The sequence below is a fragment of the Canis lupus genome, chromosome X (assembly GCF_048164855.1).
Source record: "Canis lupus baileyi chromosome X, mCanLup2.hap1, whole genome shotgun sequence".
NCBI classification, from domain to species: domain Eukaryota; kingdom Metazoa; phylum Chordata; class Mammalia; order Carnivora; family Canidae; genus Canis; species Canis lupus.
The window spans coordinates 82,607,835-82,838,697 of record NC_132876.1 but is presented as its reverse complement, the minus strand read 5'-3'; the positions used below and the strand labels follow the sequence as shown (position 1 = coordinate 82,838,697).

Sequence of the window (230,863 nt, the reverse complement as noted above, 5' to 3'; positions counted from 1 at the left end):
AAACGGATAAAGATATTACAGAAAAATAAAAGACCAATATCCCTTATGAGCAGAAATGCAAAAATTGTAAACACTATTTTAACAAATTTATTCCAACAATATATTAAAAAGATAATACATCACAACCAAGTGGAGTTTATTCCAGCAATGCAGGGTTGCTTTAACATTCAAAAATTAATCAATGTAACTTCCCATACTAACACACAACAAAAGGAAAAAAAAAACATGATCATCTCAATAGATGCAGAAATAGAAATTGATAAAACATGATTTCCCAATAAAATGCTAAGGAAAGAAGGAATAGAAAATAACTTCCTGGGCACTTGGGTGGCTCAGTTGGTTAATCATTTGCCTTTGGCTCAAGTCATGATCCCAGGGTCCTTAGATCAAGCCCCACATTGGGCTCCTTGCTTGGCAGGGAGTCTGCTTCTCCCTCTCCCTCTGCCTGCAGCTCTCCCTGCTTGTGGGCTAGCTCACTCTTGCTGTTAAATCAATCAATCAATCAATCAATCTTTTTTAAAAAAAGAAATAAAATAACTTCCTCAACCTGATGGGGAGCATCTACCCAACAGCTATATGAAAAAGCACTCATTGCCACTCATCATCAGGGAAATGCAAATCAAGACTACAATGAGATATCACCTCACACCCATCAGAATGGCTAAAATCAAAAAACACAAGAAACAAGTGTTGGTGAGGATGTTGAGAAAAAGGGGAACCTTCATGCACTGTTGGTGGTAATGCAAACTGGTGCAGCCACCTTGAAAGACAGTATGGAGGTTCCTCAAAAAATTAACAATAGAACTACTGCAGTATGTAACCACATGTATGGGCTTGAAGACATTTTGCTAAGTGAAATAAGCTGACATGGAAAGATGAATGATTCCACTTTTATGAGATATGTAAAATAGTCAAATTCCCAAAATCAAAAACTGGAATGGTGTTTACCAGAAATTGGAGGGAGGGAGAAACGGGAAGTTACTAATCAATTGACAGGTATAGAGTTTCAGTTAGGTTAAGATGAATACGTTCTAGAGATCTGCTGTACAACACTGTGTCAATAATTATTTATCAGATACTTAAAGAGGATAGATCTCACATTGTGTTCTTACCACAATAAAATTAAAAAAATAAAATAAAATAAAAGCTCCACAGGGTGCCTGAGCAGCTCATTCAGTTAAGTATCTGTCTTAGGGTCAGGTCATGATCCCTGTGTCCTAGGATGGAGCCCTGAGTCAGGCTCCTTGCTCAGTGGGGAGCCTGCTTCTCCCTCTCCCTCTAATGCTCCCTCCGCTTGTTCTCTCTCTCTCCCAAATAAATAAGATAAAATCTTTTTAAAAATCATTTTTAAAAATACAAAATAAAAGCTCCTGGGACGCCTGGGTGGCTCAGTGGTTGTGTGTCTGTCTTTGGCTCAGGTCATGATCCTGGGGTCCTGGGATCCAGTGCCGAATCAGGCTCCCTGCAGGGAGCCTGTTTCTACCTCTGCCTTTGTCTCTGCCGCTCCCTCTGTGTCTCTCATGAATAAATAAAATATTTAGGGCAGCCCGGGTGGCTCAGCGGTTTAGCGCCGCCTTCAGTCCAGGGCGTGATCCCGGAGACCTGGGATTGAGTCCCACATCGGGCTCCCTGCATGGAGCCTGCTTCTCCCTCTGCCTGTGTCTCTGCCTCTCTCTCTCTCTATGTGTCTCTCACGAATAAATAAAATCTTATTTTTTCGTGAGAGACACACACACACACACACACAGAGAATGGCAGAGAGAGAAGCAGGCTCCATGCAGGAAGCCCGACGTGGGACTGGATCCTGGGTCTCCAGGACTGTGCCCCGGGCCGAAGGCGGTGCCAAACCATGGAGCCACCTGGGCTGCCAAATAAATAAAATCTTTGAAAAAAAATAAAATCTAAAAAAGAAAGAAAGAAAGAAAAATGATATGTGGATTGGCTAAAGTTTTTTTTTAAGATTTTATTTATTTTATTTGGGAGGCACAGGGGGAGGGGGAGAGAATCTCAAGCCGACTCCCTGCTGAGTGGAGAGTCCCACACAGGGCCAATCTCACGACTCCAAGATCATGACCTGAGCTGAAATCAAGAGTTGGTCACTTAACCGACCTAGCCACCCAGGCGCCCCTGGCTAAAGTATTTTTGAAGCCCTCTCTATCTTGCATTAATAGACATGAGAATCTAGTTGTGATTGTGGATGCTGTCCTTAGAGGTGTTGCCCAAGACTTGACCATGAAACAGACCTACCTCTGGCGGTTTTTTCTTTTTCTTCTTCTTCTTCTTTTTTTTTTTTTTTTTGGTGCAGGGGGGGGTGTGTACTTAACTGGAACTCATACTATAATTCTCTGAAGGGTTCATTATAATAGAGAGCTGGTCTCTACCCCCAGAATGTCACATTCATAGCCAGGAGATTGCCTGAGAATTTGCATTTCTCCACTGTTTCAAGATGATTCTGATGCTGCTGGTCTGGGCAGCATTTTGAGAATCACTGGTTGATACTACAAAATAATAGAATTCTGTCCCTGGAGTATTGTCTTACCTGACACAAGGGAGCTCTTTGATTCAAGGGATGACCAGAGTCCCTTGAAGGACAGGAAGCTGGGACTTTGTGGAGTTTATAGTTTATGACTAAGATGTGTTGTGCCTCCTTGGTAATAAATGGTTGTTTGATAAATGACAGGTATGTTGGAAAGGGAAAAACCCCTACAGTTAACATTATACTTAATGGCAAAAGACTGAGTGCTTTTTCCCTAAAATCGAGAACAGATATCTATTCTTGCCATTGTTATTTTACATTGTACTAAAGATTCTAGTCAATGCACCAAGGCAAGGAAAAGAAAAGGCAAGGTAACCAGATTGGTAAGAAAGAAGTGTCTTTATTTGAAAACAATATGAGGGGATCCCCGGGTGGCTCAGCGGTTTAGCGCCACCTTCAGCCCAGGGCGTGATCCTGGAGACCCTGGATCAAGTCCCACGTCAGGCTCCCTGCATGGAGCCTGCTTCTCCCTCTGCCTGTGTCTCTGCCTCTCTCTCTCTCTCTCTCTCTCTCTCTCTCTGTGTGTGTGTGTGTGTGTCTCTCATGAATAAATAAAGAAAATCTTAAAAAAGAAGAAAACTATGATTATTTAGTAGAAAACCTAATGGGATCTATAAAAAAGCTAATAAAATTAACATTTAGCGAGGTTGTAAGATATAAGACCAATATACAAAATAGCAGTTGTGGGCAGCCCGGTTGCCTCAGTGGTTTAGCACCGCATTCAGCCCAGGGCGTGATCCTGGATCCTGGAGTCCCGGGATGGAGTCCCACATCGGGCTCCCTGCATGGATTCTGCTTCTCCCTCTGCCTGTGTCTCTGCCTGTCTCTCTCTCTGTGTCTTTCATGAATAAATAAATAAAATCTTAAAGCAATTGTATTTCTATACATTAGCAATGAACAATTGGAAATTGAAATTAAATAATAGTACAATAATATCAAGAAATATGAAATACTGGGGCATCTGGTTGGCTCAGTTAGTAGAACATATGACTCTTGATCTCAGAGTCATGAATTCAAGCCCCGTGTTGAGCACAGAGCCTACTTATTTAAAAAAAAAAGAAATATGAAATATTTAGGGATAAATCTGAAAAAGATGTGCAAGACCTATATACCAAAGACTACAAAAACTGCTGAGGGACGCCTGGGTGGCTCAGCGACTGGGCATCTGCCTTTGGCTCAGGGTGTGATCCTGGAGCCCTGGGATCGAGTCCCACATCGGGCTCCCTGCATGGAGCCTGCTTCTCCCTCTACTTGTGTCTCTGCCTCTCTCCCTCTGTGTCTCTCATGAATAATTAAATAAAATCTTAAAAAAAACTGCTGAGAGAAATTAAGGAAGGCATTTACAAATGAATCTTGTTCATGGGTCAGAAGGTTAAATATTAACATGTTGATTCTTCCCAATTGACCTGTAGATTTGATTCAAATCCAGTAGGCTCTTTTGTTGTAGAAATTGACAAACAGTTTCTGAAATTCATATGGAGGGGCACCTGGGTGGCTCAGTGACAGAATGTTCTGCCTTTGGCTCAGGGCGTGATCCTGGGGTCCTGGGATCAAGTCTTACATCAGGCTTCCTGTGAGAGCCTGCTTCTCCCTCTGCCTATGTCTCTGCCTCTCTCTGTGTGTCTCTCAGGAATAAATGAAATAAAATAAAACAAAATAAAATTCATATGGAAATATAAAAGGCCTAGACTATCCAAAACAACTTTGCAAAAGAACAACAAAGTTGAAAGGCTAACACTACCTGATTTCAAGAATCATTATAAAGGTACAGTATTCAATACAGTATATTGACATACAGATAGACAAATATATCAATAGAATATTATAGAATCCAGAAACAAATCAATATATTATGGACAACTGATTTTTTCTTTTCATTGTGGTAGATAGCTGATTTTTGACAACAATTTAAAGCAATGCAGTGGAGGAAGGATAGTCTTTTCAACAAATGGTACTGGAACTGTTTGATATCCATATGCAAAAGAATGAGCCTAGATCTGTATCTCCCATGCACAAAAATTAATTCAAAATGAACTAAAGTAAAGAATGTATAATCTATCACCAGAAGACTTTTAGAAAACCTTTGTGACCCTGCATTAGGCAAAGATGTCTTTTTTTAAAAAGATTTTATTTATTTATTCACGAGAGACACACAGAGAGAGGCAGAGACACAGGCAGAGAGAGAAGCAGGTTCCATGCAGGGAGCCCGATGTAGGACTTGATCCCAGGTCTTCATGATCGCACCCTGGGCTGAAGGCAGGCACTAAACTACTGAACCATCCAGGGATCCCCAGGCAAAGATGTCTTTGATATGATGTCAAAAGGACAATCCAAAAAGAGCAAATTGATATGTTTGACGTCATCAAAATTTAACATTTCTGCTTTTCAAAAGACATTGTTGGAAGAATGAAAAGACAAGCCACGCACTGGGAGAAAACATTTGCAAAGTATCTATCTGATAAAGTATCTCTATCCAGGGAGCTTGGGTGGCTCAGTGGGTGAAGTGGTGAAGCGGTGAACCGTCTGCCTTCCTCTCAGGTCAGGATCTCAAGGTCCTGGGATACAGCGTCAGGCTCTCTGCTCAGCAGGGAGTCGGCTTCTCCCTCTGCTCCTCCCCCCTCTCATGCTCTCTCTCTCAAATAAATAAAATTAAAATATTTTTTAAAAAGTATCTCTAGGGCAGCCCTGGTGGCTCAGTGGTTTAGCGCTGCCTTCAGCCCAGGGCATGATCCTGGAAACCTGGGATCAAGTCCCACGTCGAGCTCCCTGCATGGAGCCTGCTTCTCCCTCTGCCTGTGTCTGTGTCTCTCATAAATAAAATATTTTTAAAAAGTATCTCTATCCAAGATATATAAAGAATTCTAAAAACTCAGTAAGAAAACAAATAGCCCATTTAAAAAATAATAGGCAAAGAATTTTACCAGACTCTTCATCAAAGAAGATATGCTGGTGGCAATTAAACACCTGAAAAGACGCTCAATATCACTGGTTATTAGAGATATGAGAATCAAAGCCACAATGAAAACCAGAAACAAATATTGGCATGGATAAAATCTGAATGACAATACCAAGAACTGGCAAAGATGTCGAGGAACTGAGCTCTCGGACACTACTGATAGGAATTAAAATGGTGCAACCACTTTGGGAGATAGTTTGATAGGTTTTGTGTTTTTTTGTTTGTTATAAAGTCAGTTGTTCTTTAGACAACAATTATTCATTGAAAGCTTACTATATGCTTCATAGTGCACTGGACACTTGGGTTATTGACAGTTTCTTAAAACGTTAAACATATACTTACTATATGATCCAGTCATTCTGTTCCTAGAAGTCTACCCACAAGAAAAGGAAACTTATGTCAATTCAAAGACATGTACACTCAGGGCACCTGGTTGTGGCTCAGAGTTTGAGCGTCTGCCTTTGGCTCAGGTCATGATCCCCGGGGTTCTGGGATCGAGTCTCGTATCAGGCTCCCCTGCTTCTCTATGTCTGCCTCTCTCTGTGTCACTCATGAATGAATGGATCAATCAATCTTAAAAAAAAAAAGGGCAAGTGTGTTTAGTGCAGCTGGTGGGGAGGGTGGAGGCAGCAGTACCAGCAGTCAGTCTCTGGCAGTGGTTATGTGTGGGCTTCTCCTGGTTCTTTCTGTCAGAACAGAGTGTGGCCCTCCAAGCACTACCGTGCTTTTCTGACCTCACCTTCTACCTCCCTCTTCCTCATTTACTACCCTGCGGCCCCGGCGGCCTCCTTGCTATTCCTCAAACATACCAGCAATGGTGCCACCCCAAGCTCCCTGCACTTGGTTTCTCCTGCCCAGACCACTCTTTCTGCAGATAGCCACATCGGTCTACCTTGCTTCCTTCTGACCTTTGCTCACACGTCACCTTTGTAGCAAACCCTTCCCTGGTCATCATAGGAAGACTGCCCACTCCGGATCCCTTTGACCCTGCCCTTCCTTTTTTCCACCCTGGCTTTTATCTTCTAGCATACTAAATAATTTGCCCCCTTCTGCTTCTTGCTTATTGTCTTCTCGGCCCCACTGGGACATCAGCTCCACAAGGGCAATGTTCTTTGTTCTGTTCTGTTTGTGCCTGTATCTCCAAGTACTCAGAATCATGTCTGGCACACAGTCGGGACTGATTGTTGAATGATTTACTCTCTGCTGTATCCCTAGCATGCAGAACAGCAAAGGCTCCATAGGAGCCCATCGGGTGGATTGGGGCAACAAAGGCACTCAGGGAGGACCCACTGCCCCTCATGCAAGTTGTCGGCTGCTTCATCGTTCTGCTTAGTGCTAAGACATCGAGGTTAAGAGGCCCCAACCATGGGGGTGGAGGGGAGAAGCCTCTGGCTGAGGCAGCGATGTCAGGAGACTCTACCTGCCTGTTATTTGCCACCAGGCTCAGCCCCAGGCAACAGTTCCAATCATCCAAATAATTTGCCCATCTCTGAGAGGCCAGGAAACTGCTTGAATCCCCTGCTATAAATTCATGGCTGGGGTCAGGACAGTTTTTAACAGGGCACCCTGCTGGGGAGACTTCTGGAAACTTAGTGATACAGAGGCAGATGCTTTCTCGCCCACAGCTCGCTCACTCCTCTGTGATGTGAAGGCCATCTGAATAGTGTACAGGTCACAGTCACCAGCTCATGGGTGGCTCCAGGGAGAATTCGCAGGCCTGCAGTTGTTGCCAAAGCAACTGCGGGCCCAAGGGGTGACTTTGGCTGCCAGCAAGCACCAGGCAGCCAGCCCAGAGAAAACCGCGCAGGGTTGTCTCTCTCCGTGTGCAGTGAACAAGGGATAGATTGGGGAAACCTCCTGATACTCTCCACATTTCTCAGTCTCAGGACCCTGTCCTGGAACTGAGGGATCAGGAGGGATCCATTCAGGGGAAGCACAAAGTCATGGTCTGTTGGGGGAACAGGACCTTCTGCTGGGGCTCCATGTTCTGGGCACAGGGTTGTGTTCAAGAACTCCCGGCCCTGTTTCTGAATACAGGCTTGAGGGGAAATGCCAACTCCAAGAAATTGAAATCTGATGAAAGATCTATTTTAAGAACTGTGGCGCCTGGAGAAGAGGAAGGGCTTGTCTGAAACTGCCAAGTTATGCCATGTTGCAGGCAGAGACAGGGGGACCGGTGCCATTCCCTGGGAGGCTTTAGGCTCTTCTGGAGGGTGCTACCAAGATGAATGTATTACGACCTGGAGAAAGGAGGCCTTCTTGACTGAGTAGCACATACAACATGAGAAACAGACTACTGGACATGCCAAATTGGGAAACTTTAGAATGCACGACCCTTTCCCACATGAAAAATATAACCCAGCTGGGAATTCTGGGGGCAGTATGTACAGTCACAACCATTACTCAGGAACTGGAGCAACTGGGGGTGGGGGTTTGTCCTCTACTGTATGCCTTAACCACCCTGCTAGGCCAATCTTGCAAACAGCTGAGTTCTGGAATTAGGGATGATAAATCAGTAAAATTGGTCTTTGCTAGTGTACTTTATACTGGGGAATGAGACTGGAAGGTTTTCTGATCCCTTACCTTACTGGCATATAACCACTGATTTGGCCAACTCACTATTTTTCTATACCTGATCAATTTTGGCTGAAACAGTGGTCTAGGGGATCCCCGGGTGGCTCAGCGGTTTAGCGCCTGCCTTCAGCCCAGGGCGTGATCCTGGAGACCTGGGATCAAGTCCCACGTCAGGCTCCCTGCATGGAGCCTGCTTCTCCCTCTGCCTGTGTCTCTGCCTCTCTCTCATGAATAAATAAATAAAATATTAAAAAAAAAACAGCGGTCTTCCTTTGCTTGGCAGGGACAGTGGCTTACCTTTGTCATCCTGCTCTAGAGGATGGCTGCCAAAGAGGAGGGGGATGAGAAAACAGGTGAAGGGGAATTAAGAGGTACAAACTCCCAGTTATCAAAAAAAAAAAAAAGTCAGGGAGATGAAAGGTACACTATAGGGAACAGAGTCAATAATGTAATTAACACTGGTGAGTACACTCAGTGTAGTAAGCATGGCATGATGTATAGAATTGTTGAATCACTATATTGTATACCTGAAACTAAGATAACATTGTCAATTATACTTTGACAATTAAAACATATTTTTAAAAAAGATTTTATTAGAAAAAGAGTTGTAAGAATTTTAATATGACAATTCAGTTACTTTTAAAAAATTTGCCAGCACTGTGCCATGTTCTGACAATGTCATAAGTTTATACCAGTGGTCTAGATCTAACTCAGACACCATTTATTACATCAGCAACTTAGTGATTGGGATGATTTAGAAGCAACCATGCCTAAAGCTCTGGCTCCTCTTGCTGATTTTGTAGCTCAGCCCATTAAACAGGAAAAAGTTTAAGGACTGTCTGACAATAACCTTTTTGAGAGTCCAGTTACCTGGAGCAATCAGAGAAATTCTACCTGGGATACACAAACCTTTTTTTTTTTACTTTTAAGCCAGTCTGTGGGCTAAAACAGGGGTGTCCCCAAACTAACTGGTTACAAACACACCCTATTTGTGGGTAGAAGCCTCTCTTTCCTCTGGACTCTCATCACCGGCTCAAGATATTTTCTAGATATCTGGTCTAGACCAAGAGTAAAAGGGTAAAAGCATAGCTGTCACCAGATTCTTGTTCAGAAAGCTGTGCGGACATGTAGCATTATGGACTCTGTAATATCTGCTTAAGGGACAGACTGCGTAGCTTCGGTAGTCCAAGAATGAGCTTGTGAGCAGCAGATTTTTGACTTGTCTTGCCAGCCCATGCAGGGCAGTGGGGCTGAAGTCTGGAGTGGCTCCCACCTCGGCCAGCCCAGCTCCATGTCCATTCAGCTCAGTGCACATTAAGGATCTCATCATTTTACAAAGTTTGGGAAATGATTTTTATTACACACTGACTTCTGGAAAATACTAGGGTTTGTTTCGAGCCTCCCTGCTGGTCCATCTGTCTCATGTCCTGCCCTTGCCCTGTCCTGGGGCGACAGTGCAAGTGGAAGATGGAAGGATTACTGCTCCGCCTCTGCAAAGACAGGCTTTTCACACTGTACAGAGCTGGCAGTGGCCTGGGGTGGGAGTGGGGCCACAGGTCAGTCTTCATCCGAATCACTGGGGCCCATGTACTGGCAGACAGCATCATAGTGAAGCTCCACCAGCTGATTCTCTCTCCGCAGCTGCACCAGAGCTCGGCTCCGTTCTCTGTTCCGGCCTAGTAGGCGGCCCACCTGGAGTAGTGATGGGTGAGGTCAGCAAGGCCAATTCAGACTCCAGGACAGCCCCCGCATGCCCCTCACCCCATGCCCAGGTCTAGAACTCACCCTTCCAGCCTGTGGCCCCAGCACCACCATCACCCGGTTGCCTTCGACCTTGGGGACCAGGGTCTCCAGCATGTTTTCCTTCAGGCCTGCAGATGAGGAAAGGGGAGTGAGGCCCATGGCCAGGGCCAGCCCACCCAGGTCCTGTCAGAAAGCCTTTCCTGTATGCCTCAGAGCCATCCTGCACCCTGTTGACAGGTGGGAGTCCCCCTGCCCCACTCCAGCTCACAGGTGAGGACACCTAAGGAGCAGTTCCTAGAAATAACTATAATAGGGCACCAGGTGGCTTAGTCAGTTAAGCGTCTGCCTTAGGCTCAGGTCATGATCCCAGGGTCCTGGGATCAAGTCCCACATCAGGCTCCCTGTTTGGCAGGGAGTCTGGTTCTCCCTCTCCCTGCCACTCCCCGGGCTTGTGTGTATGCTCTCTCTCTGTCAAATAAATAAATAAAATCTTGGGAAAAAAAAGAAGAAAGAACTATGAAAAAGGAGCACTTATGCACGAAAATGATGGGTGATGACAACAGATACCGTTTATTGTGTGCACGTCATATGCCCTGCCCTGCACGGGGAGTTCAGTACACATCTGTACAAGGCCCAGTCCCCAGAGGGAGAAATAGCTCATTTCTATGCCAGTGTGCACAGGGGGAAAGAGCAGCTTAGATAATCACCATCACAGGGGGAAAGAGCAGCTTAGATAATCACCATCACAGAAGTGCCTCGTATTCTGTCAAAAGATTCTGGGCTGTGCAAAATGCCTGAACTCTGCCTAACCTTCCAGCCTTTGCCTGCACCAGCCTCTTGGGTCGAAGACAGCCTTCCTATTCAGCCTCTAGGATGGATGATTAAAACCCCAGTGGCCATCCCTCAGACTCACCTTCCAGGATCCGGCCTTCATCTGTTCGACACACACAGGTATCTGGGCTGAGGACATCTTCAATGGTCATCTGGAGAAAGGGTCACGGGATGTGAGAGTGTTACAGTTATGGGGGCCTAGTTCCGGGGGGGTGGGGGAAAGCCAGGCTGCAGGGTTCCCACCTTGGTGTTGTAATACTGGCCACCTTTGTGCTGCCTGTCCACAAAGCGCACACGCAGGTCCCTGTGCAACCAGTGCTGGCTCTGGGGACCTGCCTTCTCATTCTTGGCTGCGGGCTCCCCCTGTCTGCGGAAAGGGCCAACACAGGCTTAGCTGATGAGACACGTTCTGGTCACCCCACAGTTGGCTGCTGTGAAACCCACCCCTGATGCCCTGATGTCATCCCTAGTTCCTTCTATGTGCCTGCCTTGCCCGGGAAGCCTTCTCTGACTGCTAGAATCCCTCCACAGCCTTGCCTTCTCCCCCAACCCCAGATGCCCAGGGTCCCACCGGTCGGGAAGGTGTTTCCGCTTCCTCTCTGAGTCCTCCCGCCAGCTGGGGAGGTCCTGATCCCGGAGGGCCTTCCATGATGAGGCTGTTCCATTCTGTTGCCCTGGGGAAGTTTTGTTCATCTGGCCTGTGCAAGGGTGTATGGGGAGAACCAGGAAGGAGCCTCAGTGTGAGCCTCTTACCTGGCAGGCTACACCTTGGCCTCAGGCCACCTCCCACCTGCCTCAATGTCCCCTCCCACCATCACAACTTTGCCTATGCCATCAGAATGCTCTCCCCTTCCCCTCAACTGCTGGGGCTTCCTTCAGGAAGGCTTCCTCAGCCACTCCAAGGTGGGCTAGGGAATCCTGAGAGCTCCATCAGCACCAATATCTCATCTGTCAAACCGCCCCATCCTGCTGCCATGCCTAGAATGCCTTTCTCCTTGGGCATGGCCTAGTCCCGGCTGCCCTCACACCCAGAAGAAGAGAGGCTCATCACCTAGAACAGACAGAGACCTCCTGAGGATAGGAATAGGTTTCCACACCTGTTTTTTCTCTGAGAGGCTAAAGCCCCAGGGTTACTAGATCAGTTTTTCTTCAAACCGAATAAACCACTGATCTTCATTCTCACCTCCTGGATTCTGACCAGAAGTCACATCTGCCTGACAGACCACTGCCCCTCCCCTCTGCAGATCTGACACCCACCCAGCCTCACCCCCAGGTACAGGCCCCTACTGCCCCCTGGAATGTTTCTCCAACTCTCCCAGCTAGGTAAGAGGCACACTCACTGAGATCCAAGGTGTTCTTGTCAAACTCATGCTGGGAGACAGGGCGCAGGCAGTACTCACTAACAGTAACCATGCGGTTCCCCACGGCCAGGCGAACCATGGCCCGAACATTGTCAGGATCGAGGCCTTCTACCTGAAGCGTTGGGGAGGACGAAGTTAGGCAGGGTCTGAGTGGACTAAACTCACATTCCTAGGACCGAACTGTCCACTCTTACCTCCTATAAGCCTGACCCCTGTGTCTCCCCCACCAGACTGACCCAAGGCCTGGGCCTGGGCCTGGTTCATGTGTTTCCCCTACCAGACTGTGTGGCTTGGATATATTTTAAAGAACTTAAGCCTCAGGAACATTTGGCACATATGGCCATTCTCTCTTTTAGTTGTAAACTGAGACTCAGGCCCAGCAAGTGGTTCTGAGTTACCAAATGAGGTAGCAAGCCAGGCAGGCCTGAAAGACAAGGACTTCCAGCCTTTCCACCCTAAGCCCAATTCTTCCTCCCTCTGACCCTCACATCAAACTTCCCCGCTGCCTGTCTTGGGCTCTAGGCATAGCTTGGTTCCTTACCTTCCCATAGAGGCCTCGGTGAGGGCCAGAAAGAACCACCACAGCTCCTCCAGGCACCAGTCCTTGAGGCTGGTCTTCCTTAGCCTTCTCTTGCTCTTCATCTGGCTTTGGCAGGTGGTGGGGGCCAGTGGGGACTAGGGCCTGGACCTCATTCAGGTTGGCACCCAGCCCTAACCCCTTCGGCCTCAGTAAGTTGAGACGGGGCTTCACCACTCTGCAGGCAACACAGTATATGAGCTTATTGGGCTGGGGAGGGGAGGAATGCAAGTCTTCAGTGTCCCCTCACAGCCATCCAAATCCCACCCCATCAACATGCTCAAGAATATCCTTCCCGATCTCACATTAGGACTGTTTTTTTTTTTTAAGATTTTATTTTATTCATGAGAGACACAGAGAGAGCAAGAGAGGCAGAGACACAGGCAGAGGGAGAAGCAGGCTCTATGCAAGGAGCCCGACGTGGGACTCGATCCTGGGTCTCCAGGATCACACCCCGGGCTGAAGGCGGCGCTAAACTACTGAGCCACCCAGGGATCCCAGGACTGTTTTTGATCTACAGAAAAGCAATTTCGTTTGGTCCAACCTAATAACACACTGGGTATACCATCTATTACATATTATTTACAGCAGGATCTGAGGCAGATCTCTGTGATTTTGATTATAATACCCTAATATTTCTACAGGGGAAATCATACAAATATTCACACCAAATAGGAGGAACAGACTATAAAATGCTCTGTGTCAATTCAGGTCATGTGTGGCTACTAAATGGTTTATGAAAAAATGTTTGAAAAAAAATATTTGGTTTTCAGAATTCTTTGGAGTTCAGAAAACTGAGAAGGGATCAAAAATCTGTGTGATAATAGCAAATGTTTCATCTATGTTTATTTTGGGCCAGGGCCTGCTATAAGTGCTTTATGTACATAATTTCATGTAATTCTGCAACAGATATGGGAAGTCAGTATTGTCACTACCCTCATTTTTCAGATGAGGAAGCTAATGCTCAGAAAGGTAACCCCGTACAGAAGGGATCCCGTTACAGAGTTTCAAAAAGCAAACAGGAGGGATGCCTGTGTGGCTCAGCGGTTGAGCATCTGCCTTCAGCTCAGGGCGTGGTCCTGGGATCCAGGATCGAGTCCCGCATCGGGCTCCCTGCATGGAGCCTACTTCTGCTCCCTCTGCCTATGTCTCTGCTTCGTTCTCTGTGTCTCTCATGATTAAATAAATGAATCTTTAAAAACAAACAAACAAACAAAGAGCAAACAGGAGACTGAAACAGTTGCAGAAAGCTTCTGGTTCTGGATGAGCAGTAACCCATGGGGTCTTGTTCACTGCCCTGTCTGCTGCCCCTTGCCCCCACCCCAGAACTCACAGATTGAAGGTGCGGCCAATGCCCTCACCAGGCTTCCAGCCCATGCCTCGTAACATGGCCAGCCCATAGGCCTCTACGGGGACTGCCTCGTAATCAGCTTCCTCTGGCACCTACAAATTCAGGCAAAGGAAGGACAGTCAGGCTTGGCCCATGGTGGGCCCTCTGAAGCCTGCTTACCCAATGAGTGACCCTTAGTGCTTTTCCAGTAAGCTCAAGGTTAGTTTTGATTTCCTCTTGCTGTCCCTCACTTTACTCATCCATGTTGTCCTTCAACAAATAATTATAAAGCACCTATTCTGTGCCAGGTACTGACCTAGGTGACGAGGATAACCAAAACAGACAAAAATCCCTGATCCTGCCCTGTGGGGATGACGTTCTAGTTGTAGACATACAATTTAAAAAATACATATAGGGGCAGCCCCAGTGGCGCAGCGGTTTAGCGCGGCCTGCAGCCTGGGGTGTGATCCTGGAGACCCTGGATCGAGTCCCACGTCAGGCTCTCTGTATGATGCCTGCTTCTCCCTCTGCCTGTGTCTCTGCCTCTCTCTCTGTCTCTATGAATAAATAAATAAAAAATCTAAAAAAAAAAATAATAAAAAATACATATAAAAATACATAAAACGTGGCATGTCGGGTAGTGATAAGTTATATGAAGAAAAATGAGGCAGATTAAGGGGATGCAGAGGGATGCAGAAGAGAGTATCACGGAGTTGATATCTGAGCAGAGACCAGAAAGAAATGACAGTGGGGGCCATAACGATATGAGAAGCATGAAGGATAGGTGGGTAGTCCAAGCAGAGAGAACAGTAAGAGCAAAGGCCCTGTGGCAGAACAAGTCTGGCAAGTGGTAAGAGCATCATGAAGGTCAACCTGACTGAGAAAGAGGTGGAGGAAGAGGGGCAGTGAAAGATTAATCAGGAGATCTGGGCTGGAGCCACAGGAGGGTGGCTTCCACAAGGGGTCCCAGTGAGGAAGTTACTGCAATAATCCAGATGAGAGATGCTGGTAGCTCAGACGAGTGGTAGGAGTGGTGATGGTGAGAAGTGATCAAATTCTGGATGTATACTGCAAAGGGAGATGATAGGATTTTGCTGAAAGACTGCATATGGGGTATGAAATAAAGGGGGAAGTCAAGAGAGACTCTAAGGTTTTTAGGCCAAGTGAGAAGAAGGATGGGGTGGAGCTGTGATCAGCTGAGATGTAAAAGGCCGGAGAAGGAGAGAATATGAGAGAACTGAGGCCAAAGCAGGAACAGGATGGAAAGTGAAGTGAAGGTCTTTTTTTTATGATCAAAGAAGCCAGAAGACAGGTGAAGGCCAACAAGAACAGCTCAGTCGAAAGAGAGGATGGTCTGGGGCTGTAGGAGAACTAGGCCCCAAAGAAGCATTGCTAAAACATTGTGAATAAAGAGGTGAAGAGTGGAGTCCATGGGTATAAAAGACAGACTTGGTTGCTTCTGTAGACACTCCCCTCACTTCTGTTGTCTATCACATTCCATCCTCACTCCCTCAATTCTTTTCTTCCCTCCTCTCTCAATTCCTTTTTTTTTTTTTTCTCTCTTTTTTCTCAATTCCTTATACTCACTCTAGACACACGGCGGGTTGCTTCACTGATGGACCCACACCACATTGACTCCCTGCCACCATGCCACTGCTTGGGGTTGTTGCTGCCATTAGTACTCACCCTGCTCTTCCCTCACTCACTAAACCCTACCTGTCCTTCCAGACCTCACTCCTACCACTCTGGTCTGACTGGCCATCATTTCTAGCCTGCACTACTGTTCTCTTTGCTTACTATTCTGTTCTGCTCACACTAGCCAGAGATCTTGTCAAATCTTAAGTTTTTACCCCTCTCTGCTCAGAACCCTCTCATGGCTCTCATTTCATTCAGGATAAAAGCCAAAGTCCTCACCATGGTCCACAAGGCCCTGCTTAGTTTAGCCCCTGCCACTTCTGACTTCATATTCTTCTCCTCCCCTTCATCCATTCTACTCCAGCTACACTGGTCTCCTTGATGTTCCTCAAACACTCCAGGCTGAGTCTACCCTTAGGATCTTTGCATTTCCTGTTCCCTTTGCCCCTCATCTTGTTCAGATAATCCCAGAATGCAAGTGTTTTCCACACCTCAGTATCTTGATTAATTTTTTAATGCTTCCCAAAAAAGACAGAAGGAGGAAGGGATAGGCAGCAGGCCTGTAGCACGCACACAGACTGTACCCCCCGCCCCACTGTATGCAAAGAGGCAAGTCTGGCAGACAGGGCAAAGGGAGGCTGGGGCAGGAGGAATTAGGGGCCAGCTCACTGTCTCAGCCCGGGGTTCGCTGTCTGCCCCTTCCCCGTTAGGAATGCATCCTTTCTGGATCATGGGGATAGCAAGCGTGGGGTCGACACCCGAATTCTCTCTCTCCTCCAGGGACTTCTTGGAGTCTAAGGAAGAATGGGAGGGAGCAATGAGGTCCCACCATATCCTTCCATTTTCCTCCCCCACTTCCTTCACAGGGGGATGGCGAAGAGGGGATCACTCACCCTCAATGAGCTCCTTCACAGCCTGGGACAGCACTCCATCCATCAAGGCCTCAGTATTTGTGGATGGCCCAGGAGCTTGGGCTGGTGGCTGCCTGCGATGGCCATTCTGGATCAAAGGGATGATGAGATCCTTGGGGTTTTCTGAGGGCTTCACACTAATGTGGACACAGAAGCATGAAGTTGGGAGAGTAGCATGTCAGTGGGTTCTGAGCCACACTACTCCCTTCAGAGAAAACACAAGAGCCAAACTCACCCCCCCATCTGACCACACCCTCTGTTCTCCTGTGAGTCTCTAATGGTGCTTTCTTTGGATTCTCTCCCTCACCCCCAACTCTTAAATGTCAGTGCCTTTAAGGAATCAGCCTTCAGTCTTGGACCCTCTGCTCATCCCAACACCCACTTCCATGGCCTTCACAATGACTCACAAATCACCATCCTCAGCCCAGATTCTCCCCAGTTCCAGGCTCCCCATCAACCTCCTGGATGGTTGATTCTCTTCTGGAAGTCTCACCCTCTGACTGTCTTTTCCAAATTAACCTGATGATGGCCTCCCCAAACCTGAATCTGCCAATCCACCCCGTTCCCCACACTAGAGAAGCTCCACCGCTTCTGCTGAGACCCTAGCGGTCCTGTCATTCTTCACTCTTTTCCCTCTCTCAGAACGCACACACTTCAGGGTCCCCAAATTCTAGACACACCCTCTCAGGAACACATCCTTTTTTCTCAAACGCCATAGCTTTTAGGCCCAATTTCTCCACCTCTCCAGTCACACACTCCCGCCTTCTCGCCTCCACGAATTTCCTCAGGCTGTGCTTCAGGCTTTCCAGGCCACTGCCACCTAAACAATCAACTCAGATTCCACCCTCCCACTGCACCCACCAAACCGAATTCCAAGGGATGAAAGACCCGGCGCTTCACCTTTGCAGCTCCCTCCCTTCCACGGTCTTCAAGAAATCCTTCTCCTCTGGAGCCGCACCCGCGTCGTCTACCGGGTCCGCCAGCCGTCTCCGGGCAGTTGTGCGACTGAAGCTGAATGAAATTGGGGCAGCGGAGGATCCAGCCGGCCGCAAAGGATACTCCTCGGCATCCGCCATCTTGCCCCTCTTTCCCAGGCGAGTGCGCCGCTTGCCGGGAAGTTTAGTTTAGGTTCAGTTTGAAGGCGGCCAGACGAAGAGCGCTAGAACTACCTTTCCCATAAAACACTGCGTCATCGGCAGGCGTAGGAGGAAAAAGGAGCTTTCGGAAGTAACTCTTGCTCTTTTTCCTTCATAGGAGCGCGTCACGCCAAGCATAAAGGGAAATGTAGTTCTTCGGTGAGGTAGGTGTGGCAGAGTTGAATTCATTCTTGCCTGGTGTGTTCATTCCTTCCTATAGGCGGTCGACAAGTATTTATTAGTTGCTTACTGTGTACACATTACACAGGGGGAATGGAAGTGTAGATAAAATACATGCTTAAGAAAAAAATCTGTGAGTGCCAGCTGTGCACAATAACAAATAGACATGTAAATGGTGCCTACCGATGTCAGATTTAACACACAACTAGATCTGGATTCAAATTTTAATAAATTTTAATAAAATTCAAATTTTAATAAAATAGACACCCTCCTTTCTAGAGGCTGGTAGTCCGGTGGGGAACAATAACACTTGAACAGATATTAAAAATATATATAGGGCAGCCCGGGTGGCTCAGCAGTTTAGCGCTGCTTTCGGCCCGGGGCGTGATCCTGGAGACCCCGGATCGAGTCCCATGTTGAGCTCCCTGCATGGAGCCTGCTTCTCCCTCTGCCTGTGTCTCTGCCTCTCTCTCTCTCTGTGTGTCTCTCATGAATAAATAAAATCTTAGAAAAAAAATATATATATATACACACACACATACACAGTTGACTCTTGAACAATGCAGGGGTTAGGAGGGCCAATACCCTGTCCCCACAGTTGAAAATTTGCTGGTAACTTTTGACTCCTCACAAACTTACTTACTAACACCCTACTGTTGACTGGAAACCTAATGATAACACAAACAGTAGATTAACACATATATTGTTTGTTACATGTAGTATTATTTTTCTGTTGTTTTTAGGGGCTTTTTGTTTTGTTTTGTTTTTTATTTTTTTTTATTATTTATTTATGCTAGGCACACAGTGAGAGAGAGAGGCAGAGACCCAGGCAGAGGGAGAAGCAGGCTCCATGCACCGGGATCCCGACGTGGGATTCGATCCTGGGTCTCCAGGATCGCGCCCTGGGCCAAAGGCAGGCGCTAAACCGCTGCGCCACCCAGGGATCCCTGTTTTGTTTTTAAGTAGGTTCCACACCCAACGTGGAGCCTAGGGAAGACCCTGAACTCACAACCCTGAGATCAAGACCTGATCTAAGATCAAGAGTCTGCACTTAACCAACTGAGCCACCCAGGCCTTTTGTATGTTACATGTATCATACACTGTATTCTTTTGTATACAGTATTCTTAAGAATAATCTTAAGAATATGAAGATGAATAAGAAAATGAAAATGTTATTAAGAAAATCATAAGTGGGGGGATCCCTGGGTGGCTCAGTGGTTTAGCGCCTGCCTTCGGCCCGGGGCGTGATCCTGGAGACCCGGGATTGAGTCCCATGTCCGGCTCCCTCCATGGAGCCTGCTTCTCCCTCTGCCTGTGTCTCTGAATCTTTCTCTGTGTCTCTCATGAATAAATAAATAAAATCTTAAAAAAATAAAAAGAAAATCATAAGGGGGTACCTGAGTGGCTCAGTTAAGTGTCTGCCTTTGGCTTAGGTCATGATCTGAGTTTCCTTGGATGGAGCCCCGTGTTGAGCTCCCTGCTCAGTGAGGAGTCCGCTTCTCCCTCTCCCTGTTCCCCCACTCATGTTCTCTCTCTCTCATAAATAAATAAATAAATAAATAAATAAATAAATAAATAAATATTTTAAAGATTTTATTTATTTATTCATGAGAGACACACACAGAGAGAGGCAGAGACATAGGCAGAGGGAGAAGCAGGCTCCTCACAGGGTGCCCGATGTGGGACTCAATCCCCGGACCCCAAGATTACACTCTGAGTGGAAGTCAGACACTCAACCGCTGAACCACCCAGGCATCCCAATAGAATGTTTTTTAATAAAGAAAATTATAAGGAAGAGAAAATACATTTATAGTACTCTAATGTATTTACTGGAGAAAATCCTGGTATAAATGGACCCGTGCAGTTCAAAGCCATGTCGTTCAAGGGTCTACTGGAGTTCCTACTGTTACTCAAAACTATGTCCACCTCTTGGTGGATATGGAGCCAAAAGATACATCCAAGCAAAGAACAGGAAGGAAAAGGTAGGGTTTACTTGCAACAAGTGAAGAAGAACACTGAGGATATTTCCCAAAGCACTATCTCCCTCAACAACAAAAGTGGGGAAATTTTAAACTAAAGGTCCATATATATTCGTGGAAGGGCTTGCAAAATAGGGAATTCAGCATGGAATTGGGGCAAAAGTCACCCTAAGTCACTGAGTCTAGGTCTTAAGTTAATTGAAGTCATGAGAGTTGGCAAGGGTCAGCATCATCAATTCTCTGGCTCCAGTGGGTCTAGTATTTGAGTGCTCAAAGGGGCTTAAGTTCTGCAAAGATGACTCAGAATATGTGTTAGGTCAATCTTTACTTTTGAATCAGCATTGGGAGTTTTACCACCGATTTATTGTCTTTGATAGGCTTAGGCTGTCTCCTGGCCTGATAGTGCCTGTTTGTTCTCACATTCTTTTGTTTCCTTCAAATCATTATCTACTGATGTTTATTCTCATGCAATTTCAACACATCTCAGGATGTTCTGCAAGAAATGTGCTTTGGGTAAGTAGTGCTGGTCAGGCATAGATTACAAGATGATCAGGGGCCCCAAATGACTTTTCTTATATTGAGAAAGATTTGCCTCACCTTTCTTTTTCCAGGGATCCCTAACTATTTCTGCTTATACTACCAACATTAAATATGTTGAGAACTAGGTTCTAAGGTTTTGAAAGATTAATGAGACAAATTCCTCTTGTCTAGGACCATATAGAGGGAAAATGAAAGGGCCCCATGAAGGGCTTTTTGAAGGACTGCTTTTTTGCCCCTTTTCCTGCTTCTATTCTTGCTAGGACCAGCACACCCCTTTACACATTCCTTATAGTACAAATAATGTATGTTCTCCTTGTATGGATCAAATAGCTAATAATTTCTTTGTGGTCTTCCAGCATAATACATAACTTCTAAGGAATGACTAGGTGAGGCCATCATGTGTATATTCCAGACCACTGGAGCTAGACATCTTGATGCCAAGCCCCCCTAGCTCCAAGGAATTAGTGACTTATGGAGGACATCTGGACCCTTCTTATTCTGACCAGTTCCAGGGTGCCTGAGAGGACACTTACATCACACCACAATCCTCAATAAAAGCCTCAGACCCAAGCAAAAACAAGACACTGTCCTTTCCTTTCTGAGTCTTCCAGACACTCTGTAACTACGCTCACTCTGTATCTTCAATAAACTCTGCTTTTACTTTCTCTTGGCTCACATTTGATTGCTATCCTGTGTGAAACCAAGGACCCTCTTGGCTGGTCCTGGGATCACCTCTGGATCCTCAGACCCAGCCTGCCTACATCATTAAGAGTTTGGAAAATAGAAGACTGATACTTAAATAGTCACCAGAAAGAATAATAGAAATCTGCCAAAAATTCGTCCCAAGGAAATCATTAAAGATATGCAAAAAGAGGGCAGCCCGGTGGCTCAGCAGTTTTTTTTTAAGATTTTATTTACTTATTCATGAGAGATACAGAGAGAGGCAGAGACACAGGCAGAGGGAGAAGCAGGCTCCACACAGGGAGCCCAACGTGGGACTCGATCATGGGGCTCCAGGATCATGCCCTGGGCTGAAGGCGGCACCAAACCGCTGGGCCACCAGGGCTGCCCAGCTCAGCAGTTTAGTGTTGCCTTGGGCCCAGGGTGTGATCCTGGAGACCCAGGATCTAGTCCCACAGGCTCCCTGCATGGAGCCTGCTTCTCCCTCTGCCTGCTCTGCCTGTGTCTCTGCCTCTCTCTCTGTCTCTCTCATGAATAAATAAATGAAATCTTAAAAAAAAGATATGCAAAAAGATTTTTTATGTTTATTTGAGAAATCTCTATAGGGGATCCCTGGGTGGCTCAGCGGTTTAGCGCTTGCCTTTGGCCCAGGGCGTGATCCTGGAGTCCCCGGATTGAGAACCACATCGGGCTCCCTGTGTGGAGCCTGCTTCTCCCTCTGCCTGTGTCTCTGCCTCTCTCTCTCTCTTCTCTTTGTGTCTCTAATGAATAAATAAATAAAATCTTTAGAAAAAAATAAAAATGAAATCTCTATACCCAGGTGTGGAGACCGAGAAAAATCAAGGCCATTCCACCTCAAGTTTAACATTAGCACAAGTACAGCCATCTTAGGCCCCTGTGAATAAGAGCTGAACTTTATAAGAAAAACTGCAGAATATCCCATGTCCTCGCAGGGAATGCCATATCAGAAAGACAACAGAGCCCATGCCCGTGGTAGAAAGTCCCATATTAGAATGAGAACAGAGCTCAATGCCCTTGAAAGCCCCATATCAGAATGTAAACAGAACTTGAGAAATTCCTCCACCCCTTCTGAAAATCTCCTAGACCAGCCCTTAAAACTAAGCTGAAACCCACCTCGGGGTCCAAGTCCCTGCTCCGCTGTGTCGGGTATACTTGGACCCAAGCTCGAGGTTGCTAATAAACCCTCGTGTGTTTGCATCAGTGTCGGCTCCTTGGTGGTTTCTTGGATTCACAATCTTGGGCACAACGCAGGCACCTGGCTGGTTCAGCTGGAGGACCATGTGACTCTTGATATCAGGGTGATGAGTTCCAGGCCCATGTTGGGTGTAGAGATTACTTAAAAAAATAAAATCTTGGGACACCTGGGTAGCTTAGCGGTTGAGCATCTGCCTTCAGCTCAGGGCATGATCCTGCAGTCTGGGGATCAAGTCTCACATTGGGCTCCCTGCATGGAGCCTGCTTCTCCCTCTGCCTCTGTCTCTGCCCCTCTCTCTGTGTCTCTCATGAATAAATGAATAAAATCTTTTTAAAAAATAAAAATCTTTAGGGTCACCTGGGTGGCTCAGTCATTTGAGCACTGGCTCTTGATTGCTGCTCTGGTCATGATCTCAGGGTTGTGAGATCAAGCTCTGCATGGGCTCCACACTCAGCACAGTCTGCTTAGGTCTCTCTCCCTCTCCCTCAGCCCTTCCCCCAGCCTGTGCACTATAAATAAGTTAATCAATTAATCTTTAAAAATTAAAAAAAATCTTTAAAAAAACCAAAGTAATCTATATCCAACATGGGGCTTGAACTCACCACCCTAAGATCAAGAGTCACATGCTTCTGAATGAGCCAGCCAAGCGCCCTTGAAAATATATTTTTAAATATTTATTTATTTTAGAGAGGTGGGGGGGAAGGGTAGAGGAAGAGAATGACAAGCAGACTCTCCACTGGTTGGGGAGCCCAACATGGGGCTCCATCCCACAACCCCCAGATCATGACCTGAGCTGAAATCAAGAGTCAGCCACTTAACTAATCCACCCCAGCACCCCAAACAGTTTTTTACGAGATTCATCATAGTATCATCTATTGTAGCCAAAGATTGAAGACTAAATGAACAACAGGAGGGGATTGGGCAAATGAATTATAGCACATTCCTTGGATGGAACACTTATACTAGAAACTTTAAATACGAAGCTGTAAATATACTTAAAGTGGAAAAAAATTAAAAAAAATAAAAAATAAATAAAAAAAAGAAAGTGGGACATAATCACAATGTTCAGAAAGTAGAATAATATAATGGGTCACAGGATGGTCTTGAAAACAGGAAACAGTGTTGTGCCCAAGATTGCGAATCCGAGAAACCACCGAGGAGCCGACACCGATGCAAACACACGAGGGTTTATTTACAAGCTCGAGCTTGGGTCCAAGTATACCCAACACAGCAGAGCAGGGACTTGGACCCCGAAGTGGGTTACAGCTGGGTTTTTTATAGGCTGGTCTAGGGGATTTCCAGAAGGGATGGAAGAATTAGGCTGGTCTAGGGGATTTTCTACCATGGGCGTGGGCTCTGTTGTTTTTCTGATATGGGATTACCTGCCGAGGACATTGAGGACATTCTGTAGTTTTTCCCGTAAAGTTCAGCTCTTATTCACAGGGGCCTAAGATGGCTGTACTTGTGTTAATGCTAAACTTTAGGTGGGATGGCCTTAATTTTTCTCGGCCTCCACAACAGTAATCAATCTCATGGCCATTTTTCCAGGCTTAGAAGCCCTGGGCATCCTTAAAGACACCTAGCAGGGCAGCCCTGGTGGCGCAGCGGTTTGGCGCTGCCTGCAGCCTGGGGTGTGATCCTGGAGACCCAGGATCGAGTCCCACATCGGGCTCCCTGCATGGAGCCTGCTTCTCCCTCTGCCTGTGTCTCTGCTTCTCTCTCTGTGTGTCTATGAATAAATAAATAAAATCTTTAAAAAAATAAATAAAATAAAAAACCTTTAAAAAAAAAGACCTAGCAGATAAAGACTACAAAGCAGCATTTATAAATGTCAATCTAAATAAAGAGGCAAACTGAGGCAAGCTCAAAAAGATGAGTTTATTTGGGAATAGCAGAGAAATTGCAATTCTGGACACCCAAACTGTAGCAAGCTACAGATGAGTCCCAAATTCCAATTCCTCTGCTATCCCAAATAAGCTCATTATCGTGAGCTTGCCCCAGTTTACCTCTCTATTTAGGCTGACATTCCTGGGAGTCAGAGGTGGGATCCAAAGGAGATGACCTCCAAAGAATGATGATTCAGGGAATCAAGGGAGGTACCCGCATGGAGCCTCTTGCACTCATCACTTTCACAAGTCGCGGTCTATTTCCAGTTTGATGAGTCTCTTCTAGGATTCTGAACTCCTTCCCTTTGATTGAGTTTTCCAACTTTATTCAGGATCTGTATAAAGACAATCTTTTTTTGTTGAGTACTTGTTTCCCTTAGTACTAGTATGTTTGGTGAGTATTCCTTTGTTTTATTATTGGAAGCACATCAGAATTTTGGTATAATTCCTTTGGAATTATTAGGAGTGTTAAAAAGAAAGCCACAGGCTCTAGGTGGAGTCACTTGCCCTCAGGGCAATAAACCAAGAATTAATTGTAATTTCAACCTTTTCAGGAATGGAATTTTAAACCAATTAATCTGGAATTTTCTGGCCTGCACCAAAGAGGTAATCTTCACCTGGGGCCCTCTCATTCCCCAAAGGAAGATCAGGTAATCTGGATGATAAGAACTCCCTTGCCCCACCTTTCCATAAGCAGAAGCGACCTTGCCTGAAATAGTACTTCCTTTTCTTTTGCTAATGATTTCTTGCCCTATCTTCCTTCCTATAAAAACCTTCCACTTTAGGGTGCCCGGGTTGCTCAGTCGCTTAAGTGTTAGACTCTCAATTTGGCTCAGGTCATGATCTCAGGGTCCTCCATGCTCAGCGAGCAGTCTGCTTCTTTCCTTTTCTGCCAACCCCTCCCTCTGTCCTGTGCACTCTCCCTAAAATGAAAAAATCTTTCAAAAAAAAAGACCTTCTATTTTGTTTACCTCATCTCAGACCTCTCTACTTCTTAGATGGGATGCTCACCAGTTCATGAGTTGCTTAATAAAACCAATTAGGGACACCTGGGTGGCTCAGTGTCCGCCTTTGGCTCAGATCAGATCCTGGGGTCCTGGGATCCAGTCCCAGTTCGGGCTCCCCGCAGGGAGCCTGCTTCTCCCTCTATGTCTCTGCGTCTCTCATGAATAAATAAAACCTTTTAAAATAAATAAGAAATCTTCACATTTACTCAGTTGATTTTTCCCTCCTTAGTGGGTATTAGAATTTAAAAAAAGTTTTGGCAAGGTTACAGGATAGAAGATCGATATGCAAAAATCCATTGTGTTTCTATAGACAAAATAAAGATGAAATTAAGAAAATAATTCCATTTACAGTAGCCTCAAAATAAGATACCCAGGAATATATTTAAAAGAAGAACTGTAGAAATTGTGTTGCGAAAACTACAAAATATTGTTGAAAAAAATTTTTAAAGACCTAAGTAGGGACTCCTGGGTGGCGCAGTGTTTGAGCATCTGCCTTTGGCTTAGGTCAGGTCATGATCCCAGGGTCCTGGGACCAAGTCCCCACATTGGCTCTCCACGGGGAGCCTGCTTCTCTCTCTGCCTGTGTCTCTGCCTCTCTGTGTCTTTCATGAGTGAATAAATAAAATCTTAAAAAAGACATAAGTAAATGAAGAGACATACAATATTGACTCAGGGCCAGTGTGAGATTCTCAACCTGGCCCTGTTGATTACACTCCTCCAGCTCCCATCCTCCTCTGCCACCCTTTCCCCCAATCTGTGCCCCCAAAATTCACTAAGGAAGTCTCCAGCGCCATTCAAGCTCACCAGAAGTATCCACAGGTTTTTCACATTTTTCTGTATTTGTCACACTAGGAAGTCTGTGAGAGGCAAAGAGAGACAAGAGGGTCTTGGGACAAGCGACTAAGACATAATTGTCCTTACAATTACAGCATGCTAAAGGCTAGTTAGTGTAAGGAAGAGGCTAAGAAAGCTGTCGGTGACTTACCTTTTTTTAAAAAAAATATTTTATTAATCCATTTGAGAGAGAATAAGCAGGAGGAAGAGAAGCACAGTACCTGCTGAGCAGGGAGCCCTGCAGGGGAGCTGGATCCCAAGAAAGAGATAATGACCTGAGGTGAAGGCAGACGCCCAACATCTAAGTCACCCAGGCGCCTCCACTGTTTTAAAAAATTTTATTTGAGAGATAACAGAGACCAAAAACGGGGAGAGAGGGAGAAGGCTCCCCGCAGAGCAGGGAGGCCCACGCGGGTCTTGATCTCAGGACCCTACGATCATGCATGAGCTGAGTTAACGGACTAAGCCAGTCAGGGGCCCCTGACTTTGCTAACATTGGCACAAGCCCCTAAATTTACATTCTAGCCTCAGCTCTTCCAACTCACGTCCAGACTCGACCACAATTTCAGTACCTAGGCAGTGCGCAATTCTCCAGCTGTCACACAACTACCCAGAACCCGCCATCTTAACGAATCCTGGGCCCGGCTATTGAAGGCACCTCCAGACACTCCTACAGTCCTCTAATAACACGAAGATCCCGCTCCTCATCTTACACCCTTAGGTCGTCCCCGGACGACGGCGCAAGGCCAGATTGGGCTCCTGAATTTCCCAGGCTCCGCCCTCTAGTTAGCCTATAAACTTCAACCCATTCCTGACGCTTCGAATCCCGCCCCCTCGCGTTTATAGACTCCACCCCCCTCTAGGGTGGACTCCTTTCCAGGCACGGCCCTCAGCCGACTGCCCGCCCCCAACACCCTGCAGGCCCCACCTCTTCAGAAATGCCATTCGAAGCCCCACTGACAGGGATAACCATCCAGCCTCGCACCCACGACTAACCATGCAACATTCGCCTACCGCAATAACCTTCCCTGGGTCACCTCCGGGAGAAATATTCTAGGATGACGCCAAGGCTCCGCCCCCGCGAAGCTGCCTCCGAGTCCCGCCCCGCCGCCAGCCCCGCCCACTGGCACCGCCCAGGGGAGTAACTAACCAACCCGGGCCTGCCACTTCAGGAGCTGGCTCCACTCAGACCCCGCCCCCCGGAGGCCCCGCCCCGCCCCTGACACGCACCCGCCTTCGGGCGCAGGCGCAATGTGGCACCTGTCCTGCGTACCAGCGCCGCCACGTCGGCCGCAGCCCGGGCCGCCAGGGGGCGCGCGTCCAGCCGCGCCAGGAGCTGCCGGGCTCTGGGGCCCGCGGGCAGGGGAGGGCCGTGGCCTGCGCGGGTGGAAAGAACAAGTCAGTGCCCGCCCGAGCCTCGGCGAACCCCCTACGCTCCACGACGTCCGAAGACCTAGAATGCCCCTAAGATCTTCCGAGCCCCCCGACCATTCCCTCATAGTTCCGGAGGTCGCCCGCTGCCGGTCTCGACTCCCGCGACCCCCGACCGTCATGGGAATGCCCGTAGATCCCCGCCTGCCCCCACGAAATCCCGGGACATAGCTAGCTGATCGAAATATTCCTGGACACTTCCCGACACTCTGGGACTGTCTCTGCAGGGCTCCGACCGCCCCCACATAACCCCAGATTCCAAACTCTTCCCGCACGGTAGCCAGAGGGACCCCGATTCCGCCAGATGTCCTGAAAGAAGACGGCCTGCCCCCGCTGTGGCCCCGGCACCCCCCGATTCCCCTTCCGGATATCCTAGGCGACCTTGATGGCCCACGTAGCTCCAGTTGCCCCTCCATTTATCCCCAGAGCCCCCCCCCGCCTGACCCCTCCCTCCGCAGTTCGCTACACACCCTGAGTGCCCCGGTGTCCCCAGCGGCCCCGGGCAGACCCCTCTGGCACATCTCCCCGGGATTCCTGAGAGCCAGCCCCCGCGTCTGGGGCACAGCCCCACGGTGCGGGTGCGGGTGCGGGTGCGGGTGCGGGTGCAGGTCCAGGACCCGGAGCCCAACCCGGGTCACCGCTTGGGCGCCAGGGCTGCTTTGTTTACCACCTGTCGCAAGGAAAAGGTGAGGAGCCGACAGGCGGGGCGAGGGGTGGCCACCCAGAATGGACGTCAGGACACAGAGTGTTCCACAGCCCATAGTGAACAGTCACAGGCCAAGTGAAGGTTGGGGGTAAGCTGCCCGAGGCCCGGGCTGCTGTTGGGTTGGCTGTGGGGCCCTGGACAGGTAGGCATCTGAACCCCGAGGCCCTCCAGTTTCTGCCTCCACAAAGTGGTGGTCGGGGGCTCTCTCTCACTGCACCCCATGTTTCCTTCCACTACAGTGAGGAGCACTTGCCCAAGGGCTCCTCTCTCGGGGACCTCTGCCTTTGGGACACCCCCAGTTTTAATACCTAAGCGGGATCTGATTTCTCCCCTCTCATTGGCTGGCGTCCCCTCCCACCCCGGGGCCCTTCCCAACCTCCTCGGGTTTGGCGGCCCCCTACCGCCCCTCCAGTGTCCAGGGCACCTGCCCTTCCCGGCTTTTTGAGTTCCCCAACGCTATCATGCTCAAGGCCCCAACCCCTCCCATGGCCCCCAGGGCTCCAAGGGCTCCCCCCTGCCCAGCCCAACAGACTCTTCCAATTCCCAAGTAGGAAACATCCCCTGCAAGTTTACTCAGTGCCCTACTAGGAGTCAAGCTCCGCTGGAGGCCGCAGAGTTCCCTGGTAAGCTGGGCCCCACTTCTGCACCCCCGTGTTTAGTCGTCAGAGCTCGGGCGGGGCCCTTAACAGAATTCTTTGGGCCTCGACGTCCCCTTCTCGCTCGTGGACTGACAGCACGTCCTGGGTGGAAAGAGGAGCCCAGCTCAGGCTCCTGGGATAACAGAGGCGGCGCCTGAGGCCGAGCGAGGCCAAGCGCTCGCGCTGCCTCCCACAGCCGGGCCTCCTCGCTGGCGGCCAGGTAGGTCACCGCGCGGGTCGGGGCGCCGGGCACGGGACCGGCCGGCCCCAGCTGCATCCAGGCCTGGGCGGGCCGCCAGGTGAGTGCGCCCAGGCGCTCAAAACGCGTCGCCGGCGGCCTTGCGTCCACCCTGCCGACTTCGGGTCATGGAGCCTCGCGCAGGGGGCGCCACGGACCCTAAGGGGAGCAGAGGAGGTACGGGGGTGGGGTGGGGAGGGGAGGGACTGGGCGCGTCCTTGCCACCCCTCGCCCCGCCTGTCGGCTCCTCACCTTTTCCTTGCGACAGGTGGTAAACAAAGCAGCCCTGGCGCCCAAGCGGTGACCCGGGTTGGGCTCCGGGTCCTGGACCTGCACCCGCACCCGCACCCGCACCCGCACCCGCACCGTGGGGCTGTGCCCCAGACGCGGGGGCTGGCTCTCAGGAATCCCGGGGAGATGTGCCAGAGGGGTCTGCCCGGGGCCGCTGGGGACACCGGGGCACTCAGGGTGTGTAGCGAACTGCGGAGGGAGGGGTCAGGCGGGGGGGGGGCTCTGGGGATAAATGGAGGGGCAACTGGAGCTACGTGGGCCATCAAGGTCGCCTAGGATATCCGGAAGGGGAATCGGGGGGTGCCGGGGCCACAGCGGGGGCAGGCCGTCTTCTTTCAGGACATCTGGCGGAATCGGGGTCCCTCTGGCTACCGTGCGGGAAGAGTTTGGAATCTGGGGTTATGTGGGGGCGGTCGGAGCCCTGCAGAGACAGTCCCAGAGTGTCGGGAAGTGTCCAGGAATATTTCGATCAGCTAGCTATGTCCCGGGATTTCGTGGGGGCAGGCGGGGATCTACGGGCATTCCCATGACGGTCGGGGGTCGCGGGAGTCGAGACCGGCAGCGGGCGACCTCCGGAACTATGAGGGAATGGTCGGGGGGCTCGGAAGATCTTAGGGGCATTCTAGGTCTTCGGACGTCGTGGAGCGTAGGGGGTTCGCCGAGGCTCGGGCGGGCACTGACTTGTTCTTTCCACCCGCGCAGGCCACGGCCCTCCCCTGCCCGCGGGCCCCAGAGCCCGGCAGCTCCTGGCGCGGCTGGACGCGCGCCCCCTGGCGGCCCGGGCTGCGGCCGACGTGGCGGCGCTGGTACGCAGGACAGGTGCCACATTGCGCCTGCGCCCGAAGGCGGGTGCGTGTCAGGGGCGGGGCGGGGCCTCCGGGGGGCGGGGTCTGAGTGGAGCCAGCTCCTGAAGTGGCAGGCCCGGGTTGGTTAGTTACTCCCCTGGGCGGTGCCAGTGGGCGGGGCTGGCGGCGGGGCGGGACTCGGAGGCAGCTTCGCGGGGGCGGAGCCTTGGCGTCATCCTAGAATATTTCTCCCGGAGGTGACCCAGGGAAGGTTATTGCGGTAGGCGAATGTTGCATGGTTAGTCGTGGGTGCGAGGCTGGATGGTTATCCCTGTCAGTGGGGCTTCGAATGGCATTTCTGAAGAGGTGGGGCCTGCAGGGTGTTGGGGGCGGGCAGTCGGCTGAGGGCCGTGCCTGGAAAGGAGTCCACCCTAGAGGGGGGTGGAGTCTATAAACGCGAGGGGGCGGGATTCGAAGCGTCAGGAATGGGTTGAAGTTTATAGGCTAACTAGAGGGCGGAGCCTGGGAAATTCAGGAGCCCAATCTGGCCTTGCGCCGTCGTCCGGGGACGACCTAAGGGTGTAAGATGAGGAGCGGGATCTTCGTGTTATTAGAGGACTGTAGGAGTGTCTGGAGGTGCCTTCAATAGCCGGGCCCAGGATTATTACTTAAAATTCGGGTGCAGGTCTGCTATTGATGTGCACTGAGCCGAATTAAATGGCCGCATGCCTGACTGCAATCTAGAGGCAAGAAATGAATTGAGGCTAGAATGTTAAATCGGGGCAAGGTCCTAGGTGGTTTCCATGGAGTACCCCTCTGACCGCCTTTTTCATCTTCCAGTCGTTAGTGTGTTGGATTCTGCGGACATAGAAGTTACAGACAATCGCCTGCCTAATCCCACGTTCGCGGAACACCGGCCCCAGGTACCACCTCGTCCTCTTATTAGATGCCACCTGCTTTGAGACTGGCAACGTATGTACACTTGTGTTTTTACTACAGCATCATCGGTCAGAGACCTTGGGTACAGGTAATGCGCCACCCCAAGTGACTCAGGGTAAGGCACGTTCTGCTTCCAAGCCGCTCCAAGCCTCTGGACAGTTCTGTGTGGAATTGGTTTGTGGTTCCACAGGCTTTGGCCTTACATTAAGTGGAGGCCGAAATTCAGCAGGAGATGCTCCGCTAGTAGTGCGCAGGCTGCTGAAAGACGGGCCAGCACAGCGCTGTGGTCGCTTGCAAGTGAGTTGTAAGATGCCCTCCATTCAATAGTGCTAGCCCAATCCTCATCCTGTGTCGGGGTGCTCTCCATCTGTTCTTTCTATAACACTTCTCACTTTGCACTCTTCCAGGCTGGGGACCTTGTGCTCCACATCAACGGACAGTCAATTCAGGGCCTCACCCATGCCCAGGTGGTGGAGCGCATTCGCACAGGAGGCCCCCGTCTCCACCTTGTACTAAGCAGGCCCCTGGAAACCCATCCTGGCAAGCCTGAAGAGGTGGGAGGGCCCCAGAAAGGAGATGGTGGGTTTCCCGATGGAGAGGCGTGACAGATCTATGAGGGGAAGAAGAGGGTTGCAGATTGGAGAGGTTGGGTTCCAGGGTGGGAAGGGTTGGTGGTCTCAGTGGGGAGGTCAGAGTTCAGTGGCTGTGAGGGGTCATGGTATTCTCAAAAGCAGGGTGGGGAAGGGCAGGGGCCCAGGATGGAATAAAAGTAGATTTAGAGGGGAGGCTTTTGAGGTCCTGGGAGAGGAGAGCTGGGAAGGGGTCTGAGGTAAAGGTGGGTGTTTAGAAGGAAGAGTTGTGGTTCTCGAATGAGAAGGAAGAGTGGGTCTCAGCAGGGAGAGGATGGGATGGGGATCCAGAGGGTAGGGAGTCTAGTTCTAAAGCTGAGGGGTCCATAGGCAAAGGGCTGGGAGTTGAGGGAGGTGGGTTAAGGAAGGGGAGAGTCTGGGGTCCTCAATGGGAGGGGTTTGGCATCTCGAGGTAAATAAAGGTCAGGGTTTGATTTTTATTTGGGGATTATGGGAAATTACTTCTGGGGGGGGGCATGTTCTGGATCCAGGTGGGGAGGTGTCTCCAGAAAAGAGGTGTGTGGGGTCGTCTTGAAGGGTGGCAACGGTTCCTGACTGGTTTGTCCAGTCCTCAAAGGGAGCTTTCTCTAAAGAGTGGGGTCTCTGCCTCCTGCAGCCCCTGGAGCCTCCTGGCCACCCTCAGCCAGGGAGCTTGGCTTTCCATTCCCCACCCTATCAGCCAATCTAACCCGCAGTTCTGCCATCCCCAGATCGCAGCCCAGATCCTGGTGGACCAGAGGTGATGAGGTCTCCCAGCGTCAGTGCTTCCTGGCTTCAGCACCCTCCATCCGGTACAATGGCCCAAACCCGGGGCAGCACAGAGCCTAGCCCAGAGCAGGGTGCCGACTGCCCCGAGGTTCCCCATCCTGCGCGCCATACAGAAGACCCTGATGACCGAACCCCGGGTTCCCCTGGACCATGGCTGGTGCCGAGTGACGAACGGCTTTCACAGGCCCTAGGGATCCCAGGGGCAGCACAGCTTGCTCTCGAGATGGCAGCTGGGAGGCGGAGGCACTGAGCACGTATGGGATGGTTCGATGCTCACTTGGTACTGCCCAACCTGGATCTGGTGTGCTCAGCCAACCGCACACTAGCATCGCACACTAGCATCGCTGGGAGAGCTTACACTGGTCTTGCCCACCCCCTCCTGCTGCGCAGCGGACCTGCCGGTGCTCCCCTCTGCTCTCCTTGTGGTGTCGGTGGTACAGCCCTGGGCTTCGCTTCTGGTTTCAAGGGTGGGTGAGGTAATAAAATGGTTTGACCCAGTCTTGACTTGCCAGGTGCTCTCAGCCAGTTGGGGCTCCTGAGTTCACCCTGCAAAGGAGGGGGTGGGCAGATCTGGTTTCAAGGAGGGCCTCTTCTTGCAGCCATTGACAAACTTACTTCACACTGTTTCCTCCGTGCCTCTGGCAGGGTCTGCTTGTGCCCAAACCTCAGCCTGGCGTGCTTTTCCCCTTCTCCGCTTTTCTTCGCCAATTCCTGCATCTCTCCTCATTCATTCATTTCATTTTTTGGAGGTGTGCTAGGCCCACAGATAATCTTTGCTCATGGCATGGGGAATGCAGAGGCGGGCCGTTGTAGCAGGAGTGCACTTGAACACCCACAGCCCCAGGCAGGAATCGTCCAGACCCCCAGCTGGGGTCCAGAGACAAGGCTAGAACCAGGGTGGCTTCTTTCACCAGGAGCCTGCGGTCTCTCACTTCCAGCCAGCTTGGCCAGCTTTCGATGGTATATAGACTGCCACCCTTAAGGCATGGGCTGGGGCCCTGGAGCCCCCCTTGGGGTGGGGCCAGGAAGGTGTGAGTCAGCGGGCTGGGCTAAAAAAGGCTGTTAGAACTTTTGAGCCGCGCCCCCCTCTTCCATAGATGGTGATGAACTGCAGCCAGGCTTGTGCGCACACGCCACATGCTGGGCGTTCCTGGTCCTGGGAGAGGACAGAGTTTCCTCCATCCTGGGAGCAGAGCCCTAAAGGCAGGGCTTATATGGCCAGCAGGACTGCAACCGGGATAGCCCTGAAGCCAAGCACTGGCTGAGGCCAGAAATGTCCAGTCACCTCCGCTTGTCACCACATCCTGAACACTTGGCCCCATCCCCCCAATGAAGGAAGCTGTGGTCAGGCGGGAAAGGGCAACTCCCACCCCTATGGGGAGGGGTCAGAGAGGAGACAAATTAAAAAAGACTAGAGTGTGAATTTCCAGGGTGACGTGTTCAGGAGAGGGACTGCAAAGCCTGGCTGGGAGCTGGGGTATAAAAAACTGAAGAGGTGGGGATCCCTGGGTGGCTCAGCGGTTTAGCGCCTGCCTTCGGCCCAGGGCGTGAGTCCAGGGATCGAGTCCAGGGATCGAGTCCCACATCGGGCTCCCTGCATGGAGCCTGCTTCTCCCTCTGCCTGTGTCTCTCTTTCTCCGTATCTCTCGTGAATGAATAAATAAAATCTTAAAAGAAAGAAAGAACTGAAGAGGTGAACCCTTGAATGGTCAGCACTGTGGACTTCGTGGGGGAGTGTACTGGGGCTTCCAGCTACCCTTGACTCAGAGCCCGTTGGAGGTGTGGCTCTACGGAAATAAGGCACTCCAGCCCTATAAACACAGTCACACCCAGGAGACTAATAATAGTAACCCCAACCACCATTTACTTAGATTTATTCCTGCTACTGGCTTTTTTTTTTCAAAGATTTATTTATTTATTTATTTATTTATTTATTTATTTATTTATTTATTTATGATAGACATAGAGAGAGAGAGAGAGGCAGAGACACAGGAGGAGGGAGAAGCAGGCTCTATGCCGGGAGCCTGACGCAGGACTCGATCCTGGGACTACAGGATCGTGCCTTGGGCCAAAAGCAGGCGCTAAACTGCTGAGCCACCGAGGGATCCCCCCTGCTACTGGCTTTATTGCACTATCTATTTTCATCTACTTACATATCTACTCAACAATCCTAATATCTCCATTTCACGGGGAGGAGAGTGAGGCTCAGACAGTATAAATGGCTTGGGGGGGGAGGCCGTTGAAGCAAGATTTAATCAAGGCAGGACGCTGGAGCCTATCCTTTTAATCTCCCCTGCATTTGACAACGAGTAATTGAGCCCTGATTGTTTACCTTGCACCATGATAGGTTGGGAAGATGCTGGTGAAACGAAAGATAAAGATTTCTAACCTTGTGTAGAAGTATGTTGGAAAAGAAAAGACAAAGAAAAGAAAATGAATAAATAAAAGAATTTCAGGGAGAGGTCGGAGTTACAAAGATAGCAAAAGGAGGTTATGTTGGTGGGAGCAACGATGGTGGGCTGTTGGTCTCTTTGAAGACAACATTTGAGCCGGGACCTAAATGACCAGAAGCCAGATGTATGAAGAGCTTGGGGAAGGACACTGACAGCCATGGGAATGGCAAGTGCAAAGGCTCCAAGGTAATGCAGAATTTATTTTGTTCTAAAAACTCAGACATGTCCCCACGGCGTTGGAAAGCACACTCTCAACACTGGGAAAAATGTGCTTCATCCCTTCTGCCACTCAACCACTCTCAGCAGCCTGGGATGATAGAAGGGTGCCCCTTCCTTGGTTTTGAGGCACCCCAGGTTGGGGGAGGGTGTGGCGTCACAGTCAGGCCCTTGGGTTTAACTGTCCTGGCTGTCCAGCCACAACTTTTCCCTCAAATGGGATGAGACTAAAATCAACGTCCAGTCTGGAGAGTGTGATCCTCAGCACATCTCCAGGGAGATCCTGATTCCTGTGACCAAGTGCATGTCTCAAATGTAGAAATCAAGGCTGAGCTGGGAGAAATTGCTCGCTTAGGATAACACACTTCAAATGTCATCAGCCTTGCACCCAGGCTGGCACCCCAGGAGCCTTCCTCTCATCTTGCCATGCTTCCAGCAAAAAAAAACCTGTGCTTCTTCCCCATTCTTCATCTAGGGGTATGCTGGTAGCTCCTCTCCTTAGAACCAGGAAACAGAGGCCCCGCACTTAAGGCCAGGGCTTCCCTAGGACTGCAGAACAGAGAATCAGACCCTGGGTGGTGACACTGTTAATAATGTCTGTCCCCATTTACTGAGCAGCTTGATGGTCACCAAGTCCTGTTCTCTCTTAGCCTGTGCGCTAATGCAGTCACATTTCCATCCCTGCTAAGAGGTTTATTCCACCCACCATGATCCTTTATCTGAAATTTTGAAGTCAGAAAAGCTCCGGAAAAAGCTTTCCCATGTGTTGGGCACCATTTGGTTACAAAACCTAACCTGAGGGGATCCCTGGGTGGCGCAGTGGTTTAGCGCCTGCCTCTCTCTCTCTCTCTCTCTCACTGTGTGCCTATCATAAATAAATAAGTAAAAAAAAACCTAACCTGAGGGAATGAGACAATTTTCGGTTCTGGCTTATAGGACTTACTGTGAATGACTTTCACCTCCTTTTTTTTTTTCCTTTCTTGAATAAATATTAAGGTGTTGTAATTTAAAAAAAAGATTTTATTTATTTACTTATTCATGAGAGACACACAGAGAGAGAGAGAGAGAGAGAGGCAGAGGGAGAAGCAGGCTCCATACAGGGAGCCCGACGTGGGGATTCCAGGTCTCCAGGATCACGCCCTGGACTGAGGTGTTGTAATTTTTTTTTAAACAGGGCTGCTTCAGACCTCGCCAAGGGTGTTAAGACATACACAACTTTCTAAGATCCGAAATATTAAGAATTCTGGAAAAGTACCTGGGTTTGACCACGGCCTCGGCCACTTTTACACCTAAGGAAACTGAGTCACACTCCTCCCCAAAACCAGATACCCGCGGTTCTGAATTGAGGCAGCATCGAAAGCATTCCTATTTTGAAGGCGCAAAAAGTCTCGCCGTTACCGCGCATGGTACCCCGAACTGCTAAGCCTCAAAAGCTAGGCGCCCCCGGAGATGGGGCGCCCCGGGGGCTCCACGCCAGGCCGGGAGTATCCTTGGCGGGCGGGGCGAAGGGGCTTCCGGGGCGGCAGCCACCTGGCCCGGCCCCCTCCGGCCCCGCCCGCTTCTGCTCCGTGAGGTGATTCACTCCCTCCTTCGCCCCGGGGGCCCCCTTCCCGGCCAGACAGCGGGCAAGACGGCAGGGTGTGCAGCGTCCCCGAATCCGCGAGCAAGCGACTAGATACTCCGTGCCCCTAGGGACTCCGGCCCACCCCATGGCGGATTCCGAGCGCCTCTCGGCCCCCGGCTGCTGGGCCGCCTGCACCAACTTTTCGCGCACCCGAAAGGGAATTCTCCTGTTTGCCGAGATTGTGAGTGTCCCGGGATAGGCGGGTGGGCAAAGGTGGGGTGGAGTGGCCGGACCACGCGGAGCTGGGAGGCCCCGGGTGAGGCTGGCGCAGGCCTGGAGGCGCTCCGCAGCGGGCGCGGGTGGGTGGGGTCGTGGCGGAGGCCCGAAACCGGGGACTCACGGCTAGCCACTGGGATTTGGAGAAGGTAATCAGGAGCCGCTGGGCTATGGGGTGGCGCCAGGGGCCCATAGCGCATATGGGGAGCCCTGTGGAGGGAGACGGCGCGGACACGTGGGTGGGCTCTTGGGCGAGATCCCACGGGGCTAGGAGGTGGGGGGCCTCCCGTGGCAGGGCGTGGCGCGGCCTGGGCACTGGCGGGCGGGTTGGCTGTGCGCCCAGGGGCGGGGCCTGTTGGGGTGGGGCCCTGAGCGCTGGTCCTGCGGGGTAGGGAGGTCCGCCCTTTACCAGTTCTTCCTCGCCCTTCTGTGGTGGGGCAGGAGGTCGTTAGCTATTTGGGCTGCTGGGGAGCCTGGGCCGCCCGCACCCCTCAAAGTGGGCGCCGCCTTTGATTCACTTGTAAAAGCGGTGCGACACCTTTAACAGAGCCTTGCCCTTCCCGGTGTCACTCTCACCGCTTCCCAAAGGGGTTGCCGAGGGAACCGCAGGTCCCGCCTCTATGAAGGCTCCAGAGCTGGCACCAGCAGTGCTCACCAAACACCTGGCGGCACCACTCCCTGCAGCCCGCCCCGTGCTGAAAGGAAAAAGGGGGGAAACGGAGGCACCCAACTCTACCCCTTACTAGCTAGGTGACTCCGGGCAAGTCACTTAAGCTCTCTGTGCCTCACTTTTCTATAAAATAAAGATACTAATAACAGCACCCAGCTCATTAGGTTGTCGTGATGATTAAATAAATTAGTACTTGTACAGCTCCTAGAACAACATTCGGGACACAGCGAGCACACGATAAATGTTTAGCTATTATTAGTTGTCATCTTTCTCGTCCTGGTAGGCATCTTTGGAGTTTGAGACCTCCAATTTATTTATTTATCTTTTAAGATTTTATTTATTTACTCATGAGAAATGCAGAGAGAGAGAGGCAGAGACAGAGGCAGAAGGAGAAGCAGGCTCCCTGCAGGGAGCCTGATGTGGGAATCCATCCCAAGACCCTGGGATCATGACCTGAGCCAAAGACAGATGCTCAACCACTGAGTCACCCAGGTACCCCAAGACCTCCAATTTAAACCAATCCCTTCAGCCCTGGGAGCTGATCGAGGCCCCCTTTCTCCTGTCATTCTTCCAGATACTGTGCCTGGTGATTCTGATCTGCTTCAGTGCCTCCACACCAGGATACTCCTCCCTGTCAGTGGTGGAGATGATCCTTGCTGCTATCTTCTTTGTCATCTACATGTGTGACCTGCACACCAAGATACAGATCATCAACTGGCCTTGGAGTGTGAGAAAGCGGCAAGGCTAGGGAGGGGCTTGGGCAGTTGGGACGGTCCTGGTAATTTTTAATGCTGACTTCCCTCTTCTGCCCACACCTCACAGGATTTCTTCCGAACCCTCATAGCAGCCATCCTCTACCTGATCACCTCCATCGTTGTCCTTGTTGAAGGAGGAAACCACTCCAAAATCATCGCGGGGGTAAAAGCCACAGAGGCAGCTCCAAAGTGGTGGGGGTGAGGGTGGGGAATGAGAATACAGGGGTCAGTTCTGCCTCTGCTTTTGGCAGAAAGTATGTGACCCATAGCAGGCCACACTCAGAGCCTGCAGGAACGTCTGGCCCAGGCTCTGGTTCTCCTCCCAAGATCATCCTTTGCTGGAAAAGGCCATGCCTTGTCCAACACAGGAACCTTTGTGGAAAGCACAAAGAGACAGTCCCTTTGTCAACACAATAGGCTACCATCTGCTAGAACTTTGTCTCAAATGTACAGTGTGAATGGCGCCACTGACATGTGGGGCCATCATGTGGTTATCCTGTGTTGAGGGGTTCTCGGAGGGAGGGTGGGGTAGATTCCAGTCTCCTGGCCTTTCCCTGGGGCTCTGTGGCTTCCCAATCTGGGGTTTTAGTCACCATCCCTGCATGGGGGGCAGTCGTTGGAGGTGGTAGATACAAGGAAGCAAGAGGCTGAGTAGGCTGACCAACCTGATCCAACATCCCTCCCTCCCATCCCCACCCTCAGGTACTGGGCCTAATCGCTACAAGCCTCTTTGGCTATGATGCTTATATCACCTTCCCCTTGCGGCAGCAAAGACATACAGCAGCCCCTACTGGTAAGTGTGTGTGTTGGGGGGAGTGTTGCCTGGGGTGCTGAGGAGAGTAGGAAAGGAGTCTCCCAAGGCCATGAATGCCCCTTATTGGTACTGATGGCCTTAGTGCCAATAAGTACCATAAGCCTCAGTATTACTTGTCTATAAATGGGCATATGGATCCTACTCATGCTTTCCTCTCTTTTCCTCACTTGCAGATCCTGCAGATGGCCCGGTGTAGGTGAACTCCCTTCATTTCTCTCTGAAACCTGCAAATAACACTTCCCATCGAAAGGACTCCTCCCTGCCCTTATAACACTCCCAGCCAACTCCCAGCCCCTTACTGAAGTACAAGTGCCTTTATTGGGAGAATCTGTCTTCCTGTCCTGCCAGTCCTCCCTCCTGGGTGTGGCCATCTTTATGGGTGTGCCTATGTCCCCCTACCTTCTGCAGTACCCAACAGGAGACACTGTTCTGCCTGGACTATGCGCCCACTTAAGCCACAAAATAAGGGGAGGAGGGAGCCTCAGATTTCAGACTCTAGGCCCCAGGCTGTGACCTGCACCAAATAAACTCCTCAGTGTGGGGGGGATGGTTCTGTGGAGGGATAAATAAACAGATTGTTAAAACATGTGATAATGAATAAATTAATCTTTTGATCAAATGTGGATAAATCTCAAACATCAGGAGTGGGGAAGTCAGGGAGGAGGACAGCTGGAGCAAGGAGGTAAAGAAGCCAGGCCTGTTTTACAACAAATATTAAATTACTTCATTAACACAAACAGATGAAGGAGGAAGGGTATTTATGACTCAGGTTGGGAGACAGGATCATCTATGCTGACTTGACAATGGAGCCCTCCAGGACTACGCTGCCTTCAAGCCACAATGCAGTTCTTGTCTCTGGTCTGGCGAGGCATCCCTGGGCGCCAGCTCCTGGGGAGCTGTGGAGATGGGGATTTGGGGGTTCCAGTTGCATTGTCCTGAGCAGGCCTGAGCCTGCACAGATGTGGGGGCAGCGGGATGCGCTCTCCTAGGAAGAAGCCATCCTCCTCTGAGGACTCAGAACTGGGGCTAGAAGGCGAGCTGGAGCAAGATCCTGAGTCCGACCCCGATCCCAAGTCACACTGGTGGTGGCGATGTCTGCCAGAGTGGCGGCGGTGATGGTGGTGGTGGCGGCGGCGGCTGCTGCGGCGGCGATGGGTGGGGGCCCTAGGTGGGGGACTGCGTGGCCTGCGACGCTGGGCTGGGGGTGCACTCAGGGTTCGCCGCGGGCCTCCCTCGGATACCAGAGGGTCACGGAAGCTGACGCGGGGGGTGCTCTGGCGACCAAAGGCACCATCTTCCAGGGGTGGGTCAGGCTGGCTGGGGAGTCCTGGGGGTGGCTCGGGGGGGCCGCGGAGACCCAGCTCTGGCATGGAGTGGCGGTGGGGGGCTCCCCTGAGAAAGTGGGCAGGCTCCTCAGGGCCCGCAACTGAAAAGGATGGAACAATTCCCTGTTATTGCCCCTGAGGGGATGACTGTGAAGGGCCTTCTCTCCACTTGACCCCATCAGGACTGGGAAAGTGGGAGCAAGGGTCAAGGAGGGGCAGCAAGGTGGGGGTAATTTGGGAGAAAGGAGGCCTGGGGCGGGCTCTAGGTGAGGGAATGAGAGCATGGCTTCTGATGTAAGGAGGTGGTGACATCAACTAAGGCTGACCAAGTTTGCCAGAGAATGGGGGTGGGCCTGGGCGCGGAGGGTGGAAGGTCAAGGGTTTGGAGGAAAGGAGGAAGAATTTGGGCTCAAGAAGGAACGAGTTGAGGCCAGGGGACAGGCCTTCTAACAGCAGGGGGTGGAGCCAGGGTTCACGAGGGCAGGTCATGTGGCTGGAGACTTGGGGATGGAGCCAGGGCTGGGATGGGGGCGGGGCCAGGGCTGCGGGAAGGTGAAGGGTGTGGGTGAATCAAGGGGAGGGCCCGGGTTGGGGGGAGTGGGGGGACACCGAGAGGCCGAGAGGCCGCATTTGGCTTGAGGGTTAGCTCACCAGGCCCTGGCTCCGTGCTAGTTCCTTTGGTGGCGGTCTCTGCCGTCTCCTCCTCTGCAGCCGAGAAAGAGGCCGAGGAGGCTGCGAGAGGTGCAGAGACTGTGCCCGCACTCCAGCTCTGGCGGCCGGTCCCCGAAGTCCCCGAACTCGTGGGCTCGGACCCCAGGCTGCAGGCTCTGGAGCAGAAGATGAGACCGCGGCGTGGCAGGAAGGGGCGGCCCAGCAGGGCTCGTCCACAGCGACTACAGCAGAAGCAGCGGTCGGTGGCATGCCAGTGCTGGCCCTCATACGCCATCTGGCCCTGGTCCAGGCCTGTGGGGACCAAAGACAGAGGGGAAACTGAGTCAGAACCATCAGGCATATCCCCAACTGTCCTGAATGGGGCCCCTCTTGGGAAGAGGAAGGGAATCTGAGGCAGGGTACCCCAAGATGCCCTCCCCACCCTCAACTCTCCAGAATGGGGCCCTTCTATGGAGAAAGCAGGGAAACCGAGGTTTGGGTTTCACCCTAAAGTTCCTCATCCATTCTCTCCTGGAAACTGGCTGATGTCTTCTCCTCTTTCTTTCCCAGGGTGCCCCCTCCCAGACTGGGGGTGGGCATTGGACTCTAACATGTGGGTCAGGCTTGGACATTAAGAGGTGGCTTCAGGGGGACAGAATGTAGGAAGTGAATCTGAAGAAGAGGCCTGGGTGGTGGGGGCAGGGCTTAGAAGGTATCGAAGGGCCTTGGTGGGAAAGGAGTGGGTCTTAGAGGGTGGGGTGTGGCTTAGAAGGTAGGACAGGACCTAGGCTGAGGGAGGAATCTCTAGAGAACAAGAGGAGTCGGGATCCCTGGGTGGCGCAGCGGTTTAGCGCCTGCCTTTGGCCCAGGGCGCGATCCTGGAGACCCGGGATCGAATCCCACGTCAGGCTCCCGGTGCATGGAGCCTGCTTCTCCCTCTGCCTGTGTCTCTGCCTCTCTCTCTCTCTCTCTCTCTCTCATGAATAAATAAATTAAAAATCTTTAAAAAAAAAAAAAAAAAAAAAAAAAAAAAAAAAAGAACAAGAGGAGTCTAGGGGTGTTGGGCCTTGGCTGAGGGAGTAAGAGGGTAGCCCCAGGGCCTGGGAATTAGAGGGAACTCTGGGGGGCCTGCAACATCGGACAGAACAAGGGGACACAAGGGAGGCAGGCCGGAGCCGCTGCCGTTGCCGTTGCCATGACCCACGGTAACCAGTGCGAGCTCGCCTGCCAGAAGAATATGAAAAAGCAAAGCGACTTGGTTAAGGGAAAGCGCCGAGATGATGGGCTTTCTGCTGCCCCCCGCAAGCAGAGTGCCCCATCATCTCTACCCCCAGGGACTCGGAGATCATGCAGCAGAAGCAGAAAAAGGCAAACGAGAAGAAGGAGGAACCCAAGTTCGTTTGTGGCTTCGTGTCCAACCCTCTTGCCCTTTGCCTGTGTGCCTGGAGCCAGTCCCACCACACTCGCGTTTTCTCCTGCAGTGCTCACAGGTTCCAGCACCGATGGCATTCCCTTTGCCCTGAGTCTGCAGCGGGTCCCTTTTGTGCTTCCTTCCCCTTAGGTAGCCTCTCTCCCCCTGGGCCACGCCTGGGGGTGAGGGGGTTACCACTTCCCAGTGTTTTTTATTCCTGTGGGGCTCACCCCAAAGTATTAAAAGTAGCTTTGTAATTTCAAAAAAAAAAAAAAAAAAGAGGGAACTCTGGAAGTGGGCCTAGATGCGCAGTGGTGCCTAGTGTCCTGCAGGTGGGGTTTAGAAAGCACAAGCACAATGGGGGACACTGGTGGGGGACTTGCAGTGAAGGGTATAGGGCCATGGTGCTGGTGCTAGATTGAAAGTATGGCATATAATAGAGGACCCTGGTGGGGTGGTGCTATGGCCCAGCTGTCTGCCTGTCCCCCCAGCCCAGTTTCACGTTTACCCACCAATGTGTTCCCCACAGCCATCACAGTACTCTGCGTGGCGGGCCTCATAGCAGGCACAGCAGTGGGGGCGGCTCTGACGCATAACGTAACGCTGGCCTCCTAGCGATGCTTCACACTCAAAGCAGCAGAAGTGGCCCATGTGCCAGTGCCGGCCCTCAGCCTCCGTGCACTCAGGGGAGAAGATGATCTGGGTGGGGGGAGGGGAAACAGTGACACACACACACAGGCCACCTTGGCCATCAGAAGGGCCTGCCCCTGGCCCTGCTCACCCTCCACTCCCATCCCCAGGGCAGAGAGGCATGAACCTCGTCACAGGCTTGGCAGCGTGGGCGCAGGCGTTCGGCGTGGTGGCGGCCACAGTAGACTTTGCCAGCATGATAGAAGTAGATGAGGTCCACCAGCAGCTCGCGGCATGTGCAGCACACAAAGCACTGCGGGTGCCAGCAGGCACCCAGGCCCGCTCGACTGGCAAACACCGCGATGTCCCCACCTCCAATTTGTTTCCCGCACTGCCAAGTGACAGAGAGACACTGCCACCAAGATGGTCAGATGGATGGGGGTCAGCCAAGACATGTCACACTTGGGCCTTCCTCTGGCAGACCTTTGTGACTGGTTATACTCGTGGGCTTTTAGATAGGCCCCACAAACACGGGAGGGTACCCTAAGACTGACCCTACTTCTGGGGGAAACCATAGAGACAGGCCCTTTTAATTGTGGGTGGCCTTCAAGGCAAGTCTCATCCTCAGGGAGCTGGGGAAATGGAAGAGACAGGCCAGGCTCCGTGGGGGAACCTCAGTGACAAACTTCACTGAGAACCTAACAGGAGGATCTAGGGTTGGGTTCCACCTACCTGGAGGGACCATGAAGAAAATTCCACCCACCATGGGGCCCTATAGACAGGCCCTGCCCCTGTGGGTCAGCTCTTTTTTTTTTTTTTTTTTTTTTGTGGGTCAGCTCTTAAGGACATGTCTCAACCACAAGAGGACCAGAGAGACAACCTACACCTCACATTCACTGTGTAGAGGGAATGAATAGAGAAGGTCAACTAGGGTCTGCTCAGAGACAGACTCAAAGTCAAGGGTGAGATCTAAGGAACAGGCCCTGTCCACCAGGGGGCCCTACAGGCAGATCCTGCTGGCCAGGGAGGCCCTAAGGCAAGGTCCTTGCCCAGCAGTGGGAAGTGAGGGGATGTTAGAACACTGGAGACAGACCTTGAGTGCTTAAGTGGCAGGCCGCCTCCTCCTTCCAGGGCCCGGAGCAGAGGCACTGCTCTCATTCATGGGGGGCCTTCCGTGGCTCACCTCCTCACAGATGGCTCCGGTGATGGTCACGGGGAAGATGCGCACCGTGCCACGGCCCAGATTTTCCCGCTTCCGCTGCTGGCTGAAGGATCTGAGCTCTTTCTTCTCCTCCTCTTCCAGCGCTGTGCAGTACTGTGCCTGGGGTAGGAGGGTCTTCCAGGCTCCTCCCGCCAGGCCTGCCTTCCTCCCCCCACTCCCAGAATTCATCCACACTCAAAAGGAGTTTACTTCTAGACCTTTGTAGAGGTGGTGCTTCCTGCCCGAAATTGCCACCCCTTACCTCTTCTCTCAGGGGCTCAGTCGTGGTTTTGCCCAGGAATGTCTCAATTGTCCCTGCCTATCCAGACCTTCCATGTCGGGATCAGCTTACCTTTCCTCCTCTGACTCTGTCCATTTCTTTCCAGCTGCTTAGCATCTGCCCAAGCTGTGTACCTTGGCCCCCAAACTGGACCTGGCATGCCCTTCCTGTCTCCTCTCTCCTTACCTCACTGTCATGTGGGGGCAGCTGATACAGCAGCTGCTTGATCCTGTATTTTTCCCCGGGACTGTTGACATAGGGGACCTTGTCCTCTGGGAGGCAGCTGAAAAACTGGTATACCTGGGAGGACACGGGGCGGGGGTGGGGTGGGGGTGGGCAGGAGAGAACAGTTGAGACGAGGGATGAGTTGGGAGGCAGTGGGGTATAGGGGCCCTATTCCTTGAGAATATTCAAGTCATCAGAAGGGACATGTTGACTGACATTCTCCATCGCCCCTTCCTCCAGGCTGGATCCTTTCCATCACCTCCCAAATACACTGCTTTGACCCCACATTTTTCTCCAGCTGCTCTCCACTGGTCTTTTATAGCAGAGTTCCACCAAAGAGTGGTGTGCATCAGCTGCTTCCACTTCCTCTCCTCTCATTGTCTCCAGACCTGACTCCACTCGGGCTTTTCCACCCCTTCTGTCCCTGCCCCTCATCCCAAGCCTTCCCGTCCTGTCCTGTCCCAATCCGTCCCATTGACGATGTCTACACCATTAAAAATCCTTTTCCAGGTTTCAGTCCTCATTCGATAGACCCATCAATAGCACTGGACTCAGTTGATCACTCCCTCTTCCTGGAAACACTTTGTTCCCTTGGCTTTCTCGGTTTCTTCCTACATTACTAGCTGTTCCTTCTCTGTCTCCCTTTTGGTTCTTCCTCAACTAGCTGACCCCCAGATGTGGGAGGACCCTTAGGGCTCATCCCTGGTTCTCTGGATTCTCTTCATTCACTCCCTTGGGAATCACACCCAACCTCCTGCCTCACACATGCATACCCCCAGCCCCGTGACGTCTCCCTTGAGTTCCAGGCCATATGGCCACTCAGATCTCTAACAGGCATCTAAAACTCCAGATGGCCAAGACCAGACTTACACTCTTACTACTCGGTTTGCTCCTGCCTTGGCCTGAACCCTATTGGTTCATCCATCCATCCTTGAGGTTATCTCTGACTCCTCTTTCTCACACACCCACAAGCAAATCCTTTTAGCTCTGCTTTTGAAACATCCGGAATCGGACCACCACTTGCTACTTCCACCACCGGCATAGTCTTCAGCCACTGGCCCCCTGCTTCGGCCCTCGCCCCTACAGCCTATTTTCCTCCCAGCAGCTAGAGGGAGCCTGTTAAATCCTAAAACAAACCACAGCCCTTCTCTGCTCACAACATTTTTGTTGGCTCCTCCTCCATTCAGAGTAGAGGTCAAAATCCTCTCGGTGCCCACCCCACACCAGACCTCACCTCCACCCACTCTCCCAGTCACTCACTCTGCTCCAGCTGCACCGATCTCCTAAGGATTCCTCTTGCAGGCCAAGTACACTCTTGCCTCAGGACATTTGCATCAGCTACTCCTTCTGCTCGGGTAGCTCTAACCTTGGGTATCTGCATGGCATTCTTTACCTCCTTCACAAAGCCCAAACATATCTTCACAGAGGCTGACCTGGGCACCCTATTTACAATTCTAACAGTTCCCTCCCTCCACTATTTTGTTTGTGTTTTCTCCACCTGCTGTGTCCTCAGTGCCTAGAGCAGTGTCTGACATGCAGTAGGTGCTCAATAACTATTTGTTGAACGAATCAACTAATGGAGATGTGGTACACGAAGTGCTGGGATAAGACCGGAGTTAAGGCGCAGAATAGGAGCGGGGTGAACAGGGCCTGACCGACCGACTCAGGGATCATTCACTGTTCCCTGAGCATTGTGGGGGAGCTGATCACTGTGGGATTACAGAGGGGTTAGAAGGGTACATTCAGTCTAGTGTTGTCCCGGAAATAGGTTTCTGAGTGTGTGTCTTTGTGTGCCTGTGGGTGTGCGCGCATCTACTGGACAACAAGAGGGGGTGGCAGCCTCTGGTCACCTGCTCTGGCTTGAGCCCAGGAGGCACCCAGGCATACTCCTCCGAGGCACAGCCTGAGTCATCGTCAGAGATGGAGTGGCGCTGGAAGTCTGAGATTAGGCGACACATGATACGTTCCAGGTCCACAGGCACCGAATGAACAGCATGCTCTTCCCTTGGGCATTTGCAGTGCTGACAGATCTTTCTGAGGGGGCCGGGATGGGGGTCAATTATTAAGTGGTAGCTCACATGGAAGCAGCAGCCCAAGGAAGTCCAGCTAGAGGGGAGGGACACGTATAGCATCACCACCAAAAGATTCTGAGCCTGGATGAGGATCCGGCCCCGAGTGGGGGGGGGGCAGGGGGCCCAAGACTGCTGTGGGTGAGACAGGAGTGGAGGGCGTGGCTGTCTCCAGCTGGGGGTGGGGCCGTGGGGGTCTCAAGGCCATTCCCTGACTTTTACCTCTGGGACTCAGGTCAGACTTTCCTGGTGATGGGCCTGAATAGGGGTGGAGCTCTGAGTCTGAGATTGCAGTTATAAATTTAGGGGTTTCTCCTCAGGACTGGCTTTGGATGTTGTGGGGGGAACTTTATCCCTAGAGGTGGGCTCTAGCCTGTGCTGTGGCTCTGAACTTGTGGGCAGGTGGAGGCTCTGAGCCTCTATGTAAGGGCCTGAATGTGCCAGCTGTGGACTCTGTGGTATTTTATGAGACATTCTGGATACAGGGCTCCAGTGGGAGGATAGGACATGGTCTGTGAGAGGAGTTCTGAGCCTGAGAAGGGCTGGATGTCAGTGGACAATGCTCAGGGCCTGGGACTGAGGATTGCCCTAGGGATGGGACTCCGTGGCGCCCAGAGAACATTTCTAGGGGCGGGGCTATGTAGTGGGTGGAGCTTTCCTGGGAACAGGACAATTGGGAACGAGTCAGGGGGCGGGGCCCTGAGTCTAAGCCGGAGGCTCTTGCCCCAACGGAGCTGCTCTGGTGGACAGGGCTCAAGTCTAGAGGTGTGGCCAGAGCTTCTAGGGGTTTCCCCCCAAGGGCGGGGCCCAGACAAAGGCGAGGCCCTGGGATCGTCACTTACCTCCATCCATGCAACAGGAAGCCGGGGCACTGCTCCCTGCAGGAGTTGCAGGGCTGGCCGCGATCTGGGTCCTCCAACTCTGGAGGCTGAAGTGGGTGGGGGCAGACGCGGGAACAGGCACGGCGCGGGGGCGGGGAGAGAGAAGTCAACGCCCTCCTCTCCACTCCAAGGCCCGCGACCACACGCTGGGGCCTGTCCCACCAGGGCAGCGCTGGGCAGGCTGGGACAGCACCAAAAGCGCGGAAGAAGGAGGACACAACTGAGGTAGAGGCGGGGCAGCTGAGGCCACCTCCCCATATACCCCTTTTTCAGGGAATTCCCTTCCCCTCACCCAGCCTTGGACACATCCCACCAGCCTCTAACTCCTCCAGGCCTCAAACACCTCCCCCCAGAACTCAGAGTACTCTCCCCACCAGACCACAGAGTCCCAAATCTGGGTGTCTCCTCCCAGGCCTCATCCTGGCCCCTTCTCCACCCAGGAGGCCGGAGGCACTCCAGTTCCACAGGGTAGGAGTCTGAGGCCCCATCCTTACTTGGGATCCCCAACATGAACCCTCCCCTCTTTTCTGAATCTCAACAGCCTGTCCTCAAAACCCTGGCTTCCCCTTTTCATACCTAAGGAATTGGAGACCCTCCCTCAGGATCTCAGGAGGCCCCTGATCCATTCAGTAATCCTGATCCCAAGAAGCCTTGGCCTTTACCCTTCATATCCTAGGGCTATTCACTCCTCTGGAACACCAAACCCAGACCCCACTTAAGAACCCCCTCCAAAGGAAGAGCTACCCCGCTAAGAAGTCAGAAAGCTCCTGGCTCAAGTAGAAGCCTGGAAGCCCTGGTTCCCCAAATCCCAATCCCCAGACCCTTAATATTCAGGCACCCCAGGAGTGTAGGACCTCACCCTTAAGATCACCTTCTGCCAAGGTACAGGGGAAGTCCCTTCCCTCAGAAGCACAGGAGGTCTTTACTCAATCCAGGACCCTAGGATCCAGTCTTTTGGCCCTCAGAATCCCCTCCCAGAATTCACATGAGAGGGGAGCCCATCAGGTCTCTGAGGGTGCTGATAGAAGTGTGCAGAGAGGTGATTAGGGAGCAGGTGCCACCAGATCTCTCTTTTCCTTAATCCACACGCTTCCAGCAGCCCTGACCCCTCTGTTCTAGGAATCTGTGGATGGGGATTCCCAGATCCTCGGTGGAGCACCTCCTCCCTATCCCAATCCCCTGCCCGCTCTCCTGCGCCTCAGTTTACCCCTGCCTCCCACCGCTGCCCCGAGTCTCGCTCACCGCGCGCCCAGAGCGGCGCCTCCTGGACCCACGCGCGAACATGGCGCGCCCAGGCAGGGTCAGGCCGGGCAGGGTCAGGCAGGATGGAATCCTCCCGGCGGTCAGCCCGCCGCGCGTCCGGCCTAGGAGCTCTGTTCCGTAAATCTGACACCGGCGTGGGAGGAGCGCGCCCGCACGGCCCGCCCCTGGCCCTGCACTCACTCCGGGGCCGCGGCGCCCCCTGCCTAGAGGTGAGGGGCACGCAGCGCAGGAGCGCTGGACGCGAGCGCTCCCCAGCCTTCCTGCCCTGGGGCGGGAGCCAGGCCTCAGAAGGCTCGGCCCGGAGCCCCAGGGTAACACATGGCCTCTCCCGGGATATTCTAGGGCTTGAGGGCTCTGGAGTGGAGGAGGGCGGACTTGGAAGTGGTGCGCTAGGGCACTAGTATTGGCATTTCGTGTCCATTTATCTTGGCTGTTTATTTGGAGGAGGGGTTAAGGCCACCTCTTGGCCCCCTACCCACTGGGGATATTCCCAGGGCCTCTTTCCCCGGATGAATACTGCAAGAATGATCCCCAAGCCCACCGCAGTTCCAGCTGGCGCTCCCTCACCACTCATCAGAGAGGGAGCTCTTATCCACCCCCTACAGCCTCCACTCCCAAACCCTATCAGAGCCAGGACTGTTTGAGATTTATGGGGAAAAGGTTAAAGTCACTGGCCAGGTTCCGAGGCCCCACTACCCACTCCCTCTCCTTCCTAACAGGCCCAGCTGTCTTGCCCCCTAAGTCCTGAGAAATCAATTTTTTTTTTAAACAGAAGTGGAGCAGGCAGAGGGACGAGAAGCTGACTCCTTGCAGAGCAGGGAGCCCGACGTGGGGCTCGATCTCAGGACCCCAAGATCACGACAGGGCCCCAACCCAGTATCACGATGGGACCTGAAGGTGGAGGCTTAAGCAACTGAGCCACCCAGCCGCCCCCTGAGAAATAGATCTTAAAGCCTTCCCTCCCTGGCTCCTATTTTTTCTCTGCAGTTAGATAGCCCTTTTGCTGAGCTCAGTCCCATAGCTGGGAGTCTCTCCTTTGCCTGTCAGGCTTCGCTGTGCCTCAGGGCTAGGAGGAGGGGGGTCCCCGGCCCACAGTCAGAACTTGGGCGCCGGGCGGGGGGTTTTAATTAGGCAGGGTGATGGCAGCAGCCGGGCCTTTCAGCGTGGGCACAAGGTACCAACTCCGTACCCAGCTCCATTAGGCACATCCCAGTCACTCTCCACCCCCCACCCCTCCTCCAGGGAGGATCCAGGGAAGGGTTAAAGGGAATGAATTAATGAGCTAACGAGTCACCCCAGTGCTCCTGCTTCCTGGCCTTGCAGCCCAGCCTGCCTCCCAGTTCCCCAGGTTGGGCGGGAAAGGAAATGGGGAGAAGCCTGTGTCTGAAGAACACGAGGCTCGTAGGTAGGGGGAAGTCTCCCTGTGAAGTTTGGGGTCCTCTTCAGACCCCATGGGGTTTGAGGACAGGGCTCCACAGGGTCTGGGAAGGGGAGTGGCTAGTGGACCAGAATTAGAACCGACCCCTACAAACACTGGACATTCGGCGGCCGGTAGTGGGGGCAGCAGGCAGGGCTACTCAGAGAGAGACTTAGAATGATCGACAGGTGAGGTGAGGCTTCACCTTGGATGCAGCTTGGCGTTACGCTGCTGGAGGGACCTGAAATGATGGGGTGACTTGAATGGCAGGTCCAGCAGGTCAGGGGCGGAGCTTCCTCTCGCCGCCTCTACCCCACCCCTCTTTCTTCCTCCCCCCTCCAAAAACAGAAAGACACACTGAGAAATCAGATCCGGGTGGACTCGGTGGTTGAGTTTATTTAGGGGAGGAGAATTAATCCTATTTGTTCTTCCTCGGGGAGGTCTTCAAACAATACCGACGGGCTAGGAAAAGGGTGGGCATCTGGAGGAGAGGGGGAGGGACCACAGCCAGACAAAATGGCAACACACAATCACAGGCACTACCGACGTCATAGACACAGCAGAGGGTGCAGGATAGGGACTTCAGACCGGGCCTCCAACCACCCTGGGACGGTGCGGGTGTGGAGGGAGGGAGGAGGCAAGGGAAGCGGGGGAGGGGTGGGCCGGCCCCACAGACCCGTTGGCTCTGTCCTCTGACTACCGGGGTGGGCAAGGGTGTGGGGGGTGCTTCTCTCTGGATCCCACCCCTCACCCTCCAAGCCTTCAGGTCCTCCCAGGTCACCTCAGTACTCAGTTCTCGTCAGGGATATTCCCGCCACCCCCCCACCCCCTGCCCCCCGCTGCTAAGCCTGCCCACTTTAAAACATTTTTTTTCACTGCTCTATTGGGGAGGGCTGCCCCTTCTGAAGCCACCATGAACACCCACTCTAATCCCCGCCCTGTCTAGAACCCAGACCACGACCTCACCTCAAGCTTGGCCCATTCCTGAATCCCACTTCTCGCCTTGCACAAGATCTGCCCCCTGTAGAATCAAACTCCGTCTCCTGAATATTCCTAGCTACACCCCTTCCTTACCCTCTGGTCCCAATCCAAGACCTGCCCACTCTAGAACCTCTCCCACCGTCTGGTTCAGGCCCCACCCCTCTAGAACCCAGTCCCCAGGTCCCCAGTCACACCCCTCCCATAGGACCCTGTCCTGTTCCAAATCCTGCCCACTTTGGAGGCCCAACCCCTGCTTCACTCAAAGCTCCACCCATTCTAGAACCATGCCCCCAGCCTCATCCCAAGCCACACTCCAGAATGCTCTAAGGCACCCCTCTTCTTTGGACTCTAGATCCAGTGTGTCTGGCACCCAAACCCCTTGCTTACTAGTCCTCTTCACCCCAGAGCTCCTCTCCAAGTCCACCATGGGTCAAGTCCCCCAGTCTGCCTTTCTGCCTTCTCAGGGCTGAATTTCCCCTAATCATCCCCGTTTGGGCATTGCTGGAGGAATCAAGGCCAGTTGGGAGGAGGGAAGGGAGAGAGGGGAGAGAGTCTGAAGTCACCCCGACCCTCCCCACATAGCAGAGATCTGTCTTTTTCCTGTCCCCCTTTCAGAGTCCCCCAACCTCAGGGCACAGGGCCAGGGGACAGAGAGGGGCCAAGGTATGCAAGGGAAGGGGTAAGGTTAGGAGAGGGGCCCCCTCAAGGTCAGGCCCCTCATGCATGAGGAGTGTGGAGTGGGGCAGGGCTCAGACAGATAAATAGATATTTATATATTTTATATATATATGTGTATATATATATATATATATATATATATATATATATATACACATACAGCAAAGAGTCTCCTGGCTTGAGGGGTGGAGACCTGGGGTGGAGGGGTGGAAAAGGGGGCAGGGCTTCTGAGCTCTTGCCCACACATGGGGTCCTCCCGGGCTGCACTGACCTGTGGAGACAAAAGATACAGAAAGGAGAGGGGGTCCAGACATAGGTTGTGCCCTTAGGGAGGGGGCTGGGCTGCTAGGCCTCCACCTTGGCTTTACCCTCTGCCTGCCATGTCTTTTCTTCCTCCTTCACTCAATAGTCCTTGAAGTCAGCTTCATCCCAGCTGCCCCTATTGGGAATATATACCTTGCACCTGCTAGGTTAAGTACCAAAGACATTACGGTTTCCCCCTCCCCTAACCCCCAAATGTCCATTAACCTGTACTGTTCTAGCCACTGGTGATAAACTGTATTGGGTAGAACAAAGCTCCTTATCTCTGTGGTGCTTGCGTTGTGGCAGAGGAGACAGACTTCAAACAATAATAGAAACGTGTAAGTGGGTTATCTATCATGACATAAGGTGATAATTGAAATGTAAAAACAAAAGGTAGCCCAGGGTGAGGGGGAGTAGGAGTACCAGTAGGGGAAGAAATGTTACTGTAGTAAGTAGGGTAGTTAGAGAAGACCTCAGTTAAGAAGTGATATTTGAGGGGCAGCTTGGGTGGCCCAGCGGTTTAGCGCCACCTTCAGCCCAGGGCGTGATCCTGGAGACCCGGGATCGAGTCCCACATCAGGCTCCCTGCATGGAGCCTGCTTCTCCCTCTGCCTGTGTCTGCCTCTCTCTGTGTGTCTCATGAATAAATAAAATCTTTAAAAAAGAAGTGATATTGGGATCCCTGGGTGGCGCAGCGGTTTAGCGCCTGCCTTTGGCCCAGGGCGTGATCCTGGAGACCCGGGATCGAATCCCACATCGGGCTCCCGGTGCATGGAGCCTGCTTCTCTCTCTGCCTCTCTCTCTCTCTCTCTCTGTGTGACTATCATAAAAATAAAAAAAAAAAGAAATGATATTGGAATAAATAGTTAAGGAGGTGAGGGAATGAGCCATGCAGACAACAGAAGAGCATGCAGACAACAATGAAGAGCATTCCAGGCAGAGGGAACAGCTGGTGCAACAGCCCAGAGGCAGAACCACATCTAGTGTATTTGAGGAACAGCAAGAAAATCGGAGTGGAGTGAGCAAGGGACAAGTGGTAGGAGGTGATATTACAGAGGTTGGTAATGCCGTCCTATAGGGCCTAGATTGTGAGGACATCAGCTTTGACTTTGATGAGGTGTAAGTCACTGGAAGATTTTAAGCAGAGATATATAAAATGAGAGTAAAATGTCTCATATTGTTTCTATTATTTTCTCAATAAATCTTTCTTAACATTAGTAGGGCTCTAAGTGATGTATGTACAGCATGAATAGGTCATGGTCACATCCTCTAGTTTAGTGGAAGAGATAGTTAATAAACATATAAAGTAATAATTACAGACTATGGTAAGAAAAGCATAGGGTACCATAAGAGAGCTAAGAAAGGGGACTTGTAAGAAGCTGGCCAGGTAAGGTTATCAGTGTGTGTGGGCACAAAACTCCAGGAGGAAAGCAAGTACCAAGGCCCTGAATTTGGCTTGTGCCTGGAACACAGTTGGGGGTGGGGAGTGGTAGGAGGTCTGAAAAGTGACAGGTGACATTTGGTGTCGTGCCTGGTGAGGGCTTTGGCTTTAAACGTGAGTGAGATGGGAGCCTAGGTAGAGCTCTGAGCACAGGAGGGTCGTGTCCTGATTTAAGATGTAACAGGATCCCTCCCAATGCTGTGAGTCGAACAGAATGCGGATGCAGGTGGAAAGCTGTGAAGATGTCCAGAGGAGAGGACAGTGAGATGTGGAAGATTATGAATATATTTTGAAGGTAGAGTCAATAGAAGTTTTTGATGAATTAGATGTAAGATACCTAATAAACTCCTCCCTGCCCTTTCCATCCTGGCCAAGTGCCAGAAGTTATCTCCACCCACGTGTTGCCATCTCCCTGCCTCTTCCCATTTCCCTCTCTCATTTGCGAAGTTATCGCTCTTCTCTTTTCCAGGCCCAGCAAGAAGGCCTGCAAACCTTTCCATTGCCCCCACCTGCCCCCTTTTCCTTCCTGAAATTTCACACCACCTTCCTCACCACAGGATCAGTGAGCTTGTTTGGCCTTCGTGACCCCACGCCCCTTTAGCTTCACCATCTACCGGCCTTATCAGAACATATTGGCTAATCAATCACTTCTGAGGCCCACCTCCTTTTCCGTCTTATGCAAGTCCTCCTGCCATTCCCTTCTTTCATTGGTTGTTCTGTCCGCTTTTTCTCTCCCCTCCCCTCGGAGAGGCATTCGTTTCTCTCTCATTGGCTTTCCATTCTGCCAATCTTCAAGCACCGCGGTCCTGCTTTCCACTTATTGGCTAGTTTTTCGTTCTTCGCTTGTAGCCCCGCCTCCCCATTGGCGCCCTCGCCCGCGCCTACGTACCATTTACTCTCGAGTCTTATTGGTTCACTGACCCGCCCGTCTCATTTCCTGTACCCTCCTTGGCCGCGCCGCCCGTCCGTCACTCACCAGACTACATCTGATTGGAGAAGGAGGTGGGCGCACCCTGAGGGCCATAGCCTTGCTGCCCGTAGTCTCCCTGAGGCCCGTAGCCGCCGCCGCCGCCGCCGCCGGCTGGCTGCCCGTAGTCGGGCTGGTAGCCGCCCTGGGGCCCGTAGGAGTCCTGGGGCCCGTACCCGCCAGGGCCCTGCCCGTAGCCCGCCTCGCCATAGGCGTCCCCAGGCGCTGGTTGTTTCTCGGGAGCGCCAGGAGGTCCGCGCATGAATGGGGCAGCCCAGCCTGTCTCCTTGAACACGAACCACAGGTTGCCGACCCAGAGCACCAGGTTCAGGAAGCCGAACACCTGCGGAGAGACAAACCCTGGCTGTAGTGTGGCGCGCATTGAGTTGGCCCCGGGGAACATCGAGGCTGCGCGCGTGGAGCATAGATCCGTGGCCTCCCGAAGAAAAAATGCTTTCTAGAACCCGGACCCTCTAGAGTCCTGGCACATGAACGCAAATGTGCAGAAAAGTCCCCTGGGGTGGGGGTGGGGGGCGTGTTAGAACTCAGATTTTCCAGGATGTCGTCATCTATCGCAATTACATATACACATTTATACATGTCTAAAATAGAATATAAATTTGTAATGGCATGTTAAGCACGAATTTTATTATGTAGATACACCACTAATAGATGCATATATACACATATACAAAGTATATAAAAATATACCTTTACATAAAATATATAGAACTCAGGCCCAGAGAGGCTAAGATGCTCAAAATCTCCTACCTTGTGAGTGACAGAAAAGTTGGTATCTTAGCATCTGTAACACTTGTATACAATTTACCACATGCCAGGCCCTTTTCTAAGCACTTTGTATGTTACTAGTTCACTGAATACTCAACTTTGGAGAGGACTTCTTATTAGTTTTCAATTTACATGCTCAGACTGAGGCTGAGAGGCTAGTTTGAGATCAGAGTTGTAGGTGGTAGAGCTCAGATGGTTTGACTCCGGCCAGTAGGGGGAGCCCAAGTGGGAAAAATTTCAAGTTATTCTTTCATTTGGCATACTGTATAAGGACGCTGGTCCCCAGACGGTATTGAGTTGCTAGAGGATCTACATGAATAGGCTGAGCCTGGGATCCAGATCTCCCAAACCTAATCGGACAGAAGGTCTCATATTCCCCTCCTGGGGACTATTTGTGGTATTGAAGTGGTTATAATTGCTATCTCATCCTTCAAGGCACTGTTGTTGGCATGCTTCCTCCAGGGAGCCCTTGGGGATCTCCTTTGACTTCTCCTCTCATTCTCCCCACCACTCCCATGCCAGACGGTGAGTTTCCCAGCCTCCCTTCCCAGCTGGCCCACCAGCCCAGCCACCTTCCCAGGGCTTACCACTGAAGTGTTGAGGCCAGAGGTCACAGGGTCCCTCAGCTCCTTGCATGTATTCCCTGTCTGGTGGCAGACAGACATCCCTTTGATAATGTTCTCTGGGTCAGTGGCCATCTTCACATCTGACAGCCCCTTGGCCCACGCTGATGAGCTAACCAGCCACATGAAGGCGAACACTGCTGTGGCCAGAAAGTCCTAGGACAGGCAGGAGAGAGGCAGATGGCCCTGTGAGTGGGCTGCTTCACCTCATGCCATGGGGCCTCCTCAGATCACACGCTTTCTTGGGAGTGGGAGGCCCCGCAGAAAAGCCTTGTCTCTCTCCTGACTTTTTAGCCAGCTCGGAAGCCCCCAATACTCACTCGAAGGTGAGCATTCCTAGCTTGGGCTTGTGTGTATGTGTGTGTGTGTATGCATGTGAGGATGTGGGAGTGAAATTGTGATGTGTGGGTGTGTTGTGGGAGGATTTTGTGGGATGGCTTCCGAATCTGTGGAAAGTAGTGTGTCTTTCTACTTTCATCTCAATGTGGGGATTTATGTCATTTTGTGTCTGGGATGAGGGTGTATGAGTATAGCTGTGTAGGAATCAGTGTGTCTGGGTGGCATGATGACAAGCATGACTGCCCCAGTGAACCTCTGTGCACTTTTCCTTGATCTAGACTGTGTGGTTGTGTGAGAGGTGGTAGGTTTCCAGGGCTAGGCCTGTTTGGGATTCTGTGTGGGCTCTGAGCATGTCCCTGTCATTCTATGATTTGGTTTCTTTGATGCTCACAGCAGCAGCAGCAGCAGTGACATCTGTGGCTGTTATGGTGACTGCTTGCATGTGGGACTGTCTAGGGTTTGGTGTGGCCCGTGAACATGGCTGTGTCTCTGAGGCTCCATGGTCCCTGGCCCCTGTACTTGAGTGGTTGTGGGGCTCACCATCATGGGTCCTTTGTTGTTCTCTCGGTACTTATTCTGCAGAAAGATGTAAGTGGCCAGAGCCCCCATGGAGTACAGGAAGGCAAACACAGCCACGGTGACAAAAAATTCGGCCGATGAGGAGTAGTCCCCCACCAGGAAGATTTTTTCAGTGTCCCCTCGGCAGGTGGGTGCATCAAAGTACACTTGGTGCAGCCTGTGGGGAGAGATGGCAGGTGTGGCCCAGGACCTAAGAATACCCCCCACTCCCCCTGCCCAGTCATGGATTCCCCAGATTCTGACAAAGTCCCAGGAAGGAAGAGGGGTGAACAACCATTCGCAGAGCACCTACTGTATACCAGTCACATTTTACCAATTGCGGTGAACTAGGTCTTCTTTGACCACTACTCCAACCCAGGCGCTTTGACTTTTTGGTTATTTGTAGAACATACCAGGCCCCTCCCACCCCAGGATCTTTGCACTGGAATGCCCTTCTCCTAGATATTACACCCTTCATGTCCTTCAAGTTTTGCTCAACTGTCACCTCAATGAGGCCTTCCCTGATCTCACTATTAAAATCAGATGGAACCATTCCCTCCCAGTGCTCCTTAGCCCCCCCGCCCTTCCTGGCTCTATTTTTCTCTGTAGCAGTGATACCCTACGCATCTGACATATCATGTGTTTTACTTTTTTCCTTGATTTTCCCCTTCATTGAAAGAGGGTTGGGCTTGGGCACCTAGGTGGTTCAGTCGGTTAAGCATCTGCCTTTGGCTCAGGTCCTGATCTCAGGGTCTTGGGATCGAGTTCTGCATTAGGCTCTCTGCTCTGCGAGGAGCCTGCTTCCCTCTCTCCCTCTGTCTGCCACTCCCCCTGCTTGTACTCTCTCTCACATGCGCTCTCTGGGTCAAGTAAATAAATAAAATCTTAAAAAAAAGAGCTGGTCTTTTTCCTTTGCTGCATTCACTGCTATATCCCTAGGACCTGGAACAATGCCGCCACATAGTAGGTACTCAGTAAATGTTTATCACATGAAATGGATAAAGGCTGAGAAAAGTGCATTAATTTGCTTAAAGTCACACAGCTGGGGAGAGAATGGCAAGGTTGGGATCTGAACCCTGTGTTTTCTCCCTATATCATGTTGACTCTTCTCTCTACCCTACTCCAGGTCCCCAAGAGAAAAGAAACATATGCATAGCAGAGGAGAGCTCAGAGTCTATAAGAACAAGAGATAGAAAAAAAACAGGAAACAGAAAGACAGGAGGGTAGAAGGGATACTGGAACAAACAGAATGTATGTATGTGAGGTGGGAAGGGGCCAATTGGGAAGGTGTCCTGGGACTAAGGCTTTCCTGTAGTGTAATGGAAATCATAGGGAGAAAATGTGTGTGAGGAGAAGGTCTGGGGTGGGGTTCTGGGGCTCTGGCTTCAGATTGGGGGGCAGGATCCTGAGACTGAGTGAATGGTACTAGTCCCCTTATGTAGCAAAGGTCCTGAGGGAAGGGGCTTATGCTGACTGATCACCTATCAGGCACTTTAGGGAACTGCCTCATTCAGTGACCCTTCCCCTCAATCTCTAAAGGAGGCATTAATATACCCATTTTACAGATGAACAGAGGCTTAGCAAGGTTATGTTAGGTGCCCAAGGTTGTATAGCTGCTAAATGACAGCTAAGAGTTGAATCTGGGGGGATCCCTGGGTGGCGCAGCGGTTTGGCGCCTGCCTTTGGCCCAGGGCGCGATCCTGGAGACCCAGGATCTAATCCCACGTCAGGCTCCCGGTGCATGGAGCCTGCTTCTACCTCTGCCTGTGTCTCTGCCTCTCTCTCTCTCTCACTGTGTGCCTATCATAAAAAAAAAAAAAAAAAAAAAAAAAAAAAAAAAAAAAGAATGGGAAAAGTTTAAAAAAAAAAAAAAAGAGTTGAATCTGGGTAAGTTTCTGGGTTCCTAGTAGGTTGGGTTGGAGAAGGGGTGTCTAATGGGAATTGGGGAGCTCTGGGGGGTTATCAGGGCAGCAGGGGGAAGGCCAGGGGGGCCAGGGCAAAGACTTTTTTCGCAGGAGACTTGTAGCTAAAAGGCAGATCTTCAGGACTGCAGGTCCTATGTGTGAGAGCTATTGGGGAGTCCAGGGGTTTTTGTGGCCTTCTGGATCCCCAGAGGGCTCCCAGCAGTATCCTATGCTTCCAGCTTCTCCTCCTTCCCCAAACTCTGCTTCCTGGCTTCTGTGAACCAGGGGATCCCTGCTTCCCACTGCCCCTCGGGCCACGCCTCCCTGGTGCCTCTTTTTCTTTTAACCATTCCTCAGGACCAATGCTGGATTTTCCTCTCTCCACTCTTCCCTCTCACCCTGGGTGATCCCCTGAGTCTACATTTGTCGATAGTGCTCAAAAATGCCCAATTTCCAACTCAATCTCCGACCTCTTTCCAGAGGCCCTTAAACTTACTGATTTTCTTTATTTTAACAAGCCCTTGTGGGGAGCTTATTGTGTGCCCGGCACTGTGCTAAGCACCTAACAAGTACCAACTCACTTAATATTCATCAGAACCTTGTAAGGTAGGTATTATTATCTTCTTTTGCAGACGAGGAAATTGAGACCGCAATTGAGCGGAAATTGAGCAGTTATGTGATTTGTCCAAGTGGTGGAGGAGCCTCAGGAGCCTCGACTGAAATGGTGTCTGCGGATCTGTCTCCCCACTCCCCAGGAGGTAAGCATCATCATGAGGGCAGTGACCTTGCCTGACTGCGCTCATCCTCACGTTCCTAGCACCTGGCACACAATGTGAGTACAGTAAATATCAGAATTGCTTAACTGGGTTTAATCATTCCCTATAGCTAATCAGACCCCCTCATTATTCTCTGTGATAAAACCCTGCACGAGTATCCCCTCTTTGAATTTCTCCCAATCTGCAATCATCCTTTTTACTGATTTATTTGTTAAAATGTTGGCTCCAGGAGGGTGGGGAGGTTGGTCTGGGTTGTTTTGTTTTGTTTTGTTTTGTTTTCCCTGTTATATCCCCAGCACTTTGAGCAGAAACTGGCATACAATAGGTTCTCAAAAAAAATGTATATGGAACAAATGAATGGGAATGAAATAATATTAGCTGACGTTAACTAAGCAACTACTGCTTTAATATATAAATATATAAATATATAAATATATATATTTCTGTTTTTGAATCTTGTTTATTGCCAGTCTCCTGCCCCTCTGCATTCACTAGAACACAGCCAGAGGGCAACAGCTTATGCCTGTCCTGCTTACCACGTGTCCTAAATGTCCAGAGCAGTGCCAGGCACAAAGTAGGTGCTCAGTGCATGCACAGTGACCTGAGCCAATGTGGTCTCCTGAGGTGGGGACTGAACAGGAGCCACTGGGGAGGCAGTGTTGGCCAGTCCCACCCCACTCCCACCCTCTTTCTTGGGATCCCTGGGGTGGGTTGGGGTGGGGGCGCACCTGAAGGGGTACTCGAATTCAACCTCGATGCTGAGGTCACTCTCTGACTTGTTGGCACACTCCACGCTCAGCCGGAGCTCCCCGGTGTAACTGCCGCATGTGGCAAAGGCGAAGATGGCAAAGACCTTGGGCCACAGGGGATGGGGATGGCCATGGTGAGCCCGGCACAAGCAGGGCCCCCGCACAAGCAGCAGCAGATGGACCGGTCCCCACCCCCACCCCCTAATCAGGGCTCATCGGCTCCAAGGACAAGCTGATTACAGGGGTGTGGCTGTCTCTTCCAGTCTTTCTCTCAGTGTCTCTCTCAGTCTCTACCCCTCGATGCTTTGACTGCCCCTTCCTCTCTTCTGCCTCAGCCTCTTTATTTCTCTCTGTGTACTCCTGCCTGTCTCTGTTCTCCGTGTCTCTATTTCTCTTGGTACCTGTTTCTCTTGTCTTTCTCAGATGTCTCTTCGTATCTCTGTTTTGCTCTCTGCCTCTGCCTCTCTAGTATCAATGTATGTCTCTTTCGGTCTCTTTTTTCCTCTGGCTCCATCCGTGTAAAATGTATGTCTCCCCTTGTGTGTGTTTCTGTCCTTGGTCTATTTGTCCCTATCTCCCTCCTCTCTCTCTGCCTTGGTCTCTGTCTCATGCTCTCCCTGATACATCTTGCTTTCTCTGTGTATCAGTTTCTCCTCTCCTCTCTCCACTGGGTATCTCTCTTTCTCTGTTTCTGTCTCTCCCCCATCCCATTTTTTCTGCCACTCTCTCTGTGTCCATTTCTCTTTGCATCTCTGTCTCGCTTTTTCTTGCTTGCCTCCACTCTCTCTCATCTCTGTATCTTTTCTTCTCGGTATTTCCATCTCTGTCTCCATCATTCCCTGTCTCTCATCCTCTCTGTCTCTTTCACCATCTCTGGATTTTTCTGGCTTTGCATCTTTTCTGCAGCACCAGCTTCAGGCTCCACCTTCCTTGCCCCTCTCTCACCTCAGGGGAGGAGGTAGGACGTCACATTCTTTCACCTCACAATGGGGGTATCCTTGGTCTTACATGACGTCACATCATGGCCCATCTATTTTCTGGCCCTAACCCCCTGGGACCTCACCCTGGAGCCCAATTCTTCCATCCCCTTTCTCTCCAACCCCCCGCCCATCCATTCCTTGCTCCCCACCCCTACTCGTCCAGACCCCACTACCTCCTTCTCTTTCCCCATGGCCCAGACCACACTCACCCATTGCAGCACCTTCACGAAGCCAAGGGGCTCCTTGACCACCCGGAACTGACCCCCGGCCACCAGCTGAGGAGAGAAAATGGTGGGGAGGGGGTGGGATTGTTGGAGATGGAGAGGGAGGTGAGGGGCAAGGCCACCAGGCGATGACCCCTGGGACTAGGGCATGTGTCCTCCGGGAGTGAGTGATGTTCAGAGGAGAGAAGGGGTGAGGAGAAAGTGACACTTCAGGGAAGGTGGGAGTACAGCGTATTGGAGAGAAGACCCTCAGGGTTCAGAAGTGGTGGGGAGGTCTGGGGAAATGGTGAGGTTGATGGCAGAGGGTCGTCGGGGTGAGGAAGATTGGGATGGAGTCAAGACTAATTAGGGAAGGGGAGAAGGTCTGAAACAGTAAAGGTAAGTCAGATGGTGAAGGGGATCAAGTGAGAAAGGAAGAGTGAGGAAGGAGTGGGGGTTCATTGAGGGGAAGGGGGTTTTGGGTGGTGAAGGTGAGTCATAACAGGGAGGGAGTCAGGTTGGCCATGGTGGGGGAGGGGTTTGCAGCGGTAAAGGTGAGTCAGATGGTGGTGGTGGTGGTCTGAAGTGATGAGGATGGGGAGGGGTTGGTACTGGTTAGAGAGAGGGTGAGGTTCTGATGTGGTGAAGAAGAGTGAGATGGCAGAGAGGGTCTGGGCTGATTAAGGTGGGGGAGGGCTGGGACATGGCTTCGCCAGATATGTATTGGGGGACGGGAGACTAGGGGTCTTGGGGAGGCAAAGTCGGATCGTCCCCCTTGGTCTGCTCTAGGGGAAGGGGTGGTCATCTACTGGGGTACTTTCTCTGGGAGGGACAGGTGCCAGCCCTTCCCCATCCCCCGCCCCCACGCCTTCTGTCATTCTATTTCCTAGCTCAACTACAAGCAACCCCCATCTTCCTTCCACTCTTCCTCTTCTCCCCCACCCCGTTGCCCCTACTGTAGCCCCAAGACCCCCCTCCTCCTCATGGTGGCCAGTAAGGAACCAGGCTCCAGGAGGACCCCGCTGCGGCAGTGAGGACGGCCCTCGCTGCGGCAAAGGGCGCGCTCCTTCTTTTCTCCACCTCTCCCTTCCTCCCTCGCCTGCCGCAGACCCCAGCCCCAGTGCCAGGGACCGAGCGTCCGCTGCCAGGACCCTGGCCACCGCCTCTCAGAGTCGCCCGATCCGCGGCGATCCCGGCGGGGAGGCCGGGCAGCGGCGGGCTCTGTCCTCGGTGCTGGAACGCGTACCTGATTCACCACGTCCATGTCTGCCAGCAGCAGCATCAGCAATGCGGGGGGCGGGAGGCGCCTGCTAACAAGGGCGGGCGCGGGGCGCGGCGGGGGCGGCGCGCGATCGTCGGAACAGCCCAGGCGGCCGCGGCTCCACCCCTCGCGCCCCCGCCCCACTCGCCGAGCGCGCGCCCGCACCCAGCCGGCCGAAGCTAAATCTCGCTCGCCGCCATTCCGGCCGGAAAACCGGAGCCGCGAGAGCGCTCAGAGAGGATCGATGTCTCAGGGACCACAGCTAGAGTTCTGGGGAGAGGAGGACCATTCGGTCCTATGGCATGACGTTTTTGCCAGGGCCTTGGCGGCGTTTGTTGAATGTGTTCCTTCCAACAGCCCTATGTGGTAGGGACTATTAGCCCCGTTTTTACAGATGAGGAAAATGAGTCCCCGGAGAGGTGAACCTACTTGCACAAGGTCGCTGCGCGAGTAATTGGTAGTGCCCAAAGTCTCAGCGATTTAAACATTGTTCAAGGTCTTAAAAACCCCACCCGCCCCCTCCAACCATCTCCTCTATTTCTCTTTTTACTTTCAAATTTTTGCCTGCACCGACTCTGCCCTTTACAGACTGTTTATTTCTCAGCCCTCTTTTAATTGGACTATTCCACCTTCATGCTACTAAAACTAGGCCCACAAGGTCAATGACGATTGCCATGTTGCAAAACACAGTGGATAAACACAATTGGGGTTTAAGATGTTCAACCTCATTTATGCTAAAAGAAATGCCTATGAAAGCTACTAAGAAAGAAAAAGAAAGCTAAGATACTGCTTTTCACCTTCGAGGGTGGTGAATATAAAAAAGTTTACTTAAGCTCGGTATTGGCAGGTTGGCTAGAAACAGGCATTCCCATAAATTACCGGTGGAAGTTAAATTAGAATAACCTATGTAGAGGGCAATCTGGCAAAACCCGGCAAACTAACATATCCATATACTGTTCGGCTCAGCATTTATACTTCTAGGAATTTATCTGACAGATTCATACATGAGCTAAAAGATGTATGTATAAGATGACTCACTGCAGCACTGTTTATAATATGAAAGAGTGGACACTCCCTAAGTGCTCATTGCTAGTGGCCTGTTTAAGTAAAATCTGATATAGCCTCAAAATGGGAGTACAATGTAGCTGTCATTAATACTAATATGGAGCCTTGGAATGATTACCAAGATAGTTTTTTTTAAGATTTTATTTATTTATTCATGAGATACATACAGGCAGAGGGGAAGCAGGGAGCCTGATGCAGGACTCTGGGATCACGACCTGAGCCAAAGGCAGATGCTCAACCACTGAGCCACCCAGGCGTCTTGATCACCAAGATAGTTAAGTAAGAAATGAAAGATGCCAAACTGTGTGGGAATTGTGTGGAAAGAAAAGGGAAGAATTATATCATGATTATATAGAGAATGGCTAACATTTTAAATTGTGCCTGTTCTATGTCAAGCACTGTTGGGAGAGCTTCAGTATGTCACTCATTTAAATCCTCACAGCAGACCTATAAAGCAGGTACTACTACCATCCCTCATTTTACCCATATTTTTATAGCTGAATAAACTAAGGTGTGAGGAGATGAAAGAATTTTCCTAAGTTCACACAGCTGCTAAGTAGTAGAACCAGGTTTTGAACCAGGAAGTCTGGCCTTCAGCACCTGCTTTTCTTAACCTCTGTGCTAACTTATCAGTACAGCACCATATATATATATATATATATATATATATATATATATATATATATATATGTTTAAAATGTATCTGATAACACTGGTTGCCCCTAGAAGGAAGGGAAAATTTCCACTTTATGTTCTTCTGTGCCTTTTGAATTTTTTAAAAGTATATTTATTTATCTGTTTGTTTAATTTCTACACCACACATGGGGCTCAAACTCACAACCCCGAGATCAAGAGTTGCATGTTCTTCTGACTGAGCCAGCCAGGAGCCCTATGTACCTTTAGAATCTTGAACCATATATTTAAAAAATATACCTATTTTTTTAAACATCCCCATACATACACACTCAACTTCACACAAATATGTAATGGATACTTCCCAGGTAGTGCCTTTTTGGCGAAAGAACTTGGGTTTTGGCATTCAATTGCTTGAATTTGAATCCTACCTTCAATATTTATTCCTGTATGACTTTGGACATGTAATAGAGTTTAACATGGTACCTATGGGGTTGTTGCACTTATTAAACAAGATAATCACTGTTATGCACTTCGCACAGGGCCAAATAAATGGTTCATTCTACTTCCTACACATCTCTGGAATCCACTAATTTCTCACCATCTCCATTGCCACCTCCCCTGGCTAAGGCAACCATGGTTCTTGCCAATTTTAGCATCTACAGTCTCTTCCCCCTCCCTTCTGTTTTCAGCACAGCCGTCAGAGCATCTGTTTAAAATTCAGTTAACTATGTCACTACCCTGCTCAAATCTCTCCCATGGCTCCCCACTGCTTTTAGGAGAACTCTCGGGGTTTAGAAACTGGCATTGAAGGGTCTGCATCATCTGGCCTCAGGTGGCTTCTCCCACCTCATCCCTTAGCAGTTTCCCTTCACTCTCTGTGTTCCGTCCATGACTTGCTATGCCCACAATGCACCACCCTAGCCACCAAAGGCCTTTGTTTCAAGGTCTAGTGCAATCCTATATTCTGAGTCCCAGTCTCCAATTCTGGCTTCCCTCAAATTTCAGTCCTGGCTGGATTGACACAAATTACAAAAATGAGCAATTTTTGCTCTGAAAGCTGAGGATGAAACCCTAGGTCAGAACCTCCCCAGAAGTGGCCCCCTCCAGGACCTTTCCCCGCACTACTTCCAATTCCTTTGGAGGGGAGCTGACCAGTACCTTGGACAAGTCTTGTGGCACGTTTAAGCCCGCTCAGTCTGGGGTGAGGGAAACCCAGGGCAGTGCCTGGCACAAAGTAAATGTCCAATAAACCTTTACTTAGTTAATGAGACCCCAGAGGGTGGACAATGACTACAGGCAGGGCAAGGAGCAGAAAGGGGAGCTCTGGGATCTGTGTGGGAGGATAGGGGGGTACTCTTAGGTGGTCTCAGGAAAATCAGGTGGGTCCTAAGTGGGTACCCATAGGCTGAGGGCCTCACCCTTTGCTGTCACCCATGTCTCCTGTCAGTGGACTTAGATTTTCTTTTTCTTAGGGTAATCCCAACTTAGCTTCCCAGAAATTCCTGATGATGTCAGAGAGGACCCTTCTGCCTGACATATTACATACCAGGCTAATTCCAACCTCTAGGCCTTTCTACTGGCAGTACTCTCTACTCTGAGTATTTTTATCCTTTCTATCCTGTCTGTCTGTCCTTCCTCAGTCTGAGCTGACTGACCCCTTGTGGAATCTCTGACTTTGCCTCACTCCTTATCCAAGCCCCCACACATTCTCTCTCCTCCTCCTTCCTCCATCTCTGTCCGGTCCCCTTTCCCTCCCCCACCACCTCCACTCTGTCTCCAGCTTTTTTTGGCTGCTGTCTCTTCCTCCTCCTCCTCCCTCCTTCACTGACGCTGAATAATCAGGCCTGGCTGTCCTGGTTTCTGGAAATATTCGTGTGTGGGCAGTGGCTCAGGGCTGAAGCAGGGAATGGATGGCTGGGGGCTACTGGGCAGCCCCAGGCCCCAGTGCAGACACCAAAATCCAGGACTGTGGTCCATGCCTGTCTTCCTCTGGGGAAGGGAGAGCAGGAGTTTTATTGAGCAGTGGAGGAGGGGTGGGAATTCAGAGGGCATGGACACAGGTCATTTCATCTCCCAGGTCCTCCTCATCAAAGCGAGAGAGGATAGATTCCTCATCACTATACAGTGAGCTGGTCCCCTGTGCCAACAGGTCACTGGCAGCACTGTCCATCTCGTCCAGTGTCAGGCGGCATGCATCTGCAATCTCCTGCTTGGCTAGGGCCACAAAGCGTGGGTCTCGGGCAAAGAGGCCTAAGCCCTCGGAGATGAGCACCTGGGGGCACAGATGGGATCAGAGTTGGCAGAGGGCACAGCATGGAATCAAAGCAGTGTGCACAGAGGAGTCAGTGTAGATAGATGATGCATCATCCATGAAAGTGCGCAGGGGAGTCACTGGGGACAGTGGTGCATATGTCATGCTGAGCAGAAGTTGCAGAGCAAAGGGATAGATAATTACAAGCACAACACAGAGCCAGGGTGGGGGGGCCCTTCCCCCTCCTTCCTGAGCTCCCACTTCCTTCCCATCTCCCCCATCCCTCTTGCCCGCATCCCTTCTGGACTCACAGCCTCCACCAGACTGTCAGCACTGCCCCTCTTGCCATGGCTGGAGTCTGAGTGGGTTCCGGGCACACGCAGACAGGTGAAGGTACGCAGCGGACCGCTGGACTTGCCGAGGTATCCCTCCCCTGCTGCGCCCTCCTCCACCAATAACAGTGGGGCATACAGGAGCCGACCCCGTTGAGGAGGGGTTGCCCAAGAACCCTGGACCAGAATAAACAGGGGGATAATGACTGCTGGGTGGGGTATTAGGATCTAGGACTCACCCCTGTGCCTACCTCTTACCACTGCCCACCCCAAACACAACCGGAGTCAAACTGAACACATATAAATCAGACTTGAGTTTACTTAAGAGCATAGAAGGCCTGGGTTTAAATCTGAGCTCTGCCACTGACTGGCTGTGTGATCCTGGCTAAGCCTCTCTGGGCCTCCGCTTCCTCCTCTGTAAACTGGGACTAGCCACAGTACCTGTCTCACCGGTGCCATGAGGATTTTGTGAATTCATACATGCCTCATTCTTCAGAAGACATGTGGTGTGTTTGATAAATTCAGCCTAGGCTTACTCCATCCCTCCAGACCTCCGCACCCCATTCCCCACCTCACCTGAGCCCTGCTGGGCCCTGAGTTGCGCCCACGATGATAGGTGCCTGGGATGGGTAAATCCTCACAACTGCCCTGGCGCCGCAGACACTGTATGGTGAAGGAAGGCTTCCGCTCTGGAGGTGGGGGGAGGCATGGAGCGGGGAGGGGGGCGGCAAAGAAAAATGTCAGTGCGACCCCAGCCCTCTGCTCTGCTGGCCCCTGTGGGGGGCCCCCAGGGTCCATGCCTGCTCTCACCTGCAGGCGTGGGGGGCAGTAGACGGCGGCGTGGTGCATTGTGCCCATCAGCACATCTCTGGGGTCTGTGGGGTGGCAAAAGGATGGGGCGTGGGGGAGTCCCTGCCTGCTCATCTAGGTAGGAGAGCCTGTGCAGGAGAGAGAGCTGGGGGTGAGCTCAGGCCTGGGCATGTGCAATGGGGTCCCATTATTCCTGTCCTCCTGCACATGGCTCATGAGGTCATCCTACCTGTTGTGGCCAGAGTCTTTGGTGGGAATTTCCTCTTCCTCCTCCTGATTCTCTTGCTCTTTGGTTCCCTTGTGCTGAGAACTTCCTTCTTCGGGGATGGTGAAAATGAAACCCCCAGAGCTTCTCCTGGGGAAAGTGAAGCAAATTAGACCAGATTCCCCCCAGTATGGGGTCCTGGGGTCCTAGTTCCTTTTTGTTCCATGCCTCATCTCCTACAGAAACTCTGTAGGTTTTTTTTTTTAATTGAGAAAACTTACATAACATAAAATTAACCTGTCATCATTTTATTTTCTTTATATTTTATTATCTATCTATCTATCTATCTATCTATCTATCTATCTATCTATCAGAGAGACTAAGCAAGCACACAAGCCCGGGGAGGAGCAGAGGGTGAGGGAGAGAGAGAATTCCAAGCAGACTCTGCGCTCAGTGCAGAGCCTGAGTTGGGGCTGTATCTCACAACCCCAAGATCATGATTTGAACCAAAATCAAGAGTTGGATGCTTAACTGACTGAGCCACCCAGCTGCCCAACTTGTCATCATTTTATTTTATTTTATTTTTTTAATTTTTAAAAAGATTTTATTTATTCATGAGAGACACACAGAGAGAGGGGCAGAGACACAGGCAGAGGGAGAAGCAGGCTCCACGCAGGGAGCCCGATGTGGGACTCGATCCCGGGACTCCAGGATCATGCCCAGGCTGAAGGCGGCGCTAAACCGCTGAACCACCCTGGCTGCCCCCACTTGTCATCATTTTAAAACAAATAGGAGACACCTGGGTGGCTCAGCAGTTGAGCGTCTGCCTTCGGCTCAGGTCATGATCCCGGGGTCCTGGGATCCAGTCCTACATCAGGCTCCCTGTAAGGAGCCTGCTTTTCCCTCTGCTTGTGTCTCTGCCTCACTCTCTGTATCTCTCATGAATAAATAAATTAAATATTTTTTAAAAGATGAATATGGGCTTTATTTTAATAGATGTTTCTCATAATAAGGACCCAACATTTAAAAAATCAAAGTTGGCTTGTTGAAGAGACACCTTCAACACAAAACTGAGGGTGTATTAGGGGAAGTGAGGAGGAGGCCGTAAAAGCTAGGTGTGACTTCATTGCATTCTTTCATTATCCCCGTGAGGTAAGTGCTGTCATCATTCCCCTTTTATAGGTGAGAAAATTGAGGACCATGGAAACTAAGTTACTAGCCCAAGATCACTTAGCAAATGGCAAGCCGGGATTTGAACTTAAACTCATTTTGTTCCATGTTATGTGCTTTTTGTATTAAACCTTTGCATTGCTGTTCTCATGAATCCCTTATTACCCTCTGTTCCCATATGAACCCTTGAATCCCTTCCATCCTTCCCAAATTTCCATTCAAAGGCCCTCTTGCCCCTCAGTTACCCCCATGTAGTGGCTAGTCCCTGCCTTCCCTTAGAATTTCCCACCAGACCCTTGACCATACCTGTGGCCATGGGATCCAGCCTGGGGTACACTGGACTGTCTGGAATTGGAAGCCCCCCCATCATCATCACTCGGGCCAAGGGAGAGTGAATCTGGAAGTCTGTCCCCAACAGGCAGAGACACAGAAATCACGGAGCTCCGGCGAGATGGGGGCTGGGAGCCCATCTGGGCCTGTGGAAGTCACAAGACTGAATGTTACCATTCATGTTCTATCTAAGTCACTTGGTCAGTGACACAAGTCACTTAGAGTTTATTTCCAGTGACCTCCTTAGGGGCTGAATCTGGATCTCACCCTCCAACAGTGGATGGTAAGTACCAAATAAACGTTTGCCTGTTGCAGGGGAGCTTCTCTGGGAGCCTCCTCCCCAGAGGCAGTGTCAAAGTTACTTAGGAATTAAGGGTATATTTTTACAATCAAATTCTGTAGGGGAGTGAAAACTTGTCCTCACTTTGTGTGTTTCCGGGTGTTTCTCATCTTCCTCCTCCTCTCCCTCCAGCCCCTCTTCCTCCTTCTCCTCCTCATCTGTGTCACAGGTGAGGGCCTGCCTGATCTCAGGACCCAAGTCGTGTAGGCTCCTCAGACCAGCCTGTGGAGGTAGAAAAATAGGAAAGCAAGGCATCTCAGTGTCTAAACTCCCCCGTTAAAGAGCCTGTTTCCCATGCAGGAGTGTGGGGTGGGGTAAGGGGTTCCTCAGCCACCCCTGACCCTCTGTGAGTCCTGGGGTCTCTGTTTCTTCATCTGTGACATGGGTTCCATGAGATCAAGAGGGCAGTCAGCCTCAGCCACAGTGCTCCCATATACCCCCACCCACCCAGGCCCCTCTCTGAAGACCTGAAGGGCAGAGGAGGTACTGGAGGGGGCCTCGCTCCCTAATAGCCCCTTTTCTTTCCTCCGCCGGAATTTGCGGAAATAGTCCTGGATCAGAAATGTGGCGTAGAATTTGCCCACGGTGACCTCTTCCTCTGGGGGCAAGAAGGAAGAGGCAAGGTCACACAGGGGTCCTCTGTCCCCCCTACCCACAGCATAGACTCCTCTTCGTCCCCTCCCCCATCCAGTGCTTTTTTTTTTTTTAAAGATTTATTTATTTATTTGAGAGAGAGCACATGAGATAGAGAGCACTGTGAGTACTGAGCAGCGGGGAGCAGCAGAGGGAGAGGGAGAAGCAGGCTCTCCGCTGAGCAGGGAGCCCAATGCAGGGCTTGATCCCAGGACCCTGGGATCACCACCCGAGTTGAAGGCAGGTACTTAACCCACTAAGCCACCCAGGCACCCCGTCCAGTGCTGGTTTTTGTGATGGTGAGCAATCATTTGACATTTGGGTGGGTTCAAGTAATTGGGGTGGAGCCATCTCACCGTCAGCAGGGGGGATGACCTCATCTAGTAGCTTCTGCTTCATCCGCTTCCAGATCTTTTTGATGACAATCCGCAGCTCCTGATTGGCTTGTTCCAGGTTCCCTGCATCAGGAGAGGATGTGGGGCATGAGCCAATAAGAGGAACCCTTTCCAGCTCCTTCCCTGTTGGGGAGGGGCTTCAGGAGCTTCTACTGCAGTTACACACCACCCCCATTGAACAGGTGGGAAAACAGGCCTGGAGAAGCCAGTCACTCATTTTGAGGTTCAGAGACAGGAGCTGGGCCCACACTCAATGAGACTAATCCCCAAACTCTCCTCAGGGGCCCTCCCGCTCCTGCCCCTTCCCCATCCCTCCCATGCACCTTCTGTCTTGATCTTCAAGGATGTCCGAACCAGGGCAAAGAGTGTGGCATTGAATGTCACTGTCCCATCTGAGTTGAGGGGCATGTTCATCGCCACAAGTCTCTACACACACCAGAGACATGGAGCCCCCCTTGAGCAAATGCCAGGGATGAAAGCATTGGATGCCCAGGGACAGAAACCTTTGAGGATAAAACCAAACATACCCTCCCCACCCAAGGCAGGGTCCCTGCCCACCCCTGCCATGTGGTGGTGGACAGCCCTCTCACAGGTGGGGGTGTGTGTGGTGGTGGACAGCCCTCTCACAGGTGGGGGTGTGTGTGCTTGGGGGGAGGAGGTGCACAGACCTTGCAGGCTACTCGGTGTGGGCAGAGCTTCCCAAATCCCAAGGGGGGCTGGATGCGTCTCAGCAGGGCCACCACATCCAGGTGCTTGATGCGGCCCCTGGGGCAGATGGGGGCAGGTGGGAGGCACCGCTGGATTGGAGACATCTCCTCTAGCCCTTTCTGAAGACTCTACCAGCTCAGCACTACCTCCCCCTCACCATCAATACCTCAGAGCCTGCCAGGGAAGAATCCGAGGGCAGTGGGGAAGGAAGATAGAGGACAGAGGCAGTGGGAAAACTGGGGCATCTATTGCCTAGGTAATGGAAGACACAGGTCAGAAGTTCTGGGGGCTGGGCTACTGGGTGGAGCAGTGCACTGTCCCCTGCAATCCCCTGTGGTTACAGGCCATACTTGGCTCCAGGGTCATATTCAGACCAGATCCTCTTGAATTCATCGAGGTGATGGGGGCCCAGGATGGACCAATCTCTGGTTAGATAGTCAAAGTTATCCATGATGACAGCCACAAAGAGATTTATGATCTGTGGGCCAGTGAACAGTGGGGATTAGGTAAAGGGCAGAGCTAGGTATGGGGGGGTTGGTGGGAGGCTGAGGTAAATTTATGGTTACTGGATCACGAGCCCCTGGTTGATCTCATCAGACCAGCCCTTTTACCTGATCTGAAGGTTTGGGCTCCCCACCTTGTCCCCAGACCCCTCAGGGCCAGCCCCCATGGCAGTTGTGGTGGTTGTGGAAAAACGGTCCTCACCAGGAAGGCACAGAGCATGAAGAAGCTGATAAAATAGGCGATGGCAAAATTGCTGCCACAGGTAAACTCCTCGCCAGGGCTGACGTCAGATTCAGGGTCACACCGACTCCCGGGAAGGCTGGCGAGCATTATCTCTTGCCACGCCTCACCGGTGGCACACCTAGGGGTCACATGGGGGGGGCCATCCTGGAGGGGAAGCTATGAAGTCATGGTAAGTGGCACTGTGGGGGCTGGAGGGATGAGGCGATGACCCACTTCTTGCCAGGGGTTGCATCTGGCACAGATAGATTCCATAAAGTATTTCAATATTTTTGAAGCTGGTGTGGTGATTATGATGACAGTCATGTTCATCAGGTATCCCCATTTTGGTCCCCATTTTACTGGTGGGTCACTAGGGGCTAACAAGAGGATCCATCTTACAGCTAGAAAAAGGATGGCTGAGCGTAGATTATTATACAAGACTCTTCAGATCACAGCCATAAAAGGTCTCAGGTAAAAATGGAGTCCCATGCTGTCCTGTTATTTCTACAGCTCAGGCAGTCTGGGGGCCAACAGGGTGTGTGGGCACTCAATGGCATGTTGGGGACCAAGATGGCAGTGGAAGGAGGGTAGATGTCACCTGAACAAAAGTAGCACAGCCTGTGGAAAGGTCTGGAAGTTGTTGTTTCGGTTGATCTGTGTGCCATCCTGAAGAGCCACCTTGCCAAACATCTGTGGGTACACAGGGCATGTGTCAGAGGAGTGAGCCCATGCCCCCACAGGTTGTCATTCATTTCACAACTTCTAATACTCAATAGATCCTCACAACCCTGACATGCAGGCACTGCTGATCCCATTTCACAGATGTGTGGACTGATTCAGTGTCATCCAGCTTGTCTTTCAACCCACCACCCCCACTGTAGATGAATTCCTACCCAACACCCCTCAGCAGAGGAGTGCCTGGGGGATGCTCCCTAGGGTCCCCACTTGCCTGCATTCCAATGACTGCATAAATGAAGAATATCATTGCGATGAGAAGAGCCACATAGGGCAAGGCCTATGGGGGTGGAGAGGAGGATAGATATTTAGGTCCAGGCAGAGCACTGTAAGCCCCAGAATGCACTGCTCCCTCAAGAGTGGGCCTGCAGAGAGATGTGGCCCATCCCCAAAGTGCTCACAACTACCAGTGTCTCACAAATGTGGACATGGTATTAAATACAATAGAATAAGGTCAGTAAGGCCAAGGCCTGTTGGGAATTGGGAGCCTAGAAAAACAGAGAAAACCAGAAGAGGTAAATTTCAGACGGTAATGATACACAGGGAGATGTAGTGCTGGGGGTGGTAGAAGGACAGGTTGAGAGGCGTGAGATGGGGGTGGGGGTGGTCAAAGGGATGGGGGTGTACCTGGAAGGACTTGATGAATGTCCAGAGCAATGTGCGGATTCCTTCACCTTTACTGAGAAGCTTGACTAGTCGCATGACTCGGAAGAGGCGAAAGAAAGTGATGGAAATGCGGGAACTGTCCTCAGAGCTCTGAGGTTGGGGGTGTGGTAGGTATGATCAGTCTACATTTGCCACAGCCACCTCCTTATCTCATGCTTTGGACCTCCCAGCCCCCAAATCCCTCAGAACTCAGGCCCCAGGATGGTCAGGGAACATTTCTAGGGACTCTCAGGAAGAAAGGAAGGGAGGGTGGGTATGGAAAGGAGAGAGTTCCTGTTGTAAGGTGGGGACTATTGGGGACTACCTCGCCAAGGTGGCCACCATTCTGAAGGGAGGTATGGCCAAGACAGAGGTGGCAGAGAAGATGATAAGATCACAGGCCCAAATGAACAGGAGAATTGATGTAGCAGATATAGGGAATAATGGATGGTAGAGTAATTATTCAAGGGATGATGGAGAAGGTTATGAGGCAGTGGATCAAGGTTGGCAATGAGGGTGGAAGGGAAATGAAATGGTACAGGAAATGATGGAGGAGAGCCAATGGAGCCAATGGAGGAAATGATGGAGCCAGTGGTTTCATGGAGATGATGAAGATTAGAGAACCGATGGAGGACCCAATGGAGAAGTCAGTGATGGAGATATGGAACCAGCAGCATTGTCAGTTGAGGTGACAGAGCCATGTAGTACCCAATGGAAGAGATGATGGAGCCAGTGGTACAGTCAGTGGTGATGACAGCCGTGGAAGACCCAGTGTCGGAGACAATGGAGTCATTGGAGGAAATGGAGCCAATGAAGTAGAAGAGACGATGGAGCCAAAGTAGTTGGTGGAGATGATGGAGCCAATGAAGGGTGATGTAGAGGAAATGAAGGAGGAATGGAGGAAATAATAGAAATAACAGGAGAGTCATTTTAGGAGATGAAAGAGCCAGAGGATAGGTTACAAATGGAATAAGGGAGCTGGTGGAGGGGGACTTTGGCTAAACCTGACAGGGACTCAGGAGATACAGAGCTAGGATGAGGAGCACTGAGTCTTCAAGAATAGGGTGGAGGTAAGCGAGAGGCACCTCTTCATGTGAAAGAAAGCCCTGGGGTTGAGGTGGGGAAAGGCTGGGTTAGTGGAGAGGCCAGTCCTTACGTTGACTTCAGTGACGGCAATGTCCACTACGCTGCCCACTACAATAAGAGCATCAAACGTGTTCCAGGCATCGGTAAAGTAATGCTGTAGGCAGGAAAAAAGTAGAGCCTTGTCCTCTCAGAGCTAGCAAGCTAGTATACGAGGCCAGTAGTGGTAGGCGACATTGTGGAGGCAGGGCCTGGCTTGGACCACATGATGGGCCTGCATCTGAATCCCTGTCACTCCCTGGTCTCATGAGTCCTTGGTTGCTGCCCCTACCCGCCCCCCCCCAACCTGGAGCTCTGCAATGAACTCCACCCCAAGGAATTCACCCACGGCAGGTTGAATCTAGGGCTAGGGAGGCACCTTGGGTTTGAAGGCGATGATTTTGAGCACCATCTCAATAGTGAAGAGGCCAGTGAAGACCATGTTGAGGATGTCCATGGCATAATTAAAGGGAGCAGTCTGTTCATAGTGCTGGGGGAGAAAGCCAGGGATGAGGACAGAGCCTGAGGCAGAGACCTTGCCACCCACAACCAAATATTTTCTGGCTTGGACAGAGGTGAGATGTGGTAGCACTATGCCTTGGCCAAACCCCTCACATTGTATCCCAATATGGATCTTGGGAAGCCCAGCTTGTGATTTCCTAGCTTTCCTTGCAGCTGCTTCTGACGAATGAGACAGAAACAGAAGTCTGCTGCTGGCTGGACAGCTTCCATGAAAACTATTTTTGCTTTCCAATAAAAGGTTCAAATGAGGAAAGCCCCCTGGTGCAACCTTCCCTCCTTTTTCCTGCCTTGGATTTGGTTTTGATGTCTGGAGCTGCGGCAGTCATCTTGTGATCACGAAGCAACCACCATAAGCATGAAAGCCAACTTGTTAAGAATGGTGGAGGAGAAAGAGCCTGGATACCTGATGAACAATGGTCAAACAGCCTACCTCTAAACTTCTTGTTATGTGAGGTAGCTACCGTATTTTGTTGACTCCAATATGCACATCTTTTCACATTTATGATCACTGAAAATGGAGTGTATTTCACAATCAATGGCAACTTACAATGCCCATCAGCCATTTCCCCACATTCTTATATCTCTTAAGTCAGGATACAACTTCCAATTATTGGCCTTAGGTTTGAAGAAATGTGGCAAATATTTTTATAGCTTAAGTCTCTGTCAGTTGGGGGTTTTGTTACTTGCAGCTGAAAGCATTCCTAATGGTTCCAAGGTATTGTGTGGACAAAATAGGATCAGGTGACTGGCAGGGGTCAGGAAGGGGAGCTCAGACCTGCATTGCTAGAGCAACGGTGTTGAGCAGGATGAGCAGGAACATGAGGTACTCGAAGGCAGCAGAGTTCACAGTGGCCCACACACGATATTGATGTGGGTTCTTGGGGATGTAGCGGCGGAGTGGCTGGGCCTTGAGGGCATATTCCACACACTGGCGCTGCATATGGGTGCAGGGCATGAGTGAGCCATGGGATCTCAAGGCAAGGAGGTGGGGAGGGGTTGGAGGCCATGGGTGAGGGGTCAGAGGTCACCTGGTTCTTGTCCAGCTCACAGTTTTGGTATTCCTGCTCGCCCTGGGCACGGAAGGTGATGATGACAAAGCCCACAAAGATATTCATCATGAAGAATGCAATGATGATGATGTAGACAATGAAGAACACTGAGATCTCCACATGGTAATTATAGATAGGGCCCTTGTCCTCTGCATTTGCATCGATGGCCTTGTACAGTAGACTGGGGAACCAGTGGGGGTAGGTGAGGAGATATCCCAGTCTCCTGAGACCTGACCCCAGAAACCTTATAACAGACACTCCAGAATCCCCTATTTGGCACCCCAAAGGCCCTAAATCCCCTGACCTAAACACCTGGAACCTCCATGCATACTCCAAGTGACCCCCACCTGTCCTCCAAGATCCCCAAATCCCCTTCTTCAGCCACCTAGAGATCCCCATGTAGCTCCCCAGAACTCCCCCACAAGCCAAGCCCCCAAATATTTCTAAATCCTGTCCCATCAATTTGAATTCCTTGCTCCTCTTCCCCAAAGATCTTCAGTTAGTACCCCAAAGACTTGTACAGCTCCTAAGAACTGAATCTCCAGCTCCAGCTCCTCTGAGACCTCCTCCAGTGCCCCTCCACCAGACCTCTACCTGGTCCCCCCTAAATTCTACCCATTCCTCTCTAGACTTCCACCTAGATCCTCAGAGGCCTCTAGCCAATTCCTGGAGATATCCCCTACCCAGTCCCCAAAGCGCCCCCAGCCAACTTCTGGAGGACCCCCACCCACTCCTCTGATATGCCTACCAGTCCCCAAAAACCTTATCCAGTCTCATGAGACCTTTATCACATTCCAAGATACCTTCCCACCCGTCCCCAAGGAGATCCCAGTCTAGAGACTCCTGCCCTATCCCCTGTCCATCCCCGGGGCCCTGCTCCTCACGCAGGCCAGCCTTCGAAGGTAGAGACAGTGAACAAGGCCATCATGGCTGAGAGGACATTGTCAAAGTTGAAATCGCTGTTGACCCAGAGCCGCTCCCGGACCAGGGGTCGTGATACATCTCCATCAGGGTAGACCAGGAAGGAGCCCCTGTGGATGTTGCAGACAGGCTGGATGGGTGAGGAGGGATGAGGAGCTGGGGAGCTGGGGAAATGGGACTGGGGTCTCTAGCATGGATGCAGCAGGGCATAGTGGTGAGGATGGATAGCCTGGGTTCAAACCCTGGCCCCCTGCCCTATTTACTGGCTGGGTGACCTTGGGCATTTAACCTCTCTGTGCTTTAGTTTTCCTCATCTATGAAATAAAGATATTAACAGAACATATTTCCCGGGGTACCGGGATCGAGTCCTACATCAGGCTTCTTGCAGGGAGCCTGCTTCTCCCTCTGCCTATGTTTCTGTCTCTCTCTCTCTGTGTGTATCTCATGAATAAATACACAAAATCTTAAAAAAAAAAAGATGGAAGCCTGGGACTAGGTGGCAGTGGCTGTGGGTGGGTGGGGGGTGTTTAGGGATTTCCGAAGGGTTTGAAGTAGAATGTGGGTAACTCTGGAGAATGTGGAGAGGGGTTTTGGGGAGGTATTGGGGGATCTCTTAGGGCTTAGTGAGATCTGAGGACTCTGTAGCTCTTGGGAAAGTTCTGGGGGTTTTATCATGGGGCCTTGGGGGAATTCATGGGGGTTTGGGGTCCTCAATAAAAACTGAAGGAGTCTCTGTAGTTTTTAGGAGGAATGTCTAAGGGTTCTAGGGGCCTTAGTGAAATCTAGGGGCCCCTTTGGCCTTTGGGAGGGGTCCCAAGATCCAAGAAGGGCAGGGTTTTAGGCACTCACTTGCATTCTTGTGGGGTGTGTTTGGCTTCATCAGTGCAACTGTAGAATTTCCCCTGTAGGGAGGATATTTGTCAGGCAGATCTCCCCCTTACTCTCCACCTTGACCCATACCCGGACATCCCTCCGGTGTTTCCTCTCACCTTGAAGAGCTGCACGCCAATGCAGGCAAACATGAATTGCAGGAGTGTGGTCACAATCATGATATTCCCAATGGTCCGGATAGCCACAAACACACATTGCACAACATGCTGCAAGCACCCACAAATATGGCTAAAGAAACTGCATGCCACAGCAGCCATGGGGTAGGGGTTCTGGGTGTAGATGGGGCTCAGGGACTTGGGCTGGGGACATCTGGTTATGGATCAGGGATGGGTGGTCAAAGATACAGGCCCAGGGCCATGTGGGCACCAACCAGGAATAAGTGTTTACCAAGAAGGGATATGTGGTCATATTTCAGGAACTTGAATCAGAGAAATGTGGCCTTTGATAAGGAATTTATAGTCACTTGGATGGAACATAGGTCAGGCCATACAATCGGTGGTCAGGGATGTGTGGTTACATGTTGGGTCCAGGCTCTGTGGTCATGCATCCACGCAAATCCAGTCTTATTGGAGGTCCTGGCCCTAGGAGTGGGGCAGGGGCATGGGTCCTGTGGGTTTGGGTGGGGTTGGGTTACCTTGAGTCCCTTGGCTCTGTTGATGGCTCGGAGAGGCCTCAGGACTCGGAGTACCCTCAGAATTTTCACCACTGAGATGGCGCTGGAGCTGGGGAAGGGTCAGTACTCAGGTTCTGGCCCAGGCTTGGCCTCTGTCCTGGGAGGAATAGAGTGAGGAGGAGGTGGGGAGAGTCACTCACTGGATGCCAAAGGAGATGAGGGATACGCTGACCACCAGCAGATCCAATAGATTGAACCAGCTACGGCAGAAGGATCCTCGATGCAGGAAGGCCCCAAATACTGTCATCTGGGGGAGGGGTAGAAGGACATCAGGCTAGACTCTAGGTGTGCTCATAGAGAGGGGAGGAGGGTATGGAAACAGGAAAGGTGGGCTGTGGGGATGGGGGCAGAGTGGGTTGGGGCAACTGGGGGTATGGCTGGGAGGCCTATTTGTTACCTTTAGTAGAATCTCCACAGTGAAAATAGAGGTGAAAGCATAATCAAAATACCCCAGAATCTGGGGGGGGGTGAGAAATAGGGGAAGCCATTGAGTCATAGCTGAGGGGACACCTTGGGGGTGTGTGTGTATATGTGTGTGTGTATGTGTGTGTGTGCTCACACCTCTCTGTAAGTTTTGCTGTCCCCCTCTCCTTCCCTCCCTCTCTTTCCTCCTCCCTCTCCTCCTGCCTCTGGGAGTGTCCCCCTAGTCCCCTGCCAAAGGCTCACATGGTTGCGGAAGGAGTGGGCTCGGATGGGGTCCTCAGCGGCCAAGGACACACTGCTGAGGATGATGAATACCAGAATAAGATTGGTGAAGATATGATGGTGGATGAGGGTGTGGCAGGCCTTCCTCAGCCTGGGGAGTGGGGAGTGGGCTGCGGTCAGAACCCAGGACCAGGGAGTTGAGTGGGAGAGCCCAAGGGATACAGCTCAGCCTCTGTTGCATCAGGCCATGCCCGCTGCCAGAGCTTTGGCTGCTCCCTGGCCCTCCACCTGCCCCAGCCCATCCTGCACCCACTCCCAGCACTCACGGGTTGGTTTGGCTGAGACAGAAGAAGGCGCTGCCCTCAGGGATGGGTACCACCTTCTCCTTGGGTACAACTTCCTGCAGGAGTTCCACATGCCCTGCACCCCCTTCCTCCTCTTCCTCCCCCTCCTCCTCTTCCTCTTCTTCCTCCATGCCTGGCATCAGAAGAAGATCAAAAGACAGACAATTCATTGGAAAACGTATGTACAGCACCTAGAACAGTGCTTGTCACATGGAAAATTCTTCCCATCTCCCTGCTAGAATGTCAGCTCCTCGGAGAAGGGATTTTAGTCTGTTTGGTTCACTGTTGTGTCTCTGGCACTTAGAACAGTGCCTGGGACACCGCAGAAGCTCAGGAAATGTCTGCCGAGTGAACACCACCATCCTCGCAGTCCACTATACACTATTTTACAATAAAGGCTCTGAGAAGTTCTGCAGTAAAACAAAAGTCACTTCTTTTCTTTAAATCTCAACATCCCAAATGTTGCTGGCCACACACCAAGCCCCTTACTTTCAAGATGATTTCAGAAAAGGCTTCTCAAGAGAGGAGGATTTCAGGGGTCAAGAGCTCTGCCTGGGTGCCATCTCTAAGGTCCAACACCTTCTCCACCCGGCCCTGCCACTTGCCTGCTCCTTCATTCTTTCTGCCCTCCTCTTCCTCATTCTCCCCACCAGCCACCTGGGGACAAAAATATGGGGGTCACCGATGGTAGGGGAGACACTATAGGATGGACCCAGGGGAGGCAAGGAAGGAGCGCAGTAATGGAGGAATGCACAGGCAGAGTATGGGGGTTAAACACACACACACATACAGACAGGTATGGGTGGTAACGCGAGGTGTAGACAGTGATCAGGCTTCTAACTCACCAACACTCCATTTTCTTGTGGGAGAGCCCCCTCGGTGCTCTTCTCCCTGTTCGAGGAAAGGGGAGTGATTGCTAAGGATCATAGCAGATAGGCGAGGCTGAGGGGGGTCAATGCAGTCAGAACAGACCTTTCTGAGGTCCCATGGAAACTCCCTGCTTCTGCCCTCATCCTCACAATCTGTTCTTTTCACAGCAGCCAAAAGGATCCTGTTAAATCTTAAGTCTGGCACATTCTTCGTCTGCTCACACCTCTCCCATGACTCCTACTCACTCAGAGCAAAAACCAAAGTCCTCACCATAGCCCAGAACGCCCCCAATATGGCCTCACTGTTCCCCCATTTGAGCTCACCTCCTACCACTCTCTTCCTTGCTTACCCCACTCCAGACTCACTGGTTTCCTTGGTATTTTTTTGGATGCACTGAATGTGCACCTCAGGACCTTTGCACTTGCTCTCCCCTTGTCTTGAGCACTCTTCTTCCAGATATTTTCTTTTTTTTTTAAAAAAGAGATTTTATTTATTTATTCATGAGAGACATACACAGAGAGAGAGGCAGAGGGAGAAGCAGGCTCCATGCAGGAAGCCTGACATGGGACTGGATCCGGGTCTCCAGGATCACGCCCTGGACTGAAAGCGGCACTAAACTGCTGAGCCACCCAGGCTGCCTCCTCCAGATATTTTCATGGCTCACTCTCTCACTTCATTTGGGTGTCTGCTCAACTGTCACCTCTGAATAATGGCCTTCCTTGACTGCCCTAACCAAAGTAGCAACTCTCATTTCTCTCTATTCTTTTATTCCATTTTCTATTATCAATTATTAACATATATTTAAATTAAATTATGTTATACATTCATTTGTTTATATTTTGCTTGCCTCCCTCAACTAGAATGCTATCTTCATGAGGGCAAGGGCTCTGTTTACCTTGACCATTGTTGTCTCCTCTGTGTCTAGAACATGGCCTGGCACAAAATAGGTGATCAAGGAATGCACATTGAATGAATGAGGACCGACAGAATGGATCTAGGGATATGGGTTGCCAGGGTGACCAAGGCATCTCTGGTGGGGTGGGGTGTATGTGTGGGCACCAAGTCAGGGATCCCAGAGAGAGACTGTCTTGGGGGCAGGGCCAGACGTACTTGCCCTTGTCCTTGGGAGTGCCTGTATCTCCACTGGCCAGGTTATCCACAGCTATGGCGAGAAACACGTTCAAAAGGATGTCTGGAGCTGAGCTCAGGGTGCAAAGAATGGAGAAGCAGCCTGCCTGTGGACTGCCCACATCCCCTTATCCACCCCTCCATTCTACCACCACCCAGCCCCCCAAAGCTCCAAGGATACAGTTGCCACAGATGAAGAGGATGATAAAATAGACACACACCAGCATTCCTGGGAAGAAGGGGCCACCATAGGCCATGATGCCATCATACATGACCACGTTCCAATCCTCACCTGTCAGGATCTGGGGTGGGAGTTCACCGTGAAGCTCTTTGGACCCTCCCACCCTACGGTTCCTCCTCCCTGCCTGGCCCACCTATCCCATGGCCTCCAGACTCCACCTGAAAGACAGTGAGGAGGGCCTGAGGGAAGGTATCAAAGGTGCTCCGCTTGGTGTGGGTCTGGTCAAAGTTGAACTTGCCCCCAAACAGCTGCATGCCAAGCAGGGAGAAGATGATGATGAAGAGGAAGAGGAGAAGCAGCAACGATGCGATGGATTTCATTGAATTGAGCAGGGATGCCACTAAATTGCTCAGAGATGCCCAGTGCCTGCAGCAGAGATGGAGGAGGCAGGGTTGACATGTCCAGTGGTGGGTGAGGCAGGAGCCAGGGCAGGACTCCAGCTTGCAATGCACTGGGCGTGGGCTGGGTTAAAATGAACTTTGGAGTTGGGTTGAGGCAAAAATGCGATGTGAGGGGAAGGTTGAGTTTGGAGTTAGGATTGGAATTAAAGGTGTAATGAGAGATGAAGTCAGGATAGAGGGTATATGGAAGTTATGAAGCTATAATTGGGTTTCAGGTTGGGAGTATTTGGAGTTAGATACCTGAGTTGGGGACAAGGTTGTTGTTGAGAGTTGGGATAGAAGAGGGGGTAGGGATGAGATTGGGTCTGAGTCTGGGGTTGCAGCTGGAGATAGGCTGCTGGTTAGGAGTTAGGGACATGGGATTGTGGTTAGTGATGGAGATGGGCTGCAAGTTAGGGATGAGATTGGAGATGGGGTTGACTTTGGGATTTGGTGTTGGGGCTGTAGATGAGCTTGCATATGATGAGTGGCTAGGGGTTTGGGGTTAGAGACGGTGTAATGTTTGGGGATGAGTATGGAGGTGAATTCAGAGATGCGGCTGGGAATACTGTTTGAGCTGGAGTTGAGTTTGAGGAAGGGGATGGAAATAGAGTAGACACCCTCCACAATGGCTTTTAATCACTAGGCAGGGGGCGCCTGGGTGGCTCAGAGTTTGGCTCAGGTTGTGATTTCAGGGTCAGAAGATCGAGCCCCAAGTCAGATTCTGGGCTGGGCATGGAGCCTGCTTAAGATTTTCTCTCTTTCCCTCTCCCTCTGCCCCCCTTACCCCCACTCGTACTCTCTCTCTCTTTCTCCCTCTAAGAACATAATCTCCATGAGGTGGGAATTTGTGTCTGTTTGATTCCTGCTGTTTCTCCAGGGCCTGGAGAAACAGCAGGAATCAAAGGGTGCCTGGCACACAGTAGGCACTCAGTGGATATTTGCCAAATGAATAGTGATACAGATAGTCACTGGAGCTGGGGAGAGGGATGCTAGTGCTGTGCTTGGGGCCCAATCCTCCCTCACCCCACGCACCTAGTGACCTTAAAGATCCTGAGGAGGCGCACACATCGGAGCACTGAGATGCCCAGGGGCTGCATGGCGCCCACCTCCACCAGGGTGGTCTCCAGGATGCCCCCACAGACCACGAAGCAGTCAAAGCGGTTGAAGAAGGAAGAAACATAGACAGAAGGACCCAGACCGTACAACTTGAGGAGCATCTCCACCGTGAACAGACAGAGCAACACCTTGTTGGCATACTCTGTGAGAAGAGGGGCAGAGGTGACTGAACTGGCCAATTTCCTTGGTGAGGTGTAAGGAGGTAGGGGCCATGGGGCAATCTGGGGTAGCTGGCATTAGGCCAGACGCAGCTGGTGGTAAGGCTACGGTTAGGGGTTGGGGTGAGTTTGTAGGTCAGAGTGGGTGAGGTTTTGAGGGGCTTGGAACCAGGGTGAGGGGCAGAATCAGGGTGGGGGCCTCAGTCAGTCTCTATGAGTCCAGGAAAACACCCCTTCACAGGTAGTGTTAGAATTTGGGGTTTAGTTGGGACTGAGGCTGGTTTGAGGCTTGGGGTCAGAAGTGTGTTCAGTATTCAGGTTGGGGTTGAGATTAAAACGAATAATAGTAAGAGCTAACACTTATAAAAGGTTAGCTTTATGTGGACCAAGCCATGTCTGAAGCACTTTTCACCTGAACTAATTCAATCCTTCCAAATACCCCCAAGAAGTGGGTATGATTACTAGCCCCATTTTGGAGACAGGAAACTGAGACATGGAAGGGTTTAACCTGTCCAGACAGCGTGGAGTTAAGATTCCTGACTCTGGGGCCACCTGCCTGGGTTTGCCACTTGCTAGCCGAGTCTTGGGATTAATCATTTAATTCTTCAGTTCCTTGGTGCTCAGTACTCTGTGCCTTAGTACTTGATTCACATAAGATTTTTGGTCAAGAGTAACTGAGTTAGTACATGTAAAGTGCTGACAACAGAGCTTGATGCACAGAGCAAATGCTACATCATTGGAAGCCACAGGGTGGGATGGGACAGGCTAAGGTTTCTGCATTTGTTAGGGCAGGAAAGCAATGTCCAGGGGGTCTGAGGAACTTTAGAGATCCTGGATTTGGGCTTCTGGGGTGGAGGGAATTGGGGGCTGGGGAAGAGGCCTGGCAGTCGGGGCGGGGGGACAGCGCACCCTGGATCTGGGTAAGCCACATGGGTTGGCCATGGTGCTCTGAGGCTATGGTCAGTGTGTTGAGGAAGACGAGCAGCAGCACGGCCCAGTAGCAAGCGGTGGACTTCACAGCCCGCCGGCAGCGTGCCCGGAGTCCTCGGTTGACTCGGCGGAGGCGGCGGCTGGAGGGGGAAAGGGGAGTTCACTGGCTGAAATCACCCACCTAAGCCATGGTGGGGGGCTCAGGTAGGGTAGCCCAGGGGTCATGGGGGCCTTGGAGGTGGGGCTCACAAAGTCATGGGGTCCCAGAGTCCCATAACTTTCTCAACTCACCAGACCCTGGTTTTCATGATCTTGTTTCTGGAAAAGAGGAGGATGAAAGGTAGGGGTCATAAGGGACGAAAGGGCACAATCAGTGGCTGGGGTTGGCGGTCAAGGGCTGGGGTCAAGGTTAGAAAGTAAAATAAGGAGTCGGGTCAGGGTCTGGACTGGGTTCTGGGCTGGTTAGGGGCCAAGGGCTGGCGTTGCTCACAGGCAGCGTGTACAACTGGCCAGAGCCCCCTCCTCCTCTTCCTCATCGCCTGGCATCTCTGCCATCGAACCGGTGTCACTGGCTGGGAGGCTGGCTGTGGGCAGGATGCGAAAAGAGGTCAGTATGTGAAGACCCCAGAGTTCTAGCCTTGGCTTTCTCCTCTGTCTACCCATCCTACCCCCCTCCTCAACCTGGATGGGCCCCCACCATGGCTGCTGGTGGAGTGTGTGGAGCGGGTGGAGTGACTGAACCAGCGCAGATGTCCACGTCTCCTGGTGGTCAGATCTGCCAGCTGTGGCCCTGGGGACAGGGAGGACATCTGAGGAGCATGGCCTGAGGCTGGGTTAGGGCCACGTGGGGGGAATGTGGTGGGGGCGGGGGCTGCTATTTGGAGTCCTTGTTTTGGGCACACTCTGGGAAGGGTACTTGAGTCTGGGTCTGGTCCTGTGTCCTAGGCTGGAACTGGGGGGACTGGGTGTCCAGGCATTGCCGGTGGGGGTGGGGTCTCAGGAGGGTAGCCCACATCTGAGGCAGCAGGGAGCAGGGAATGGGCCAGACTGGGGTTGCCTACGGTGGCCGGCCCGGCCCTCTTCAGCCATAGAACCAAAGTTGCCATCGGTTGAGGGGTCTTCGAGGTCCAGCTCCTCTGCCTGCGTGATCCAGTCCAGGTAGCCCCGTAGGTCCTCCTCCAACTGCTGCTTCTCCCGCAGCTTCTGGAAATCCCCTCGTGCTTTGGCCTTCTCCCTCTCCTTGGAGAACTCCCTGGAGGAGGAAGATGGAGAACCACCCTGGCTCCCTTGCCTTTACCATTCCAGCCCCACTGGGCTCCTTGCCGTTCTCTGAATATGTCCAGCACATGCTAGCTTTGCACAGCTGGTTCCCCTTGCTTGGAACACTCCACACAGCCCGTGCTCTCATCTCTTTCACATTTCTACTCAGATAACACCTTCTCGAGTAGGGCTGTCCTGATTGTCCCTATTTATAATTGCAAGAGTTGCCCATTTCTATCTTCAGCCTTGCTTTTTTTCCCCCACAGCACGTATTCCACATAAAATACCACATATGTGGGGCGCCTGGGTGGCTCAGCGGTTGAGCATCTGCCTTTGGCTCAGGGCATGATCCCGGGGTCCTGGGATCAAGTTCCAGTTCGAGCTCCCTGCAGGGAGCCTGCTTCTCCCTCTGCCTAGGTCTCTGCCTCTCTCTCTGCATCTCTCATGAATAAATGTTAAAAATCTTTAAAAATCTATACACACTACATATGTGAAACGCCCAGCTGGCTCAGTCAGTAGAGCATGTAACTCTTAATCTCAGGGCTGTGAGTTCAAGTCCCACATTCGGCATGGAGCCCACTTAAAATAAGGAAAAATTAAAAAACCCACTACATACGTGTGTGTGGGTGCATGTATCCACAACCTGTTGTGTATATTGCTATTATCTGTCTCTCCCCATCAGAACATAATATCCAAGAAGACAGAGATTTTTGTCTTTTATTTCATTCCTAGAATGGTGCCTTGCACACAGTAGATGCTCAATGTCGACTGACCAAATGAAGGGGCACTTCAGATGGGTGCTGAAAGGTGCCTAGGGGTTTGCTAGGAACAACAACAAAAATGAGACAGGGGCTGAAGGGCGGTATGGGGGGAGGTGTCTAGGCTCCTCACCCACTCAGGACACCAAGCACAAGGTTGAGGACGAAGAAGGACCCGAAGATGACGAGACTCACGAAATATACCCAGGGCAGCTCATACCCCATGGCGTCCTGCATCTAGGGAGAGAGGGAACATGCGTTTCTCAGGATATGCAGACACTCGCCTGAGCTTAGGAGGCAAGGCAGGGGCAGTCTCGCACCATGTGCGGTCGTCCACCTCACCCAGTAGAGCACGTCGGTCCAGCCTTCCATGGTGACGCACTGGAAGACCGTGAGCATGGCGAAGAAGAAGTTGTCGAAGTTGGTGATGCCTCCGTTGGGCCCTGCCCAGCGCCCCCGGCACTCGGTCTGGTTCAGCGTGCACGCTCGCCCTGAGCCCGAAGACGCACAGGGCGACGGGTCCTCCTCGGCTTCCAGGTCTGCGGGAAGACTGGAGCTCCGGTTCGGGTTCCGAAGCTCGCCCACCCACAGCCACCGCTACACTGGAGCCCCGCCCATCTGGTAAGTTCAACTCAGGGTTGAGATTTTTCTAAATCAAGGGCGGGGTAGGGCCTTGGCCTGTCCGGGGAGTCTTGCGATGGGGCGGAGCTATTGGCAAAGGGGCGGCCGTAGTTCGGGATTGAGGGCAGAATCTTGAATAAAGGGGTAGCACTCGTTATTCTGGGGGTGGGGCCTGAGCCTGGGGGTGGAGTCTTGTGGATTTGAGTGGGTTTTTATGAGAACAAGGTGGGGGCCTAGGAACCGGTGGAGGTGGTGGGGGTCGGGGGCGTCCTGGCTCTGGAGGGGTGGGATGGCTGACCAGATCCCAGGAAGTAACATGTCTTGTGCATGCGTCCAAGGAACAGCTCGAGTCCGATGATGGCATAGATGATGATGACGAAGAGCACGAGCAGTGCAATGTGCAGTAGCGGCACCAGCGCCTTCATGATGGAATTGAGCACTATGTGCAGGCCTGTAGGGACAGAGAGGGAGGTGGGCCTATCCCACCCCTCTCCTGTGCCCTTCCCCCACCTCCAACCTCCCAGGGCGTGCCACTCACTTGGCACCCCAGATACCAGCCTCAGTGGCCGCAGCACCCGAAACGCCCTCAACGCCTTCACATCGAAGCCCCCCGGCTTCCCCCCGGTATGCGGGGTGTCCCCCGGCCGACCAGGGCCCTGCTCAAGTAGCACGCTGAACAGCCTGATGGGGTAGCACGGGATGAGAAGGCCGAGGTCAACTCTTGCGACCTCCCTCCACCCCTCCCTTCTCAGAAAAGCACAAGTCCCTGTAACTGGAAATGCGAATATATTTAAAACATGTTAACAATCCTGATTCTGGCTGCCAAATGGGACCCGGAGGAAGTGGACATTTCCCCCGCACCCCGAACTCAGCGGGCCTGGGGTAGGAAGTTGCACCAAGGTGGGGCTGTCCCCTGTAGACGCGCACCCGACCACAACGATGATGAAGTCAAGTAGGTTCCAGCCGTTGCGGATGTAGGCGCTGGGATGGAGCACCAGCCCATAGGCCACGATCTTGAGCACGGTTTCCACAGTGAAAATCACCAGGAATACATACTCCACTTGCTCCTGAGGGCGGAGCCAGGGGTGGGGCGGAAGAGTAGGGGGTTAGTTGGGGATGGGGCTTGAGGGGAGCTGGGGAAGGGAAGCATAGTCGGGGATCTAGGGTGAGGCTCCATGGGAGAGGGTCTTGTGGGTCAGCGAGGAGCGGGGATGGGGGGAGCTTAAAGGGTTGTGGTGTGGTTCTATTGGGGCTGTATCTGGCTGGGGGCAGCAGGGGTGGAGGGCGAGCCTCACCAGGTTGTGGTTAGCAGTGTTGGAGTCATCCTCTGGGAAGGGGATGTAGACCCCCAGGGCTACACAGTTGGCAAAGATGGTCAGCAGGATGAGGATGTCAAAGGGCCTCAAGTGGACAGTCAAGGACCCAGGCAGATAGGCATCAGGATCTCCGCATTCCCTTGGTGCTCTCCCCACCCAGTGCTGATGGTTGACCCAAGGCAACCAGCCTCGGCATTCCCAACCCCTGCCCCGACCAAGGCTTTGACTTTGAACCCCTTAGAAACCTTAGCTATCCCCAACTCTAGCCTTGATTTCTTCCTTAACTCCTGACACTCCTCCTTTCCCCAGTGACCTTCACCTTTCTCAACTCACCCTCTAATCCAGTTCTTGACTCTTGGTCCCTAGTGACCTCAGCCTTCCTCCATTCCAGCCCTGACCCAATCCTTGACTCTTGGTGCCCTGGTGACCCTCACCCCTGAGCCCTGCCCCCCTGGCCTTCCAGGATGCTTCCACTCCACAATGCTGATGCAGGACCGCCGCAGCGGGTTGGCCAGAGTGAGGCAGAAGAGCGCCCGGGGTGACCGTTGGGCACTGGCCACTGCCACCGTCTTGTGCTTATTGTGCTGAGTTCTTCGCTTAGGGGTCTCTGGGCCCACGGCCCCGCTGATTTCTTCACCCCCTGATGCTGGAGGCCCAGGACACAGCCCCCATTCAGGCCCAGGGCCTGTCCCATTGACTGGGCTGGGCTCTGGGGTGGTGTCTGTGTGGAGAAACCAAGTCAGGGAGGGATGGGGTATTGGGGCAATCATGATTGCCTCCTTCCTGATCCCATTCCTGTGTCTGGGGGAAGGAGAGAAGAGTATGTAAAATTAGGGAGAGTCGGGGGTGCCCGAGTTAAGAATTGAGGGTAAGACTTGGTGTTGTAATTGATTGGGGGGTAGAGTTTTTGGAGAAGGGAGGGTGAGATTACATGTCCAAGTAAAAGAGGCTTTGCTGTTAGACTTGGTAAGGAGTTTAAATTGGCACTGAGTGGGATGAAGTTTATAGCTGGAGGCAAATTTAGGGTTAAATTAGAGTGGTGGACTTCTGGATTGGATTTCAATACAGGTAGGAGTGGAGTGTGTGAGTTGGGATTAGAATTAGGATCAAGGTTAGGGTTAAAGTTAAGTTTCGATGGGCCCTGAATTTGGCCCTGGGGTTTTCAGCTAAGGCCATTCCTAATTCCTGTGGCTTTGTTCCAGCCTCTGAGGGGCAGTAGGTCGGCTTGCTTAAGATCCCCAGGGTTAGAGGAAACAAGCTGTCTGAATTTTTATTTCTGTCTGAATTTAAATCCTGACTCAACCACTTGGTAGCTGTGTATAGCCTTGGGAAAATTATGTAACCTCTCTGAGTCTCAATTTCTTTATCTGTGAAATGGAATCATAAGAGTACCTATGTTTAGAGTTGTGAGGATTGTGAGTTCAGTATTCAGAATAATGTCTGGCACAGAGTATTATTCCCATTTTTCAGGTGAGGAAATTGATGCCAAAAGGGAGGTTAAGTGATTTGATGAAGTAGCTGAATTGGGATTCAAACCTATGTAGTCTCTGACTCCAAGCCTTCATGACTTACTACCACCATCAAATGTGTTCATTCTCTCTCTCTCTCTCTCTCTCTCTCCCTTAAAAATTTATCTGTGCTCTTTCTGGGAAGTCAGAGACCTACTTATAACAGTATTGATATCTAGATGTTGGGATTGAGGTTAGGTGAATTTAGAGCTCATAGTAAGAGCTGTATCTACATTGGGCTTTAGACTCTAACGGGGGTTTGCCTTCTGGTTGGTAAGGTTTGTGTTAGGATTAAGCTTGGGGCTGACTTTGGAATTGGGCTTGGGGTGGGCACTAGGATGGAGGTTGGGGCCAGGATTAGGGTTGAGATTCAGTTGGGAACTAAAGCTGTGGATGGGGCTGGGAGGCCATAGGGGCAGGGTCTGGGTAGGCTGAGCATCAGGGTTCAGGTGGCAGTAAGGCTATATTTGGTGCTGGCTGGGATGGAAACAAGGCGATATGGTTCTGGTCCCCGGTGACTCTCCAGGGGTGGGGTCCCGTTGGGCAGTAGATGGGTCAGAGGGACAGAGGGTAGAGCAGAGCCTAGGCTTGCTCCAAGGGTCTGCAAGGGTGGAAAGCTACTCTCACCTTTCCCGCCATCAGATGCCGACATCCTCCTTTCGAGGTTGAAGAGCCATCTGCACATAGCCCCCCTCTCTTCCCCCAGCTTTAGAGAGATTAAGGTCACAGGGAGGGGCCATAGCAGGGTTGGATGGGACAGTGAGTAGGGGCAAAGATGGGACATTTATGGGCTAGATCCTGGCAACAGAAAAGGCACTGATTTTTTAAAAATATTTTTATAAAATATATACCAGTACCAGTCAGTCAGAAATTAAAATAAGGTGATCCCTGGGTGGCTCAATGGTTTAGCACCTGCCTTCAGCCCAGGGTGTGATCCTGGGGTCCTGGGATTGAGTCCCACGTCGAGCTCCCTGCATGGAGCGTGCTTCTCCTTCTGCCTGTGTCTCTGCCTCTCTCTCTGTCTCTCATGAAAAATAAATAAAAATCTTTTTATTTTTTAAAAATATTTTATTTATTCATAAGAGACACACAGAGAGAAGCAGGCTCCCCGCAGGAGCCTGATGTGGGACTCAATCCCAGATCCCAGGATCAGGACCTGAGCCAAAGGCAGACGCTCAACCGCTGAGCCACCCAGGGATCCCAATAAAATCTTTAAAAAAATAAATAAAATCTTAAAAAAAGAAATTAAAATAAGAAAAATGATATCATTTCCCAATAGTATCTGAACTTTGAAGTACATAAAAATAGACCTAACATACGTATGTGCAAGATCTCCATGGAAAAAAATGATCAAATATTATCAAGTGATTTAAAGGGAACCTAACTAAATGGAAAGATAAGTTTACTAATAGAAATGGTCAATGTTGTGAAAATGCCAATTCTTCCCAAAGTGATTTAGAGATTCAATGCAGTCCCAAACGAAATCCTGAAAGATTTTTCCATGGAATTTGACAAATTGATTCTAAAATGTATATTGATATACAAAGGACCTAGAAAAGCCAAAATCCTTAAAAAAACAAGATGGGAAGGTATTCCAGATCAGATATCAAGGCGCGTTATAAAGCTACAGTAATTAAGAACAGAAAAGAGTTCAGAAAATGAGCCCCACATATATGTACACATGATTTATTTATGATAAACATGGCACTACTAAGCAGTGGAGACAGGGTAGTCTTTTTAATGAGATGGTGGTCAATTGAATGCCCTGTGTAATTATTCTTTGGAGTGTACACAGATGTGTAACATTAAAAGAAAACATTTATGGAATGCATGAATACTAGTGACTACAATTTACATAGTGCTTTCCTACTGTACTATGTGTCCGGTATATGGTAACAAGGTTTTACACAAATTGTTTTAATCCTCGCAGCAGGTATATTCATAGTTCCATTTTACAGATGAGGAAACTAAGACGCAGGGAAGTTATGTAACCTGCCCACGGTTGCACCTTTAACTAGTTGAGCTAAAGACTTTAGCTAAAAAGCTGAGACGCAACCGAAGCCGCTTTATGCTAAAGCCCTTGCCCTTATATTACGGAAGATGAATGCAAAATGAATGCCGCCTTAAATGAATGAGTCAGGAAGCCGCTCTCTGGCCGGTCCCTTTTCTACCAATGCGCGCGCGCGCACGCACACACACACACACACACACACACACGCTCGCGTGCGCGCTCAAAATATATTTCTATGCCCCCTCGGAAGAACCCACTGGACTGCAAGCGGAAGAACTACAACTCCCAACAGCCACTGCACGCTTAAGCCTGTACACGCACCTTCGCACCAGGACGCCAGGCATCCGGCTCGCGCCACACTCGCTCACCGAACTACACTTCCCGGCTTTCCTTGCGCAGCCGTGACACTCTTTGGACCGCGAGTGCGGATCGGGGTTTCAACAGCTGCTTCTCTCTTCCTCGGACCCGGCCCTGGACCTGTCTTCAGACTCGAACACGGCTCCACCATGGAGGAGGCGGACCGAATTCTCATCCATTCCCTGCGCCAGGCCGGCACGTAAGGACACAGCCCCCGCCCACCCCGGAATGCCCACATCCGGGACTCCAAAACTCTGGACCCAGTCACCCGGGAACCTTAAAACCCCAGACCTTGACATCTAGGGCTCCAACTTCCAGAACCCTAAGACACCCCCCACCCACCCACCCACACAAATGCTCTCTGACATCAAGGACCTCCCAAACCCTTTGACCTCAACACTTGGTAAATCCCAGATTCCAAGACCCAGACATCTCCAAGGTTTAAAACCTTGGATCCTCAGCACCCAGGATCCTGAAATATGTGGTTCTTGACATCAATCCCCTGGGCCCCTGGTATTTAGAAAATCTAAGCCACCTGTATTTCGAGAACCAAGGAATTTAAACACCCAGGACCCTGGCACTCAAAACCCTGGGACTGGATACTTGGGAACCTTCAAATCCTGTTTTCCAACACCTGGGCTTTTAAAATTCCTGGACCCTAAAATCTGGCGACCTCAACACTTAGTGACCGTGACACACAGGACTTCTGCATTCAAGGGCTCTAAAAACCCAGGATGTCAACATCTAGGGAGCCTGATTTCTGGATTGCTTGAAACTAGAAGGTCTTGAAATCTGAAGATCTTGACATCTAGGGACCCTGACATTCAGAACTCCTGAAAACCTGAGCCTCGCAATATCTAGTCTCAAAACCCTAGTAGCTCAATACCTAGGGGCCCCTGACATGTGAGGAACATGATACCTGGGGATCCAGAAACACAGAGAGCATGCCATCTGGGTCCCTTGCCCTTCCTAGACCCTAGAAATGAGAGACTTTTAAGCATATGGCAATTTGAGATGATTTTTGAATTCAGATCCCTTCTATCCACCATTAGGACCCAAGGACTTCTCTGGTTCTTAGTTTTCCAAATGGAAGTCCCAGTCACCAACACCCAGGACCTGTCTGAACTGTGGCCATCCCCTCCGTTCACTCCCACCCCAATACTAAGGTGTCCAGAAGGCAGCATGGTCCAGCCTGATCCCAGTTTCCTGGCTGCTTCGGACCTGCCCTTTTATTTTTCAGGGCAGTTCCTCCAGATGTGCAGTCCCTGCGAGCCTTCACCACTGAGTTGGTCGTAGAAGCTGTGGTCCGCTGCCTGCGTGTGATCAACCCTGCCGTGGGCTCTGGCCTCAGCCCCCTGCTGCCTCTGGCCATGTCTGCCCGGTTCCGCCTGGCCATGAGCCTGGCTCAGGCTTGCATGGTGAGTGCCCTCCTCCCAATATGTACAGCCTCTTCCTTCCTCCTTCACAAAGTCACCAAGCTCCTTCGAAACCCTTGCCTGTCCTCTCTGCCATCTCCTCTTGTGGCTTAGCATTTATTAGTGGTTAAGGATGCTAACTCTATGCCTGAGTAGCTCAGACCCTCACTACACCACTTGCTAACAATGTGACCCTAACCCTTCTGGGCCTCAGTTTCCTTATTTGTGAAACCGAGATGATAAAAATAGAGTTGATAGGAGCATTATATGAGTTGATCCAGTTTGCCCTTGGCTCCCACATTTTACGCTTAGTACCAAGAATCCCCCCCCACTTCCATGGTATCCATTTATTATTTTTTAAAGATTTTATTTATTTATTCATGAGAGACACACAGAGAGAGAGAGGCAGAGACACAGGCAGAGGGAGAAGCAGGCTCCATGCACCGGGAGCCCGACGTGGGATTTGATCCCGGGTCTCCAGGATCACGCCCCGGGCCAAAGGCAGGCGCTAAATCGCTGCGCCACCCAGGGATCCCATATCCATTTATTAGTTCCAGAAAAAGGCTTGGCTTGGGTCGCATGTTCACTCCTAAATTAATCACTGTGTACTCTGACTGGCTCAGCCTGGATCACATAATCATCCCTATAGGACTCTGTGATTGACTCCTCCTTCAGGATAGTTTGGGAGTTGGGGGCCAGAGGGTTACTCAAAGGAAGAGAAGCTGGTTATATAAAACTGTATCTCTGCTGGGTTCCCCCTGTGGCAGCCACACACATCTTGCCTCTGCTGAGTATAATTCCCAAACTGTCTCTCTCATGGGTAAAGTGCCTTGTGATGAAGCACTCATGCCTCCCTCAGTACAGAGCAGTATTCCAGTTACTATGTCCAGGGGCTCTGAGTAATGTCATTTCTCTTGGCTTGCTAGCTCTGTCACATTGGGTCAGTCTCTTAACCTCTTTGAGCCTGTTTTGTCATGTGTAAAATGGGTATAAGAGTTGTACCTACCACATAGGTTTGCTATGAGGAGTAAGAATTAGTTAATATAGAAAACAGCTGGCTATAATATGCTTTGCAAAAGTGGTATCACTATTAGGGAGGCCCAATCTGGCTGCTTGCCTTCCAGCAACCTCTGGCTACATATTGAGTGTGTGAACCTGGCCAGTGGACCTAGGACATGACGGTAGAAGGACAGTAGAGTCACTGCAGTGAATGTTTCCATTTAGCCCGTGGGGACAGGGCGGTCAGGTTTCTTGAATTCGAATCTTGCTTGTGCAGTTTCTGTCTCTTAACAGCAGGCTGCGGAGCTCTGCCCATCCTTTAGCTCTCAGGTTTGGCTGAATCTCAGGGGTTCTTAGATTCTTCTCTCCGGGGCTCTCTTGGGGTGGCCTCGGGAGCCAGGCCTGTCCCCTGGCCTGGAGCTGTTTTCTTGAGGATGGCACTTCCTGAGCAAGAGGTTCTGTCCCCTTTGACAAGGAGAGTGCACACAGTGAGAGATGTTGAGAAGGGGCTGGGGGTCTGGTGTCCCCCAGCTCCCTGTTTCTCTCTTCTCTCAGAGCTGCCTCCCAGTGGCTTTGGTGTTGACTCACTGGTTCTCTTTAATGTGGGGCAAAGAGCATGGCCAAAGCGTGCCTGCGATTGGCCCCAGAACCCTCATGTACACATCAGCAGGCAGAAAGGGTCTCTCATAATCCAACCAGGTGCTGCCCCTGTAGCCCACTCAGGCTTGGCACCACTGCCTTCTGTTGGCCGCCTCCTCATGTGGCCCCCTGCCTGCCACCACTTTCTGCCACTCAGCCACCTCCATATTTTGGTGTCTGTCACTTCATACACCTGACTTCTGGATTGAGTTTCTGTATCAGTCACAGTTCTTTGATTGCAGGTGTCAGAAAAAAACCAAAGTAAAGTAGCTCGAAAGCCAGTGGTTTTCACACTCTTTTGACGGTGACCGTCTGAAATAAATACCTCTTATGTTGTGACCTAATAGACGCGTGGGCACACACACACATACACACACAGATAATAATGAGTTTTGCTGAGTGGATTCCCCCCACCCTGTGCTGGGTATGGTGGTATAAACTTGCTTCATTCTCGTGGCCACTTTCTGAAGTAGGTACCATGGGTATCCCTTTACTTCAGATGAGGAAAAGTAAAGCACAGAGAAGTTTAGTGATTTGCCTGAGGTCACACAGCTGGTAAGAGGCAGAGCTTGGATTTGAATCCAGAAAATCTGCTCTCAGTGTCCATGCAGCCCCAGAGCGACAGCAACTCTGAATAGAAGAAAAAGGCTTTCTTTCTGGACCTGCTTCTTAGTCCCCACGCAGAACGCTGATGGGGCCTTTGAGCTCTGAAAACAGGCACATAGAGAAAGTCCTATCAGCCCCATTTTATAGCTAGGAAGCTGAGCTTCGGGTGGTGAAATAACCAGTTCAAGGCCTTAGCCAGTAAGTTAGTACAGGCTGGATTTCAATCCTGATCTTTTTACACCAAAGCCCATAAGTCTCTTCTTAAAAAAATTGTTTTGAGGAGGTCATTTTATTAGTCTGGGTCCAGTCTGGAGCCTGAAACTCCAGCAATAGTTGGAACGGGGACATCTAAATATAAAAAATTGTTAATTTGGTAAAAGGTGGCTAACTACTGAAAGGGTAAGAGAGAGCTCCCAGGTGTGATGGAAGGAGCATGATACTGGCGGAGTCTCACGCACCAAACCGTTCACCTGTTACCCTGCCTGTCTGCTGAAGGGGATGACTTTCATTGGTTTCCTGTGTTTCTTTCCAGGTTTTTTTTCTTTTAATGCAGATATAAGCAAATCTGAATATACTTATTTCCTCCTTTCTTTTTTCTTTTTTCCTTTTTTTCTTTCTATTAGATTTTGCCCAGTTTCTGGCCATAACCAACGGTTCATGACATATACTAAAGGTCCCCTCCACCTAACCTAATATCTGTATAGGATACATATAAACCATGAAGCAAGTCAAGAACATATTTCTTTGAAATAGTCTAAAACCCTTATATCAAAAATAGATCCACTTAGAGCATTGTATGTCATATGATTGGACATTGTATCCTTCCTCTTCATGGCATTTCGTACTCTGCTGTTTCCTGGTTGTTCTGCTCCAGAGAGCACGTCTGCATACTCTGCAGAGCCTGGAAAGGGAAGAGCAAAACCAAAAATCTGCTTCCTGGTTTGGAGCTGGGGAGAAAGGCCCTCTTCCGACTCTCAGAAGGGTCGACTTGAGGTCATCTGTGAACCGCATGAAGTTTGTTTTCAGAGCCTTTCCTTTCCCAGGTCTCTGCCCCTTTATATTTATTCTTTAGCAACTTTTTCATTACTTTGGCTGTTCTGTTGAGAAAAGGCTCTATAAGGAACCCATGCTCTGTTGTAAATTAGTAAAGCATGTCACGCGGAGGAAGAGGAAGAGAGGACAATGAACCTGTAGCCTTTTGAGGATAATTCGGACATTGTAGCACTTTGGTAGTTGGTAATTTTGCTTTATGGGAAGTCTACAAAATGCGGAAAATAGAGACTTGCTACCCATTCCTGTGTTTGTTTTATTTCTCTCTTTCTTACCTTTTTTAATCCCTCGTAACAGCTGCATTAAATGTATTAAATGTCCATTGTACATATGTACTGCAGTACGTGCATATGATATCCTGTGCTTGGACACTTAGGATTTTGCAAATAATGCTGTAATGAATAATCTTGTGTGTGTCTGTCCTCTTGAATTGTTAGAGGGATGGTTTGACAGCTCCTCAAGGTAGGATTGCTAGGTGGAAGGGTAAAAGCATATATTGTTTTGTCGGACTTTGCCCAATTGCCCTCACTGGGCTTTGTTTCATTTCTGCCTTCCCAACGGCAGTGTGGGAGAGAGCACCTGTTTCCCCACAGCCTGGCCCACTGATCTGTGCCCCTTCAGTAGATGAGGAATGATAGCTCAGTATAGTTTTTCTCCCCAGCTTTCTGTTAAGATTTTGCTCCATTCTTTTCTCTGTATATAAATGCATGCACACACACTTTTTTGCAAACCATTTGAAAGTGGCAGACAGCATGATACTTCATACATATAATTTTCAGCATGCCTGTCCTAAGTAGCAGGACTTTTGCCAGCATAAGCACGATATCGTGATCACACCCATGAAATTTAATATGTATGTTAACAATCGATACTATATATTAGAATAATAGTGTCTAATATCTAGTGCATGGTGGAATTTCCCCGGTTTTTCAAAAAATATCCTCTATTGCTTTTTTTTTGAACTGTAGCATCTAATCAAGGATCACACATTTGATTTCACTGTTACCTCTTTAATCTTTTGTATCCAACAGTCCTCCTTCGTTTTTGTTTCTTTGTTTCCTTTGTGATGACAAATGTTTTCTAAGAGTCTTGGCTGGTTGTCGCCTGGCACAGCCTATGCTTTGAGTTGGTCACAGTGTTTTCTGATGATCAGATTCAGGTTTGGGGCAGCGGCACTGCCCAAGCGATGGTATCTCCCTCCCAGCATGCACCTGAACGGGACAGACGTCAGGTTGTCCTGGGTCAGTGACGTTTGTGTGAGATCTCTTGGTGTGCTTTCAATTTGTGTCTGTCTCATAAGCCAGGTTGGACATATTTGCCTAGGTTTAAGGGCCATTTTCATTTCTTTTTCTGTGAACTGCCTGCTCCTATCTTTTGCCTACTTTTTTCTTGCATTGCTGGTCTCTTTTGCTTGTTTGATTTTTATTTTAATTTTATTTATTGTTATTTTAAAGATTTTATTTACTCATTCATGAGAGACACAGAGAGAGGCAGAGACATAGACAGAGGGAGAAGCAGACTCCCCGCGGGGAGCTCAATGCAGGACTCAATCCTGGGATCATGACCTGAGCCAAAGGCAGATGCTCAACCACTGAGCCACCCAGGGGCCCCACTTGTTTGATTTTTAGATGCTCTTCAAATATGAAGTAGATTTACTCTCTGCCTGTGATGGGAACTCCAAATATTTTTTTTCTAGCTTGTCATCACTCTTATGGTTTTGGTAATTGTATTCTTGAACATTTCTGTTTCTTTCCATGGGTTCAGAAATACTCCTCCTTTATGGCCTCTGGATTTAGGGTCATAGTTAGAAAGGCTGGAGCCTTAATCTTATTTCTTGCTCTCTGTAGCATTGACTATAATCACTCTGTGGCTCCCCTCAGAGGCCTGGAGTCCTTGTGGAGCCAAGGTGGAGTTGAGAGGGTGGTGGTTGGCAAGAGAGTGGGAGCATTTGTGGTCTAGGCCCAGAGCTCCCAGGACAGGAGGGTTCTGCCTGCCTGATAGAGGCTACCCCCCAACCCCCAGGACCTGGGCTATCCCCTGGAGCTTGGCTATCAGAACTTCCTCTACCCCAGTGAGCCTGATCTCCGGGACCTGCTTCTCTTCTTGGCTGAGCGTCTGCCCTCTGATGCCTCTGAGGATGCAGATCAGCCTGCAGGTATGGTCTGCCCAGGGTACGGTGGGTGTGGGGTGAAGGAGAGCATGGCATTCCTGGGTGTTATAGGGGCTGGGGGAGGTGGAGGTGGTAAAAACGTTGACCAGGGCTGGGGTCAGGGATGTATCTTTGGGAGACCTGGGTGGGAGGGGAGGATTGGGTCTAGGGGAGGGGGGCAGGGCAGGGCAGGCGGAAGGGGGCCTGGGCTTGGGCTGCCTCAGGTGGTGGGGGGAGTTGGTGTTGGGTGCTGGGTGCTGGGAGGGGCTTCTCTGCCTTACTTCCTCCTCGCTCCCCCTCCTCCTCCCCACTCCAACCACACTAGCCTTCTTGGTGCTTCTCAGACATTCCAGGTTTGCTCCAGCCTCAGGGCCTTTGTATTTGCCAGATTATTCTTCCCCTAGATATGTTCTTGGTCCACCTTCTTACCTTTTACAGATTCTATTCACATGTCACCTCTGGGAGGCCTTACTGAGACCGCCTTGTTTAAAATTACATGCTCCTCTCAATAGTCTTTACCCTCCTCTTGGATCATCACCTGATAGTTTTTCTGTATTGTACTTTTGACTTTAATCATGTTCTCCTTTACCAGCATCCTGGCAACGTGGGGGCAGGGCAAGTTATCAGTCTGCTCACCAAAGTATTCTGAGAGTCTAGAACAGTGACTGGCACATAGTAGGTGCTCAGCAAGTGTTTGTTGACTGGCCGGGTGTGAGAAGGATAGCTAGATAGAGATGCATCTCTGGGGGGTAGGGGTCAGGGAGCCATGGCTGCTTTCCCAGGGTATGCATTTTGGGAATTGTGGCACTGTCACCTGGTTGACACTCCTTCCCCATCCCCTATAGGTGACTCAGCTATCCTTCTCCGGGCCATTGGCAGCCAGATCCGGGACCAGATGGCCCTGCCCTGGGTCCCACCCCTCCTTCGCACTCCCAAGCTGCAGCACCTCCAGGTGGGACCCCCTAGCTCACATCGATGTTGCTTGGCCCCACCTTGGCCCCATGCTCGGGTTTTTAGCCTCCCTCCCACCACCAGTGCCCTCCCCTCCCCCTGCCACAGTTCATCAGGGAGGCTCTGATTCTGCTCTCCCACCAGGGCTCAGCCTCCCAGAAGCCTTTCCACACCACCAGGCTGGTCATGCCTGAGTTGAGTTCCAGAGGAGGTACGGGTGAGGCTGTGCGGGAAGGCCGGGAGCAGGGGGAGAAGTAGGCCCGAACCACCGCCCCCTCCCCAGCCAGCTGACTCTGTTCCTGCCTCTAGAGCCCCGGGAGTTCCAGGCAAGTCCTCTGCTGCTTCCAGCCCCCACCCAGGTGCCCCAGCCTGCTGGGAGGGTGGCCTCACTCCTCGAATGTCATGCCATCCAGCTCTGCCAACACAGGGGCCGGGACCGCCCCGGGGATGAGGACTGGGTCCAACGGGCACCCCGCCATCCCACCCAGGTACCGCCCAATGCTTGGCTCTCTGCTGCCAAGGCCCTTGCTTACAGAAATGCCCCTGTTTCAGCTTCCCTTGGTTCTCTGTTCCCCCTGCCCTCACTTTCTCCCTCATCGTCTCCTCTCTGCCTCCTTCACCTGGCTCTTCCCTGAGAGAACCCTGGAGTTAGAAAGACTGTGGACTTCCGACAAGTCACTATCCCGCACTCCCTCCAGAGCCTCAGTTTCCCTTCCTGAGACTTGGGAGGTGATAGTACCCTCCCCTCAGGCTAGCACTGAACCAAAGGCAGGTTCTTAGCAACCAGCGTGCTCAGGATTTGCATACTTCTTCCCTGTTTCTGTTGCCTTCTTCCCACCCCAGAGCCTCTCATTCTTTCTCTGTCTCTGCCACTGTCACCGATGCTTATTTTTTCTGTCCCCGGGTCCCTGCACTGTCTCTTCTGGTCATTATCTTTCTTGTCCTTTGGCTGTGCTGCCCCTCCTTCCTGCCCCTCTGTCTCCTCATTCCTCTGCTAGGTGTTTCCCTGTCCTATTTGTTCACCTCTGTCACTGTCTCTTCTTTCTTTCTTTCTTTCTTTTTTTTTTTTTGAAAGATTTTATTTATTTATTCATGAGACACACAGAGAGAAAGAGAGGCAGAGACACAGGCAGAGGGAGAAGCAGGCTCCATGCAGGGAGCCCAACGTGGGACTCGATCCCGGGTCTCCAGGATCACACCCTGGGGTGAAGGCGGTGCTAAACTGCTGAGCCACCTGGGCTGCCCCCTGTCTCTTCTTTCTGCCCCAGCTTCCCCCACTGCCATTTGTTCCATCTTTACTCCGCCTGTCTTTTTTTAAGCTTGTAGAAATTTTCAAACACAGAAATAGAATGTTCCAGTGAATCCTGTGTGTCCATTATCCACCTTCAACTATGAGCAGGTCACCAGTCTTTCTTCATCTGTTCTCCCCTAAGTGTTTCTCAGTATTATTTTGAAGCAGGTCCCAATATGCATGACACTTCAGCTCTAAATACTGAGACAGACATCTCTTAACTCAGAAGGGTATTGACTTTTTAAGGTAACCCGTGGGTCATTTTCATACCTACTACCATTAGCAGTGATCTCTTAATACTGTCACTGAGTTCATAGTCATATTTCCCTAGTTGTCTCGAAACTCCGTTTCCCATCCCCCATCTTGATTTAACTCTGCTTCCATTACTCCTTTGCCCAGCACCTCTGACTCTCCATTTCTGTTCCATCCCCATGTAGCCTTTCAGTGTGGCCCTCTGATTTGGGGGGTTGCTGATTGCTGCTTCTCTCCCTTGCCTCAGCCACCTCCAGTGTGGGGAGCGAGTGGGTGGAGAGAAGCATGGCTGTGAGGAGGGGACCCTGTCCTTGGGGAGCTCCCAGACCGGTGGGTCAGGAGAGGGGGACTGGGCCCCTTGGTGGGAGGGGTTGAAGGGTGGGTGTGACCATGTGGTGGCACTTTGTCAGGCAGCTCCCTGGAGGAGGCAGGGCCTCAGGTGCCTAGCAGGCCTCTACACCTTCCCGTTTGCCCTGCCTTCTGTTTCCAGGAAGATACACGGGCTCAGCGGCAGCGGCTGCAGAAGCACTTGGCCGAGCATCTCCACCAGGCCTGGGGCCGACTGGGGGCTCCGCCACAGGCCCGAGACCTGGGAGAGCTGCTGCAGGCCTGGGGTGCTGCAGCCAGGATGGGTGCCTCCAAGGGCTCCCGCTTCACACACTCAGAGAAGTTCACCTTCCATCCAGTGAGTGGGTCTGAATGGACCTGGGTGTGCTGACAGGGCCAAGGCAGGCTTGCAGGGTTGCTTTCTGTATAGACAACACACTTGATCCACACAGGTTCCTGTGTTCCCACTGGGCATGCCCTTTGTGAGCTGGTGGGTGGGGGGTGTCCCTGGTTTCTCAGGGGCTTCGGTGGAGCAAGGGTGGAGGGGTGGGAGCCACATAAGGGTGTGCGAACCCTAGCTTCCCTTAGACAGTTTCCTCTGGACTTAGCTTCTCTCCTTGATCTAGAGGGGCCCTCATCCTCCCCGTGGGCAGGAGCTGTGCCAGGATCAGGGAGGTTTCTTTATGAGCAAATATGTCTAGCCTGAGGTTTCAGAGAGTGCCCGGGTCCTCATAAACCCAGTCTGACAGCTGTCAGCGGTTGAGTGGATGTGAGGACGGTGCTGGAAGGGCACTTGGGTGCTGAGGCTGGGTGGGGTGGGGCAGGGCAGGGCAGGGCCTTCTCCGACAGCCAGGATACTCCCTTCTCATTCCCGCAGGAGCCCGAGGTCCAGGCAGCTCAGGTGTCTGATATGCCAGTCACCTCCCAGCAGCCTGAACAAGTAAGTGGAGCAGTGGGGGGAGGCTCTGGGCCTTCACCTGTCTCATGGGCCTGACACCCCGACCCCAACTGGCCTGTGCCTCTCAGGACACAAGGGCAGCTCAGGAGCAGGAGCTGGAGTCTCTTCGGGAACAGCTGGAGGGAGTGAACCGCAACATTGAAGAGGTTGAAGCCAACATGAAGACCCTGGGAATCAGCCTCATGCAGGTGGGAGGTGGGGAGGAGAGGGGCTGCCCACCTGGGGTTGGGTCACAGTGGGGCCTAGAGGGCCTTGCAGAGCCTGAGAAGACCTTGTAGAGGTCTGCCGATGTCAGGAGGGTTCAGAGGCAACCCTGGGGACCCGTGGGCTCTCATGGGTTTAGGAGAATAAGTGGAAGTGAGAGGGGGATGTAGAGTGAGTGGGTTCAGACCTGTGGGGGTCAGGGGCACCCGTGGGCATCGGTCAGGCTATGTGGGTGTCTATGAGAATCAGGAGGGGTGTGAGCATCTGTGTCAGTATGATGTATCTGTATGGGCAGGGGCTTGAGGGCCGGGTCAGGGCTTCTGGGGTTGGGGGTGTCATTTTGTGGAGGTAGAGGGATCAGAGGGATCAGAGGGGCCTGTGGATGTCTGTCACTGCTTACAGGTTTCCGTCACTATCAGGAGGGGTCAAGGGGCTGACAGAGGGTAGAGGGGTGTGTTGTCATCTGTGGGGGCTCAGGCTAGGCTAGGGCTTTCCAGGCTCAGTGGGGGCTAGAGGGCTTTAGAGGGCTTTGGTTGTGTGGCTGAGCTACTCCGCTGACGGGAGTGGGGGGCTCATGGGGTGCCAGGTGGAGACGGAGTGTCGGCAGAGTGAGCTCAGCACAGCAGAGCGTGAGCAGGCCCTGCGCTTGAAGAGCCGGGCAGTGGAGCTGCTTCCCGACGGGACTGCCAACCTCGCCAAGCTGCAGGTGGGGTTGGCACCATGGTTAGGTGGGAGGGCTGGAGTTGGAAGAGTCCATCCGGTGTGACACACATCCCCTACTGCCATCCCCAGCTTGTGGTAGAGAGTAGTGCCCAGCGGGTCATCCACTTGGCGGGTCAGTGGGAAAAGCACCGGGTCCCTCTTCTGGCTGAGTACCGCCACCTCCGAAAGCTCCAGGATTGCAGAGAGGTAGGTTGTGAGGTCCTGGGCTGTGGGTGGGGCAGGTTCAGTCCCTCCCTAGGTGCTCATCCTTGTGCTCTGCTCACTATCCCTCTACCCATGGGGTCCTGGTAGCTGGAATCTTCTCGACGGCTGGCAGAGATCCAGGAGCTGCACCAGAGTGTTCGAGCAGCTGCCGAAGAGGCCCGTAGGAAGGAAGAGGTCTATAAGCAGCTGGTAAGGCTGGTGCGGGGGCCCTGGGTAGCCTGGAGTGGGTGAGGAGTGGGTCCCAGTGGAGTGGGTGGGGTGTAGGTCCCAGGGGAGTGTCTGCTATGTTCCGTCTAGGTGTCAGAGCTGGAGACCCTGCCAAGAGATGTGTCCCGGCTGGCCTATACCCAGCGCATCCTGGAGATTGTGGGCAACATCCGGAAGCAGAAGGAAGAGATCACTAAGGTACATCATTGCAGCTGTGGAAGGTTGGGGCAGATGCATGTAGCATGGCCACACGGGGACTTCACATTCTCTGAAAGGCAGAGCTATCTAGCCACACCCCAACATAGAACACTCCTATCCCGTCTGCTCCAGCCACACCTGATGCAGTGGCGCAGTGACATCTGGGTGTGAGCACATGCACACAAATGCCTGCAGCCGGCTGGCCAGCCTGTGCCAAACATGGGCTCATGGCCACCCTGTACTCTGCCAGATTTTATCAGATACAAAAGAGCTTCAGAAGGAAATCAACTCCCTGTCTGGGAAGCTGGATCGGACATTTGCTGTAACTGATGAGCTCGTGTTCAAGGTATGGGTCAGGCTGGGCTGGGTGGAGGGGTGGGGTGGGGCTGGGCTGCTGCCTGTCTGTCTGCTTACAGGTTGGCTTGGGCCCAAGCCCTGTGTGAGCCCTGTAGGTATGCTGCTGCTCCAGCCTGGCTGTGTGCCACAGAGGATGATTAGGGGAGTGGGAGAGGGTGGCCTTGTGGGGTCCTGGAGGTGGTATGTGTTGGAAACGTGGGGGAAGCCCACTGATCCCTTCTGTCTGATCAGGATGCCAAGAAGGATGATGCCGTTCGGAAGGCATACAAGTATCTAGCTGCCTTGCATGAGGTGAGTGGAGTAGTGTCCAGGGGGGCTGGCCGGGGTGGGGCATGGTGGGGGTGCAAGCCTTCTGCTCCTGCCATCCATAGAACTGCAGCCAGCTCATCCAGACCATCGAGGATACAGGCACAATCATGCGGGAAGTTCGAGATCTTGAGGAACAGGTGAGGCCCGTGGGTAGGAGGAAAAACCAAGGCAGGCCAGTGGACAGCACCCCTGGTTCACACCAAGAGAGGCTGTGGGAGCAGACACAGCCCACGGCTGGACTCTTGGCCTTACCCCTTAGTAGCTGTGTGTGTGTGTGTAAACTGTCACTGGCTAGCAGCCTGCTCTGAGCCCTGGCTCCCATCCCAAAGGCTCTCTCGCCTGCCTCCTGGGGCCATCGGCAGAGGCCTCAGCTTGAGTATGTGTCGGCTCATCCTGCCATGTAGCAAATGATGCTTTAGGCAAATAGATGACACACGCAAAGGCCCAATGGTGGTGGGACACAGCAGGCTGTTGCGGGAGGAGGTGGGGGAGGGGCACGGGAGGGCCTTCAGCAGCCTTAATGGAGAGGGGAGGTGGGAGCAGGGTAAGGCCCCCCTCACCTCACACTAAAGACATGTGATTCACGTTGCCTTAGATTGAGATGGAGATGGGGAAGAAGACGCTCAGCAATCTGGAGAAGATCCGCGAGGACTACCGAGCCCTCCGCCAGGAGAATGCTGGCCTCCTCGGGCGGGTCCGGGATGCCTGAGGAGCCCCCAGCACCTGTCTGCTCCCAGCCTGGCCTCCAGTGGGGAGTTGAGATGTTGGGGGCGATAGCCAAGGGCTTGCCCTAGCCATTCCCTCTGGTGGCTGCGCAGCTCCTCTTGCTACGGCCTTGGCCCCAGACCCCTGCCCACCTGACCCCCACCCTTATCTAGGGTGATCATCTAGAGCATGGAAACTCAGCTGCAGTTTATTGGAGAGGGTACCGGGGTTAAGACCTTGGATCCCAAATAAATGAAGGGCTCTGTCTGCAGTCTAAGCAGAGGCATGGATGGGGACACAGGGTTCAGGACAAGGGAGGTAGGGTGGGTGGCAGGTGAGACATGGGGTATGTTTGGTGATTCAGTGTGTATGGCTGTGAAAGCCCATGTGGGACGCAGGAGACCCACTGGGGTGCCAAGTGCATGTGCATGCCCATGAGATGCACAGGTATATTCTGGTGGGCCATGTGACCAAGCTGATGTTTTGGGAGCTGTGTGAGAATGTGCACAGCTGGGATGTGTTTGTTTGTGTGGCTCTTTGGGACCTGAGATCCTGAAGGTACCAAGGCTGCTTCAGTGCAGGTCCCTGGGCACATCTCCTGTGACACTGCACCTGTGGGCCTGGGGATGGCTGTGGGTGGGTGCTTTGGGGTACGGGGGCTGACAAGGCTGTGCTAGGGTGCGATCGTCTGCGTGATTGCAGGTCTGAGGTTGTCTGAGTGTACGGAGGCAGGCTCTTTGTGTTCTGGTGTTTGTACTGCATCTAAGGGACTGGATTGTGACCGTGCATGTGTCTTTTCCAGCCCCGGGGTCATCTGTGAGAATGACTGAGGCAGGCTGGATGTGTGGTTGTTTGTGAAGGCTCAGTTTGGCTAAGGAGTGTGTTGCAGGAAGCTGGGATGGGAGCTGGGGCCGGGGCCCCTCTGAGCAGCCTGGGTGCAGAGCATTTGACCTAAAGAGGGTGGTCAGCTGAGGATCAGGGTCCCTGTACACCTCACTTTGTGGTCCCTGTAGGCATATCCAGGGCCCGTAGTCCCTGCCCCTGGCCACTTCCATCCCACCACCACCCCCCGTTCGGCCCCTGTCCTTCCTTCCTCCTTTCCTTTGCTTTGAGTTTAGGGGCCAGGTGTAGGGTTGGAACTCCTGCTAGGCCTTTGGCTTCTCTTCTTGCGGAACTCGAATTCGTCCACGGTCCACACGGCCCCCTTCTCACTCTCCACCCGCACGAAGCACTTGTGCAGGCTCAGATTGTGGCGGATGGCATTCTGTGGAAGGCAGGCCAGCCAGGCCGGGGGCAGGGGAAGCAGGCAGGCAGTCATCCTCTGAGGTCAGCAGTACCCACCAAAAGCTGGCCCCCTGCCCCTTCCCTACATGCCTAAATGCCCTCCCACTCCTGAGCTTGGCCAGTACTATGGTAGCATTTGAGGCCCTCCCAGCCACTGCTACCTCCAGAGGAACTCACCTTCCAGGTGGCAGGGTGGTTCCTGAAGAAGGCAAACATGCGTGTGAACCAGTGGTAGATCTCATTGAGTGTCCGCTGCTTCTCAGGAGCCTCCAGGATGGCCTGGAGGTTGGGGGGCAAGGGGGTCACTTCTCCAAAACTGAGCTGAGAGTGGTAGTGGCCCGCCCTGGGTATCTGACATGGGTGGAACTGTGGGGGTGGGGGGAGGGGAGGGAGGGAGATGGTATGGGGTGATAGGTCAGAGACAGGGTCAGAAGTGGGCTGAGGGGTCAGGCCAGGATGGGGTGAGGTAGAGGGGAATGGCTGACATTGTGGTAAGGTCTGGCTCAGGGTAAGGCCGGGATCAGGTTAAAGGTCTGGGACGGAGCTGGAGCTGGCTGTCTCCACAGGGGCGAGGTTGCAGGGTTTGGGGAGGTTGAAGGCCAGGAGCAGGGTCAAGTTAAGGATTTGGGCAGGGTAAAAGGTCATCAGGGAGGGGATTCATTGAGGGTCTGGCTGGGGATGGACGGGTGAATTGAGGGCTCAGGGATGGGATAGCATTAGGTTAGGAGTCGGAGGTGGACCTAGTGATACAGCAATCTTATGTGTCAGGCATGTATTTGGGTTCAGGGTCAAGAAGGAGGTTGGTTGTGTGTGGTCCTTAAGGGTCAGGGCTTGTGTTAGGTGTGGAGTGAGGCTAAAGGTCAGGGAATTTGATCTGTTTGGATTTAGGAATGGGGTTAAGTAAAGGGTCAGAGGTTATGGCTGCAGTGAGGTTCTGGGTCAGGATGGGGCTAGGCAGGGGAATGTAGGGGCTAGGTGTGGGCCTACCCAGGATAAAGGTCTGGGCAGGCTCTGATGGAAGTGCTGGAAAGGCATCAGGGAGATTCACATGAAGCGTTTGGGATGGGGTGAGGCCAAGGGTCAAAGAGACGTCACAGAAAGGGGTTAGAGGCAGGGTCTGGCCGAGGGATGTGCTGACATATTGGGGCATGTACGGGGCTGGGAAAGGAGTTAGGATAGTATCTGTGGTGGGTTTAGGGCACGGGGCAAAGATCAGGTTCATAGTGGGGCTATTCTACAGGTCTGGGTGGGGGTACATATGGGTGGGTAGCAGGGAAGGGGTGGGTCGAAGGCCCGAATTTGGCTTGCACTGGCCTGGATAGTGGTTTGGGTTTGGGTTTGGGTTTGGGGGCAGGTCTGGGGTGAAGCTGGCATGGGGAATCATATCTGAGACCTGTCCTGGGTGTGCTCAGAAGGAGGCTGGGAATGTGGGAGGCCGGTCCCCACCCTGTTTCTTTTTCTTCTCCTTGACCCCCACTGCCTGCTTACCCAGCGGATGAGGGTGGCGTAGGTGAAGGGGGGGCGCATGTTGTGGAATTTGAAGTAGTCCATGTTGTGGAAGAACTCTGTAGGGGGTTGGGGAGAATCAGGTCCCATCCTGGAGTGCCTCACTCCCTCTCCCATCCTCCATGCTACAAACAGAATCAAGTAGAATCTACCCTGGCTGAAATCCCTTGCTAACAGCACCGCTTTTCACCATTGGAGTTACTGTGCCAAGCCCCGGGCGTCAAGTATATGGCTCACCATTAGCACCATTCTCACCAAAATGGGCCTTGCTGTCCCCAAAGTTTAGAAGAAGTGAAGTAGCTGGCACACCAAAGGGATGTCACTGGCCAAGTGGCAGAGCCAGGCTGACATTCAAGGGCCTGGATCCCTCTTAAGCCCACAGCCCAGGCCTTGTGGGCAGTAAGGGGGTCCGTGAGCTTGGGAGAGTCATCCGCTTTTTCTTGAAGGGGGAAGGGACAGTCCCTTGGAATCACTTGGCTAGTTCTCTCCCTTCTGATGACCAAATGGAGTAGCTGAAGCCCAGAATGAGTGAGCCCTGAGCCCCAGGGGAGATGGGGCTAGACACAAGAAACCATGATGGGGAGCTTGCAGGCTTTGGAAACACTGAGAGGCAGCTTCTTTTGCAAGCAGTCGAGTTTTCCCAAAGGCAGGGTAGCAGTGCTGGGGAGGGGCAGGACTGGCTGTCTCCCCCTACCTCTGTGCCAGTCAGGGGGATTAGGGGCTCAGGATGAGGGTGGTGGGGGGCGGGCACCATGTAGGGCATAGACCATCCTTACCTGGGAATGTGCTGTTTCCATGGCTGCCCCAGAGGTGCCTCCTCACAGCAAACAGGCCATCAGGGGCCTCCTGGGGGCTGGACCAGGCCGGGCCCGTGGTGGCAGGAGTGCCAGCAGCTACGATGCAGCAGGAGCCTTTGTCAGATGATGCCTGCAGGAGGAGGGAGAGGCTACTGACTCAGAGGCTTAAACTTTCCACTTCAGTTTTAAATAAGTAAGTGTTTTTAAAAACAAGGGAGCTCTCTTCTCCTTTCCAGTCTGATGTGGAATCTCACGAAGCAGCATGAGTTGTATTTATGAGAGTGTGAGTGTGGAGAGTGTGGACGTGTGCGTGTGTGTGTGTGTTTAAGATTTTATTTTATTTATTCATAGAGACAGAGAGAGAAAGAGAGAGGCAGAGATACAGGCAGAGGGAGAAGCAGGCACCACACAGAGAGCCTGACGTGGGACTCCATCCCAGGTCCCCAGGATCATGCCCTGGGCTGCAGGCGGCGCTAAACCGCTGCGCCACCCCGTGTGTGTGTGTGTGTGTGTGTGTGTGTGTGTGTGTGTGTGTGTGTTTAGAGCACTAATGCTGGTGCCTCAAGCTGGGGCTGAATGGGGTTCCTCTCCTACCCAACTGTGACCTTATGGATGATAGGAATACCTATCTCACAGCAGCATCAGGAGGATGAGATAAATTAACCCCAGCAAAGTGCTCAGGAACAGTGCCTTGCACTTGGGGCCGGCTTCATGGGTGTGTGGCTTGTTTAATCACACAGGTCTCTGTACTGTGTCTACTGCTCTGCGGTGGTCATCTTGAAACTCGAGCTCCCTGTTTCTATTTTGCACTGGTCCTTGTGTGTTATATAGCCAGCCCTGCCGGTGGCACAGGGTCTGCCTCCAGTAAGTGGTGATTTGCTGCTGCTTTGAAAAATCAAGATCACGATGTTTTGGGAATCTAAGGGTCAGAGGGTTTGTAACTGAAGAGGACAGATTTCCAGGTCTGGGCATGTTTGGAGCTGGCCCCAGTCCTAGGGCCTGGGTTCGAGGTTAAGTCCCCTCCCCCAACCCCTCCAGTTGTCTCTTACACCTGTGGGCCTGGGGTGGCTCACCGTGGATGGAGCTTTGGTCAGGGTCATCTTCCCAGCCAAGTGTGCCTGCATAGCACCCAGCTTCTCCTTCTCCAGCACCAGCTGTGAGGATAGGCACAAAGTGAGGCCTCACCTTGGCCTTTTTCTGTCACATCTTTGCTCAGGCCATGGTCCTTCCTGGGAGTGCCCTACCTCCTCCCTTCCTTTATGCCAGCCCCCATTCTGGGTGAGCTAAGCACAGGGTAGACATAAGGCTCGCCCGTCATCCCCCCCCCACTCTCTCCTATGTCACCTGCTGTTCCAGAGACTGCACCACCTCCCTCTGGAGGAGACACTGTGCTCTGCCCTTCTCATCTAGGAGATGGTCCGCCTGGCAGTGCCTGGATAGGGGGAAGATTCCATGTGGGTGACCATGGTGGGCCTGCCTCCTGACTCAACACTCCGAGTGAGGAGAGCCAGACCATCTTGGAGACGTCTCTGCAGAGCCTCAGCCTCTCTCCCCTCTCTACCTCAGTCTCCCTCTTAAACCTGCTCTTGCTTCAATACATGCTACTTGGCATCTCCTGATGCCAGGCCTGAGCTCACCGCTTGAGCCCGGCCAGGAGGCTGGGGATGATGTTGGGAGGCTGGTGAGTTAAGAGCAGACTAGGTAGATGAGGGCAGGAGAGGCACTCCAGGTGGAGGGGACAGCTCGTGTAAAGTCATGGTCATGAAGAGGACAGGGTACAGAGTTGCCACTGGTAGTTGGGTATGGTTGGAAAAGGTTGTGTGTGTGTGTGTGTGTGTGTGTGTGTGTGTGTGTGTGTGGCTGAGGGGAGGGAGCAAGAGCCACTGTGAGAATCTGGGACTTTGGTGCTCAATAAAATCAGGCTGCTGTGTTGGCATGAGGGGTAGGACAACAGGGCAAAGTGGTCAGGAGTGTGGATTCTGGAGCTTGGCTGCCTGGATTCAAATCCCAGCCCTGTCACTTAGGAACTGGGTGATTTTGATCAAGACACTTAATGTTTTATGGCCTCAGTTTCTGTATCTGTAAAATGGAGGTAAATAATAGTATATACCTCTATTATGATGCCCCATTATAAAGATGGGGAAACCAAGGCCCAGAGAAGCTAAATAGCTTGCCCAAGGTTAGACAGCCAGGGAGTGATGGAGCTGCAATTTGAATCTACAGTCTTAGCCTTTGCCTTTCGTCTTGTCACTACCTACTGAGATGAGGCCCGAGCTAAGACCTGTACCACATGCCACCTCCCACAGACTGGGGACCCTTCTGGACTGGAAAAGGCCTGGGTCACTCACTTGAGGAAATCCTCTGGCTCCTCGAAGACCTTCTCACATCCAGGCCACTTGCAGACACCATTTGCCAGCAGCGAGTAGGAGCCCTGGGGCACGGTCGGAAGGGTGCTGGGGGGACACAGGGTGTCAAGGGAGAGAGTGGCAGGGCAAGGGCCCTTCCCAGCCTGGTCCACTCACCTGTCTTTCCTGGGTGTGCTGGGGCTTGGGAAGGTGCAGAGCAGTGCTGGCTCCCTGGACACCCACTCCAGGCTGGCTACGTTGATCCCTGCGGGTGGGGACAGGGTACCTTGGGGGACTGTGGGCTGGGCCCTCCAGCTTAGCCCACAAAGACTCTCATTTTGAACTTTCCACCTTCCTGAGCCTTGCAGGCCCTGACTCCCGGGAGGGTTGGGGGGGTGCTCTGTTGTCCCTAATGTCCAAGGCTTCTGGTGGAGCAGCTCAAAGACTGCCATTTGCAAATGCTGACATTTTGACTGCAAAGACCTGTGGTTCTGTGATTTTTGCTATCCTGCATCTTTAGGTTCTGAGCCTGACATTTTCAGGAGGTTGGAGTTTCCTAGATGAGAAGACCTGATGCCTCCGACCTCCTGAAGGCTGCCATTCGGCAGCCTACGCTGCTCACATTCAAGCACCCAGGGGCTCGGTTTCTGTAGAGCTGTGGGGTGGGGTGTTACCAGGTGGCAGGCCTGGCCGGGCCTTGAGGGAGAAGACGCTGGTGGCAGCAGTGGGTGGTGGCAGGCTGATCATAGCTGGGCTGTCCAGTGGGCGCACCTGCAGCACCGGGGTCCGGGTGTGGGTACCCACCGTGGAGAGCTGGGGGAACACGGGGGCTGTGGTTCAGCCTACCCCTGCCCAGTTCCCCCATCTGCTCCCCTCTGCCCTGCCCATTGCGGGTTAGTACCTGGTGCATGAAGTGTGGCCTGTCCTGGAGGAGCGCCTGCAAGTGGGGCGAGGGGCCCAGCCGTGCCCCAGAAGGTGCCACCATGACCAGAGGCACTGTGGGCAGCTGGGGGGAGAAGGCATACAGGTGAGGTGCCGTCCTTTTCTTTACTGCTCTACACATCTCACTCATATACTCCTTACCACAGCCCCACGCGGTGGGCACTGACCATCCCCATTTCACCTATGTAGAAACTGAAGCTCAAGGAATGACTTCTTCCAGATCAAATGGCTAATAAGTGGCAGAACTGGCCTCAACTCTGTCACCTCACCGCCTCGGGCTCCAGCCCTCTCCCCTATCACATGGGGATGGGGACACATGGCCATGCCTGTGGGACCATGATAGGATCTCCTCTCCTGAGACAGGGATTGGGAGGTCGGGGAGAGCCTCGGATCTCTGAGACCTGCTAACCAGGGACTTTCTTGGCTCTGCGACATCTGCATAAGTCACAGACTTGCCTGGGACCCAGAAAACCACTTCCTGTGCCCCAGCTGGGCCCCCCGCCCAGTGCCACAGTAAAGGTTGGCACCTGTAGGCCCAGGTACCCACCCCCTGCCTGCCCCATCCTGGGCCCTGGGCCCGGGGCCTCACCTGCAGCTGCGATGGTGGCATGGGGTTCAAAGAGGAGGAGGCATGGGTCCCGCCTCGGAGGTCCCGGCCCTGGAAGGTCACCCCCGGGCCCTTGGCCCCAAGCAGGTCTGAAGCCTTGGGTGCAGCCCTCCAGCTGGGCAAGGCTCCTGGGGATGGGCCAGGTGCCAAGGAAGGGGCTGAGGGCTTGGCTGGCCTGGGGTTGGGCATCGGGTCCTTGTCCGAGGGCAGGCTGTGGGGACATAGGAGGAAGGAGTTACACATGTCCCCAGCAGGTGCATGAACTACTCAACCACCTAAACCATGTGGACCCCCAACTCTGGTCAGAGCAGGCAGCGGTTGGGGCCTGTTCCCAAGGGCTCCACAGCTGGATCCCAGCTCTGATCATGTGTCCATGTGGCACACAGCCATGCATACAGCGGTGTCAGGAACACAGGTATGCATGTGTCTCCACACATGTCCCATGTGCAGATGTGCCCGGGGTCAGCACTCAGCCTGCCTGTGCATGTGGGCAGAGCCCTGCTGGTGATGTGTCCTCCTCCACAGGGGAGGTAGGGGATTGGAGTAGTTTGTGGGGCCTCAGACAGAGCAGGGGCAGGTCTTGGCTTTTCTCCCCCAATTGCTTGAAGGTTGTCTTCAAACCACAGCTCCCTGGTCCTCCCTGCACTTTGCACAGGCCACACAATATTTGCTGATCCTGCTGGGACTGGTCTCTGACTTTCCTGGTGGCACAGTTTTATCCCAGTGACCTGGCATATACAAGAGCAGAGGGGGGCCATGGACTCAAGATCCCTCTGGATGCTGTGAGAGGGACAGGCTTTAGGAAGGTAAGAGCAGGGATACTGGCGGGGAGGCTCCTGTGACAGTCCAGTCACCAAGTGACAATGGTGGCACAGACAGGATGGTGGCAGTGGAGATAGTGAGAAGTCGATGGATTCTGAGTGTGTTTTGGAGGTGGAGTCAGAAGACTTTGCTGGCACCTTGGATGTGGTGGGGGGTGGTGAGAGGGGGAGGGTCAAGGTGACCTCCAGCCAGGTATTTGCCTGAGCAGCTAGATGGACAGAGTGGATGCCACCTGAGATGGAGGGAACAAGGTTGGGGGTGACGATCCAGGTGTGGATGGACACGAAGAGTCTGGCATTAGACATGAAAGTGGAAATACTGAGTGGGCAGGAGTCTGAGTACAGGAGTCTGGAGCTCAGGCAGGGATAGGGTCTGATCATCTCTGGGCTCCTGCCTTGCATGAAGCTGAAGTGGCAGGTGGCCACAGGGGAGAGAGATAGGCTCTCTTGAGCCAGGGCTTGTGGGAGCATCTTGACTCAGCCCCCACCAGAGTTTACCCCAAGTCTGCTTTCCAAGCCTGCACTCATATTCTATGCCTTGCCTGGAATGTCTGCTCTTCCTCCGTATCCCCTATCTGAGCCCTATCCAGAAAGTCCTCTGTAATGGCTCCAGGCTCCTTTGCTGAGCCCTAGAACCTTCCACTCCATGACAGGCAGGGCTTCAGTTTCTCAGAATCCCAGTCTAAGAGGAAGCCAGAGCTGGAAGAGGCTGCCTTGTCCAATTGCCATTTTACTGAAGGGAATACCCAGGTGCAGTGTTCCACAATCCTATGGGCAACTTGAGAGCTCCGTATCTTACTCTAGAAAGTGTGTGTGTGTGTGTGTGTGTGTGTGTTAGAGAGAGAGAGAGAGAGAGAGAGAGAGAGAGAGAGACTCCCCACCCCACTTCACCCCGCAGCACTGGGTTGGGCACGTAGCTGCTGATAGCAGCCCAGGCTGGCAACAAGCAGGGTTTAGGGGAGCAGCTGCTCCTTCCTTTCTTTGCTGTCAGCTCACAGGGATTGTCAGAGCTCTGGTGCAGAGGGAGGTGCAGGTGAGAATCCAGGTATTAAACTTTTGGTCTCTCAGGGGGGTTAGAACATTACTACATGAGAATCAAGAGCCTGGATCTATGGAGGCTCATAACTCAGCGACCGTGAGGAGGTGAGCAAATTAATGAAGGCAGAGATCAGGGTGATGCTTCTAGAAAGCCAAGGCATGCCAAAGACTGCCAGCAATTCACCAGTAGCTAGGAGAGAGGCACAGACAGATTCCCCCTCACAGCCTTAGGAGGAACCAACCTTGCCGACACCTTGATCTTGGACTTCTGGGCTCCAGAACTGTAAGACAATAAATTTCTACTATTTAAGCCCCTCTCAGTTTGTGGTACTTTGTTACAGAAGCCAGAGTAAACTAATACTAATTTTGGTCAGTGAGTGGATGGTTTCCACCACTCTGGCCTGGCTCATATGGCTGGCCTGTGGTCACTTCTGAAGCTGCCTGGACACTTGTCTGTGGCTCATAAGAAATCTCTTTCTCAGACACGTCTAAGATGTCCAGACTCAGAGAAGCACAGATACATTCTCAGAAAGGGGACACAGATATGGTCTGTCTGATGGTAGGGAACCTGGAGGGCCGGGCTGGGCAGCCAGCTTCCTGCACTGTCTGTTGGGGCGTCCCTTTCTGACAATTTCTCAGAAGCTGCATGGAGGATGTTTCTGGGACGCAGAGCATGTTTTCATATCGGGGTCTGCATCTGGGCCCTGTTGTCACGTCTCCAGATTTTCCGCCATTGACGTCATGGCGGCCGGATGCGCTGGGCTTCATTGGCCCCAAGGAGGAAGAGAAGGAGGCAGATACCCCACCCCACGGGTTTCGTTCCGAGAACTGGCTGGCCCATCCTGCAGCCGTCTTGGCCCAGGTGGGGGTGATGTGGGTGCCTGCGGATGTGGTGAGTGACGTCCATCTGGCCACCATGACAAGTCCTGGGCCCTGTAGACTTGGGCCATGGAGAGGCCTAAGGTTTGATGCCTGGGGAGTACCATGCAGATCCGACAGATACTGGGACCCTGGGGGAGGGGTTTTCAAGAGGGGGGCTTCTTAGGTTCAAAGGATCCCAGAATCTCAAACCCACTTTGTGGGGTCCATGGGTCCAACTGCAAAGTATGTGAAAGCTAATGTCAATGGTGTCCAAACTCACTGGAACTCCCTGAAGGACTGGAACTTCCTACCTCATAGGGCCTTTGAGGCTTAGAATTGTAGCAAGCCTCCTCTTAGCCTCCCTACTAAGTTCTGTGATGGCAAGAGGGGTCAGAATCATCTCCTCTACTCCCCCTAGCCTGGGGTTGGGCTCTGCCACTAACTAGCTATAACTCTCCTCAGGCTCATATGTAAAGTGGGACAATAATAGTACCCCTCTTCCAAAGTTAATGCACATGAAACGTTAACAAAATGTCAGTGATGGTCAGTGAACACTTACAGGGCCTCAGTCTCCCTGCCCATTCTAGGACAATGTTCCCATACTCACAGCCATGCCACAAAATATGGGCAGGGAAGGAGAGGGAGGTAGAGACCAGCACGCCTTTGGCTAGAGCCTCAATGCAGGGAGCAGGAAAAGCCTCAGTCAGTAGAGAGCCCACTGCCAGGCTCTCTGGAAGGGCCCCAGGATGGGAGATCCCAGGAACCAGTGCCAACGCTGGGGACATGGTTGAGCTCTATCCACAGCCAGACCCAGAGCCAGACTGACTGACTTATATCCTTCCAGTATCACTACCCTCTGGCCACAAGGCCTCCTGACCCAGGGGACCCTGGGACCCCACCCTGACTAGTTCTTGTGAGGATGGGCCTCCCATGTGGCCATGGAGCCTCCTGCCTGTTTAAGCATCCAAGTTGTGAGGGCAGAAGGGGGAATGCAGCAGCTGGAGGGCAGCTCAGGTATGCCCCTCCTCTCATGGGTGCTGAGAAGTAACTTGAGGCCCACAGTGGGGGAGAGAGACAAAACCAGGGTCCTGCCAAGAGCCCCATGGTCTGAGCTTGGGGCTTAACTCTGCTACTCCATCTCTGGGAGGCCTTGAGAGAGCCCCCCCCGCCCATTTCCAGGCCTCAGTTTGCTCCTCTATACACTGGGTAGAGAGAGGCGTGGATTAGGTAAGGGCCAGGGCCCTTCCACTTCGTGTCTGGATGACTTGTTACATGTCTACAGGGTGTCAAGTCGACAATTTCCCCTCCATCCAGGGGACTGGCTGAAAGACAGGGATACATGGAGACAAAGAAACAGGAATAGGGAGAGACAGACAGATAGGCATAGGGGAACACAAAGACCCAGAGACCAAGAGATACAGATAGATGGGAGAAACATGAGGTGGGACAGAGATACACAGAGAGTGAGAGATGCTGGAAGAGAGGGAAGGAGAGAGAGAGAGAGAGAGAGAGAGAGAGAGAGAGAGAGAGAGAAAGAGGAACTCCCAGGAGCAGAAAGTCCTAGAAGTACACACAAGGAGGGAAACAGAAAATGAGAGAAACCAAAAGAATAAGATAGAGGGAGAAGGAGAGAGAGAGTGAGGGAGGGAAGGAGAGAAAGGGAGAGAGGGGGTAGGAATAGATAGACATGGATGTCCCAAATAGGAACAGTTGTTAATCTCTGTCTGGAGGAACTGAGGCTGCAACAGATAACAACAACAACAACAACAAAAACTGAAGGGCAAGATGCTGGGGGGGCCTATGGTCAGCGAATCTACTGTATGGCAAAGCAACAATCAGCAAAGTGGTATGGCTCAGACACTGAGGAACAGAACAAAACAGAAAACTTGATCACAGACCAATGTCTAGAGGGAATCAAGTTTGTGATGAGTGTGGCATTTCAAACTGGGAGATGGTGGAGGATATACTGTTTGACAAATGCTTCTGGAAACGTTAAGGGAAAAAGACAAAGTTATTGAATGAATAATCAGTCCATTTTTCCCACCAATTCCTCTCTGCCCAGTTTGAAAAGTCATCATCATCATGTACCCCAAAATACATTCCAAATCTATGAAAGAGATAAATAAGAATATCTAATGTTGCTCTTGGGTTTCTTATGTGCCAGGCCCTATGCTAAACACTTAACATGGGTAATACATTTAATCCTCACAACAACTCTTTGAGGCAGGTGCTGCTATAATCATCATGGTATCTATAAGGAAATGAAGGTACAGACAAGTTAAATGCCTGCCTAAAAATCACACAGATGGCTTGAGGTGAGGCTGGGTTTGTCCCAGACAGTCTGGCTCCAGTACCCACACTCTTAACCTCCACAGCAAATGGAAAAAATGAAGCCATAAAAGAGACTAGAAGCCAACACAGGTGAACATTTATCTCATTTTCAAGTGGGAAAGGACTTTCTAAGCATAAAACCAGAGATAGTAACCACAGAAGAAAAGAGTAACCCATTTGACTATATAAAAACATCATAGCATCACAAAACTCCATAAACAAATAGAAAAAGTGAGTGATGAATTGGGGAAAAATATTTGCTATACATGTATGGCCATTGGAAGGTTAATATCCTTTCTAAATAAAAAGCTATGACAAATCAATAAGAAAAAAATGAACACCCTATTAGGACTAAGGATATGACCAGACAATTAAGAAAAAGTACAGATGATTAATAGATAGTATAGGTAATCAAAGAATGCAAATGTCAACAATGTGGTAATATTTTTTCTTACCTGTTATGCTGAGAAAGGATTTAAAAATGAAAATACCCACCGAGGGTTAGCTTGAGTACAAGAAGCACAAAACAGGACAACCTTTTGAAAGAACAGTTTGCAGAGAGGGTCAGAAACCTTAAAAATGCACATCCCCCTTGTCCCAGCAACTCCATTTTCAGGAATCCAAGGAACTATCAAGAATGATTATGGGGAAAACCTAGAAATAACCCAAATGTCTGGGAATTGGCACTGGGTCAAACCAATTATGGTTCATACCAATGTGAGGACAGTCTTGACAGCCACAAAAGATCATATGTTGAAACAATTTTTAGTGACCTACAAAAACACTCCTGCTAATTAAATAAAACAGGAATAAAACCAATAGAGAGAGTGGTTCTAATTTGGTTAAAAAAATACTAACAGCTAACAGTGAGCACTTGCTAAGACTACAGAGATGAACTGGCTCCAGCCCTAAACAGCCTGCTTGGTTCTTGAACACGGACTCTGGACACACACATACACACATACACACAGGCACACACGCATGCATGCACACACACACAGTCCTGGGGTAGGACCACTTAGCTAAACCACGATTCACAATGGCATGAAGTGCCCCCCAGGAGGTTCTCTCATGCCATGCAAGCCCAGGTTCATTTAAACGCTCAGCCTGACCCAACAGCTCACAATCCTCCTTCGATAGGGGCAAAGAGAAGTGATGCTCACTCTTGTAAAAATGGAAATGTCCTCATCGAATTACTCAGTACACTATCATTAGGCACCAACTGTACAAAGCTCTGTGCTGGATGTTGGGCAGGAAGGCGGGTGGAAGGCTAGACAAGAGAGCAGGAGAAATGGTGGGAGTGAAACGGAGGAAAGAAGATGGGGTGTGGTGAAGATGGAGGAGACAGAGACAGGAAAGCTGGGCAGACCCTGAGAAAGAGCGGTGGAGAGTCTGAGTGTCAGGGAAACAGACAAGGGTGGGCAGAGCAACATGGAAAGAGGGAGATGGGGCGAGCTATGAAAAGACAAGAGGTGAAGAGAAGGGGGGGGTGTAGTTGAAATTTCCAGTTACACCTGGATAGTGTTCAAGTCATTCAAAGCTCTGAAATTCATAAAGACTGGCAGTTGGCCTATTAAAATAAAATCCTGCCCATCTCCACATCGATCAATTTCTTTATCTTTGCCTCTGCCCATGCATTGATTAAGCGCTTTACCTATCAGTCTGCTGGGATTTATTATTACTCTTATTATTGTAAAAAATATCTTACCTGACCGGAGCCACAGTTGCTGTGCATGTCTTGATGATACCAGAGGGCTCCTGACCACCCCCCAGTGCCTGCCTCACTGCCATCTCTTCCACTGGACCCACATTTGATGGGGAAGAGCAAGGGCACTCACCTTGGTGAAGTGGACTGGCAGAGAAGGATCAGCCCGGCTTGTGGGAAACTGTCACATATCAAAAACAACTTTGCTTTTATACCGAGAAGAAAAACCACGGTGTGGAAGCCACAGACCTCTCTCTTCTAATAATCCAATTTTTTTTTCGATGAGTGTGTGTGCTGATAATCACGGGGTGGGGGGGGTTCTCATAGTTTTTTCTCTCTCTTGCTCTCTCTCTCTCTCTCTCACTTGCTCGCTCTGTTTCTCCTCTTCTTGATTATGAGACTTAAACGGAAATTTTGAAATTTTGGGTTTTTTCTTTGCCCTTTACGAGTCATCTGAAAATATGATTTCTTCCCCTTGCCACAGAGGTGAGAGGTATCAATGAGATAACAGGGCTCATGAGAAACCACAGTTTTTTACACAAAAGTGTGTAGAGTTAGAAAAAAAAAAAACAAGGGAAAAAAAACCTCAAATAAATCACGGAGGCGTCCCAAACAGGCAGAGATACCACTGTGAGTGTGATGGGTCAGGAGACACCAGGGAAAGAAACTGAATAGGGCTGAGTTTCCAGAGGCCTGCTCCATACCTCAGTTCTCCCTTAGGGAGAATTGATATGGTCGTCACTGCTCTTACTGCCCAAGGAGCTCTGCAACCCATCTCCCCACAGAGGGGGCATGGAAGTCATTTCATGGAGAAAAATGCAGGGAGTCCCTTTCTATCTGCCGCAACTCACAGAATCGAACAGTCAGAGAATCACTGGCTCCCAGAATCCACTTAGCATCACTGAGTGAGGAAAGGGAGCAAAGTCTCATCACGTAGTAGGGCTTGAGAGCTCTAACCTGGAGGGTACCCTACAGGGAAGGACCTGAGGAGGCCCCCAGTGTTAATGCATCTGTCCTCATGAATCCCAGAAGCCCCTTGGGACACTGGCCCTCTCTTTGTCAAGGACACCATGACCCGATGCTTCTAGGCCCCCAGCCTTTGCGATTTTCTACTTTGAAAAAATCCCAGTTTCCCAGGTTTCAGGATTCCAAATATCAGCCACCATCCCCATAGCTGACATTTATCTCCAATTTTCCATATGCCAGACACAGTGCTGAATGATTCTCCCCAATGATCACATTCAGTCCTCACCACGGCTTTCTGCAGTCCATCTTGTCATTGTGGCCATTACACATATAGGGAAAACAGAAGTGTGAAGTAGTCGAGCAATGTGTCCACGGTGACAGAGCTGGCAAGTGGGGGCTCTGCCTTCTTTGGTGCCAGCCTTAAAAACCCCCAGTGTCCTTGGGCCTAACAGTCTTGGATCTTAAAATTCTGGGATGCCATGACAGGGAAGTTCTGAGATTTGGAGATTCCTCTGGGGGCTTGAAGCTTGTGAGGTTTTACGGTTGTCCAAGAAGTGGCGGCTGCATTTCCTTACTTCACCAGGAACCCTCCTTTAACCAGTGGTCAACAGGGGAAACCAGACTCCAGGGGCTTCTCCTGATCGGTCATAGCTGTGACTCCCAGACCCTGGCTCCTCAGTGCCCTGCATGGACCAGGGTTCTGTTATCCAATATTTACTCCAAGCCCTCTGCAAGATTGGCTTCAGGCCTAGGGAAGAGAGATTGGAAACCACTTTTTATTCACATGGTACAAATCTAGTGGCCAAGACCCACCCCTTAACCCCTTCACCTTCCCCCACCCACCTCCGAAACCCTGAAAGAAAGGAGAGCCTTCTTTCCTTAACTCAGACTCACCTTTCTGGAAAAGCCCAGAGGGGGCCTGATACCTTGGCTTGTGAAGATAAGAAAAAAAAAGTGAGCAGAAAAAAAAGACCTAAAAAAAAAATCAGCCAACAACAATTAAAAAAAAAAAAAAAAAAAAAAACCAAACCCAACCCTCCTTACCATTAGTTCAAAACCAAACTTTCACTGGTTGAGGTTTCTGAGTTGGTGGGACACGTCTGAGACCCAAAGATGGCCTGTGTACGCTGGGCAGCCAGGGGAGGCACCAAAGTGGGATGAGGTCCTCAGGTTGGAGGCTTGCAGGTATCTTGTGTACAGCAGGGGCTTAACAGGTGTGGCCTGTGGTTGGGAGCAAGATGGTGTGAGGAGCTTGTTCGTTAAGGAGTCTTGGGGAACTGCCTTTAGGGATAGGCTAATGACCCCTTGTTCCTCATGGACTTGGGTCTGAACATTCCTTATACTTCCTGTATAACCATAAACTAGGCTAGTTCCGGAGGCTGAGGCCTCATTCCTTGCCTCAGGATCTGTCTCCTCTTAAGACAGGGGACTGGTTTTCTTTTATAGGGTCAGAGGTGTGGGCTTCATCCTCCTCATACCCTCCCTATAGACCATCCCTCCCTTACTGTCATTTACTCCATGAGAGGAGTGGCCAGAGAAGTAGGGGGATAACTGAGTGAGGGTGGTGGCCCAGGATCCCAGGAGGCCACCTGAGTGGGGCTTGAGGTAAGGGAGGGGTGATGCTGCTGCTGCTGAGACCCTTTACAGAGTGAGGGCTGGCGGGTCAGGTGGGCAGAGAGGGGCAGAGGTCACCACCTCCTTTCTGTATGGGACTATATCCTCTTGTGTGGAAGGTTTCTGGGGGAGAGTACACAGGATTACACGGACAGGTTTGTGAAAGTCCCCAGAGCAGGGGCAGGGGGTGGGAAGGGTTTGACAGACTCGAAGGAGGTGAGGGATGGATCCATGGGATCATGGATCACCCAAGTGATTCCAGAGGGAACAGCCAGCTTAAAGGCCTTGAGCGGGAGTGTGATTTGCTCCAGGTAGTCAGTGTGGTTAGAAGGGTGGGAGCGAGAGGAAGAGGGGTAGGAGGTGAGATCAGAGAAGAGACTTGGGGGTTAGACCCTGCAGGACCTTGTAGTCCATGTAGGACTTTGGCTTTTACTCTGAGTGAGGAGGAGGCCACAGGAGGGTTGTGCATAGGGGAGAGACATAAACTGCCTTAGGATTCAACAGGCTCCCTCTGACTGCTGAGTATAGAACAGGTTGTTGGAGTGAAGGTGGAAGCAGGGGAACCTGAGACAAATAGGCTACTGCAGTGGTCCAGTGACTGATGATGTGCTGGCAGTGGAGGGGGTCAGGAGAGGCTGGATTCACGAAATATTTTGAATGGGGAGCTGACAATTTGCTCAAGGATGAGAGTCTTGGGGCCAGACCAGGACACAGATAATGCCCTAACTACAAGTAAGATCCCCCCCCTGCAAATTCTATCTTGTTTAATCCTCTTTTCTTCTGTGATTTTCCCTCTGTTGCTTGCAACTGAAAATAATCCTTCCTGACCCATGACCACCTCCCCCTGGACACAGACCTGAGGAGGGGTAGGCTACTGGGGGGACCTACCCTCTCCTTGGGATGTTGTGCTTCAGAACCTTGCATACAGTAGGTGAGCAGAAAACACTCCCAGGATGGAGGGGGAACGTATGAATGGCCATGCTCAGTGGACAAAAGCTACGTATCAGTTCCCACCCAGTTCCCACCCGAGGGAGGACCTCAAAGGAAAGTGAAAGGATGAAGAAGCAGGAGCAGTTCTCCTGGCAGAGGGAACATCAGGAGCAGAGATGGGGGACAGAAAGAGGGAAGTGCGGCCACTTTGGGTGTGGAGTGCCAGTGGGGCAAAAAAGACAGGACTTTAGTTCATGGTTGGTAATGCCAACATGTCCAACCAACTCCTGGCTCATACAGTCAGGCTCAGTGTTTCGCTGAGCTGAAGTTAGAAAAAGCTAATTTTCCAAAAAAGGTTGATTTCTCATTGGGCCATTCATTCAACAATGGTGCCACGTCCTGGAGAATGCTGAGGGTGATCATCAAGGGCATTATTGGCTGGTGGCATTGCTCAAGGAAAGGTTCTGAGGTGGGCAGGGAAGACCCAGTAATTGCGACGGGAGAATCCCTTTTGCTTTCTTAGATCTCACACTAAGGGTGCAGTCTAAGTCTTCAGGGACTCTGGGCATTCACAGCCCTGGGGCAATGAGAAGTCGCGGAAGGCTAAGGAGATGGTAAATCCATTCTCTTCCCAACGGCCGTGCGCATTCAATGGCTCTGCGGCCCAACCCCCCTACAGCCCAGACTGCCTCCTCTGGCCTCCTTATTGGCTGTTCATCCCCCTCCTTCACACAACCTCCAACACCCCGGTTGGTTCTGTTCTTTTCCGTTCCGCCTCCGTGTCCTTCCGTCCCACTAGACTTTCTAGCCTTGGCATTGGTTCATTTCGTTTTAGCACTGCCCTTTGAGGTCTCAACTGCTTCATTCTGGCTCCTTCATTGGCCATCCGTCATCGTTCTTCCCGGCTCCTGCCTTCACCATCCACTCCCATTGGCCCTGTCCCTCCAGTCCCGCCTCCGAGGCCGCTCTTACGTCACCTCTTTCTAGCCTTCGTATTAGCTAGTTTAGCCCTAGCACCGCCTCTTGAAGGCACAATGCAAGATCACAAGACTCCCCACTGGCTCACTGTGGCCATTATCTTATCGTCATCTCCTCTACGCCACCGGCGCTTGGCTCCCCATTGGCCATTCACGGTCTCTATCATCGCGTCCCAGCGCCTACGCAACCAAGGGATCTCCTGCTTTTTGGGCCTCTCCGCTCCCCGCTGCTCCCATCACCTGTAGACATTCCATTTTCGCCGCCACACACATGCCGCTCCCGCTCACACTCCCCCACCGGCTGCCCCACCTTTGCTCTTTTCAACCCGGACCCCGCACCACCCCCATTTAGGCCTCCCTATTGATTCCCCCATCATCCCGCCTCCTGCTCCGCCCACTCTCGGGCATCCCCATTGGCTGCGTGCTGCTCCTGCACTCGCTTCGCCGCTACGTCATCCGTGCACAGCTCCCCATTGGCTTTCTGCTCTACCTGTCTTAGTCTCACCGCCTACATCCCCCTTGAGCTGTCCCCCCCCGCACTGGCCTTCCCATTGGCTGCCCGCCCCTTCAGGCCCTGCCCCCGCCGGTCCCGCCACCGGTGCCGTCGGTGCCGCCGCCGCCGCCGCCGATATGGCGCGCCCGGCCCCTGTGGAGCCCCCGCTGCGGCATCCCGCGCCCCCCTCGCCGGCTGCGGGCGAGCCCCGCACCTCTGTTGAGGCGGCGGTGGCGCCGCGGAGAGTGCTGTTCGCCGACGAGGCCCTGGGGCTGCCGCTGGCGCAGCTGCGCCGCTACCGGCCGTGGGGCGGGCCCGGGGCGGGCAAGATGGCGGCGGCGGCCGGGCAAGATGGCGACGGCGGCGGGGCTGACGAGGACGACGATGGCGAGGATGGGGATGAAGGGGAGGAGGAAGAGGAGGCTTGCCCTGCGCCCTCGCCGCTGTGCCCCGTCCCCGCTGGCGGGGGGTTTTACCTGGTGCCCACATTTTCGCTGCCGTCCGCACCGGGCCGTCTGGAGCGCTTGGGGCGCGTCATGGTGGAGCTGGAGGCGCTGCTGCCGCCTCCCGGAGCGGTCCCCGGGGGTGCCGGGGTGTGGGTGCCTGGGGGGCGCCCGCCGGTACTGCGCGGGTTGGTACGCGTGCTGAACCGCTCCTTCGAGAAGGCGGTGCACGTGCGGGCCTCACACGACGGCTGGGCTTCCTTCTGCGACCACCCAGCGCGCTACGTCCCGCGCAGCCCGCCGGGGGCAGGAGCGGGAGGACCAGGAGCAGGAGATCCCATCCTGGATCCCGGCCTGGGCCTGGGCTTGGGCCCTGGCCAGGCGTCCGCCTCCTCGCCCGACGACGGCGGCCGCACCGACCGCTTTGCCTTCCAGCTGCCCTTTGCTGAGGGCGCGGGCGATGGGGCGCGCCTGGACTTCGTGGTGCGCTATGAGACCCCCGAGGGCACTTTCTGGGCCAACAATCAAGGGCGCAACTACACAGTCCTGCTCCGGATCGCACCCGCTCCCACACCCACTGATGCTGAAGGGCTGCCCCAGCAGCAGCAGCTGCAGCAGCTGGAGCCACAGCCCGAGTGCCAGGGTCCCGTGGAGGCTGAGGCCAGGCAGCTGAAGAGCTGCATGAAGCCGGTGAGGCGCAGGTAATGTCTGCCAGCGCCACCTCCGCCAACGCAGGGCTGTGTCTAGGATGGAGGACAAGCATCCCAACCTAGGAACCCCTCAGGCCTGCTCTCCAGGACAGGGAGGAGGACTCATTCAATCAGTTAGTCAAAGAGTAAGGCAAACATGTGCTAGGCTCTGTTTTAATTACTGGGGTTTCATTCATTCATTAATTGAATTCCACTGTAAAACTGAACAAGACAGACATCTTCCCTGCCCTCAAGGATACGTATAGGCTCCTATGGGAGACAGTTTGAAAAAAATAAGCAGATAAGATACGTACGGATAAGATTAGTTGCTGGGAGGAAAGTGAAATAGGCTAAGGGGATAGTTTGGAGGGAATAGCTAGCTGCTTTAGAGTGTTGAGGAAAGGCCTTTAAGGAGGTGAGTCCTGGAAGATTGCAAATGGAGTCATGCAGATGGGGGAGGAGTTTGTAGAAAAGGGAACAGGAAGGACTTTTCTGATGAGGTGCCATTTAAACTGAGTCCTGAATGATAAAGGAGGAATGGTTACGTACAGAAATGGGATCAAAGGTGTTCTAGGCAGAGGGAACTGAGTACAAAGGTCCTGAAGTGAGAATGAGGTTGGTGTGAATGATGAGCAGTGTGCAGGAGTGGACAGCACTTCAGTGACCTAGTAGGGTGGACCAAGGGCCTTGCCAGTGGGGAAGAGGAAATCTGATTCCCATTTGACAGTAGTAAACCAGAGTTCAAGAGGGAGAAACTGGTTGAGGAAGTGATGGCGCCTGGCTTTTCCAATTCCACCATGGCTGACCTTGAAGCCTGTGCATCTCTTTACTGTTAATGCTCTAATCTAGCGCGAGGCCTCCTGCGAGGCCTCCTGCAGAACTGAGGGGCTGAGTCTATGCTCTCACTGGGAAGCAGTTGCTCTGGCAGAGGCAGAACCAGATGATCCTGGACTGGAAGTTCTTGTCCTTTGTTTTTGCCTGTGATCATTCAGAGCCTGGGGGAAGGGACCAGTTAACCCCAGGAAGCCTGATAGGAGACTAGGTTTTCTCAGTCAAGCTAGGAGTTCTTTTAAGGTAGCAGCTTCAAAGGCCTGATTCTTTTGGAGTGTCAGAGTCTAACCTGGGATAAGTAGAGTCTCTGTGCATGTGTGAGAAATGTACACATTTCCCTGCTTCCAGGGGGATTGGAAATGGGAATGGGAAAATGTGTTCTAGACCTTGTATGTGCTTGATTAGAAGCCTTTGGGTGCAGCAAGATGTTTGTGGACCTGGCAAGGCCATGGGCTGTGAGTGAGTGGTTCAGAAAGTTCTAGCTTGGGGCTGGTGGGCAGGTGTGCCTGGGTATGTGAGCAAGCAGGCAAGTACCGACTCACCGACCTGTGAACCCCACAGTAACCTGAGAGTCTAAAGGGGGCAGGCAGCATGCCTTTCCTTACAGTGTTAAGAGAGTGGGTTCTGACATCAGAGTGCCTCGGTTCAAATTGCAGCCCTGCTGTCTACTGGCTTTGTGACCTTGGCTAACTTATTTGACCACACTGTTCCTCAATACCCTTATCTGTAAAATGGCTAATTAACGCCACCTACTTCAGAGGAGACGAGTAAAAGCACTCAGAACCAAATCTGGCTCATAGCAGTGCCAGAAAATATTAGCTTGTGTTTATGTTTATATTTATATTTAGGGAATCACACATATAGTTCCTTGAATAGTCCTGAACTCTGCTCTGCCCATCACCTGCTGTGTGGCCTTGCCTCAGTTTCTTTACCTATAAGCCTCAGTCTTCTCATCGGACAGTTGCTTTGGTTGGGTTGAATGCAGCAAACATGGGCAAGGCACTTAAGGATGGTGGTCGGCTCTGAGAAATAGTGGCCAGCATTTACTGAGCTCTGCTGAGTGCTTCAAGTCTGTTTTCTCCTGAGTCCTGCTGTGCATGCTCTGTGGTATAAGTGCTCTGGTTATCCACATTTAATAAAGGGGCAGACAGGTAGCTCAGGGAGGTGAGCCAGCTTACTCAAGACCCCTTAGCTAGTGAGTGACAGGACCAGGGAGAAAGTGCTAGGGACTTTTTTTTTTTTCTTTTTTTTTTACTTCTGGAAGGTCTGTCAGGTAATTCTGCATTTCATTCTTGGTGTTCCCAGCAGGTCATGCTTTCCTTTTAACTTCTTTCTCTCTCTCTTTCTCTCTTCAGTCTCTCCCTTCTTCACGTTTTTTGAGGTATACCTATACAAAGTGTACTGATCTTAAGCTCAGTGGATTTTTACCTATGCATGCTTTTGTGTAGCCATCACCCAGATCAAGGTTTCAAGTGCCCAGAATCCCCTTCATTTCTGTCACTTTTCCCAAGTTGTCTTCCCAGGTGGCTGTCATGGGAGCCCTGTCTGGAAGATGCGACAGTTTGGGTAACAGTTTGGTCATTTTGGAGTGTAAAAGGAAGAGAACAGAGTAATCAAAAGCTCGCAGGGCCAAGGTGGGTGGAGAGGGTGTTTTTCTTTTAAAATACATGAGTGGTTTTAAGGAGAAATTGAAGCAGCCCGTTCAGACAATTGTTTTGGTATCTGGCCCCAGGTCTGTGGTTCCTAACATGACTTGTGATATTATTTTAAGTGGGCAGATGGCTTTTTGATAGCTTCTTTATCTTTTGATCTCAGCTCTTGCAAAGGGGAGGTTGGTGCTCATTGCAAGATCAGCGGTAAGATTTTCTTTGTAGGTCGGTGGCTTTCTTAGCGAGTACATTTCAACTTATTATTGTTGTAAAAGCTGTGTGCTGCTGGTGACTTGGAGTGCTGTTGAAGAACAGCTGCCCCCTGCAACCCAGCCCTCTTGGGAAATGGTAGCTGATCTCAGGGGATAGGCTTAACCCGTGGGAACCCCATGGTAGAGGGTTTCTTGTTCAGAAGTACTGGCTGCAGGCCCACCGTGAACTGGGCATGGCCGTGTCAGGTGGGGGCACGGGAGGTCTGTGGTAGCCATTGGGCTACAGCTCAGAAACCGAAATGGCTGCATTCCTGGGATCGCTGGACCAGGCTTTGGATAACCCTTAGGCTTAGAGATGTTCCATCAACAAGCGTTTGTTGAGGGCCTACTATGTGCTGGGCACAGTGCTAGGTTCAAACAGGGAAAAAGATGGAGGCTGGCACTCAGCTATCAAAGGTTTTGTAGCGGTACTGGGTGGGGAAAAGCAGGGACGGAGGGCTTGGTACATGAGGCCTGGCAGAGACCCTACTCTGTGCTTGGTATTTTGCTGAGGGTTTGGGTGCAAAGGCCTCATACAATCCTTTCAACATTCCCTGTGAGAGAGACTGTTTTTATCCCTTTCCTGGATGAGCAAACAGAGGCTCCCAGAGTCCAGAGTCCTAGGACTGGTGTCAGGAGGAGCCCTCCTGGTCTGCCTTGGCTTAACACCCTTAGAAGGTGTCCCATTCCTCTTAAAAATAAAGACCAAGAAAGCCTCAGCATGGCCTTCAAGCATCCCCCTGCCCTGTCCTCCAGTCTGGCATCTGCAGCTGCCAGTCTCATTTCACACCATCCTCTGCCTTCTGAGCTCCTGTCACCACGGTCTCATTGAGGTGCCTTGCCCCTTACTGTCTCAGGGCCTTCCACCCATGCTGTTTTCCTTCACCAGGAATGTTGGTCCTGTGCTCCTCTCTGTCTCCTCAGTTTGGTCCTTCAGTCCTAAGAGGGCTTCCTCTGGGAAGCCTGTCCATCCCAACATCCTCAGGCCTCAGTGTGTTCATAACATGGAGCAGGTGAGCCCTGCTGAAGAACATCACATAGCAGAACAGATGTGTGTTGCCACAAATTTAAGCTCATTTTCCAGCTTGCCTGGCAGTCCTGTTCTATTTTTCTGATCCACTCTTGTCTCCACTTTGATGTGACTCTTTTCACATGTTCTTTACCTTCAGACTTCCTGCTTCAAAAAACAAAATGAAGCCATAAGAAGGGAACTCCCCACAACTTGCAGCCCCTAAGCCTGCAAACTAAGTTCCCTCCCTTGTGTTACAGGGGAGAAGAGGGTCCTTTTACTCAGGCCATTCCCCCCTCCCCGGACTTATGCCCTGGGTCCTATTTTCTGCCACTTGCTCCAGAACTTGACCTTTCTCTCCTGGCTGTTTTTCAACCACCCTCCTTGCTGATCCTCTCAGCCTTTATGTGTGCTAGTGTCTCTGCTTTCTTAAAAACCTGTTCTTTGACCTCACCTCTGTCCCTGCTGCTCTTGGCCAGCACCTAATCACCCCCGTTCATTACGGACTCCCCCTTCTAAAGAATTCCCCACACTCCTCCGTTTGCTTCAGCTGCCCCCCCCAACATCTGCCAGATTCCATAGGTGGTTTTGGTTTTCTTCTTGAAGCGGTTGATCCCTCCTTCTTAAAAAAACAGTCTTCTCTTGCCTTGGGACCACGCTCTGCTGCTTTCCTCTTAACACTCTGGCCCTTCTCCTTGCTATTTCCTTCCACCTCACATAGCCAAGCTCGGTGTCTCCACTTGGCTGATGTCCCAAAGATGCATCCCGTGTTCAAGATCACATCCATCACCTCCCTGAAAGTGTTCCTGAGCGGCCTCTTCCCTACCCCTCCCTTGCTTATATCTTCCTTCTAAGCATCCTAAGCCCATCCTGACCCTGGAGTCTGGGCCAGGGCCCTTTTTGTTCTAGGGCATTCATCCTTTCCTGAAGGCACCGACCTCAGTTTGCAGTTAGACCTTCATTAGGGGATTATTGGATGACCCTCCCTGCCCTCTTAGACTGTAAGCTCCGTGAGGGGTAGGGACACGGTCTGCTTTGGTTCACCACTGTATTCCTGCAGGGCCTGCCATGGTGCCTGGCACTTAACAGGTGCTCAATAAATGTTTGTTGAAAGAATGAGTGTGAGTTATTTTTTTAAATGTCTTCCTCCACACGAAATTGTAAGCTTCCTAGTTGAGGTGCTCACCATTGCGTCTCCAGGGTCTGTCACTGGGCTGATGCACAGTAAGGCCTCTGATTTTTAGGTCACCTGTTGCTGAATGGATGGGGACCCAATTTGCTATCTTGAGTTGGCAGCCTCAGGGGAAACCAGAACAATCAAAGTTGAAACAGGACAGGCCAAGGGCCATCTTAGTTGTCTGGAAAGTGAGGATTTTGTGAGAAAGTGGTCCTCTTTTACTCCACAGTCAGTAGGGCATCATGGTTAAGGGTGTGGACAGACGCCACCCGCTATAGAAGTGGCAGAGCTTAGATCTGAGCCAGGGCGGTCCTGCTCTAGTTCCCCAGTTCTCAACTGCTATACCAGGCTGGGTGGTACATCTTAACCAGTGGGACATCGGTGGGCAAGTTGCTTTCCTTTTCAAAGCCTCAGTTTTCCCTCAGTGGGAGATTGGAGGGGGATTGGTGTTCGTTAGCACTTCATAGGCGACGTTCCACTCTTTCCTGAATTCATGGCCCTCTGAGATAGCTGTTACCATTATACCTTCTTTACGAAGGTTCAGTGACTTGCTCCAGGTCACACAGCTGGTAGGTGGCAGAGCTGAGGTTATTCAAAAGTACACATCCTGACCCTTCATTGAGCTGTGGAATCATCAATTTCCTGGATCACAACGAATATTAGAGAAAAAAACTAGCATAGGAAATTATCAGCGTGCATCCTAACACATAGTAAAGGTAAGTGTTGTTTCATTCAAAGAACAACTTTTTCAGTTCTATATATGTATATTTCCACATGCATGGGTGTGCTGACTTATGATGTAAAATGTATTTCTTACTGTGGGTTACCGCCAAACAAATGAAGTCACTGCTGTAAAAGAAGCTCATGGCAGTGATAAACTGCTCTCCTTCCTCCACCTCGCTGGATGGGCTGTAAGTCTCAGAGTTGCTACTGACACAGACTGTAGTCGGGGAAGGCAGAACAATGCCCCCGCAGAATGTGGTGGCTTTTACAGCCACTTCAAACCCTGTTCTTTTCAGAAAGCAGATGGCTTGGGGTAACCAGAATTCCAAGTATCGAGGGGCAGGTTTCTGAAGCCATCTGACCCCCTGGAGAGTCAGCATTATCTTTGAGTTGACTACATGGGAGCTGGGGTCTGTTGAGTTTCCCTTTGGGTTTCAGCATGTGACCCACTTTGGGCTGGCTGGGTTCTTTGAAAACAATGTTGGGGGTGCTCCCAGAGGACTCGGGGTGGTAGGGGCAGTGATGTGACTGCTCTGAAAGTCTGCTTTGCTCTTCCCCATTGGGGATTGTCAGCCCCCCCTTGCCCTCACTCTGACGATTCACTTTTTTGTTCTGTCTCCGGCTGGCCCAGGTTGGGGCCAATGGCACCTCTTTCTGAAATCTCACCTCCTGCCCCACCCCCCCGGGTGTCGTCTGAGGTCAGCGGTCATTGAGTTTCCTGATGGCAGGAGGAATTTCACACCCAGGATATTGGTGTGGCCCCTTCTAGGCTGCGCGTCTTGACTAGTTCTAGAGAACACCCCAAGGATGCATCCTGGATGCAGGCCCACTACTGCCTACTGCCCTTGAGGAGATAGCATGTGGCATTTGTGGGGCCAGTGCCAAAAGAGCAGGTTTCCTTCTCGAAAATTAGCAAGCACCCTGGAGGTACAGTTTTGTTCTTAATCTCCTCCCTCCCCATTTTTCTAAGAACCCCTCTTCTCTGTTACTGATCAGTGAGTCAGTATACACTTGTACCCCATTTCTCTTACTATCCTCCTTTTGATTAAAGTCATAGCTGCCCCTGACTGTTTACTGTGAAAGACAGTTCAAGGATATTTAGTTTTTTTTTTTTCTTCAGCCCACAGTTTCAAACACTGTCTTCAAAATGGAGCCCACTTTGGATTGTTATCAGTGTGGTATGTAGTTAGTGGGTGTAGAGACATGGTTCCTTGAGCCTCAGTTTCCGCATTTGTAAAAAGGGAAGAATGTCTCTTTGAAGGATGGATGTGAAGGTTTTCAAATGACTTGGTGTATCAATGAAAAGGGCCCACGTTGGAGGAGATGAACAATAAATGCTTGTGCCTTCTGCTTTCATCTCTCTGACTTCAGAGGTATGGAGAGTGCCCTGTGTACTTCTGCTGACTTTGTGGATCTTGGGATCAGCTGAATTGCTTGACCTGATTTTTGGAAGTTCCTCTTCTCACGCTCCTTGGCTGCAGAAGAGATGCTTTGGGGGCTGAACAATTTGTTTTGTGTTTGTTTTTCTTCTCTCTCTTCTTTCTTCAACTGAACTGTGGAATTCTTTTCCTTCTGGTTGGCTGCATCCTGTGTCCCGTCACCCCCCACCCCCACACTCTTTACTCTCTCGTGTACATTCAGGACTCTGGAGTGGTATTTAGAAGCTTGGTTGTGCGTGTCAGCACTGAACCAGATGGTAGGGGATGGCTTGCCTCGTCCTGCCCCTGGGAGAAAGGGCTGCCCTTCTGTTTGTGGGTCTTCTTTAAGAAGCTTGCTTTAGAAGATCCTAGGAAGGTGACATTTTTCTAATGAAGGTTTACACCAGCAAAAGAAGTCAGTAGAAATTGTTTTGGGCCACAAGTCCAAAGCCCTTGACTTTAAACTTACTGGGGGGAGGAGGGTGGGACCTGGTGCACGATCAAGCTGGTTTGTTCCAAATACCCCTTTCTTATCCATGATGCTCAGGAGTTGGTGGCCAGGCTTCCAGAGTTACTCACTCCAGGGCCTTGTAATATTCAGATTCAAATACCTTTGGTGAGGTGCACGAGCCCTAGTCATTGGAGAAAGATAGATGGTCCCTTCTGGGGCTTCTAGACTCTAGATCTATGCACCTGGTTCACATTTCTTCCCTGAGGGACCTTGCAGCCACTGCTGTGTCTGTTGATCTAGGCACATGTCCCATGAAGGCAGGGAAACTGAGAATGAATATATGGGCAAAAGGCAGGTCCAAAGAAAAGCCCAAATGAAAGAAGAAGGAGAGATGTTGTCTTATTACTGCTGCCCGCCTCTATCTACTTCCAGAAAGGGTCGGAGATAGGGTTGAGGTAAGACCTCAGTTTCCCTCGTCCAGGAAGTAGCAGTGTGTTGATTGAGAGCTCAAATTTAGACATGGGAGCTGAAAGGCTTAGGTTTGGATCCTTGCTGTGTGACCTTGAGCTGTTTCCTCGGCTCCCTCATCATCATTTGTGAGATGCAGATAATAATACTGCCTACTTCACAGGATTAAAAGTACCTACCTCACAGAATTGTTGTGAGGATTACATTAATATAGGTGAAGTGCATAGAACAGTGCCCAGCATCATAGTGGGTATTCAGGTCATCTAGTGATCCTCGGTTTCTGTGAGGTAATTGATTATGTGTTTTCAAAAAGTTGCAACCATCTGCAGAAATGTCAACATAATCATATTACCTTTTGGGAAGAAAAAGGTCTGAGCAATTGCCTCAGCTCCTCTCTGTCCCCGCTCATGTTTTTGTTAACACTTCCCTCTCATTTGTCTTCATCTGTCAACATTTGGCACTCATTTCTGAGAATGAGAACAGCGATTTCTCCATGATCCCTGTGACCCCACCCCTGGCAGAGACTGGCTGAAATACACTTGCCTTGTGCCACTTAGACCTTGCTCGGGGCCTGACTTGCCTGGTGGAGGAAGACCAATCCTCATGAATATCTACAGTAGATTCAGCTCCCCCACCTCCCCGCTCAGTGCCAGGCCCCGGTGTCTGGCTTGATGTCCTCATTTCCCCTGACTGCCCTGTGCTTGGTGTGCACATCCTGGCTGTCCTGTGCTCTGTTTTAAGGTGAGGAGGGTGAGGCTCAGAAAGGTTAGGTGGTTGGCCAGGCTGGTAGGGTGACGGGTGGAGGGTTGGTGGAGGGACCCAGGTTTTTGTGACCTCAGTTTACTTCCTTTTTCCACTGGTCTCCTTTTGGTTATCCAGTTGCTTCCTTTCTTCCCTTTGCTGCTTTCTGAGTCCCAAAGTCCTTGCCTGCCCTTTCTTGGAAAAAGCATGCTCCTCTACAGCTAGGAATGTACCCCCAAAGAAATGATCCAGAATGATTGTAAAGCCATGCCCAACCACATCTGCCAGAGTCTGCTTCGTGAGAGTAAAACCAAGGCAACAAACTAGCTGCTCAGTAGGTTGGGAATGGGTACATACGTTACAGTGAGCTGCCATGAGAGTAGGCAGCCATATCACACGTTGACAAAAGTATATAGTCATGCTTCTTACTGTTACAGGGACAAAGCCAGTGGTGAAATGTCATCTGCAGAATCTAAGTGATTTTTGTAGAATATCTGGAATTAAATTTTCCAAAATGGTGCTAGTGGTTGCCTCGGGCTGATGCGTGGCTTTTCCCCTTTTTTGTGCTTTCCTGTGTATCATAACATTTCTACGATGAGAGCGTAGGACTTTTCTAATTAGGGGATAGAAAGGGGTGACAGAGGGAAGATAGCCACAGTCCCTTGAGAGTGGGCCACCCCAGAGGCTCAAAAGGTACTGGTGGGTGGCAGAACTGGCCTCTCAGGACATCAGATCCATGCATTCTCCCTTTTGCCCTGCAGGCCTCCTGAGGAAGAACTGAGGATGAACAACCTGGATGGTAACACCCCTGCTATGGGTAAGCAATTGGCCGGCTTTGGGGGTTTTAGCTTCTATTTACCATTTCTTTCTTCTCCCTGTTTTCTTTTTTAAGAAAGATTTTACTTATTTATGAGAGAGAGAGAGAGAGAGAGCGCGCACGATCAGGGGGGAGTGGCATGGAGAGGGAGAAGCAGACTCCCCATTGAGCAGGGAGCCTGACATCGATCCCAGGACTCTGGGATCATGACCTGAACCGAAGGCAGATGCTTAACCAACTGAGCCCCTCAGGCACCCTCTCCCTCTTTTCTTTTTTTTAAGATTTTATTTATTCATTCATGAGAGATACAGAGAAAGGCAGAGACATAGGCAGGGGGAGAAGCAGGCTCCCCTGCAGGGAGCCTGATGTCGGACTCAATCTCAGGACCCTGGGATCATGCCCTGAGCTGAAGGCAGACACTCAACCACTGAACCACCCAGGTGTCCCTCCCTGTTTCCTTCATACAAATTAGGAGGTGCCCTCTGCCTTAGAGTGTCACAGAAAGCTGCAGAAGCAAAACTGCCAAGTAGCCAGAAGAGCAGATTTAAAAAAAAAAAAAAACTAAACCAGGCCTGCTTGTACACCTTCCTCACCCCAACACTACCCTTCTCTTCTCTCCAGCGGAACGCCCTAAAGTCCAGGAGTCAGTGGGTCCCCTGGTGGCCCCCACCCCTCTCCGTCCATGGCCTCAGATGACACTTCAGGTAAGTAGGCCCTGGCAGCCTCTGGATGGACAGCCCAGTGGGAGACTGAGTGGTGGGGGCCGACTTGCTCCAGGTCTGCCCTGGGTCGGAGGGAGGCCTCCCAAATCAGAACCTGATGGCAGAGGGGTAGAAATGCAGTTATTTACCTGAGCTTTGTTAAGTTAGCAAATATTTATTGAGTGCTTGCTCCATGCTAAGCAGTTTAAGGCATTGGGAAGATGGTTGTGACCACTCTGTCTTCATGGGGCTTATTTACATTTTAATGGAGTGAGACATGACAAAACAAATAATAGTCAAAATATATGATATTTTAGATGATGGTGAGGTCTAAGGAAAAAAATAAAGGGATGGGGAGTGTGTGTGTGCACATGCACACATGTGAGACACATACACATATACATGGGGGTGGGGGGGATGTTTTGTGAGTTTAGATCGGGTGGCCAGGGGAGGCTGTCATGGTAGGTGAGATTTGAGCAAAAATCTGGAGAACGTGGGAGAGAGACATGTGAACAACTAGGGGAAGAACATCCCAGGCAGGTGCAAAGTCCCTCAGGCCCAGGCATGGCAAAGGTATGTGAGGAACAGTGAGGAGCAGTGAGTGGGGGAGGGGAGGAGCAGCAGGAGGTAAGGTCAGACAGGTTGGGGACAGATCGCCTAGGGTCTCATGGGCCTGGGAGAGAACTCTGGCTTTTCCTCTGAGTGACAGGGGAGCCATGGAAGGGTCAGAAGGCTTGAGAGCAGAGAAGGGCCATGATCTGATTTAGGATTTAATGGGCTCCCTCTGGCTGTTGTGAGGAAAACAGGCTATAAGGGCAAGGGTGGGAGCAGGCCCCCCACGCCCACCAGGGGGAGGCTGCTGCCGTGTTCCAGGCCAGTGATGCCCTTGCTGGCAGGGAGGCAGAGATTCTGGAGATGTCATGTGTATGTGTGTGTGTGTGTGTGTGTGTGTGTGTGTTAGTACAAAGATTTTTTTTTAAGATTTTATTTATTTATTCATGAGAGACAGAGAGAGAGAGAGAGAGAGAGGCAGAGACAGGCAGCAGGAGAAGCAGGCTCCATGCAGGAAGCCTGATGCAGGGGATCCCTGGGTGGCGCAGCGGTTTGGAGCCTGCCTTTGGCCCAGGGCGCGATCCTGGAGTCCCGGGATCGAGTACCACATTGGGCTCCCGGTGCTTGGAGCCTGCTTCTCCCTCTGCCTGTGTCTCTGCCTCTCTCTCTCTCTCCATGTGACTATCATGAATAAATAAATTAAAAAAAAAAAAGGAAGCCTGATGCAGGACTCTATCCTGGGACCCCGGGATCACGCCCTGAGCCGAAGGGAGGCGCTCAACCACTGAGCCACCCAGGAATCCCAAGTACAAAGATTTGCAAACATATCAGAAGAGATTAGTATAATGAACTCACATATGCCTATCACCCAAGCTTCAACAGATTTTAATCCCTGTATGTGCTTACTTATTTCCATACCCCCTCTGCCCCCCCCCCACTGCCTATGGAATTATTTGGGAAAAATCCAGACATTATCTCATCCATAAATATTTCAGTTTGTATCTCAGAAAATTAAGCACTCTTACACACACACACACACACACACACACACACTCACTCACATACACACATACCACAATGTAGCATCACACCTCAGGAAATTAGCAGTCAGTCCGTAATATCATCAAATAGTTGATAAGTGTTCAAATTTCCTTATCTCAGTGGTGTTGTAGGATCCAAACCAGGTCAACACATTGCATTTGGTGGATGGGGCTTTTTTAGATTTTTCTTTTTTAAAAAAAGCATTTATTTATTTGTAAGAGGCACAGAGAGAGAGAGGCAGAGACATAGGCAGAGGGAGAAGCAGGCTCCTCGCAGGGAGCACGATGTGGGACTCGATTCCGGACCCTGGGATCACACCCTGAGCTGATGCTCACCAACTGAGCCGCCAAGGTGTCCCTTTTTTAGATTTTTCAATCTCCCTCACTTTTCTGGCAATTTGTTTGTTGAAGAGCCCTTGTTTGTCCTGTAGAGTTTCCCACAGTCTGGTTTCGGCTGATTGCATCCACATGGAAACACATTTCTTACTCTATTTTTATTAATATATTAATTCCATTTGATTAATGTGATCTATTAAATTAACTAATGTACTTTATTAAACTATCAATTTTATTAAATTGATTAATTAAATACAATCTATTATTATTAAATGAATTTAACTTGAATTGATTCTGTTTAATTCTCTTGTTCCCATTTTATTTATTAATTGGAATTCTTCTCTAAAGAGAAACTTTCTCATATCAACTGTTTGGCTGCCTTGAGGATATATAATTTGTATTGAAAAAGCTGTATAAATTTTTTCCTTTTTATTTACTAGTTTTCAGAAAAAATGAACTTCTCTGAAGTTGACCAGTTAAAGGATTTTTGGTTTGGGTATATTATTACTAACTCACGAATTTGAAACATATTTGATAAGTTTCAATCCATTCCATTTATTTATTTATTTTGATGTTTAAATTGAACTATCTCTAGCCAGTGGAAACTTATTTACATTGGTTCCAAAGTCCTTTTGAATATATCCCCATCATTCTTTGAACACTAACTCGCATTCTAGAATGACAGCATATCTTAGACTCATCTTGTACTTTCCCTGCCCCAAACCTGGAAGCAGTCATTTATTTAGAAAACTCTGGTTCCTTTTAGTGGAGAACGGTGTTTAGAAACCAGGATATGGGTTCTCGGTGTGGTTGTTGTCGTTTCTAGGCCTTGTTAAAATAAATTGTTTTAAAAGAGAAAATACGTGAGGATATTCTGGGTATGTTTTGAAGGTCAACTGACAGTATTTACTGATAGCCTTTCACCAAATATTGTTGCTAACTGCATTCCTTAGCTTTATGATCTGCAGAAGTCCCATTTTACTCCATCTGATTTTGTTATTTTAATATAGATGACATAGGTTCTGGGGTTTGGAGAACTAGAGAGGGCCCTTTAGGGAAGGTTTATCTGGAAACACCTGTGGGGCTGGGTGTGGGCTGTCGTTAGCTCTCACTTTCTCTGCTTGTCCCATCCCCTCCTCTACTTCATTCCTTTCCCTTTCTCTCCCCTCCTGCCCTGCCCTCCCACCCCATGGCTCTAGGTTTCTGAAGTTACAGTGACTGGCAAACCCCCAGAAGAAGGTGACGTCCCCAGAAGCAATCCACCTGTGGCTTTCACAGAGGTCCCCCAGGCACCAGCCATCAGGATTCTCCCCTCTTCCTCTCTCTGTGGCCTGGGGGGCTCCCCCAGGGACCAGGCCTCAGGGCCCGATGCAAGTGAGGGGGCACCCGGGCCTCTCCTGGAACCCAACCAGCAACAGGTGGAGGCCACGTGGGAAGTATCGAGAGAGCATGGAGGGGGCCGAAAGGACTCCATGGTGGGGGCTATTATTGATGAACCCCCTGGGGGTCTGGAGGTTGTGAGTGGGTTGGAGGAGCTGCTTGGCGAGGACACCATTGACCAGGAGCTGGAGCAGCTCTACCTATCCCACCTGAGCCGCCTGCGGGCTGCTGTGGCTGCAGGTGGGGCAGGAGGTGGTGGGGAGGGCCCCACAGATGGGGGGGTGTCCCCCAGCCATCCCCTGGGCATACTCACGGACCGAGACCTGATCTTGAAGTGGCCTGGCCCTGAGCGGGCCCTGAACAGTGCCCTGGCTGAGGAGATCACACTGCATTATGCCCGGCTGGGGCGTGGTGTGGAGCTTATCAAGGACACTGAAGACCCTGATGAGGAGGGGGAGGGCGAAGAGGGACTCTCTGTCATACCCTCCAGCCCAGAAGGGGACACCCCCAAGGAATCACCTCCGGAAATCCTCTCTGGGGCCCATTCTGTGGTAGCCACTATGGGAGATGTGTGGCTTCCATGGGCAGAGGGCTCGGGATGTGACAGCCCTGTGGTTCTGGGTGCAGAGGGTCAGTTCACCAGGGCTCCAGAAAAAGGGATGGGCAAGGACACTGATTCTTTGCATATGAGTAGGGTGACATCTGGGGTGACCGGGTCCCCAGGGGGGAAGGAAGGCCGGATGGAGTTTACCACTGAGTGGGCAGACAGCTTGGTTCCCATATCTGGTAAGGAGCCAGCCGCTCCAGTCCTACGGGGGCAAAGTCTTACCCTTCTTGGTCCCTCGGGGGCTGCAGTCTGTCCTAGCCTGGCCAGGCCCCACATGAGCTCCCAGGATGAGGAGGGTCCAGGCCCAAGCCTTGATCCTCCAAAGAAGTCTCCCACCTTAGCAGCCCCTGCAGAATGTTTGTGTATATTACCTCCCCAGCTCTGGGGGCCCTTGACCCAGACTCTGGGGGTCCTGGCTGGGTTGGTGGTGGTCCCTGTGGCTCTGAACAGTGGTATGTCCCTCCTGGTGCTTGCACTGTGCCTCTCTCTGGCCTGGTTCTCGTAGAGGCTGCTTATGGGGCGCAGCAATGATAGGCTTCCCCCTCTTTGGAGTCTGGGGTAGGCAGTCCCTATACCCCCCCAGGGGCTTCTGATGGGCTATGTGGCTTGTATAGTGAGGGGTCTTTTGCTTCTGAGAATGCCTGACTGGAAAGAGACCTTCCCATCCCTGAGGACTTGTGGGCACAGGGCTTCTTGCGGTGATACCAGTGGAGGGGAACAGGGCTCGGTGGATGGTGTGAGATATCTTTTCAGAAGGGAACTGGGCATGTCCTCCCTACCCCCCAAGCCTGTATTTATTTTTGTATAATTCTCTGGACGAGGGAGAGTGGTCGTGAGCTGGTCTTGGGGCACAATTACCCAGAGATATATTTATTAACAGCCAACCTGTGCAACCTGCTGGAGCTTTATTTTTAATTTAATTTATATAGAGTACCTATTATTATATGCCACAATAGAGCTCTATGAAAAATGATGTGTCTTACTGTACAGTGTTCTCTTGTTTGGGCCTGCATGTGTGGGGTGGTCATGTTCTGTGGGAGGCTCAAGGTGGGGAGTTGGGCGTGGGACATGGCCATGCCTGCTGCTACAGCTTCAATATGCCCTTGAGGATCTGTGTCACCTCACCTTATGGTCCTACTCCGTGTGGTCTGGTGGTCTTTGGAGGGGCAGGTCCTTTGGTCTTTTCTATATTCTGCCAGGGAGGGAGGAAGAATGATTGCCATATGAGGGTTTGCTGTCGAACACGTGGCTGTAGTGATGGATGTGATCAGCTGTAGATGTGGGAATACCAGTTATGAATCAGCCACAAGGTTTTGAAGTTACTGAAAAAAAAAAGGCCTCTGATACCAGGAGGAGACCCCTCTGTCCCCAAGATCGGGAAGGTCTCAGAAGGGACAGAGGAGTTAATGTGCTGTGAAGAATTCATACCAGAGTTGCTGTCCACAGGCATTGCATTTCTAACTCAAAGCAGGTTACCCAGACACTTTGAAAGAAAGGATAGATATATTTACTGCATGCAAATAAAAAATCTCTGCACAGCAAAATAAAACACCATATATTTACTTCCTTTCACAGAAAAAGTTTACACCAACTTTCTTCCATTCTCCTCCAGGGCTCCAGTACTTTTCTGTAACAGTCCCAATCAGATCGTTTGCTCAACCACTTCCAAAAGTGCTGAAGTCACTGATGATATATGATTGGTGTATCAATGGCCACCTCCCAGACTTCATCTTACTTGACCTATGGGCAGCATTTAACACAGTGGGTCATCCTATCAACTTTGAAATCTTTCTTTACTTGGCTTGCAGGACACCACACTTGACTAGTTTTCCTCTTTCCTCATTGGCCATTCTTCTAGGACAGTGCTGGGCACATAGTAAGTCCTCAATAAATGCCTACTGAATGAAAAAAATGAAGGAACAAATAAGCAATGTGGGAAAATACAGAGACATGGTTAGAGAACTTAGTTGGTCATTCAGTGGTTACAAGCTCAGCTTAGTTCCCCAAATGTTGACTGACCACCTCTTCTCTGCTCTGAGGACACACAGGAAGGATCTCACAGTCTAGTGGGAGGACAGATACAGAGAAAGGATTTTAGTGGAGTGTGGTTAGTTGCATTAGCAGTGGTGGGGGCCTCAGAACAGATGCTCAGCCCAGTGTGGGGAGTCTGGAAACCTTTTTGGAGGATATGGTGCATGAACTGAATTAAGAAATGAGAAGGAATCCACCAGGTGCTGAAGGGGAAGAGAGGACAATCCAGTCAGAAGGAAGAGAATTGCAGAGTTCTGAAAGTGGAAAACAAGTTTTTTTTTTAAAGGTTTTATTGGGGATCCCTGGGTGGCGCAGTGGTTTGGCGCCTGCCTTTGGCCCGGGGCACGATCCTGGAGACCCGGGATCGAATCCCACGTCGGGCTCCCGGTGCATGGAGCCTGCTTCTCCCTCTGCCTGTGTCTCTGCCTCTCTCTCTCTCTCTGTGTGACTATCATAAATAAATAAAGAAAAAAATATTTTAAAAAAAGGTTTTATTAATTTATTTGAGAGAGAGTGAGAGCATGAGCCAGGGGAGAGGCAGATGGAGAGGGAGAGGCAGACTCCCACTGAGCAGGGCGGCCAATACAGGACTCAGTCCCAGGACCCTAGGATCATGACCCGAACTGAAGGCAGATGCTTAACCAGCTGAGCCACCAGGCGCCTTGGAAAACAGTATTGAAAACAAATTTAACACCTGCTCATTTCATCTTTCAGTGAGGATATTCTCACTTGGCCAAATACCAAAGTCCAAACATGTGCCTGTGGTCTTCCATTGATGTGATAATTTGCTCAATATCCAAAAAGGCAACTTTCCAACAACTGGATTGAAAAGTTAGATAAAATGGACAAATTACTACAGACATGTAACTTGACAAAACTGTCTCAAAAAATAAAAAAGGAAAAGTTGAGTAGTCCTATGACCATTAAAGTAACAGAACCTGGGGATCCCTGGGTGGCTCAGCAGTTTGGCGCCTGCCTTCAGCCCAGGGTGTGATCCTGGAGTCCCAGGATCAAGTCCCGCATCGGGCTCCCTGTGTGGAGCCTGCTTCTCCCTCTGCCTGTGTCTCTGCCTCTCTCTCTCTCTCTCTTTCTCTCTCACTGTCTCTCGCATGAATAAATAAATAAAATCTTTTTTTAAAAAAAGTAACAGAAGTCTTCCCAACAGAAACTCTGGGCCCAGATGGCTTCAGTGGTGATACACTCAAGGAACAAACAATTCTGATTCTACAAAAGGGATTCCAAAGTGGAGAAAAAGGGAGTGTTTCTTTTTTTTTTTAAGATTTTATCTATTTATTCATGAGAGAGAGAGAGAGAGGGAGAGAGAGATAGAGAGAGAGAGGCAGAGACACAGGCAGAGGGAGAAGCAGGCTCATGCAGGGAGCCCAACTCAGGACTCAGTTCTGGGACTCCCAGGTTATGTCCCCAGCCGAAGGCAGGCGCCAAACCGCTGAGCCACCCAGGGATCCCCCAAAGGGAGCGTTTCTTTCTTTTTTTAAAAAAATATTTTATTTATTCATGAAAGACAAACACACAGAGAGAGAGAGAGAGAGAGAGAGAGAGGTAGAGACACAGGCAGAGGGAGAAGCAGGCTCCATGCAGGGAGCCTGACGTGGGACTCGATCCCCGGTCTCCAGGATCACACCCAGACTGAAGGCGGCACCAAACCCCTGAGCCACCCAGGCTGCCCAAAGGGAGCGTTTCTAACTCGTTTTCTGGGGCTAATAGAAACTTGATACTAAACCTTGATGAGTGAAAAACGAATATTACAGATCTCAAGAAAACATAAAAATACCTTAAACTAAATAACTGCCTGTCTTGGCCTGTTTAGGCAGCTGTACCAAAATAGTGTAGACTAGGTTTCTAGAAAACAACAAACACTTATTTCTCATAGTGCTGGAAGCTGGGAAGTCGAAGATCAAAGCACTTGCAGATTTGGTGTCTGGTGGGAACCAACTTCCTGGTTCGTAGATGGCTGTCTTCTTGTGGTGTCCTCACATAGTGAAGGGACAAGGTTACTCTTTGGGGTCTCTTTTATAAGGGTACTCATCCCATTCACAAGGGCTTCACCCTCATGATCTAATTACCCCAAAGGTCCCACCTTCTAATACCATCACATGGTGGGAATTATGTTTCAACATACAACTTGTGAGGGAGGGAACACAACTATTCAATCTCTAGCACTGCCTACATCCAATATATTTAAAAAGTGTGATATGACCAAGGTGTATTTATTCTAAAACTGTAATGTGGTTTAACGTTTGAACTTAGCACATGTTGCTTTATTAGCATACTAAAAGAGAAAAACCATAATAATCTCAATAGGTGTTAGAGAAAAGGTTAGATAAAATTTGACATCTATTCATGATTTTACTTTTTTTAATAAAAATTTTATTTATTTATTCATGAGAGACACAGAGAGAGGCAGAGACATAGGCAGAGGGAGAGGCAGGCTCCATGCAGGGAGCCCCGATGTGGGACTCAATCCTGGGACTCCAAGATCACGCCCTGAGCCAAAGGCAGATGCTCAACTGCTGAACCACCCAGGCATCCCTGATTTTACTTTTTTGAAAGATTTTATTTATTTATTTGAGAGAGAGAGAGAGAGGTAGTGGGAGGAGCAGAAGGAGAAGGACAAGCAGACTCCATGCTGAATGCAGAGCCTGTCATGGGGCCCAGTCCCACAATACTGAGATCATGACCTGAGCCAAAATCAAGAGTTGAATGCTTAGAGTTGGAGCTACCCAGGCATCCCTCTATTCATGATTTTTAAAACCTTAGCAAGGGGTTCCTGGGTGGCTGAGTCAGTTGAGCATCTGACTCTTGATCTTGGCTCAGGTCTTAATCTCAAGGTTGTGAATTCAAGCCCTGTGTTGGACTCCACACTTGGCGTGGAGCTTACTTAAAACAAAAAGGAAAACCTTAGTAAATTAGTTGAATAAATTTTCTTAACATAAAATGTATTTATCTACAAGAATTTACAGTAAACTACATACTTCAAATGAGATTTGAAGAGCTCTGACATTTGGAGCATGGCAAGAATGCTTGCTATTGCATTTCTACTCAGCATTGTACTGGAGGTCTTAGCAAGCACAATAAGGCAAGGAAAAGAAATTAAAAATATTTAAAGATTGGAAACGAAGAACTGAATTGTCATTATTTGTAGATGATACCATTGCATATATAGAAAATCCAAAATAATCCATGGACAAATTATTAGAATTATTAAGGATTTAAAAAGATTTCTGATACCAAAAATCCATATTCAAATATAAATTGTTTTTATATACTAACAACAGACAGAAAACTTTAATAAAGATACCCCTTATGAACTATTTAGAAATTTAAAAAAGATCTTACCCTTTTTTGTTAAAGATCTTATCTTTAATTAATTTCCACATCAATGTGGGGTTTGAACTCACAACCCCAAGATCAAGAGTCACATGCTCTACTGACTGAGCCAGCCAGGCACTCCAAGAGAGCAAGATCTTTTTGTAAAAAAATGTAAAAACCTTATTGAAAGACATTCTAAAAGATTAAATAATAGATATACATGTTTTTGAATGAGTCAATGTCATAAACCTATCAGTTCCCTCTGAACTATTCTGTAGATTCACTGTAAATCCTGTCACAATTTCGATAGATTTGTGTCTGCATATCTTGGCAAGTTAATGCTTACATCTATGTGGAAGTGCCAACTAGCCAGAGCACCCATACTTAATTTAAGGTATAGCAATTAAGATGGTATGATATTGCTGCAAAGGTAGGCAAATAGACCAATGAAAGACCAGTGGTTTCAGAAACAGACCCACTTTATATGTAGACTCAGAATAGGTAGCCAATGAGATATTGTGAGACCAGTAGGAAATGGTTGGACTTTCAATAGATGGAAAAATCTGTTATCCATATTAAAAAAAATGAAAGTGGATCCTCACAACACAAAAATAACTCTAGGCAGACTCAAAACCTAAATGTGAAAAGCAAAACCAAAGAGCTCTAAGAATTTAATACAGAAAAATACCTTCATATACTCATGGTAGGAAAGTTTTTCTTAAGACACAAAACACTAACCATAGATGACAATTATAAAACATTCAATTACATTAAAATTAAGAATGTCTATTGATCAAAAAATACCATAAAGAGTGAAAACCACAAATTGGGTTGTAAATTGAGAGAAAATCATTCAAACACACATAACTGGTGAAAAGTTCAAACCTAGAATATATTTAAAACTACCAATAGAAAAACCAGATACACCAATAAGTGTATAAATAAGTTATATATTCACAGAATGGAATATTGTATAATGAGAATGAAAGATCTACAACTATGTGGAATAGCCTGGATGAATCCCACAGACGTGATGTTGAGCAAAAGAAGCCAAACAGAAAAACAGGCAGAATGAATCCATTACCAGTGGTAAAATTATAAAGGAGAGTGAGAGAATGATTATCACCAAGTCCATGATAATGGTTACTTCTGGGGGAGGGAGGGAGAGATGTAATTGGGAAGGGACCCAGAAGACTTCTGGTCTACAACTTGACCTAGGTGGTTGTTGATGGGTGTGCAATTCGTTAATGTTCATTGAAGTGTACATTTCTCAGGCAAAAAAGAGATCACAACTAAGGCAAAAAGCAGTGAGTCATGGGAGTGATGTGACTCTTTGGGACTCCACACAGGCTCTGAGTGACCCCAGTTTCCTTGTCTAGACCACGAAGTGTAGGTGGACTGCTTCTTTCAGAACCTCTCCTGGGGTCAAGGTCTTGCAGTCCTGGAGGTTACCAAGGCTCCCTCAGCCCTATCTGTGGAAGTCATGTTTGGGAACTTGCTTATTCTGTGTCTCTTGACACCAGCTATGGAGTGGGGATACTCACCTCTTGGAGGATGGAGAGAATCTGTCCATTTTGTCCTCAGATATCTGAGTTCATCTCCCCTTGGACCTCATTCATACATTGTTTTGTTTTGTTGTGTTTTATGTATGTATGTATGTATGCTATGTATGTACGTATTTAGGGGGGGGAAGGGCAGAGGGAGAGAGAGAATCCCAAGCAGGCTCCATGCCTAGCATAGAGCCAGATGTAGGGCTTGATCTCACAACCCTGAGATCGTGACCTCGTGACCTGGGCTGAAATCAAGTGTTAGATACATAAATGACTGACCCACCTGGGTGCCCCCATATGTGGTTTTAGAGCTTAGAAGAGTTCGTTTAAAAGCCAGGACCAAAAAAAAAAAAAAAAAGAAGCCAGGACCTTGGGCAGCCCGGGTGGCTCAGTGGTTTAGCGCTGCCTTTGGCCCAGGGCCTGATCCTGGAGACCCACGTCAGGCTCCCTGCATGGAGCCTGCTTCTCCCTCTGCCTATGTCTCTGCCTCTGTGTGTGCGTGCGTGTGTGTGTGTGATGAATAAATAAATAAAATCTTAAAAAAAAAAGCCGGGACCCCAAGCCCTTGTGTGTCTTTGGGCAAGTTATTTGTCCTCTTCCAGCCTTAAAAGGGAGCTAATGCCCACTGAGTTTTGGAGAAAATGTGTAATGGCCTCATTCATTAATATATTTGATTAATCTAGCAATTCAGGCAGTGTAGCAAGGCAGGCAAGAGGAAGGGCTCCGGAATGGTACAGTCCAGGACTAAATTACCACTATGTCACACTATAGGCAAGTTATTCAAGCTCTCTGTGCTTCCTTTTTGCTTGTGTGTCATCAGGGATAATAACTTTCCCTCCTCACAGGGTTATGGTGAAGGTTAAATGAGATAACACATGGGTTAGCTAGGGCAGTGCCTGGCACATAACAAGTACACATCAGCTGTTACCAGACCCTCCCCACCCCCGAACTCTTAAAATCACTGTCACTCACAACACCTCATTCCCACCCTTAAGTATGTGTATTGTTGTAGTGGTAGATAATGTGAAGGGTGGAGGCCTCTATCTACCCCAGGCCCTTTCCCTGCCTGCCTTCTTGAGATGTACTGGATCTCCACACACCCTCCCCAGGGGACCCACACCCTCCTCAGTCTCCCCCTGTCTTTGAGGTTAACCAAGGCCACAGGGCCGCACCTCATCCCAGGGCACCATCTTGTAGGGGCACAGGGCTGGGCATTTCTGGCAGAAATGCAGACCTGAGAGGGAGGAAGGAAGGGAGTGGGGAACACTTGTGTTTCCCTACCTAGTAGTTTCTTATTAATCATGTAACAAATTTGCAACAAACAGTGTCCAAACAACACAAATATACCGTCTTACAGTTCTGGAGGTCAGGAGTCTCACAGGGTGTCTGTGAGGTCGTGTTCCTTCTGTAGGCTCTAGAGAAGAATCCACTCTTTTGCCTTTTCCAGCTTCTGGAGGCTGCCTGCAGTCTTTGGCTCATGGCCCCTTCCTCCATTTTCAAAGCCAGCAATGGCCAGTTGAGTCTTTCTCATATCAAATCACTCTGACTCTCTCTCCTGCCTCCTTCTTTCTTTCACTTATAAGAACCCTTGTGATTACATTGCACCCAGTCAGATAATCCAGGATAATCTCATCTCAAAATGCTTAGTTTAATCACATCTGCAGAGTCCCTTTTGGCATGTAAGGTGACATATTCCAGATCCTACAGTTTAGGATGTGGCTATCTTTTGTGGGCTGTATTCTGCACCGCCCCCCTCACCAGGCCTCTGTGGTTACTGACAGTGTCCCCACCCTGAGGCCACGGAGGTGGACAGATGGGCTTGCCCTTGAAGGGAGCAAGATGCCCATCCTGTAGCGAGAATAGCATGTCACCAAATAATTAAAATTGAGTGATTCTTGTAATAATAACACTATCAGCATTTACCTCCCAGTTACTCTATGCCAGACACTGGGCGAATTACTTTACATGAGTCATGATTTTCTCACACCAAGACCACGATGTAAATTCTACTTTTATCACGAGTGTACAGGTAAGGAAACTGAGGCCCTGAGTTCTGTGTTTTCATCAGTCCTGAGCACATTCCTTCACTGGGGCTTCCCTGATCTTCCTCTGTATCTTCCTCCTTGTTCCTAGGCCCAGTATCTTGATCTCACAGGGGCTCCTGCTCTCTGTCCTCGGGTCTCAGCCCTCTGCCCAGATGTCACTGGACCACAGAGTACAGCCCTCCACTTCCCCTTCTGGATGTCTGTGGTCCAGGGGAGTCCAAAATTAAACCTGAGCTTCCTGCTAAATCAAAGTGGCCTTTCCCTTTCGTTCAGGGAAGCATGACTGAAGCAATGGTCTCATGGTGAGGTGTTACTGTCACCAGACACAGTTCAGTCGTGGACTGTCCACATTCTAACCTTTACCAGCAGGAGGCGACTCATCTCCAAGACCAGGGAGGCCTCATGGAAGAAGATGGAGGAGGGACAGAGGCTGAAACATTCACACCTGAGAGGGTCACAGGTCTCTGGGTGCCTGAGTTCCAGACCTGAGTGTCCCTCAGAGCCTCCCTCTCTGGGTGTGGACAGCTGGGGGCAGCCTCGGGTTAGCTCTGTCTCCTTTTCCTGGAGAACCCTGGTCCTAGTCACTGCAGATGGCCTTTCTCTTCCTCCTGCTCTTCTTCCTCCTACCAGAATCCCATTTCTGTGGTCTAAGGGAAGTTCTCACATTTGTAATATTTTTCTCATTTATAAAGATTTCGTTTTTGTTTTCCCCCCCCATAAGATGGGCCTCAACCACAGGGCAGGTTGGGCTACCACTTAGCCTGTCCTGATGGCACAGTCCTGGATGTTGAAGACACTGGGGCATCCCCTACAGAGCCTGTGTTTAGGAAAAGGCCTCTAGGTCTCCTTTCAGATCCTGACCCGCTGCTAGCTCCACCACCACCCAGTCCCCTCTCAGAACCTGAATGCTGGGATGACATATAACTCCTAGCTGGGGCAAGTAGATGTACCGGGGCTGCTGGTCTCGAGGAGACACTGGCCTGAGGAAGAGGCAGCAGAAAAGCTCTATATGGCCTGAGGGAATGTACAGCTGTGGGGTAAGGAATGGCTCACCTACAACCTGCCCTCTGACCTGCTGCAGGGCCACAGACCCAGCTCCTGCCCTCCATGTGTCTCAGTCTCCTCACCTGCACAGTGGGCATGATTATACTCCCGCCACACAGGGGATGCTCATAAATTGGGGAGGGGGGGTCTCTGAAGTGATGAGAAAGCAAATTTGGCCCAAGAGGAGGAGCAGGTCAGAGTTTCTGGGGATGACTTGACTCGAGTCTTCTCAGGCACAGCCAGGGGCTACCTCCCTTGAATTGCTCAGGGCAGTCAGGCAGGTGGGAAGCTCTGAAGTCAGAACCATGGGCCAATGTCCTCTCTGGCCATTTATGTTCTTCCTGTTTGTCCTCACCTCTGTCCACGGGGACACCAAGATGAGTTCAGGGAACTCATTGCCTCATTGGTTACTGCGACCCATTTGCAGTCATTAGATTCGTGTGTCATCTTTACAACAGATCCTCATTAACACTAGTGTAACTTGTCCAAACAGTGGCTCACATGTTCTGAAATAGTTTTGATGATGTGTCATTATTTATTAAAGCCAGAGTTTATTCAGGCACTTTTCTACCAAATGGATAGGTAGCATACGATTTAGGTTCTTGCCATCTCATACTAACTATCATGAGCATTCCAGGACATACAATAATGGTCATATAGTAACTCTATTTGTAGTAGCTAAACACTGGAAACAACCCAATTATACACTAGTAGGAAAACATATAAATAAATTGTGGCAGTTTCATAGCACAGAATATGGCACAGCTATGGGAATGAATGAATTTAACCCACAAAGAAATAATGTTAGGTGAAAGAAATCAGATACAAACCAGGACACGCTATAGGATAATTTTAAAAAATACATACCAGAATATCAAAAATGTAAAAATTGACTGTGGTGGTTCTGAGTTTTAACACATGAATAGATTCATGTACCCACTGCCACGTTCCGGATACATGACTGTTCCATCACCTTACAGAGCTCCCTAGTGCTGCCCCTTCATAGTTAAACACCTTCACATGAAAATATGGTCAATTGATAGTTCATGAAGGTGTGTCTATCTCTGTGCCAGGACCACAGTCTTGATTATTATAGCTTTGTAGTAAGTAAAAATCCATGTTAGCCCTCCAATTTTGTTCTTCCTTTTCAAAATGACCTTGACAATTCTAGTTCCTTTGTTTTTCCACATACATTTTAGAATTAAGTTGTCTGTATCCACAAAAAAATGCTGCTGGGATTTTGAATGGAATTGCATTAAATGTATAGATCAATTTGGGGACAATTAACATCTTTTTTAAAATTTATTTTTTATTTATTTTTAAAATTTTATTTATTTACTCATGAGACACACACACACACACACACACACAGAGGCACAGACACAGGCAGAGGAAGAAGCAGGCTCCATGCAGGGAGCCCGACGTGTGGGACTCGATCCCGGGTCTCCAGGATCAGGCCCTGGGTTGAAGGTGGTGCTAAACTGCTGAGCCACCCAGGCTGCCCCAATTAACATCTTTACTGAATCTGTCAACCCACATACACAGTATGTCTCTATATAATTTAGGTCTTTTATTTCTTTCGTCAGCTTCTTGTAGTTTACAACATCCACAGATCCTGTACATGTTTTTGTTAGATTTTTTTGAGAAGCTATTGTAAAATAGTATTGCATGTGTGTGTGTTTAAAACTTCCAGTTTCTGGAGCGCCTCAGTGGCTCAGTTGGTTGAATGTCTGCCTTGGGCTCAGGTCATGATCCCAGGGTCCTGGGATCAAGTCTCTAGTCGGCCTCCCTTCTCAGTGGGGAGTCCATTTCTTCTTCCCCTGCTGGTATGCTGGCTCTCTCTCTCCCTCTCAAAAAAAAAAAAGTAAAATATTATTTTAATTGCAGTTTTCACTGTTCATTGCTAATATACAGAAATATGCTTGAAATTTGTGGATAAATTTGTATTCTGGAATGTCGCTAAACTCACATATTAGCTCTAGTATTTTTTAAATTTATTTTAAATATTTCATTTATTTGAGAGAGTGAGTGAGTGTAAGCAGGGGTAGGAGCAAAGGGAGAGAGAGAGAGAGAGAGAGAGAGAGAGAGAGAGAGAATCTCAAGCAGATACCATGCTGAGTGCAGAGGCTCATGTGGGACTCAATTTCACAAACCTGAGATCATGACCTGAGCCAAAATCAAGAGTCAGAGGCCCAACTGACTGAAACACCCAGGGAGAATTAGAGTAGTTTTATTTCTTCTTCCCAACCTGTAAGCCATTTATGACTTTTTCTTGCCTTTCCAAACTGGCCAGGATTTCTAATACAATGTTAAATAACCAGGGTGAAAGTGAACATTCTTCCTCATTTATTTTTTATTTTTTTTAAGATTTTATTTTGTTTTAATTCATGAGAGACACACACACACACACACACAGGGACAAAGACATAGGCAGAGGGAGAAGCAGGCTCCTCGCAGGGAGCCTGGTGTGGGACTCGATCCCAGGACCCCAGGATCATGCCCAGAGCCAAAGGCAGATGCTCAACCACTGAGGTGAGCCACTGAGGCATCCCTCTCCCTCATTTCTTTTTTTAAATTTTTATTTATTTTTATTTTTTTTCCTCATTTCTGATCTTAGGGGAAAAGCACTGAGTATCATGAGCTGCTCTGGTAGACAACACTTAATATGTGTTATCACAATTCGTTGCTGGGGGGATGAATTGCATGACTCCACTAGGAAAGCACTCTTAGAAGCTTGTGAGGCTTTCCTCTGGACTTTTATCTCATGCACTTTTTCCCTTTGCTGATTTTGCCTAGTATCCTTAAGTCATAATAAATAATTAGCCTTGGGTACAGCTATATGCTGAGCTCTGTGAATCCCATTTGCAAATAATTGAACCTAGGATGGTCTTGGGGACCCCAAGTGTATACACATTATAGATTATTATGTATTCTTGGTGAGTTTTTATCAGTTTGTAATATCTCTCTTTACCTCTGGTAATGTTCTTGGTTCTGTAGTTTATTTTGTCAGCTATTAATAGTCACTCAAGCTTTTATTTTTAAATTAGTGTTTATCTGGTGTATCTTTTTTCATCCTTTACCTTAACTTAGCTACATCATTATATTTGAAGTAAGTTTATTGTACATAGCATAGTTGGCTCATGTTGCCTTTTTTAAAGAAAAAATCCATCAAAATCTTTGTGATCATTTACATTTATTTTTTAAAATTTATTTATTTTATATAATAAATGAGAGAGAGAGTGTGTGTGTGAGTGTGAGTGAGGAGAGGGGCTAAGAGAGAGGGGGAGAGAGTCCTAAGCAGACTCTGTGCTGAGTGTAGAACCTGACTTGAGGCTAGATCTCACCACCCTGAGATTGCAACTTGAACTGAAACCAAGAATCAGATGCCCAATCGACTGCACCACCCAGGAACCCTGATCATTTACATTTAATGTAATTATTAGTATGTTTGGATTTACATCATTGTATACCATTTGAATTTATACCACTGTGTACAGAATGTACCGTTTTAAGATTTGTTGTATGTTTCTTCCCTGTTTTTTGTCTCTCTGCTTTTTGCTTTCCTTTGGGTTATTTGAATATTGTTTAGCATTCCTCTTAAATGTATCTATTGTGTTTTTTTACTCTATCTCTGTATATCTGTATCTATTTTTAAAAGTGATTTGTCTGGGAATTAAAATATACATAGTTAACTCTTCCTAGACTACTAAAAATCAATTTTTTTTTACCATTGCACATAGAATGTGGAAATCCTACCACCATACAGTTCCTGTTAGTCTCCCCCTCTTTATGTTCTCATTACCTTAAATATTATTACTTCCACATATATTGAAACTACATCAGATGATGTCTTAATTTTTCATTTTTGCTTTTCATCCTCAAATATAGTTTAGTTAACCAAAAGGAGAATAGTCTATTATATCTAGCCATATATTTACCCATTTCTTCTGTTCTTCCTTCATTCCTACTACTTCACATGACCTCCTGATATCATTTTTCTTCTGTCTGAATTTTGACTGGAATTCTTTTAGGTCTGCTCCTAACACATTCTCTTTGTTATCCTTCATCGTAAATGTCTTTTTTGTACATTCATTCCTGAAGAACATTTGGCTGGATGTCAAATTCTGGGTTGACAGTTCTTTTCTTTCAGTACTTAAAAAATATTGGGAAAAAAATGTTGGGACACTTTCTACTGGTCTCCAGGATTTCTATTTCTTTAAGTTTGTTTGTTTGTTTGTTTATGTCATCTCTACACCCAACATGGGGCTCAAAGTCATGACCCTGAAATGAAGAGTCACATGCTCTACTGACTGAGCCAGCCAGGCAGTCCCGGCCTCCATGATTTCTAAAGAGAATTCTGCAGTCATTTGGATCATTGTTCCCTTATAAGTAATGCATTATTTACCTCTTAGTGCTTTCAAGATTTTTTTTTTCTTTGTGGATTTCAGAGTTTGATTCTGATGTGTCTGGGCATGGGTTGTTTAGGTCTGTCCTGTTCGGTATTTGCCAAACTTCTTGGATTGTAGGTTATGGCTTTTGCCAAATTTGTAAAGTCTCCAGCAATAATTACTGTAAAAACACTTTAAATCACCATACTATGTCACCTTTTGTAATACTATGTTTCCTTTCCTTTCCTTTTTGGGTTTCTTTTTTAAAAAATATTTTATTTATTTATTTATTTGAGAGAGAGAGAGAGAGAGAGACATAGAGAATAAGCATGAGTGGGGAGGAGGGGCAAAGAAAGGAGAAGCCGACTCCCCACTGAGCAGGCAGCCCAACTCAAGGCTTGATCCCAGGACCCAGGGATCATGACCTGAGTGGAAGGCAAATGCTTAACTGACCAAGCCACCGAGGTGCCCATTCTTTTGGGTTTCTGATGATAGAAACTATAGATGTCATAGTATTTTGCCATAGGTTCTTGAGATTCTGTTCATTTTTCTTTCAATATCTTTGTCTCTGAGTTGTTTTGATTGAATAATTTCTACTGATCTATCGTCAAGTTCAATAACTAATTTTGTCATCTCCATTCTTGCTTCTGAACCCATCCAGGGAAATTTTTATTTGGTTATCTTATTTTTCACTTATAAAATTTCCATTTGTTTATTTAAATATTCTATCTTTTTCTGGTGCCAAGACTTTTTATTTTTATATTTGTTTCAGAAGTGTTCATGATTGTTTGTTGATGCTTTTTTTTTTTTACCACAGCTGTTTTAAAGACTTTGTCAGACAATCCCAACATTTTAGTTGTTAGCCTTAAAAACATAGCTGTCAGTTATTTTACCAGCAAATTGGGTTTATTCCAGAATAGCAGAGAATTGCAAATTTGGGACATTCAAGCTTTGGGCAAAACCAGAGGCAAGTCAGGTGAACAAGAGAAAGAAATGCTCTTTTACAGAGGAAAGTGGGAAGTTGGGAAGGGCTGTTATAAACAAAAAGTCCATTGGAATAAAGTGGAAGTTCAAAATGTAGTGGTTTTGGGACGCCTGGGTGGCTCAGCGGTTAAACATCTGCCTTTGGCTCAGATCATGATCCTGGGGTCCTGAGATTGAGTCCCGTATTGGGCTCCCTGCAAGGATCCTGTTTCTCCCTCTGTCTATGTCTCTGCCCCTCTCTCTGTGCCTCTCATGAATAAATAAATAAAATCTTTTTAAAAATGCAGTGATTTTTAATTGGCTGAGTTGTGACAGTCTCTCATTGGCTGGGCTGTTGCCAGAAGAGAAAGAAAGCCTTTCTTCCTCCTGCTGGGATAGTAAAGTAGTATCGACTTGCAAAGTACCTCCTTTTCCTGTAGGGATCTGCAATTGACAATAAGTGATAGTGCATAAGACCTCTCCCTTCTGGCATCCCAACTCTATTCTAGTGAGGTTTCCTTTTATTAATTTTCAAAATTCCTTTTTTTTAAAAAAAAATCCTTTTTTTGATCAAGGCCTTTACTCAGAAGCATTGCTGATCAAGAATTAGGTTTCCCTTGGGATGCCTGGGTGGCTCAGCGGTTGGGTGTCTGCCTTTGGCTCAGACCATGATCCCGGAGTCCCGGGATTGAGTCCCACATCGGGCTTCCTTGTGTGGAATCTGCTTATGTCTCTGCCTCTCACTTTCTGTGTCTCTCATGAATAAACAAATAAAATCTTAAAAATAAGAATTATGTTTCCTATATGTAGTGGTTTTGTCTTTCACTGCCAAGAAGGATCTTTCCTTCTTTAGGGGAAAATTGCATAGCAGCTTGAAACCACTTAAGGTTAAGCCACATTTGAGTAACAAGAAAGGCTAAGAGGAAGAACTCTCAGACACTTCTATAATCCATATTTATCACCATTGTAAGCATTGGAAATCATTTCAAAGTGTTGAGCCAGCATCACCTTATTTGGTACATGATTTTTACAAAAGCCTGATGGGCAAGAAGTGCAGAATTAAAGGTAACATGACAGGATGTCTGGGTGGCTCAGTCAGTTAAGTGTTTGACTCTTGATTTAGGCTCGGGTCATGATCTGGGGGTCATAAGATTGAGCCCCATCTTGGGCTCCTTGCTCATTGAGGAGTCTGCTTGAGATTCTCTCCCTCTTTCTCTCTGCCCCTCCCCCTGCTCTCTTTCTCTCTCTAAAATAAAAAAGAAATCTTTAAAAAAAAGTAACATGATGATTCCAAATTGCATAATGGTTCACACCTAGAACCCTAGGTGTGAAAGTAGCCAATGGAAATATTTATTGGCACTTATTCTGACTTGCAGAGAAAAGTTCCCCATATGGGGGCAAACCCAGAATCTTGTATGCCTCCTGGAGGCCCCTGCTTAAAGAGGTCATGAAAGCAAAATAGTAAATACTCTAAGAGCCCACTGAATTAGCTGAGGGCATTTGGGAAGATATGGTGCAGGTATAAACATGAAGCAATAGCTGAGCTTTTTGCAGAACAGCAAAACTTCAAAGGCATTTTAAACCAGTATTATTATCTCAAAAGAACTGTTTGAAACCAGATGTGTTATCAGTAATATGGCCTGTAAAGTTGTAAACTCAGAAATCATGAATTTGGATAGGGAATCCAAAGTCAGTTAATAGTTCAGATGAAAGAAAAGACTTTTACAAATAATGAACCTTCTAACCCTTCAGAAAAAGTGAGTAAAAACTTAATTTATCACAGGATCATGATGAAGCTATTTCCAAAAGACCGTAATCAGAAGAAGTGGTTTCCCTCTCTTGGAAAGTTTTCGGAAATGCAGAGAAGGGCATTTTCTTTCCATGAAAGAGATGGAAGAAGCAAACAGTGAGAAAAAGGTATACAGGCCTTGTCCCAACATCTTGGGAAAGGGTCTCGTCAGATGTTGTCTGCTTTAATTCTGGGAAATCTTTACTTTTAGGTCACCATATGGTGTGAGTATCCAATCAGACTTTGGTACTTTCTTTAGATGTGTCCTATGAACCCAAGAGTCTACTCTAGAGTTTGGCAGCACAAGGGTTGGTGAGCAATACCTGATAGGGGCCTTTCCAGTGAGATCGAAGACAGTCTTTCTTGGAGGTGTCTTTTCCAATGGATAAAATCTCCAGCTTGCAAGATGTAATGCTTAAGGTCTTGTCTCCCAAGAGGGCACTATAAAAAGATTGCTCTACCAAATCATGGTTCTTTAATTTTATGTATGTATGTATGTGTGTATATATGTATGCATGTATATATGTATGTATTTCAAAGCATGGTTATTTTAAATAGAAACAATTAGGCCTTTACAATATTGAAGTGTATCTCCTTTTAACAACTGTGGGTTAAAGGAGGCAGGGGCCAAGTGCATTGGACATCCTGTGACTATCTCATAGGGTGAAAGTCTATGAGTTCTAAGGGAGTGGTTCTGAGATTTACAAGGACCAATGGCAATGCTTTCAGTCAAGATATTTGGAGGGTTTCTACAAATTTTTCCAATTGAGTCTTAGTAGTGCCTTTAGTGCATTCAACTAACCCTGAGGATTTAGGTTGATGTATGCCATGAAAGTGTTGTAAAACCAGCCAAACAGTACAGACTCATTGAAACACCTGACTAGTAAAATGGGTTCTACAATCACTATGAAATTCAAGAGGAGTTCCCCATGTTGGAATAATCTTTTCTAATAGACTTTTAGCCACAGAGGCACCAGTGGCCTTTCTACAAGGGAAAGTTTGGCCCAGTGAGAAAACTACAAACCATGACTAAAACATATTTATATCCACAAGGCAGGAGAAACTCTATGAAATCCATTTCTGTGAATAGGTGTCCCTATATTATACTTTGGACAGGTGGGACAAATGAGGTAGGCACTTTTAAAAACTTTTTATCTTTTTATTTTACTTACTTATTTTTTTATAGAGAGGATGGGGAGGGGCAGAGGGAGAGGAGAGAGAGAATCTTAAGCAGGCTCCATGCCCAACACAGAGCCTGATGCAAGGCTTGATCGCAGGACCCCAAGATCATGACCTGAGCCAAAGTCGAGAGTCAGACGCTTAACCAACTGAGACGCCCAGCTGCCACATTTTTTAAAAAAAGATTTTATCTATCTATCTATCTATCTATCTATCTATCTATCTATCTATTTTTATTTTTTTAATTTATTTTTTATTTATTATTATTTTTTTATTTATTTATTTTTAAATTTTATTTATTTATTCATGAGGGACACAGAAGAAGCAGAGACACAGGCAGAGGGAGAAGCAGGCTCCTCATGAGGAGCCCGATGCAGGACTCCATCCTAGGATCCTAGGATCACGACCTGGGCCAAAGACAGACGCCCAACCACTTAGCCACCCAGGCACCCTGCCTCACTTTTTAAAAACTTTAAAATTCCACTATAGTTAACATACAGTGTTATATTAGTTTAAGGTGTACACTATAGTGGTCCATCAATTCCATACGTCACATAACACTCATCACAAGTGTCCCCCTTAATACCCATTACCTATTTCACCCATCCCCATACCCACCTCCCTGCCACCTCGGGCAGAGGTAGGCAATTTTGTGGCCTCATTAATATTCCCCACCAATATTGGTTCATGAGCACTATCATTTTGTCAGTAGACTGATGGTTTAATGCATCTAGAGTGGTAAAGCAGAGGCAATTTTAGAATTTCTGGTAGGGCCAGATTGTTATTTGGTCCAAACCAGAGTTCTCTTTTTATATTGAATCAACCATTATTGGATTTCCAGTATTGTTTTTCCCTCTCTGGGGCCAATTGTTGGCTATTTCTTGTCAATTTTTCCAAATTATCATTTGGGAGAACATTTCTTTGAACTATGACAGAGGTTAGGCTATTGGTTTCCTTGAGAGCAGCATTTTTGGTGGAAATATCAGCAAAGTAGTTTCCTTTGGTCTCTAAGGAGTTGAGTCTGGAATGCCCAGTAACATTAATAGTAGCCAGAGCAGCTTGTAAAAATATGGTATCTAATGCATTTTGGACATAAGAGCCATTTAAAATTGTATCCCCAAGGATCCCTGGGTGGCTCAGTGGTTTAGCACCTGCCTTCGGCCCAGGGCATGCTCCTGGAATCCTGGGATCTAGTCCCACATCAGGATCCCTGCATGGAGCCTGCTTCTCCCTCTGCCTGTGTCTCTGCCTCTCTCTCTCTCTGTGTCTCTCATGAATAAATAAAATCTTTTAAAATAAATTAAATTAAATTGTATTTTATGTATTTATTAAACCTCATTTCCATAGAATTCCACAGTCATGAGCTACCCCAAAGGCATATTAACTATTGGTATAAATGTTCGTGGTTTTATACTTGGCTAAGGTACAAACTTGAGGAAGGGCATCTAACTCAGCCTGCTGGGCAGAAGTAAGCAAAGGTAAAGTTGTTGTCTCGGTGACTTCAAAAGGAGTTGCAATAGCATACCCAGAACAATATCTACCATTTTCATCTTTTAAGTAAGAACCATCAGGAAGCCATGAAAAAATCTGCATTGGTTATTGGAGTTTCCTATAAATTATCACAGGGAGTCAAAAGGTAATCTGTCAGTGTTAAGCAGTTGTGAAGGGTTTCTTCTGGATCTAAACAAGATCAGATGCCCTAACTATAGAACTATAGAACTATAGAGTTTGAGCAAGCTGCATTTTTTCTTTGGGGACTTTATGACCCTTTAAGGCCAAAAGTTTTTAGCGGGAAGATGTTATCCTCCTGTGAAGAGGTTTGAGATGGGGAGCAGAGAAGCAAATAATCTATGTATTGTAACAAAGTAGAGCTTGCAGAAAGCTTTATGTCATCCAAATCAGCTTTTAAGTTTTGTGAAAAATAAGAACTCTCTGTGAAATCCTGGGACATTACTGTCCAGGTGTATTGCCTTTTTTTCCCAAGTGAAAGCAAAAAGATTTTGGCTATCCTTATCATCTGGAGTACTAAAAGTGTACTGCATAGATCAATTACTGTGAAAAATTTGCTTTCAGTGGGCATGAATGTCAGCAGCACATGGGGGTTCAGAACAACAGGATGTCAGTGGATAACAATGTTATTTATTGCTTCAAGGCCATTAGCTTTTCTCACAGGTAAAATAGGGGTATTAGAGGAACTAGAGGCAGGGATAGTGAGGCTCTGAGCCTTGTAATCTAGTATGGGGTCCATGCCTTGAATGATTTCTTTATAGGGCATTGATTAATTCTAAGGAGAGATTTTGAGGGATCTATTTGAATCTTGATGGGTGGCACACTGTGGATTCTGCCAATATCAGTTGAAGATTTTGCCCATGAAGAGGACAGCAGCTGATCTAATAGCAACAGGTGAGCAGTGTCCCTGGACTCAGCTACAGAGCAAACAAAATATATCAAAGGGTCATTTAATCCCCCTGGTTGGCTATTTTAATTACCACTGTCAAATTCTGGCATTATTTCCCCCTTTTGGGAGAAAGAAATTTTGGCATGATACGTTTCTATGAAATCTCAGCCTGATAAATGAATAGGGATGGAGGAACTAAGGAGGAAAGGGTGTGCATCTCTCAAAGGGAACACGTTCAGAGACGGGAACCTGTTGAGGTTTAGTAGAGACCCCCACTATTTGAACTTTTAGGACTCCAAGGCAGGGGCCACTTTATAACAGTGGGATTGAGCACCAAGAGTGTACCTCTGGTGTCTATAAGAACAGAGATTCATTCTCAGTCTAGAGAGTGGTTTCTCTGAGCTGATTAAGAGAGAAGAGCCCAGTCACTAGAAATTAGGAGGATATTGGAAAGGCTGGCTAGAGGGATGAATGTGCTTGGAATGCTTACGTTTATAAGTCTTTTGTCCAATGCTCTGGCTCTTTGCAATACTAGCAGAAACTAAAAGGGGTTTGGTATTGTTTAGGGGCCTTTATTTGTTGGAGTTGAAAGTTGAGAATTTTAGTGGTTTTTCTTTTGGGTGACTCATTTAGGGTGTGAGCAAACTGGTTTGGCAAATTAACTAAACCTGGAATGGACATCATTTCCCATTCCATCCTGGTCCTTTTAACTAAAAGAGCAAGATCCTGGTTCAGCCCATTAATAAACATAGAGTTAAATGCTACCCAGGTGGATTCAGTATCTAACAACAAAAAAAAAACAGTGTTCATTGAAAACAATCTGAAGTTGACTGTTAATAGTCTTGAACAGGTTCATTGGGCTTTTGTGTATAAACTTGAATTTTATTCCAATCAACAGTCTTAGGAGCTACTGTAATTGCTTGGTGGAGATTTTTGGTGAGCGTTCTAGCATCTTGCCAAAAGTTGGGGGGTTATCTCTCTAAAAACCTTTCCAGATGTTCCCATCAGGCTAGTTTCATCCAATGTTTGGCCTGGTCTTCACCAACAAGCATGTGGACTAATTGATACAAATCTGAGAAACCAGGTTTGTAAAAGTTTGAGTGACTATGTTACATTCTGCAGCAAACTTAAGGAGATCCTCAGTCATTGTAGGAAACTCTTTAACTATAGCCCCCAGTTTGGACTTAGTCCATGGAACATAAGAAATCTGGGGCTTATTTGGATCCCCAGAATGTTTAACTTTAAAGGAAGCAGGTTTTAATAGATTTAGGAGGGGAGGAAGTGGGAAGAGTTTTGGAGGAAGAGGGAAGTTTGGAGAAAGGATTAGAATGAGGATTGAGGTATAGAGGAGACAGAGTCAGTGTGGAGAGAATAGAGGCAAATGGCACTGGAGATGGGGCCTGAGCACAAGGTGTCAAATGTCAAGAGACAAAGAAAACAGTGGAGGGGGAAATGAGGCCTCAGAAGCCCTTTTTACTTCTTTCAATTGTTTATTTGCTTCAGTTAATTTAGAGATGGTATTTTGTGGGGCATGTTGGTGGCTCAGTTGGTTGAGCATTGGTTTTGGCTCAGGTCATGAACTCAGGGTTGTGAGATAGAGCCCTGCGTTAGGCCCCAGGTTTGGTGCAGAGCCTGCTTGAGATTCTCTGTCTCACCCTCTCCCCCTGCACATGCTCTCTTTCTCAAATAAATTAAATTAAATTTATTTTTAAAAAGAAATAGTATTTTGCAATGAGGCAAACTTAGATTTCATGGAAATGTTTGGAAGCCTCAAGTTACCAATTAAAACATGCATTTTATTAAGTTTTTGTTTGTTTCATTATTTTGAAATGTGGCTTTCTTTCTTTCTTTCTTTCTTTCTTTCTTTCTTTCTTTCTTTCTTTCAAGATTTTATTTATTTATTTGACGGAGAGAGAGAGGACAAGCAGGGGGAATGGCAGGTAGAGGGAGAGGGAGAATCAGGCTCCCCGCTGAGCAAGGAGCCTGATGCGGGGCTCAATCCCAGGACCCTGGGATCATGACGTGAGCAGAAGGCAGATGCTCAACCAACTGAGCCACCCAGGTGCTCCCTGAACTGTGGTTTTCTAATTTAATTTTGATAAAAAGAAGTTTTGGGAGATCAGAAGTCCTCCATAATGGCCACTTGTGTACTTTTGGCTAAGTTGTTCCATGTAGTTAGAAATGCACATGAGGGGGATCCCTGGGTGGCTCAGTGGTTTAGTGCCTGCCTTCGGCACAGGGCATGATCCTGGAGTCCCAGGATCGAGTCCCACATTGGACTCCCTGCATGGAGCCTGCTTCTCCCTCTGCCTGTGTCTCTGCCTGTCTCTCTGTCTCTCTTGAATAAATAAATAAAATCTTTTAAAAAAAGAAATGCACATGAGGAGGGAACTGCAGTTTTAAAACATTAAACCAGCCAGGGTCTCAGAAGGGGGGGAGGTGCTCTTATAGTATTTTGATGACTGGGGTCCCATTTCTTGGAGGTTTTTCAGGAACAGCCTGGTTCCAGAAGGAATCAGACCAAAGGCCAGCAGAATTCATACAGGAACAATCCAAGGGCTAACATAGTTCCAGTAGGCACAATTCCTACCGGAAAAGTCTAGTTCCAAATGGAACCCAATAAAAAACCAAACAATACTCTCAGAAAGGACAAAGCTTTAAAAACAGATCCCAAATAATGCCTGGAGAACTCAAAACACCAAGTGAGTAGAACTTGAATCCAGGAGAAAACTTACCCTTAAACTCTAGGGTTGGCAGGGCACCTGGGTGGTTCACTTGTTGAGCATCTGCCTTCAGCTCAGGTCATGATCCTGGGGTCCCAGGATTGAGTCCCACATGGGGCTCCCTGCAGGGAGCCTGTTTTTCCCTCTGCCTATATCTCTGCCTCTCTCTCTGTGTCTCTCATGAATAAATGGATAAAATCTAAAAAACAAAAAACAAAAAAACAAAAAAACAAAAAACAAACTCTAGGGTTAGCAAGAAAGCAGTGAGCTCAACTGCTCTGTGGATACCAGCACAGGTTTTGCTCACCAGTCTTGGGGTTGTTGGGGGTCTTCTCTGGATCCCACTTCTGGTCACCAAATAATGTTAACCTTAAAAATAAAACTGTTCATTATTTTATCAGCAAAAATGAGTTTATTTAGGAATAAGAGAGAAGTGCAACTGGGGACATGCGAACTATGGCAAAACCATAGGCAAGTTGGGAGAACAAGGGGGAGCTGAGAGACACAAAGTCCATTGAAATAAACTAGGATTTCCAGATGTAGTGGTTTTTCATTGGCTGAGCTGTGCTGAGAGAGGAGAAAACCTCTCTCCCTCCTGCTGGGATAGTAAAGTAGTATGGACTTAAAGGTATCTTCCTGTTTGGGTCTGCAAATGAGAAATGAGAGGGTGAGAGTTCCCTCTCTGACCTCCTGTTTCCATCTTAGTGAGGTTTCCCTTTTTTATTTATTTTTTTTTGAGGTTTCCCTTTTTTTAAATGTGCACACAGCCTTTTCTGCATTGGTGTCCATTGATCATCTTCTCATGTGAGTTGAGAATTTTTCTTGGTTCTTCATATTCTGAGTAATTTGAACTATGTTCTGGACATTTTGAATATTATATTATGAGACTCTTGGTCTTATGTAAATCCTATGGAATACATTTTGATTTCTGTTTCATCAGGCATTCTCTCTACACAGGCAGGCACAATAGCCCTTGTCCTTGTGGCTGGGCCAGGACAAAGGAAGAAGTTGGGCCTCAGAGGGGAGGGGATCAGATGAAGATGGGGCAAGTCTCAGGAGCATGATTTGAGGTATCTGGGTCCTGGAGGCACCAGAAAATGCCAGCAAAAGGCAGATTTGGGAATCCTAATTAGGTTTCAGATAAAAGGGTGGGAAGCCCGTTCCCTCACAAGTGGACACATGCTCAGTGATGCAAGTCCTCCCATTGGTCATTGGTATGGGGCATGGGCATTGCAAATCTCATGGTGAGTTATGCTGATTCCACCTTACCCTGTGGATTCTTTCTTTCTGCCTGAAACTCAATCTGTATGTCCCCTGATAATCCTCCCAGCAGTTTAAGTGTGAGTGGGAGTGAGGAGGGAGCCAGTGAGTTTCAGACAGGTAGGTCTGTGTGTTTCCTGGACTTTGAGAAGAAATTTCCTCAAGGTTGTCATACTTCTCTTCACAGGTGCAGCAGCCACCGTGGCCTTTGATATAATTGCAGGCTGGGACAAAGGAGGATCATGAACTTCAAGGGGGTGGATACACAAAGATGGCACAAATATAGGGGCATTATTTGAGGTATCTCGGTCCTAGAGGGCAGAGGAACTGCTGACAGAGGGTAGATTCAAGAATCCTCAATGGGGCTTGGATGAAGGAGTGGGGAAGCCCCCATACACCTGGCACACAGGATGCACTGCACCTGCCCAGTGCCACAATCACTTTCCCATTGGCCATTGGTGTGGGATATGTGGACGTATTCTGGTGCAGAGCTGTGCAGCTTAGGTCTCACAAACTGGATTTTTTCCCTGGTGTCTGAGACTCAACTGGTAGGTCCCCAGATGAGTCCCCCTGGGAATTTAAATGTGAAGAAAAGGCCAACAGGCTTTGGGTGGGTAGGGGTGGTGTGGTTTCTGGCCTCCAAGGAGGAAGGTCCTCAAGGTTGTCGTCCTTTTGTCTGGGTGTGTCACCAAAATGGCGGTTGTCTGTCCTGGTGGGTTAGGGACAAGGGAGTATGGTGGGGTTGTGGGGGTAGGGGGTGAGATACAGATGGGGCATCTTGCGGGGGTGATTTGAGATATCTGGGTCCTGGAGGCCCCAGGAACTGCCGACCGAGGGCCGATTTAGAATGCCTGTGGGGGGGGGAGGAGCAAGATGGCGGAAGAGTAGGGTGTCCAAATCACCTGTCCCCACCAAACTACCTAGAAAACCTTCAAATTATCCTGAAAATCTATGAATTCGGCCTGAGATTTAAAGAGAGACCAGCTGGAATGCTACAGTGAGAAGAGTTCGCACATCTATCAAGGTAGGAAGACGGGGAAAAAGAAATAAAGGAACAAAGGCCTCCAAGGGGGAGGGGCCCCGCGAGGAGCCGGGCTGAGGCCGGGGCGAGTGTCCCCAGGACAGGAGAGCCCCGTCCCGGAGACGCAGGAGCTGCACCGACCTTCCCGGGCGGAAAGGGGCTCGCAGGGAGTTGGAGCAGGACCCAGGAGGGCGAGGATGCCCTCGGGTTCCCTGGGACAGTAACAGCAACTGCGTGCCCAGGAGAGTGCGCCGAGCTCCCTAAGGGCTGCAGCGCGCACGGCGGGACCCGGAGCAGCTCGGAGGGGCTCGGGCGGGGGCTCCGCGGAGGGGGCTGCGGGGCGGGAGCAGCTCGGGGGGCTCGGGGGCGGCTCCGCGGAGGGGGCTGCGCGGCCCCGGGAGCAGCTCGGAGGGGCTCGGGCAGAGGAAGAGGCTCCGTGCGGAGGGGGCTGCGCGGTTCCAGGAGCAGCTCGGAGGGGCTTGGGCGGCGGCTCCACGGAGGGGGCTGCGCGGCCCGGGAGCGCGAATCCACCAGCGCAGGCTCCGGAGCACAGGGCGCCGGGACACAGCCCAGGATCCCGCCTCCCCCGGGACAGGCAGAGGCCGGGAGGGCCCAGGACAGCAAGGACGCTCCTGCCCCAGCTGAGCACATCAGCGGCCCCGCCCCCGGAGCCTCCAGGCCCTGCAGACGGAGTTCCTGCCGGAGCTGAATCCAGGTTTCCAGAGCTGCCCCGCCACTGGGGCTGTTCCTCCTGCGGCCTCACGGGGTAAACAACCCCCACCGAGCCCTGCACCAGGCAGGGGCACAGCAGCTCCCCCAACTGCTAACACCTGAAAATCAGCACAACAGGCCCCTCCCCCAGAACACCAGCTAGACGGACAACTTCCAGGAGAAGCCAAGGGACTTAAAGTACACAGAATCAGAAGATACTCCCCCGTGGTTCTCTTTTGTTTGTTTGTTTTGTTTTGTTTTGCTTTTTGATTTGTTTCCTTCCCCCACCCCCTTTTTTTCTCCTTTCTTTTTCTTTCTCTTTTTCTTCTTTTTTTTTCGTTTTTTTTTCTTTTTCTTCCCTTTTTTTTTCTCTTTCTCTTTTCTTTCCTTCTTTCTCTCCTCTCTTTTTCTCTTTTTCCCAATACAACTTGCTTTTGGCCACTCTGCACTGAGCAAAATGACTAGAAGGAAAACCTCACCTCAAAAGAAAGAATCAGAAACAGTCCTCTCTCCCACAGAGTTACAAAATCTGGATTACAATTCAATGTCAGAAAGCCAATTCAGAAGCACTATTATACAGCTACTGGTGGCTCTAGAAAAAAGTATAAAGGACTCAAGAGACTTCATGACTGCAGAATTTAGAGCTAATCAGGCAGAAATTAAAAATCAATTGAATGAGATGCAATCCAAACTAGAAGTCCTAACGACGAGGGTTAACGAGGTGGAAGAACGAGTGAGTGACCTAGAAGACAAGTTGATAGCAAAGAGGGAAACTGAGGAAAAAAGAGACAAACAATTAAAAGACCATGAAGATAGATTAAGGGAAATAAACGACAGCCTGAGGAAGAAAAACCTACGTTTAATTGGGGTTCCCGAGGGCGCCGAAAGGGACAGAGGGCCAGAATATGTATTTGAACAAATTCTAGCTGAAAACTTTCCTAATCTGGGAAGGGAAACAGGCATTCAGATCCAGGAAATAGAGAGATCCCCCCCTAAAATCAATAAAAACCGTTCAACACCTCGACATTTAATTGTGAAGCTTGCAAATTCCAAAGATAAAGAGAAGATCCTTAAAGCAGCAAGAGACAAGAAATCCCTGACTTTTATGGGGAGGAGTATTAGGGTAACAGCAGACCTCTCCACAGAGACCTGGCAGGCCAGAAAGGGCTGGCAGGATATATTCAGGGTCCTAAATGAGAAGAACATGCAACCAAGAATACTTTATCCAGCAAGGCTCTCATTCAAAATGGAAGGAGAGATAAAGAGCTTCCAAGACAGGCAGCAACTAAAAGAATATGTGACCTCCAAACCAGCTCTGCAAGAAATTTTAAGGGGGCCTCTTAAAATTCCCCTTTAAGAAGAAGTTCAGTGGAACAGTCCACAAAAACAAAGACTGAATAGATATCATGATGACACTAAACTCATATCTCTCAATAGTAACTCTGAATGTGAACGGGCTTAATGACCCCATCAAAAGGCGCAGGGTTTCAGACTGGATAAAAAAGCAGGACCCATCTATTTGCTGTCTACAAGAGACTCATTTTAGACAGAAGGACACCTACAGCCTGAAAATAAAAGGTTGGAGAACCATTTACCATTCGAATGGTCCTCAAAAGAAAGCAGGGGTAGCCATCCTTATATCAGATAAACTAAAATTTACCCCAAAGACTGTAGTGAGAGATGAAGAGGGACACTATATCATACTTAAAGGATCTATTCAACAAGAGGACTTAACAATCCTCAATATATATGCTCCGAATGTGGGAGCTGCCAAATATATAAATCAATTATTAACCAAAGTGAAGAAATACTTAGATAATACACTTATACTTGGTGACTTCAATCTAGCTCTTTCTATACTCGATAGGTCTTCTAAGCAAAACATCTCCAAAGAAACGAGAGCTTTAAATGATACACTGGACCAGATGGATTTCACAGATATCTACAGAACTTTACATCCAAACTCAACTGAATACACATTCTTCTCAAGCGCACATGGAACTTTCTCCAGAATAGACCACATATTGGGTCACAAATCGGGTCTGAACCGATACCAAAAGATTGGGATTGTCCCCTGCATATTCTCGGACCATAATGCCTTGAAATTAGAACTAAATCACAACAAGAAGTTTGGAAGGACCTCAAACACATGGAGGTTAAGGACCATCCTGCTAAAAGATAAAAGGGTCAACCAGGAAATTAAGGAAGAATTAAAAAGATTCATGGAAACTAATGAGAATGAAGATACAACCGTTCAAAATCTTTGGGATGCAGCAAAAGCAGTCCTAAGGGGGAAATACATCGCAATACAAGCATCCATTCAAAAACTGGAAAGAACTCAAATACAAAAGCTAACCTTACACATAAAGGAGCTAGAGAAAAAACAGCAAATAGATCCTACACCCAAGAGATGAAGGGAGTTAATAAAGATTCGAGCAGAACTCAACGAAATCGAGACCAGAAGAACTGTGGAACAGATCAACAGAACCAGGAGTTGGTTCTTTGAAAGAATTAATAAGATAGATAAACCATTAGCCAGCCTTATTAAAAAGAAGAGAGAGAAGACTCAAATTAATAAAATCATGAACGAAAAAGGGGAGATCACTACCAACACCAAGGAAATACAAACGATTTTAAAAACATATTATGAACAGCTATACGCCAATAAATTAGGCAATCTAGAAGAAATGGGCGCATTCCTGGAAAGCCACAAACTACCAAAACTGGAACAGGAAGAAATAGAAAACCTGAACAGGCCAATAACCAGGGAGGAAATTGAAGCAGTCATCAAAAACCTCCCAAGACACAAGAGTCCAGGGCCAGATGGCTTCCCAGGAGAATTTTATCAAACGTTTAAAGAAGAAATCATACCTATTCTCCTAAAGCTGTTTGGAAAGATAGAAAGAGATGGAGTACTTCCAAATTCGTTCTATGAAGCCAGCATCACCTTAATTCCAAAGCCAGACAAAGACCCCGCCAAAAAGGAGAATTACAGACCAATATTCCTGATGAACATGGATGCAAAAATTCTCAACAAGATACTGGCCAATAGGATCCAACAGTACATTAAGAAAATTATTCACCATGACCAAGTAGGATTTATCCCTGGGACACAAGGCTGGTTCAACACCCGTAAAACAATCAATGTGATTCATCATATCAGCAAGAGAAAAACCAAGAACCATATGATCCTCTCATTGGATGCAGAGAAAGCATTTGACAAAATACAGCATCCATTCCTGATCAAAACTCTTCAGAGTGTAGGGATAGAGGGAACATTCCTCGACATCTTTAAAGCCATCTATGAAAAGCCCACAGCAAATATCATTCTCAATGGGGAAGCACTGGGAGCCTTTCCCCTAAGATCAGGAACAAGACAAGGATGTCCACTCTCACCACTGCTATTCAACATAGTACTGGAAGTCCTAGCCTCAGCAATCAGACAACAAAAAGACATTAAAGGCATTCAAATTGGCAAAGAAGAAGTCAAACTCTCCCTCTTCGCCGATGACATGATACTCTACATAGAAAACCCAAAAGTCTCCACCCCAAGATTGCTAGAACTCATACAGCAATTCGGTAGCGTGGCAGGATACAAAATCAATGCCCAGAAGTCAGTGGCATTTCTATACACTAACAATGAGACTGAAGAAAGAGAAATTAAGGAGTCAATCCCATTTACAATTGCACCCAAAAGCATAAGATACCTAGGAATAAACCTCACCAAAGATGTAAAGGATCTATACCCTCAAAACTATAGAACACTTCTGAAAGAAATTGAGGAAGACACAAAGAGATGGAAAAATATTCCATGCTCATGGATTGGCAGAATTAATATTGTGAAAATGTCAATGTTACCCAGGGCAATATACACGTTTAATGCAATCCCTATCAAAATACCATGGACTTTCTTCAGAGAGTTAGAACAAATTATTTTAAGATTTGTGTGGAATCAGAAAAGACCCCGAATAGCCAGGGGAATTTTAAAAAAGAAAACCATATCTGGGGGCATCACAATGCCAGATTTCAGGTTGTACTACAAAGCTGTGGTCATCAAGACAGTGTGGTACTGGCACAAAAACAGACACATAGATCAGTGGAACAGAATAGAGAATCCAGAAGTGGACCCTGAACTTTATGGGCAACTAATATTCGATAAAGGAGGAAAGACTATCCATTGGAAGAAAGACAGTCTCTTCAATAAATGGTGCTGGGAAAATTGGACATCCACATGCAGAAGAATGAAACTAGACCACTCTCTTTCACCATACACAAAGATAAACTCAAAATGGATGAAAGATCTAAATGTGAGACAAGATTCCATCAAAATCCTAGAGAAGAACACAGGCAACACCCTTTTTGAACTCGGCCATAGTAACTTCTTGCAAGATACATCCACGAAGGCAAAAGAAACAAAAGCAAAAATGAACTATTGGGACTTCATCAAGATAAGAAGCTTTTGCACAGCAAAGGATACAGTCAACAAAACTCAAAGACAACCTACAGAATGGGAGAAGATATTTGCAAATGACATATCAGATAAAGGGCTAGTTTCCAAGATCTATAAAGAACTTATTCAACTCAACACCAAAGAAACAAATAATCCAATCATGAAATGGGCAAAAGACATGAAGAGAAATCTCACAGAGGAAGACATAGACATGGCCAACACGCACATGAGAAAATGCTCTGCATCACTTGCCATCAGGGAAATACAAATCAAAACTACAATGAGATACCACCTCACACCAGTGAGAATGGGGAAAATTAACAAGGCAGGAAACAACAAATGTTGGAGAGGATGCGGAGAAAAGGGAACCCTCTTACACTGTTGGTGGGAATGTGAACTGGTGCAGCCACTCTGGAAAACTGTGTGGAGGTTCCTCAAACAGTTAAAAATAGACCTGCCCTACGACCCAGCAATTGCACTGTTGGGGATTTACCCCAAAGATACAAATGCAATGAAACGCCGGGACACCTGCACCCCGATGTTTCTAGCAGCAATGGCCACTATAGCCAAACTGTGGAAGGAGCCTCGGTGTCCATCGAAAGATGAATGGATAAAGAAGATGTGGTTTATGTATACAATGGAATATTACTCAGCTATTAGAAATGACAAATACCCACCATTTGCTTCAACGTGGATGGAACTGGAGGGTATTATGCTGAGTGAAGTAAGTCAGTCGGAGAAGGACAAACATTATATGTTCTCATTCATTTGGGGAATATAAATAATAGTGAAAGGGAAAATAAGGGAAGGGAGAAGAAATGTGTGGGAAATATCAGAAAGGGAGACAGAACGTAAAGACTGCTAACTCTGGGAAACGAACTAGGGGTGGTAGAAGGGGAGGAGGGCGGGGGGTGGGAGTGAATGGGTGACGGGCACTGGGTGTTATTCTGTATGTTAGTAAATTGAACACCAATAAAAAATAATAAATAAAAAAAAATAAAATAAAATTGACAGGAGAAAAAAAAAATAGAATGCCTGTGGGGCCCCGGATGAAGGGGGGGGGAAGCCCGCACCAGGCACACGTGGGGCGCAGTGCGCCTGCGCAGTAGCAGGGGCTTTCTAATCTGCCATTTGCGTGGGGTGTGGAGCTGTGCGGGTTATGTCTTTCCGTCTCGATTCTCCCTTGGAGTCTGAAAGTCAACTGGTAGGTCCCCAGATGAGTCCTCCCGGGAATTTAAATGTGAAGAAGAGGCCAACAGGCTTTGGGTGGGTAGGGGTGGTGTGGTTTCTGGCCTCCAAGGAGGAAGGTCTTCAAGGTTGTTGTCCTTTTGTCTGGGTGTGTCACCAAAATGGCGGTTGTCTGTCCTGGTGGGTTTGGGACAAGGGAGGATGGTGGGTTGTGGGGGTAGGGGGTGAGATACAGATGGGGCATCTTGCGGGGGTGATTTGAGATATCTGGGTCCTGGAGGCCCCAGGAACTGCCGACCGAGGGCCGATTTAGAATGCCTGTGGGGCCCCGGATGAAGGAGGGGGGGAAGCCCGCACCAGGCACACGCGGGGCACAGTGCGCCTGCGCAGTAGCAGGGGCTTTGTAATCTGCCATTTGTGTGGGGTGCGGAGGTGTGCGGGTTGCTCTTTCCGTCTCGATTCTCCCTTGGTGTCTGAAAGTCAACTGGAAGCCCCCAGATGAGTCCTCCCGGGAATTTAAATGTGAAGAAAAGGCCAACAGGCTTTGGGTGGGTAGGGGTGGTGTGGTTTCTGGCCTCCAAGGAGGAAGGTCCTCAAGGTTGTCGTCCTTTTGTCTGGGTGTGTCACCAAAATAGCGGTTGTCTGTCCTGGTGGGTTAGGGACAAGGGAGGATGGTGGGTTGTGGGGGTAGGAGGTGAGATACAGATGGGGCATCTTGCGGGGGTGATTTAAGATATCTGGGTCCTGGAGGCCCCAGGAACTGCCGACCGAGGGCCGATTTAGATTGCCTGGTTGGGCCCCGCTGGAGGAGGGGGGAAGCTCCACCCTCGTGGCACTGTGAGACTCAGTGGGCATGCCCACTGCTGAGCTCTTTACCACAGGCTACTTGCATGGGGTTGTGCAATGCGTTCTGGGTGTGAAGCTTTGTGGGTTGCATCCTGCTATTTTTATTCTTTCTCCCTGTTTGAGACTCAATTGATAGGTCCTCAGAATAGTCTTTCCAGGAATTTAAGCGTGAATGAATAATATGAGGGGGCAGCCAGCGGGCAAGTAAGGATGTTGTGCTCTTCTGGCCCCTGAAGAAGAAGGTCCCCACTATCATCTTTTTTACAATGGTGTTGGGGTTTTCATGGCCTTTGATGTCATGGCGGGGTGGGACAGGAGATGATGGTAAGCTTCAGAATGGAGGGGTTTAGATGAAGATAGGGCTAGTCCTGGGGCCATTATTTGAGGCATTCAGGTCCTGGAGGCATCAGGAACTGCTGACAGAAGGAAAATTTAGGAAACTTAAGTGAGGCCTGGGCAAAGGGGTGGGGGAAGCAGTGTGCATGCCCAGTGCTGCTGCATCTTCCCCCATAGGTATGGGGTATGTGCCACGAATTCTGGGTACTGAGCCTGTGTGTGGGTCTTGCCTTACTCTCTGGATTCTTTCTCACTGAGACTCAATTGGTAGGTCTACAGATCAGTTTTTCTAGCAGTGTAAGTGTGAGGAGGGAACCAGTAGATTTTTTTTTGTTGGGGAGGGGAGTCAGGGCAGTGTGGATCCTGGCCCCTGAGGAGGAAAGTCCTTGAGGTTGTCTTCTCACAGGCGTCACAGCTACCATGGCCCTTGATGTAGTGGCAGGGCAGGACAAGGGAGGAGGGTAAGCTGGGGACAGATAGGGATAGGGTGAAGATGAGGCTAGTCTTGGGGGCATTATTGGAGGTATTGGAGTCCTGGAGGCAGAAGAAACTGCCAACAGGGCACAGATTCCAGAGTCCTGCGAGTCTGAGGGGCACTGGGCAAGTTCAGTAGTGGTAAAGAAAAGCCCTAGAAATGGGGAATGTTGTGGGGTTGTAACTGCATCCCTGAAACTTGTAGTGAATCCAACAGAGGACCAAGAGAGAGCATGCCACATGGAGTCTTTATTGCAGGCACCAGACTCTGCAGTTCTAGTGGAAAAATAACTATAGACAACATGTAAATAATGAATGTGGTTAAGTATTCCAATAAAAGTTTATTGGAGGTATGGAAAGATAAGGCTTAGTAAATTAGAGTGTACCAGCAGTAGTAGTTACTCAAGTCTTAATTCTCTTGTGGTATTTTCTTAACTGGCTCCAAGATGGTGAGTCAAGTTGTGAAACCGTATTCCTTTAGAAATGTGTTCTTGTCTTTTCATGTGCCTTATTTAATTTTTCTGTCAGTTTGGCCATGACATAAATAGCTGCCTTTGCAAGCAGCCAGATTCGGTGTGATTGGAGAGCATGTACAATAAAATTACCTTTAGACTTACTTTAAAAATATTGAAAAAAAAAACACGTCACCATTTGGTCAAATATAACTATACTCTCAAGTGCATTTTCTAGATCTCAGTATTCTGTTTTCAGCTTGAAATATGAATTGGCAAGTAAGGTCAACATTCAGGCCTAGAGCAAGACGAGATGATGAAAAATATTTGAAGCCGTTTGGGCCTGTGGTTGTAAGTACTTGAACATTTGATGTTATTAGTACAGATTTATTTTTGTGAAAATGTTAAACTAGTATGGATACACTAATAAGGATTTTTCATGCTGATATGGAGCAATTATCCAGGAGCATTACATTCTGATGCTTTCTGGGTGGATGCTGTTATGTTCCTGGGAAATATATCCAATGACTTTCTATTCATGCTTATTAACAACAGATTGCACGCATCCATCCCAACATAGATTAAAATAATTTCTAAAGCTTTTGCAGGTAACTCTTTTCTTAGTAGCCTGTGGGAAGAGTAATTTTATTAAGAATAAGTATATTGAGTAGTATTGGGAAATGTCTTTAGATTGTTGTTATTGTCATTGAATCATTTTATGAATTCCTTTTTTAATGTGGCCTTTTCTCTACATTTAGATGTGGAGAGTCTGTCCTGCCAGCCCTTGGGTCTTTTTCCTGGGTTATTTATGCTTACATGGGTATTATCTAGGTATATATGGGAGATGAAATGCATGCAGAATCCTCCTCCTCTGCTATCTTCCCCAGAAGCGAAATGTCTTTAGATTTGTGATCAAATATATCTTAAGTGTTCTATATGTTTGTGTTATTGATGTGTGTTAACACAGCTTTTTATTTGCGTACACACACGCATACCCCTAGGCCCAACAGCCCAGTGCTGAGCAACAAGGAGAGGAGCCACCAACTGAGCGTCAAGATGTTATACCTGATCAAGAGAAAAGAGATGAAGGAGCACCTGTAGCTCAAGGTGAAGGAAAAGGGAAGAAGAATTACCCTCTTGGGAGTGTGCGTGTGTTCGTGTGTGTGCATCTGTGTACTTCATGTATCATGATAGCAGAAGGGAAGAAGACAGCAATAGAAAGGAATCTCAAACATTGCCTGGAAATTGGCTGGAAAAGTGAAGATAATAGAATGTGCAAACTAGGGCAGTTCCTCACTATAGTAAGTTTCCCCTATTTTACAAATAAAATTGAGGCTCAAGAATTGTGTTTATCAAAGAACATTTGTTTTTTTTTAATTTTTTAAAAATTTATTTATGATAGTCACACAGAGAGAGAGAAAGAGGCAGAGACACAGGCAGAGGGAGAAGCAGGCTCCATGCACCGGGGGCCCAATGCAGGACTCGATCCCAGGTCTCCAGGATCGTGCCCTGGGCCAAAGGCAGGCGCCAAACCACTGCGCCACCCAGGGATCCCTATCAAAGAACATTTGGCTATTGAAAACAAAATTTGTGTTTTTTTTAAATAGCAGTTTTTAAAAGATTTTATTCATTTATTCATGAGAGACACAGAGAGAGAGAGAGGCAGAGACACAGGCAGAGGGAGAAGCAGGCTCCATGCAGGGAGCCCAACCTGGGACTCGATCTGGGGACTCCAGGATCAGCCTAGGGTGAAGGCGGCGCCAAACCGCTGAGCCACTTGGGCCGCCCTTTGTGTTTGTTTTTAAAGTGGCTCTTAAAAGGGGGTTGCATTCTTTATGGTTAGAAAAACCAAAAGATTAATTATCCTGAGATTAGTATGAGACAAATTACTTTTCCCAAATATATTCTGTTCCCAGTACAGAATATTTTGAAGCAAGATATTTACATAGTCCACTGTTAAAGGTTTCTAGAAAATGACTGAGTCATGTCCATTCATTTCTTTCCACCCTACTGTCTTTATAATCACGGTAAGTTAGTATACATACTGTATTTCACAAATAATTTTGTTCTTTTGGTTCTTTTTTGTGTATAGGATTCACCTATGGAACATTACACATAGGACCTATGGGCTTAAATATAACTTTATTTTAACAAAATAAGTTTTTGGTTGCCCCAATAGGGGATGGGTGTCCCTTCTATAAGATTTGTCAGAAGTCTGCAAATGAACTCAGCTAATTCTTCAGAAAATTACATTTTAATTGTAATTTAAATCCTATCTGTGGTGTAGACCTCAGACTTCTTTTTTTTAAAAAGATTTTATTTATTTATTCATGAGAGAGAGAGAGAGAAGCAGAGACACAGGCAGGGGGAGAAGCAGGCCCCATGCAGGGAACCCAATGTGGGACTCGATCCCAGGTCTCCAGAATCACGCCCAGTGCTGAAGGTGGCACTAAACCACTGAGCCACCTGGGCTGCCTGGACCTCAGACTTCTTAAGAGTGTTTGCTCACTGCTCTTAGGACACTATGGCAAAATACAGGAATTCTATGTGTATTTTGATTTCTCCTTAGATTGTCATTTAAAATAAAAGTTTCATAATACAGGAAAACAAGTACAGAAAGTCCAATCCTAGTTGCTACTAACATTGCACAAAAGCCCTTCCTTACTGAACTGTATGCTTAAAAATGGCTAAGGTCGTGTATTTTATGCATTTTAAACCACAATTGAAAGTGAAGTAAAATGAAGTAACTACTGTCTTCTGAAATAGGAGGTCCTATATTCTTTGAATATCCAAACCACTACATTTACAGAAAAGTTGTAAGAGTAGTACAATTATATGTACAAATATACATTTATATTCCTATAAAATTTTCACTTGGATTCACTGATTGTTAATAGTTTTTACCACTTTGGTTTCATATCCTCTTCCTTTTTTTAAATATACACACACTTATTGATATGTTTATTAGTACTAATGTTCAGTCCTTTACATCAAGTTCAACTATTATGACCCTTTACTCTGAATACTTTAGTGTGAATATATTCTGAGAACAAAGAAAAAGTTATTCTCTGGGCTAACTGCTGTACAGAAATTTGACAGTGGGAAAATGCAATCATTTAATATACAGTGTATATTCAAATTTTCTCAGTTGTCCTGGTAATTTCCTTTATGTAATTTTCTTTGATCTAGAGTCTGATCCAGGGTCATGCATTTGCATTTAGTTGCTTTGAAAGATTTATTTAGGGCAGCCTGGGTGGCTCAGTGGTTTAGCGCCGTCTTCGGCCCAGGGTGTGATCCTGGAGACCTGGGATCGAGTCCCGAGTCAGGCTTCCTGCATGGAGCCTGCTTCTCCCTCTGCCTGTGTCTCTGCCTCTCTCTCTTTCTCTGTATGTCTCTCATGAATAAATAGAATCTTTTTTTAAAAAAAATAAAAGATTTATTTATTTGGGGGGGGAAGAAGGAGGGGCTGAAGGAAAGGATGTCAGGCAGACTCCCCACTGAGCCTGATGCCGGTGTACACATGGGGCTGATCTGCCCTCAGATCATGACCTGAGCTGAAATAAGAGTTGAATGTTTAACTGAGCCACTCGGTCACCCCACATTTAGTTTCTTTTAAATACAGAATGGTTCTGTACTTTTAAAAAGATTTTATTTATTCATTAGAAAAAGAGAGAGCATAAGCAGGGGGAGGAGCAGACTCCCCACTGAGCAGGGAGCCCTTTGTGGTCTCAATCTCAGGACCCTGGGATCATGACCTGAGCCGAAGACAGATGCTTAACTGACTGAGCCACCCAGGCACCCCAGTTCTGCACAGTTTTGATGAAGACAGTAGTTGGTTTGCAGAATGTTTATCAGTTTTGAGCCTTAAGACTTTTTTTCCCCTTCAATATTTATTGGTCTCTACTCATGCCAGGTAACATGCTGAGTATTGAGAGACATAATTTCGGTCTTAAACTCAAAATTTAGTCAGAGAGATTCAAGTCACTGGCAAGTATAATTACAAGTACAGTATAGATAAGTACAAAGGGGACACCTGAATTGTCTGAGGGCCATCTTGAAAAAGGAAGAGGGTAATAAACCCCTGTTTTACTAGTTTCTTAAAACAGACACCAGAAATAATGCTCTTGTGATTCTTACCCCTTTTATTAGCACACTAGCCTAAGGCTTTTATTTTCTAACACTGAGGGAATGAATATTATTTCCTTACTCCTATCTCATGTTTTACTTCTTAAATTGATTCCTTTTTTATTTTCAAGGGCCTGCCCTGGAACCAAATCAGGAGGAACTGACTCTTCCCAAGACTGAGCGTGAGCATGGAGATGGTCCTGATGTCAAAGGGAAGAGACTCGCAGACCTAGAGCCCCTTAAGATGCTGGAAGCAGGTATTTGATCCATTCAGCATGCAAATTGTAGGGTGTCTGTTTTCCACAATGTTGTATTTTTAATAATATAGAGGTAATAATATTGCCACTTCAGTAGCCGAGTTCACATATAAAAAATTATTTGAAATGTAGTTCAGACCCCAAATGGCTGATTTATAGACTAAATTACAAAATAGGAGAACATTTTACTTTTTTAAAGATTTTGTCAGCACAAGCGGGGGAGGGGTAGAGAGAGGGAGAAGCAGACTCCCTGTTGAGCAAGGAGCTGGCCGAGGGGCTTGATCCCAGGCCCCTGAGATCATAACCTGAGCTGAAGGCAGATGCTTTTAACCAACTGAGCCACCCAGGTGCCCCCCACCGCCAAGGAGAGATTCTTTTTTTTTTTTTAAGATTTTATTTAATCATGAGAGACAAGAGGGAGGCAGAGACACAGGCAGAGGGAGAAGCCAGCTCCACACAGGGAGCCCGATGTGGGACTCCATCCGAGGTCTCCAGGATCACGCCCGGTCAAAGGCGGCACCAAACCGCTAAGCCACTGGGGCTGCCCCCAAGGAGAGATTCTTAATAAAAGACTGGTATGAATCGTTAGGAAAAAGAAAAATAATCCAACTAACACATAAACAAAAGAGATTGCTCTTTTAGAAAATATTTATGGAGCATCCACTAGTTTACGTAATTTTGAAGAAAATAGACAAAAGCCAAGTATACACAATAAAGAATATGAACAAGACAATAACAGATATTGCATATATATTTGGCTTTCCAATTTCTTTTTTTTCTCCATCCTTTCGTCGTCCTACCTCCCCTTTTGCTTTGCCAAACTGAGAAATCGTACTGTATATTCCTCACAATTTGATATCTTGATGGTAATGACTTAAAACTGGTGTGATCCTAGATTGTGTGCAAACTGGCACACTTTTTAAGCATATAAAGAGGCACTACTCATAATTTTAGCAGGCGTTATGTATGGGTGAAAACAGGGACAGATGGTCACCCTATTTTTAAAACAACCACATAAGGGATAAACTAGCTTAAAGCACAGTTTTGCATTTTCCACAATACAGTCAAAACAAATATGATAGAAGGCATTTTATTTATTTCACTTAAGCAATTCCAAGCATGGCATTGCCATTTCAGATATCCTATATTCTGAATGTTTTCTTAAGTCAAACATTTAATTGATAACTTTTAAAAAGTATTCTATAAGTTTCTTTTGTTTCTTAGGTTTCTTGTTGGATTCTTAACTGCATAAGAAACTTTTGCTTTCTATTCAAAACTACCTGAGTTAATGCATCAGGTTTAATCTCTTCTGAAGCTGAACTGTCCCTTTTAAAAAAAAATTATTTTTTCATGAGAGACAGAGAGGCAGAGACACACGCAGAGGGAGAAGCAGGCTCCACGCAGGGAGCCTGATGTGGGACTCGATCCCAGGTCTCCAGGATCATGCCCTAGGCTGAAGGCGGCACTAAAGCACTGAGCCACCCAGGCTGCCCATGAACTGTCCCTTTCTTTGTGCCATTAGAAAATGTCACTTGTGTGCCTTTAGTGTTGTCTGAATAAAGTTCTAAGTGATGTTCCTAACTATTCTGTGTCTCTCATAGGCGAAGGGAAACCCCAGAATTGAACGAAGACAAGCTGAAACCATGTAGACTGTTCTTGTGTTCAAAATTTGTTAAAATTATCTCAATAAAGTTTTGCAGTTTTGTTCAAAGAAGTCTTGCACATCTTTTGTTAAAGTTATTCCTAGGAATTTGATGTTACTGAAAATTGTACTTTTTTGAAATTTTGTTTTTCTAAGTTTATTTTTAAAATTCCAGTATAGCTAACATATACAGTGTTCTATTAATTTCAGGTATATGATTTAGTGGTTCAACACTGTGGAACATAGTATGGAGGTTCCTAAAAAAATTAAAATTAGGATTACCTTATGATCCAGTAATTCTACTACTGGGTATTTGCCCAAAGAAAATGAGACAGATATTTTGTATATTGCTCTTTCTGTCCAGCACCTTTGCTAAATATGCTTATTAATGCCATAAGTTTATCTTTCAATCCTTTTGTTTTCAAAATACATAATCATAATCATCTTTGAATAATAAGTTTTGTTCTTGCCATTTTATTTTATTTTTTCTTCTGCTATTTTAAACATTACATCTTTTATTTCCTTCTCTAATTTTATGGCACTGGGCAGACCTCACCCAGTACAATGTTGAATAGAACTAGTGACCAGGGACATCCTTGTGTTCTCCATGATTTGAAATGGAAAATTAACATTTTACCACTGTACATTTTTTTGTGAATACCCTTTATCAGAGTAAAGCCCCTTCTATTCCTAATTTGCTGGTAGTGTTCATCTTGAATATATGTTGAATGACAGCAAACACATAGGGCTTTTATTGAGAAGATCATAAGATTTTTTTCCTGTTAATGTGGTGGACTACATTGGCAAGTTTCTGTGTTTAAGCCAACTTTGCATTCCTAGGGTAAGCAACTTGATCATGAGTGATCTATGTTCTAATGATTTGTTCAGGATTTTTATGTATGTCTTCATGAGTGATACTAGACTATTTTGAAATTTTTATGTACTTTTTGTTGGACTTTGGTATCAAGGCTATGCTAGCTTCATGAAATTCATCAGGATGTAAAGCGTATTTTTCGATTTTCTGCAACTCCAATGCTGTGTCATTTAGGGCTTGTCTTCTTATGTTCAGCTGTTTCTGGATTGCTCTTCAATTTTTAAAAAAATTTTATTTATTAGGGAGAGGGAGTGAGCACAAGTAGGGTGATGGGCAGAGGAAGAAGCAGACTTCTTTCTGAGCAGGGAACCCGATGTGAGGCTTGATCCCAGGACCCTGAGATCATGACCTGAACTGAAGTCAGATGCTTAGCGGGCTGAGTCACCCAGGTGCTCTTGCTCCTCTATTTTAAGGTCAGACCCTACATAAAGGGCAGTGACTGAAGGGGCTGCTCCAGGTTCCTATATCTTCAAACTTTGTAACATGCCCAGATTCCTTGCAGGAAAACCTGTAATGATGGCTCTCACTCTGAAAGCTACCTGCTTACGTTTTTATGCTGATCTTAATTTATATACAAAAAGTTAAAATTCTTGGCTTTTTAAAAAAGAGTTTATTTATTCATGACAGGCAGTGACATAAGTAGAGGGAGAAGCAGGCTCCCCGCAGGGAGCCTGATACAGAACTCAATCCCCGACTGGGATCACGCCCTGAGCCGAAAGCAGATGCTCAACCACTGAGCCACCTAGGCGTCCCAAAATTCGTGGCTTTTAACTTGCCTGCATAATTTTGGTCTGTGTGTAAATGGCTGACCAACGCAGGGTCATTATTGGAGGGGGCATTATTGGAGCTCGTACAGTTAGAACAACAGCTCCATTTACTGAGTTCTTTAGTAACAAGAATAACTCACATTTATAGGGTGTGTATTATCGGTTTGTCACTTCTCTGTACTAGATTCTGTACATTTATGATGTCATAAAATCCTTACAAGGAAGGTAAGCCATAGTTATCACAAAATTGACCATCTCTGACTTTTGTAAGAAGCAGATTTGGGGATTCTAAATTCAAAGCCCTTGATCTTTCCTCAGAGTAAAAGCTTCTGAAAGTGATTTGGAAGAACTGATGGAGTATATGGATAACTGTAGTTACAATCTTCTATTTATGTAAATATTTTATACATGCACACATAATTTGACTTAAAAGGCTTTGTTCTTTTCTTGAAGAGTTTCCTAATGTGTGCCAAACAGACCTCATGGGGTGTCCTGGATGAAATCATGAGTAAGAAACATTTAAAATAACATAATTATCTTGTGCTACAGAAAAATGTAACGAGCACTAAAGCCATTTGGGATAGTTGTTTATGGGGAGACAGAGAAAAGAACTTAACGCCACAGCCTCATGGTAAATTATTACATATCCTGCAAACATATCTGTTCTTTAAAACTGTTCATGGATTGGAGAGAGCAGGCACAAATCTCTTTCCAACAAAATCTCCCATTTGCCTAATCGATCTCACTCAGAATCCTCCTTCACTGCCTGATTTCAACCTTACACCCCTACAAATGATAGCAAGTTACATCTCTGAGGCCCCATTTGTATTGTCACACCTCGTAACACAGTTCTGAAAAGAAACCTAAAACAGTTCTGAAAACAATACCCTACCTTAGAATCTATACTGTTTAGGGAATGGCAAGGTAATACAGAAAACAATTAAGTCTCCCTCTTAAAGAAGTTTAAAAATGCTTCCTGATCCTAAAGGACTGAAAATCCAAGATTCAAATACAAAGAGACTAAATGTAGGGGATCCAAATTGGCTATAAAATATGTGATGGGGTCACCCAGTTGTAAAGTTGGCTGAAAAACCTAGGGCCTCAGTAGAAGAAAAGGAACCAGGGGAGCTGGCTGAGGCAAGATAACTTGGATCCTACCTATTCTGTCTCCTTATGGGCTATGCCATGAAATAGGCATGGGTTTCGGACCTGGCTCTGGTGCACACTGATGGTGCCAAAGGCATTTCTATCCTTTGAACATCCTTTAGGTCTGTTTTCTCATTTCTAAAATATGAATTGCAATGATTGCTGTGATGAATAAGAGAACATATAGATACATATGGTGCTTGCTCTGGGGGGCATCACACTGGTCGGCCAGACAAAAACAAAAGCAGTTGAAGTGCAAAGGGGAAACAGGGAAGGGGGACCCAGGAAACAATAGCGTGGGACGGCCAGGAAGCAGGAGGAAAACCAGTAGCAGAGACTCACTGTTGCAGTGAAAGTGGCCAACAGGATTCCCATGTCTGCTGGTCACTGGATTTGCATATGTGATCCTGATGATAGGCTGGGTGACATCTCACTTCAACACTGAACCCTCAAATAAGCAGATGGGTCTCACACTTAAAAAGATAATCAAGGATGCCTGGGTGGCTCAGTGGTTAAACGTCTGCCTTCGGCTCAGGGTGTGATCCTGGAGTCCTGGGATCAAGTCCCACATCAGGACCCTTGCATGGAGCCAGCTTCTCCCTCTGCCTGTGTCTCTCATGAATAAATAAAGTCTTTAAAAAAAAACAAAGATAATCAGACCACTGTTTTGTTTATCCAAAAGATATTTATGGAGAGCCTGGTCTGGTCATTTACCCTTTTGTGTATGGGAAGACTTTAGTGAATTCGCCAATGCAGCCACTGGATGAGGGTTGATCTGATAAAGTAGCAGTGACAAAAGACAGACTGTTGGGAGAAAAACATACAAATTTATTTAGTAAGTTTTACATGACCCGAGGAGGTAATTAAACCTGAGCATTTTTATACTAGGTTTGATGAAGAGTGGAAAGTCATGGGAAAATGTGATCGGACAAGAATAGGTATGAACCGAGTGTAGTGAGCCAGGAGAAACAGCAGGGCCTGTTCATTCAGATTCCTCCTAGTAGTTAGTGTTTTTGTGTCTTTGGAGAGAAGGATTCCCTTTTTCTCTGGGTGTAGAGAGGGCATCTTCTACATGAGGGTCTTATGACCTGTTTCAGGGAAAGGTCAAGAAAATCCTGCCTGCAGTTTCTCAAATTCCTACAGCTAAAATATTCAATAGGCCAAGGTGCCATATTTTGGGGTAGTGTGTTCTGAACCACATCATTGGCTATACTTAATTAGGTGAGAAGCATGTGTCATCATCATGACTCAAACCAAAACCCAAAAAAACTTTTGAGCACTTGGCTGGGAATCAGGCTCCTCACTCAGGGATAGGCAGGCTCTGAGGCATAGGAATGATTCATACGGGATAAGTTCGACCAACCATCCACAAGATAATGACAGAACAAATTTGATGACAGCCATGCAGGGGAAAGCCAGAAGGTGCTCAGAACACAGAGGAGAAAGAGTCCTGTAACCCAAGTGATCAGGAATGGCTTCTTCCAGGGGATCATGTGTATGCCCTAGGTGCTGCTTTACTATAAACACATTTCAATCTTTTATTATCCCTCTTTCGTTTTAATTTTATTTTTTCCTCTTTCATTTTTAAAAAAGATTTTATTTATTTTAGAGAAAGAGTGAGCAAGCAAGCAGGGGGAAGAGCAGAGGGAAGGGAGAGGGAGATAATGTCCAGCAGACTCCACGCTGAGCACAGAGCCTGATGTGGGGCTCAATCCCACAACCCTGAAATCATGACCTGAGCTGAAACCAAGAGTCAGATACTTAACCGACTGAACCACCCAGGCGCTCCTTAGCCCTCTTTCATTTATAAAAATTTTACTGCTCAATTATCCTCATTCTATAGATGAAGTGATTAAAGATAAGTGTCTTATTCAAGGTACAGTTTTCAACCCCAGTCTCTTTGAACCCCTGTGTACTTCTCATCTCTTTGCTTTTAGTATTGTCTTCTGTCTTAACTCACTCACCACCAATACTTTTCCTGGCTCTTCTTGTCCTATAAGTTTTTTTTCTTTAATTCATCTGGAGTTTATTTCATTTTATTTTACAGCATTAGCGCCAAACTGCCCAAATAGTTTTCAAAGTGACTGGGCAATTTTGCATTCCCACTGGCAGTGCTTGAGGGTTCTACTTGTTCCACATCCTTATGAACACTTGGGGTGGTCAATCTTTGTAATTTTAGCCATTCTAAAAGGTGTGTAGTGGGATCTTTTCGGAATTTTGATTTGCTCAACATGTTGAGTATATTTTCATGTGTTAATTTGCATCCATGCATATTCTTGACTGTTCAAATTTTCTGTACATGTTTTATTGGGTTGTTTGTGATCTTTTTTGATGTAGGAAAAGACAGGATTGAAGCCAATGGCCAAGAAAGAATTCTTGAGACATCTTTGGTGCAAAAAGGTGATTTTATTAAAGCACGGGGACAGGACTCGTGGGCAGAGAGAGCTGTGCTGGGGTCATGAGGAGTGGCTCATTATAAACTTTCAAGTTGGAAGGGGGTTAGGGATAGTGTAAATCTCTAAGGAATTTCAGAAGCAAGGTTTCCAGGATGTTGAGGGGGCTAGCTATTGTTGGGAAAAGGTCATTTATTACCCTCTAATAAAACCTGAGTCATGAGACCCTTCAGATGTATATGGGTGGACCATATGCTTGGGATGATTGCCAACATGTATCTTGGGGTGTTTAAAGATAAAGGAAATTTCTAAAGGAATTTTTATATGTTTAAGTAGACTTATAGCATCCTGGAGGGTCTGGCTAAGATTGCCTTTTGCTCCTAGCAAAGAATTAACATTGAGGCAGTTGAATCCCTAGAGGAATGTCACTGTTTTAAGAACTTGTCAAAGGGCTGTAGGTAGTAAGGAAGTTTAATATTTTTTCTTCTGCCTTTGTTTCCTACATCATTTTTGTTTAGGGTTTCTTTCTTTTCTGAAGTTTTACAGTAATATGCTTTTGTCTATGTTTTTATTCATTTGTGTTGGATACCCATGCCCTTCATTTTTAAAGGATCATTGTTGCATTATTTTTTTAAATAATTTTTTTTTTATTTTTTTAAATAATTTTCTCTGCTTTTTACTCTGTTCTCAGTATCTGGAAATTTTCTTAATCTTTTAAAAAATTTTTAAAGATTTTATTTATTTATTCATGAGAGACACACACACACACAGAGGCAGAGATACAGGCAGAGAGAGAAGCAGGCTCCATGTAGGGAGCCCGATGTGGGACTTGATCCTGGGACCCCAGGATCACGCCCTGAGCCGAAGGCAGGTGCTCAACCGCTGAGCCACCCAGGTGTCCCCTGGAAATTTTCTTAAGCTAATCCTAAATTATCTTTACTAAGACTTTATTTTTTAATTTTTTGTAAAGATTTTATTTTTTAGGAGATCTCTCTACCCAACACAGGCCTTGGACTTACAACCTCAAGATCAAGAGCCACATGCTCTACTGACTGAGCCAGCCAGGTGCCCCTAAGACTTTACTTTTTATTGTTTCAGATCTTTTATCTGTGCAAACTTTATGGAAGATTTGCTCAACTCTTTTTTTTTTTTTTTGTCTTCCATATTGAATGCTCTTAATTAGCTACTGGATTTCCAAGAGATACTTAAAAATCTACTTTTCTTCACTTCAATAACGATGTTTAAAAGGTAAAAAAGCAAAAAGAATCTACTTTTCTACTTTTTTAAAATTAGTGAATGTTTAAAATATAAACATAAGTTTATCTGATTCAGTTCCTCTTGTTGAGTTCTGATACCAATATTATAGGAACTTCCTACAAAATACTGGAAACTCACCTTTCCTTTCCCAGTGGAAGGGTTTGCAGAACACTGGCATTGTATGTTGCCCATAGCCTTACAAGCCCTGGCATTCCCAAGCCTTGACAATAACCTAAATGTTTTTGAAAAGGAAAAAAGATGGCTCATGGGGATCAGGAATTCTTAGGTGGTAGTACAGGAGCATTTTCTTCGAGGTGAGCTAAGCTAAACATGGGGCAAGCTGAAAGACAGGAAAAACTGGATGATATCTAATCTGTTTCCCCGAGTCTCCTGATGACTGTTTTGATTCAGAAATTTGGGGGAAGGAGGCACTCAAAGGGAAAACGGAAAGTGTGGGCAAGGAGACAGGTGGGGAGATTTTTTTCTTAGAGTAAGATTAATCCCTGATATCTGGTCTGTTTAGACAGCAGTCTATCCATTAAAGGTGGGAAATCTTTTTTTTTAATTGCTCAGGTTTTGGATCACAGCCTTTTACCAGGAGCTGTGTGCCTGGGTCAGAAGTCATAATGAAGATTGGTCAACTCCCTCCACCTGGGCACCTTGTAGAAGAGATATTTACCTAGGCTGCTGGGATCATAGTCTCAGGCAAGGTAAGTAATTGCACAAATTGCTCTGTGTCACAGGGACAAAGACCTCAGGAGGACCAGAGACTACTAGATGTGTCTGCTGAGCATCAAGAGACTGAGAAGCCTGTGATGAATTCCAAAAAGAGGTATCTTCCCCTCCAGGTTGCTTGGCTCAGGCCTGTTAGGGTCATGGGCACCTGCAATTCCAGGACAGGCAGGATGAATATTTGCAGCAGTTGTGTGTAAAGGGCCCCCTCCTTCACTGAAACAGGCCACCAGTTAGTTTTAATTTTTTTAATTTTTCAGATATTATTTATTTATTTGAGTGTGAGTGAGAGAGAGAGCAGGAGCAGGGGGAGGGGGAGGGACAGAGGCAGAGAGAGAAGCAGACTCCCCTCTGAGCAGGGAGCCTGATGTGGGGCTCAATGTGGGGCTCGATCCCAGGACTCTGGGATCATGAGCTGAAGGCAGATGCCTAACCCATTGAGCCATCCAGGTGCCCCACTGCTTAGTTTCTTAAATTAGCTTATTTATTTTAAAATTGTGGCATAATACATATATAGCATAAATTTTACCACTTTAGTGATTTTTAGGCATACAGTTCTGGGGCATTGAGTACATTTATATTGTACAGTACAGTACATTTACACTGTCCATTTCCAGAACTCTCTTTAGTTTGTAAAACCAAAACCCTATACCCATCAAACACTAACTCCCCTATTTCCCCCTCTATGTCTCTTTCATTTGTGATATTGGCAATTTGTCTTCTCTTTGTGTTTTGCTTGTTTGTATCTTTGGTCAGTCTGGCTAGAGTTTTGTCAACTTTATTGATCTTTCCAAGGAACTAGCTTTTGGTTTCACTGATTTTTTTCTATTGTTATTCTGTTTTTTCTTTTTCTTAAGATTTTATTTATTTATTAGAGAGAGAGAGAGACAGACAGACAGAGGAGAAGCAGGCTCCATGCAGGGAGCCTGATGTGGGACTTGATCCCAGGACTCCAGGATCATGCCCTGGGCCAAAGGCAGGCGCCAAACCGCTGAGCCACCCAGGGATGCCCTGTTTTTTTTATTTTTCTTGATTTAATTTCTTGTTTTTACTATTTCCTTCCCTCAGCTTGCTTTAGGTTAGTCTGCCTTTCTCTGATTTCATAACGTAGAAGCTTAGATCATTAATAGGAGGCCTTGATGGGGCTCAGGACATGCTACTCCAAAATATGGCACCTTGGCACGCTGAATATTTTAAGGTGAAGGTGTTTGAGAAAACAGCAGAAGCAGGAAGGTCACTCTGACCTTTCCCCCCTTGAAACAGGTCATAAGACTCTCATGTGAGAGGTGCCCTCCCTATACCTAGAGGAAAGGAGAATCCTTATCCTTTTTTTTAAGATTTTATTTATTTATTCAGAGAGATACATAGAGAGAGAGGCAGAGACACAGGCAGAGGGAGAAGCAGGCTCCATGCAGGAGCCTGACGTGGGACTCAATCCAGGGTCTCCAGGATCATGCCCTGGGCTGCAGGCAGCGCTAAACCACTGCGCCACCGGGGTTGCCCAGAATCCTTATCTTTGAAGACAAAGGGATCCTGAGAAGAATCTGAAAGAACAGGCCTTGTTAAATTTCCCCCAGTTTCCTACACTTACCCATATTCCTTGACCTACCATATTCCTCCACGGCTGTCTACTCTTCAAACCTAGCACAAAAAACTCAGGTCTGTTTCTTGGGTCTTCATTTCCTTATGAAGTCTTCCATGTCATGTAAAACCTATATTAAATAAATTTGTATGCTTTTGTCCTATTAATCTGTCTTTGTCCGATTAATTTCCAGATCCATCTAGGGTCCCTAAGAGGGTCAAAGAAAACTTTTTCCTCTACTACAACTTTCCTTTTTGAATGTAAGTATTCAATGCCCCAAGTTTTCCTCTAAGCACTGCTTTAACCGCATAGCACAAATTCTGTTATGTTATCAGTTTCATTTAATTAAAAATATTTTATTTTGGGAGGGGTGCCTGGGTGGCTCAGTTGGCTAAGTGGCTGCCTTCGGCTCAGGTCATGATCTTGGGGTCCTAAGATCGAGCCCCTCATGGAGCTTCCTGCTAAGCAAGGAGTCTGCTCCCCTTTCCCTTTGCCCTTCCTACCCCTCCCTGCTTGTGGTCTCTGCTTTCTGTCTCAAAGATAGATACATAGATAGATAGATAGATAGATAGATAGATAGATAAAATCTTACCGTTTAAAAAAAGATGTTATTTATTTATTTGAGAGATAGAGAGAGAGAGAGAGCGAGCATGGGGCAAGGGGCAGAGGGAGAGGGACCCTGGGATCATGACCTAAACCGAAGGCAGACACTTAACTGACTGAGCCACCCAGGCACCCCAAAAATATTTTCTAATTTGCTTGGTGACTTACTCTTTGATGCACCCATAGGTTATATATATGCGTGTTTACTTTTCAAACATTTGGGGAATATGCTATGTATTTTTCTGTCACTGATTTCTAGTTTAGCTCCATTATGGCCAGAGAACATACAGTGCATTATTTGTTCTTTTAAATTTGTTAAAATTTTGTTGTGACCCAGATTATGGTCATATGGAGACAGAATCTCTTGCTTCCTCCTTTCACTTATCAAGGTTCTTGGGATTGCACTGGGGACACCCAAATAATTTCTCCATTTGGCTGCTTAATTTAATCACACCTGCAAGTGCCTTTGGCCATGGAAGGTGACATATTCACAGGTTCTGGGGATTAGGATGTGAGCATCTCTGGCGCGGTGGGGGAGGGGTGGTGGTGTCATTATTCTGTGTACCATACCTCCTTTCCCTCCTCTAAACCCTTGTGATGACTGCTATTGTCCCCACATTGGTCCACAGAGGTGAACATATTTGGTCTATCTCAGAGCAGCAAGGTCCATCTCACAAAGGAGGAAAGTACAACAGTCAATGACCACTGGGAATAATAATAACAATACTGACAGTGTTGATGATAATAGTTACCATTTACCCTAGGCTTGCCATGCACCACTCTGCGTGGATTATAGGTGCCACCACCCTCATCTTACAAGTGAAACTCTGAGGCCTACATAGGTTATATGATTTGCCCAATGTCATGCAGATGGGAAGTAGTGGAAGAGTCAGGGTTATAAACCAGGATTTCTCCATTATTCATGTGTTTAAATCACTGTATCAAGTTACGACCATGACTCCTGGAGAGTCAGGGGAAGCTTCCTTAAAGTGGATTCTTTATGAATCTAGAACTGTTAGGATGGGTTTTAGGCTCTGTTAGTGGCCAAACCACTATGATGACTGAACCAACAGAGAAGCGATTTGACTCCACTTCTCTTTTTGTGTCTCTGACTCTCTCTCTCTTTCTTTCCCTTCCTTCTCTCCCTCCTTTTTCATCCCTTTCCCATTCATGTGGGTGTTGCTCATACGCACACACACACACACACACACACACAGATACCCACAGACACACACACAGAATGTGTGATGTCTTATATTCGTGGTTTAATCTATATAACTCAGGGCTTATGTATCCACATTATTTAGGAGATTATGACCCTTCAACACACATGGGAGATGCCTCACACAAAGCTCCACAGCTAGTGTAGAAATGTCCACAGCCTTGTCCATCCCACCCCCATTAAAGTGGCCTCAGTTGTTGAGGGTAAGTAGGAGACAGCCAGGGAGTGTGATGGTTTCCTGTGGACATCTGGGGTGGGGCATGAGCAGTACAGTGTGCATAGTGGAGATTCTGGACCAGGACTTCTGGACCCCTTAACATATCTGTTCCCAGATCACCACATGTCAGCCACCAGGTGTCCCCTTCTCCCCTATGAGTCTCTTTAGCCCACTCCCCCAGCCATAGTCACAGGGCCTTGGTTGGGTACACTACGTCTCTCCCATTTTCACTCTGTCAACCAGCACCCCAACCCTGCCTCAGAGCAGGCTTTTCCTGCTTCCTGCAAGTGCACCAGGTCTGATGTATAAATTAAAGCTTTTTCCTGCCACCACACAGGGGTCTGTCATAATGTCCCTGTTGGGGAGGAACTGAATATTCTCCAGGATACAGGTGAAACTCCAGCCCCAGACTGGGAGTCCAGAGCAATTCCCCAGGACTGAGGTAAACTGAAGGTTTTCTGAGAGAAGGAGCTGTGGTGAGTGTCCCATCAGAATGTGGGATGACACTGTGCAGGGCTGGGTCTGTGAGCACGGAGAAGGGACCCTGGGAGGCCCTGGGGCAGCATGACCAGAGGAGTGCCCCAGTGGCTGTTCTTATGTTAGCCTCTGGCCAGCTGTGCCCCAAGGTAGCTGGACACCCCAAGTCTACTACCTGCTTTGTTTGGGACTGAGTGTCCTCACTGGTAACAGGGGTGACAGAGTTTTTTTTTCAAGGGGCCTAGTGAAGATTGAGTGAGATGGCACCTAAGAAGTACTTGGGATCAGCCATAAAAAGAGGGAAACCCTGCCAATTGCAACAACGTGGGTGGCCCCTGAGGACTTTATGGTAAGTGAAATAAGTCTGAAAGAGAAAGACCAATACTATATGATCTCACTTATATGTGGATTCTTGTTTTTTTTAAGATTTTATTTATTTATTCATGAGAGACACAGAGAGAGGCAGAGACATAGGCAGAGGGAGAAGCAGGCTCCACATGGGGAGCCTGATGCAGGACTTGATCCCAGGACCCCAGGATCATGACCTGAGCTGAAGGCAGATGCTCAACCAGAGGCACCCAGGTGCCCATTTATATGTGGATTCTTAAAAAAAAAACAGCAAATTCATAGAAACAGAGAACAAACTGGTGGTTGCCAGAGGTGAGGGGCTGGGGAATGGGTGAAGGGGTCAAAAGTACAGATTTCCAGTTATAGGATAAATATGTTCTGGGGGGATCTAATGTACAGCATAATGTACATACTAGTTAACACTACTGTACTGTGTATTTGAAAGTTGTTAAGAGATGAGATCTTAAAAGTTCTCATCTCATCACAAGAAAAAAAATTGTTACTACGTGATGTTAACAAAATGTATTATGGTGATCATTTAGCAATATATACATATATCAAATTGTTATGTTGGAGACACCTTAAACTTCTATGATATTATATGCCAAATATATCTCAGTAAAGCTGGGGAAAAAAGAAGTGCTTAGGATACTGCCAATCAAATAGGTCTAGGATTACCTAAAACAAAGTTATTTTTTAAAGTATACATTTAAAGTTTTCATAATTTTTAAAAAGATTTTACTTATTTATCTGAGAGTGAAAGAGAACAGGGTGGTGGGGGGGGTGGTAGGGGCAGAGGGAAAGGGAGAAGCAGATTCCCCACTGAGCAGGAAGCTGGACATGGGGTTTGACCCATCCCAGGACCCTGGGATCATGACCTGAGCTGAAGGCAGATGCTTAACCGAATGAGCCACCCAGGAGCCCCATATTTTTTTTTAAGTAGGCTCCATGCCTAACATGGGGCTTGAACTCACAACCCTGAGATTGAGAGTCACATGCTGTACCAACTGAGCCAGCCAAGTGCCCCTTCAAGGTGTGTGTGTGTGTGTTTGTTTATCATATCTCATCGAATCTCAGATGCTATAGATTGTTTGTCACACTATTATTTCAGGTAACACTTAAGAAAGAAAAGGTGCTGCTCATTAAACTATGACCCAATGCCTTCTCATCTCAGTTACTGTAAGATGCAGCCCTGATTTTTGGTACCCTGAAATGTGAAAAAGGGCATTTTAGACTTGATAAAATATGGTATTTTCCATATTCAAAAAAGAACAAAAGTGATTTGAAACTTATAGAAAATTTGAGAGGACTGTATTAGTCTGAATGGGGTCCTGGCCCTTCAGCCTCTCCCAGCTGCCAAGAAGGATCTTCCTGGGGTCAGGTACACAGAGGCTCTCTCCCCATGGTGCCCACACTGAGGGCACTCTGGATGCCTGCTTCAAGATGGAAGCAGGAAGGGGTTAGCCACCAATTGAGAATCTGCTCAGGGATACCCACACAATATCAGGTGCATCCTGACTGCTGGAAATCTGGCAGTCCCAAAGGCATCATGCAAACCCTCAGATGTCACACAGTCTAATGCAGGAGGCTGACACATCTGTACAAGCACAACAAAAAGAACTGGAAAGGCACCACAATATGTGGTTATGAGAATGGAACTCTGGATCCAGATGGCTGTAGATTGAATCCTGGGCTCCATGATTTCCCAGCTGTGTGACCTCTGGCAGGTTGCTAAACCTCTCTGTTTCTCAGGGACCTCATTTGTAAAACAGAGAAAACACTATCTATCTCATTAGGTTGTTGTAAGGAGTATCACATGAGTTAATATTTATAAGGAATTTAGAACAAGTCCTGACATATAATAAATGCTCAATAAATGCTTGCTAGGGGCAGCCCCGGTGGCCCAGCGGTTTAGCGCCACCTTCAGCCCAGCGCTTGATCCTGGAGACCTGGGATAGAGTCCCACGTCAGGCTCCCTGCATGGAGCCTGCTTCGCCCTCTGCCTGTGTCTCTGCCTCTCTCTCTCTCTCTCTCTCATGAATAAATAAATAAATAAAATATTAAAAAAATAAAAATAAATGCTTGCTAGTGAAAAAACCCCAAAGCATTGGATTACAAATACAGCCCATGGAAATTCAAGAAGCAAAATGGGAAGAAGACATAATGGCCTCCTCACATGTAAAGCGAAGCTGATAATAGCACTACCCTCCAAAATTATTGTACTTATTTCTTTACATCTTTCTTAAAGTGTGGTCCTATGGCTAGGTCCTCATCCTTTAGGAGGAAACCTGTCCCCTCCTCCATTCTGGATGGAACTCCTGTTAATGTGGTCCCCAGCTTCAAGATTTCCCTGTGGCTTCCAAGGGTCCCTTCTCAAACTGGCATGGAACCCAGTTCCGTGCCATGCAAAGGCCAGCTGAATATCAGAAATGCACCCAGGGTCCTGTGAAGGTGGCCCCAAGGAGGCTTGACTACGGGTCGTATGCATACTAAATCATGTCCAGGTCTGGTGTAACATGAACCCCAGTCATTAATTTTATTTACTCCACAAATAATTTGCTATAAATGGCCATTTAGAGTTTTTTTTTCCTCCCAGTAGTTTGTTCATACCAACCTTGTGCATTTGCGTGTTTCTTTAGCACACGATCTTACAAGTAGAATTGCTGAGTCAAAGGAGTTACTCATTCAACAAACACCTAAAGAGTGCCTAGTAAGTGATGGACACTGCTCTAGGTGCTGGGAGCCATCAAAGACCTAAAAAAATAACACGTTCCTGCTTTGGTGGAGCTGACATTCCAGTGGAGAGTTTTCAGTTTTTATCTCGACAGGTGTTGCCACAATGCAGTCCAATTACCAACATCCTCAGCCCACTTCAGGAGTGGGAGCTTTGAGGCAGGTGTATGGATTCCTTGGCCTTTGCTTTCCGCAAGACCTTCAAGGCCTGGGACGGTCCATTTGGGGACGTCCGAGTGCAGTGTGCGTGTGTGTAGGGAGACGGGGATGGAAGGGTCCATTTGGGACTGGGGGGAGGAGGAGGAAGAGAAATGGTTCACAGGGTATTTGCATAGAAGCTTCCTTGATCAGACCACTAGGGGGACTACAAGAGGTAGGGATGAATAGTCCAAGCTAGAACCGTTCTCCCAGGCTATAGCTTTTTTTTTTTTTTCAGATGAATAGTTTATTTATTTAAAAAAATTTTTTTATTGGAGTTCAATTTGCCAAAATATAGCATAACACCCAGTGCTCATCTCATTAAGTGTCCCCCTCAGTGCCCGTCACCCAGTCATATACCCTTTCAGGAGGTAGAGATGAACAGTCAGCTCTGGGAGGTACCACTGAGGTAGGGAGCGTCTATTCTGGAACAAACCACTGTGTGGGCTGGGAAGGCTCTAAGGGCTGCTACCACTCCCGTGCAAGAGGATTGCGCACAAACTCCCGATGGAGGCAGGAGTGGCACCACCGTGACCATCCGCAGCCCCCATTCATTCTCCCGGTTCCCGTCAGAGTCCCAGGTAAGCGCACCCATTACAGGACTGAGAACTCGGCTTTTCCCAGGTTTCCGTCGCAGCTTGTGGGGCTCTGCCCTTCTTGGTTCTTTGTCTTGCGCATGCGGGGCCAAGCAATTGGATCCAAGGAGAAGGGGGCGGGCCCCCAGGCTAATCTTGGGATCTGATTGGTCAATGCGAGCGCTCACCAATCCCGAGTTTAGCTTGAGACCAGAAGGAGCCCCGCCCCGGTCGCGCACCGAGCTCCGATTGGCCACTGGCTGGGCAGGCGCGGTGGTTGCTTGGCTAGAGGGGCTGTGGCGCGGTGGAGGCGGGCGTGGGGGGGGCGTGGCTTTCGTGATGGCGGGCAAGTTTGAATCCTGTCTCCGTACATCCTTATGTTAACTTGTCAAAAGGGCTGAAGATGGTACTCCTGTAGCGAAATTCAGAAATCACTGGCTCGTAGCCATGCTCTGCCTCTTAGTGCATCGGTGTTGGGGGCTGACCTCGTGAGTTCCCCATTCATCCTAAACTCCGTCACAAGCCCAGCAGGTGCCCGTCTCCTCGCAGTCATTCTTGCAGCGCATCCATTCATTCATTCTTTCCACCGCTAAAATCGCATCATCGGATTTGGGATTTAGGGAAATTTCATAGAAGTCACTTTATGAAGTAGAAATCCTGCCTGGTGGACTTCCCCTGACCCAGGATCACAGAGCAGGGCTCCTCAGATGAGCCCAGTCTCCCTGCAGTTGGTGCTTTTGCGATTAGATATTTTCCCATGTGGGTTTTCTTTTTGCTGTTAATTCCAGAAATGCGTTAAGGACCTGGAACCAGATTTATCTTGAAACCATACTGCAAACTAGTTTTAAAACGCAACATTGATCTTTATCTAAAGGCGACAACAAACACATGTGTTCACAACATTACATTTCCAACATTTCCTCTTGTGATGCATAATAAAGTGGGGGAAGCTACATAGTCAAAAAGTAAAAGTAAACGTGAAAGTATGGGAAAAAAGCAAAACTCTAAAAGTGAACGCAACCATACACAAATGAACCACTCCTGATTAGATTGGTATCTCACGCAGAGTATTTTTCCTGATAACTTTCCCTGGCTGTGTGTGTGTTAAAAGATTTTATTTATTTGTTCGTGAGAGACACAGAGAGAGAGGTAGAAATATAAGCAGAGGGAGAAGCAGGCTCCCTGCGGGTAGCCTGATGCAGGACTCGATCCCAGGACCCCGGGATCATGCCCTGAGCCACAGGCAGTAGCTCAACCACTGAGTCACCCAGGTGTCCCCCTGGCTGTGTTAATATGGGTCATCTCACAGAGGAAGGGCTCCATCTGCCCAGCCTTTGGTATTTAATTTTGTTTTCTTTCTGTCAAGATTTCTGAATGCTTCTTGTTTGTTTTGATCAGGATGCTGTCGTTTTGCTTGAAGCCAATTTCTCTAGGACAAGGACAGACTGAAAAAATAGTCTGTTGACATTAGTAACTTGTCTGAAATTGCCTTGGAGTACAAGAGTCATAACTCGAAGAACTTGGTAAGAAGGTAGCTGGAGCAGACTCACTCTCCTCTGAGGTCCCCTCACCATTCCAGCTCCTGGAGTAGCTCAGGTCACTGCAGCTGCTGAGGGCCATAACCCTCGTGTGGTGCTTGTTAGTAGCTCTTTCTTGGAATTCCACCCTTAGAATTTCTATATCAGAATGACTGCTGAAAAGCCATTATTTGTGTAACTGCCTCTATTTATGACTGTTGGCCCTATTGGCTCTAACATTATACTCCTCTTCTGGAGAATGCATAGGAGCGGGACTGTTTACATTGCTATTAGCAGCCGTTAATAGCTGCTTAGACAAACCCAGAAGCCAAAAACCAACATATCCTGCTGGGATTTTGACTGGATTGTGGTGAATTTATAGACCAGTCTGAGTAGAATTGATATCTTATCTTCTGATCTATAAACAAGGTATACCTGGCCATTTTATGCCTTTAATTTTTCTCAGCAATGTTTTGTAGTTGTCTGTGTATAGGTCTTACACATCTTTTGTCAGTTATTCCTAAGTGTTTCATATTTTTTATGCTACTCTGTGTGGAATTGTTTTCTTTTTCTTTTTTTTAAATTTTTATTTATTTATGATAGTCACACACACAGAGAGAGAGGCAGAGACACAGGCAGAGGGAGAAGCAGGCTCCATGCGCCAGGAGCCCAACGTGGGATTCGATCCCGGGTCTCCAGGATCCCGCCCTGGGCCAAAGGCAGGCGCTAAACCGCTGCACCACCCAGGGATCCCTTCTTTTTCTTTTTTTTCAATGATTTTATTTATTTATCCATGAGAGACACACACACAGAGAGAGAGGTAGAGACACAGGCAAAGGGAGAAGCAGGCTCCAATGCAGGGAGCCCAAAGTCAGACTCGATCCTGGTCTCCAGGATCACGCCCTGGGCCGAAGGCGGCGCTAAACCACTGAGCCACCCGGGCTGCCCTGGAATTGTTTTCTTAATTTCATTTTCAGATTTGCTAAAATTTTGTTTAGAATTTTTCTTTTCATTAGCTTTTTAAATAGCTTCCATTGTATTTTCTACATGGATGATCATATAGGTGATAGTAATAACTTTTTACATGTTATTTTACAATGTGAGTGCCTTTTCTTTCTTTTTCTTACCTGACTTCAGTGGCTATGACTTCCAGTACAGTATTAAGTGGCGAAAGTGGAAATCTCTGTCTTGTTTCTGATGTCAGGGAGAAAGCATTCAGTCTTTCACCAGTATGATGGTAGCTGTGATTTTCCATAGATGCCTATTATCAGGTTGAGGAATTTTTGTTCTATACTTTGTTTGCTGAGAGTTTTTATCATGAATCAGTGTTGAAGTTTTTAAAATGCTTTTTTCTACCTCTGCTGAAATTATCATTTTTTAAATTTGTTAACATGGTGAAATAACATTGGTTTTCAAATGTTAAACCAGTCCTGTATCCCTGAAATAAACCTTAGCTTTTATGATGTAGTATCTTTGTAATATATAGTTGTATTTGATGTGATAACATTTCATTTAAAATTTTGTGTCTGTTGGGGATCCCTGGGTGGCTCAGCGGTTTAGCGCCACCTTCGGCCCAGGGCGTGATCCTGGAGACCCAGGAGAGAGTCCCATGTCGGGCTCCCTGCATGGAGCCTGCTTCGCCCTCTGCCTGTGTCTCTGCCTCTCTCTCTCTCTCTCTCTCTTTCTCTCTCTCTCGCTCGCTCTCACTCTCTCTCTGTGTCTCTCATGAATAAATAAATACATCTTAAAAAAGATAGAACATTAGGTGTCCTTAAAAAATTTGTGTCTATGATCACAAAAACATTGATCTGTAGTTTTCAAATGTCTTTGACTTTTGTATCAGGGTATAATGCCATACTCATAGGATGAGTTGGGAACTATTTTCTCCTCTTCAGTTTTATATGGAAGAATTTGTGTACAATTGGTATTTTCCCCCTTAAGCATTTGGTAGAATTTGCCAGTGAAGCCATCCAGTTATCTGTTCTTTTTTAAAAGATTGTATTATTTTTAATTCATCCCTACATCCAGCGTGCGGCTTGAACTCATGACCCAGGGATCAAGAGTCATACACTCTTCTGACTGAGCCAGCCAGGCACCCCTCCCCTTAAGCGCTTGGTGGAATTCACCAGTGAAGCTATTTAGCTATCTATTTCTTTTTGAGTGAGCTTGGGTGATTTTTCTTTCCATGAAGTTCTCCATTTCATCTAAAGTGTCAGATTTACTGGTGTAAAGTTGTTAATGTTTCCTTAATTATCCTTCCAGTATCTGTAGAACCAGTAGTGATATGACCTCTCTCACTTCTGATACCGGTCATTTGTGCTGCTCTATCTGGCAATTCATTGTTGACTCTTGCCTCATGCCTGACTTGCCCCAAAGAAGGGGGTCCATGGCCAGTCCTGTAAACGTGCCTGTGGATTAGCTCTAGAGTCACCCTGATCATCTGTTTCTCCCTGATCGTCTTGGCACTTGGGAATATGAATGTAACAACCTACTCTTCTTATGCTTCCTAAAACTCTTTTTTTTTTTTTTTTTTTTTTTGCTTCCTAAAACTCTAAACTCCATCTTTTCATCCCAGCTAGAGTATGGGCTTTCTTAGAGCAGGAAAAAGGATTGACATCTCCTCTTTTTTTTTCCACCCCTCTTGGTACAGTGTGATCCAGACCTGGGTACACAGTAAGTACACGATGCATAAGTGAGGATTGATCGTTCCCTCCTATAATAAACATTTGTTTTTTAAAAAAATATATTTTATTTATTTATTTGCCAGAGAAAGAGCACAAACAAGGGGAGCAGGAGAGGGAGAAGCAGACTCCCCGCTGGGCAGGGAGCTGATGTGGACCCAATCCCAGGACCCTGGGATCATGACCGGAGCCGAAGGCAGATTCTTAGCCAGCTGAGCCACCGAGGCGCCCCAAACATTTGTTTGTTTGTTTTTTGACATGACTCTATTAATGTCCAAGTTGCAGCTTTTCCCCTCAATAAAAAGCCCCCTGTTTCAGAGCAGTTGCAATTATTCATGAACACTATTATGAAGTGTGACTTGATTTAACTGAAGTCATCCTGGTTGCTGAGTGAGAATCACAGAGTTAAAGAGAATTTCAGAGATGACAATATTTCCCCTGAGGTGGGTTGGATACATGGTACAGGGCACAGAACCAGACTTTACAAGCTTTATGTAAGTCCAGGTTGAGGAACTTAAAAATTCAGCTTCCTTCCTGAATATTTGAACTGGGCATTAGATTTTGTTCTAGCCTTCACAGATAGTCTCTGAGAAAATGAGTTTTTCTGAGGAAATGAGAAGAGACCTATGTGAAATCTGCTCTTGGCTGTTAGGGACCCTCTGATGAATCCTCAGGCTGGGGGCTGGGCTGCTATCATGGAACCTACAGTAAAGCAAGAACTACTGGTTCCAATGGCTTCTTACCAAAGCCTGCCTTAAGACATTTGAAGGAGGTGGGGTGCTGGCACGTGAAAGAAAAAAGCTTTTGTGCAGGTTAGAGCAAATCTTGTCTGTGTCCTGAAGCCACAGTCCCTCATTAATAATAGTAAGAACTAGCTCTTAATGAGCACCTGGGCTCCGTTACATTAGCTAATTCATTTCATCATCACAGCAACATTTTTAGGCATGTACCATTATTTTCCCATTTTACAGAAAGAAAAACTGAGGCAAGAAAGGCTAGGTTACTGGCCCCCAAAGTTACACAGCTCATAAATGGCTTGGAACCCAAGTTCCTAAGCCCCACCCTGTGATACCTCTCAAGGGTCACATTACATGAAATATTTGCCTGGTATCACCTGCCCACTCTGTAGCATAGCCTGAGTGTTAAAACCTTAACAGAAGGTTAAGGTCTAAAACCTTAGCAGAAGTGACCATGGGATTCCAACTCTGATGTGTTCTGCTGCAAATCACATTACTGGTTCATTTGCAGAGTCAGGACTATAACGCCGCCTTTCTGACTGGGGGTGGGGTGGGGATAGCATGTAGAGAATAACACAAAGGCCCTATAAAAGGCCCCAGCTGTTCAAAAACCTCTCTTTTCTATCTCCAATGAATTACTCTTTGTATGAAAACCTTTCTCCCTAAAGATCATAATTGAAGAAGAAATGTGGTGCCAGATTGATTCCCCAGCTGTCTGTGGTCAGCTTGTTGAACAGTGTGGGACACAGAACAGGGCAGGTTGGATAGGGTAAGGGTAATGGGGAGGTTTTGGAAGGAAAGACAGGAGGCAGTGAGCAGGGCACTGGGTATGGAGCAGGACTAGTGAAGAGGGAGAGGAAATCTGATAAAAGAGGAGAGTCCCCAAAGGAGGACAGATAAGAGGCCCCCAATACTTGTTTCCTCCATCATCTGAGCCTGATCTTAGGAAGCCCAGGAGTGCCCAGGACTCCAGTAAACAGCTGGGGAGTAGTGCCATATGGCATCAAACCCAGCTGTGGAATGAAACAACAAAACCATCCTGTTCCTTTGTGAAGGAATTTCAGGCATCATCAGCTGGTGGCTTGGGGTTTTGGCAAAGGGCATGACAAGTTGGAGCTGGTCTCTGGAGTTTCCTTGGGATCTCACAAACTCCATAGTCAGAAAAGCTCATTCTGCTGGATGCCCGAAAGTCTCACTATTCTCAACACCAGAAGTAGCAACAACATGGACTGTATTCTGATTTTATTTGCTGCTGTTTGCAGCTGCAGCTGCATTTCATACTGTTGTGAGTATGAACTGGGTAATGTGCATTTCAGTGACATTTGTTAGCAACAGCAACATTAGGACATCAGCTCTGGCAATGTTGTAGGTCCTCTTCCACTTCATGAGTTGCTTGGGGAGGAGGGTTTTTGTCCTCAGACTGAGGGATCACAGACCAACATGCCATTTACAGGCATTCATGTCCAGATGCAGAGGGAAAGGCACCATCCTACCTGACCTCATCTGTATGGGGCTGCCCTTGAGACCCTGTGCCTGGGCCCCACCCTGAGTTCTGGCTGAACCCCACACAAATATAGAGACCACAGCTGGGAGTAGGGCCCCTCAAACTCTCCATCTTCACATGGAACCCTCTGTAGCAGAGTTGAGAACTATATATTTGCCAGAACTTCAGTGGCTTTGGTACTGTCATCATCTGAGACCACTTGTTCCCGCTGTTTCTCAACCTCCTGAATGAAATCTGTGGAATATCTGTGGAAGTTCAATTTTAAGACACCTGGTCTGTTATCTAGGTGATGTAAGTGAGAGATGACCTTGCAGGTGTGCCTTGGATACTGTGGTTTCAGTGATAACCTTTGTTCTGTTCAGTTACCCATTGCATCCGGTTCTTCACAACCCTCTTGTAGTGCCTTGATTACTGGGGATCTGAGGGCAGGGTACAAAGTAGACTGGAGGGGAAGGAGCTTGGAAACAGATTTGGGCTTCAGATGAGAACAATGTGAACCTATTGAACCAGCAGAAAGGGAAGTTATCCCAAGCCTCAACACAAGGTTTTCTTCAGTTTTATTAATTTCTTCAGTTTTATTAATGTCTACTAGATTTCACTCTTGCCATGTAAATACAGATTAGATGTTTTTTTCAGTTATGATAAAGTTTAGAACAATGTATTTTTAGGACATTATCTTGCTTTACCATTCCTATAACTTGCAAGTTTAACTTCCATTTGGAAACTGTATAATGCTCTTTGAAAATATATATTGTGAGCTTAAATTTTCTTCTACCACTTGACATTCCATAAATGGCATATATTTAAAGTATAGGTGATTTGATGAGTTTTGGCATATGTGAACACGTGAAACCATCTCCACGATCAAGATAGTGAGCATATGCATCACCCCCAACAGTTTACTCATGTTCCTTTGGAATTCCTCCCTCCCATCCTTTCCTCTTACCATCCCCTCCCCATGCAACCCCTGTCTGCTTTCTGTTTGTATTTCCTAGAATTTTATATAAATGGAATCATATGGTATATATTCTTTCTCATCTGGCTTCATTCACTCAGTATAATTATTTTTAGATTTATCCATGCTGTTGCTGTGATGTGCTAATTCCATAGCTCTACTGGCAAGTCTCAAGTTTCCAATTTTACACTCTCGTTCCTTTGGCTAAGGACTCTGATAACATTTATAATACACACATCCTCGGAAAAGGTAAAATTTAGACATTATCAACCATCCAGGTGAAGATCTTGTCAGAAGTGTTTTTTGGAGAATTGGTTTTGTTAGAAGTGTGATGGGGTAAAGTGAAAAGAGTAAGACTTCTAGGCATATGAGAAGTGTTCCTGAGAGAAACCAATAAAGCAGGGAAAGGAGGCTCTGACTCTTGAAAAGAAATGTTTCCACCCTCTCAACATTGTATGTATCTGTGAAGCACAATAGAGTGAAGTGCAATAAATAAAACAAGGTGTGCCCTGGGGCACCTGGGTGACTCAGTCAGTTAGGCATCTGCCTTCAGCTCTGGTCATGATATCAGGGTCCTGGAATTGAGCCCCACATCAGGCTCCCTGCTTAGCGGGGAGTCTGCTTCTACCTCTGCCCCTCCCCCTGCTCATGCTCTCTCTCTTTCTCTCAAATAAATAAAATCTTTAAAAAGCCAACAAACATGGGATCCCTGGGTGGCTCAGCGGTTTGGCGCCTGCCTTTGGCCCAGGGCGTGATCCTGGAGTCCTGGGATCAAGTCCCACGTCGGGCTCCTGGCATGGAGTCTGCTTCTCCCTCCTCCTATGTCTCTGCCTCTTTCTCTCTCTCTCTCTCTCTCTGTGTCTATCATAAAAATAAATAAATAAATAAATCTTTTAAAAAAAAGCCGACAAACAAAGGAAAAAGCAAGGTGTACCTGTAGAGGGCTGGCTCTGTTTTTCATGAAAACTTGGTGCAAATTCAGATCTCTTCTTTAAATTTTAAATAAGGTCTAATTTTCAAAATGCAGTAGTTTCAAAATGTGATCTAAGGTAATGGAATCAAATGTGATCTAGTGTAATGAAAGATCTTTGAGAACCTGGGTGTATTAGCTTTCTGTGTATAGTGTAAATACCCCCACTCTGCTGTTGGAGGCCAACAGTTCCACTAGGACTTGTTGGCAAAGAGTGCTACACCGTTTCAATGAAACAATGTATGTTTGTTTTAACTGAACTAAAATAAATCACAAGATCCCCTAGGTTTATAATGCATCTTTTGTATAAATATATATTTTCTAGACTATAAAATAGGGATGTTTCTTTACATTCTAAATTAGGTACTTTAGTTAGAATGTTAAGATATTAAGATTTTGTATAACCATCACTATCTTGAAAAACTGTTGCATAGCTATTTTCAAGAGCTCTGACTGTAATCCTGAAGTGGTTTCTAACCATTAGGAGAGGGAGGAGCTGATCACTGCTATAAACATGAATTAATGCATCCTAGTGGCCACTTTACCTCTGAGAGGCCAGTTACAAAAGGTGTGAACCAACTCCTGAGTTGTATGGAGGTGAAGGTGGGTAACAAATGCCACAAAAGAGCAACAACAACAAAGCTCAATGCGAGTATTGGAAACAATAATTTTTATTTTATTTTGTTTTTTTTTATTATTTTGTTTTAAATATCTTATTTATTCATTAGAGACACACAGAGAAAGGCAGTGACATAGGCAGAAGGTGAAGCAGGCTCCTTGTGGGGAGCCTGATGCAGGACTTGATCCCAGGACCCCAGGATCACGACCCGAGCCAAAGGCAGACGCTCAACCACTGAGCCACCCAGGTATTACAGTCATTTTTTGTTTTAAAGCAAACATTTTTTGTTTGATCAGTGTGTCTCAGCCAAGGCTCTATTGACATTTTGGGCATAATTTTTCTTTGATCTGGGGCTTGTCCTGTGCCTTGTAGGATGTTCAGTAGCATCCTTGATCTCTATCCACTAGATGCCAGTAGCACCTCCCTTGGTTGTGACAACCAAAAATGTTGCTGAATATCGCCTGGGGGACCAAATCATCCATTTGCTCTCCACTGAGAACCACTGCCCTAGAGTAAAAGGTTCTAAAATTTTAAATTTGAAAATAAAAAAGCTTTATTGAGATGTAATTCACATACCACACAATTCACCTTTTGAGAAGTGGTTTTTAAGTGTATTTACAAGGTCATGCAACCATTACCGCAATCTAATTTTAGACCAATTTTGTACTCCCTAAAAGAAACCTTATGCCCATTCGAAGTCAGCCCTTATTCCCCACCACCCTAAGCAACCACTAATCTACTTTCTGTCTCTCTGGATTTGCTGGTTCTGGAGATTTCATAGAAATGGAATCATACAATTTGTGATTTTTGTGACTGGTTTCTCTCATGTAGCATAATGCTTTCAAGGTTCACCCACTTTTTAGCATGTATTAGTACTTCATTCCTTTTTCAGGCTGAATAATTCTCCATTGCATGGATAAACCACATTTTGTTTATCCATTCATCAGTTGCTGGACATTTGATGTGCATTTACTTTTTGGCTATTGTTATTTTTTTACTATATTTTATTTATATTCAAGTTAGTTAACATATAGTGTATTATTAGTTTCAGGAGTAGAATTTAGTGATTCATCAGTTATATATAGCACCCAGTGCTTATTACATCAAATGCCCTCCTTAATGCTCATAACCTAGTTATCCCATCCCCCCACCCACCTCCCCTCCAGCAACCCTCAGTTTGTCTCCTATAGTTAAGAGTCTCTTATGGTTTGCCTCCCCCTGTTTTTTTTTAAGATTTTATTTATTTGTTCATGAGAGACACACAGAGAGAGGCAGAGACATAGGCAGAGGGAGAAGCAGGCTTCCTGTGGGGAGCCTGATGCAGGACTCAATCCCAGGACCCCAGGATCATGACCTGAGGCAAAGGCAGATAGATGCTCAACCACTGAGCCACCTAAGTGCCCCCCCCTCTGTTTTTTTTAAGATTTTATTTATTTATTCATGAGAGACACACAGAGAGAGGCAGAGACACAAGCAGAGGGAGAAGCAGGCTCCCTGCAGGGAGACTGATGCAGGACTCAATCCCAGGACCCTGGGATTATGACCTGAGCCAAAGGCAGACACTCAACCCCTGAGCCACCCAGGCGCCCCTGCCTCTCTGTTTTTATTTTTTTTTTTCCTTCCCTTCCCCTATGATCATCATGTTTGCTTCTTAAATTACACATATGAATGAAATCATATGGTATTTATCTTCCTCTAACTTAACTTCCCTTAGCATAATACATTCTAGTTCTATCCACATCATTGCAAATGGTAAGATTTCATTCTTTTTGATGAGTAATATTCCAGTGTGTGTGTGTGTGTGTGTGTGTGTGTATTCCATTATATATAGATATATAATGGTAGTATATGTAATGATATATATATTATATATATATTATATGTATATATTATATGTAATGACATATAATGGATCTTCTTTATCCATTCATCAGTCAGTGGACATCTGGGCTCCTTCCATATTTTAGCTATTGTGGACATTGCTGCTATAAATATTGGGGTGCATGTGCCCCTTTAAATCACTATTTTTGTATCCTTAGGATAAATACCTAGTAGTGTAATTGCTGGGTCATAGGGTAGTTCTATTTTTCACTTTTTGAGGAAACTCCATATTGTTTTGCAGAGTGGCTGCATCAGTTTGCATTCCCATCAACAGTGTAAGAGGGTTCCCCTTTCTCTGCATCCTTGCCAACATCTGTTGTTTCTTGACTTGTTAATTTTAGCCATTCTGACTGGTGTGAGGTGGTATGTCATTGTGGTTTTGATTTGTATTTCCTTGATGATGAGTGATGTTGAGCAGTTTTTCTTTTTTTTAATTAATTAATTTATTTATTTATGATAGTCACACACAGAGAGGGAGAGAGAGGCAGAGACACAGGCAGAGGGAGAAGCAGGCTCTATGCACCGGGAGCCCGACGTGGGATTCGATCCCGGGTCTCCAGGATCGCGCCCTGGGCCCAAGGCAGGCGCTAAACCGCTGCGCCACCCAGGGATCCCTTGAGCAGTTTTTCATGTGTGTTAGCCATCTGGATGTCTTCTTTGGAAAAGTGTCAATTCATGTCTTCTGCCCATTTCTTGACTAGATTTTTTGTTTTTTGGGGTGAGTTTGTCAAATTATTTATAGATTTTGGATACTAGCCCTTTAGCTGATATGTCATTTACAAGTATCTTATCCCATTCTGTAAATTGCCTTCAGTTTTATTGTTTCCTTTGCTGTGCAGAAGATTTTTGTATTGATGAAGCCTCAATAGTTCATTTTTGCTTTTGTTTCCCTTGCCTCTAGAGATGTGTTTAGTAAGAAGCTTCTGTGGCCAATGTCAAAGAGGTGGCTGCCTGTGTTCTCCTCTGGGATTTTGATGGTTTCCTATCTTATATTTAGGTCTTTCATCCATTTAGAATTTATTTTTGTGTATGGTGTAAGAAAGTGGTCCAGTTTCATTCTTCTGGATGTTGCTGTCCAGTTTTCCCAACACCATTTGCTGAAAAGACTGTCCTTTTTCCATTGGATAGTCTTTCCTATTTTGTTGAAGATTAGTTGACCAAGGAGTTCATTCGGCACCAATTAGACCAATATGTCATAATTAAGTGCAACTGATGGAAACCCAGAGGCATTGACAATAGGATGTGCAGAAGAATCAAGGGCCAGATCTTGATGCTCAACATCAGTTATGGAAGCAACAAGAAAACAGAGCACATGCTTCCCGGTGGCTTCTGGAAGTTCCTAGTCCACAATGTGGAGATTGAAGTGCTGCTGATGTGCAACAAATCTTACTGTGCTGAGATTGCTCACAATGTCTCCTCCAAGAACTGCCAAGCCACTGTAGAAAGACCAGCCTAGTTGGCCATCAGCATCACCAATCCCAATGCCAGGCTGCACAGTGAAGAAAATGAATAGATAAACAGCTTATGTGCATGACATATTTGTGTTAATAAAACAATAAAATTACCACAAAAGAAAAGGAAGAGAAAAGCACAAAGCAGTTTGGTAATTTCTGTCTGCTTATTTGTGTCTAGGGCACCTTCATGTTTAGTCTCCCAAATTAAAACCTTATTCTTTATCTCTTACAGGCCCCATGTCTTGGCTTGCAGTGTGTTTCCAGTTTGTTCTTTCTCTCCAGGTCCGGCTCTACCATATGGATCTCTACTTTTATCTCCTCACTCCGTGATAATCACAGGTCCCTTAATTGGTTCCTCTGCAGCTTCCTTTTAGTTTCTCCTTCTCTTGCCTATCTAGTCTTTCTCAGCCAGGCTAAGCTTTAGAACAGCATTGCTGTGATTTGGTCTCCACCTTTTGGTCAATGACAGGAATTCAAGTTAATTCAATTCAATTAAATTCAAATCATTCATTCATCAGCTATTTATGATGCCCAGAATTTACTGTGCTGGGAATGCTGGAGAAGTTCCAGATATGTGTTAGAGTCCCTGTCTTTCATTAGGACAGATAAGACAGTTACAAAGTACCCATCTGAGGTCATATGTGGTAAGAGCCACTGGAATGGTACAAGCACAAAAATAGTTTGAGATCTTTTCTGGCCAGTAAGATTGTGGATGCCTTTGTGAATGGGATGGCACTGGTAAAAATTCTTTATATGGAGATGGTGGTGGTAGGGCATCTGGTGGCGAGGATGGCATGAGCAAGGGAATGGAAATAGGGAAGCACAGATGATATAAGAGTCAAATAATTGGAAGTAGATGAGTAATGAAAGATCAAGTAGTGCAGTTATATAGACCAAATAGAATGGAAGGTTTTGAAAGCTGGGGCAAGGGGTTTGAAGTTTATGTAGTGGACATTGGAAAACAAGTGATCTGGGGTTTCTCTGTTATTATAGCTTTTCTGGCCTATTGTTACGAGACGTTATGATGCATTTGAGAAGGTTCTGATGAGAGGGTTTGGGGAGTACATAAATTTCTATCATGAACTTCCTTCATGATTTCTTCCAGTTACTTTATCTCTTTGGACTGGGTTTTCCTTGTCAATAAATCAAAGGATATGGAACAAAATGATCTTCCCAGTATCTCTACTCTTGACTGTAAGCATGGACCAAGAAGCCCTGATGCTATTTGAAGAATTAGGAATGTTGGGGTGAGGGCTGTGGAAAAATGGCAAGGATCATATGTGGGATTTCCATGGAGAAATGAGTCATATTTGGAAACACTGGAAAATAAGAAAATGTTTGTTTATAATGAACCCAACTTTCCTCCAGCACATATTTTTTCCCTTTAGTAGCTTCCTTCCCACCTTTAACATAGAATGTTGTAAAATTCTCCAGAAATAAAGTGCATGTGCTTTGTCTCATCTTTGTATCCCCAATGTGTAGCAGAGTGCCTGGCTCATAGCCTTTCAGTAAGACTCTGCTATATGAATAATTTCTTCTAATTTCCATCAAAACCTGCTCTCAGGTAGGAAAAATGTCAGCAAATGATACTAAGGTATAAATGACTGATAACCATTTAAATAATGACACATATACTAATGGAAAGTTTTCTTATAAGGAATGGAATAGCCCTTTGCTAAAAACGAAATCCAGCTCTAATAGTGGCAAACATAGAACTGAAAGAGGTTTCAGGATGGTAGCAGGACATTTCTAGCTGGGTTCCCAGATACTATTATCCTTTTTCCTAAAGGGGCTAGGTGGTTTCCACCTAGAGGCTAAATCTTGCCTCATTCTCTACAAATGCTATCTCTTCTAAGTGGAACTTTTGAGAGCTCAGTTTTAATATTCTAGGGCTCAGTGTTGGGCTCTGCTTGCTTCTAAATTGATCTCTGGGTCTTTATAGTCCATTTAACAAAACTGGGCTTCTTCTTGTTTCTTTAACCTGGATATCTGTCACGATGATGTGTCCCCTCCCTCAGATGATCTCAGATTAGAGCTCTGCACTTATCTTTTCCAGTATGTCCTAATACCTCAACTGACTACCCATGGAATCAAGTTTTGGCTTCCATAGCCCATCCAGTACCCACAGTCTTGCCCCCTGTTGTAAGATGCCCCCAAGGCTGACAGACAACTTGCTTAGACTTCCAAGAATCATATCCATATATAGCCTGCTCCTTGATTACTCTGCTGCTATACTCTGAGAGCTAGCTAAAATTCTGCGCACTTCAAATTGGAGCTTCCTCTGCCACCTCACCCATCTCACCTAACTACTGACCTGGACTATCCTCTGCCATTTACTCCCATAGCTCCTGGGCATTATATTTGTCCTGCCTCAAATGAAGGTGAGCCAGCTCCCTCGTGAGAAGGGTTTAGTGAGTCTACTTCTAGGCTCTGGCTTTCTTAATTGAACTTATGTTGCCATGCCCTCGAAAATGGCAAACAAGGGCCCATTTATCTGAAGCTTCTGATGTCAGACCCTGGAGATAATAGACTATCCTGCCAGGTTATAAAGAAAGCCACATGGCTAACATCTTCCTGTGGGAGTCACCTAGGCAACAGAGGCTGCCTTGTTGTCACAAGATAAGAATCTTCCATATGGATATTTTTCTCTAGTTAAACACCTTTTACTTGATTCAGATCTGGTTTATATTTCTCTAAAATTTTCTTCCTTGACACATAAGAAAGTTGACTTAACTTCTGACTGATCTTCCATCTGCTCCCTTGTGTTATGTGCTTATTGCATTCAACTTAGGCAGAAATGAATTTCATTGTCAGAGGGACCATTATCTGCACAGGGTAGGGAGATTTCTTTATGACATAATTTCAGGCATTCACAGAAATTTCTACACTCAGACATTACATTGATGTTAACAGCACCATCCTTATTTCCATCTAAGCTCTTCAATGGATGTGGCTCAATTTCTACCCTATGTTTTCAAAGACTCAAGTGACTTGGATAGAGGAAACAGAAACAAAGCAAAAACTGTAGTTAGTGATTATTATGACTACTGGCCTTATGGATTCTCCCTATTATACACTGATGTTTTTAGAGGAATTTATTGGCCTGCACAATTGGGAAATGCTGTGTTCTATGCTTTGAGGTACAGCTGATAAATTACATTATCAGGGCTCTCACATGTTATCTTCCTTGGTAGGCAAGAAGGGTCCCAAGGAGGACTGTATTTGGCTAATTTGTGTAATGTTACCTCCCTTTATCCAAATACTGTACATAAGAGGGAGGGAGGGAGGTTGATGCTAACTGGCCAGCTTAGGTCACAGGATGTCAGCCGAATGGTCAGAAGGGGCAGACTCTTTTTGGGAGGATAGATTTCTTATTTTTTTTTAAATTTTTAAATAAGTATAAACTTGCAGGAAATTACAAAAATAGGACAACTTCATCCTCACCCATCTTCCCCAATGGTGACATCTTACATAGTTGTAGTATAATACCAGAACTAGGAAACTGACATTGGTACATTACAGTTAATTAGAATATAAACTTCATTCAGTTTTTACCATTAAAAAAACTGTATTTATGTGTGTATGTGTGTGTGTGTGTGCGCACACACACACACGTAGTTTTATGCAACTACCACAATGAAGATCCAGAACTGGTCCATCACCACAAAAGAACCCCCTCATGTTACCTCTTTGTATTCACTCTACCATCAACTTTTCTTCAGATTGGCTACACCATCCTACATTCCCATCAGCAATGCATGGAGATCCAGTTTCTTTGTGTCCTCACCAGGATTTGGTATTTGTCACTCTTTTTTATTTCAACTGTTCTAATGGATGCCTAGTGATATTATCACATTGTGGTCTTAATTGACATTTTTCTAGTGGCTGGTGATGTTGAACATCTTTTCAGATACTTACTTGGCATCTATATCTCCTTTTTGGTGAAATATATGTTCATGTCCTTTGCAATTTCTAGTTGGGTTGTTTGCTTTTTTGTTGTTGTGCTCTGAGAGTTTTTTTTATATATATACTACATATCAGGCCTTTGTCGGATATGGGGCTGGCAAATATTTTCTCCCAGTCTGCAACTTGTCTTTTCATCTTTTTAACAGAATCTTTAAATGGAACAAATGTCTTTAATTTTGATAAAGTCCAATTCATCAATTTTTCCTTTTAAGGACCAGATACTATTATCCTTCAAGTCTAAGAATTCTTTATTGAGTCCTAGGTTCCAAAGAATTTTTTCCTATGTTTTGATTCTAAAACAGTTTTACATTTTACATTAACTCCATGATCCATTTTCAGCTAATTGTACAAGGTTTGCAGTTTAGGTTAAGATTCCTTTTTTTTCCTTTTTTTTTTTGGCTTATGAATATCCAGTTGCTTCAGCACCATTTTATTCAAAAGGGTATCATTCCTCTATTGGATTTTTTTGCTTCTATGTAAAAAACCAGTTGGATATTATTTATCTGGGTCTATTTCTGAGTTTTTTATTCTGTTCCATTGATGATATCTGTATATCTGTTTTTTTTTTGTATCTCTGTTAATACAATAATTACCTTGATTATAGCTATAGCTATGTAGCAAGCCATCACATAGAGTGATCCCTCCCAATTTATTCTTTTAAAAAATTAATTTATTTTTTTAAAAAATTATTTTATTTTATTAAAAAAATTTTTATTGGAGTTCAATTTGCCAATATATAGCATAACACCCGGTGCTCATTCCGTCAAGTGCCCCCCTCAGTGCCTATCACCCAGTCACCCCAACCCCCTGCCAACCTCCCCTTCCATCACCCCTAGTTCGTTTCCCAGAGTTAGGACTCTCTCATGTTCTGTCTCCCTTTCTGATATTTCCCAATTATTTTTTCTCCTTTCCCCTTTATTCCCTTTCACTATTTTTATATTCCCCAAATGAATGAGACCATATAATGTTTGTCCTTCTCTGATTGACTTATTTCACTCAGCATAATACCCTCCAGTTCCATCCACGTCAAAGCAAATAGTGGGTTTTTGTCGCTTCTAATGGCTGAGTTCCATTGTATACATAAACCACATCTTCTTTATCCACTCATCTTTTGATGGACACCGAGGCTCCTTCCACAGTTTGGCTATTGTGGACATTGCTGCTATAAACATCGGGGAGTAGGTGTCCCGGCGTTTCATTGCATCTGTATCTTTGGGGTAAATCCCCAGCAGTGCAATTGCTGGGTCATAGGGAAGATCTATTTTTAACTCTTTGAGGAATCTCCACACAGTTTTCCTGAGTGGCTGCACCAGTTCACACTCCCACCAACAGTGCAGGAGGGTTCCCTTTCTCCACATCCTCTCCAACATTTGTGGTTTCCTGCCTTGTTAATTTTCCCCATTCTCACTGGTGTGAGGTGGTATCTCATTGTAGTTTTGATTTGTATTTCCCCGATGGCAAGGGATGCGGAGCATTTTCTCATGTGCTTGTTGGCCATGTCTATGTCTTCCTCTGTGAGATTTCTGTTCATGTCTTTTGCCCATTTCATGATTGGATTGTTTGTTTCTTTGCTGTTGAGTTGAATACGTTCTGTATAGATCTTGGAAACTAGCCCTTTATCTGATGGGTCATTTGCAAATATCTTCTCCCATTCTGTAGGCTGTCTTTTAGTTTTGTTGACTGTATCCTTTGCTGTGCAAAACTTCTTATCTTGATGAAGTCCCAATAGTTCATTTTTGCTTTTGTTTCCTTTGCCTTCTTGGATGTATCTTGCAAGAAGTTACTGTGGCCAAGTTCAAAAAGGGTGTTGCCTGTGTTCTCCTCTAGGATTTTGATGGACTCTTGTCTCACATTTAGATCTTTCATCCATTTTGAGTTTATCTTTGTGTATGGTGTAAGAGAATGGTCTAGTTTTATTCATCTGCTGTCCAATTGTCCCAGCACCATTTATTGAAGAGACTGTCCTTTTTCCATTGGATAGTCTTTCCTGCTTTGTTGAATATTAGTCGACCATAGAGTTGAGGGCCCACTTCTCGGTTCTCTATTCTGTTCCATTGATCTATGTGTCTGTTTTTGTGCCAGTACCACACTGTCTTGATGACCACAGCTTTGTAGTACAACCTGAAATCCGGCATTATGATGCCCTTGGCCCTGGTTTTCATTTTCAATATTCCCCTGGCTGTTCTGGGTATTTTCTGATTCCACACAAATCTTTTTTTTTTTTAATTTTTATTTATTTATGATAGCCACACAGAGAGAGAGAGAGGCAGAGACACAGGCAGAGGGAGAAGCAGGCTCCATGCACCGGGAGCCCGAAGCAGGACCCGATCCCAGGTCTCCAGGATCGCACCCTGGGCCAAAGGCAGGCGCCAAACCGCTGCGCCACCCAGGGATCCCCCAATATTGATTCCACACAAATCTTAAAGATGATTTGTTCCAACTCTCTGAAGAAAGTCCATGGTATTTTGATAGGGATTGCATTGAATGTGTAAATTGCCCTGGGTAGCATAGACATTTTCACAATATTAATTCTTCCAATCTATGGGCATGGAATATTTTTCCATCTCTGTGTCTTTCTCAATTTCTTTCAGAAGTATTCTGTAGTTTTTAGGGTATAGATCCTGTATCTCTTTGGTTAGGTTTGTTCCTAGGTATCTTATGCTTTTGGGTGCAATTGTAAATGGGATTTATTCCTTAAAATTAAATTTAAATTAAAAAATCAAGTATGTTTTATTTACAATTTCATTTTATTTTATTTTTTTAAAGATTTTATTTATTTATTCATGAGAGACACAGAGAGAAAGAGAGGCAGAGACACAGGCAGAGGGAGAAGGAGGCTCCATACAGGGAGCCTGATGTTCGACTCAATCCCAGGTATCCAGGATCATGCCCTGGGCTGAAGGCAGCGCTAAACCGCTGAGTCACCCAGGCTGACCTACAATTTCATTTTAATACTACTATTTAGGGTTTGTGCCTTTCTATATATATTTTATTTTATTGTTTTCTTTTTTAAAAAAGATTATATTTATTTATTTGAGAGTGTGGCCGGAGATGTGGGGCAAGATGGTGTAGGAGTAGGATCCTCAACTCACCTGGCCCCACTAACTTACCTCGATAACTTTCAAACCATCCTGAAAACCTTATGAATTCGACATGAGATTTAAAGAGAGAACAGTCGGAATGTTACAGAGAGAAAGCTTTTCGCTTCTAACAATATAAGAAGGTGGAAAAAAATAAAATAATAAAGAATCAAGTGCCCCCCACCCCCCCCACCCCCCGCGCAAGGAGCCGGGATAAGGCGAGCAGCGAGAGCCTCCAGGACAGGAAAGCCCAGCCTCGGAGAAGCAGCAACTTTAAAATCCGCACTGGATTCTTCCCGGATGGAAAGGCGCCTAGCTGGGAACTCGGACAGGATCCCAGGAGGGGCAGTGCAACCTCCAGTTTCCCGGAGTCACTAATAGAGGAGGTGCGCCCCGGGAGAGAGCGCGCCACAGACTGTGGGCCTATCTGGGTAAAAGGCTGGAGCGCACACCCGGCGGGGCCTCGGGGAGAAGCCAGTCCATTGGGTGTGGGCTCTGGACAGAGGGGTCTGTGCCTCCTTCCCTGCGGGAGCCGCGGCCCCAGAAGTGCGATTCCAGCAGCACAGGCCCCAGATCCCAGGGCTCTGAACAGACACAGCCAGTGATGCTGCGCTCCCCTGGGGACAGGCGGAGGTGGGGAGGGCCCAGGACAGCAAGGACTCTCCTGCTGATGGGCGCCCCCAAGCTGTGCAGAGATCAGTGCACCTGTGCCAGCCCGGGAGCATCTAGGCCACTGCGGACTGGGAGACTGTGGTGGTTTCTGCAGGAGCTGACTCCAGAGCTGAAGAGCTGGCCACCGCCAGTGTTGTTCCTCCTGGTGTCACTCTGTGCCTGGGACAGAGCGGCCGCCAGGGAACATGGGTCTCACGGGGTAAACAGCTCCCATTGAGCCTGGCTCCCGGCAGGGGGGAGGGGCAGCTCCCCCAGGCGCACACACATGAGAATTAGCAGAGCAGGCCCCTCCCTCAGGAGACCAGCTGGAAGGACAGGGGAAGAGCAAGTTCTTGACCCAGCAGTGCTGGAAAGCTCCAGGGAAAGTCAGAGGGACTTATAGTATATAGAACTAGAGGGTATCCCTCCTATTTTTTTCTTCCTTTTTCCAGTACAACTCGTTTTTACATCAAACTAAAAATTGCAAGTTTTTTCTCTTTTCCTACCTTAACTACAATATTTTACCACTTCTTCATTTTTAAGTTTCTTCCTTTTTGACTTTCATATTTCTACAATTATAGGTTTTAGATATATTTTCCATTTCTAGATTTCCTTCAAAATACTCAATTTGATTTTGGGAGATATACAAGATATGTGTTTTTTCGTTTTGTTTTGTGTTTTTTGTTTTCTCTGCCTCATTAGGTTCTACAATGGCAGAAGTTAATACCTTCTAAAACATGACCAGCATGCACCAAGAACCAAGTGGTATACCGTGCTGGTTCATTCTGTGAGATTCCTCATTCCCATTCTGCCCCTCTCTTTTATCTCATTTATGTTTTGGTGGTCAATGTTGGGCATTTCTACAAGTATTACTGGTTTATATAAATTTGGGACTGAGAATCTTCTAATATACAGAACTTAATATACTCAGAACCATGAGGATCACCCTCTATGAGCCCTCAGGTGGACTATATCTCCCTCCACTACAACTACATCACCACCACCATCTCCCAGTCCCCCCCTTTCTTCTTCTCTTTATTTTTTTTTCCTCTTTAATTTGCTTTTTCTCTTCTTTTTTTCTCCCGTCTTTTTTTTCTTCTACTTTGGGATTCTTGGCCTTTTATTTTTTACTACTTTGTTTTAAAATTTGTTTTTCACTTTAGGGATCTTTTTGTTTTATTTTGTTCTGATCTTTGTTTTCAGTTTCTGATCTCTTACCTGTTCAGAATCATCTAGGGTGAAATTGACTTTAGTCGTGGTTGATATTCTTTTTTTTTTTTTAAGATTTTTATTTATTTATTCACAAGAGACACACAGAGAGAAGCAAAGACATAGGCAGAGGGAGGAGAAGCAGGCTCCATGCAGGGAGCCCGATGTGGGACTCGATCCTGGGACCAAGGGACCACACCCTGAGCCAAAGGCAGACACTCAACCACTGAGCCACCCAGGCGTCCCCGTGGTTGATATTCTTGACTCAGCCCACTCATACAGCCACGTTTCCCTGAGCAAAATGGCTAGAAGGAAGAACTCACCACAAAAGAAAAAATCAGAAACAGTACTCTCTGCCACAGAGTTTCCAAATTGGATTACAATTCGATGTCAGAAAGCCAATTCAGAAGCCTAATTTTAAAGCTACTGATGGCTCTGGAAAACAGCATAAAGGAATCAAGAGACTTCATGACTTCAGAATTTAGATCTAATCAGGCTGAAAATAAAAATCAATTAAATGAGATGCAATCCAAACTGGAGGTCCTAACGACGAGGGTTAATGAGATAGAAGAAAGAGTGAGCAACACAGAAAACAAGTTGATGGCAAGGAAGGAAGCTGAGGAAAAAAGAGAAAAACAATTAAAGGACCATGAGGAAAGGTTAAGGGAAATAAATGCCAGCCTCAGAAGGAAAAATCTACATTTAATTGGGGTTCCAGAGAGCGCCAAGAAGGATAGAGGGCCAGAAAGCAGATTTGAACAAATCATAGCTGAGAACTTCCGTAATTTGGGGAGGGAAACAGGCATTCAGATCCAGGAGATAGAGAAGCTCCCCCCCAAAATCAATAAAAACCGTTCAACACCTCAACATTTAATAGTGAAACTTGCAAATTCCAAAGATAAAGAGAAAATCCTTAAAGCAGCAAGAGACAAGAGATCCCTAACTCGTATGGGGAGAAATATTAGATTAACAGGAGACCTCTCCACAGAGACCTGGCAGGCCAGAAAGGGCTGGCAGGATATATTCAGGGTCCTAAATGAGAAGAACATGCAGCCCAGGATACTTTATCCAGCAAGGCTCTCATTCACAATAGAAGGAGAAATAAAGAGCTTCCAAGATAGTCAGAAACTGAAAGAATATGTGACCACCAAACAAGCTCTGCAAGACATATTAAGGGGGACACCTGTAAAAGAAAGAGGACGCCCAAAGAAATAATCCACAAAAACAGGGAGTGACTAGGGATTATGATGACACTAACTTCATATCTTTCAATAGTAACTCTGGATGTGAATGGGCTTAATGACCCCATCAAAAGGTGCAGGGTTTCAGATTGGATAAAAAAGCGAGATCCATCTATTTGCTGTCTACAAGAGACTCCTTTTAGACGTAAGGACACCTCCAGCCTGAAAATGAAAGGTTGGAGAACCATTTACGATTCAAAGGGTCCTCAAAAGAAAGCAGGGGTAGCAATCCTCATATCAGATAAATTAAAATTTATCCCAAAGACTGTAGTAAGAGATGAAGAGGGACACTATAGCATACTTAAAGGATCTATTTAACAAGAGGACCTAACAATCATGAATATTTATGCCCTAATGTGGGAGCTGTCAGCAAAACAATCAATTAATAACCAAAGTTAAGACATACTTAGATAATAACACACTAATACTGGGAGGCTTCAACATGGCACTTTCTGCAAATGACAGATATTATAAGCACAACATCTCCAAAGAGACGAGCTTTAAATGATACACTGGACCAGATGGATTTCACAGATATATACAGAAGTTTGCATTTGAATGCAACTGAAGATACATTTTTCTCAAGTGCACATGGAACTTTCTCCAGAACACCACATACTGGGTCTCAAATCAGGTCTCAACCTATACCAAAAGATTGGGATTGTCCTCTGAATATTTTCAGACCACAATGCTTTGAAACTAGAACTCAATCACAAGAAGAAATTTGGAAGAAATTCAAACACTTGGAGGTTAAAGAGCATCACAATGCCAGATTTCAAGTTGTACTACAAAACTGTGAAAATCCAGACAGTGTGGTACTAGGACAAAAACAGACACATAGATCAATGGAACAGAATAGAGATGAATGGGTCAACCAGGAAATTAGAGAAGAATTAAAAAGATTCATGGAAACTAATGAGAATGAAGATGCAATTGTTTAAAATCTTTGGGATACAGGAAAAGCAGTCCTGAGAGGGAAATACATCGCAATACATGCATCCCTCAAAAAATTGGAAAAAACTCCAATACACAAGCTAACCTCTCACCTAAGGGAACTGTAGAAAGAATAGCATATAAAACCAAAACCAAGCAGAAGAAGAGAGGTAATAAAGATTCGAGGAGAACTCAATGAAATACAGACCAGAAGAACTGTAGAACAGATCAACAAACCAGGAGTTGGTTCTTTGAAAGAATTAATAAGGTAGATAAACCATTAGCCAGCATTATTAAACAGAAAAGAGAAAAGACTCAAATTAATAAAATCACGAATGAAAAAGGAGAGATCACAACCATTACCAAAGAAATACAAACGATTTTAAAAACATATTATGAGCAGCTATATGCCAATAAATTAGACAATCTAGAAGAAATGGATGCTTTTCTGGAAAACCACAAATTACCAAAACTGGAACAGGAAGAAATAGAAAACCTGAACAGGCCAATAAACAGGGAGGAAATTGAAGCAGTCATCAAAAACCTCCCAAGACACAAAAGTCCAGGGCCAGATGGCTTCCAAGTGGAATTCTATCAAACGTTTAAAGAAGAAACAATACCTATTCTACTAAAGCTGTTCCGAAAGATAGAAAGAGATGGAATACTTCCAAACTCGTTTTATGAGGCCAGCATCACCTTAATTCCAAAACCAGACAAAGACACCATCAAAAAGGAGAATTATAAACCAATATCCCTGATGAACACAGCTGCAAAAGTTCTCAAGATACTAGCCAATAGGATCCAACAATACATTAAGAAGATTATTCACCATGACCAAGTGGGATTTATCCCCGGGATGCAAGGTTGGTTCAACACTCATTAAACAATCAACATGGTAGATCATATCAACAAGAGAAAAAACAAGAACCATTTGATCCTCTCAATAGATGCAGAGAAAGCATTTGACAAAAGACAGCATCCATTCCTGATTCAGAGTGTAGGTATAGAGGGAACATTCCTCAGCATCTTAGAAGTCATCTATAAAAAAGTCCACAGCAAATATCATTCTCAAAGGGGAAACACTGAGTGCCATTCCCCTAAGATCAAGAACACTACAGAGATGTAGACTCTTACCACGGCTTTTCAGCATAGTACTAGAAGTCCTAGCCTCAGCAATCATACACCAAAAAGAAATAAAAGGCATTCAAATTGGCAAAGAAGAAGTCAAACTCTCCCTCTTTGCAGATTACATGATACTGTACATAGAAAACCCAAGAGACTCCACCCCAAGGTTGCTAGAACTCATACAGCAATTCAGCAGTATGGCAAGATACAAAATCAATGCCGAGAAATCAGTGGTAGTTCTATACACTAACAATGAGACTAAGGAAAGAGAAATTAAGGAGTCAATCCCATTTACAACTGCACCCAAAAGCATAAGATACCTAGGAATAAACCTAACCAAAGAGATACAGGATCTATACCCTAAAAACTACAGAACACTTCTGAAAGAAATTGAGGAAGACACAGAGATGGAAAAATATTCCATGCCCATAGATTGGAAGAATTAATATTGTGAAAATGTCTATGCTACCCAGGGCAATTTACACATTCAATGCAATCCCTATCAAAATACCATGGACTTTTTCAGAGAGTTGGAACAAATCATCTTAAGATTTGTGTGGAATTAGAAAAGACCCTGAATAGTCAGGGGAATATTGAAAATGAAAACCAGAGCTGGGGGCATCACAATGCCAGATTTCAAGTTGTACTACAAAGCTGTGAAAATCCAGACAGTGTGCTACTGGGACAAGAACAGAGACATAAATAAATGGAAAAGAATAGAGAACCGAGAAATGGGCCCTCAACTCTATGGTCAACTAATATTCGACAAAGCAGGAAAGACTATCCACTGGAAAAAGGACAGTCTCTTCAATAAATGGTGCTGGGACGATTGGACAGCCATGTGCAGAAGAATGAAACAGACCATTCTCTTATACCATACACAAAGATAAACTCAAAATGGATGAAAGATCTAAATGTGAGACAAGAGTCCATCAAAATCCTAGAGGAGAACACAGGCAACACCTTTTTTGAACTTGGCCACAGCAACTTCTTGCAAGATAATCCATGAAGGCAAGAGAAACAAAAGCAAAAATGAACTATTGGGACTTCATCAAGATAAAAAGCTTCTGCACAGCCAAGGAAACAGTCAACAAAACTAAAAGACAACCTACAAATGGGAGAAGATATTTGCAAATGACCTATCAGATAAAGGGCTGATATCCAAGATCTATAAAGAACGTATCCAAGATCTATAAAGAGCGTATTCAACTCAACAGCAAAGAAACAAACAATCCAATCATGAAATGGGCAAAAGACATGAACAGAAATTTCACCAAAGAAGACATCGACATGGCCAACAAGCACATGAGAAAATGCTCCGCATCCCTTGTCATCAGGGAAATACAAATCAAAACCGCAACGAGATACCACCTCACACCAGTGAGATTGGTGAAAATTAACAAGACAGGAAACAACAAATGTTGGAGAGGATGTGGAGAAAGGGGAACCCTCTTGCACTGTTGGTAGGAATGTGAACTGGTGCAGCCACTCTGGAAAACTTTGTTCCTCAAAGACTTAAAAATAGAAAAAAAAATAGAGCTATCCTATGACCCAGCAATTGCACTACTGGGTATTTACCCCAAAGATACAGATGCAGTGAAACACCGGGACACCTACATCCCAATGTTTCTAGCAGCAATGTCCACAATAGCCAAACTATGGAAGGAGCCTCGGTGTCCATCGAAAGATGAATGGATAAAGAAGATGTGGTCTATGTATTCAATGGAATATTCCGTAGCCATTGGAAATGACGAATACCCACCATTTGCTTCAACGTGGATGGAACTGGAGGGTATTATGCTGAGTGAAGCAAGTCAATCAGAGAAGGACAAACATTATATGGTCTCATTCATAGGAGGAATATAAAAAACAGTTAAAGGGATTAAAGGGGAAAGGAGAGAAAATGAGTGGGAAATATCAGAGAGGGTGAAAGAACATGAGAGACTCCTAACTCTGCGAAATGAACAAGGTGTAGTAGAAGGGGAGGTGGGCCGGGGGATGGGGTGGCAGTGACAGGCACTAAGGGGAGCACTTGATGGGATTAGCACTGGGTGTTATACTATATGTTCCGGAATCGAAATCCAATAAAATATTCAATAAACAAATAAATAATTACTTAAAAAGAGAGAGCATGTGCACAAACTCGAGAGAGGGGCAGAGGGAGAGGGAGAAACAGGTTCCTTGGAGGGTTTGATACCAGAACCCTGAGATCATGACCTGAAGTGAAGGTACCCACTTAATGGACTGAACCACCCGGGTGCCCCTATTTTATTTTATTTTTAAGGTTTTATTTATTTATTTATTTGAGGAAGAGGGAGAGAAGGAGAGGGAGCGAGAGAGAGAGCTAGATTAGGGGCTGAAGGAGAGGGAGAGGGACATCTGTGTGTCTTAGCAGTTGAGCTTCTGCCTTTGGCTCAGGTTGTGATCCCTGGTCATGGGATCCAGTCCCCCATCGGGCTCCCCACGGGGAGCCTGCTTCTCCCTCTGCCTATGTCTCTGCCTCTCTGTGTGTGTCTCTCATGAATAAATAAATAAAATCTTCAAAAAAAACTTTGATAGAAAATGCATTAAACCTATAGATCTATTTGGAGAGAACTGAGATCTCCATTATTTTGAGTCTTTCAATCTGTAAACATGGTATATTTCTCCATTTATTTAGGTCTTTGATTTCTTTCATTAGCATTTTGTAATTTTCAGCATAGAGATCCTGTATATGCTTTTATTTTTTATTTTTTTAAAGATTATATTATTTACTGTGGAGACACAGAGAGGCAGAGACATAAGCAGAGGGAGAAACGGGCTCCCCATGGGGAGCTTGATATGGGACTTGATCCCGGGACCCAGGATTACTACCTGAGCCAAAGGCAGATGCTAAACCACTGAGGCACCCAGGTGCCCCCTGTATATGCTTTTAGATTTTATAATTGTCTCTTAAACAACATGGGTTTGAACTGCACAGGTCTACCTATATCTGGATTTTTTACAGTGCAGTATTAAAATGTATTTTCTCTTCCTTATGATTTGCCTAATAACATTTCCTTTTCTCTAGCTTACTTTGTTGTAAGAATACAGAATACGATACACATAACATACAAAATACGTGTTAATGGATTGTTTATGTTATCATAAGGCCTCTGGTTAACAGAAGGCTATTAGTAGTTACATTTTTGAGGAGTCAAAATTATACACAGATTTTCGACTGCACAGGGTCAGCACCCAAACCCCTGCATTGTTCAAGGGTCAACTGTCTTTCATTTTCTTTAGCACAATCCTAAGGGGTACTGTGCTTTAAACTTTGATTTCCCTGAGGGGTACTGTGCTTTAAACTTTAAACTTTTTTAATCCAAACTTTGATTACCCTAAGGGATACTGTGCTTTAAACTTTGATTTCTTTAAACTTTTGATATAAAATTTGTTTATATATATATACAATTGGTTTTTGAGTGTTGATTTTGTATTCTGAAACCTTGCCAAACTCACTTATTAGTTCTAGGAGGAGTTTTAGGAGGGTGGCTTTTTTTTTTTTTTTAGTAGATGCCTTGAGATTTTTTATATAAACAGCTATAAATAGGAATGGTTTTCTTTCTTCTTTTAAAAAAATCTGTATTTTTAAATTTATTCTATTTTTTTCCTTTGCCTTTTTGTCTTGTTCCACTGGTAGAACTTTCAGTAGAATATTGAACAATGGTGATAGGATATGTACATCCTTGCTTTGTTCCTCATCTTAGGGGAGAAACATTCAGTCTTTCCCCATTAAATACAATATTAAATGAAAGTTTTTTGTAAATACTCTTTATCAAGTCAAGGAAATTTCTCTCTATTCTTAGTTTGCTGAGTTTTTTTCTTTTAAATCATGAATGGGCACTGGATTTTGCAGATGCTTTTTCTGCCTTAATATCTCTTCTTGATGAACTGGTCCTTTTATCATTATGTAATACTTTTTGTTTCTAGTAATTTTTTTTTGCTTTGAAGTCTACTTTAATATTATACAGTCACTCCTGCTTTTTTAAAGTTAATGTTTACATTATATTAATTTTTACATTTCTTTTACTTTTCACCTACCTATGTGGTTGTATTTGAAGTGGGTTTCTTATAGACAATATATATTTTTTTCTTTCATGGTGCTTCATTTTATTTACTATAGAGCTTTTAGCGATATTGCCTGGAATGACTTGCTCTTTTGTTGAGTTTATGGTTGATTTTTATCTCAACAGACTGTAAGTTCCATGAAAGCAGAGCCATTTTCTGTCATATGTTCTTCTAGAGCCTGAGCCCCAAAGAGGTGTGCTTGGCACATAGTTTTGTTTTGTTTTTTGTTTTTTGTTTTTAATAAATTTATTTTTTATTGGTGTTCAATTTACCAACATACAGAATAACACCCAGTGCTCATCCCGTCAAGTGCCCCCGTCAGTGCCCATCACTCATTCACCCCCACCCCCCACCTCCCCTTCCACCACCCCTAGTTCGTTTCCCAGAGTTAGGAGTCTTTATGTTCTGTATCCCTTTCTGATATTTCCCACACATTTCTTCTCCCTTCCCTTATATTCCCTTTCACTATTATTTATACAGTATATGATTTGATTAATTTTTAATCTATTCTGCTAATACCTCTTTTAATTGCAATATTTAAACTATACTTAAAGTAATTATTGATATGTTAGGGCTTACGTCTGCCATTTTATTATATTTACATGGTCATAAATATGTTAACACTGAATATTGCTTTAACCCAAACCATGATATAAATCTGCTGGGAAGATGGGAAGAAGGGGAACCATGTGTGCAAAATGCTGGAAGAAGAGAGATAGATATTTATCTTCTGTAGCAGGAAGTCAACTTACAACAAATAAAATTGAAAATAGATAAGAAATATCAGTATAATAATATCAATGATAAATAGAGGTTAATAATTTAGGGAATAATTAAAAGCATTGAATGTGGTTGCCTCTAGGGAATGAGAATCATGGATGGGTAAGGGTGGAGGAAAACATTGCATTTTTAAAAGCCTTAGAACGTATCACTAGACTTTTAGAACTTTAAATTGCTTGATAAAAATATAATTAGTAAATCTAAATTTTAAAAATAATCAATTATTTTTTAGTGCAGTTTTCATCAACCTTGTCTGCCCTTTAGAATTGTCTAGGTGAACTTTTTAAAATACCATTTTTCAGGCCCATCTTATACCAATCAAGCTGGGTCTGGGGTTCAGGTATCAATATTCAAAACTCATTTCCCAGAAATGGACCCTCAACTCTATGGCAACTAATCTTTGACAAAGCAGAAAAGAATATCCGATGGAAAAAGAATAGTCTCTTTACTCAATGGTGTTGGGAAAATTGGACAGCCACATGTAGAAAAACGAAACTGGACCATTTTCTTACACCATACACAAACATAAACTCAAAATGGATGAAAGACCTAAATGTGAGCTAGGAATCCACCAAAATCCTAGAGGAGAACACAGGCAGCCACCTCTGTGACCTTGGCCACAGCAGCTTCTTGGTAGACGCGTTTCCAAAGGCAAGGGAAACAAAAGCAAAAATGAACCATTGGGACCTCGCCAAGATAAAAAGCTTCTGCACAGCAAAGAATCAACAAAACTAAGAGGCAACCTATGGAATGGGAGAAGATATTTGCAAATGATATATCAGATAAAGGGCAAGTTTGTAAGATTTATAAAGAACTTATCAATCTAAACACCCAAAACACAAATAATCCAGTTAAGAAATGGGCAGAAGATGTGAACAGACAGTTCTCTAAAAAAGACATTCAAAGAGCAAACAGACACATGAAAAAATGCTCCACGTCACTTGGCATCAGGAAAATACAAATCAATGCCACAATGAGATAACACCTCACACCAGTCCCAATGGCTAAAATTAACAAGTCAGGAAATGTTGATGGGAATGCAAGCTAGTAAAGCCACTCTGGAAAATAGTATGGAGGTTCCTCAAGAAGTTAAAAATAGAACTACCCTTTGACCTAGTAATTGCACTACTGGGTATTTACCCCAAAGATACAAATGTATTGATCCAAAAGGGCATCTGCACCCCAATGTTTATAGCAGCAATGTCCACAATAGCCAAATTGTGGAAGGAGCCACGATGCCCTTCGACAGATGAATGGATAAAGAAGATGTGGTCTATGTACACAATGGAATATTACTCAGCCATCAGAAAGGATGAATACTTACCATTTACATCAATGTTGATGGAACTGGAGGGTATTATGCTGAGTGAAATAAGTCAATCAGATAAAGACACTTATCATATGGTTTCACTCATATGTGGAATATAAGAAACAGTGCAGAGGATCATAAGGGAAGGGAGGGAAAATTGAATGGGAAGTCATCAGAGAGGGAGAAAAACTATGAGAGACACTTAACTATAGGAAATAAACAGGGTTATTGGAGGGGAGGTGGGTGAGGGTATGTGGTAATTGGGTGATGGGTATTAAGGAGGGCATGTGATGTGAATAGCACTGGGTGTTATACACCACTGATGAATTACTGAACTCTACATCTGAAACTAATGATGTACTATCAATGTATATAATGTTGGCTAATTGAATTTAGATTTAAAAAATGAAAAAAACCCCAACCCCCCAAAACCATAACTTTTTCCCAGATTATTTGGATGTGTATTGGGTTGAGATGGCTGGTTTAGAACATATACTATCAGTAGACCTTGGGTAAAATGTTAGTGGCAGTGATAAAGGTAAAACATGAAGCTCTTACTATCTTAAAGTCAACCAACTTACTGGAGACTTGTGGGTCAGACACTTTTGGAAGGCCCTGCTTGAGAGAAATCAAACATGGGCTAAATATTTGTAGATGGTGAAGCAGAACAAAAGAGCACTACAGCCACAATTTAGGGCCTTCCAGGTCTATCTCATGTGATTAAAACTACCAAGAGGCTCTGACAATTTATATTTTCTCAGCTCATAGAGAGAATAAAAGCAGAAGGGAAAGAAAGAAGAAAACATAAACTCCTAAATTTAGTGTGTTCTGTAGTTCTTATGGTATCACTTGAAATAGTTTACTATATAAAGTGGCCTGTGGTGCCTTCTCAAGTACTCTCTTTGGGCCTTTATCAGCATTTGGCAGTCATAACCAGTGGACTCATATACCAAGATAGAGGGCATTGAAGTTTTGCCTGAAGAAGAACATGGGGGCAATGACAAGAGACCAAAAGTGGGTTTGTTCTGTACAGGTGTCCCAAAGGATGTACATTCAGGAAAGCTACAAAAGTGAGATGGGCCTCTCTCATCACAAGAGGTAACTACAAAATGTGCCTCTAGAGAGAGTCCTAGCATTTTAAAAAATATACAACGTGGCATTTTTTAGTATATTCACAAACTTGTGCAACCATCAGTACTAACTAATTCTAGAACATTTTTATCGTCTCCCAAAGAAACCCTATACCCATTAGCAGTCATTTCCCATTCTCTCCTTCTCCCAGGCCCTGGCAACCACTAACATATTTTCTGTCTCTATGGGTTTGCTTATGTTGACCATTTCATTTAAATGGGATTGTACAATATGTAGCCTTCTATGTCTGGCTTCCTTCACTTTGCATAATGCTTTCAAGGTTCAACCATGTTGTACCATGTATTAGTACTTTATAATGGCTGAATAATATTCCATTGTATTGATATACTACATTTTGTTTCTCCATTCATCATCTGATGGATATTTAGGTTATTTCCATGTTTGGTGGCTGAATAATTATGCTGTGAACATTCCTGTACAAATCTTTTGTGTGGACATATGTTTTCATATCTCTTGGGTGTATACCAAAGAGCTGGATGCTGGGTCATATGGCAGTTCTGTGTTTAACTTTTTCAGCAACTGCTAAGTTGTTTTCTACTTCACCTGCACCATTTTACAGTCCCACCATCAATTTATGAGGGTTCCCATTTCCCATTTTTCTACATCTTTGTCTACTGCTTGTTATTATCTGTCTTTTAAATTATTGCCATCCTAGTGGGTGTGAAGTGGTAGCTCATTGTGGTTTTGGTATGCATTTTCCCTGATTACTAAGGATGTTGGGCATCTCTTCCTGTGCTTGTTGGTCATTTGTATATCTTCTTTAGAGAAATGTCTATTCAGGCCCTTTGCCAAATTACCCATCCATCTCTGTTGCAACCTGCTGGGCAGGTCAAATCACAACCTCTGTTGCAGCTGGCCTTAAACCATCAGGAATTCATCAACAACTGCCACCTCCCCTATTTTTGGCTCTAGCTTTCTTTTTTTTAAAAAAGATTTTATTTATTTATTCATGAGAGAGACAGAGAGAGGGAGAGAGGGGGGGAGGCAGAGATACAGGCAGAAGGATAAGCAGGCTCCATGCAGGGAGCCCGATGTGGGACTCGATCCCAGGACTTCAGGATCATGCCCTGGGCCAAAGGCAGTTGCTAAACCGCTGAGCCACCCAGGGATCCCCTGGCTCCAGCTTTCTTTTTTTTTTTAATTTTTATTTATTTATGATAGTCACAGAGAGAGAGAGAGAGGCAGAGACACAGGCAGAGGGAGAAGCAGGTTCCATGCACCGGGAGCCTGACGTGGGATTCGATCCCGGGTCTCCAGGATCGCGCCCTGGGCCAAAGACAGGCGCTAAACCGCTGCGCCACCCAGGGATCCCTCCAGCTTTCAACTCAGTACTCACCAGAGAAAGCCTAATCTGCTTCCCAAACCAATCACATAAAATGCCCTGCTTTTTATTAGCCCACCTCCAGCTTTTTAAAAAATTTATTTGAGAGAAAGCGTATGGAGGAGGGGCAGAGAGAAAGAGTCCTAAGCAGACTCTGCACTGAGCATGGAGCCTGATGTAGGACTCAATCCTAGGACCATGAGATCACGACCTGAGCTGAAACCAAGAGTCAGACGCTTAACCTACTGTGCCACCCAGGTGCCCCACAGCCTCCTTCCAGCTTTTACTGCCCACAGCCTCCAATCAGACCCAAAAGACTGCATATGCAAATAGACAATGACCAGACCATGTATAAAAACAGAACTTTGCCCTACAACCTGCAGCACCCTGCCCAGGAAATCAAACCCTTACCAACAATAAACAAGCCAGGAAGCCAGCCTGCTATAAATCATACTTTCAGGAAGTCAGATTTCTATCTCTAGTGATAATCCAGGAAGTGAAGCAGTAACTTCTGTAACAACCACCCCCAAATGTCCAGGACTTGATTAATAACTGACAAGTTTAGGGGTACCTGGGGGGCTCAGTGGTTGAGCATCTGCCTTTGGTTCAGGTCATAATCCTGGGGTCCTGGGATTGAGTCCTGCATCAGGCTCCCTGCAAGGAGCCTGCTTCTCCTCTGCCCATGTCTCTGCCTCTCTCTGTGTGTTTCTCATGAATAAATAAATAAAAGCTTTTTTTTAAGAGAGAGACAGAGACAGAGACATAGGCAGAGAGAGAAGCAGGCTCCTTGCTGGGAGCCTGATATAGGACTTGATCCCTGGACCCAGGATCACGCCCTGAGCCAAAGGCAGACGCTCAACTGCTGAGCCACCCAGGTGTCCTTAAATAAATAAAATCTTAAAAAAAAAAAACTGACAAGCTTCCTTCATTTTTGTCCCTGCTTCCAAATTAGGACCAACAGAAGAAAACTAAATATGCACCCCTAACTAATCACCCAGCATGCCCTGCTTCTAGGTAGCCTGCCTACAGCTACCCCATGCCAGTGGCCTCCAGTCAGGGCACACCTGAAGCCTTCCCTCCTTTTTTTTTTTTTTTTACTATAAAGCTTTATCCTCTCTGTCTGCCTTTGAGTCTATGCCAAAAGGCAAGTGACAGTATCTGACACCCTTGCTATCAGAAGCTCAGAATCAATGGCCTTTGCTTTTCTCATTTGGTTTGCCTTCACTTATTTCCACAGGGCCTACCTGAAGTCTTTCCTTTTTTCACTAGAAAACTTTCCCACTCCTCTGCCTGTCTTTGAATGTCTGCCAAACATAACCCATGATGGCAGACTCTCCTTGCTACAGCGGGCTATGAATAAATCGCCTTGTTTTGTTCTCATTTGGGTGGTTTTCGTTTATTTTCACAGTAGGATTGCCAGATAAAATATAGGATGCTCTGTGAAATTTAAATTTCAGATAAACAACAAACAATTTTTAGTATAACCATGTCCCAAATATTGCATAATTGTGATTTGCTAAATC

The 230,863-nt window shown here is 47.7% G+C and overlaps 9 protein-coding genes and 1 long non-coding RNA gene across 26 annotated transcripts; 5 read left to right on the top strand and 5 right to left on the bottom strand.

Annotated features, from left to right (window-relative positions):
- Positions 1 to 8,639: 8,639 nt before the first annotated feature.
- Positions 8,640 to 27,025, bottom strand: GPKOW (G-patch domain and KOW motifs). 3 transcript variants are annotated; one of them, XM_072817326.1, is made up of 12 exons: positions 26,928 to 27,025; positions 17,355 to 17,804; positions 16,437 to 16,591; positions 16,213 to 16,337; positions 13,912 to 14,021; positions 12,543 to 12,756; positions 11,981 to 12,113; positions 11,212 to 11,338; positions 10,884 to 11,007; positions 10,723 to 10,792; positions 9,852 to 9,937; positions 8,640 to 9,758 (listed from the first exon to the last, which is right to left on the bottom strand). In XM_072817326.1, exons 2-12 carry the CDS (start codon positions 17,528 to 17,530, stop codon positions 9,624 to 9,626), a joined length of 1,455 nt encoding a protein of 484 aa, XP_072673427.1. In that variant the 5' UTR covers positions 17,531 to 17,804; positions 26,928 to 27,025; the 3' UTR covers positions 8,640 to 9,623. The 3 variants fall into 3 exon arrangements, with proteins under 3 accessions (XP_072673427.1, XP_072673426.1, XP_072673428.1); XM_072817325.1 differs by having other exon boundaries at positions 26,910 to 27,015; XM_072817327.1 differs by lacking the exon at positions 26,928 to 27,025 and adding an exon at positions 24,193 to 24,358.
- A 2,014-nt stretch (positions 27,026 to 29,039) lies between these two features.
- Positions 29,040 to 32,836, top strand: MAGIX (MAGI family member, X-linked). Of its 4 annotated transcripts, none has more exons than XM_072817330.1 (7): positions 29,040 to 29,103; positions 29,920 to 30,066; positions 30,843 to 30,925; positions 31,002 to 31,029; positions 31,132 to 31,238; positions 31,349 to 31,520; positions 32,281 to 32,836. In XM_072817330.1, exons 1-7 carry the CDS (start codon positions 29,055 to 29,057, stop codon positions 32,586 to 32,588), a joined length of 894 nt encoding a protein of 297 aa, XP_072673431.1. In that variant the 5' UTR covers positions 29,040 to 29,054; the 3' UTR covers positions 32,589 to 32,836. The 4 variants fall into 4 exon arrangements, with proteins under 4 accessions (XP_072673431.1, XP_072673430.1, XP_072673429.1 ...); XM_072817329.1 differs by having other exon boundaries at positions 31,002 to 31,056; XM_072817328.1 differs by having other exon boundaries at positions 31,002 to 31,238.
- A 3,683-nt stretch (positions 32,837 to 36,519) lies between these two features.
- On the top strand, positions 36,520 to 39,705 carry PLP2 (proteolipid protein 2). Its single transcript, XM_072816542.1, has 5 exons — positions 36,520 to 36,812; positions 38,092 to 38,244; positions 38,340 to 38,435; positions 38,975 to 39,065; positions 39,260 to 39,705. The coding sequence occupies exons 1-5, from the start codon at positions 36,717 to 36,719 to the stop codon at positions 39,280 to 39,282; spliced, it is 459 nt and encodes a 152-aa protein (XP_072672643.1). The 5' UTR covers positions 36,520 to 36,716; the 3' UTR covers positions 39,283 to 39,705.
- On the bottom strand, positions 39,678 to 49,195 carry PRICKLE3 (prickle planar cell polarity protein 3). Of its 7 annotated transcripts, none has more exons than XM_072816536.1 (10): positions 49,002 to 49,141; positions 48,619 to 48,777; positions 47,721 to 47,940; positions 46,660 to 46,843; positions 44,771 to 44,884; positions 44,287 to 44,424; positions 43,291 to 43,494; positions 42,986 to 43,172; positions 41,063 to 41,374; positions 39,678 to 40,512 (listed from the first exon to the last, which is right to left on the bottom strand). In XM_072816536.1, exons 4-10 carry the CDS (start codon positions 46,765 to 46,767, stop codon positions 39,917 to 39,919), a joined length of 1,659 nt encoding a protein of 552 aa, XP_072672637.1. In that variant the 5' UTR covers positions 46,768 to 46,843; positions 47,721 to 47,940; positions 48,619 to 48,777; positions 49,002 to 49,141; the 3' UTR covers positions 39,678 to 39,916. The 7 variants fall into 7 exon arrangements, with proteins under 7 accessions (XP_072672637.1, XP_072672638.1, XP_072672636.1 ...); XM_072816537.1 differs by having other exon boundaries at positions 47,721 to 47,806; XM_072816535.1 differs by lacking the exon at positions 48,619 to 48,777 and having other exon boundaries at positions 47,721 to 47,806; positions 49,002 to 49,195.
- A 1,614-nt stretch (positions 49,196 to 50,809) lies between these two features.
- SYP (synaptophysin) lies at positions 50,810 to 63,067 on the bottom strand. The gene is made up of 7 exons (XM_072816541.1): positions 62,977 to 63,067; positions 61,737 to 61,802; positions 60,527 to 60,651; positions 57,101 to 57,296; positions 56,186 to 56,377; positions 54,819 to 55,152; positions 50,810 to 52,369 (listed from the first exon to the last, which is right to left on the bottom strand). The coding sequence occupies exons 1-6, from the start codon at positions 63,010 to 63,012 to the stop codon at positions 54,823 to 54,825; spliced, it is 945 nt and encodes a 314-aa protein (XP_072672642.1). The 5' UTR covers positions 63,013 to 63,067; the 3' UTR covers positions 50,810 to 52,369; positions 54,819 to 54,822.
- Positions 63,068 to 64,766: 1,699 nt separating this feature from the next.
- CACNA1F (calcium voltage-gated channel subunit alpha1 F) lies at positions 64,767 to 91,080 on the bottom strand. Of its 3 annotated transcripts, none has more exons than XM_072816609.1 (48): positions 91,019 to 91,080; positions 89,389 to 89,406; positions 88,900 to 89,005; positions 88,532 to 88,671; positions 88,143 to 88,285; positions 87,903 to 88,055; positions 87,326 to 87,522; positions 87,117 to 87,220; positions 86,027 to 86,217; positions 85,663 to 85,755; positions 85,456 to 85,549; positions 85,257 to 85,283; positions 84,945 to 85,105; positions 83,794 to 84,019; positions 82,537 to 82,744; positions 82,319 to 82,439; positions 82,120 to 82,201; positions 80,985 to 81,030; positions 80,745 to 80,796; positions 80,122 to 80,272; positions 79,817 to 79,946; positions 79,548 to 79,607; positions 79,291 to 79,397; positions 79,112 to 79,199; positions 78,576 to 78,683; positions 78,436 to 78,488; positions 77,550 to 77,696; positions 76,645 to 76,846; positions 76,392 to 76,550; positions 75,474 to 75,584; positions 75,129 to 75,212; positions 74,298 to 74,318; positions 73,955 to 74,083; positions 73,542 to 73,607; positions 73,191 to 73,282; positions 72,572 to 72,731; positions 72,217 to 72,344; positions 71,827 to 71,923; positions 71,482 to 71,584; positions 71,120 to 71,221; positions 70,598 to 70,728; positions 70,215 to 70,352; positions 69,767 to 69,936; positions 68,315 to 68,440; positions 68,086 to 68,213; positions 67,852 to 67,964; positions 67,255 to 67,452; positions 64,767 to 66,964 (listed from the first exon to the last, which is right to left on the bottom strand). In XM_072816609.1, exons 1-48 carry the CDS (start codon positions 91,078 to 91,080, stop codon positions 66,734 to 66,736), a joined length of 5,757 nt encoding a protein of 1,918 aa, XP_072672710.1. In that variant the 3' UTR covers positions 64,767 to 66,733. The 3 variants fall into 3 exon arrangements, with proteins under 3 accessions (XP_072672710.1, XP_072672708.1, XP_072672709.1); XM_072816607.1 differs by having other exon boundaries at positions 89,389 to 89,641; positions 91,056 to 91,080; XM_072816608.1 differs by having other exon boundaries at positions 86,060 to 86,217; positions 89,389 to 89,641; positions 91,056 to 91,080.
- Positions 91,081 to 92,744: 1,664 nt separating this feature from the next.
- CCDC22 (CCC complex scaffolding subunit CCDC22) lies at positions 92,745 to 106,611 on the top strand. 2 transcript variants are annotated; one of them, XM_072816612.1, is made up of 17 exons: positions 92,745 to 92,995; positions 94,037 to 94,214; positions 99,528 to 99,660; positions 100,500 to 100,606; positions 100,750 to 100,822; positions 100,915 to 101,093; positions 102,639 to 102,833; positions 103,353 to 103,415; positions 103,502 to 103,621; positions 104,224 to 104,343; positions 104,430 to 104,546; positions 104,652 to 104,753; positions 104,862 to 104,969; positions 105,220 to 105,315; positions 105,558 to 105,617; positions 105,698 to 105,772; positions 106,231 to 106,611. In XM_072816612.1, exons 1-17 carry the CDS (start codon positions 92,946 to 92,948, stop codon positions 106,342 to 106,344), a joined length of 1,890 nt encoding a protein of 629 aa, XP_072672713.1. In that variant the 5' UTR covers positions 92,745 to 92,945; the 3' UTR covers positions 106,345 to 106,611. The 2 variants fall into 2 exon arrangements, with proteins under 2 accessions (XP_072672713.1, XP_072672714.1); XM_072816613.1 differs by having other exon boundaries at positions 92,746 to 92,995; positions 100,750 to 100,816.
- On the bottom strand, positions 106,533 to 125,294 carry FOXP3 (forkhead box P3). Of its 2 annotated transcripts, none has more exons than XM_072816614.1 (14): positions 124,929 to 125,294; positions 122,588 to 122,764; positions 120,711 to 122,291; positions 113,804 to 114,032; positions 113,174 to 113,278; positions 112,947 to 113,085; positions 112,450 to 112,537; positions 112,276 to 112,380; positions 111,272 to 111,359; positions 111,001 to 111,081; positions 109,907 to 110,057; positions 109,113 to 109,255; positions 107,802 to 107,903; positions 106,533 to 107,604 (listed from the first exon to the last, which is right to left on the bottom strand). In XM_072816614.1, the coding sequence occupies exons 4-14, from the start codon at positions 114,008 to 114,010 to the stop codon at positions 107,455 to 107,457; spliced, it is 1,359 nt and encodes a 452-aa protein (XP_072672715.1). In that variant the 5' UTR covers positions 114,011 to 114,032; positions 120,711 to 122,291; positions 122,588 to 122,764; positions 124,929 to 125,294; the 3' UTR covers positions 106,533 to 107,454. The 2 variants fall into 2 exon arrangements, with proteins under 2 accessions (XP_072672715.1, XP_072672716.1); XM_072816615.1 differs by having other exon boundaries at positions 109,113 to 109,189; positions 124,929 to 125,293.
- A 385-nt stretch (positions 125,295 to 125,679) lies between these two features.
- On the top strand, positions 125,680 to 141,813 carry PPP1R3F (protein phosphatase 1 regulatory subunit 3F). Of its 2 annotated transcripts, none has more exons than XM_072816610.1 (4): positions 125,680 to 126,701; positions 136,169 to 136,224; positions 136,846 to 136,928; positions 140,053 to 141,813. In XM_072816610.1, exons 1-4 carry the CDS (start codon positions 125,695 to 125,697, stop codon positions 141,343 to 141,345), a joined length of 2,439 nt encoding a protein of 812 aa, XP_072672711.1. In that variant the 5' UTR covers positions 125,680 to 125,694; the 3' UTR covers positions 141,346 to 141,813. The 2 variants fall into 2 exon arrangements, with proteins under 2 accessions (XP_072672711.1, XP_072672712.1); XM_072816611.1 differs by lacking the exon at positions 125,680 to 126,701 and adding an exon at positions 134,241 to 135,407.
- Positions 141,814 to 188,218: 46,405 nt separating this feature from the next.
- LOC140628690 (uncharacterized) lies at positions 188,219 to 192,655 on the top strand. Its single transcript, XR_012026696.1, has 3 exons — positions 188,219 to 188,311; positions 189,987 to 190,053; positions 192,173 to 192,655. It is a non-coding gene; the product is annotated as an uncharacterized lncRNA (long non-coding RNA).
- The last annotated feature ends 38,208 nt before the right edge of the window (positions 192,656 to 230,863 follow it).

Bases quoted from the DNA above. Each gene is read 5' to 3' on its own strand.
- PPP1R3F (XM_072816610.1), top strand. From the start codon at position 125,695: ATGGCGCGCCCGGCCCCTGTGGAGCCCCCGCTGCGGCATCCCGCGCCC. The intron at 136,225-136,845 runs GTAAGCAATTGG...TCTTCTCTCCAG, and splicing joins TGGTAACACCCCTGCTATGG to CGGAACGCCCTAAAGTCCAG. The intron at 136,929-140,052 runs GTAAGTAGGCCC...CCATGGCTCTAG, and splicing joins GGCCTCAGATGACACTTCAG to GTTTCTGAAGTTACAGTGAC.
- PRICKLE3 (XM_072816535.1), bottom strand. From the start codon at position 49,043: ATGTTCGCGCGTGGGTCCAGGAGGCGCCGCTCTGGGCGCGCG. The intron at 43,495-44,286 runs GTGAGCCACGGA...GTCACTTGGCAG, and splicing joins CCGGAGCCATCTGTGAGGAG to TGCGGGAAACAAATTGGAGG. The intron at 41,375-42,985 runs GTGGGTAAACGT...TGGTCCCCACAG, and splicing joins TGGCTGTGGGGAACACATTG to GCCTGGACCAGGGCCAGATG.
- FOXP3 (XM_072816614.1), bottom strand. From the start codon at position 114,010: ATGCCCAACCCCAGGCCAGCCAAGCCCTCAGCCCCTTCCTTGGCACCT. The intron at 113,086-113,173 runs GTACTAACCCGC...GTGTTCCCCCAG, and splicing joins GGCCACACTTCATGCACCAG to CTCTCCACGGTGGGTACCCA. The intron at 107,904-109,112 runs GTAAGCAGGCAG...CCCAACCTCCAG, and splicing joins ACGCCACCCTCATCCGCTGG to GCCATCCTGGAGGCTCCTGA.
- GPKOW (XM_072817326.1), bottom strand. From the start codon at position 17,530: ATGGCGGATGCCGAGGAGTATCCTTTGCGGCCGGCTGGATCCTCCGCT. The intron at 14,022-16,212 runs GTGAGCTGGCCC...CTGAATTTGTAG, and splicing joins GCGAACCCCGGGCTGAGACA to GTGCCAGAGGAAGCTGATTA. The intron at 10,793-10,883 runs GTGGGAACCCTG...CCCTTTCTCCAG, and splicing joins GCCAGTATTACAACACCAAG to ATGACCATTGAAGATGTCCT.
- SYP (XM_072816541.1), bottom strand. From the start codon at position 63,012: ATGCTGCTGCTGGCAGACATGGACGTGGTGAATCAG. The intron at 61,803-62,976 runs GTACGCGTTCCA...TTCTCTCCTCAG, and splicing joins ACATGGACGTGGTGAATCAG to CTGGTGGCCGGGGGTCAGTT. The intron at 56,378-57,100 runs GTGAGCCCCACA...TGCCTGTCCTAG, and splicing joins ACAACAAAGGACCCATGATG to GACTTTCTGGCCACAGCAGT.
- PLP2 (XM_072816542.1), top strand. From the start codon at position 36,717: ATGGCGGATTCCGAGCGCCTCTCGGCCCCCGGCTGCTGGGCCGCCTGC. The intron at 36,813-38,091 runs GTGAGTGTCCCG...TCATTCTTCCAG, and splicing joins TTCTCCTGTTTGCCGAGATT to ATACTGTGCCTGGTGATTCT. The intron at 39,066-39,259 runs GTAAGTGTGTGT...CCTCACTTGCAG, and splicing joins ACATACAGCAGCCCCTACTG to ATCCTGCAGATGGCCCGGTG.
- CCDC22 (XM_072816612.1), top strand. From the start codon at position 92,946: ATGGAGGAGGCGGACCGAATTCTCATCCATTCCCTGCGCCAGGCCGGC. The intron at 92,996-94,036 runs GTAAGGACACAG...TTTATTTTTCAG, and splicing joins TCCCTGCGCCAGGCCGGCAC to GGCAGTTCCTCCAGATGTGC. The intron at 103,416-103,501 runs GTAAGTGGAGCA...TGTGCCTCTCAG, and splicing joins CCTCCCAGCAGCCTGAACAA to GACACAAGGGCAGCTCAGGA.
- CACNA1F (XM_072816607.1), bottom strand. From the start codon at position 91,080: ATGTCGGCATCTGATGGCGGGAAAG. The intron at 82,745-83,793 runs GTGCGTGGGGTG...TCTCTGCTGCAG, and splicing joins AGGATCTTTAAGGTCACTAG to GCACTGGGCATCTCTGAGCA. The intron at 76,847-77,549 runs GTGAGGAGCAGG...CTGGTTCCCCAG, and splicing joins ACCTTCGAAGGCTGGCCTGC to TCTACTGTACAAGGCCATCG.
- MAGIX (XM_072817328.1), top strand. From the start codon at position 29,055: ATGGAGCCTCGCGCAGGGGGCGCCACGGACCCTAAGGGGAGCAGAGGA. The intron at 29,104-29,919 runs GTACGGGGGTGG...CCACCCGCGCAG, and splicing joins CCCTAAGGGGAGCAGAGGAG to GCCACGGCCCTCCCCTGCCC. The intron at 30,926-31,001 runs GTACCACCTCGT...TTTTTACTACAG, and splicing joins TCGCGGAACACCGGCCCCAG to CATCATCGGTCAGAGACCTT.